Here is a 221,303-nt window from a genome sequence, read left to right on the forward strand (position 1 = left end):
GGTGTCTGTGGGACCACATCATGATGGAATCTGCAAGCAGAACTTAGCCCAAGGCCTCTGCTCCAGGTCGCCTGGGGCAGTTGCAAGCGACCCTCTAAACCGACCCAAGGGCTCAGGCGAGATGTGGCCCTGCCACGTGCTCCTTGAGACCTTCACGTCAGAAGAGCCTTCAGCAGCCCTGGCCACTGACCACCCCCCCGACCGATGTCGCTGGGCCATAAACCCCAACGGGCCCCCCAGCTGGCAAACAGCAGCCTGGGAAGGAGAGTCCCAACTTCCCCCGGGGTCCCAGCTGGGCCGGATCCAAGCGCCACACCTGCACACCACAGCGGGCCCTTCCCACAGGCCCTCAAAGGTTCTGAGACTGAGAAGAGGCAGCAGCATCAAGCCCTGGGAAGAGGCTGCAAAGGTCAGGAGGATCTCAGGGGGTCTGTCTTTCCGTGATGCGGAAGCCCCAAGGCTGGGGACACGGAGGGCGGGGGTGGATCGTTCCGTGGTGCCTCCTTGCTGCCCACAACCTCTCTCCTCTCTATGCTCCCTGACACAGCTGTCCCCACTCTTACTGTCTGCTGGCTGTGGTCACCAGCCGGGGAGAGGCCACCCATGCCCTTGAGGGTGGCCGGTCCCTTCCTCCCAGCCGTGCAGTTCCAGAGCCTGAAGAAATCAACCCCGAGCCCCGGGCTCCCACTTCTGGACAAAGCAGAGGAAGGGGTCACATCCCTGGAACAGTGACTTGCTATCTGGGCCCTGGACGCCAACATGTGAGACCCCGAGGGAAGGCCTCGATCACCTAGGACACGACATGGCCAGGGGCCCCACCTGGTACGTGACCCCCCGACCTGTCCTGACACAGATCAGGATCAGAATTTTATCCAGAAAGGTCAAGCAAGCTGTTTTATTAAAATACTAGAGGCGGGCATCAACTTTCAGCAACATTTTGTAAACACGTGAAATGCAGATTGATTTCAGTAGTTTATTTTGGAGACAAAGCAGTGCAAGAGGCTGGCCACATGCCTTCCCGCTTCCCCGGGGCTCGGGTTAGGCTGGGAAAGGCCATGTCCAGACATTATAATCGGGGTTCAACACTCAAGTCGTGTAAACACGGTGGTCGGCAGGCCCTCGGGTTCTAGGACAGCCGGGCAGTGCCGACGGTGTCCGCCTCTCACGCCAGCCGCTCCTTCCCGGCGTGATCCCCACGTCCCTGCTGACCAGGCCTGAAGGTGCCTCCGAGTGCCCAGCCCAGCTGCCTACTCCTCTTTCCCAGGGTCAACTGAAAGCTGAAGACACAGACCACGCTCGGGGATCCCATGCATCCCGCCAGGGAGGCGCACTGTCCGAGGACTGGCCGAGCCCCTCACGGGTCCCCTTCTCTGCAAAGGGGGCTGCCGGCCAGCCTGGACCGTGGGATCCGGCTGGTCAGCCGGTGGTCTGTCTGCTGCCATCAAGGGTCAGGGTGACTCCAGTGGCGGCTGGGGTAACGTGTCTTCTCCCATCTGGGCTGCAGCCCCCTTGCACCCAGCTGGCTTGGTGCTCGGGGCTGGCAGTGAACACGGAGGGGTGGAGCGACGGGCAGCCTCCTCCTGCCTGGGAAGAGGGCTCCCAACTGCCTCGATGCCAAGGGGAGGCTCATCCAGGTTGACTTCACGGAGAAACAGGCTGAATTGCAGGACCTGGGCCTCAAGCCTGCCCTGGAGTTCTCTGGTCTTGACGGCCCAGCAACCCCTGGAATGGTCTGCCCAAAGTCACAGCACAAAGCCTCGGCACAGGCAGGATCGGCGCAGAGGCTCCTAGGCAGGGAGCCTCCTCCCAGGTCCGGGGAGCAGCAGGGCTTCGTCAGGGAGGCCCCTCTGCCGGCCTGTGTGGGACAGGTGTTGATGGGCCCAGGGGACTCCAGGGAGCTGGAGAGGCTGCCAAGCCAGGGCAGGGGCCTTGTCCAGGAAGCCGTCTCCTGCATGTCCATGAGCAGCCAGGGGGTGGGGCACAGCCCAGGCTCCTGGCATGGAATCCCCAAGGACTTGGTAGCTGGGGCCTCACGTCGCCTCTGGCTCACGCTTTTGGGAGGGGCAGCTGCACCCTGGGGCTTTTGGCCGGGCCTGGGGGCTTGGAGAGGAGGGAGACGGGGAACCGTTCGCTTGCTCTGCTCAGCTGCCAACAGCCTGACCAGGGACAGCCTCTTCCGGGGTCCCCAGGGCCTGGTCCACAGCAGCCATTGAGAAAAACAGACGTGGACGTGCCCAGCCACTCACACACGCACGGCAACCACACACGCACGGCAACCACACACGCACGCCCCACCTCACATTCAGACCTAGTGTTGAAAACACAAGCGTGTGTAAACTCAGTGAAGAGAGATCTGCACAGCAGGAATCAGGCGGGATTGTCCCTTTTCCTCGAGGCTGGACCGCTTGGGGTGCCTTTCCATCCCCACCCCCACCCCTCATTTAGATCATGACATCAGAAAATCAGGTGAAAAATTAAAAAAAAAAAAAAAAAAAAAAGGAAGAAGAAGAATCAGATCGTCGGGAATTCTTAGTAGTAGCGGCACCGTCGGGAGCTGCTTGCCCAGCGCGTGTGCTCCGTGCGCCACCCCTCTGGGTCCCGGGCTCCGTGGCTACTGGGAGGAGGCCTTGGTGGCCAGCGAGGCCACGCAATGCTGCTGGAAGCTGGGCGACACGGCGGCGGTGCAGCCGAGTCTCTGGTGCGGCAGCTTGGCGGTGCTGCCCGCGCCCACGCCGCCCACATCAGCCTCGGACGTCCAGGGCGGCTCCTGGCCCATCATGCTGCTGCAGCAGCCGGGGCTGGCGCTGCACGTCCGCTCAGCCGCCAGGCCACCCGCCTGCTCTGCCAGGAGCTTGCTGTGCCTCAGCGGGGCCACGTCCCCCGAGGCCGCCGCGGCCGCGCTCTGGCCCTGCAGCACCGAGGCGATGTGGTTCAGGAGGTCGGTGAAGAACTCGCTCACGCCCTCGTAGCCTGGGGTGGGAGAGACAGACGCACGCTCAGCCAGGGTGGGGGTGAGGGTGGGGGGCTGGAGAGAGGAGGGTGCTCGCGGGACCCGGTGGGCTGGTCGAACACACACAGCCGGCACTCCGAGCCAGGTGCTGTGGCCCGCAAGGGCCGGTCCTCGAATCTGGCCGCACCCAGAGTGTGAGAAGCTGCAGAAATGGAGCTGATGAGAAAATGCCCTGGGCCCAATCCCTCTTGGGCACAGCTTCAGCGTCTTGTCTAATCGCCCTCCCAACGTGGTTTGAAGCCATCATGTGGGGGTCGGGGGGTGGCATGGCCGGAGGTGGCAGGACCAAAAGACCCAGCTCTCCAGTTCTGAATCATAAACACCCCTCTCCTCCACACGGCCCGGCCCCAGCTCCGTGTAAACTGAGGATTCTGGGGGGAGAGGGGGGTGTCCTGTGGACACAACGGGCGGCGGCTGGCATGTGGGGGAGGCTTGATCACCAGCAGCTGCTCCTGGAACTGCGTCCATTGCCCTCGTCACCCCTGAAGTACCTGGCAGCAGGCCCTCCATGCTGCCTGCTCCGAGCATCAGAGCCCAGGGACAGAGACCAGGCCCCCCAACAAGGCCAGCGCACAATACCGCTTCCCTAACCAGGGGGCTCGGGTCTCAAACAGAACCGCAGTGCCCGCCTGGGGCCTGTACCTCAGCACAGATGCGACTGCCAAGGTCAGCAAACAGTCCTCGAGAGCTACCCATAAAGCGAGGTTAGATTTAGGATCCTGCTGACTTCCGAAACCTGCTGTGAAAGCAATTCCACACAGGGTGGGTACCCCCTGCCCACCTGCCCAAACCAGTTTGCACGGATGAGAACCAGGCACACAGCTGCAAGAACAATGCTCAGGACAGGAAGTGTGTCCTGGAAGGGGGACAGTACACCGGCTTCAGGAGGGGCTCCGGGCACTCCACCCACCCCCGGGGGGGCCGTGAGCCCCTTGGTGACCCTGGGGCTGGTGCTGGGAGGGGCCAAGACTCTGGCACGTCCTCCGAGGTGGTCCTTACAGCTGTTTTGGCACAAGCTCTGGGGGAATGAGGGATCGGACACGGGCAGGTGCATTCTCTCTCACAGAAAAGGCTGCCCAGGGGCCAAGCGAGTGGGGCTGCCTCAGTGTCCAGCAAACAACGTTGTGGTTTTGAGGGAGCCCGAGGCTGAGGGGCAAGGAGAGGCGCCCATAGGAAAAACAAAAGTGGGTAAAACAGCTGGCAGGCACCGTATCCCTGGCTAACACCCTGTCACTTAACCACCTAACCAAAACCCTCGGTGCCCATTTTACAGATAAGAACACGGAGGCACAGAGAACTAAGTAACTGGCTCCAACCAACAAAAGAGCCCACAGCACATGAATTCGCTGTGAGGTTGAAGACGGTGACGAGTCCAGGGCAGGTGTTCACCCAGGCTCACCCTGGCCACGTGCTCCACATTCCTCGCTCAAGGTATCCTTGCAGCCCCGGGAAGTGGGCCCCAGGGTTACCCCCATCCTACAGACGAGGACACAAGACTCTTTAAGTGGCAGTGGTGGGATCCGAACCAGCCCCTCTAGTGCCTCCTGTGCCCTGAACACATGTGGGCTGGGTGCCCCACCCTAGGTCTGGGGGCTTCCTCAGCCCTGGGGTGGGGGGTGAAGGCAGGGTGGTCCTGGGCCCCCAGGGGCCGTCAGCCGACGCTCGGTCTAGTTTCCAGGGCAGAGATGCAGGCAGAGGCAGGGAGCTGAGATCTGCCGACAGGCCACAGGGAACACAAGCTGTTCCCTGAGCAACCGCTCCTCGGTCCCCAGAGGAGGCCCGGCTCACGGCTCCAGGAAGGCTGGCGAGGGCGGACCAGGGCGTGAAGCTCTGCAGGGCTAGCCACCTCCTGGGTCTTCGTGACGCACCTGCGGGTCTCAGTGAGGTGGGGAACAGTGAGGCCCCGTCAGGAGGCTTGTCTCATCAGACAGTGAGGGCAGAGCCGGGATTTGAACCCCTGACTCAAGCTGAGAAGCAGGAAGCCTCAGGTCAGGGGCACGGGGTCCCACTCCGGGCTCCACGTCTTGGCAGCCACATGACCTTGGGTACCTTGCCCAGGCCCCTGGCTCCGCGTGCCCGTCAGGACATGGAGGTCCTGTCGGTGCTCTGCTGTGTGGCCGTGAGGATGAAATGAGGCCCTGGGGTCAAGGTCTTGGGCAGGCTGGGCGCCGCTGGTAGCCCCGGCCATCATTACCGCCCCGAGCCCAGCATGCAGGCCCGCTGGAGGGGTTGACACCGCGGCCGGAGGCACAGGTGAGAGGACCTGGGATCCTCTTCTCAGGTGGGGCCCCATGAGACTCCAGACTCGGGCTTGTAAACCACGCAGAGAGACACCAAGAGCCCGGGCGGCGTCTCGTGGATACGGCCTCCTCTGGGCCCGGCTGCACGCGCTCCCCAAGCCATCTGCCTGCAGGCTCCACCCGGCTCAGTCCGCCCAGGGGGCCTTCTCTTGTCTTCCCTGGAAGAAGCCTCCCGACCCTGCTGGCTCTTGGTGACTGTCCCCTCCTCCGAACACCCAGGCCACCCTCAGGACGCCAGGTGCTGGCAGGGAGGGCCGGCTCAGGAGCCCGCACAAACCCACAGCCCTGCTGCCGGGCTCCTGCTCTCCCCTCTCCTTCTGGAATCTCCACCCCACGGCCTGGCCCTGCCCCCGCCCTGTCCCCCATCTGCTGACCTGGCTGCCTCTGCACCATCGTCCCCTCCACATCCTCCCGGTTTAGAGCCTTGGGTTTATGAGAACTGTTCCCCCGACGCAGGCTCGATTCCCCTGCTCCCTCTCATTCCGTCCCCCTTGCTCATCAAAAACCGACCTCTCCATCCAGGCCGTGCCCAGGGTGACTGCAGAAAAGCAGGCCATTGTCCCAAAGGGTCTCAATTCCTATTCACGAACACAGAGCTCGGTTGGCCGCCCCATCTCACTCAGAGTGAAGGGGGACTCAGTGGCACCCCTCTGACCTCCGACCTCCTGGCTCAGCCCCTCCTTGCTGTACTCGAGGCCCTGGCTCTCAGGCCGCCTCCACAAGGTCCTGCCAGGGCTCCTTTGGGGCGTGGCTCCTTCCCCAGCCAGGCCCTGTTCCCACGACCGCTTCCCAAAGGAGCCCCCGTGTACCCCTGTCCAGAGGCCAGGGCCTGGGCAGCCATGCTCATGCCGCCCCCGTGTCTGCAGGAGCTGGGACACGCAGTGGGCTTGACTGAGGGAGCCAGGGGCCTCCTCCTAGCCTGGGCTTCCTTGGCTGTGACCCGTGTGGCTGGCTGGGCCTGGTCTGCAAGCTCTCAGCACAGAGGACACGCGCCAAGTGCCCAGTCCAGGGCTGGTGCCCCATGAGCGCTCCCTGAGCACAGCGGCCTGCTTGTGTTCTTGTTCCCCGCAGACACCAGCAGTGACGCTGGCTGGACCTCCAGGGCAAGTACTCCAGCAAGACAGACACGCCCGTGGGAAGGGTAAGAACCTAGGCTGCTCTGGGCCTGGGGTGGGGCAGGTGCCAAGGGTCACGTTTCCGTCCCTGACCTGCTCTGGGGGTTTCAAGCCACGGCCTCAGCACATACCTCCTTGTGAAGCAGCCCAGCCCAGGGCCACTCGGACCCCGGGGCCCCAGATGGTGAGGAAGGAGCCGGCCAGCCCGCCTCGCCTGTCCCCCCGGGCCCCGCCCACGGCCGCCAGCGTACAGACCCGCGAAGGTGGCGCCCGCCCGGCCCCACGGCTCACCCGGGAAGGCGTTGATGTCGATGACCGCGTGCTGCCCCGTCTGGTTGTTGATAATGATGTCGATCCCGAAGAGCGACACGCCCAGCGCCTGCCGCAGGGCCCGGGACAGCGCCCGGATGACCTCGTCGCTCGGTCGCTCGAACACGCCCTCGATCTTGTCCAGCTGCCAACACACACACACACGTGTCAGGTCAGGGGCAGGGAGTCACAATGCCACACCGCACACGAGGCCTCCCCCGCCCCTGCAGTGAGGATGGCCATTCCCAAGCCCTGCCGTGGGCTCGGCAGGTGCCAGGCGCCCAGCACATGTGACCTCTCTCGTCCTCACAGCCACCAGGGAGGCAACTGTCACCAGCAGCAATTGACACCCAGGGAAGCTTAAGCTCAGAGAGGGTCAGGGGCTGGTCCAGGATCACACAGCTCGGGGTTGGACTTGGACCCGGGTATTTTAGCCTATAGAACCCAAGCCTCTCAGCAGGAAGGAGATGGAGAGTCTGCCATGAACCCAGAGAGACTCTCTGCTTCGGGGAGCCTATGAGCTGGACCTTGAAGATGGGAAGACTGGAGGGGGCGGCGGGGCTGAGAGCGCTGTGGATGCGAAGGTGCAGAGGCCAGAACCTGCAGACAGCTGTGAGTGGTTGGAATGGGTGGGCAGAGGTGGGCAGCGGGGAAATTTCTGTCAGCATCACGGCACTGGTGCGCCACCATCAGAGCCTCAAGGCTGTGGGCAGTGGGTTCCAGGGACTGGCCTTCCTTCATCGGCCGCTACTGGGGGTTGGGGGGTGGTCACTGATCTCCCCTTCCGGCTGAGTCACTAACCACAGCGTATCCACACTAACTCAAGTGGGAGGCCTGCAGCGGCCTTCCCCAAGGGGTCTGTCCTGCTGCTCCTGCCCAACTCCTGGGTCCGAGTTCAGCTCCTAGCAAAGCTTCCAGAGCTTATGGGGTCATCCCCTAGACTCCGCCTGGCATCGCTCATTTTCTGCTCTAATCACAGCTGGCTTGGGACGGGCACACGAATCTTCGTGGGCTCCAGCTTGGCCCCTAGCCAGGGCCTCCAAGGAAGCGGAACACCGCCTTGGGAAGGACTGAAGTCAGGTGGATCGGGATTTGAATCTTACAGCGACTTCCTTGCTCTGTGGTCTCAGGGAAAAGTACATGGCCTCCCTGTGCCTCAGTTTGCTCATCTGCCAAATAGGACCACTGAGGCCTCCATCCCAGGCTGTTGGGAGAGGTCACAAGGTCACCGTTGTGATGGGCAGCACATGCCTGGCTGGGAGGAGGTGCTTCGCTTAGGGGGACAGCGTGTCACCCCTAAGTCAGCCAGAACCAGGCTCACACGTGGTGCTCAGGACAGACCGGAGTCCTCTGGGTTGTGGGCTCAAGGCCAAAGGGGAAGCACAGGGGCAGACCCATCAGAAGTAAACGAGCAGCTGGGTGATAAAGTCTAACTCAGGAGTTCCCGTCGTGGCTCAGTGCTAACGAACCCGACTAGTATCCAGTATCCATGAGGCCGCAGGTTCGACCCCTGGCCTCGCTCAGTGGGTCAAGGATCCGGCGTTGCTGTGAGCTGTGGTGTAGGTCGCAGACGCGGCTCAAATCCCGCGTTGCTGTGGCTGTGGTGTAGGCCGGCAGCTGTAGCTTCGATTGGACCGCTAGCCTGAGAACTGGGAACTTCCACGTGCTGCAGGTGCGGCCCTAAAAAGACCCAAAAAAAAAATTTTTTTTTGAATTATCATGTCGCCCAGCAACTCCACCCCGAGGTGTGTAACTTGTATGATGCTAGTGGGCAGAGCTGTGTTATTCACAAGAGGCAAAAGGCAGAAACGAGGCAAATACCCATCAGTGGCTGAATGGCCAAACAGAATGGGTTCCCCGCACAATGGAACCTCGTTCTGCCATGCGCACTGCGACGGGGGTGAACCTTGAAAGCATCAGGCGAGATGAAAAAAGCCAGACTCACACACTGTGCGGTTCCGCTCATATGAAAGGTTCAGAACAGGTAAATCCATAGAGACGAGAAGAGGTTGCCAGGGGCTGAGAGGAGGGGAAGGAGGGGTGATGCTGAACGGGTAGGGGATTTTCTTGGGGGCGATGCAGCCACTTTGGAACTAGAGAGAGGTGGTGGTACAACACAGTGACTGTACTCCACGTCACGGACTTGTCCACACTCAGGTGACTGACTGTCTGCCATCTGAATGTCACCGGGATTTAAAAAAAGAAAAAAGTGAGGCTGTGTCAGGAGGGCTGCACACCGGGCCCCGGGCACCCAGGCCACGTGGACCTCAGCCCCAGCATGAGACACTCGCAGACGCGGGCAGAGGAGGGACCCCACAGCTGGGTGCCGTCGTGTGAAAGGCCCCCACCCTCCCCATCTCTGCACAGCAGGCAGGGCCCCTCCCGCCTGTGACCCCGGACCTTGGTGTCTCCTCTAGAGAAGACACGTTCCTTTTTTATTTTACTTTATTTTATTTTGCTTTTTAGGGCCACCTGCGGCATATGGAGGTTCCCAGGCTAGGGGCCTAGTCAGAGCTATAGCCGCCGGCCTATGCCAGAGCCACAGCAACGCCAGATCCAAGCCGCGTCTGTGACCTACACCACAGCTCATGGCAACGCTGGATCCTTAACCCACTGAGCGAGGCAAGGGATCGAACCCGCAACCTCATGGTTCCCAGTCGGGTTCGTTTCCGCTGCACCATGATGGGAACTCCCTGGAGGAGACACTTTCTAAGGGGCAGTGTCAGGTGGCTGTGGACAGGTACGTGTCACTTAGCCCCTGCCTGAGCCTACTCCCAATCACTACTACCAGTGAGGGGTCAGCAGCTTGGCCACAGGTACTGTGGCCCAGGACCCTTACCGAGTCGCAGACCCAGCTGGACGCCTGGCACTGCCCTGGCCTCGCTGTGTGCCCTGAGCTATAACGGAGCCCTCTGGCTCTTGCCTTCTCACCCGGTAAACGCCAATAAAAACACCTCCACTGTGGAGCTGTGGTGAGATCCACGACGCTCTCACGTAAGGCCGGTGGTGCAGGCCTGGTGGCACGGGAGCGCCAGTGGCTGCTTTGTCACAAGGCCTTGTGACCCACACTTTACAAAAGCACCTTCTCAGCTCAGCAGAGGAACCTTGGAAATCCTTCAGGGCCCTTTGAGTGTTTGAAACAAGGAGGCGATGGAGGTGGTAAGAGGTGACACCCCCCCGCCCCAGGTCCTCTGTCACCTGTCGCAGCTGGGAACAGACTGGCCTGTGCAGGCCAGCTGGGCTGTGCAGGGAGGGCTGCCACCCCGAATGGGAGGGGACAGTTGACTGCATCTCCCTCGGCCCGCTTACATGCCGCCAGCCCTGCAGGATCCCTGCACAGCAGTAGGGGGCTGAGGGCAAGCAGGAGGTGGTGGCGGGGCCTAGAGGTGGCTGGAAGGAAGGCCCCACAGCTATCTCCAGGCCGACCTTGCCCACGTGGCAGATGGGGACACAGGCTGAATGGCAGGTGGGTGATGAGCTAGGAAGGTCACCTTGCTTCTGGCCCACACAGTGACCCTTTGGCCTCGGTGACTAGAGCTGCACTGAGTGGTGGTGACTAGAGCTGCGCTGAGCTAGGGGCACGGCAGGGACGGCAGGTCTGAGGAATGAACGCCAGCCCCTCCGAGAATCACAGGCCAAATACGGTCTGAGAGCCTGGCAGGGCTGATGCCCCATGGAACTGGGCCAGCCTGCAGGTTCTGCAGCTTTTCTGAGGCCCCAGAAACCTAAATACATCTTCCACTGTGCCCATCAGGCGCCAGATCTGGTAGCTCTCCAAGTGTCCCCGACCACGGAGCTGCTTCCAGGGCATGTCTATCAACACCCTGAGGGACACTGGTGTTCCTTCCAGGCCCTGCCCTCGCCTGCTGAACCCTCGGCACACAGCTGGCTCCTCACAGGAACCGGAAACAAACGAGACATGGCCAGGCAGGCCTGGGTCCGGGGACAGGAGGCAATGGGCAAGGCCTTCACCTGGCATGGAGGGGAAGGAGGCCCGGGTGGTGGTGTGGGTGGGGGTGCTGTGGAGGGGACACAGGCACCCCCCCACATCACCTAGAATGGCCAGAATGGCAGTGACTTAGGGGAGCAGGAGACCCGGCAGAGGGTTCATTTCAGCAGTGGCGCAGAGACCACGGGCTCTCCGGACACAGAGGAACAGCAGAGGGTGGCTCAGTACCAATTCCTAACGGCTCAGCCACTTGCCACGGGGGTCAGAAGTCCTAAATGCCTGGCAGGCCCCGCTTTGGAATCAGACTAATCTGGGGTCAAAGCCCATCTCTGTCCCCGAGTGAAGAGCCCTGTGAATGTGGAGAGGTTATTTAACCTGCCGAGCAGAGCCCCCTGGGGAAGGTGGGGGCGGCTGCCCACCCCCGCAAGGCTGCTCTGGGCTGTGGGGCACCTAGGATGGAGCCTGACACACAGCGGCGTCAGTGGACAGCAGCCCCGAGCCCGTCACACATGTGAAGCACCACAGCAGCTGCAGAAGCACCTGCAAGCTTTTAACAGGTACGTACTGGCTTCACATGGACAAGGAGAGAAAAAGGAACACTGAGGCGGTGCCGTCTCACGCTCCTTTTTTAAAAAAATCAGGAAAAAGGCAGATCATCAAGCAGGTCTTCAAATTCCTCACGACCAGGGTTTGAACACCTTCCATCTGGAGTAGCCTAGCGGTGGGCGGCGGGGCAGGGACGGGCCAGCGGCACCAAGCGAGCAAGGAGGAGGGGGTTCCTGGAACCTCCCTGGGCCCCGACCTGGGGCGAAGGTCCTCCCACCTTGCACCACGGGACAGCCAGCTCGGCGGGAGGGACATACCGCGGTCAGGACCGACGACGACTCTGGCTTCGACACGTTGTGGCTGTTGAAGAAGATGGACTCACGGTCTGGAAGAGCACAGACAGGGAGAAGGAGCCCGAGTTAGAAGCTCGAGGCAGGGATGGCAATTCCACCCCCCGACACCAGGGGACAGCACCACCCCAGCCACGGCCACGGCGGCCTTTGGGCTCAGGGTCCAGCAGCAGCCGCCTGGGACCCCAGCAGGCCAGGCACCTCCACCCCAAGGAGACAGGACGCCGTCGCTGGACGCGTGCCCAGTTGGGGCTCCTGCCTCGCTTTTCCCGCCCGTGTAAATGAGTGGCTTGATGCGCCCAGCTCGGCCTCTGCTGCCGGCAGCGTCATCTCTGGGGTCCCCAGAACCGAAGGCCTCCTTCTCAGGGCGCATCAGAGGGTCTATGGACGTGACACCAGAAAAGGGGCTGAGGGGGTGGGAACTGCTGCGTAGGCGCGTATCAAAGGCCAGAGCAAAAGAGGTCCGCCCCGCCACTAATCCAGCATTCCCAACCCCTCCTGGTTCTGCCCACGGACGCCTTCGGGGTGGCACGTGAGTATTTTAAATACAAAGGGTTCTGCTGTTTCCCAACGATTTAGGGAAAAAACAGGAAATGAGAACGTGGGCTTCAGCAGGATTCATCCAAGAAAGGGTACGGAATAATCTGTCTGACTTGGGAAACTGGCACAGCCCCTTGAAACACCCTCCACCTCTTCCCACCCTGACTCCACTGCACCCCAGGCCCCCTCAGTCCCACGGGGGCACCCGGAGAGGCAGACCGGTCCCAAGATTATTGCGAGTGATGAGGAGTTGGTTTGTTTATTCATCCCCTGAGAGTAAAGGCAGGTCGGTCGGTCAGGAGCACGTTCTCCAGCGCGTGGACATGTGGGCACACAAAGGCCGGAGTCACGAACCACGAGCCTCGGGGCTGAGATCTGGTGAAGGCGAGCATCACTCTCTGCCTCCCGCCCCCCCCCCACCCCCAGGAATGGCACAGGGCACGAGCCCCCCAGGCTACAGTGCTCATCTCGGGGCCCTGGCCCCTAAACACAGGACAGGAAGGGCCCTGGCTGAGCGCCGCCGCCGCCGTGTGCCAGGGGCCAGGCCAAGGGGCACCTGCTCTGGCTGCCAATGCCCCCACCAGCTCTAGGATTATGGCGCCGCAACAATCATGCATGAGGAAGTGATTCGGGCGGAGGCCAAGCAGGCAGGCGCTGAGATGTACCTGGCGTCCTTCCCGCTAGCGGGGCACGCAGGCCCCTTGCCGCCCCGGTGTGCCCGACAGTCCTGCCGCTCCGACCAGAGCCAGTCCAGGCGGGGGGCACGAGAGACGGTCCTGGGGAGGAGCCTGGGGAAAATAAACACCCTGCAGGACGTGCGACAAGCAGCCCCTCCGATCTCTACTCCTGGGCAGACAGCCAAGAAGAGTGAGTCTTGCGGCGGGGGGAGGCAGCGCCCCACAGGCCAGAGGCCGGAGCAGGGCTTGAGCAGCCGGGATGGGCGTCCTGGCTTTTGCAGGCACTGCCCACCTTCTTGCCCTGCAGCCTGGCCTGGTCCAGCCCCACTGAGCTCAGGGCACCTCCCATCCACCCTGTGGGTCCCCAAGGACAATGGCCAGGGTGGCAGAGCAGACTTGGGGAGAGGAAGGCCACCAGAACTGGCGGACACAGCCAAGCTCGGGGAGGCTGGGAAGCCTGCAAGAGCCCCAGGGAACACCATGGGTGCACAGCTCTGCCAGGAAGGGAAGGAACTGGGTGCTCAGAGGGGTGTCCCAGAGCCACTGAACTGCACAGACCGTGTCACCCAGCAGCTCTTCATGGCAATATCAAAAGAGCAGGCCACGTCAAAGGGGACTTGTCAGGACTAATGCTGACCTCGGCATTCTGGCCAGAGGACTGTTCAGCAGGCCTGGGGAGCTGCCCTTTGCTCAGACCCTCCTGGGGTGCAGAGAGAGCAGGGATGGAGGGTGTGGGAACGGCTTCCTGCCACCTGCTGAACCAGGAGACCATGAGACACCAAGACAGGACAGAAAGGGCCAGAGCGTCCCTTGGCACCAGCTCTGGGGGAGCTTCAAGACACCCACCAGCCCCCTAAAGATAAACCTGGCGAGGCTGTGCACCTTGACCACAGGAGCACCCTGGATACGGGGGCCCGTCTAGTCTCTGTCCCCAGACAGTCCCGGGGGAAGAACCACCAAGAGTGCACTGCAGGAGGGGGAGGGCAGCAAGGAGAACAGAGGTGCTTTCGCCCCCGGTTTACAGGTGAGAGAAAGCGGCTCAAAAGAAGGGTAAATGGCAAGTTTAGTCCCCGCGTATCCCCGAGAGCCGGTGCTGCAGCTGTGAGCTGTGGCCACTTTCCTGAGCTTTGTTGGCTTCATCCCGTGTCTCTCCCTGTGTCAGGGCGTTACAGACGGGGGCCCGGGTCTCCCTCCAGACCCCCTGCAAACATCAGCTCCCCAGGGGGACTAGCCCTGGTCACCCTGCCCGAGTGGCCCCCCTCACCCAGCGGGGGTGTCCCAGGACCCACGGCTTCCTCTGGGGCCCCCCATCTGCACCAGAATTCGTTTTTCTATGACTTCCTCCCTGGTGGGCGGTTCCTCCCGCTAGACTCTGCGAACAGAGGGCAGGACACTCAGCTGACTGGCTGGTTCTCTGCTGCATCCCAGCCTCAGTGCAGGTGCATGGCAGGAAATACGGTACTGGTTACACCTGGTGTCACAAATACACCAGATCCCCAACACGGACCCACTGCCTCCGTTCGTAAAGTCAGGTTTCTTGGACCAGCCCTGCCCATTCATGGACGTGTTTCTACGGCTGCTCTTGCGCTCCGATGGCAGTGTTAAGTAATTATGACGGAGCCTGAAATACTTACTCTGGACTTTTGCAGAAAAAGCCTGCTGACCCCTGCTCTACGTGGTAAGCGGTATCCCTCCTTTGCACAGCCCCAAAGGAGAAAAGGCCCCCCCCCCTGAAGAGCCTAGCAAAGGTGCAGTGTCTGCAGAAGAAAACAAACCAAAACCCACTGCACAGCAAGGGGGGCAGAGAAACACGCCCACTGCGGCTCTGGAACAATCTCCCCAAGACTGTGAACCACAGGCAGAGAACATGCGTTCCTGGGGCTGGCACAGGCCAACATCAACCCTCTCCGTAAGAATGGGACTTCAGGGGCGTTCTCAATGTGGCTCAGCGGGTTAAGAATCTGACTAGTGTGGGATGTGGGTTTGATCCCTGGCCCCACTCAGTGGGTTAAGGATCCAGCGTTACCATGAGCTGTGGTGTAGGTCGCAGACACGACTCGGAACCAGTGTTGCTGTGGCTGTGGTGTAGACTGGCAGAAACAACTCCAATTCGACCCCTAGCTTGGGAACTTCCATATGCCGCAGGTATGGCCATAAAAAACAAAAGAAAAAGAAAAAAGAATGTGACTTCGGTTCCAGCCAAAGGGACTGCAAAATGCCCGCGGCTCTAAGCCACACCTGATTTCAGAGATGCTAACACACATACGCCTGAGAAGCAAAAGGACACGGCAGCGTGGATGGAAAGCTGATGCCCTCATCACCACCGCAGGTCAAAAGAATCCCACTCACAGAGCACCCCTCCCTGCACGGACAGGGGAAGCCAGGGGCCTGCCATGTGGGCCAGTGGGGACCAGAAAGCTGGGAGGGGGCTGGGAGGAAGCCAGAATCTCCAAGCCCCCCTGCTCCGTTGGTCCAACTTAAAGGGCGGCTATGGCATCAAGCTCCTTACCCAGAAAGAAAACACGCACGTGGAAAGAACAGGGCCCATGCCAGCCTGATGCCCTAAGACGGTGGACACGGAATCAGCTTTGGGGACAGAGGGGTGGACACAGTGAAAGTCATTTAGCTGCCTGAGCAGAGGGAACACCTCTCCGGTAGCTCTGTGTTTCTCCACTGGTTTACTGGGCCCCTGTCTGCATGTTATGGTTAAAAAAAACCAAAAACCTGGAAATGGACATGAGATAACGTGGACACGGAATCCTTGTCCTCAGACACAGGACGCAGAGCCCATGTGCTGCCACTAGTGGTTCCCAGACAGAAATGGGTCTGGCGCTTTGCAACCAGGAGGGAAAGAGGAGGGGAGAGCTTTTGTGTGGAAAGGAAGGAAATCGGGCGGTAAATTTCTTTTTGAGATGGAGTGATTTGGGTAAAAGAAGAGGAAGAAGACCACATAAGGCATACCTACCCCTCCGTCAACACATTTTCCACAGAGTTAAAGCACCGATCTTTTAAAATCAGGAAACAACATCAAGAGGGTTTAAAATCATCAGCCTCTTCCTGGCCACAAGTGGGAATGCCTCTGGCCAGTATACAGTCACATGCAAACGTCTCCTGTCACCCGTCCCCATCATTCCATCATCTGGGTGGGTGGGGCCGGCACCAGTGTGAGGACAGGGATGCTGTGAGCCCCGAAAGGCCCCCGCCTGGCTGGGGAGGCCGCCTGCACTCAGGAGGGAAGTGGAAAGAGACACACTTGCCCACAGTGATTGCTGTCTGGGTTGTGTCCACGGGAAGGGCTGGGAGAGGATGGAACAGCTGGATTTCATTCAAGAGAAGAGGCTGGAAGCCACGGGGCGGACGCTGACAGGCGGCCCCAGCGGGGGGATTTGGGGAAGACACATCTGTTTGCTCAGAGGGAGATAAGGCAGCCTGGGTATGTCATCCAGTGACAGTGGCTTTCCCTCCCAGAGATAAACGCGCAGTGAGTGGGAGCAAACGCCAGGGCAGCCAGGCACCCTCCGAGGGGTCCTCTTGGAAAACCCTGCTTATTCCAGAAATGCTGTGGGCTGTTCCAAAGGTTTCCAGAACTTGCCTTAGAGATGCCTTCAGAAACACTGGAGCATTCTTTTGAGCAGCCCCAATACCGATCCATATCTTAGCACCAGTGTTTGAAACGGCCAAGGGTCACAGGTGCTGGTGAGCCACTGGGCAAGAGCTGAGCATGTGGAGCCCCACAGCCTCCCTGAAGAACCCCCTTGGGTGCCCCCATGATGGCAGCACCTGGCAAGTGCCGCCACCGCGTGACATCTGAGGGACACTTAGGATCACCATCCGCTGATCCCAAGCAGGCTCGGCAGTCCTCATCCTTGTAGGGGGCCCGGGGGAGGGGATGCTCACTGCTGACCTGCCTGGGGTCCCGCGGCTGTGTGCTCACTCTTAACAGAGCACGGCCACCTCGGTGGAGCCGAAGCAGCAGGGAGCTCCGTGTCTCCCATTTGGAGAAGGAGACGCAATAAAGCAGCCAGCGCTCTGGCCCTCAAAGTCCGAGGCGCGCTTCCCTCCCTGGCTTCCCGAGGGGCCAGTCATCCGCTCCAGTGTGCTCCTTGTGGGCCTCACCATCCTGCGGGGCCAGGACGCGGCCTCCGTGCAGACATCTGAGAACTTCTGGAGTTCACGGTGTTTAGATGGACGGAGCCCCTACAATGAGCCGGTGAGACAGGGGTCTCTCGCTCATGTTCCAAGACCCCTTTACTTACTGTACACACCTCTTGCAACCTTAGGTCACCTCTCCCCCTCCACAAATAACACAGGGTGACCACAGGGCCAGAGCTGAAGGACACAGGCAGCTGGTACTGTGTCCCAGCCGTGCCCCTGAGCTCCCAAGACGGCGCGGGGCTCGGTTACCTGACGTGCCCGCGGAGAAGTTCTTGAGCGAGGGTCTCTGGACCACGGTGTAGGACTCGCCGACTACAAACACCTTGTACAGGACGGCGTTGTGGTTGATGAAATTCTGGACCACGCAGGGCGGCTGGATGGCGCTCAAGCCCTCCTGGTTGAACACGATGGCCATCTGGGGGGACAGGGGGCCAAGGGCACTGTCAGAGTCCACCACCTCCGCAGTCTCAGACACGGGGTGTGCCACCTGGCCCTGGGGCACGAGGGCTCCCCAAGAAGAGTTTCAAGCCAGGGTGAGCGGAGTGGGGCTCGATTCACTCCTGCTGTGGGGCGTTGGACACCTTGCCCATCAGGCCCGCCACGGAGGGTGGAGCTGGCTGTGCGCTGCAGGACCCCACACTCATGCCGTCCCCGGAGGGGCCCCCGGGTTGTGTGTACTCAACCCTGCGACCTCCTAGAGGTTCCTCCACAAAGACTTTGCTGGGTGCTGGGGGCGGGGATGGGGGAGGGGCGGGAAGCAGAAGCTGATGGATCAGGCGTTGGGAGGCCTGGGGTCAAACCTGTATAATGACAAGAGCTGGAGCACTCGCAACACGCCTGGCCCTGCTCTAACCCCTTCCCGTGAGCCACCTGGTGTCTTCCTCCCCACGCACCCCGAGGTGGGCACTATCATCATGCCCCCTTTCCAGATGAGGAAACTGAGGCCCTGAGAGGTTTAGTGGCTGCTGGGAAGCGACAGGGCCCAGCAGCCCCGAACCTGGCCATCTCACACCCTGAGAGCCACGTACTTGAGCAACAGGAACATACTGCTCCTAGTCTGGCTCCTCTGGGGACAAAGGCCTCCCAGGAGGGTCTGGCAGGGGACAGAGGTAGTGACAGGAAGAGGGGCAGTTGGAGAAAACGAGCTCCCTCAACTCTGGCTGAGGCTGGGTCTGCACCGGCCCTGGAGCCAGCTGCCAGCACCGGAGCCCCAGCGAACACCTCAGTCCACGGGGCCCCACGAAGGAGCCGCCAGACGCCCAGGGCTGCTGGGAGGGCAGAACAGGGCTGGACAGCTGGCCACCTGCACTGGCCGTCACTCCTCACATCAACTGTCACGGAGTGCCACCCCCATGTGCTCCGCTGGGTGGGGCAGAAGCAGAGATCCAGGCCACGGGGAGAGAGAGAGGGAGGTGGGGAGGGAGGGAGAGAGAGAGGGAGTGGGTGTGTGTGTGTGTGTGTGTGTGTGGGTGTGTGTGTGTGTCCTCAGCCCTCCGACAAAAGAGAGCCAGACATGGATTCAAGGGGTGTGTGTGTGTGTGTGTCCCCTCAGCCCTCTGACAAAAGAGAGCCAGACATGGATTCAAGGCCCACCTCAGCACCTGCTCCATAAGCCCTGTTTAAGCTCCATTTTTCTCATCTGTCAAAGAGCATCAGTAACCACCATGGGGTAGCCCCGTGGAGCTTTTGACTCAGTGGGGTTTTTTTTAAAGTGGGACTGTTCCACTGTAGACCAAACTAGGGTGCTTACACCAGCAAAAGGCAAAGCAAGAACTCAAACTGTGGTGTGAACATAACATGGAAACAGACCAGCCCTGATTTTGGCTGAGCTGGGGAGGGGGGATCAGAGGAAGGGCTCAGGCTGCTGGGGTGCGGTTAAGGACCCCAATCAGAAAGCCGTGCCTTCCTGTGCACGCCCACTGAGAGCACAGAGGTATCGTCCATCCTTGCTGCATGCACGCCCCTGGGCACCCCTGAGGTAGGTGTGGAGCTCTGCCCCCCACCCCCCCACCCCACCAGAGTGGGTGCTCCTCTGATGCCAACAGCCCCCTGGGGTGCAGGCAGCCCTCACTGCACAGAAGCATCCCTGGGAATCTGCAACCCTCCAGATCCCACCTCGGAGCTGTTCCTGACTGCCTCCACCCCCGCCACCCAGGAGAGGAGCCCCTCCCGAAAGAGCGCGCAGCGGGCTGGGAGAGCCCTGGGGGTGGGGGGGGGGGACGCGGCGCACATGTACATCTTGGAACCAGACTCAGGCAGCTGGATTGAGGGGTGAAACAGCCTCCCCTGGAGGCTCAGGTGCCACAGAGTCAGGACCCCTCTGGAAAAGGGACGTCACCTGGAACCAGAACCCCTGCCTCTTCTGCAATGACCCAGTGGGTTCCAGGGCCACTGGTTCCACGACAGTGTATCAAACACTTTGTGGGCCAGAACCCATGGCAGCACATGCAGCAGCTTCCTCACAGCCACCATCATGTCCCCAATTACAGGGGCCAGACAGAAACTCAGAGAGGCTGGGCAACCTACCCAAAGTCACACAGCGGGCAGTGTGCAGAGGCAGACCTGGCACTGCGCCGGTGTGGTTCCGAAGTTCTTAGGTGAACAGCAGAAGTGGCTCCCTCCCGCTGGCTGACCCGTTCTGCCTTAGGCTGGTCGGATCAGACTAATGACGGCAGTCACCCTTCTGTCCCGTAAACCCCAAGGCAGTGGCCAACAGAGGAGCTGCTGGGTGGTGAAAAGAGCCAGGGGGAAGGCTGGCGGGCAGGTGCCGGTGCTGGTTACAGATTGTGGGTTCCAGGGGCATGATCCTAGCTGCTCTGGAGCCTTCCTGCTCCCTCCCAGGGCCTGGCCCAGAGCCCAGGCCTGGACAGGAAAGGCTGCACGAGGGCTCCCAGCCTTAGCCGACAGCTGACCTTTACGGCAGGCCACGATTTCCTGCCCCTACATGCCTTCCCTCGAGCAAAGGGACCCCGGGGCCTCGCAGCCCCCATCACAGCAGGGACAGCATCCCACGGACACACCTGTTTACAGAACTTCCCCATCAACTCGTGCCAGGGATAAAGTCACTCCATAAACACCCCACGGCGCTGCTGTTGGGCACGTGTGCTCATAAGGCCTCTGACGATGGGGCTGCCGGGGGCTCTGCCGCACAGCCTTCTGGGAAGGTCAAAGTCTACAGCCCAGTGTCCCCTCCCATGGGCTCAACAGGGAGGACTGGCGCCTGGCTGTGCCCCTGAAGGCAATGCCCCAGGCAAGGCTCTCAAGTTCAGCGACATCCAGAGAGCCCCGGCCCGGCCATCTGCTCTCTTGCCCCCCAAGGCCTCCTCCCCCAGCACCCCCCAACCCCACTGGCGCCCCCTGCCTCTGGGGCCCTGTCTTCCCCACGGGCAAGGCTCACATCTTAGGCATCCTTCCCACGGCTCCCAAGGGAGGGCCAGGAATGGGCTAGGTGGACAGAGGAGTTGAACGAGAGGGCGGGGGGCCATGTACCCTGCAGGCGGGGTGCCCTTTCCTCCTCCCACCCCTTCCCAAATTCAGCCAGACCACAGATCCCTGTGGGCAGTGGTGGGACTGGTCAACGGCACTCAGTGGGGCCCAGACCAGTGCCCAGCACAGAGTAGGTGCCCAGGGAGTGATGGACACTGACGGGCCAAAGGACGGAGAGCCAAGGACAGGTCAGAACGGGGCATGGCTCACACGGCTGGAAGGGGACAGGCACACCCATCCCGGACTTGGGGACAGGACAGGCATGGGGAGTGGCCGGAGACAGCGTACAAAGCCAGAGCCGGGAGCAGGACAGGGAGGAGAGCAGCAGGTGCGATCCGGCAACAGGCTTGGCAGGTGCCCAGAGAGACACCAGAGCTGAAAAGGTGGGGAGGTGGGGACGGGGCGGTCACGTCTTCCACTCACCTCGTGGGAGTTGGTGCCATGAGCCACTCTGGTTTTGCAAACTGTGGGTGGGGGGGGAGAGAAAAACAGAGCAGTCAGCGAGGTCCTTCCCCACAAAGCCCACCCTGGCACAGCAGGAAGCTCGAAAACTCCTGCAGCCCCTCGGGGGAAGGGGCATGTGGGAGCTGGGGCCAGGACCTGGCCTCGGGTGGGCTGGACGGCCGCCGCCCGGCCAGGCGGGGGTGCTCCACTGCCCTCGCCGCCCAGGGGCCCAGGGCCAGGCCTTCCCGGCCAAGGCCTCCCCCCTGCCGGCCCCCGGCCCGGGCAGTACGCACTGAAGGGGAAGGCCAGGCCGTTCTTCTCCAGGAGCTGCATGGTGTCGTCCCCGCACAGGCTCGTGAGCTCCATGAAGGGCGGCGAGCAGATCCTGTCATCTGGGGACAGAGGAGAAGCCGTGTCAGCACCGCCGGCTCCAGGGGCCCCCCTCGCTGACCCTGCCCCTGCCGACGGAGCCCCACATGCCACTGTCCCCTGGAACGCGAGCGTGTACACACACACACACGCACGCACACACACGCACGCACGCACAACCCCCAGAGCACCAGAGCACAGTCTTGCGTTACATTTCCTAAAAGCAAGTCTGGAAGGCCAGAACCATACCTGACACCTGCAAAGGCTGAAGATCAAAGACAAGTGAAAGCCAGACACAGTGACAGATGTGACCACGGGGACCGCCGCCTCCTTAGCCTGCATGTGGGCACGTGCCATCTACACACACAGAGCTTCACGACGGGATCCTGTTCTGTAACCTGAATTTTCACTCTTCTGGGTCAATGAAATGTTCCCCTCCAGACGCTGGGCTCCTACCCCGGAGCCAGCACTGCTGAGGGCTTGGGGTACATACATCACCTCGGAAGTCTGGAAATAACTCCCTCCAGGAGGACGCTGACGTCGGGGGGCAGCGGGGGTGGGGGTGTTAAAGAGTGACTCTCAGTCCCACAGGGACCCCTCGCACGGAGCATGGGGCCGGCACCCTCTCCCCACCTCACGGGTGCAGCTCCCAACACACCCATCATGTCTGTGGGCCACACACAGCCACCACGCACGAGCCCTCGAATCCCCCACCCCCTCTGCGCCCACCCAGCCAGTTCCAGGCACGTTTGGTTTTCTGAAAAGCTCTGGGAGCTGGGTCTGCCCCGTTCGTCAGGATGCTCCTGGTGCCAGGCACTGCGTGAGGGCAAAATAGATTATTTGTGGGGAAAAAAAATGTATCCTGAACCTCTCCACCGAGGGTTAAACTGCACTGCTGGTCTGTTATTACCCGTGTACCTCCTTCCCCAGTCAGAGCGCTGGCTCCTCAGGTGGTCAGACCACCCTGGATTTCTGGGCACAGGGGCCAAGAAAGGCTGAGCATTATTAGTGGGGTGGGGGGTGCCCCCCCATCCACAAACTTGGAAACCAAACCAAAAGCAAACAATAAAGCGGCCTGTCTCCAACAGCTTCTAGCTACTTGGCTGGCTAGGAGGTCAGTACATTAAGCTGAGGCAAGAGCCAGCTTCATGTATCTCATAAAAGCAGGTGCCAAGAACTACACAGGGGATATTGAAAGTGTTTGCATCTCCCTCCCTGCCCCCATCAGCAAAGCCCAAGCTCCAAATAGGTGCAGAGTGCTGGCGGATTCTGGGGGTTGCAGGGTTTCTTGGGGACCCTGGGAGGGTGGGGACAGTTTGCATGGAGCAATCGAATTTAGTCCTCAGAGGGCTGTGACAGTGTCCTTGTGGACAGATGCTGAAACAGAGAGAGGCCCTGAGAGGCCGTCTTTGCCCAAGGTCACTTGACAGATGTATACAGAGCTGGGCCCCCAGAGCAGCAGGCTAGGAAAAGGGAAGCCAGGAGAATCCAGAGAGGGAGGCAGGGTTGGGAGGCCCTGGCTCTCGGCTCTAAGCCATCACCTAGATGGGGCTCCGTTTCTGCAGCCCCCGCCCAGGGTCGGAGCTGAGGGGGAGGCACTGGTGAGGGGCTGGCAGTCAGTGCAAAGGCTCCAGGCTGCAGCCCCTACAGCCCAGCGCTGATGCCCCGGCCTGGCCCCAGCCCTCCCACAGGAAGGCTCGGAGATCCTGGGAGTCAAACAGAGCACCTCCTGCCAGAGCTTCTGGATTTCTCAGAGCAGGCAAGGCTGCCTGGTGTTTATACCCAATTTCAAGGCCCCGCTGTACATGCCCTCCCACCCAGCCCATCAAAACTCTCACGGAGGGGCACGGCTAGCGGCCAACAGCCAATAAACCCCACTGATTATGTGCCAGACACTGGTCCATGTAGTTGGCAAAGCAATCACCTACCCTCACAGGAACCCCACCAGGAGGGGCTGCGCCCCCATTTTACAGATAAGGAAAACGGGGCACAGAGAGGTGGAGCTCCCTGCCTAGAGTCACATGTGGGTAAGACGTGGGCAGCCGGCCCCAAGTCCACGCTGCTGACCAGGGCTTCCGCAGCAGGGAAAGTGCCCACTCCACTCCAGCGGAGCAGGGGACAAAACTCACGGGATCCCACCAACAGATGCAGAAAAAGCTTTTGAGCAAAACTGTATCATTCTTAGAGGAACACACGGATGGAAACCTTCCTGACCCTGGATCAGACACGGTTTCTTAGACACGAAGAGTAAAGGCAACCAAAGTGAAAACAGATACATTTGTCATCATTGACATTCAAAGCTTCTGTGCTTCCAAGGACACTATCAAGAGAGTGAAAAGGCAACCCACAGTGCAGGGAACTACTTGCAAATCATGTCTCCGATAAGGGTCAAGTATCCAAAATTTAACAACCAAACAATAACGAGACCAACAACCTAATTTAAAAATAGACAGAGTTCCATGGTGGCTCAGTGGTAACAAACCTGACTAATAACCATGAGGATGTGGGTTCGATCCCTGGCCTCGCTCAGTGGGTTAAGGATCCAGCATTGCTGTGAGCTGTGGTGTAGGTCACAGACGCAGCTCCAATTCAACCCCTAGCCTGGGAACTTCCATATGCTGCAGGTGTGGCCCTAAAAACAAAATAAATACAAAAATAAAAATGGACAAAGGGAGTTCCCTTGTGGCACAGGAGATCAAGGATCGGGTGTGGTCACTGCAATGGACCTGATTCAGTCCCTGAATCAGGTGCAGCCCAGAAATAAATAAAATTTTAAAATAAAATAAAAAATTTAAAAAATGGGCAAAGGATCTGAATGGACAGTTCTCAAAATAAGACAATGACAGAATTCCCATTGTGGCTTGGCGGTCACAAACCCGACTGGTATCCATAAGGATGTGGGTTTGAGCCCCGGCCTCACTCACTGGCTTAAGGATCCGGCGTTGCCATGAGCCATCGAAGACATGGCTTGGATCCCACATTGCTGTGGCTGTGGTGTAGGCTGGCAACTGCAGCTCTGATTCAACCCCTAGGCTGGGAACCTACATATGCCACGGATGCGGCCCTAAAAAAAAAAAAAGGCAAAAAAAAAAAAAAAAGACAAAGAAATGGCCAGTGAGCACGGGAAAGGGTACTCGCCATCATTAGCCATGAGGGAAATGAAGATGCAAACCACACCTATCAGGCTGGCTACAACCAAAAAGGCAGAGACCACAGCCAGCATCCTGACACTGCCACAGGTATGGCTGCTTGGAGAAACAATCTGGCAGTTAAACACAGTCCTAGCACGAGCCAGCAATCCGCTCCTAGATATACAACCAAGAGAGCAATCACACATGTGCACACATGACCCTGTCCAGGAATGCTGAGCAGCATTAGTCACACCGACCAAACACGTGGCCACAGCCCAAGTGGCCACCCACCGATGAGCAGGTAAACAAGACGTGATCCATCCATGCAACGGAATATGATTCAGCCATAAAAAGGAATGATTTACGCTGCAACACAGATGAACCTTGAAAACGTTATGCTACGTGCGGGAAACCAGTCACAAAAGCCGCATGTTAGATGACCTCATTTACCTGAAATGTCCAGCACAGGCCAATTCTCAGAGAAAGAAAGGCAGCTGGTGGTTGCCAGGGCCTGGGGGGCAGGTGGCATGGGGAGTGTCTGCAAAGAGGCACATGTCTTTTTGGGGTGATGAAAAAGTTGTGGGATTAGTCGTGATGGTTGCACCATTCTGTGAACATATTCAAAACTACTGAAATGTGCCTACACTTAAAAGGTGGGTTTTATATTACGTGAATTATACCCGTTTGAAAAAGATAAGGGAGAAACCCTGGCAGCGGCCATCCATCGGGCACGTGCTCACTGTGGGAGACTGGGCCACACGCAGGCTTCAGGTACAATCTGCCAGCAAACCTGCAGAGTCCCGTTCCCCAGTCCCCAAGTCCGGGGTGAATCACAGGACAAGGAGAGCAGCCCCCCACTCCCCAAGATGTCTGGGGTCCAGAGGAAATGCAGAGGCAAGACATGTCCAAGGAACAGACCACCCCAGTATTAGGCCAGACACCCCACCTTTCCAAAACCTCAGCCTCTGGTGCCTGAAGTGAAAGCCTGCGTGGTGGCAGGACCCAGCAGAGGCGGCAAAGGACAGAGTGCACAAGAGGGGCCCACGCAGTGTCACACTCGTCCTCCTCTGTCCTCACTTGGAGCTTGCTGATCACCCCCTGAGCAACGGGCATCATGCTGCGGGAAAGGCCCACAGTGCAAGCTCAGTGAGCACGCGAGGTGCCAGCCTTGGCGGGCGGCAGGCCTGTGCCCGCAGGGCAAGGCTGGAAGGGACCTGTGTTCCTCGCCGGGCTGCAGGCTGCTCAACTCTGGACTCAGGGACAGCAGATCATGATGACACTACAGCTTGACGCAATTTCTGGCTGCTTATAGCCAAAATCATCCCGCCACGCCTGTGAAATCACAGTAAATTAGAAGCTACTACTGTTGCTATTTTGGTTTCAACAACCAGTCACCACCACCACCGACAAAAAAACGTGTTGTATCCTAGCAGTTAGAGATCCAGCAATGAAGGAACACAGACAACGCTGTCTCGTGGAGCTGACGCTTCAGGCACAGGGACCAGACCAGAAGCCAGATGGGGAAGTACCACGTACAGCTAGAGGGGGGCTGGCAGGAGATGCGGGGAGCGCAAGGGGGAGCCGGTGAAGGGGGTGTGTGGTCGGGATGCGCCTTGCTGGGCAAAGGCCTGGGAAGGCAGCGATCAGGCTGGGCATCTGGGGAAAGGTGGGGGAAGTGTGTTCCTGGCAGGTGGAACACAGAGGTCACCCGGCCGAGATGGAGGGTCTGGGAACTAGGCCCCGAAGCCTTGGAGCCAGAGCCTTGGTGGTGGCAGACATGCCAGCCCCGCCCCCTTGTGAAGGCCGGTGACAACAGAGTTTCCCCCAACCCCACCATGGGAAAGTCACATGGCACCAACAGCTTCTCACCCCCAAACAGAATAGGGACGCTTTCTGTCCGCCAGCACTGGGAGCCCACGAGGCTATTTTTGATTCCCTGAAAAAAGGCGACCGCTGCTTATTTATCTATGGCTTTATTTCTGGATAGGAGTTGGAAAGAGGCTTTTTTTAGTTAGATGGTGAGTTGTGTTCTCTTAAGAGCTGAAACATCAGCCTCTGGGAATCTGAAACACCCCATCTTCCCTCTCCGGCACCCTCATCAGAGAATGTGAAGCCAGAGGGCCTTGGCAGTGGCAAGGCCCACCACGTCCGGAGAGGGGAAGAGAATGGTTCAAGGTCACACACAAGTCAGGGGCAGGCCCAAGGTGAAAACCCAGGCGTCCGAGTCACACCCCTGCCCTGTCCACTCTGCCAGGTGGCCACGCTCTCATGCAACTGGTGGCAGCTGCTACAGAACCAGCAACAGGACAAAGACCAATGACAAACAGGTGACACAAGAGGACAACTAGGTGGGGCAGGGGGGAACCACACTTTGAAGGCAGAGCTTTGAAGTCTGACTTTGAACTTGGGGGAAACTACTCATGAGCTGTAAACTTTGGCAAATGGCTGAACAATGCCAGGCCTTGCTCTTCTCATCTTTAAAACGGGAACGATGCCGCCCCATGGTTACCATGGTGAATGGCTGTTGCGGAGGCCTGGCACATGACAGGCACATGGCAGAGGCTGCTATTTTGGTTACTACACTGGTCAAGGCCAGCTAGGCTGCCCACCGGAGAGCGAGTAGAATCTGAACTGTGGCCACCTCCAGCTTCTGGGATGCTGGGCACTGGGCCTTACCCTCCTTGGCTTCCTGCTGAGCCCAGCACTGTGCTGGCAGAGCAGGCCTTGCACATGGCTGCGAAGGAAGGCTTGGCATGGCCCCTGCAGCAACGTGCTTTTCTCCCGGACAGGTGTAACTTCTTCACCCAGATGACACCTGATGAGAACAAGGCCCTGGGGGGGAGGGGACAGTCCCCGAGGACGAGCAGGGCAAGGACCCTCTGAAGCTTCTGTAAAGGGCAGGGTCCAGAGAATGACCCTGCAGCTGTGATGAAGGGAGAGATGCTTAAAGACAGACCAGGGAAGAGGGCCCTGGGGCCCTGATTCCACTGCGAGGCCCTGGGAGGACACACCTGGAACATGCCAGGTGGGGAACTTACTACAGTCGTGGGCTCCGCCTCCCTCTCTTGAATGTTAGTTCCATGAGGGCAGGAGCTGGGGGGAAGGGGGTTGCCCACTGCATGGGCCCAATACCTAGAACACTGCTGGTGCACAGCAGGTGCCTGGCTAGAGCTAGAAGGTCAGGGACTCACCTTCGACGGCGCCCTATGCACAAGGCTGGCTGCTCGGGCACCTGGGCCCATCTAGACAGATGTAGGGCCCGCAGTTGGCATGCCTGGGCGCCACCTGACCCACAGTCCAGGCCAGCCTGCCTGCCATCCGGGGGCTCAGGCCACCGTTGGAGCCTCACTTTCTGCTCCCCCGAGGACGGCCCTGGCCTGGAAGCCCAACAGTGGTCACAGCTGTCCTCTCCCAGCCTGGCCACTGGCTTCCCTGGAGGACTTTCTCCTGCAGAAGCACTTTGTTTCTCTACTTTACTATGATTGCAGCTGGACTTTCCTTTTTTCATTGTTTTTACTGAATGCTGTTGCCACCAGTGTTTTCCCATGATTTTGCATTTCCTGGTCACCTGACTGGCGACATTTCCCCTGAAGTCAGACATTTATGTCTGTGCCAATGTTCCTCCGCTACACACAGCGCAAAACATCTCCCAGGTGTAATGAGGCTTTTTAGGGCTTGTCATAAATCACCGTCTCAGGCCACATTCCCGGGAATGGGGTTCCGGGGTCCACTGGCATCAGTATTTCTGTGGTCCTGGCCACGCGGAGTCACGCTGTTGTTTCCCAAAGGGACTGTGGTACTTTGCTGGGTCACCAACCACGGAGAGTCTGGACCACACCTTTCCAGGCCTGGGGAGTCTCATTTTCAGAAATCTGGGCAAGAAGTTCCCACCATGGCTCAGTGGTTACAAACCCGACTAGTATCCGTGAGGGTGCAGGTTCGATCCCTGGCCTTGCTCAGTGGGTTACGGATCCGGCGTTGCCGTGAGCTGTGGTGTGGGTCACAGATGCAGCTCAGATCCCGAGTTGCTGTGGCTGAGGTGCAGGCCAGCAGCTGCAGCTCCAATCTGAGCCCTAGCCTGGGAACTTCTATTATGTCGCAGGTGCAGCCCTAAAAAGACAAGAAAAACAGAAAGAAAGATAGAAAGATAGAAACACAGAAAGAAAGACAGAAAGACAGAAAGGGAAATCTGGGCAGCACTTCTGTGAGGGAGGATGATGGGTGACATGGTGAAAGGTCACCGGGGTGGGCCCTATACCAATCTCACTGGTATCCCTAAGAAGAGAAGACAGGACACAGATAGTCACAGAGGGAAGCCACCTACAAGCCAAGGAGAGAGGCCTCAGAAGAAACCAGTCCTGCCAGCACCTTGACCCCGGAGGCCCTGGACTCCTGGCCTCCAGAACTGTGAGAACATCAATTTCTGTGGTTAAGCCCGCCCAGCCTGTGCTCTGTTGCGGGGTAACCCTGGCAAATGAACTCATTTCCCAGCTCCTCTTAGAAAGACGAACCAAGACCATTCCCACACCGCAGTGGGACTCCCCTCTTCCCACAGTCGCAACAACCTACCCGGCCAGCAGCACTCAAGTTCCCTGAGCCTCGGGAACCAGCTGTCTCACAACCACGGCGCCTCCCAGCGGCACATCCCCAGCCTCTTCTGCTGGCCGTCCCGCCTGTTCACTACCGTTTCTCTCCTGCATCCCTACCCTGTCTGGCTGCTCACCTCTGGCACCCTAGGAAATTTCCATGTTTGGACTCTGACACAGCAACCCAGTGGTGTGTTCCTTGGGGTTAGGACCTGGTGCTGCTTAGAGAGGCAGCCATCAGTAAGAAGTCCTTGACAACTTCCCATGTGTGAGACAAGCTGAAGACAGAATAAAAGAGAGCTGTGAGCCTGGAAACAAAAGAAGGGGGAGCGTGGAAGAGCACACCTGACCAGCATGAGGAAAGAAGGGAGGCGGCCTGCAACTCCCCAAATGGCCACCATGTGGCGCTGTTGGTGTAGCACAGCCCTGATGACCGCGGCCATGGGGACTGAACGCCAGCCTGGCCTGTCAACCTGCAGACTCCAGGGTTCATGACTCATCCAGCACCTGAGTGTCCAAAATCACCTCCCCTCTGCTGTTATGCTGTTAGGGGACAGGAGCCACGTGCTCTAGAATCCTAGACAGGGAAAGACCTTCTGTGCATTCTGGGCCCACCGGGCTTCAGCCTGACGGCAGCTCGGAAAACAACCTGAGTGGCTTTTTGGCTCGTGATGATGGCAGCCACCCGGTAACGCAGAACAGTCAGGTGGGGGGTGGGAAAGCGGCTGCAGGCCTGGGCCAGGAGGAGGCGGCCAGAAGGGCCCGCATGACAGGCCCGTGGAGCAGAGGAGGTGGAAGTGGGAGGTGGAGCCCAGCCTGGGCCTGCGCAGGGCGCCCTGCATCCCCACCTCGCCTTCCCCGCTCCCCCGCCCACACTGTCACGTCTGTCCACCCGCCTGGCCGCCCACACTGTCACGTCCGTCCACCCGCCTGGCCGCCCACACTGTCACGTCCGTCCACCCGCCTGGCCGCCCACAGTCAACGTCCGTCCACCGGCCTGGCCCGGGAGCGGTCCGGCGCCCAGTCACCGCACACCGCGGGCCCGCCCCACTCTCCCTGGCATGGTCCTCCCCACCCAGGCCTCCGTGCACAACCCCCCACAAGGCAGAATCTCAGCTGACTCCTGCCACCCCCACGCAGGAACTGTCCCCCAGCACCTACTTCCAGTTCATTCCGCATTCATTCCCTTGAAGACGGTGACTCATTTCTCCCTGCAGCCCGAGGGCCCACGAGGCACAGGGCTGCCTTTGGGAGGGGGAGGCGGTCTGTGTCTGGCTTCAAAAGGGTGGAAACAATTGGATGACATCATCGTGTGTCTCTTCAGACCCATGCTTAGTCCCAGATGAGATGAAATTGAAATAATATGTTTTCTATTGTTTAAGAGATGAAAGCTCTAAGCTTTGAAGCCACATGCCCTGGGGGTAGGAGACCGGGGAGCCTGACTCACTGGAACCAACTGGACATCTGCCAGGGCTCTGGGCTGATCCCAGGAGAAGGAGATCCTCGTCTCACGGCCCCTTGTAGGCCATGGGTGTACGTGGTAGAGGGCTAGGTGCCTGGGTTCTGATCCTGGGCCTGTTGTCTCAACCCTGGGCTGGCTGCCTCTCTGTGCCTCTGTGGCCACATCTGCAAGATGGGGGTAACGCCAGCCCCACCGCCTAGGCTTCTTGTGAGTGACCAAGTGGCCGGAAGCTCCAGGTAAGGCTTGGCTCTTCGTTGGAGCTGGGTCTGCTCCTCCCTGTGTATTGGGGTCGGGGCCCTGAGGAGCTAGGACTGCCTGGTAAGCCTCCTGCCAAAGGACATGGGCACCCCCTGAGGCATCCCCTCTGGGAAGAGGGAGGAAGGACAGAAGGCCCTGCCCATTGCTCAGGCCCCCAGGCGCTCAGACAAAGCTGGAGGGTGAGCGAGGCCCAGGAAGGAGGGACGGGCCAGCCCCCACCAGGCACCACTGGGCACCGCTCAGAATCTAGTTCACTCACTGTGTCAGAGGGACACCTCCGAAGGTCATCTGAGGACAGTGGACAGGAGGGGAGGCCAGGGCTCCTCCACGCAGGCCTGCCGGCCGCAGAGCTCAGACAGCGACAGGGACTGGGAGCCGGGCCTAGAAGCGGCTCCTCCCCCAGACCCCAAGGGGAGGTGGGTGAAGTGGCGCCTCCTGAGTGCGGATGGGCTCACGCTGTGTCCCTGCCGCTCACCCGCTGGCCTCAGTCCACGCGATGGAGCGTTCCAGTGATGCAATGAGGTCACTCTTATCACCATCGTGTAGGGGAGACACCAAGAGGTTAAGTTTGTGTCTTCAAGGTCAAGAGACAGGGGTGGGAGTGGGGGTGGGGTGCAGCAGCCTGAGAGCTTTGGCACAGCTGTGGTTTGGAGCATGAGGGCTGACATGGCAAGAGACGTTGCCAGGCAATGGGGTGGGCAGGGGCCATGTGCCCTGAGATGCCCACACAGGCCACAGGGCATGGAGATACTTAATTAAATTCAACTTAAGTGTGCAGACAAAAACTATTATTTGCTTGGTGTGACAGGCAGAGTCCTAAAACATCCCCAAAGACTCCGTCCCCAGCACACCCTGCATAATCCCTGTAAACATGACCACTTCATTTTCTTAATTTTTAATTTTTTTTTAACTTTTTTGCTTTTTAGGGCCATACTGGTGGCATATGGAAGTTCCCAGGCTAGGGGTGGAATTGGAGCTATAGCTGCCGGCCTCCGCTACAGCCACAGCAACACCGGATCCTTAACCCACTGAGCGAGGCCAGGGATAGATCACAGATTCTCATGGATACCAGTTGGGTTCGTAACTGCTGAGCCACAATGGGAACGCCCAATATGAGCATTTTAAATATGGTGATTAGGCTATGGTATATTGCTGACTATAAAACAGGGAGGCTATTTGGGTGGCCTGCCTGAATCATAGTTGCTCTTAAAAAGCAGGGTTTTTTTAGGAGTTCCCGTTGTGGCTCAGTGGGTTAAGCCAACACACACATGCACCTTTATGTTCTTTGCAGCTCTAGTCACAACAGCCACAACACAGAAACCACCTAAATGTCCATCGATGAATGGATTAAGAAGATGTCGATACACACAATGGAATACTACTCAGCCATGAGAAAGAACAAAATAATGTCATTTGCAGCAACATGGGTGGAACTAGAGACTCTCAAACTAAGTGAAGTAAGTCAGAAAGAGAAAGACAAGTACCACATGATATCACTTATAGCTGGAATCTGGGCACAAATGACCCTTTCCACAGAAAAGAAACTCATGGACTTGGAGAACAGACTTGTGGTTGCCGAGGGGGAGGGAGTGGGCTGGACTGGGAGTTTGGGGTTCATAGATGCAAACGATTGCCTTTGGGATGGATAAGCAATGAGGTCCTGCTGGGAACTATATCTAGTCACTTATGATGGAGCATGGTAATGTGAGAAAAAAGAATGTATATATGTATGTGTGATTGAGTCACCTTGCTGTAAACCAGATATAATGGAAAAAAATAAAAATCATTAAAACAAAAAAGAAGCTGACATAATGTCTGTGAGGAGGTGGGTTCAGTTCCTGGCCTCACTCAGTAGGTTAAGGATCCAACACTGCCACAAGATGCACCATAGGTCGCAGATGTGGCTCGAATCTGGTGTTGCTGTGGCTGTGGTGTAAGCCTCAGAGGCAGCTCTGATTTGACCCCTAGCCTGGGAACTTTCATATGCTGCAGGTGTTGCCATCAAAAAAAAAAAAAGGCAGAGTTTTCTCCGAAGAGGAGGTCAGAGACCTGAAGCCCAAGAAGGGCTAGCTAGACATGCCATTGCTGGTTTAAAGATGGAGAGACCAGTGATAAGAAATGTGGGGGCTGTAAGAGCAGAGGGCGCCCCCTGCTGACAGTCAGCAAGGAAACCTCAGTCCTACAGCCCCAAGGACCTGAGTCCTGCCAACAAGCATGAGCTTGGGAGCAGCTTCTTCCTCGGGAACTTCAGATGAGAACTCAGCCCCTCTGACACCTTGATTCCCACCTGTGACACCCTTGAAGCAGCCACATCAGGTAGACTTCTGGCCTACCGAACCATGAGATGATAAAGGCGAGGGGATGTTGCAAGCCAGTTTGTAGTTATTTGTTATGATGCAGCAATGAGAAATGAATAGACTCTGGTTACTGTGAGTTTTCCAAGGGGGACCTTGACTGTGTAATTGGGAGACACTGGGCTGGGGTGGAGGTGGGGGCATTTCAGCAGTGGCTGCAGTGCCAACCCTGCTCCTGGAAGCTTCTGAGGGGCCCTCAGGCTCTGCTGCAGCTGCTACCTCCCTGCCAGCAGCCTGATCATCGACTCCCAGCTACAGACTGCTGTTCGGACAACACTGGAGAGGGGGTGCTTCCGGGCTGGGACAGAGGGAAACAAAGGTCAGAGGTCTGACGCTCCCTGCTCTGACACGGCCCTGGTCTGCTGGACACGCAGTGTCCCTCCTGTCTGACTCAGCTAATGACCTGTTTCATCTCAAGGGGACAGAGTGCTATTTGCACCGGGCGTGCTCAAGGCCAAGAGTAGAGAAGCCAGGCACGGGCCCAGGCGGAGACAGGGACACTCCCGAGTCCCGTTCCAGCTCATGGAGACGGCGGCTGGAAATGTGGATTAACTCCGTGACAGCTGTTTCCACTGATTTATGGCCCTCTTCCGGACCTGCAGGCTGGCTGCGCCACTCAGTTCCAAGTCCCGAGATGCAGCAGCCTTTTTCTGTTTGCAAGACATTTTAAAAAATACTATTCGAAGTGCTCTCCCTGGCTGTACATATTCCAAAAGAACAGAAAACGTTAGCCTGGCCCAGTGCAAGGAGGATGCTTCCAGCAATGGAACGGTCCATATTTTCACTTTTATTATTTATTTGTCTTTTGTCTTTTTAGGGCCGCACCTGTAGCATATGGAGGTTCCCAGGCTAGGGGTCGAATCGGAGCTGTAGCTGCCAGCCTACACCACAGCCACAGCCACACCAGATCCGAGCCTTGTCTGTGACCTACACCACAGCTCACAGCAAAGCTGGATCCTTAACCCACTGAGCAAGGTCAGGGATTGAGCCTGCAACCTCATGGTCACTAGTTGGATTCATTTCCACTGTGCCACAAGGGAACTCCTGATTGCTACTGATGTGACTGTCCTGGGCTTAGACAAAGGTATCATGGTCACACAGGATGCTAATATGGGACACAGTTGTGCGAAAGGTACATGGGTACTGCATGTAGCGTTTTTTGCAACTTTTTTGTCAAGTCTAAAATTACTTAAAATAACATTTATACTAAAAAATATGTATACAGACAGCCCTTTGTATCTGTGAGGTTCATCCAAATATGAATGGAAAAATATTGGGGGGGGCGAAGAAAATATTCCATTAAGTTCCAAAATTTGCCAGGTGCCAGGAAGTATTTACACATTATTTGTATTGTATTTATAATTATTTACATGGCATGTGCCTTATGGTGGGTATTATAAGTCATGCAGAGACGATGCAAGGTATACAGGAGGGCATGCATAGACTATGTGCAAATACGACACGGTTTTATTACGTGAGGTCCTCGAGTGTCCTCAGACTTTGGTAGCAGGGGAGATCCTGGAACCAACTGCCCACAGATCCTGAGGGGTGACTGTATTGTGAACTTTATAATAAATCCATAAAACTGATATAATTAAAAATAAACCCAGGCGGGTGTTCAGGGAGGATGGAGGGAGAGGGGTGCACTGCCTGGAAGGGGCCTGGGCACAGGGTTGGAGAGGCCAGCATGCATTTAAAGCTAAAAAGAATTTCAAGGAGTTCCTGCTGTGGTGTAACAGATCAGGTGTCTTGGGAGCGCTGGGATGTAGGTTCGATCCCCAGCTCAGCACAGTGAGTTTAGGATCCAGCGTTGCCACAGCGGTGGTGTATGGTGAAACTGAGGCTCGGATCCGATCCCTGGCCCAGGGGGGATCTCCGTATGCTGAGGGGCAGCCAAAAAAAAGAATCTCAAGAACCCAGGATTCGTCTGGTTATAACGTATCATGTGTGGTCTAAAACCCACAACCCAGGCCGACCTCGGGGACTCATGGGCAGGTGGGTACCATCAGGGCCAGCGCCTCACAAGCCTTCCTGATAAGTGTGTGAAGCATTTTCCTGGCAGGCTAATCCCAAATCCGGCCTTGGACACAAAATCAGGGCTAGAAGCTGACCCTGACTCAGGAGCAACAGTTCCCAGGTAAAGGAGGGGCTACACCCTACTGTCCTCTGTGTCCTCCAGACCCTGCTACTACCAACCAGCTGCTCACATGCCTCCTGCTCAAAGCCCGGGCGCCCTGTGGGACCGAGGAGAAGAGACGGACCTGGGTGCCCAACTCTGGGCCACACCTGCTGCAGTGAACTCGGCCAGACCTTCTGCATGCTTCCCCCTGGGGGATGGCAGCCCTGACAGGTGAGCAAACGACTCAGCAAGCCAGTGACAGCCCAGGCCCCACGAACAGGGCTGAGATTTGAGCCCAGCCAGACCTGTCAGTGCCAAAGCCCCATCCTTCCCCACTCCAATGTGTCACTGTCCCCGAAAAGGACCATAACCCTATGGGACAGAGACTCCATGACTGAGGCACAGTGGACACCAGGGACCTTCCTAGACAATGTCGTTGCCTGGACACCAGAGGGCGCCCGCAAGCAGTGCCAGGTGGTGGTGCCAGAGCACCAGGAAGCTCTGGGGATCACCCCAGGCAGCAGAGACAGAGGCCCCCGACTGCATGCATCATAGCCTCAGCCCCTCCTTGTCGGGCTCAGGGACAGTGTGGGTGGAGGAGGCAGTACACATGGGGGTCGGGAGCCGGACTCAGGAACCACTGGCTAAGAGGATACCCAGATGGCGTGGGTATCAATCCCCCAGCTCTGCCCCCAGTAGCTCAGTAGCTTTAACCAACGGGACACAATGCCTGTCAGTGTCCCCACCGTTACGTGGCAGCAGCAGTGCCTTTCTCACAGGGTCATGGTGAGGATTAAATTAGCTAATACAGGGGAGTTCCCGTCGTGGCTCAGCGGTTAACGAATCTGTCTAGCATCCATGAGGATGCAGGTTTGATCCCTGGCCTTGCTCAGTGGGCTAAGGCTCCAGGGTTGTTGTGAGCTGTGGTGTAGGTCACAGATGCAGCTCGGATCCTGCATTGCTGTGGTTGTGGCGTAGGCAAGCAGGTACAGCTCCAATTCGACTCCTAGCCTGGGAACCACAGGTGCAGCCCTAAAAAAAGCAAAAAAAAAAAAAAAAAAAGCTAATACAGTGCCTGGCACATAGCTAGTGCTGCCAGAGGGCCACCTGAGCACTGACAAAGCAGGCCCCAGAGGAACAGTGACCCACAGGGCACACGATGGGGACACAGGCGGACTGGGGCCCAGGCCTCAACCCCAAGGCCCCCCCTTCCACTCCCAGCCCTCTGCAGCTCACCAAGGGCGGACAGCACCTCTGAGGGAGAGCCTCCAGCTGATCACACCCCCAGCCCCAGGCAGCTGCTCCGCGGGGCCTCATTTCTCCTGGGCTCTGCGGAATGTTATTTTCTCTGTGCGTGGTGTCTGGATTACTCCATTTCAATCCGGCCTCCAAGATGAGCCCTGATTAAATTCCCATAAAACCACAGGCAGAAACGCTCGATCTGTGGTGTGCACCCCCATCCCCAGGGAGGCCCAGCATCCGGATGGCCATCTGTCACCTCCAGAGCACGTGTGTGGGAGGTGCCGGGGGAGCCACACCTCGCCAGCAGCCGCCGGCAGCTCGGAAGGGCCTCTGAGCCCTTTGCCCTGTGGCCTGAGACCCTCCACCAGCCGTGGCTCCTGAGGCCGAGGAGACAAGCCCACCATCCAATCAGAGGCCAGCTGTCTCACCCACCGCTTCAGCCAGTTCAGGAGCTGGCATGCCCAGAATCGATCAGCCTGGGGTGGCAGAGCCAGGTCCTGGACATGGGCTTCCACCTCAAAATCCTGGCCCCATGCAGCAAAGCAGGTGCCCGAGAGAGAAGAGGCCTGCAGGTGTGTGTCTGGCGATCCTGGCATATGTGACACAGCCTCTCCCTCCCCCAACGCCTGCACCAGGCAACGTCTATTCTCTGGGAGGCTCCTGCACTTGGTTGGAATTGGATCCAGGTTCAGGGCCATCCGTGCCTCTGGCTAAAGGCTGTGGGTGCAGCCCTGCCCAGCAGCATCACCTACTAGGGAGACCTGTGGCCGAGGCACGCTGGGGTGGTCACGCTAAGCCTAGCGACCTCAACGCTATTTGAGCTGCCATGCGGATGGGACTTGCTGCTGAGGCCACTGCCCTGTGGCCAGCTGGAGGGGGAAAGGTCATTCTAAGGAGCCAGTCACCTATGCATCCGGCAGGTGGGAAGCCGCCTCCCAGAAGGTGGGGTGGCAGACAACTAGCTGTCCCCCACGACTCATTCTCCCTCTTCTGCCATGGTGACAGAGCTCCCAAATTTTAGCTGGGCACAGGGCTGCCCAGAATAAAGACCACCTTCCCCGACTTGCTTGCTGCCCAGTGCGTGACTAGCACGTGACTCAGTTCTTACCATCAAGGTAGGTGTGGACAGAGCATCACTGTAGCTTCCAGAACATTTAAAAGATAACTAGGGCTATTTCCCTCTGCTGCCTCTGCTATTTCTTAGTCCCCACTCCATCCGAATGTCTAGACGAGGTGGTTGGAGGAGCACATCACAGAACAACCATGAACTGGAGGAAGCCTGGGCCCTCGCCATCGCTCGCCAGCACAGGGCAGCCTTCCCCTGGGCTTTTTTATGGCAGAGAAATGAAGTCCATCTCATTGAATCCACCCTCCTCTCAGGTCTCTGCTGTGGCAGCAACTTTGTCAGCGGGTTTGAGACGCACAGGTCTGAGGCAAGAAGGACCCCAGGCTCTGGGAGTTCCCGCTGAGGTGCAATGGGATCAGCGGCATCTCTGGAGCCCTGGGACACAGGTTCGATCCCCGGCCCCACACAGTGGGTTAAGGATCTGGTATCACCACAGCTGAAGTGCAACTGTGCAACTGCGGCTTGGATCTGATGCCTGGCCCGGGCACTCCACATGTGGCAGGGTGGCCGAAACACAGAAAGACAAAAGGCAACGTGCTTGGAACATGGAACTGAGACAAGGCCAACCACCCCCAGGTGCCCACATCCTCAGACAGGTGAGGCTGGGAGATCCAGGCAGCAGGCTCCACCTGCCCCCCTCCCCCAGAGCTGATGCTCAGCATGGAGGCAGGTGGCCGGCCTGAGTGTGGACTCGGTCTGAGTTCCCCACTGTCCTCTCTGGGAGCCCCTCCCCACGTGTCACACTGAAGTGACGGGCCCACCCCAACTGCAGAGCAGGGAGCCTTGCTCACCTCCCTGCGGCAGCCTGCCCCCTGGTCTGTCTTCTTCGCAGCCACCCCAGCACCCTGCAGACAGGGAGAGCCACCTCGGCCTAGAGGATGGTGACAACTCTAGGGGTCTCTGCCAAGTCCGCTCTCCCAACTCATAAGCAGTGGCCCTTGGACTGCCGTACTGAGGAGCTGGAAGAGTCGTCTCGGCCCTGTACAGTAGGCCTAAGCAGGCTGCGTACTCCAGGATCAGCGGCAGGGGAGCGGGGGAGCACCAGGGGTGCCTCCCAGACGGTTCCCTGCCTCTGTGCCAGGAGCAGCCTCGGCCTCTGGGAGGATGGGAGGTAGGAGCCAGCAGTGTTTCCCCAGGCGGGCAGGAAAAGCCTCCAGGAAGCCCGGCCTCTGCCTGCCCTCCTGGAAGAATACGGACCCGGCTTGGCGTAGGCGATCAGGACAAACCAGGGCGCAGCGGTCACAGCCCACCCCCACGACAATTCCTGCAGGCCCAGGACCAAGCCTGTCTTGAGAGTTTGGTCAACAAGTGCTCGCTGCCCTCCCAACCCCCCGCAGGCAGCCCCTGAACTGACCTCTGTTGCCCCAGTAGGGGCTGGATGCCAGCCCCTCACACCTGTGGCTGGGTGTGGGTCACCCTCACAACTGGGTATAGGTAACGACCACCAAATCTACCTCTCGGCCACATCTATATGGCTTATCTAAATGGTACTGTCATCTCCTCACTCACATGCCTTCAAAGGCTGCTCACGAATGGAGTCCCTGCCTGCCCGAGGCGTTCCAAGTCCCCCCCTCTGACCGATGGTCCGTGAGGCCACACAGCAGCCCACTTCAGCCCTCTCCCCACTGTGCCCACACCCTTGCCTGTCTGGGAGGCCCCGGGCCGTCACTCCCTCAGGACTCACCCACCGGGACAGCCCTGCTTCCCGTGCGCCCTGCAGGCTGATGCCCAGCCCCCTGAACGCGCACGCTCACACACCAGGCCCAGGTTCACCCTTGATGCCAGCCTTGATTCTCCACCCATAAGAATGGAGATGGACTCCAAGACCCTTCCAGAATCCCCAGCCCCTTCCAGTGTAACAGGTGCAGGAACAGCGGCTCCCATTCCTGGGTGACCTCCTGGGCCGAGGCCTGTGCTAAGCGCTCTTCAGACACCTTCCCAGTTACTGCAACCCCAGGCCCCGTGGATAAACCACTTACTATCCATCTCAGAGAAACCAGGCAAGGCCAGGTCGGGAGACGTGGCCGAGACCACACGACAGCAAGATGCGGACACAAGCTTGGCTGTCTCCCCGCAAGGCCTGTGCATTTTGCTCTGAAAACGCCCTGAGTCGTGCCCCTGCAAATCCCATCAGGAGGCATCACTCTTCTATCGGACCTGTCAGGGGGGCCAACCTGCAACTCTGCTCACTAACCAGCCTTTCCTCTTTCACTATCACTTCCTGTCTCTGCACACACAGTCAGTGTCCAACACACACACACTTTCTGGGAAGAGGCGGATTTCCTTTCCAGAACCATTGTTCAACCAAAACATCACTTTGGCTCTTCCTTTTATCTGGGGGATCTGGGTGGACCCAGGAGAGAAATGCAAAGGGGATGGAAGCTGACACGGCCAGGGACCACTCCAGTGACGACTCCAAGGACGAAAGGATGTCCTTGGTGTGGCTAAAATAGCCTGCCTGTTAGGGGTTGCCCAGGAAGTCCCGCTCTACACCTCCTGGTGCAGCCCAGGCTTGCATGAGGCCTCAGGACCCCCTCCGGGACGGCCAGGTCCAGCACCAGTTCTTGCATAGAGGATGTTTCTTAAAAAACCAAGTAAGCACTCAGCAGTGCCCCGGGCCAGGGGCTGGCTGGATCCAGGGCCCCCTGACCATGGACACGAAAGTCAAGCTTAGGGCTTAGGAGCTGGGGAACCTGAGCTGAAGAGACCTGCCTAGATTCTGGCTCTGCAGTTCCCAGGCTGTGCGACGCTGGGGCGTCTGCTAAGCTCTCAGCTCCTCCTCTGCGGAACAGAGAGGACGATCTGGCCCACCTTTCGGGCACTGGAAGAAAGAATGTGAGAGAAAGCTTTGGCCAGCACTGGGCACTCAGCATGTACCCAATAAATCCTGCTCTTATTATCCCCACGCTGATCTGTGAGCCAAAGCACCCACTGGTCCAAGCATCACATGAATGACAGTGGGGGCCAGGTCACCAGGTCAGGGTTCGAGGCAGCCCCTGCAGGCCACGGACAGATGGCCTGGACGGCAGGAACAGGGGCTGCCTCTCTTGCCTCTGAAGGAATCTTCACGCAGCCCCAGGGCCCCAGCAAAGCACTTTTTGTTACAGTTAAATAAGAACTCTCAGCAGGGAACGCGTGGACCAGTGAACTCAGAGGACACTGTTACCGTAAGCCTTTCCCCAAAGCCCTTCTCGTATAAACAGGCACCTGGGAAAGGCAGTCTGACTTCTCTGGAGCTGCCCTGCCCTGAGACGTGGGGAGGATGAGTCCTCGGGGGCAAGCGCCTGCTGCTGGCGAGAGATACACCTGCCGCTAAGAGGGAGGCTCCCCGCCTGCGAGAACGGCGTGTACCCCGTGGGGTCCAGCCGCCACATTACAGAGCTCCGAGCGTTTGATTAAAGGCCCTTCAACTTCCCTGTGTGTCTCCCCTGCCTGGTTACATAACTGCACTCGCCCGCCTGCCGCTGAGCTGTCCTACACACACTTCTGCTCTCCAACCGCTGTGTTATCAGGACGCTTCATCACCACTCACGGGTTTAAGACAACAAAACAAAGCCATCTTGAAGTGATGGGAGCCACTCTCCCAAAGAGACCCTAGGGCTTTTTTTTCCCCCAAAAAAGAGGGAGAAGGAAAGGAAGATTCTTCCTCAGAAGGTTCAACTGCGTAAAAAGACCAGATCCCCCTCCTCCCAACCGCTCGCCATGACCACCCTGTGTCCACGAGGTGGTGCCCGGCCACGATGGTCCGTACCTTGCATGTAGGCTTCGATCTTCCGGATGAGCTCGTAGGACTTGGACCGATCGAGCAGGGTCCTGATGGCAGGAAGGGGGTCCAGGACAATGGTCTCGGGGTGGGCATCGATGTATTCCTAACAGAAAACACACCCCCTCCGGTTAGAGGGAGACTGAGGCTGAAAGGAGGGTGACAAGCAAGATCTCATCCCACGTGTCCTTCCCGCCTCCATCCCTCTCCATCCACCCCCACCACAACATACAACACACACCAGCCCTGATTCCTGGTTGGGGCATCACCTGGTGTCAGGAAACGGCCTCCACCCACTCAGCCCCCCTGGGAATCACATGACTTTGGTTAGACCAATCAGCACGTCCCACTTCCTGGGGCTGCTGGCTTAGGAGCAGACATGTGACCCGAGTCTGTCCAATCCGAGGCAGGCCGGGCGCTCTTGCTGGGAATGCTGGGACCAGTGCTCCCCCTCCCTGAGGGCGAGAGGCAGCTGAAGACTGGGCAACCGGGAGCAGTTGCCCAGGGATCTGGAAGAGAGGCATGATGGAGCCCAATCTCAAAACGGAGCCCAAACTGAGCAAACAGAGCCAAGAAAAGGAGCACAGCTGGGTTCCAGTCCGCTTATCTGACTCCTGGATAAAGCCTCACCTGAAACCAGGGGTGCTTCGCGGGTCGATTATGCTCAATGAGAGTGGCCAGCACCCTGCCCTCTGCACTGAGTCTGAGGCAGGGCTGGGGAGAGTGGGAGGCCGGGATTCAGCAGGTCTGTGGGAAGGCGCTAAGGTGCTCCGTGAGCCAGCCGCTCGCCCCCCCAGGTGCTCAATAAATGCATGTTAACACCCACTCCCTTCACAGCCGACTGTGGCAAGGCGCGAGGAACTGTGGTAAGATGAGGCTTTAAGGAAGTTACAGTCCTCTCGGAAAATAACACTAAGGCACATGGGGAAGAAGAAACCATTACCTGCAACAGAAGCCAACAAAAGACAGAGCGAAATGCCTCCGGGAAAGGAACATGGGGATCGTGGCCCCCCCATGCGTCACCTCCGTGACTCCTGGAGCCCCACGTCACCGCAGTGACTAGAGCAGCTTGTCAGGCAGATTAAAAAAAAAGACGCCAATACCTCTGGTTCTAAAGCACTATGATTCTGAGGACAAAAATGGGGGATGCTGGAGTAACAGAAGAAAGGGCAGCATGCAAGGAAGGCCATTCGGCAACTGCTGCTGCTATGGTGGGGTGACCTGTGTCCCCCCCCACACACACACCTGTTCCAGTCCTAATTCCCAGTTGCTGTGAATGTGACCTTATCTGGAAAGTGTCTTCATGCATGTAATCAAGTTAAGATGAGGTCACACTGGATTAGGATGGACCCTCGTCCACGGACCAGCATCCTCAAGACCGGGAAAATCGGGACACAGAGGCACAGGGAGAAGGTGGTGTAAAGACGGAGAGAGCGATTGAGGTCAGCTCCAAGGCAAGGCTGGCTGAGGACCACCGGCCACCGGCAGAAGATACGCGAGGCATGAAACAGACACGAGGGGCAAGGAATAGATTTTCCCTCAGAGCCTCCGGAAGGTATCAGCTCTGGACACACCTTGATTTGAGACGTCCGGCCCCCTTAACTGCCGGAGAATGAAGTTCTACAGTTTTTAGGCCACTCGGTTTGTGGTCCTTTGTTCCGGCAGCCCCAGGGGACATATACCAGCTTAACTCGCCCCTCCTGGCCCACTCCGCGAGAACAGGTCTGTGAGGTCAGCAGAGGCCAGGGAAAAAGCCATAATGCTTCTTTTCCAGTAAATCTTATCAGCAAAAAGAAGGCTCCGTTTGGGATTATTCTTTTCTTTTTTTTTTCCAGCGGACCTATTTTGGTTCCTAGCAATCATTTTTCAAGAGCTCGCAACACAAAAGCCAGAGATTCGTATCTATTTCTCTGAAATCTGCTCTCGCCTTGTGTTTTATATCAGAGTATCTGGTTATGGGCTCAGTGGTGTCTTTTTCTCTGTGTATTTAAAAAAAAAAAAAACAAAAAAAAGCCTCCCTTCCTGAGGGGTGGCCAGTGCACGCATGTGGGGAGGCCTCCTTCCTGTCCTCACACTGGAACCCCACAGGGCCCACACGCTCTCACCCCCAGAACCAGAAAGTTCTCTCCCAGCACACGCAGGTGCAGACCCAAAGGCAGAACAGAAGCTGCCATCACGGCTCCCTCCTCCTCCCCCCGAGAGGCCCACCCGCTGCCCTGCTCCTACAGAAGGAGCCAGGAGCTGATGTGGGGGAGCCCGCGTCTGGAACCCACTGGGGACGTGGCGACAAGCTGAGAGGTGTCCTTAAGAAAGGGTTGCCCTCAGGCCAAGGAGCCCTTCTCTCTCCTACGTCCTCAGCCTCCCAATGTGCCTGCAGTACCTCTCTGCGGCGGGCTCCCCAGTGGTAACTCCCCGTTGGCACAGTTCCTTTGAGACAGATCTAAGTGGACACGCAGGCAGGGCACTCGTGAGGCACCAACATTGACACACGCGACTGAAATCCTGTTAATGTCCTCACGTTAAAAGGTCATCCACTCGGAGCTCCTGTTGTGGCTCCGTGGAAACAAACCCGACTAGCGTCCATGCAAGTTCCACCCCCGGCCTCACTCAGTGGGTTAAGGAGCCAGCGTTGCCGTGAGCTGTGGTGTAGGTCCTAGATGCGACTCAGATCTGCTGTGGCTGTGGCGCAGGCCGGCAGCTGTAGCTCCGATTCAACCCCTGGCCAGCGAGCTTCCATATGCTGCAGGAGCGGGCCTAAAAAAGCAAAAAAAAAAATAAAGAAAAAGAAAAGAAAGAAAAGGTCCTTCACTTAACAAACTGCATCATCCACACCGCTCGGTCATCATGAGGCGTGGAGCCGAGATGGGACAAACCAGAGCCTTCTTGGGTTTCCTCTGCTGGACCTGGCCAGTGAGTTCACGTTCTGGGTTATGAAATGAAAGCACTGCGATGCCCTGAGCCCCCTCCACCCCGCCGCGAAGCAGCCCGGTACAGAGGGAAGAGCGAAGGAGTCAAGACACCCAGGCTCCCGCTGGGGTCGCCTCCGCTGTCGCCTTGGGTGACCCACTTGACTTGTCTGCGACTGCTGAGTCTAAGCTGGAGAAAGCTGGTGTTTGTGAGGCAAACTTCAAGGCCACACATGAGGATGCTCTAGAACAAGCTGGGCAGCCACCTGCTAGAGGCACTGCAGGTAACAGCAGGGACACACACCTGTTCACTGCCTTCTTTCGAGAGGCAGGCAGCGTCAGACGTTGCTTTGTTGGGCTGGCCCAGTCCTCCCTCCACCCCCCGAATTCCAGTAAATCAAGACACCGCCCCCCACCCCAACACCCACCCTCCCCACCACGCCCACCCGCATTATCACGAAAAGTGTCTGCATAGTTACTGAACAACACAAAGCTGGTTCTGGTCCCACTCTGATGCATTAGGGCAACGGCCTTTAAAGAAAGAACTCAGACTCATTAAGACGGGAATTTAAGCCAAAGAAGCTAGAAGGAACCAAAAGGGGACAGGATCTGACAAGCAGGCGCCAACAAGCTTTTGACCCGGGATGAAAGCATCGGAATTAAAAGAAGAATTATTCCTAACCACGATCTCTTATGGGACAAGGACAGAGAGGGCAAAGAAAGAGTTTTTCCAAACAGCCCCAACTACCCACAAGTGGATTTTCTTCCAAGCCTTTCGGCTTATCCATTGCATCACGGGCCTCATGCATTTTTCACAAGTCTCTTAGAATTACCAAACGAACTGCTGGAAGGGCAAGCTCGGTGCCATTTCATCACCACTCAGAGGAAGAGAGGCCCACACGGGCTCCACGGCAAATGGTAAACACGTGTTCTGTGAGCAGGCCTGCCTTGGGACACCTAGAAAGGGATCCTGGAAGGTAACAAGAAGGTGCCGGGCTTGAAGCAGCCAACGAGAGGGAGACGCAGAAACAGACGGCGGGGTCAGCAGGGCCGGGAGGGGGTCTGGAGAATATGGACAAAGGGCCAGAGAACAGCCTGACAGCCCTAAGGCCCACGGGATGATGGCGCCAAGACGGGCACCAGGCCCTCTGCTGGCTTCCCCACCGGGAACCTGAGCCGAGTGAGAGGACAAAGATGAGCATCAGAGAAACCATTCCTCTGCAGCTCCATGTCCGGCCAGGAAATGAGCAAGGAGCAAGCTGCAAGGATTTCCTCTCATCTGACAGAAAATGCAGGCGGGAGTCCCGAGTTCAAATTCCGCCTCTGCTACTTTATGTCTGTGAAGATGAAACTGGGATTCCGTTTCCTTGTGTGAAAATGTGCATTTTGAATAAAAGCTGTCTTGGGGAGCTGCTGTGGACGAGGAGATGACAAATATGAAGAGTTGGGAGATACAAAAGCAAAAGCCTTCTCGTGACTGCAACGCGTGCACCCTGACCCGGGGTCTCTGAGCCCATCGTGCCCTGCAGATGGCCCTGACCAGCAGACGGAGGGGCGGGCCAGCTCTGCACTTGGGGTGAGAGACCAGGCTGTTCTGCCCCAGGCTGGCCCTGCTGGCACCTGGAGCACGATGCAACCCCACCCCCACCCCCAGCCCATGACGACCCACGCTGCAGCCGCCACCCTGCTCCTCACAGGGAGGCAGAAGAGGCACCTGCTCACAGGATCCCTCCTACCCTGCATCCTTCGGAGGTAGTGGGGCTCTGGCCCACTCCCCCAAACATCGCAGGTCTCTCTTCAGAAAGTGGTGACTCATCTTGTAGAGATGTGTACTAAAACAATCAACAGATTAAAAGGGATTATCTGGGATTTGCTGCACAATAACCAGGCATGGGGGCGGGGGTAGGTGAAGCACAGGCGGAAGCAGAGCGGCCATGAGCTGCTAACTCAAGAAGTAAGGGTGAGGAGTTCCCGTCGTGGTGCAGCAGAAACGAATCCAACTGGGAACCGTGACGTTGCGGGTTCGATCCCTAGCCTCGCTCAGTGGGTTAAGGATCTGGTGTTGCCGTGAGCTGTGGTGTACGTTGCAGACGTAGCTCAGATCTGACGTTGCTGTGGCTGTGGTGTTGGCTGGCAGCTGTAGGTCCAATTCGACCCCTAGCCTAGGAACCTCCATATGCTGCAGGTGCGGCCCTAAAAAGACGAAAAAGAAGAAGAAGAAGTAAGGGTGATGAGTAGGGGAGAGCACTGCAGAAGCCACTCAGGCATTTTAAAATTTTCCAAAACAAAATGTCTGGGGCAGAATGGAGGGAGTGGGGGAAGCCACAAGGTCCTATCCTCCACTCTCTGCACCCCCAGTTGTGCCAGAAAAGAGTTCAAATAGCAACACCATCTTGCAGGAAGGAGCAGGAGGTGGCCACCCAGATGGGAAACACAATGAGAGAGGAATCACGGCAAAGATGATGATAAATAATAAATACAAATAATCATAACTGATAATCATTTAAAATAACAGTAGCTACTGTTTCCCCAGGACTGGCTGCATGCATGCCACTGGATGAACTGGTTTGCAAGGACCGCTTCTTTTAAAAAAGGACCACTTCTTTGAGGTAAGAGCGAAAACCATCAATCTCTTAGAAGAACACACCGGTGTAAATCTTCGTGACCTTGGGCCAGACAACAGATTCTTAGCTATGATACCAAAAGAACAAGCAAGAAAAAGAAAAACAGATCAACTGGACACCAACACCAGGAGCTTCGGTGGGTCCAGCCTGCCCCCGGCCTCAGGCCTGGCACGGCCTCAGGACCTGACAGCTGGAAGGCTGCCCGCTGGGCCGTGTGCCCCTGGGAGCCCAGCCGGGCACAGCCTAGCCTCTAGGCCCGATGGCAGGACTTGGAATTGAGGCTCAGTGGACGGCTCTGGAAGTCTACGCTTCTGGGGGTGGGAGAGCTGGAGGGAGGAGGGGGCACCATGCAGAGAGCTGGGAGCCCTGTCTCCTTACTGGGCCTCAGCTCCCTCCTCTGCCAAGTGAAGGCCAATGCTGGGAAGAGGTTACACACAGCCTCCAGAGGCCTCCACACCTGGGGTAAAATCCTGCCTTTCCCACTTGCGACACGGGGCCTAAGCCTCAGTCCTCATCTGTACACAGCTCAGCCGGGCCTGTAACAGGATAAAGAGGAGCAGAGCCTGGGGCCAGTGGTGAGGGGCGAATGGAGAGGCTGGGAGCTGCCCAGACCTCCTGCGAATGAGCAGAGTCTTCTACTGGGGCCCTGGGTAGGGGCTATTTGAAGGATGGCCGCCTGCACAGGAACCCCAGCCGACACGTGCGCAAGCCCCACGGCAGGAGCGAGCCTGTGACGCCGCTATTCTCAGGAAGCTCTCAAGCTCCAGCGAAGGCAGGGCAGGGAACAGCACAGTGAATGCTAAAAAGGCACCCGGGCAGGGCCGGGCAAGCTCAGCGCCAACTGCCCCGCCAAGCACGCTCCACGTTAATCTGCAGGCTGCGGGGAGAGGCAGAGAAGCTTTTTAGAATTTCAAGAAAATCCTGCTGGGGATCAGGCTGGAAGCCATTCATCCCAGTTCATTGGGGAAAGCCCACCTCCCCATTTGGTAACCAGCCTCCTTCTCTCTAGCAGCCCTTCCTGTCCCCAACCCAAGGAAGAGGCTGTCACATGGGAACACGGAAGTGCCGCACTAGGGGTAGGACGGGACCTCACTGCCAGAGGCTAAGGAAGGGAGGGAAGGGCAGGGCAGGGCAGGGCAGGGCAGGGCAGGGCTGGGCAGAGCTGGGCTCAGGGGAGCAGCACTGCTCTACTTTTTGACCTGGAGCTGGGTACATGGTGTATATAGCTGGTTGGTAAAAACTGATCAAGCTGCTCACAATGTGTAGACCTTACTCTGTGTATATTATACTGCAATTAAAAAAATAGAAGGAAGAGAGAAAGCAAGCACTGAACCAAAGAGCAAGGCCGTGGGTTGTGGTCCCAGCTCTGCAGTGTGGCCTGTCTTGCGTTTACCCTGCCTGGGACTCCAGCTTTCCACATGCGGTGGATAAGAAACAGAAAATGGGGAGTTTCTATTGTGGCGCAGCAGAAACAAATCCAACTAGGAATCATGAGGTTGCAGGTTCGATCCCTGGTCTTGCTCAGTGGGTTAAGGATCCAGTGTTGCCGTGAGCTATGGTGTAGGTTTGCAAACACGGCTCAGATCTGGTGTGGCTGTGGCGCAGGCCAAAAGCAACAGCTCTAATTAGACTTCTAGCCTGAGAACCTCCACATGCCACGGGTGCAGCCCTAGAAGGACAAAAGACCAAAAAGAAAAAAAGAAAAAAGAAAAGAAATGGAAAACAGGGCCCAGTTCCACCAGGCCTCCCCCACAGCCCTGGCAGCCACCACCCTGAGCATGGTGGCAGCGGGCACTTGGGAATTACAGCAACCGTTTGTGCTCATCTCAGCAGGACTTCAGAATCCTGGTTGCCACTTGGTTCTAGAAGTAGGTAAGTGTCGGCACTCAAGACGAACACCACAGGCCGTGCACAGAAGAAATCAGAGCTGACTGCTGGGATCCCACGCATCAGGGCTTGTGTGTTTCAGTTAATACTGGGCCGCCGAATGCCAGCTGAGGAAGACCTGAAATGGCTTCCTTGTGGCTATTAAAAATTACTCACAGGGAGACTTTTCTGGGAAAGAAGGTGACTTTGGGCTTACTCAGCATAATCTCAATCCTTCTGGCTCTTCCTGAGAGCATGGCCCATGTCCAGATCATCCAGCAGATGGCCACGGAGCCTGGCCTTTTACCTAGCTCCTTCCACACCGAGCGGTGGGTGAAAGCCAAGAAGCTTCTAGTTCCTAAAGTCTTAACACCACGATGGGGGTCTTGGCAAGACGCTGGGATGTGTTATTATTTATAATTACAGTAAAATGATGATAGCAGCTAACTTTTCCTAAACACTCACCAAACAGAGGAGGCCAACATCCCACACCTTGCAGGCACGGGCATGTTCCTTTCTTACCGCAACCCTAGGCAGCAGGTCTTGTTAGCAGCCCCATTTGACAGACAGAGAAGCTGAGGCTCAGAGAATCTCAGTGCTTTTCCCTCTCCCAGCTGGAAAGCAGCAAGATGGGACGTGAACCCACCCCAACTGGCTCCAGAGCCCTCTAGTCTGTGAAAAAAGGCATGGCACGGATTTCAATACACTAATAACGAAAGATCAGAAGGAAATTAAGGCGATAATCCCATTTACTATCACATCAAAAAGAATAAAACACCTAGGAATAAACCTACCTAAGGAGGCAAAAGACCTGTACTCAGAAAAACCATAAGACACAATGAAAGAAATCAAAGATGACACAACAGATAGAAAGACAGACCGTGTTCTGGAATGGAAGAATAAATATTGCTAAAATGATCACACTTATCAAGGCAATCTACAGATTCAATGCAACCCCTATCAAGTTATCAGTGCTATTTCTCACAGAACTAGTCCAAAAAAATCTTAAATTTGTATGGAAAGACAAAAGACCCCAAAGCAATCTTGAGAAAGAAAAACGGAGCTAGAGGAATCACGAGCCCTGGCTTCAGATTAAACCACAAAGATACAGTCATCAAAAAAGTATGGTATTGGTACAAAAACAGAGATAGAGATCAATGGAACAGAAGAGAAAGCCCACAAATAAACCCAAGTACCTATAGCCAACTAATCTATGACAAAGGAGGCAAGAATATACAATGGAGAAAAGACAGTCTCTTCAATAAGAGGTGCTGGGAAAACTGGACAGCTAAATGCCTGGCCTTGCTCAGCGGGTTAAGGATCTGGCATTGCCATGAGCTGTGGTGGAAGTCACAGACATGGCACAGATCTGCTGTGCCATGGCTGTGGTGTAAGCTGGCAGCTGCAGCTCTAATTCGACCTCTAGCCTGGGAACTTCCATATGCCATGGGTTCAGCCCCAAAAAGAAAAAAAAAAAAAAAAAAAAAAGGATTAAAGACCATGTAAGACCAGATAGTATAAGACTCCTAGAGGAAGATACAGGCAGAACACCCTTTGACATAGTCACAGCATTTTTTGGTGCTGGTGGGGGGGAATGTGTCTTAAGAGTAATGACAATAAAAACAAAAAATAAACAAATGGGACCTAATTAAATTGAAAAGCATTTGTATAGCAAAGAAAACCATAAACAAAACAAAAAGACAACCTACGCAATGGAAGAAAATATTTGCAATCAATGCAACTGTGGCAAGGGATTAATTTTCAAAATATACAAATAGCACATACAGCTCAATACCAAGAAGACAAACAACCCTATCAACAGTGGGCAGAAGATCTAAACAGACATTTCTCCAAAGAAGACAGAGGACCAAAAAACACAGGAAAAATGCTCAGGATCACGAATTAGGGAAATGCAAGCCAAAACTACAATGACCTGTCACCTCACACCAGTCAGAATGGCCATTATCAAAAAGCCTACAAATAATAAATGCTGGAGAGGAGAAAAGGGAACCCTCCTACACTGTCGGTGGGAATGTAAATTGGTTCAGCCACTGGGGGAACAGTATGGAGATCCCCTAAAACACTAAAAACAGAGACACCATATGATTCTGCAATCCTACTCCTAGGGGATTTTTCAGAGAAAACTCTGATTTTTAAAGATACATGCACCTTGGAGTTCCTGTCGTGGCTCAGTGGGTTAAGAACCCAGTACTGCTGCAAGCTACAGTGTAGGTTGCAAACTTGGCTGGGGTCTGGAGTGGCTATGGCCATGCTGTAAGCCAGCAACTGCAGCTCCGATTCAACCCCTAGCCTGGGAACTTCCATATGCCACAAGTGCAGCCCTAAAAACATACCCAAAAAATGAACGCAATAGTGCCATCTGCAGCAACATGGATGGACCTAGAGATTATCATACTAGGTGAAGTAAGCCAAAGACACATACCACATAATATCACTTATATATGCAATTTTTTTAAAAAAGATACAAATGAACTTATATACAAAGCAGAGATAGACCCACAGATACAGAAAACAAAATTATGGGAAAAGAGGGGAAGAATAAATTGGAAATTTGGGATTAACATATATACACTAGTGTACATAAAACAGGTAATCGACAAAGACCTACTGAACAGCACAAGGAACTATACTCAATATTCTGTAATAATTTATAAAGGAAAAAATCTGAAAAATTATATATATATGTATAACAATTACTGTGCTACACACCTGAAACTAACATGACATTGTAAATCAACTATACTTCAATAGAAATAAATAAATTAAAAAGTCTACAAATAGCAAATGCTGGAGAGGGTGTGGAGAAAATTGGTACTGTTGGAGGGGATGTAGATTGGTACAACCACTATGGAAAAGAGTATGGAGGTACCTCAGAAAACTAAACCATATGACCCAGCAATCCCACTCCTGAGCAACTGTCCAGACAAAACGTTCATTCAAAAAGATACATGCATCCCTATGTTCACTGCAGCACTATTGACAATAGCCAAGACATGGAAACAACCTAAATGTCCATCAACAGAGGAATGGATTAAGAAGATGTGGTTATATATATACACTATGGAATACTACTCTGCCATCAAAAAGAACAAAATAACGCCATTTGCAGCAACATGGATGGAACTGGACACTCATACTAAGTGAAGTAAGTCAGAAAGACACAAATACCATATGATATCACTTATAACTGGAATCTAATACACGGCACAAAAGAACCTTTCCACAGAAAAGAACCTCACGGCCTTGGAGAACAGACTTGTGGTTGCTAAGGGGGAGGGGGAGGGGGGGGAGTCTGGGGTTAATAGACGCAAACTATTGCATTTGGAGTGGGTAAGCAATGAGGTCCTGCTGTAGAGCACAGGGACCTATATCCAGTCACTTGTGACGGAACATGAGGGAGGATAATGTGAGAAAAAGAATGTATATATATGTATGACTGGGTCACCCTACTGTACAGAAGAAATTGACAGAACACTGTAAACCAACTATAACAGAAAAAATTAAAACCATTATAAAAAAAAAGAACTAATATTCTGAGAGATTGTGTAACCTGCCAGGGGTATTCAGCCAGCAAAGAGACAAAGCAGAACATAAACGCGGGCTGTCTGATAAATTCCAATGCGTCATATGATGGTCTTGTCACAGTTTATAAATCTGTACTGTGTCAGTTGCAATACATGTTCATTGTTATGCTTGGCTTTAATGTTATAGTTCATTGAAAGGTTTTGCAACTAAAATAATCCACAAAAAATATGAAGCTTTAAAACCTACCAAATAAAATCATTTTCATGAAGGTAGATAAAAATCTTTTCAAAGTTCAAACCAACCAACCAACCCACCAGAACAAACAGAAAAACCAAGGCATGGCAAACTTGTAAACAAAAAGCATCACAATCCTAGCTATAGCCAGGGTCCCTCAGGTTCATTCTTTTTCTTAATTAAAAAAATTTTTTTTTTAATTTTCCATTACTGGAGTTCCCATCATGGCTCAGCGGAAACGAATCTGACTAGCATCCATGGTTCGATCCCTGGCCTTGCTCAATGGGCTAAGGTTCTGGCATTGCCATGAACTGTGGTGTAGCTCACAGATGCAGCTCAGACCTGGCATTGCTGTGGCTACGGCATAGGCCAGTGGCTACAGCTCCAATTTGATCCCTAGCCTGGGAACCTCCGTGTGCAGTAGTGCGGTCCTAAAAAGACCAAGAATAAATAAATAAATAAATAAATAAATAAATCTCTTGTTAAAAAAAGAAATTCCATTACCTACTTATTTACACAAAACAAAAAAAGAACAGGCACTTTTATACAGGCACACAGTTATTGTGTGATGATGTGGCACCTCTCCTTAATAAGCATCAAGTCATGAGGGTTTAATGCAATGAAAACTCTACTGAGAATCAAGAGCCCTAGGACCTTGGGCCCTTGGGGTCACTAAATAATTTTTGTGATGTGAAAAAAATTTACTGTGTCTTCCCAGATTTAAAAACCCAAAATACTATTTTAAAATTTATGTAAAATAGAAAAAGTGAGGAGTTCCCATCATGGCGTGGCAGAAACAAATCTGACTAGGATCCAGAAGGATGCAGGTTCAACCCCTGGCCTTGCTCAGTGGTTAAGGATCCGGTGTAGGTCACAGACATGGTTCAGACCTGGCGCTGCTGTGGCTGTGGTGTAGGCCAGCAGCTGTAGCTGCAATTAGACCCCTAGCCTGGGAACCTCCATATGACCCGTGTGGCAATCAATCAATCAACAGAAAAAGTGAGCCTCTCTCATGTTCTGCCAACCCAAGTCTGGGCCTTCAGGCTGGTGGTCCAGCCAGTGAAAACAGGAACGCTGTATTTGGTGTCAGCACAAGGAAAAGAAAAAAAAACAAACCGAACAAGCACAAAAGGCACCTACAGTTTCTCATTTCCCTTCCAGAGGCAGAGTCATAGATGGTCAGGCCTGGGGAGACCTCAGAGCTGCTCAGTCCGGCCCATCTTTTCAGAAAGGAGAATGGAAATGGACACTAGTCCGGGTCACACAGTGAAGTGGCAGAGCTGGGACCTCGGCCCCATCTGCTCGTCCTACCACTCCAGAGTCCACCCTGGTGAGCTCTTCTCCCCAAAGACCCCCAAGGGGCCACCAGGCTGGGCCCAGAGTCTGCTTCTGTCCCCAACCCTGGATTGAGACAAATGAACACAACTGAGGGTAGACACTTCTGAGAGCAGACAATTGGCACGGCTGGATGCCAGGGCCCACGTGGCCTCTGTGATGAAGACCACACAGGGGTGAGGGACGGGCACGTGCTGGCGGGAGGGCCGTGGTGGCCGCTGCTGAGTGTGGGAGGAGGACAGGAGGGGGATGACTGCCACTACCGCAGTGCCACCAATGGTCACATCTTCAGAGGCAGAAGGTGAGACCTGTACCAGGGAGGGCGGCTCCAGGTGAGGTGAGGCTGTGAGCCAGGCTGAGCAGAGCTTTCTGGGAGGACAACTAACGAAGCCTCCCTCAGGGCAGACGGCTGAAGCCTGTAATCAATGGAGGCCAGGACCAAATGTCCCCCAGGCAAAGCCTTCCTGGCCCCACCCTGTCCTTTAGAGCTTAGAGCAAAGCCCACACCAAGGGGAGTCTCGAGGCATCCACACCAGGGTTCAGGGCCTTGATGTAACACAATGTGCCAGGCGGCCAAGCACGGCCCTAGCCAAACCCTATCACCCCTTGCTGTGCAAGAATCACAGGCTGAGGGTCTAAAGAGACTGCTAGATCTGGCATAGGGCTCGGTCTGGAGATTCCTGGAGCCACGTCTTAGGAGCAAACTCCCAGGAGCTGAGAGAAGCATGTGGCAGTGTCCAGCACATACCAAGGGCAGGTCGACCAAGTCCAGCCACACGGGGAGCCATCTGCAGTCTAGCAAGCTGTGCAGTGCACAACCTGTGTAACTGTCCCTGACAGTCAACCAAGGCTTTTCCCTTCCAAACACTGGCAGGGCACTCTTTCAGGACAGCCACACCACCAGGGGCAGTCCCAATCCCAGTGCAAGGACCCTGAGGCACTCTGAAAGTTAAGGCAAAAGGCAGAGTCTAGAAATTTGAATTCAAGTCCTAGAATCACCCTTAACTTTATATGCTTCTGGAAGTCACGTGAGTTATTCGTATCTTGGTTTTCCCATCCATAAACAACAGCATCAGAATAATGCATTTATAGCATCCTTTCTGACCTTTAAGTTCTAGGATTCTTTGATTCTGTGATGTGACAAACAAAAAAGAAAGCTCTCAAGGCCCCAAATAGAGCCAGGTTGCGACACGGGAGCCCAGGCCTGCTGCCCTCAAGCGCATGCAGTCAGTCACCACGCTGGACCCACCCTCGGCCGGGTGACAAGACCCGGCACAGAGAAGAAGGCCAGTAGGACGGCACATAAGTGACAATGATGGCTCCATGAGGGGACAGACACCCACTCACTATCTCCACCAAGCCCGCACCCCCCCAAGACTATCCTATGTCACCAATGTGACTGTCCATCCCCCAGGCTCAGCCTGGCCCATCGCCCGCACCTCATCACCTACTGCGGCTTCTCTAACTTTTCCAAAGTGGCTCCCTGGGAGAGGGGGGCTCCCACAGCAGACGCCTTGGTCTTCATCAACCCTCGTGTATATTCCACGAGCTCGCAAGTGTGTAAGCGCTGAGCCTGAGGCCCCCGAGGTAGCACAAGACCAGGGAGAGTAGTAGCCGTGAGAGTGTGTGTGTGTGTGTGTGTGTGTGTGTGTGTGTGTGTGTGTGTGTCCGGGAAGACAGGGTCCCCTCTTCAGCCACAGAGCCCTGCATCCTACCACCCTCACCAGGGGCTCAGTCAGGGGACAGAGACATGGGGGTGGCAGGTGGTAACAGTAGGGACGTTGCCACATGGGGGTGCGGGTGGGGGGGAGGAGAGAGGGTTTCTGGACGCCAGGGACACTGAGCCGCAAAGGGTCACAGGCATGGGACACATGAAAAGACATTCCGAGCAGAGGGGCCAGCAAAGGCAGAGCCATGGCGTGAGGGAGCCCGGCGTGCCTGGGTGGACGGAGACCAGCCAAGGAGTTTGGACGCGCTCCTAAAGCAACAGGGTCCTGAGCCGGGGAGCGACGAGCCAGCTTTGAGATCCGCAGTGACCAGGCTAGCGGTGTGCGAGGCCAGGAGGCCACGCCTGGAAAGGATGAGGGCAGGACGGCAGGCATGAGGACGGCAGGCGTGGGGCCGGCCGGAGGGGCCCGTGCGCCAGACTTCAGCCTTCGGGAAGACTGAGACGCCGCCTGCTCTCTGGCACAACATTGTGCCTAGGAACTGGCGGAGCTGGTGAAGGAAAAGACCAGTGCAATTTGCCCCTCAGCCTCTTTGGCTCTTCAGACCCATTGCTTAAACCCAGGGGCTCAGACCAGGGTGGTCAGGCCCTTATAGCACGCGGAGCACAGAGGAGCACAGCAGCCGAGTTCAAGGTCCAGACAGGCCGTGTGAGCCTGGACCCCGAGTGCCTGGCAGAAAAATAACAGGATGAGGAGGTGACTGCTAGGATCCTGGCGCTCCCCAGTCTTCTGCGGTTCCGCCAAATCCTCTGCCAAATTCAACTGATGAGAAACACCTTCCAAAGCGGTAGAACAGGGACCAGCACTGGCTTGGTGGGAGGGTTACTGGCACGACTTCTATGGAGAGAAATTGGGCAGCAGCCCAAATGAAGAATACATAAACTCAGTGTTTCTATTTCTAGGTATTTATCCCACATAATTCCCCACAGGTGCACCAAAGATATATATATGTACAAGGATATTTAATCAGGGCAGCATGTTTTCAAAACATGATCAGGAATGCGCTAAGTGTCTACAGTAGAGGGCTGGATAAAAAAAGGATTTAAGGCCACTTGATGGAATACTACACAGCCGTTAAAAAGAACAAGGCGGCCTGAAGGAAGGGCTGATATGAAATCATTTCCAAGACACATCACACAGAACAATGGCTTTGTGTGGGGACAGGAAGACCGTCCTTGTTTACATACACACAACTCCTCTCAAGAGGCTCCAGGCCTCTGTAACCCGTGGCTACCCCAAGACCAGAACTGGCTGGCTGGGCAGCAGGCGTCAGGGAAAGACTCCTTGGATTTGTTGCATGTGTCCATGTTGCCTAAGTCAGGACTGCGGAGAGCCAGCCAGAGACAACATAGGAAAAGCCACACCTACAGAATCCACCAGAACCACAGTGCACGAAAAGAACCATGGGCAGAAGGTGGGAGAAATCCTGGAGCATTTGGGAAGAGCAGAGGAAGCTTCCCTGAAGCAGAACTCCAGCCAGAACCCCCACCTGCCACTGTCCCTGCTGGTGAACAAAAGTCACAGCATAAGAGCAGAAAGGATGAGAAAAGGTTGGTGCACTCAGGCTCCAAAATGTATCATACGTGACCTGCACGATGGACCAGCAGAGGGAAAGCCCCTGGGGTGGGGGGCGAGCATCCTGGGTGTGTGACTCTGCCTCAGGGTGCCTGCTGGTGGCCTCCCGGTCACAGGTACCCCCCCACACACAAAGCCAGATGCCACCCACCACTGCCTGTCCCCCTGGGCATCTCATCAGATGGTCTGAGGTATCACACGCTCACACTCAGCCATCTGGAAGAGAAAACCACGGTCCCTGTGCTGGAGACACTGTCATCCACAGAGCTGACAAAGTCCCTGAAAAAATGTGATGCCAGAGCAGAGTTTGCCGAGTGCTGCTAAACTCTGGGACCAGGGGACACATAGGCCAGAGGAAGCCTGGGCCTCTCTCCTCTGCACTCAGCCACCTGGCCTTCCTGGCTTCTGGCTACAGAAGAGAGACAGTTACTGCGCAGCTGTGGCCCTGGCCATGGTTCTGGTGCCGTGGACAGTGGTCCGACCTCCGGCCACACCGCTCAGCCCTCTTCCAGGCAGTGGCCCTCACAGGCTCAGTCCGCACTCTCTCCCCCGCAGCGCTCTGCTGCTCAGCCCAGGTCCTCGGGCCTCTGTGCCCGTCCTGCTCCATTCACTGCGCCCCCCACCAGGCCTGGCAGGCCTCGACTCAGGTGTCACCTCCTCAGAGAGAGAAGAACCTCCCTGTATCACAGACCTTGATTGTTCTTCTTCCTGGAACTTGACCGTAAGTGGAGATGACGCTGCTTTTCCTCCATGTACCTGTGTTTTGTCAGCATCAACCCTGCCTCCCCTAAACCATCACACCCCCCCACCCCCCCCCACACACACTGCAGGGACACAGACACACACAGACACACATGCGCCCTTCCATAGGGGCGGGGCTGCGTCTACCTGATCCGTCTTGTGTTTTTGTATCTGTGATATCTTTTAGGATTCTCAACACACAGCAAGTGCCTGATTAAGACTTGCTGACTGCGAGTTCCTGCTGTGGTGCTGTGGGTTAAGAATACGACTGCAGCGGCTCAGGCTGCTGCAGAGGTGTGGGTTCAATCCCCAGCCTGGCACAGTGGGTTAAAGGATCTGGCACTGCCACATTTATTATATAAAGTCAAAAGAGACCACATGGGCCTTTATCACAGGCACACAGACCATGACGGTAGCACAGAAGCAGGTCAGGAAGTCTCAGTCCAGGGGGAATGGAAGAGGGCGGCCTTCCTGCCGGAGGAAGGACCCACGAGACTACGAACCTCTTGGTGGGAGATCCCGACCTCCAAAACCCAGATTCTGGTACCTAAGGAGGCCTCAGCGTCACGCCTTTAAAACGGCAACTGCTTGGAGTTTCCCACTGGCCTAGTGATTAAGGATCTGCCATTGTCACTGCTACGGCGTGGGTTCGATCCCCGGCCCAGGAACTTCCGCATCCATAGGTGTGGCCAAAAAAAGTAAAATAAAATAAATTAAGAATGGTTTACTGACCCACAGAAGCTCTCAGAGCTGTGGTGCTCTGAGAAAGGCACCAAGGCTCAACCAGGGGCAAATGTGCCCCCCAGAGGATGCTCAGCCATATCTGGAGACACTTTTGGTTGTCATAACCGAAGGTCATGCTACTGGCCTTGGGTGGGTCGAGGCCTGGGATGCTGCTCAAGATCCTTCAGTGCACAGGACAGGCCTCCCACAACAGAATTATCCAGCCCAACGTGTCCTCAGTGCTGAGGCTAAGGAACCCTGAAATGATGCACACACATAAGTTCTTTCTACAAGTTTGGTACGATGTATAATTAGCAAATGTTAGTATTTCTTTCTTTCTTTTTTCTTTTTTTTTGGCTTTTTAGGGCCACACCAGCAGCATATGGAAGTTCCCAGGCTAGGGGTCCAATCGGAGCTGTGGCTGCTGGCCTACACCACAGCCACAGCAATGACAGATCCAAGCTGAGTCTGTGCATCACAGCTCACGGCAACGCCAGATCCTTAACCCACTGAGCGAGGCCAGGGATGGAACCCGCGTCCTCATGGATTCTAGTCAGGTTTGTTACCGCTGCACCACGATGGAACTCCGTTAGTATTTCTAATACCTGGCACACCTCCAACCCCGTGCACTGCCTGTCCACACACGTGGGGGGACCGGGGCCAGCATGCTGGGGGAGGTTAGGCTTCCGGCGGCCGTCCCTCCCACTGCACCACCCAGCGCTGAGCAAAGTCCAGCGAGTAACAAGGTTATAAAGTCGTGTGTCTTCCTGGGCACGGAAAGGCCTCCAGACAGTTAATGGCCCTAAATGGCACCAACCTTCCTGGGGCAGAAAGAGCGATTCCCAGCCACTGCCTGCTGGCCTGGCCTGGGTGCACAACAGGCAGGTTGTACGGCCACCTCCACCATGGGAAGAGTGGCCTCGTGACCCAGGGCAGCAGTCATGGGGAGGCTGACCACAAGGCCACCTCAGGACAGGATCTGTCCTCGGGCCAGAGCCACCAGATCCACCCAGCTCTGCCGGCCAACATTTCATCACGGCCACAGCCCCTCCGAGGCAGATCTGAAACGAGCACAAGCCGCCTTTCCTAAGTGACCAGCAGACAATGACTTAACTCCCTCGGGCCTCAGTTTCTCCACCTGAACAATGAGGAAGGAATTCCATTTCTCCATGGATTGCTACCAAATGAGGGCCCAAAGCCGAGGGGGACCGTGGGATGCACTCCAGAAACGGTGGCCTCTCCCTGGCCCCACGGCAACAACCCGACTCATCCACGGGCACTCAGGACCCTTACTCTGCCCCTACTCCAGAAGGCCCCCATGCCACCGGGCACTGCCCCCCAAATGGACAGAAACTCCCTTAGTTTTGATAGGCTTAGATGCCCTCTTCTTAAGCAGATGAGCAGGCCCAGAACAACACAAACTGTTGTTTCTTCTGCTTCCACTCCAGGCCTGCAGCACACAGGGCAGAGCCCTGGGCTGGCGGCTGCTCAAGAAACATCTGAGGTTGACGGGGTTTGAGTCAACACAGCTGTGCAGTCACGTCGGAGCCGGACTCAAAGGGAGTCTCGGAGGCGACCCCCAGGGATCACGGCACCGGCCTTGGGGCTGGGCACCACTGCTCTCAACACCGCCAGCTTCTGTTGCCATCCTGGCATATTCCCAGGGACGCAGGCAGGGCAACAGAGGCCCGGGTGGGTCAGCTGGTGAGGGGTAGGGCTGGGCACAGGAACCAAGGTCCCCTGAGGCCCACCCGGCCCTACCTTGAAGGCGCGAATCAGTCCACTTTCGCATTCCTGCCATAGAGTACACCTCCCATTCGGGGGCATCTTCCTAATCACCGTCTCACTGGCTGTACCTATGACTAAGAACTCGCACACCAGGCTGCTGGAGTAGGACTCTGTGGGATGACAGTGATGCGAATGACAAAGATTCGCTGGCAGGACGGAGGGGTGACGGAGTGCTCCACCAGGGCGGGTGACTTCCGTGGGTTATCACAGCCCCGGCGCTACCAGTGAGAGTGGCGAGGGCATCGTGCATGTTCACTCCTTCAGTCATCTCTTTTACTTTGGAGAAGAAAGGGCACAGTGGAGTTCCCGCTGTGGCACAGTGTGTTAAGGATCCCGTGTAGGTCATGGCTGTGGCTGGGATTTAATCCGTGGCCCGGGAACTTCCATGCGCCGCAGATGTAGCTACAAAATTTTTTTTAAAAAAGAGAGGAGTTCCCGTCGTGCCTCAGCAGTTAAGGAACCCGACTAGTATCCATGAGGACACAGGTTCAATCCCTGGCTTCGCTCAGTGGGTTAAGGATCCAGCGTGGCTGTGGCATAGGCCGGCAGCTGCAGCTCCAATTTGACCCCAAGCCTGAGAACGTCCACATGCTGCAGGTGCAGCCCTAAAAAACAAAAATAGGAGTTCCTGTCGTGGCTCAGTGGAAACAGCTCTGACTGACATCCATGAGAAAGCAGGTTTGATCCCTGGCCTTGCTCAGGGGGTTAAGGATCTGGCGTTGCTGTGAGCTGAGGTGTAGAGGTCATGGATGTGGCTCGGATCTGGTGTTGCTGTGGCTGTGGCGTATGTAGGCCAGTGGCTACAGCTCCAATTCAAACAATTCAACCCCTGGCCTGGGAACCTCCATATGCCGTGGAAGCGGCTCTAAAAATACAAAAAAAAAAAAAAAAAAAAAAAAAGCAAAAATAAAAAGAAGTAGAAAGTGCTCTGTGCATTGCTGTTGGTCATATTTGGCTCCTCGGCCTGCAGGTGGATCCTGCTTCCCTGACTCCCCGCAGCCAGTCACAGCCGCGAGGATCCACGTGGCCACTGAAATGGAAGCGTCCACAGCACGCGTCACCCTGGGGCAGAAACCAAGAGCCAGGATGATTTTCACCGAGGTCCTCTCCCTCTGCCATGATGGCCCGACAGCAGAGTCAGAGCTCAGCCCTCGGACGGTGTGTGGCGGGCACAAGGCAGAGAAGGACCATGCTGGGTGCTAGAGCTGCTTGTTACTGCAGCGTGGCTGAGCCTGACCCGACAGGCTGCAGCATGGGTGGGGCTTGAAAGTCACCCCCTCAATGTCCTCCAATATCTCAGGGAAAAGCGGAACCTAGGGCTGCCCTGCAAAGGGGTGCGGGTCACACGCGGGCCCGCTTCCCGCTCCATGGCCAGGCCCCAGCAGGTGCCCAACTCACTCTTCAAGGATCATCAGGCTTGGGTGCCCCATGCCCTGAGTGCAGGTTGCAGACATGGCTTGGATCTGGCGTTGCTGTGGCTGTGGTGCAGGCCAGCAGCTGTAGCTCTGATTAGACCCCTAGCCTGGGAACCTCCCCATGCCATGGTGAGCCCTAAAGAAAAAAAAAAAAAAAATGTGCAAAGTGAAGAAGGAATCAGTCACAAAAGACGGTATCTATGATTCTACGTGTATGAAAGTCCAGAAGAGGGCAATCTAGATGGACAGATCGTTGGTGGCGGTTTGTGGCGGGGAGTGTGTGTGTATGAGAGTGTGTGGCAGTTACAGGGTACAGAGTTTCTTTCCGAGGTGATGAAAATGCTCTCACACTGACTGCAGTGATGGTGCACACATCTGTGGATATAATAAAAACCACTGGACTGTGGAGTTCCCTTGTGGTTCAGCAGGTTAAAGATCTGGCACTGTCTCTGCTGTGGCTCTGGTCACTGCTGTGGCGGGGGTTCAATCCCCAGCCCAGGAACTTCTGCACGCCACAGGTGCAGCCAAGGAAAAAAACCCCCACTGGACTGTACACTTTAAAAGAATGATAAGGGGCAGGGGCTGGGGAGCTGGGCTACTGAGGACAGACTCTACGCTGTCTCCTTTCAGGTAAAAGGACAGCAAAGAGACAATGTGCAAAGGGTGCATTCTCTTGCCAACATGCAGGGCGGCGAGGAAAGAATCCCCTCCCATATCCACGTCCTACAAACAGTGGACAGGACCCAAGAGGCGGGGGGAGCACTGTCCTGCGAGGGCCCAGGTGAGCCAGGCTGCTCAGGGGCTGGCCTGTCACAGCCGAGCAATGGGCGCTCAGGACCGCAGGGGCCCCGGGGCAAGCAGGGGCACTGCTGAGCCTCCAAGGACACGAGTCCCTCTCCATCTCAGGAACTGCCAGGTTCCAAGGACAGAGTTCATCCCGCGTCGGCAGTGCCCACTCTGAGGCAGGGCCTCTCTCGTTCAAGATAAATCTGATCTTACTATCCCCACCCCCAGCCTGCAGGATGAGGCCCAGGCCCCACAGCCCGGTGTGAAAAGCCTCTACCATCCTGAGGTCCCCACACCTACGGGCGAGTGCCCAGGCACCCCACACCAGCACCAACTGCCCCGTGAGCCCGCTCAGCCCCCTCCCAGCCCCACTGGAGCCGCCTTCTCCCACCACTCTGACCCGCACCCACAATGCTCTTCCACTTGACAGACATGTAGGCACAATTCCCACATTCTGGGCACTGTGTGGGGCACAGCAGATGCCAGGTGAGCTGGAAGCAGCGCGATCTCTGCTCCCGGGGGGCCAGCGCCCAAAGGGAGAGACCGGAGGTGGCAACTAATAATTACAAACACCCAAAGGGAGGGAAGGAAAGGGGCAAAGTCGAGAGTCTAGGACGGGGAACGTGGCCTTAGTCAGATGATCAGAGAGACATCCCTGTGGACGGCAACTGGGCTGAAAGCTGGGGAAGGGGACAAATCCCAGTTCGGGGAACAGCCTGTGCAAAGGCACTGAGGCGGAAAAGAGCTGAGAGTTTGAGCAGCTGCAGCAGGGGGGCCCGTGAGGCAAGGAGGGGAAGGGGCGGGTGGGACCCCGAGCGTGGGGAGGGCGGGAGACCCCACGGGCCAGGCTGTGATCCCTGCAATGAGAAGAAGGCACGGAGCAAGTTTTCAGCCAGAACGAGCAGGATCAGCTCTGCAAATCTCCCCGCTTCTCATTCTGGCCGCTTGGAGGGCAGGTGCTGGTTTCCAAGGCCTCCCCTCCGGGCTGGGAGCTCCTGGGACGGTGCTCAGCAAGGAGCATGCCACCGCAGAGGAAGCTGTCCAGGGACCCTCTGGGTAATGAAAGGGACACTTAGCATCCCTCCGGGTAATGAAGATGGGAGGAGACAAGTGAGACGCAAAGCCCCTCCTTCCATGCTCATTCAGGGAAAACCCAGGAAGACGCACGCACCCGGCAACACAATCACGGCAACGCTTCTAACGGGTTTGGGGCAGTGGTGGGATGCCACCATGAGACAGTTCACGCTGCTCCCCTGAAGAAGCAGCTCAAGAGGCCAGGAGAGCACGGGGACAGGGGCCCTCCCACCACCCCAGCCCCACTTGTCCGCAGGGATTCGGCCCCCAAGGGACCTTTGCCCGGCTCTGTTCACTGATAAATAAATCTTGAGCAGAGCCTTGGCGGCACCAGGCTGCTGGCTCCACAAGAACCTTGGCACAGGAAAACAAGTGAATTATCCAGATGATTCTCCAAGCCAAGCCCTCCTGAGGCCAATATTTCGGGGCGGGGGGTGGGGGGGGAAGCTTGGGGGTTGGTTTCTATGGCAACCGGCTTTCGTGACCCACCTAAGCCCCAGACCCACAACCCCCAACCTGTCCACAGGGCAGCTGGGAAGCAAAGCACAACCTTTCAGCTCCGAGAATTCCTTTCCATCCCTGGGCCCCGGAGGCTTAATGGATGCATCCCACAGGCAGAATACTCTAGGGTTGTCAGAAATGTCTCAGAAACTCATCTATCTTGACCCACTCAGCCCCAAGCCACTTCCCCAGGGACCTAAAGATTGCCTTTGGAGAAGGCCCTTCAAGCTGAGCCCTTTCTGGGGCATCCACGCTATTCTGTTTTCTTACGACAAAATGCAGAGAGGACAGCTTTGCAAACCCAAGCCCTGGGCCCTGCTTCCCGGCCTCTAAAACCTGACTTTCCCTCTGCCTCACTGACCCTGTGTCATCATCCCCTAAGCCCAGGCCTCCTTGTTAATGTCCCAAGAACATGAGTTCCCACTGTGGCTCAGCAAGTTAAGAACCCAACTTAAATCCATGAGGAGGCAGGTTCATTCCCTGGCCTCCTGCAGTGGTTTAAGGATCCAGCATGGTTGCAGATGCAGCTCAGATCTGGCGTTGCTGTGGCTGTGGTGTAGGCCAGCAGCTGCAGCTCTGATTCAACCCCTAGCCTGGGAACTTCCATACTCCACTGTTGCTGGTGTGGCCATTTAAAAAAAAAAAAAAGTCCCAAGAATAAAACAGGAATCTGAAAACAAGGTCAAGTGTCCATCTCTCTGGCCTGGCTGTGAACTTGAACCTTGTATCACACGCAGGGTGGGATGACCAGGGGAGTGCTGGCAGCCCAGGCCCGTGGTGGGAGGAAGGCCTGCGTGCTGCTGAGAGGGCTTCACCTGGCACCTCGTGGTCCCCTCACCCCCAGTCCCACTGGTCTCATCTCTTCCTGGGGCCTGTGGAAAGCGCACCTGTCACTTCTCCCAAAGGACTGTTCTCTTCACAAAGGAGGAAACGTCCTGGCCTTATCAGATATCCGCTTCGTGCTCCAGCACAGACTGCAGTGAAAACTTATCCCAGAGATACTGAGCCTGGGAGGTTGTGCTGAGGTCACCTCAGGCATCTGAGGGCCAGCCGGCTGCGTGTGCCCTGGCGGGGACAGCATCCGGGAACACAGGAGACCTCCCGGGGAAACACACTGGTGGCTGGAACCCTGAATGCTGCACGTCTCACGTCCCCTCCGGCCACCTCTCTCTCTAACCTTCTTTGCACCAGAACAGGAACCCAGGTGACCCAGTTCCCCTTGACTGCTCAGCCATCACCTGCCCCGCACCGTGGGCCGTGCGTGCGCTTGGGGGGAGCAGGCGATGGGAGCCCCCTCGAGGGCTGGTTGTTCCTCAGGGCCACAGGGCTGGCTGGTGGCTGAGAAAGCACTAACACAAGCGGTGCGGGTGGAGCGGCTTTCAGGACTCGGCCCACAGGCACTTCTGCGCCTAGACATTCACTTTTTGCAGCAACCTGCCCATCCTGAGAAGCAGGGCTGGGCAGCACCCCCACCTTACAGAAGAGGAAACTAGGACTCGAGCTGGTCACGGGAGCACACTGGCCTGTCACTGGGGCCTGACCGCCCGCAAACAGCACTATGTCCCGCGCTGTTCACGCCTCCCATGGCGGTGTGAGGTTTCCCTGGTACCGACACCATCTTACAAATAAGAAAACAGGCCTGGCGAGGTTCACAAAAGAGCCCAAACACGCCTTTCCCCACGGCCCCCGCCCTGCCAAAGCGGAAGGACTTCAGGTCGCTGAGCAGGCAAAGGCCTGGAGGGCATCACCTATGGACACAGGCCTCTCCAGGCCAAGAGGCGGGGAGAAGGGACGGGGACGCCAGCAGAGCCACACACAGGCCACCAGGGCTCACGGGAAACGGGAATTTGACGGCGTGGGTCAAGGAGAGGGCGAGAGCCGCGGGGAAGTGAGAGAGGCTGAGGTCACGGACCTTGGACCCTTGGGGGAAAGAAAACGCTGTCAGCAAGAGGGCTACTACGGGGCGAAGAGAGTCCCCTTTGTCCTGATAAAGACAGGATGTCAGCCCTCCCCTGTCACACACTGAGAAGCGCTGCCCTCTCGGGAAGCCCTCGTCTCAGCCGCGTTTTCACTGATAATCTGACCTTGTCTCTCAGGACCCTGAGCCACTTTGCTGAGGATGAATCACATTCTTCTCCACAACAGAGAAAGCACGGGGCAAGTCGGGGGTGGGGGGGTGGTGATAGTACAGCCATCAGGCAGGTCACCGTGGGGTCAGGACCCAGGCTGCTGGGGAAACAGGGAAGGGAGGAGGGAACAGCCTGGACGAGCCGGTTTGAGCTCAGAGAGGGGCACATGGGCTCACAGCAATGAGCGCAGAGAGGGGTTTCTCCACCAAGGCGGGACTCAAGAGGCAAAGTGCATCTGTTCCGGTTCAAAGGCCCTCGGGGGTCCCTTTCCCCAAGGCTGGTGAGAGGTTTCCACCCCTGCGCCAGGTCCACACCAGTGGCTGTGACCCTGTGTGCGCTGAGGACACGGAGGCCTCGCCTGACCTCGGCAGCGCACTGATCAGTAAACCACGTCTCTACAGGTAGGGGGCAGAGGGCCTGCCACTGCGCCCTGGATCGATCCCATCTCACTCTTAACGAGAAGAGGCCCCGGCAGGAAGTGCCTGACCGCAACCCAGGCCTTGGCGGTGCCAGAGCCGCGGCTCTGGAGCGCACGCACGGCGGGACAGCCCCACGGCCTGAGCCGTCTCCCTGCTCACCTGGAACCTGTGCACCAGCTCCAGGGACTGGCTGTCGTTCTGGTCGGCTTCGAGGATGACATCGGTCAGCTTGTGGATGATGACATCCAGGGGGCCCTGCTCCTCGATCGGCCGGCTGAGGTTCAGCTGCGAGCAGGAGACACAGAGAAAGAACAGCTTGAGCACCTGAGCCCGTGCCCCAGCTACCCACACCCTCTGCACGTCCCTGCGGCACAGAGAGGGGGCAGCAGGAGGGCTGACACCCCTGGGACAGCACAGGACGGACTGGATGAAGCCGCTGAGGTCCCGGAACTCCTCCAGGACAGGCCCCGTGTTCAGACCTCTGTCCCCGAGCCCCAAACTACGCAGGACACAGAAAACGCACATGGAATCAGGGTGATCTACGGGTCAAGCGACCGTCACTGCGGAAGCATTTACTGGACACACTGCATCTGCCCCACCACCCAGGCTTTCCAGGTGGGGGCAGCAGGGTTCAGCAAGGTCAGGTCAAATGACTGAGGGCACACGGCCAGGCCTGAACTGAGAACCAAGTGGACACTCTCTCCACGAACTACACACAATCTCGGCAATGCTGGGATCTGCGCGCATCTAAGAGCTGCTGCTTCGAGAGACCAGCCACTGGCACTTCGAACTGAGCTCAGAGCCCAGGAGGACAAAGTGGGGGGAGCACAGGGCTGCTTGGAGGCCCGGAGGCACGGCTTGTCCTGCTCCACTAGGGGACGTGTTTATTTTTTCAAGAGCACGGGGTTAGGAAGGCCGGGCCCCAGGGGAGCCAGAGCTGCTGGCTGACAGACAGGCGGCATCACCTGACCCTCAAGATAGGAGCACCTGCCAACAGCCGGGGCCGCCTGACACCACGCTTCCTGACCCGCCAGATGTCTGCCGCCCGGCACGCGGCCACCGCCACCTGCCTGGCCCGCTCCCTCGGAGGCAGTGGCGCCAGCCCGGCACCTGGCTGACCCCCTGGATGGCCTCAGCAGAGGCCAGAGAAGGCCCCCGGCCCCACCCCTGCCCTCAGCCCCACCCCCAAAGGGGCTCCCTCGGGGCTTCAAGACTGGTTGTTTCAAAGTCATCAGCAAGGAAATCAAGACGACGGCTGCAAGTGGGCAGCCTGCTAAAAGCGTTTGTGCATGTGTTTCATTTTATTTTCCAGCCACACAAGGAGAAGCAATTTCACAAACGAGGGTGGAGAACACAGACTTCTGAAGCCTGCCGAGGACCTCCCAGTGAGAAAGCAAACCCAGATCTGAGGCTGTGTTTGTCAGCCGCCCCCGGCCTGGCCTATGCCCAGAGGCTGCCCTCTAGGGCCACTGCCACCTGACTGCCTTGTCCTCTGGCTGCTGGCCTGGCCTGGCCATGTGGAGGCAGCAGCGCAAGAGGGGAGAGGAGTCTGGGTGTTTGTCCCTCCCCTCCCCACGCCCCCTCTGTATTTCTGGCTGTGGCCACCACCCCCGTGAAGCAGGGCAGCCCCTCTCCCAAGACCAGTGCTGTCTCCAGGCCCTGCCCACTCTTGTCCCCCCGAGCCTGGGGTGGTGACAGCTCACCAGTCTCGGGATGCCTCCCGCCGGCTGCTTTGATTCTGCCCCACACCTTGTCACCCTCTTGCCATTAACCTTCAGACCACGCCAGCTCTTTCCTGCTGTAACCTCAACTCTGCTTTTTCATTGTCTGCCAGGAAAGATGTTAGGGGATTTTCCTGTTAAAAGGAGAAAAATCCCACGGCCTTCACTAAAAGAATGTTCTTCCCTTCTCATGGTGACCTGCCTGTGTACCAAACACAACTGCCAAAACCAAACCAGCTGAAAAGCTGCCCATCTTCTGGGACTCCCGGGCGGGGAAGGGAAGTGGCACTTGTCCTCACAGCATGGCCAGAAGCTGGGGGTGACAGGCCCACCTTCACAGACCAGGACACCAAGAGCCCAGAAGGAAAAAAGACCGGCCGGGCAAGGCCTTATGGTTGGGAAACAGCCGGGCTGGGCCTGGACAGAGGTGCAACCACAACGTTGGCCCATGGCTCAGCCTGCAGCCAAGCACCACCCGGGGCCTCAGTTTCCCCTTTGAGGAAAACGGGAAACTCCCAGGGCCTTTCTGGTTCTGTCCAAGGCACTGGTTATTACACCCCATCCAAGTCCACCTCCCAGAAGAGACCAAATGGGAAGGAAGGCAGAGTAGCCAGGGAAGCGGGAACGTGGGCGAAGAACAGCCCATTCTCAGCGGGGCCTCAGACACAGGCCCATCTGTGCTGTAACCCGCAGCCCCACGGAGACAGGCACCAAACCAGAGGCCAAGACTTTCAGACCGAGGCAGCTACCGACGGAAGAGAAGTGGATCACGTGGTGGCGCTGGGCAGGGCGCCCCGGGCCTCAGAAACCCCATCCCAAAGAGGAGGCTTCCTGTGCAGCCCCAGGGCACAGAAAGCAGCACCCAAGAGGAACCTGGGGTCCCAGAGCGTTTGAGGAAGGAAGCGAGCAGAGGAGATGCCCCTGGCTCGTGCCCGCCTGGCATCGCCCACGGCCCGTAGACCTGACAACCGCGGGCTGTTTGGAAAATAAGCCCTCTGTGTCCCCAGCCGCTCCGCTGAAGGTAAACAGCGGAGTTCTGGAAGCCGGCCACCTTCCTTTGTGTGTTTTCCAAGCATTTTTATGCCAGTGAAACGCTTTGGCGAGAGCTGCACCTCGGGACTCCCATCAGGCGCAACGGTCCCCACTCAGCATCGATGCAGTGCCCTTGCTGAGCCCAAGCAGAGCTGTTGGTGGCCCTTCAGCGCTGCCTTTCCAGATGAGCCCCGGTCACCCTGAGGGGTCTCTGCCCAGGAGGCGTCGGCCCCTCTCCACTGGCTGGGAAGGGCAGAAGGCCCTCGGCTCTGCACTGTCAGGAGTGTGCAGGCTCTGGGCGCGGGTGGGAGAGAAGCCAGGGCACCGAGGAGGAGGGGACCCTCAGAGGGGAGAAGACACAGGAGGGACCCTCAGGAGGGGACACCACAGGGGAGGGGGCGGGGGTGCCACAGAGGAAGGAACCCTGGGACCAGGGGAGGAACCTCAGAGGCTTCATTTCCCAGACAGGGTGGGGATAGGGGCTCGGGTGGAAGTGAACTCACTCCAATGGTGTCATTTCATTTTCCTGACCGCGCTCTGCCCCCAGAAAGGGGAACCTTCCAAGGGACCTGTTCTCTTCTGCACAAAGGGCCTGATTGGTCCCTCTTGGCCGGTCACATGGTGTCTCAGCAAAAGGGCTGCCCGCTGTGGCCGGAGAAGGCCTGTGGGCACCACGTTTCCAAGTCACCCCATCCTGTGAGGCCAGCGCTGGATGCTGTCCTGCGCAGCACTCAGGATTCAGAGAAAACAAGGGCCCACTGTTTCCTTGGCACGAAGGCAGTGAGGCAGCCAGGGTGGGGCAAGAGGAGATGGGACAAAGCCCTGCAAACCCCCATGGCCTAAAAGTCACCCCTGACCTCCGGAACAAGCAACTCCACCTACCCCACCGCCCCCCCCCCAACCTGGTCCGGAAGGGGATGAGATGGGGGCACAGCTGATGCCCAAAAGCCCTCCCAGCTCATCTGCTCCTGGGCTGGAGCAGGTCGCGCCACTGCTCTGTGCCTGGGCTTCCCTGTCACAAAAGGAGGAGTCCTGGCTGCACCCCCAAGGTTGCTCTGGGGCTCAGGGCATCCCATTTACACGTGGCCCATGAGCCCTCCTGACAATTGCCTGCTTCCACTGGATCACTCGGTAATTCGACAAGTATCTTCTGGGCCCCTCCTGCGAGGCAGGCACAGACGGCCCCTGCGCGCTCCACTCAGGTGGCCATAGGAGCGTCTGCGTTCACCCCGGACGCAGCCACAGCTCCCCAGATCCTGCACAGGGGTGGTGCTCCTCTGCCTAGAATGTTCCCCCACCCACAGCCCCTTGTCCACACCGTGAGCTCTTCCTCATTTTTCAAGTCCCAGCTCAGAAGTTCAATCCTTTTCCAGACTTCTGAACCCAGCCCTCCCCAAACAGGAAGAACTGACGGCTGCCCCTTCTCACCATGTGCCCAGGACCCTTGGCACATCCCTCCAGGGCTGCACCAAAACTTCCAAGAATAAAGTCATTTCTTCAGCCCCCTGTCACCTCCTGAGATGCCAACGACCAGGGCCAGGGCCTGGCATCCTCAGGACTAAGAAGCAGGGCTCTAGGCAAGAGTTCGGTTAATGTTTGCCAAATGCATTGGCAGCTTAAAAGAACAAAGCGAACAACTCAGACCAAGGAGAAGGGACCTTCCCCGGAGCAGGGTGACTCCTTGCTAAGGGGGTTGAAAGCTCGAGGAGGAGGAGGAGGAAGTGTCCAGGCCAAGCCATGGGGGGAGGGGAGAGAAGAATGGGACCCCCAGAGATGGGCAGGGGAAGGAAGGTGTAAAATCCAGGTAGAGGGGGCAGCTACAAAGACCCTGGACTCATCTGCATGAAATCTGTCCATCCTGGAGTTCCCGTTGTGGCTCAGCAGGTTAAAAACCCAACATAGTATCCATGAGGATGTGGGATCGATCCCTGGCGTGGCTCAGTGGGTTAAGGATCTGGTGTTGCCACAAGCTGTGGTGTAGGTCACAGATGTAGCTTGGATCCAGTGTTGCTGTGGCTATGGCTGTGGTATAGGCCAGCAGCTGCAGCTCAGATTTGACCCCTAGCTTGAGAACCTTCACACGCTGCAGGTGCAGCTGCAAAAAGAAAAAAGGAAAACTGTCCATTTCAAATGCCTTGGGTGCCCTGAGCTACCACTTCTGCAGAAAGAGCTTTTCCCTCAGCACTGACCCCTGACGGACACCTTGCAAGGGCGGCCCAGGACCACCCCTCTCACGCATCATCTGCAGGCTGGAAGCAGAGGATCCAGCAGAAGATGCCAATGCCCCAGGGGACCAGAATTCGGCAATGAATAAATCTTTGATGCATTAAGCCACAAAGCATCGGAGGGGGCCTGCTCTAGCAAAGAGCCTCGGTCAATACAGCCCTCACAGCGGGGACAGCAAGTATGCGGGAAAGGCGGGGGGTGGGGTGCCAGGAGATCAAAGGCAGAAGGATCTCTAGGCTGTCCGTCCAGCCCTCCCTTCTCTCCCAAACTCCACATGCTTCCCTTAGGTGATCAATAACCAGCGAGATATGAAAGAAGCAGGCTCATCAGGGAGGCCTGGCTCCCACTCCCGGGCTGGGGGCTACACGTCCCCTCTGGATGCAAAATGCAAGGTGTTCAGGCAGAGGCCTGAGCTGCTGGAAAAATCTACATCTCTCTGAACAGCCAGCCAGGCTGCAACCGATTTCTCAACTCCAAAGGCTGCAGCGAAGCCAGCCGGGACGTCAGGCAGCTGTGGTTCCTGGCGACTGGGGGCCGTTAAGCGTGGATGTCAGCTGAGAGACCTGGCACAGTACGGAATCTCTGCACCCCCCCCCCCCGGGTCCCCCATCTCAGGCTGCTGTGAGGACTGAACAAGTGAACGCATGTGAATTACTCAGAACAGAGCCCGACACAGAGCGAGTATGCAAGAGCCCTGCACTAGTGGCTGGACAACGCAGCTCCTGGCCTGAAACCTGAGGTTCCGAGAAGGTGGGGACCACACTGGCCTGTCCTCAAGTGGGGTGTTCTTGGGTGACAGGAGTGTCTTTTATAAAAGTGAATAAGGCAGCATTTGGCGGGTCACCAGAAAGATCAAAGCCTGAGCAGAAACCTGGAACGTTCAGCCCCACTCCCTACCCTCCAGGAGGGGAGAGAGGCTGGAAAATGAGTCAGCGACAGCTCATACCTTCCTGATAAAGCCGTCATAGAAATCGCACGGGTGCAGGGTCCCGGGAGCTACCTGGTAGGTGAGCACGTGCAGGTGTACGGACTCTCCGCGCCCTTCCCGCACCCCCGCACTATGGATGTTCTCTTCCATCCGACATTCAATCGCACCCTCTGCCACAGCCCTTTACAGTAAGCTGGGCAATAGTAAGTAAGCTGGTCTCCTGAGTTCTGGAAGCCACTCCAGCCAATTAAACTGGAGGAAGGAGCCTGGGGAACCTTGATTTACAGCTGCTGGGTCATGAGCACAGGCAACAACCTAAATGCACGGGGCGGGGGGCAGGGGGGATTTTGTGGGACTGAGTCCTTGACCTGTGGGACCCGACACTCAGCTCCAGGTGGTTAGCGTCAAGACGGAGTCAATGGCAGGACACCCAGCCGGTGTCACAGAATGGCTTGGCAGGGGGAAGACTTGCACACATCTGCCACCGGATGTGGTGCGTGGGCAGAAGCGTAAGGGAGGGTTCCAGGAGGTGTGTTCTTCCTACTCAATCACGCACCCGAAAAGGGCAGCGCTCCCATTTCCCTGCTCTCACTCTGCGCGTTATTACTGACCAGTGGAAATTTCCCTGGCGTCCTATGAAACACAGGCCAGAATTTGAATTGTGCAAAGCGAGGGGACTTGCACTGGCTCCAACGAGACTCCTCGATGCGACTGCTGTCATGATAAAATGATCCATCCTCATTAATGGTGATAAGTAACTGACTCTGGGCCACACTCAGCTCACAAGCACTGACCACAGGGGGGCAGAGGAGGACACCGAGTCAAAGGTTAAGGCACCTGCCCAAGGTCATAGCGTCACAGCTGCATGGGAACCTCTCCTGCCAAAGCCAGACAAAGGTGTCCGGGCACCTGGGCCTTTCCCTCCATCCCCTTTCTCCCCCACTTCATCCCTGTGGATGCTGCATTTTCTGCTGTGACTTCAAATGGAAGTCACTAGATGAAAAGTTTCCTCTCCACCAAGGTCCAGACTCAATGGCCCTGATGAAAGGCTAGTGGGCCCACGTCTGATTTACTCCTCTGGATTCACCAAGGGACAGAGGAGCTGGGACAGAGCTGCCATCTCCAACACTGAAAAAAGGCCTCGCTGGGCAGACGCAGGGCTCTCGTGAAGGGAAACAGTTGCTGCTGGTGCCTCAGGGACAGGCTGCAAAAGGGCGCCTGGCCTTGGAGGGGGCAGCACCAACTCCACGCTGCTCGCGGGGCTGGTTCCAAAAGATGAAAGGGGAGAGTGGACTGAAGCCTCTCGAAGGAGCTCAGAGAGGTCAGAAGCTGGAGGTCACACAGGGCCGGCCACCGAGACCCACGGGTGGGACCCGGCACCCAGCAGCCTCTGCGCCAACCCTGCCTGACCCAATGCCTCAATCAATCCCTCGGCAACCAGTTTCCAATTACTAAGGTAGCAAACCACAGTCTGGAAGGGCAGGGGCGTGGACCACTCTCTCCCACAGAAAATGAGGGGCCACATTGACCCACGAGCCTGATGATGAAGGTCACCTTGTGTGTGGCTCCAAAGGTCTGGGAATTTACAAGGCAACTTCGTTTCAAAGAGGCAGAAACGTTCTGCTCACTTAGCAAGCACGGCTCCTTAAGATCAGGACTGACCCTCAAGGGCTCAGGAGCTAAGAAAACCCCAGTCTGCACTTAGTACTAGGCAGCCAGATTCAAGAGTAGATTAAAAATGGGGAGTTCACTTCATGGTTCAGCAGTAATGAACCCAACTAGTGTCCATGAGGACACAGGTTCGATCCCTGGCCTCACTCAGTGGATTAAGGATCCAGCGATGCCATGAGCTGTGGTGTAGGTGGCAGATGCAACTGGAGCCCATGTTGCTGTGGCTGCGGTGTAGGCCAGCAGCTGCAGCTCTCCCTTTTGGGAGCCTTCTCTGCTCTCAGTCCCTCCAGACCTCATCACTCACAGTTCTCACTGGATCGTCTACTTCTGACGCCAACCAGGAACTGCCCACTGGGTTCAGGTTGGACTTTTCCAGATCCAGGCATGATGCTTACGCCACCCATTGAGCTGCAGAAAGAGTTCTTGGCCTGGGCGCCCTCGCTGAGGTCTGGGACTGTGCCCTGTTCCTCCCTGTGACCCGTGTGGCCTGGCACAGTGCCCAGCTGTGCCAGAGACTGGCTCACATGGGCTGAAACGCTTCCCCAAGGCTGGAGACTCATACCATCCACCATCCACCTACCCATCCGTTCCCACCATGTTCACTGAGCACTTGCACAAGCAGCCCTCCCAGGAAATCGCAGCCCCGTTCTGCACGAGGAAAACGAAGCTGGAGAGACTAGGTAACTTGCCCATGGTCATGGTCACTGCTAGTAGGGATAGGCCTGAGAGATTTCTTTTTCTTTTTCCTTCTTTCTTTTTTTCTTTTTAGGGCTGCACCTGTAGCACATGGAGGTTCCCAGACTAGGGGTCGAATCAGAACTGTAGTAGCTGCACCACAGCCTACACTACAGCCACAGCAACACAGGATCTGAGCCACATCTGCGACCTACACCATCGTTCATGGCAACCCCAGATCCTTAACCTACTGAGCGAGGCCAGGAATCGAACCCGCAACCTCATGGATACTAGTCAAGTTGGTTAACACTGAGGCACAACAGGAACTCCCACCCAAAGGGATCTCTCACCCCAAAGTCTTAGCTGCTCCTTTCCCTACAGCCCCATCCTTGTTCTGTTTTCAGCACACTGTCCCCTCTGCCAAGGACTAGGACCCCGAAAGCCCCCAGCTTAGTCCACCCACACTAAGCTCAGGGAAGGGATTTCCGCAGAACCCACTGCAACGTGCAATCAAAGTCTTCTGCAAAAGTCCCAAGGGGCCTCAGGAACAAGCAGCAGACACCCTGAGCCTGGCAGGGTGAGGAAGTTGAGGGGGGCCTCTCGGACGAAGACCAAGCAAGGACACAGGCCCGGGGGACAAGCAGGGCGATGTGGATGCCCCAGTTCCAGTGCTAGGACCTGCACCCAGCAGAGAGGAGGCCTGGCCTCCACGGGGAGCCCGAGAGGCCCCAAGCGTGTTCTCAGCCCAGCTAGCAGGCCGTGAACTTCCAGGGGCCAGCAAAGCCGAGCTCCAACCACAACACCAAAGAGCAAAGGAGGCGCCGCCCTTGGTCACCACAGGGTTTCTTGGGCTGTGAGTGTCTCCCGAGACCTGCCTCTGGCTGTCTGTCTGCAACTGAACATAATGCAGCATCAGAGTCATCAGGCAATGACTCTCAGGGACCCAATAAGGATGACGAGGAAAAGGGGCACGGGGCCAACCGTCCCATGGTCAGCCTTCTGTTCACCTCACCCGACCCTCCCAAAGCTAAAAGCCTGAGCTGAGACGAGAAATGGCTATCCCTCTGAGCTCCCAGTCAGCCAAATTCTAACGCACCCCCTCTTCCAGACTCCCACCCACTCACTCTCTAACCTTCCTCCCTGCACTTCCTACAGAGGACTTTTTTTTTTTTTTGTCTTTTTTTTCAGGGCTGCACCCGTGGCATGTGTAGGTTCCCAGGCTAGGGGTCCCATCAGAGCTGTAGCTGCCAGTCTACACCAGAGCCACAGCAAGATGGGATCCAAGCTGCGTCTGCGACCTATACCACAGCTCATGCCAGATCCTTAACCCACTGAGCGAGGCCAGGAGCTGAAGCCGGGTCCTCTGGATACTAGTCAGGTTCTTTAACCGCTGAGCCACGATGGGAACTTCCTCTCGAGGACTTCTGATTGAGCCCTGGCTGACCTGGATCCCACCTTCCCTCCCAGACGGGAAGCTTGGAAGTTGGTACCCAACTCGTGCTATGTCCTCCATCTGACAATGTGCTCGGCCAACGTGGTGACGGAGGTGTGACAATAGGGCATCCCAGGGACCCAGGAGTGAGTATCCGCATTCAGCTGAACCTGACCGCTGGATGTGCAAAGGAAAACAGGTGAGGTGTGTCTGTGTGGCGAACGCTTAGACATCAAGGATGCAATAACAGCAACCTTTGTTTCTGCTCTTTAAGATTTAAATAAAGGGAGTTCCTGTGGTTCAGTGGGTTAAGAACACAACTAGTGTCCATGAGGATGCAGGTTCGATCCCTGGCCTCGCTCAGTAGGTTAAGGAGTCGGTGTTGCCAAGATCTGTGGTGTAGGTCGCAGATGTGGCTCAGATCTGGCATTGCATGGCTGTGGTGTGAGCTGACAGCTGCAGCTCCAATTCCACCCCTAGCCTGAGAACCTTCATATGCCATAGGTGCGGCCCTAAAAAGGAAAAAAAAAAAAAAAAAAGATTTAAATAAAAAGGATGTTGCTACCGCTCCACGAATCATCCATAAATCAACCACAAAATATTGATCTTTATTCTGGCCTTGTCTTTCTCTAAATCTCAGGGTGTGGGGTTGGTTAGTGGGGATGACAAGAGTACCTGATTTGAAGGGCTGCATTTTTCAGCCCTGCATTCATTCTGTCACCCATCCATCCAGGCATCAACCAAGCATTCATTCACTCACTCACTCAGTAGTTACAGGAAGGACACTTGGCACTGCTCAAGTGCTGAAGCGACAATCGTGGACAAGATGACTAAGGGCCTCATCTCAGGACCCCAGACTCTGGGCAGGGGAGGGGGGCGACGAGACGGACAATCAGCAAATAAATACAATCATTTCCTGTGGCCATCAATCACCACGACATGAATAACGTCAGCCGAGAGAGCATGATGGGAAGGCGGCCCTCGTCAGAGAAGTCCTGTTATGCGTTGAACCCTGCCCCCTCAACAACCTTCCACTGAAGCCCCCGTCCCCAGGACCGCAGGACGCGACCTGATTTGGGAAGAGGGTCATCGGTGAGGATGAGTCCCTCGCCCAACGCGACCAGTGTCCTTGGAAGAAGGAGAAGCTTGGGCGCTGACACACAGCAGGGAGAAGGCCACCTGAGGATGAAGTGTTGGTCCGGGTGATGCACCCACGAGCCAAGGACACCAAAAGCTGGGAGACAGGCCTTCTCCCAGCCTCCGAAGGAACGCACCCGGCTGACACCCTGATCCCGACTTCCAGCCTCTGGGGCTGTGACACACAACGCATTTGCCGGTGAAGCCACACAGTCTGCGGGCACCGTTATGGCACCCAGGAGACAGCCGCGAGGCCCCCGGAAGGAGGCACCCTCTGAGCTGAGACCTGACCCAGGAGCAGGATGCGGGGATGATGGAGCAGCCAGGGGGGGTTCCGAGGAGGAACGGAGAAGCGGGGAGGGGGGCCCACGCACAGGGGAGGGGGATGAGGACGTCCGGGCCGGTTGTGCAGAGCCTCCGAGGGCAGGATGGGGAGCACGGAGGGGAAGCCCCTGGAGGTCGGTGGGCAGAGAACACTCTGGAAGTTAACACAGGTGCGGCGTCGGCACCCCGCCTCATCCGCGCTGTAAGCACCTCATACACACACACAGCTGTCATTTTTCTGGCCACACAGAACAGGGGGCTTCAAAAAAGAGCTTCAAAAACCAGGGAGCTCTGAAGAGCAGGTCAGAGGCCAAGTGACATGGGGTCAGAGCTTTCCTTATCTGCAAACTGGGGGCCCCCGTCTCTAACATGAGGCCCCCAGGGCTGGCACCCAGCACTGGAAGAGCTGCCCATTTCCCCCTCCGCCCCCCGGAATCCCCAGACCCCGCCTGCTTCTTCCCTGCCCAGCCCTGACTCTCACTCAGCCCACGACGATTTTTTTTTTTTTTTCGTTCTGCTGACAACGGAAAACACATCTCAGTGTTGCCTTTATCCCCACATTCCTCCCAGAACTGCAATTGGCAGCCTGGGGCCACGAGCAGCTAAGACTCCTGAGCCACAAATACAAACCCTTTGTCATCCTCTTCAACAATAAGGAAAAGTTGGAGTCATACTTTTACAAAGCCTGCAAAGACTCCTTTTCAAGCCTCAACGCAGCATCCTTTTTAGATTCATTTATTTCCAGGCTAAAGAGAGCAGCCCTGGAGGCAGTTTCCAAACTGTTTTTTGACTTTTTTTTTTTTTTTTTGGTTTTTATTTTTTTGCTTTTTAGGGCCACACCCGCAGCATATGGAGGTTCCCAGGCTAGGGGTTGAATAAGAGCTGCAGCTGCCAGTCTACACCACAGCCCCACCGACAAGGGATCCAAGCTGCATCTGTGATCTACACCACAGCTCATGGCAATGCCGGATCCTCAACCCACTGAGCAAGACCAGGGAGTGAACCCGCATCCACGTGGATACTAGTCAGATTCGTTTCTGCTGAGCCACAGTGGGAACTCCAGTATTGGATATAATGCTAATAATGAAGGAATCCTTTCAAAATTAAACACATCCAGAGTTCCCATCGTGGCGCAGTGGTTAAGGAATCCGACTAGGAACCATGAGGTTGCGGGTTCGGTCCCTGCCCTTGCTCAGTGGGTTAACGATCCGGCGTTGCCGTGAGCTGTGGTGTAGGTTGCAGACGCGGCTCGGATCCCACGTTGCTGTGGCTCTGGCGTAGACCAGTGGCTGCGGCTCCGATTAGACCCCTAGCCTGGGAACCTCCACATGCCGCGGAAGCGGCCCAAAGAAATAGCAAAAAGACAAAAAAATAAAATAAAATAAAAAATAAAAATAAAAAATTAAACACATCCCATGAAAAAAAGAAGCTCAGGACTCCAGACCACTTGGAAAGGTGCTGGGTTGGGTCAAGTCAAGCGGGCATCTTTAGCGCAGGGCTCCTCAGGTATTTTAAAAGGCTTGGGTGTGCTGGTGACTGACAAAAGGAGAAGTTGACAGCGGAACCCTTCTGACTCCCATAGTCACTTGGGAGAACTCCCAGGATAATGCCAGACCACAGAACTTTAGAAACCTGACCAAACTACCACGGGGAACCCTAGACAATGCCTCTGCCCCACCCTCATGCAGCACCCGGAGGAAGTTCCCAAGGGTCACCACGCACCACATGGAGGGGTCAGCTTGCCTGAAGAAATCACTTGAATACCTTCTCATCAGCAACCTCCCAGAGTAGCATGAAGGGACCTTGGTGCTAAGACTTATGATGGGGAGACTGCAATGCACTCACTCGACGGCTCTGAGCAGCTGATTTTAAGCTCAGGGTTTTTTTTTTGGGGGGGGGGGTGTTTTGTTTTGTTTTGTTTCTTTATGGCTGCACCTGTGGCATATGGACGTTCCCAGGCTAGGGGTCGAATCAGCTATGGTTGCCAGCCTACACCACAGCTCACAGCAACACTGGATCCTTAACCCACTGAGCAAGGCCAGGGATCGAACCCGCGTCCTCATGGATACTAGTTGGATTCTTAGCCCACTGAGCCACTGCAGGAGCTCCAAAGCTCAGCTTTTAAGCTCAGGTCAACGGACGACAGTGGCCAGGATGCACCCTGCAAGGCCAGCAAGCAGCCCTTCCGTCTGGGGTGGGCCTGGGCCTCGGCCTTCACTGTGGCTGCAGCTGCTTCGAAGGTGCTTAGGAGACGCCCAGAAAAGACTCAGAGTGAAAGCAGATACGTGAAAACACCCGTGAGCACATGAGAGGGGCTGCTTTCTAAAGCGGGTGGAGGGATGAAATCAGATGCAGGTTTTACCCCAGGGTCTACAAATTGAATCAGCAAATTCAAGTGTGCCATGTCACTGATTCTTCTCGGCGGCCTGTGACCAAGTACAAGCTGGTTTTACTGCAGTCCTATAGGTGACAGGAGCACTCGGCGCATCTGACCCTCGAGACTTGTTCCGCTCAATAGCTGGCCCTCCCCACTGCTCCCCTACAGGTCGCTGAGCCCCTACCGCCTGGAGAGGGGGAAGTGTGACTCATGGGGTTCAGCCCGGTCCTGGAGCCCTGGGGGTGGAGGGGTCCCCTGTCCAGCTCTGTGTTTTCTGCACCCCACCCCCACCCCCAGGCCCATCGCCTTGGGAACACTGACCCTATTCTCTCTGCTCTGGGATCACAACCAAAAACCCAAGCTTCCTTCTCTCCCACTCGTCCCAAAACCAGGGGGCAGGGGGAGCACGGCTCTACAAACCAGGAAACGCTAAGAAATATCTCCCTGGAGAAGATCCAGGAGGGGCTGGGAGAGACAGGGGGGCGGCTTTCAAAGCAAGGCTCTCGAAGGAAGAAAAAGCCCACACCTGTCAGGGCTGCAGCCCAGACCACAGTTAGGGAGCCCAGAAAACCCTAGAACAGAGCCTCCTGGCCAGGGATATCCCCGCAGTTGTCCCCGCCCCCATCCACTCAACAATGCTCCTTTTTTTTCCTGGGCAGTGACCCCACTTGTCAGGGCTGTTCCCGGACAAGACTGGCCCTGAGGGCTGTTCCCTGCTCCCTGGGTGGCTCCCTGCTCTGGGTCAGGGCTCAGCTAAGTCAGTGCCAATTCCTGGGGGCCGCAAAGCAATCCCCTGACCAGAGCACACCTCCCTGCCAAGCCCCTGGCCCCCGGGGCGAAGGGGACAGGAAAAGAGATGGAAACCACCCCGTCCAGCAGATCAGACCCCACCTGCTTGCAAGGCTGGGGAGGGCTCGTCTGCCTTTATTTCAGGCATGGGTCAAACTCACACTGAATCCTAACAAAAATCCAACATTTAGCAAGGATTTTTTTTTTTTTTTTTTTTTTTTTTTTTTGCTTTTTGGGGCTACACTGGCAGCATATGGAAGTTCCTGGGCTAGGGGTCAAATCAGAGCTGCAGCTGCCAGCCTACCCCACAGCCACAGCCACGCCAGATCCGAGCTGCATCTTCAACCTACACCACAGTGCACGGCGACGCTGGGTCCTTAACCCACTGAGCAAGGCCAGGGATCAGAACTGCCTCCTCATGGATCCTCGTCGGATTCATTAACCACGGAGCCACAAAGGGAACTCCCTAGCAAGGATTCTTCAAGCTATTTACGAAACATGAAAGTTGGGTCTCACCATTGGAATGAAATGGCAACCAAGACGGAGCAGCCCCAACCTTCACAGCCACCTGCAGACTCAGTCCCTTCACAAAGAACACACAACTAGAGATGGCAGGGCTGGAACACAAACACAGCTTCCAGAAGGGTGCAGTCTGAAAGCCCAAGGCGGTAACGCCACTTGGCGCCCTGTGAAACCCAAATGAGACGCAGGCTGCCTCTGCCTTCCTGGAGCTCAGATTCTAGAGAGATCCACAGTCGTGACAGTGAAAATCAGCCGAATGGACCAGATGTGGCTATAAAGTAACACAACTTCCTGATCAAATTCATATCTGCTCCTTGTAAGAATGTTTAATTCCTAGTTACTTATTCACGTCAAACAATTCTTCCTTGATCTCAGAGGTAACCAATATTTTCTAATATCGTCCTCCGATTTTTCGATAGGTTTTTCCCAAATTGGAATCATATTACATAAACAGATTTGGATTCTACTTTTTAATTAAGCATGCTATAATGAGCATCTTCCTATGCTATTACACATTCTTCTCAATCACCGTCACTTAAAGACCAATCAAGCATTACTTATTTCACCAACTCCCTACCATTTAACATTTGGCTGTTTCTAATGGTACAATAATAACATAAGAAAAAGGATTATATTGCAGCCCGTACACTCCTTTATAAAAGGGAAAGAGCTACGGGATATGTGTTTAAACCTGTAAAACCACTTTTCAGAAGCCAAAGAGGTAAGCTCCAAGCAACTACCTAAAAAATGCATTTAGTGGAAAACCTCATTTCCTGGTCCTGCCAGAAAATAAGATGTTCAACAACTATTTCTAATACCTGTGACCTATTTATTTCTTGCTTTGAACTGAGCCTCAAAAGATGCTCCCCAAGTTCCCTGTGCTATTGCCCTTGATCCATGCCCATCCCCCTGGGCTGCTACAGCATCCTCCTGCACCCAGCTCCCGAGGGGGCACTGCCATGACAAAAGCCCACCAACAACTCCCCTTGTCCTAAGGAAGGAAGCCCCAGCCCAGAGTCCCTGACTGCCTGCCTCTATGGGGGGGACCCCATCCCAACCGGCCTTTGCCACACACCGCCCCTCATGTACCTGCCAGCCAAGCAAGACCCCGCTCACTGCTCCCCAAATACCCTGCACCCCCTACCTCCTTGTTTCGAATACCTTTTCTCAATCAATCATCGCATCAATTTCCCAAAGAATTCTCCTCCTTCACTCTGTGCCTGGGTAGCCACTTAACCCCCTGAGCCTGAGCTTCCACTGAACCGGGGAGAAAGGAGGCACCGACCCCTGGAAGGGTTGCTTGAAGTTGTTCCTGACGTGGTGGCCTCTCGGGACCAAACTCCAGCAGCGCCTGGGCTGGTGTGTAGCCTCAGTGGCCCTGGATGGGCTAACCTCAGCCCTTGGCTGGCAGCACTGCTGCCACCCACACACCCGGGGGGCGGGAGGAAAGGGGTGCTCTCACTTCTCCTCCAGGCCCTCCTCTGCCCTCGGGAACTCCTCTGGAGGGGTCCCTGCTCTGCAGACCCACCACCCCCTCCATCCAGCTCCCTAGGACTGAACACTCTGGGTGGGGTCAGAGCACACACTGGCGTGTCGACCCCCCTCCCCGCCAGCCCCAACCACCCTGGGAGGCACCTCGCCTCCAGCGCAGGCCACCCAAGGAACACCCGGCACATCTTCCATTGGTTTAGAAAACGCTGTTCCTTTTGGGTAAAGCTGCCTTAATTTTAAAAACTCCGTGGTCACACATCTGGCCAGCTCATCATCCCTACCAGTCCCCTGGGAGGAGAGAGCTCAGGTGACTCCGTGCTCAGGTGACTGCGCACCCACTTCACACACCAGGGGACTGAAGGCTCTGAGGGCCTGGGCGGGGACAGGGGGAGCCCAGGGCCACCCATGGGGCTTCACAAGGTAAGGCCTTCCCACTCAGAGTTGAGCGGGGCCTGTGCCACGGACCTAAGGGACAAGGACAGAGCACGTGTCCACGTCCATGTGCAGGATGGCCTGGCCTCCACGACTCACAGGAAGAGAGTTCCTTGGGTGTTAAATAGGAGGGTTCCGATGCCAGAAACCCCCAAAACACAGTAACGTTCTACTGCGGCCCCTGCGATCCTCTCTGACCATGAACTCCGGTAGCAAGGACCCCATCTCACCCAGCCTGTCCCCCACGGGGTCTCATTATGCACGCCACCTACAAAATGACAACAGCAGCAGTGACTGCCTACTAGGCACCTGCCCTGCGCCAGCCCCTTTATGCTCATCATGGCCCTTGGGACACCCCCCCCACCATGGGGGGGTGGCGCTAAAGTTTTTTTTTTTTTTTTAAGTTAAGGACAGTAACTTTCTAGAGTACAAATAACATCAATGCCCCAGATCTCACAGTCACAGATGCAGGATTCAAACAGATCTAACAAACTTGAACCATGCTTCTCCTAGACTGCTGCCCTGATACTCTAATACATGTCCACCATGAATGATGGCCAACCATGAACGAAGCTCAGACGGCCCTGCCCACATTTCAGGGGAAAGTGGGGCTGGTGGGGGGGACCCAGGTCCTGGCTTCAGGATGCTGGAGGCGGGGACAGAGGTGCTAGTGGGCAGAGGAAGGGAAAGGGACCTCAGACGAGGCAAGAACCCCAACCCTAAAACCTTTCTCACCCCACTCCCCTGGATACCCTATGTCTCAAACCCTGCCTCACTTAGCTCCTCCCAGGGTAAGAAATCCAGGCTGCCCACTGAGGCCCACACTTCTGAGTATAGAGTCGTAAAAACGACTTGGTATTGGCACAGAATATCAACCCAGGTTCATCACACACACACACACACACACACACACACACACACACACACACACACGCAGGTGTAAAGCTGAGGCTCAGAGGCAAGACAATTTGCCTGAGATCACACAGCTAGGAGTAGCAGGAGTTCAAATCAACCCCCCAGAATGTCAGAGAGGTGAGGGGAGAGGTCGGGAAGGGTTTCCTGGGGGAGGCAGGTAAAAGGCGGCGGCGGGGGGGAGTCCTGAGGGTAGGAACGCCGGTGCGGGGGGGGGGGGCGGAGGGGGGCAGAAGACGAGGGGGATGGAGGTTACAAGAGCCCGTGCTCTCCGGGGTCACCGCAGGAAACATACAACACACGCAGGGGTCAACCCACTGAGCGGTCTTTCCTCGGGGGCTATTCCCCACAGGAAACTCCCCGGGACCCTGTCAAGCAGAGGAAAAGCCAAACGTGGGTCCACACCCGCAGGCAGCCCCAGCAGCCAGCCCTACCCACCTGGAATAACAAAGTACAAAATACTGCCAGCCAGGAATGCAACCCCGGGCCTGGGCCAGCCCCTTCTTATCTACAGCCAGACTGGATTACCAAGATCTTTAAGCCCTAAGGCAAGAGCCTCTTCCCGGAGCCCCAATCAGGGTTCTAGGGGTCACGCTGAAGCTGCTATCTCTTCTGACCCGTCAGGTGCAGGCCTGGCTTCGGCCCAGGATCCTACAAGGAGCTGCCCACGGCCCTTCCCAGACCTCAGCCCCTGACAGCCCACCCACACCTTCCTCTAGCTCTGGTTCAACTTTATTCCTGGGACATTTCGAGTGCTGAGGCCACGGGGAATCCCTCTTAGCTTCCATCCTTCTGGAATCTGGCTTGTGAATGACCAGCCTCTTGCCTGTCCCCTCTTTGGCCCCACCACCCAGGAAGGCCGGAGCCGGCAGCCGCGGGGGAACTCCGCTGGGGACAGGCCTAGGAGTGAATGGACGAGCAGGGGTGAAAGGTCCACACCAAGATGGCCAGTGCAGGACAACAGGGAGTGGCGGGGACTGTGGGCAAACGGTTTAAACACTGGCAGTGAATTTGAAGAAAAGAATGCAAACGTCCTGCGTGGGCCAAGGGCGTCACTTGCAGGCCAGATACTGTCCAAGTGACCACGGCCACCCCCCGCTGCCCTGATGGAAGGAAGGGGGACGGCAGGAAGGTCATGCAGGAATTACTCAGAGTCCAGGAGAACAGAGCCTGAAGGCTCAGCCCGCGCTAATTAACCACCTTCCCCCACCTGCTGAGCAGGGGCACTGGTGACACTGCCTGAGGCTGGCAGCTGATGGAAACTCTGGGATGCGGAGAATCCACACGGCCTCTAAATAAAGGACTGAGGGAGTTCCCATTGTGGCGCAAAGGAAACAAATCTGACGAGTATCCATGAGGACACAGGTTCGATCCTTGGCCTCGCTCAGTGGGTTAAGGATCTGGCATTGCCATGAGCTGTGGAGTAGGTCACAGACACGGCTCAGATCCCGACTCACCCCCGAGCCTGGGAACCACATTATGATGCATGTGCGGTCCTAAAAGGACAGACAAATAAATAAACAAATAACTGAAAGCTGCCCACACAGGGCCTGGCGTTCATTACACATAATAAGGGACCAATGCCGGCCACCCCCAACTCCCAGGGCATCTCAGACTCCGGAGGAGGAAAGGGGGTGGAAGAGGGGAGGGTCTCACACCGTTGGAAGAGCTGCCTCCAGCACCCAGGCTGGTGAAGGACGAGACGCACACAGGCTCCAGGACGCCAGGCCAGGAGCAGGCTGGCTGCGGAGTCAGGGAGGTGGGGGCAAGGCACACTGAGGGGCCCCGCCCCCCGAGGGTGTCCCCTCAAGAACCCTGACTTCACAGCCCATGTCGCACGGCCTTTCAGCCTGAGATGAGAGTCCGCATCCGTGGTTCCAGGTCTGAGGCTGGTGATTCTCCAGGTACCGGGTCCTCGCCCCCGCAGGCCTGGCATTTCAAGATCAGATCAGCTCTTCAAGCCTCGCCTCTCAGAAACAAGCAGAGGGCCGGTCACCTCCGTAGGCAAACCCTCAGGCTCCTCGGGCCAGCATCCGCCTCCCGCACCTTCTGACGGGGCTGGGCCCCTTGACCAGGCAAGAAACAGCGTGTGTGGGTGGGCGTGGGTGCTGAAGGGGTGGGGGTTGCAGTGCAGCCCCAAATTCAACCCCTCTCAGGACCTCAAAGAGCGCTGCTGCTGGCCGAGAGACCCAAAGTGGGCCGGGCTCCCTCCTAACAGAGGCTCTTCCACAAGCCCCCAGGATGGGGGACAGCGGGAGAAGCAGACGGTGTGTCTGTCTGGAAGGTATGACGTACCTGAGAGCCAATGAGAGACCCTGGTTACAGGCCAATAGGGGAACTTGATGAGCAAGAATCAGTAACAAAAATTAAATTTTTTTTTATCCTTTCATCTCTTTTAGGACCGCACCGGCCACAGCATACGGAGGTTCCCAGGCTAGGGGTCGAATGCCACAGCCACAGCAACGTCCAATCCGAGCCCCATCTGCAACCCACACCACAGCTCATGGCAACATCGGATCCTTTAACCCACTGAGTGAGGCCAGGGACCGAACCCACGTCCTCATGGATGCTAGTCGGGTTCGTTAACCGCTGAGCCACAATAGGAACTCCTGAAAATTAAATTATATTTTCACTACGTTAACCTAATTCAGACTTTTTACTGCTTCAGAACTCATTTCTGAGTCCAGGCTCTAGCCTGGGAGAACGCCAGTCCACCCCAGGCCAGGACTGCCAGGGGGCCTGCCTGAAGCCGCTCTCCTCACCCACGCAGAAACCTTCCATGGCTCCCCAGCGGCCCTAAACCAAACCCCACACTGCCTCCTGCTACCTTTCCGCACGCCCAGCTCACTGCCTCCCAAAGCAGCTCACTCCTCTGGTTGGACCGGGCCCCCTGGTCCTTGAACCTGGCCCCGAGCCCTGACCTGCACACACACAGCGTCTCCGAACCCCACAGCCACCAGGCTCTCTTCTGCCTGTGTGTGGTCTGAACACAACTCCGTCTTGGAGCACCTTCATCGACCATAAGCTGCACTTAAGACCTCTCTGTGGGCCATGCTCTGGATCCCAGACACACGCAAATGTGCTTGCAGGAAGTGCCTACAGGAGAGCCACAACCTCAAGCAAGCTGCGGGCTGGGCCCTTCCCTATTTTGCAGAGGAGGAAACTGAGGTTCAGAGGAACGGGGCCAAGCCCAGACCCCAGGATCTGCGCTGGGTCTGCCTGGCTCAGATCTCCTCTCCCACCTGTCACCCACCGGGCGATTTCGATTAAAAAGAAAAACATGAACCATGAGGTTTCGGGTTCGATCCCTGGCCTCACTCAGTGGGTTTAAGGATCCGGCGTTGCCGTGAGCTGTGGTGTAGGTCGCAGACGTGGCTCGGATCTGGTGTGGCTCTGGTATAGGCCAGTAGCTATAGCTCCGATTGGACCCCTAGCTTGAGAACCCCAATATGTCATGGGTGCGGCCCTATAAAGACAAAAAGACAAAAAAAACAAAACAAAAAAACATGAACCATGTCCCTGTCATAAAAGAGATAAGACCAGCATACAGGAAGTGGTGAAACGGCTGGACACGATTTAGTGCCCAGAAGCTCCCAGTGCTTGGCAGCTTCGGGCCCTTCAAGGAGGGGGAGGGGAGGAAGGGAGAGCCCAACGGAAGGGGGCTGGGGGGGTGCAGGACAGTGCACAACTGAAATATCTCCAGGTGAGTGGTCACCTGGAAAGCAAGGGGCAGGATCAGGGCATCAGGACTTTTCCAGTTCTCCGTGGATGGCACACGGCAACCGCGTCTGCTGCCCCAGGACAGTGCCTCCCACAGCAGCTGAGAAACTCTCCAACCAACAACAGCAGCAGCTCGTTCATCATCGTCAAAGCTCGACTGCTAAGTAACCTCCGCAGACCGGTCCCCGCATCAGTAACCCCTGTCAACAGAGCCACCGAAAGGTGGACGGGCCAGCAGTGTACACAGCCCAGCATCAAGCCATCTGATGCCACTGTTGGTCCACCGTAGCTTCGGTCCAGGGTGACCAGTGGGCAGGAACTCACTAAGGCTTCCGCACTGTTGCTCTGTCTTCTCGCGCCATCCTCTTCCCCAAAGTCAGACAGTGGAGGTGGGGGTGGGATGCTGAAGTGGCAGAGACGATGCTCGCTACCTGGGCAGTCTGGGCCCACAGGTGAGGTGGGCTGCTGGCAAACCACACACCGCTCACAGTTTCTGCCCGCTTCGCACCCCGGGCCGCCCTCCGTTGAGTCCCAGTGCCCAGTGGAGAATCTTTCCCTCCCACTTTGAGGCCACATGACCCCAGGGGTTGACCCTTACTCACACACAGGATAGGCATGTGGCTCGGGCCCGGCCAATCAGAACATCACATCCTCCAGACCAACGTGCCAGATTCAAGAACAGGTGTTATGGGTGGAACTGTGTCTCCCAACAAGACAGGTTGAGTCCTAACCCCCGTATCTGTGAACGTGAACTGATGTGGAAATAGGATCTCTGGAGATGGAATCAAGTTGAGATGAGGTCCCTAGGGTGGGCCTCCATCCAAAGCGGATGATATTCGCATAAGAGGAAAAATGCCAGGGCGAAGACGCAGACCCACGGGAAATGGAAGGCCACGTGAAGCGGGAGGCAGGGACTAGAGCGGTGCTGCCACAGGCCAGGGAACTTCTGGAGCCACCAGAAGATGGAAGAGGCGAGGAGGCGACATAGAGGCAGTGTGGCCCTGCCAAGAGCTTGATTCCTGCCCCTCGCCTCTGGAACAGAGAGTAAGGTTCTGATGTTTTAGCTTGTTGTGGTAGCCCAGGTAACCGCTATACTACGCACGTAAACCAAGTCAGCCCAATCAGAAGCAGCCAGCGTCAGCAGCCCTGGGAACTCAGGCAAAAGGAAGGTCACGCTTGCTTCCTATGAGGTTGTTAAGCTTACAGAATGGAGCTGCTGGCCGCTTTTTCCCTCGACCTGGCAAAGCCGGCCCCCAGAGGACCTACACAAGGAGCCTCAAAAGTGAAGAAATACTTGTAGTAACATAAGGGTGCATCCCTGATGGCCTAAAAGCTGTCACGTCTGGACTTTTTGAGACATTTCCTTAAGCCTCCTTTCAAGGTGAAAATCTGTTCTTTATCAACCTAAAAAGCCTTTACATTGTATCATACACAAGGAACGATTTGTTTTTTAAACATGTGTCCAGGAGTTCCCGTGTGGCGCAGTGGCAACGCATCCAACTGGTATCCATGAGGATGCGGGTTCCATCCCTGGCCTCGCCCAGTGGGTCAGGGATCTGGCATTGCCATGAGCTGTGGCGTAGGTCACAGATGCGGCTCAGACCCCTCACTGCTGTGGCTGTGGTATAGGCCAGCAGCTGTAGCTCCAATTTGACCCATAGCCTAGGAACCTCCATATGCAGCAGGTGCAGCCCTAAAATTCAAAAAAAAAAGAAAAAAAAAAAAAGAAAGTATGTCCAAATGAACACACCCCAACAGGCAACCCCATGGGCAGGTGAATGTTCAGTGCTAACAGCGCTGGCATCTTTCTCCTTGGCACGTGCCTTTACACATCAAAGTTTTGCTTCAGTGATGGCCAGCACTTATCTCGAAGGTACACTTGATCTTCGATAACAGAAGACAATTCAGCCAAGTTCAAAATCATCCGTGAAGATGTGTTTAAGAAATGCTGACTGAAAACTGCTTGAATCATACGGACAGAAAGTTTAGACGGAGGTCAGTCTCTGGAGGGTTTCAACAACTTGATGTCAGGCTCTTTTCAGGTTTTTATTCTGCCATGCTTCCTGTGACAGATTTTTGTCCTCATGCCTTTCACCTCATGGTCACAAAATAGCTGCCACAGTTCCATGTACCCTGACCCTAGAGGATCAAACAGCTACCCTTTTGTTAAGACAGGAAATAATCTTCCTTCTTTTAGATCTTACTGGTCACAACTATAAGACATGGGAGCCTCCAGCTGCAAGGGAGCTTGGGATATAAGTCCCAGGCAAAGGGGACTGGGTGGTCATGACAGGCCTGGGTCAATCACCAATGCCACCTGGAGCAAAACAGAAACTGTGTGGAAGATGGCAAGGGAAGACGTGCTGGCAAGACCCCTTCCCAGATGCTAAAGAAAAAAATGGAGTTCACGTCCCCCTTCCAAGTCCTAAAAAACCCACTGCTGTAGCTTCTACGGGACCTTAAAGTCAATACGAACATTTATCCAGCACCCCCCTCGCCCCCACACATGCTTTGTACTGCACATGTACTTTGCGAAGTACAGAGGTGAGAGCCCTCAAAGACCTCAGGGCACGGGGTGGGGGTGCTGGTCAACCTTAGATGGCTGGGCATCAGCGGGAGAGCCGGGAGCCCAGCAGCAACCCCCAGAAGCAAGTGGTTTCCTCACGGCGGGTCGGGGGTGGAGCACACAGGAGGTGGGGGAAGGCTGCCGCTGGAAGCGCCATCTGACCTGCATCTGAAGGATGAAAACGGGCGTGCCACGTGGGTCATGACGGGTGCATGCAGGCACAGAGATGGGGCAGCTGAAGGTTTGCTGCGATTGACTCGGGGAGCGGCAGAGGCGAGGGGGCCAGGGTGGCCAAAGACAAAACTGGGAAGAGCGTGGAAAGCAGTTGTCGAGCGTCAGACTGATACCTGGAGGTGATGGAGCGCTGGGGAGGGACTCAGCGAGTCTTGAAGACACGACTCCACCAGGCGGGGGCCAGGCCAAGAGACAGGGATGCCAGACAGAGGTGCAACAGTGCTGGGTGAGGCGCGCCAGGGGACTTATGACCAAAGGATAGAGGTGGGGATGGGCAAAGAGACACCCCAAGGGAGAATCAACTGATGAGCTTCGGACGGGGAGGGACAGAGGGACCTGCACTGGCTGCCCTGGAGGGACTTAGGAGGAAATACCTTCATCATCCAAGCAAACAGGAGATGAAGCACATTTGGAGGGGGTGGTGGTGAGTCAAAATCCGGAAGACGGTGCCTCCAGGCAGAGGTCCTTCCCGAACATTCTAGGCCTGCCCGGGGGTGGGGCCAGACAAGTGAACCCCCACTCAGCTTCACCCGCGTGCAAAAGAGGATCAGCCTTCCGGGGGCAAAGCAGAAGCCAGGCGAACAGCAGGCTGGAGGAGAGCTTGTCACTGCCTTAAATAGAAGCAAACTGCTCTGGCCGGTCTGCAAGTTTACACAAGGAAATCTGGGTTGCACTGGGGCCCCCACAAAGCACATTTTAGAGAAAGCCCAGTGGTTATGCTGGCTCTCCCATCTGTGCTACCAGTGAGTAAAATCAAAACCGAATTTGGCGTTTGTTAAAAGCCTTGTCTTCTAAGAGCCTCGAGCAGGCAGGATACGGCCCCTCTTATCTTGACCACATCTGTGCAGAGGCGGTGAGAGCCAGGTCCTTCCACTCTGGCTTGCCTCGTCATCCCCCAGCTCCCTGTCCTGCACACAGAGCCGGTGCTCTTAAAACACCACACATTCCAGATGGTTCTCCAGGAGTCCCGAGTAGCAACTTTGGCCGGTTCCACAGCACGAGAGAAAGGAACAAAGGCTGATGCCGGGAGTCAGGGGTCACAAGTGGGCGCCTTCTGCAGCTAGTCTCTCAAAGGACCCCATCCATCCACACTTCGAGGTCCCACTTGGCGCCCATGCTCCTCCTCACAGGAGTAACACTTCCTCCTTTTCCTCCTTCACTCACTCCAGGCAAACCAAAGTCCTGGAGAGGCTCACCCATGGTAATTCTTGAAAAATGGGGTCAGGTGGGGACGTGTTAGAGACCCAAGGCTGACTGGCAGCAGAACACACCATGACCAGCAGAGTCCAGTAGGTGGCGCCACCATGGTCTTGGGAGGAAAGTGAGTGACGCTGATCTGTTAGCAAAGCTGAAACCTGCAAAGGACCTTTGCAGATGAAAAGGCTCAGCTCTTGGAAAATGGCACGGGGTGGGTACTGAGATTCAGCGTCTCCCAAAGGCAGTTCTGTCTTCCCACTGAGGCAAAGCTCCTAGGGAGGGGGGCAGGTTTGCTCTCAACTATATCCCAGTCCTCGGCACAGCACACTGAGGAATGAATGCCTAATCAATGGGTCGGGCCAACGATGGCCAGACTGCACTGCTAGGCCCTCACTGCCCTGGCCAGGCCGCTCACCTCACCACTCAACAGCACTCTGCACACTCGGTACCTGAGACCCAGGGGGCGTGGGCTGCTGGATTCCAGGCCCCGACCCCCATCTCCCAGTTCTGCTGCCCACACGAGTGGTTTTCAAACCTTCTCAAAAAGCAGGCGCTCCCTTTTAAGGAACCCCCGGGTTCCTCAGGGAACCCAGTTTGGAAACTGCGGTGCCATGCCCTCTTGCCAGCCCTAATCCAATGAGCTTGGGAAACGGCCCTGTGCTTCACAGTTCCTTAGCACGGGGAATGGAGAACAGCAGATACAGCAGCAATCTTTCAATCTGAAAGCTGAATTACACACCTACCCCGGCTGTTGGAACAGGTATGGGGCCGTCATTTCTACACCTTTTGATTGAGGAGTTGTCAGGAGAAATTCTAGCACATTCCACCTCTGAGAGCACCAGCGTCTTCAGGTCACCCTTTTGGTCACCAGAGCTTGCTTGGGAGGAGCCCTGATCGCTGCCTGGGGGTTCACACAGGGGCGAGGGAGGGTTGAGAGAGCAGAAAGCGCTGTGGGTTCAAATCCCAGCTCTGCCAATTAGTAGCTCTTGTGATCCTCAAGCTTTCACATCTAAAAGATAGGATAATTAATCATCTCTACAGCTCGTAGGACTGTCCTGGGGTTTACATGAGGGATTTTTTTCAAGTGCTTTATAAACCACCCCCAAATGTTAGCTATATTTACATTGATTTTATTGCTGGGCTTCCAGGAGGCCAAGCAGAGCAGACCAAGTTGCTCCTAAAGGCCTTTTATTACAGATGTCGGGCAGATTCACGGCAGCCTCCTCCCACCAGGATCCCAGGATCCTGGACTCTGTACGAAGTCTATGTCTTGGTCAGACTCTGGCGGACACCCCAGCTGGAGAGGCTTGGTCTGGGCTGCTCTTACCCTGGGGGTCCCATCTGTCCTGGTAGGAGTGTTAAAAGAAAACCCCAAAGACTGCCTGAGAGTGATCCAAGGGGGCAGAAGCCACCAGCCTCCTGGTCACTTAGCTGGTGAACAACCCCCAGCCTTTCCTCTGGTCCACCCTGCACTGGACAATATCCTGCCGTACCCACCCCCCACCCCGCGCTCAAGCCGGGATACCAGGGCTGGAGTGGAGCACGGAAGCTCAGGCACAGACGAAATGGGCCGGGTCTCCCCTCACAGATTCAGGGCCCCGCACTGACAGCAGGCAGCGCCACCTAGGATAGGGCCCTGGGCACCATCCCCCAGATGCCCGGAAAGGACTCACAAAGACCTTCCGTGCCCCACCGCACCCTTTGCCACCCCAGCTTCAAACCTGCGGTTCTCAGACGGGGGTCCTCGGACCAGCAGCACCACCATCCCCAGAAAACTTGTCAGAGATGCAAATTCTCAGGCCCCTCGGACCTACTGGTCGGAGACCCTGGAGCCCAGCCAGCCACCTGGTACCTCGTGGAAGATGCTCTCATGGGGACTCTGGCGACACTCAAGTTTGAGAATCTCGGCTTCAACACAGCACGCCTCACCCTGGCTGCATATCAGAGTTGCCTGGGGAACCTGAACTTAAACCAACACCCAGGACCCAACCCCAGAGGTCTTGATTGAATGAATGCCATCCACCAGTGTGTGTGTGGTGTGTTGTGTGTGTGTCCGTTTCCCCTTAAATACTTTGAAAAGAATGCAAGGAGCACAGAGGGTTCTTAGGGCAGTGAAGGTATATGATCCCACCCAGCGCACGGGACTTGGACATACGGCGGTAACAGTGGATACATGTCATTATACTTTTGTCAAAACCCACAGATGGTGCAACATCAAGAACGGGCCCCTGGGTCAACTACAACTTTTGGGTGGTGATAATATGTCAGCGGAGGTTCATCCATTGTAACAAATGCACCTCTCAGTGGGGCGTGATGTGGGCGTGTATACGGGTTAGGGGAGTCCAGAGAGTACCTGGGACCTTTGTACCCTCTGCTTAATTTTGCTGTGAACCAATAATTGTTCTAAATAATAAAAGCTTAAAAAAAAAAAGGTGATTGGCATTCAGTCTGTGAAGACTGGGGTGATGCTTGGGACACAGGCAGGACAGCCAGGTTTCAGAGGCAGCAGGGAAGACCACGCTGCTCTGGGTTCAGGGAAGACGCCGGAAGGAAGGAGGTCACGGTCATGAGGGGAGGCCTTTCTAGAAAGCACTTTCTTGCAGCCCATCCAACAGCTCATTCGCTACAATTGTGCTTTCATCATCTCCCCCGGCGTCAGCCTTAACCCGTCCCTCTGGCAGAGTCAGTGTGTCAAGTGCCACCCTGAGAGTCGCTCCACTGGGAGTCAATCACAGTCCCCACCTTCTAAACGGTGAACCTGAGCAGATCACCGGGTGTACCTGCTCGAACCCGCTTCCTCATCTGCAAACGTTGGGTATGAGAGGCTGGCGTGGGAGACAGCGCGGGGCCCAGAGTGAACACACGAGGAACGCAGGTTGTTATAAGCAGCTGGTGCAGCCTGGGCGCCACGTCCACCATGCGGCAAGCAGCATCTAGGCACCACCTCTCCAGCTTGGAGGCCACACAACAGAGTACAAGGGAATCCAGTGCTTTGAGGCCCATGTTCCCAAAGATGGGCTGGAGGCGTTCCCGTATGGCTCAGCAGAAACAACCCCAACTAGTGTCCATGAGGATGTGGGTTCAATCCCTGGCCCCGTGCAGTGGGGTAAGGATCTGGTGTTACCGTGAGCTGCGGTGTAGGTTGCAGACGCAGCTCGGATCTGACGTTGCTGTGGCTGTGGTGTAGGAGTTCTAATTGAAACCACAGCACCTGCAGCAACGGGGGCGGGGGCGGGGAGGTAGGGTATCCAAAGACGGGCTGGAACCACAGGGACAGAAATGCTCTTCACTCCATAAAGTGCCTGCTCCAGCCAGAGGCTGGGGAACAGAATTTGCACATCCGACTCCAGGCAAGGAGGACGTCCCCTGGGGCTGCTGGCTTCCCACCAGGTGGCCTCCCCTTGGGGCCTGTCACCGTGGCAAGGGGAGCCTCTTCCCCAGAGGGAGCCTCCCGACAGACACTGCTGCTTAAGAACCGGTGTTCTAGAGAGAACCCAAGGGCACGCATTACAGAAAACAGCACACCTCTGCCTCCCACTGCCTTTTTTTTTTTTTTTTTTTTTGCCTTTTCTGTTTTATAAGCCTTTTATTGAAGTGTAACATATAATAAGCAGAAAAGCATGTGTCACAAGTGAGCAGTCTGATGAATATTCACAGAATGATGCCCCGGATCAAGACTGAGAAGGGAGCAGGCCCCAGCAGGTCCCTACCCGGTCCCTGTCCCCAAAGGTAACCACTGGCCTGCCTTCCGCCCCCAGAGAGTAGTCTCGCCGGCTTGAGAACTTCACTCTTCTGGATTTGAACCCAGAAGTTTAGGTGGTGTGAGCTTTGCAGGTGGCGGCCGCTGGTTCATCGTCATTGCCGCACAGGACTCCATTCTGTGACCATGACACCTGATGTACCCATTCTCCATGGACACTCGGGCTGTTTGCACTTGGAGGCTATGATGACATCTGCTGTCTGAACGTTCTGTGCCTGTCTTTTGGTGGACTCGGCAACTTTCTCTTGGGTAGAGGTGCTGGAATTGCTGGGGCAGGGGCAGGCACCCCCTCAGCCCTAATCGAGTCACGTTCCAAAACCCCACATGGATGCCCGGCCCCCACCCCGCCCCACACTCCGCACCATCCCACTCACTTCACACCTTTGTCTGCCTTCGGGCCCTTGCCCTTCTAGACACGGATGCTCCATAAGGGCAGAGATTCTGGTTCCCCGTTGAGTCCCCAGAGCCTCGACACTGCCTGGCCCAGAGCAGACACTCAACGGACACCGGCAGGCCCACTTCTGCGTCCTCACTTGCACACGGGGCTCAGGACACTTCTCAGCTGTCCTTCCTCCCGCAGGTCCTTCCTCCCGCAGGTGCCTTTCTAGTCTCATCCAGTCCTCAGCTCAGATGCCCATCAGTCCTGAAGGCTGAGAGCTCCCGACAATTCCTCCACTGCCACATCCCTTCCCCAGGATGGAGCGTCTAGGCTCGTGGGAAAAGTCCAGACTCAAGTCTCGGCCCTGGGAAGGCCGGCTGAGCATTCGGCATTCCTGAGCACCAGCTGCAGGCCAAGCCCCCAGGAGGCAGGAGGGGTAGTCAGGGCGCCCAGCGGTCAAGGGAGAGGGCCAGGAAGGCGGATCAAGCAGCCCCGTGGGCAGGGACAGGCGAGGCCTCTGGATCCTGAAGGAGGTCTGGAGAAGCTGGACATGACCCAGTCCAAGGAAAGCAGAGAGGGCTTCAAGGAGGAGGTATCTCAGAGCTGCTTCTTCCAAGAGGCCTATAACTTCCCAGAGAGAGAAGGCTGAGGCACGGCAAGCAGGGGCTGGCTTGTGCAAAGCCGGGGGTTGGGAGGATAGGGCGGAGGGGAATGAGGGTGATGGAATGCGAAGCTCACAGGGTAGGATGGTGCTGGAGACGAAGAACTGCCAGGCCAAGCCTCTGGGCTCCGTCCTAAGGACGGCTGGGAGCCCCAGGGATGTCCTGAAGCAGTCCGCTGATGGCAGTGTGCCAGGCAGAGACGAGGGGACAGCCACCACCTTGCTGAACTGCAGGCTGCAACCCAGGAGGTCTGGGAAGCATGTGCACATCCCACGGATGCCCGGCGGTGCAGGTGCTGCTTGTCCCCAGACCTCCTGTGGGCAGCCAGGCCTCGGAGGGGCAGACCTGGGGGGCTGAAGCAGCAGGGGTGACGTAAAGGCCACATCCCGAACACCTCGCCTGTCCCGAGCCCAGCCCTCGGTGCAGCACCACGGCTCTAATTCACACTGCCAGCCCTTCCAGAACCTTCCACGCCACCCCAGGGCAGGGCCTCCCCTCGGGAGCCTCAGACCCTGGTGTCGCCATGGCAATGGCCCACAAACACGGGAGCCCAGGCCCCGGAGCCATAAACAACCCTGACAGGTTCAATAAATAGAGATGTACTACAGCAATTTGTAGGGAATTTATGAGAAATTAAAAATTCAACGTGGACAATAAACAACCCATTTCAGAATGTGCCCCCACTTAATGTTGAATAAACCACATGCGAGCATTTTTCGAGCATGATGTTGTGAGGCTGAAAGCGGGACTCCGCCAGGAGTGCTTCCTGAGCCTCCGAAGCTGGGTGCTGCTGGGGGGGCACATCTGCACGTCTGCTCATCTCATGGGGCGCTTTACGGTCTACACAGCGCCTGCGCCGCAGTCACCCACTTGGTCCTCCCAACGCCGCCCTTGAGACGGTGGGCGAGTTTGATCAAACATCGTTACGATGATGCGCGCCTTGCAGAGCCTGAAGCACAGTGACTTGCCCAAGGTCACACAGCTGGTCAAAGTCAGAGAGGATGCGAGCCCAGGTCAGCTGAAGCCACACCACGGTGCACAAAGAGGCAGCCACGCGTGTACCCGCTACGTGCAACGGCAACTGCACCCGAGAGAGGTCTGATGTGGAGCGCCGGCTGAATTCTCTAGAAGTCCGCTCTATTTCAAGAGCATCAAAGGGGCCTGCTTCAAACGGATCAGCACGTTCTCCACTGCACACTCATTCACCCCCCGTGAGGGTGGGAGGGCTCCGATCCCCAACTCTGCAGTGCAAGCACCGCGACCCCCCAGGGCTGTCTTCAAGATGAAGGGCTAAGGGAATAAGGAGCTAGAGATGGAGGGAGAGCCTGGGGGGTTTTCTGCCCCTGCCTTCCAAAGAGTCAGAGAGTTCCAGGAGCTGGGACCCCAGCAAACCCATCAGGACCAAGAGCCTGTTGCACAGAGAAGGAACCAAAGCTGGCCCAGCTGCAGAAGGGTGGTGAGCTTGGGCCTCCAGCACCAGCCACCCTGACTTCGTGCGTCACACAACTCGGGAACGCCCGCAGGTGCCGGCCTGGTCACACTCTCCAGGTCACTGAACACTATAGGATTAGAACAACGGGAACAAAGCTGGGTGGGAGAGATGAGGGCAGAAGCAGCAGACAGGGCAGGCAGGGCTGGGCCTTGTCCCCAGGAAGGAGGGAGGGCAGGCAGAAGGCATCACGGGCCAGAGCAAAACAAGAGCGTTGGGGGCGGCAGACCCGGCTTTACAGTGGGGGTCTCTGCTCTGCTGCAAAGGCCCGAGGTGGGGCTGGTCTGTGGCAGCCCCAAAAATTCAGGAAGGGCACAGCAGGTTTTTACGGGAAACTAGGAAGTCCAGTTAGCACTGGGGCAGGGGTGGGGAGTGTGTTCTAAGGGCCCAGGCCTTGAGGGTCAGGCCTATCTGGGTCCAAAGACCCCAGTGATTGGTATTTGCTAGTTCTGTGACCTTAGACAGGTCCTTAAGCAAGTGACATATCCGAGCCTCAGTTTCCTCATCTGCACAGTGGGGAGAATGATAGAGATCCCACCTCACAGAACTACCAGAGTAAAAGCATAAATGTTCAAGAAAGACGGGAACCCAGGCTCAGCAATGGCAAGGAACCGGTTCAAAGTCATGGGGTCAGGATTCCCGAGGACGGTGACCCCACCTCCACCCTGGAAACTCTCTCAAGTCTGGGCTGCCTATTCCATCCAGGAAGCACTGCTGGGTTCCACTCAGGGCTGCGCCCAACTCTCCCACCCCGAAGGGAGCCTGACATGCAAGCTGGTGTTTGACGTTCTTTTTCAAAAATTAACGTTCCAGTTCAGTTCCCTGAAAACAAACTGGCAGCCAAAGGACAGGGGTGAATCCCGACGGCACCACCAGCCACAGGTTTCTGAACTGGCTTTAGTGCCAGGCTTTGTACCAAGGGCTCCGACTCCGCCTCACTCAGTCTTCTCAACCTCAGAGGTGGGTGCCGTGAAAACCCCTCCCACGAGAGGGGACCAGGGCCAGCGGGCAAATAGCTCACCCATGACCCTGCTGCTAAAGGGGCCGCCAGCACTTGTGTGGTCAAGGCTGGTTCCTTGACCATGGCAAGATGCTCGCCACCTCTAAGCAGGGTGGGGTCGGGGAGGGGCGGTCTGAACTTCCCCTTGGCTGGTAAAACCACAGGTACGTGCAAAGAGGAGCAAAGCATCTGCGAGCTGGAGGGGCCACCAAGGGGGCGGGAGGACCACGGTGCAGCTGGACGAGCCCAGAGGAGCAGCCTGCAGGCTGGCGGTGCTGGACACCACCCAGGGACAGAGCACCTCGGCGTCAGCCCACACGCTCCGCCCGTTGCCCTGGGTCCGGAGCACACACAGGGCAACAAAACCCCCTCGGGCAAGGCTGCAGCCAAGCCTCCATCTCCAGCCGAGATGGGCAGAGGGAGGGGGCGGGGGGCCCTCCGGAGCACGGGTGAGAAGGGAAGGAGGTGAGAAAGGACACGGGGCAGAGAAATGCCTGGGTGCGCCCACAAGTCCAGAAGGACAAACTCCAATGACGAGAGTCCTTTTCCACGACTCCCTATAACGTCTGGGTTTTTTTCCCCAAGGAGTGCCGGTAACTTTTCATAAGTTGCAAAAACAGTAAATGTGAGTTATTATTTCTACAGCCCCTAGAAATAATCACCGACTTGCCCCAATCATATCAGAGCCAGATGTTCATCCCAGTACCACTCACGACAGGGACAAACCAGAACCACGGCCAATATCCGCCAAGAGGATCCGTAACGTTGCGTCAGGAGAGAATATCACGCAACCATTAAAAAAACAAACCCAAGGAGACTGTTTAACAAAAGGGGAGACATTAACAATATGTTAAGTGTGTCTGTGGGAAGCAGATACCAACCGAAAACAATTTTGTTCAAATATATAAACATGTTCCATTTGTACAGAGAGAAAAAACTCAAAGGATGTTGGAGAAGGGGGACTCCAGTCATCTCTGGGCCACAGGGAAACATATTTTGCTCCCACCAGCCATAAAAGAGGCTCTTCTGGACCTTTTTTTTTTTTCAATTCTATGGCAGGCCCCACAGCATATGGAAGTTCCAGGGCCAAGGACTGAATCCAAGCCTCAGCTGTGACCTATGCCGCAGCTGCAGCAACACCAGATCCTTTAACCCACTGTGTCCGGCTGGAGATGGAACCCAGTCTGCGCCGCTGCAATCAGATTCTTAATCCCCTCCGCCACATGGGAACTTCTGAACCTTTCTGAAAGACATTTTCAAATCCCTTCTGGAGGGTCAGAGAATCACATCGGACAGAGGTGCCGGCGGCCTGGGTCACAGCTGCTCCACGGTGTGTGAGGCTGCAAATTGGTTCAAAAGAGCCCCTGCGCTGAGCTGTAGACAGACGGGTCTGGCCTCATCGCACCCAGGGTGCCTCATCTTCTCCACATCAGGGGTCCCTGTCCCCATCAAAGGCTGACACTGCGGCCTCACAGCAAAGTACCGAGGTCGAGGCCTGGAGCTGGCTTGGGGATACCCTTGTCTTTAACGACACGGGAATGTCAGGAGGGGACATTCACTCAGCACTCGGTCTCAACAAGCCCTGGGCTTAGAAGAGGGCCTGGCCCCACCCTGCACTGCGAATCTCCTTCTCTGCTGGTGCCAGGCCCCCATCCCCCCAGGCCACACTCCTGGGCCATTAGCTCAGCCCCAAAGGCATCCTTTCTCAGCCAGGCTTTCGATGCGCCTGTCAAAACACTGTAAATAACGTATTTCCACTTGGCAGGGCTGGCAGCAAAACTTCTGCCCAGGCAAGGAGAAGAGAGTGAGCTAAACGCTGCTTCCACACCCAGAAACCCACACCCTGCCTGCCCAGGGGCCCAAGGGCCCCACCCGCCAGGATGAGGGACTCCAAGTTAAGGCCCAATTTCTGCCCCACTAGACCAAGAGATGGGCTTCCCAAGACACCTCGAGCGATCCAGGAGGAAGATCAGTGAGCAGCGGAGAGGTCTTAAGGGCCCCACAACCCGGCCTCGGGCTACTCCCGGCTCCCCTTCAGGAAGGCCTTCCCGCCGGTCCTCACTTCCCACACTCATCAGTCTTGTCACTACCTGGTAGATGAGCCTCAGAGAGGTTTTGCCACTTGCAAGGGTTGCACAGCTACAGAGGGAAGGAGTTGCACCCGGGGCCAATCCCTGGATTCTCAGTTCCGGGGAAGGCGGCGGAGGGGGGGAGCAGAGAAGGCTCCGGCTTTGCCACCGTACACCCTGGAATCCAGTCCCTTTGCATGGCACGGTCAGAGACACTCCACCGGCCTGAACCTCAGTGCTCTGGCCTGGCACGTGGGAACATGGCGAGGCCCAGATTCTCACTGCCACCCCCCAGGCTGGTTCTCAGAAGCCCAGCACAAGGCATCACAGTGCTACACAACTGCCACCGGGGCATTTTAGAGCCCCAGAGCAGCCTTCCCAGGTGACCACTGCCCAGGCGCCCAGGCTAGTCACCTGCTTTCGAGAACCTGGGAGCCCTAAGTGTTCCCCCAGGACAGCTGATGAAAGCACCCACACCCCAATTCCATCGGACTTCAGAGTGCCTCCCAAGGGGCTCTGTGGAAGTGATAAGTGAGCCCCGCTCCAGGCCAAGTTCCTGGGACACAGGGCAAACGGGATCTCCTTATAGGGTATGCTCTGAGGCCACTTCAGCGAGTTCAAAAGGAGAAAGGCTGCCGGTTGGGCTGGAAAATCGGTCCACTGGGAGAGAGGGACAAAGCAGCCAGGTTGACTGGGTTCCTGAAAGGGCTGCCCCTGCCTGCGCTCATACAGGACATCCGAGAACTTGGAAGAAAGGAGGGGGCCACGGGAGTTCCCAGTGGAGGGCTCGGGGTGGGGGTGGCTGAAGGGGAGCCAAGTTACAGCTCTAGGTTCACAAATGTTTGGAAAAGCCATGAACTCTCAGCTGTGCAAGGGCCTCCGAGCCAACGGGGACCCAGCACGCTGGGCTGGGGAGGGGTCAGCATCCCTCCGAGGTGATGCCTTCACTCCATTGTGGCTGGACCCAGGGACTGCCCAAGAGAGGATGTAAATCAGCCTGTGCCCCCAAAGGCACCCAGCCAGGGCACTCTGCTCCAATCCCAGAGGCAGTGCAGCCAGGCTGCCCACACCCCAGCGTCCAGGACACATAACTGCCCCAAGCAGGACCTCACGGGGACCTCACCAGGAAAATGGTCCCTGTGTGCCCAGCGCTGAGCAAACCAGATAGATCCGACTTACAGTGCAGGCATTTCTGGCTTTTTCACTCTCTTGTGATAGCAAATCAAACAAGAGATCCTTCTGCTTTGGCCCATCCACCTGTCCAGCCGTTCCCCTGCACCGCCCCTCATGTCGATGCCTTCAATTCCAGGGCCCCAGGATGACAGCGACGAGGGCGCCCGTAAATAACAACAAACAGCTGCTTCTGAGGCCCCAGCTCTGTGCTGCCCCTTGGCTCCATGACCCCAATCTCACAACAACCCTACCCAGGCCGGTTCCAGTATTACTGCGTTTCTGTCAAAGGCTCATGGGGGCCCTCGGCCAGTTGTAGGTCCAGCGCCCGAGTGCCCCACACCCCCTGCCCGCGCTCTCCTCCAAGTTCACGTGAGGGTCAGCGGGCCCAGCACAGAGACCGCACACCCTGTGGGCCACCAGGCGTTAGAACATTCAAGACACTGCGGGCAGCAGTGTACGTGGGACTTCTGGCAGGGGGCGGGGACACCTAATGAGAACAGACTCAGACGCAGGGTGGGGGTGCCCTATGCCCCAAGCACACTCCTGGAATGTAAACACGCTGGCTGAAGCCCCAACAAGGGGGGATCTTCGGCAAGGAGGGATCCTGAGCCTAGAAGCCAGAACGGAGGATGGGGAGGCGCAGAGGGCAAGGGGCTCTGTGCAACTTTGTGGAGCCCCCACAGCAGCCCTGAGTTCCTGCATCCAGCTTCCTGGACAAAGAAAGAAAAAAATATTTTATTGAAGTCCCTATTATTTCCAATTTGCCATCGGCAGACCCCGATGGCCCTGAGTGAAGCTGCAGGTGGAAGGGGCGTTGGAGAATGGGAGCTGGCCAGACAGAGTAAGGGGTGGGGTCCAGGAGAGGGCCCCCACCCTCCGCCACCCGTCACCCCTGCCTCAAAATACAATGTCCCTGCACAAGACTCAGAGGATGTGTGGGGCCACCATACTTCTGCGTCTCTTAAATTTCTCTCTTTTTGTCCAAGCCAAAAAGTTCCTACTTGTGGAGTTCCTACCGTGGCTTAGCAGAAACGAATCAGACTAGCATCCCATGAGGATGCAGGTTCGATCCCTGGCCTCGCTCAGTGGGTTCAGGATCCAGTGTTGCTGTGAGATGCGGTGTAGGCTCAAATCTGGCATTGCTGTGGCTTGTGGCACAGGCCAGTGGCTACAGCTCCGATGTGACCCCTAGCCCGGGCACCTCCATGTGCCACGGGTGCGGCCCTAAAAAGCCAAAAACCAAAAATTTTCCTGCTTGCGACACTGATAATGCTCATTGTAGGAAAGAAAGTTTAATCCTCTCCACAGTCTTCACTCCACTTCTGAGAACTGCTTCATGCTAATCTCATTTCCCTGCACACTTTGGCCACCAGGAAGCTCAAAGCTACCCTGGTGTGCCTGCACGGCAGCAGGCCTGGCAGTGAGCATTAATCCTCCTTTGTTCCTCAACCTTGATTTACTTCTTCCATCTTCCTAACCTTTTCTTCAGGGAGTATAAAGCATACAGAACACTAAAAGGCGGGAATATCCCCAGACTACAAAGTTAATGAAAGTTACTCAGTTTTCTCTTTCTGGGAATAGTTAAAATGGCAAACGAATAAGTTAGCAGTTCATAAGTACAAGGGGAATTCTCCAGCTTACGTATACTTCTGACCTTTCCAAATGGTGCTACATGACATATCAACCTGTTCCCGAAAACAAAAACGACCTCTCACCCAGCCTTAGACTTCACACACCATGAGGCACAGGTTAAGAACCCCTCATCACACTGGGAACTCTGTCACTTATGACGGGGCGAGATGGAGGCTAATGTGAGAAAAAGAATGCATACGTGTATGAGGGACTGGGCCACTTTGCTGTACAGTAGAAAATTGACAGAACGCTGTAAGCCAGCTATGATGAAAAAATAAAAATCATTTAAAATAAAAAAATACATAAAAGCTTAAAAAAAAAAAAAGAACCCTCCATCCCATACAAACATGTTACTACTCTACTTCTTCCATTCAAAAGCACAGTAAATGCTCACATCCCAATTTCCAAAGTATTAAAGGGTGTTTTTTTTTGGGGGGGGGGGTTGGTTTTTGGTTTTGGTTTTGGTTTTCGCTTCTTAGGGCCATAGGTGTGGCATATGGAAGTTCCCAGGCTAGGAAGCAAACCGGAGCCAAAGCTCCCGGCCTAAACCAAAGCCACAGCAACTCAGGATCCAAGCCACATCTGTGACCTACACCACAGCTCATGGCAACATCAGATCCTTAACCCACTGAGCAAGGCCAGGGACTGAACCCGTATCCTCATGCCTACTAGTCAGGTTCATTACCACTGAGCCACAACGGGAACTCCAGGATTCAAAGGATTTGTTGTTGTTGTTTTTTCTGGCCGCGCTCACGGCACATTTGATCCCTCCCAGGCCAGGGATCAAACCCACACCACAGCAGCCACCCAAGCTACTGCAATGACAATGCCAGGCCCCTAACCTGTGCATCACAGGAGAACTCCCAAGAGGTTTTTAAAAAATAGGTGTTAAAAAAAAAGGGGGGGGGGGAGGTTACTGTATGTTAGTATAGGCACAGAGGGAAAAAATGGAAGAGATAGCAGTGGTTATTTCTGGAAAATAAGTGATAGGGAATCTTTCCAATTCATCTATTTCTGCAATATTTAATTATTTTCCACTTATTTCCAAAGATTCCTTGATAAGATGCATCTACAAGCCAGAATGCACGCCAAGCTGGCACAGTCCCCAGAAGCTATGGTTGACAGCCCTAAGGAGCTTCCTCTCAGAAGAGGAAAGGCCCCCAGGGTATATAGGGTTACATCATGAAATGAGAGGATCTGTACCTATGCGGCTGGGTGTACGGGGGGGAGGGGGGAGATGAAGGAGAGGCTCTCTGTACCTGGGGGGTCCAGGAAGGCCTTGATGAGCGAGTGACAGTCACACAGATGAGTAAGTGTCCACCAGACGGAACGTGGGGGGGGGGGGGGGGCAGGCTGCTGGGCAGGATCTATGGAGGAGCAGGCCTAGCTACGTGGATGCTGAGGCTCTGTCTGGGGTGCTCTGGGGTGCACGCGAGAGTCTGGCCTGGCCTGAGGTCCCCGGAGTGGGACCTAACTGCCAGGGGCTTCGTGGACAAGGAAAGGGCCTTCGTTCTGTACCCTGGGTGCTGCGGCCAGGCTGGGACAGTGGGGCTGGCCTGAGAAAGAGCACCTGGGCATGGGGACAGCAGGCGGGCCAGTGCGAGAGAGACAGCAAGACCCCCGGGCCAAGGAACTGCGAGGAAGTACTGGCTTCAGAAAGGATGCACGTCGGGGAGTGGGGCGGAGGTTAAGGGGTGGGCCGGGGCCCAGCACGCAGGGCTGGGTGCGCGCTCTCTGCTCTCCGACTCAGTCTCCTCATCTGGGAAGCAGAGTGATAAAAGCCAACCCATCAAACTGAGCTCCTAAGAGTACTAATAATAGTCCTTCTCGGGACTGCTGTGGGCATTCAATTAGCTAACGTGCATAAGCGCTTAGAGAAGTTCCTAGAACAGGGCGAGCTGTGTCCACACTGCTTTGATCATCCCCCCCACCCCCGCCCACGGTCATAACGACCACTCCTAGGTGGCACCAATGTGAGCAACTGTTCAGAACCCAATCAATTCACACACAGCCCTGGTTTCTAACCGCCACTCTCGGCCGAGAGGTGGGCAGGCAGACAGGGGGCCCCAAGGCCCTGCCCCCATGCTGCCCCTTACTCACCTCCCAGAGGCCAGGAACTGCCACCGTGCAGGGGCAGGACCTAGGAGGCCTAGCAGGGCCCCAGCCCACCCCTGAATGGTGCACCCAGAGGTTAAGGACATGGGCTAGTCCTTACCTTGCAGAGACCCACGGTGACCCATCCAAGGAGGAACTGACTGAAGGGCGGGGCTGCCCCTGGACTACCTGGAACAAGGTGTCCAGGAAGTGCCGCTGGCCAGCTGGTCACATGTCCCAAGCCGAGCAACAGCCACACAGGGGACACACCATCCTCCCCTCCCGAATCTACATCGCCTGAGTTTTCCGTAATAGAAAGTTCTCGGCTCGGTCCTTCACTCACCCACTCAGCAAACACAGAGCCAGGCACTGCCCTCCTCAAGACAGGACAGGTCTGGCCCAGGGGGACACGTCCACAGGCAGCTCCAGCTTGTGGGGGGGTCGGGGGGGGGGTCCTACTGGGGGAGCAGGGAAGGTGTTACCGGCAAGGTGACATCTGAACAGGTCTAAGAGCACAAACAGAAACATGAGAGTGGGGCGGGGTATGGGGAGGGAGAAGCCCCTGAAAGACTGCAGGGTGTTTCATGGTCCGTGAAACGGAGCAGAAGGCAGTGCCTGACCCCTGCTTTCCCAACGCCGGCTGTGTGTGCAGGGGGTGGGGGGGGTCTTCGCGTCACCTCACTATGTCACTTAGAGTCTCAGCCCCAGGAGGTGCCCCGCCCCCAACTCAAAGGGGCGCCAGGAGTTTGCACTGGAGCTTCTGCAACTTCGAGGTGCACCCAGGGATGCAGATTGGCGCCAATCAGCTCCCGAGAGGCCGCTGGCAGATCACACTCTGGGTAACAACTTCAGCCCAGAACCATCGTGTAACAGGTGGCTACTTGCAAAGCAGAATCTTTGCTTCTGGTGCTTTCAATTGCCCTTTTTATCCCTTTCTGTTTCGCGCTGCTTCCTCCTTCCCTCTCACTGCTTTTACAGCACGTGCTACTTGCTACACCCCAAAGAGGCCTGAGAAATTGGAAGGCCAACCTAAGAGTGGAAGGGCCAGGAGGGGGCTCCGGCGCCCCTAAACCGGGCTTCCCCAGCCAGAGTGCTTTCTGTTTTAAGGACATAAGTTGACTCGGGGAGTCAAAGGCTGGGAAAGAACAGCCCAGGACGGAGATTCACAGCCCTCTGAAGCCATGCAGGGCTGCGCAGACGCTGGGGATGGTTTCTATTTGTAACAACAAGCCTAAAGAGTTCAAAAACAAAAATAAAACTGACAAAACTGAAAGCACCCACCAGACGTCCAGAGCACTTGCCCTGTCTCATGAGCATTTTCCCACGCTGCCCTCTCTTAATGGCTACTACAAATATTTGATCCGACCAGACTCCAACATATAAAGCTTCCCAAGCCCCACATAATATTATTAAAAAATACTTGGACAGAGTTCCTGCTGTGGTACAATAGGATCGGCAGTGTCTTAGCAGCTTTGGGATGCGGGTTCGATCCCCAGCCCGGCACAGCTGGTTAAGGATCCAGCACTGCCACAGCGGTGGCTGAGGCTGCAGCTGCGGCTTGGATCTGATCCCTGGCCTGGGAACTCCATGTGCCTTGGAACAGCCAAAAAAGAAAGAAAAGAAATACTTGGGTGATTGTGCTTACGTAGAGATGCATCTAACTCCATTTGTTAAATATACGTTAAGTAAATGAGAATAAAAATAATGTTCAATGCTTTGAAAAAAAGAAATAAAAATGTCTGTGTTTCTTTTCTCTTTCTTTTTTTTTTTGCTTTTTAGAGCCAAGCCTGTGGCATATATATAAGTTCTCAGGCTAGGGGTCGAATCAGAGCTACAGCTGCCACCCACAGCCACAGCCAAAGTCACACGAGATAAGAGCCGCATCTGCGACCTACACCACAGCTCACAGCAATGCTGCATCCTTAACCCACTGAGTGGGGCCAGGGATCAAACCCATGTCTTCATGGATGCTAGTCAGGTTCATTACCGCTGAGCCGAAACAGGAACACCCTGTGTTTCAATTACTTAAAAATAAAAATCTGGAGTTCCCATTGTGGCACAGTGGAAACAAATCTGACTAGTATCCATGAGGATGCAGGTGTAGGCCGGCAGCTATAGCTCCTATTTGACCCCTAGCCTGGGAACTTTCATGTGCTGCGGGTGCAGCCTTAAAAAGCAAAAAAAAAAAAAGAGAGAGAAAGAAAGAAAGAAAGAAAGAAAGAGAAATGTATCTTTTAAAAAGGAATTAAGCTAAAATTAAAATCCACAATAGTTAGAAACCTAAAAGTGTTACTCTGGCAGGCAGACAAAAAGATCGCATTCTTTACAAAAGACAGCATATTTTCCCAAGCATCAGTTTCACCTGTAGCTGTATCACCCACCCACCCCACCCCCCACACACATCACATGGTTCATAACAAAGAATGAGAGAAAATACACTCATCATCCTTGAGCTTCTATTAAGTGTCTTAGGTCCTGTGTGGTAAGTGTCATCCCAATTTAAAAATAAGGAGTCCCAGCCATGGCTCAGTGGGTTAAGAACCTGACTGCAGCGGTTCCGGTTGCTGTGGAGGTACGGATCTGGTGTTGCTGCAGCTGTGGCAGGGATTCCATCCCTGACCCAGGAACTTCCATAAACTGCAAGGGCAGCCATTCAAAAAAAAAAAAAAAAAAAAAAAAGAGGAAAGTGAGATCATACACAGTCAGAAAACAGATGAATGGAAACTCGAACCCAGCCCTCTGGATCCCATGGGAAGGGTGGGTGCAGCCAAGAACCATCTATACCCCAATAACGGACCCAAAGGCCCACATGGAAGCATTTTGTGCAAAGCCAACTTCCCCGTCTCACGGCCACCCTCCCTGGAGGTGCTGGGGTCTGCCGTCAGAGGTGAGGGTCAGAGTCAGACTCAGGTGGCCTTCAGAAAGCCCCTGCCCCTGAGAAGGTGGCCAGATGGCTGCCATGGGTTCTTCCAGACGCCAGGATGTCAGGGCCCCAAGAAACTCCAAGGCCACTGTTAGTCCCCAAGCGCTTTATACGGGCTCCAGAGCACCCAGCAGAGGGAGCAGAGGAAAGGAAGAATGCTCACGGGGGTCCAGCGCTACCTGGGCCCCAGTTACCTGGAAATAAAATCTGGGAGGCACCCAAGACTGCCGGCTGGGCCACCCTGGAGAGAGTGTGGGTGGCAGAGGGAACCCGGCTGGGGATTAAGCATTTGACACCTTTAACTGCATCCCTTTTAAAAGAGTTTTTGAATCATGAGAAAATATTACCTAAATAACACACATCTTTCAAAGCTGAACGGAGAGTTCAGCATCTCTAAACCTCGGAGAAAAGCATACTATTATTCACTCAGCCCCGTGACTCTCCTCCCGGCTCGCAATGAGGAAGCCGGCTCCTGACACGTCGGCCTGCGTGCAGCACACCCGGCACCAGTCTGAACCAACGATCCCGCCCCGACCCCCGTCTGAGGACCGACCCCTCGCCTCCACGCCCTGCCGGCCACGGCTGCCCTGATCCCAGCCGGACCCCAGCGCCCTGCTAGGCCACGGCCCCAGCCTCCAGCCCAAAGACCCAGCTCTTCACCCTCCCATCCGGCCTTGTCTCATCACCCACCACACGCCCTCCCCGTGGGACCTTCCCCATGGAACTGGAAGGCACCCCTCTCTCACAGAGGAGCCCTGGATGCTCCCTGACCTGGCGCCCCATGAACAGCTCACCCGGCCCTTTTGTGGTCTGGCCCTGCCGCCCTCTCTGGCCTGGCTGCTGGCCAACTCCGTCACGGCCAAGGCCTCTGCTGCTTCCAAACCACTTAGCTGACAGTCAAAAGACACCCGCCTTTCCCAGTCTCTGGGTCCCCGCACATGGTGGGCTCCCGGCCCAAAGTGACATTAAAATACCTACCTCATCTCCCTACCCAACACCTATGCCTGGCTTATCCTACATCGACTTCCCTGTAAGGCCTTCTCCATCCCCTGCCCACCCCCCTTTCACATGCCCACTGCCCTGGTGCCCCCGAAGTCACCCACAACGGCACAGACAATCCCTCCCATCCTCCAGGCCGGCCCCTGTGCTCAGGGCTGCTGTCACTGCACCCGTTCAACTCCAGACGCCGGGCACCCCATCCTCCATCAGCCCTGGGCACAGGGCCTGCTCTCGGCATCTGTCTGTCTTTCCTTTTCTGCTTGATCATGTGCCATCTGACCATCCTTCCCTGAATGGTTTGTGCAGAAACAGGGAACGTGTACACAAAGAACTCCAACATCTCAAGCAGGCGACAACTCTGCAGACACCCCCAGGAAAAGCTTGAAGCCTGCCCTTCACGTCTGCAAGCTGGGGAAACGGATCCACTTCCTCGCCTGCTTGAGAAACAGCGGCTGCTCCAGGGAGTGGGGTTTCGTAATGTCTGAATTCTCAAGGAATTTGGAAGGAGGACAATGAATCTAGAATCAGTAACTGTACTTCTCACACTTACAGCCTGCTCATTTGCATTTTAAAATAAGACTCCAACCCTCTCGTGCTAACAGCCATCCCCTCTCCCCTTGGCTTGGAAGATAACTGCTGAAAGGCAGCCCACGGAACGTGGTGAGCAGGGGGTGGAGGCAAAATACATTTTCCTGAGGATGCCGGGGCTGGAGGCGGGCAGGGCCATAGGATATTGTCTCCAGATCTTCTTCCACTACATCAGGGCCGCCCTAGAAAGGGGCGATGGGGTCCAGGGTCAAGAACGCACAGGCTTCCCTCCCAAGGCTTCCCCACCGATCATCAGTAGAAAATGCTTCGAAGGGAAGGCGTCCTGCAAGGCTGATGCGACTGTCCTGTCCAGCCCTCAGCAGAGCCACAGGCCACAGACGACCCAAGCGGCCAAGGAGTGTTTTCTCCCAGCAAAGGTTCCCTAGGTGAAGGGCAGGTGCGTGCTCGATACTTGGCCACTTCAGCACCTGGTTGTTTCAGGAGCAGGTGGGGGCTGTGGGCTTGAACCTACCTCTCAGCCAGGCTGGTCAGGTGGACGAGGCTCATCACCACTAGCCAGGCTCACCCTGCCCTCCTCCAGGAAGCCTTCCTGACTCACTGGGCTGGGTAAGCCCCCTCCTCCCTGTCTGTGCCCACGATCCCCACTCACTTTGGCTTCTGGCTGCCAAGTGCAGACTTCAGAGAGCTGAAGGGATGTGGCCTGGGCCCCACAGCACCTGCAGCCTGGAACACGGCAGGCACCTTGGAAAGGTTTGCTGGATACTGCTGGGGGGGAGGCGGTCATCCCAAACCACACCTGTGGGCTCTCAGTGATGCCAACTGGGAACACCAGAAATGGAGGCGTCAAGGGCCCCGTGAATCCAGGACCCTCATTCCAACAATACAAAGGAGAAAACAGGCAGACAGGTACCAGCAACCAGCACCATCCCAACAGGCAGCCCCTCAGACACGGGGGTGGAGGGCCTCTTGTCCCCCTCTCCCCTGTGTTCCCACCTAAACACCAGCACTGACCATAGGGCGGGACCTCCACCCCTCCCAGGCTCACCTGGGGCGTCTCACGCTACCTGAGCAGGTAACAGCAGGTGTTTCTTATGACCAAGCATCCCCTGGCCTAACAGACCCACATTAGGGGAGGTCAGCGGGCCTGCAGACAAGCCCACTACTAAGGAAGGCCTTTCTGGGTCTCAGCGGATGCGCAGGCCCCCAAGTCCAAGTGGCCCAGCCCCAGTGGGGTCTCTGATGGCCTGAGAGCCGGGCCGCTGTCCCCTCTCTGAGGTGGCGCCTGCCTCAGAGTCTCATTCTGAGAAGCAAACAGGGTAAGGCTGGAAAGCAGTGACCTTCAGACCAAACCCTCCAAATAAACATTTAAAACAATGTATCTATTTGCGCATTTTCAAGATGACTTCCAGAATTTCTCATTTTAAGCTTAACTACTTGTAGAGGATGTAATTTCCAATATATTGTAAATATTAACATTTCAAAATAACACTGTAACTGCTCCCCTTTTAAATGGATCCAGTGGAATCTAAATACCATAGCGCTTTGAGACCCACCACCATCCATCTTAAAATTACGGAATCAGATTCTGCTTAAACACTCGGAAAGATAGCAAGGCTGTTCTGCCTCCTCAAACTCTAATTTCCAATCAACGTCCCTCAGAGATGTTCCTACGACCAGTGTATTTCATGTTTAAAGGCCTTTCACGGACCAGGCTGTCACACTACGAGGCAGAAAATAATAATATCCAGGAGTTCCCCTGCGGCTCAATGGGTTAAGGATCCAGTGTTGGAGCAGCTTAGGTCGCTACCTGACACAGGTTCAACCCCTGGCCTGGGAACTTCTGCATGCCATAGGCGCGACCAAAAGAAAGAAAAAAGAAAAAAAAAAATAGAAGTACCATGTCTAGAAATGTTTTAATTTTTTAATTTCTTTTGAGCATAAAGCTCTAAGTGTCAAAATCGTTCTTCTAGGCTGAATTATTACTACAATGACCTTAGTACATAACTGATCAATATAACAAATACATTACAAATTTGTATAGGTAACAATCATAAAAATTAAACTTTATTAGAAATATGTCTCAGAAGAGATGAATGGTAATTTTTTTTAATTATTTCATGTATCCACAGGTGACTACTACCTACTGTTAAGGAGAAAGCAGTTTCTTATCAATTCTATCTCCATTTTTTCAATTTTTATAGTGCTGAAACCACCTATTCAAATAATAAAGAGATGGAATGGAAAGACACCGACCATAGTAAAATCTCTGAATTCCTTTAGAATTACATGGCAAGAAGTAGTTGATTATCAAAACTCAGTTTTAATGTTCTATCAGATGACAACCCAGTCAGGCCCTCTTTCAATTCTGCTGCAAGCAAAGAAGTGGAACGACCTCACTTGCCCAGGATTATACCAACCAGCCACACGGCGCCCGGGAAGGCTGTATGCCCCGGGGCCCCACACGGGGTTCAGACCTACCTGTGGGTAACGAGGATGTGCTATGCTCCTGCAGAGAACCAGCTTCCTGTGTGCCAAGTGCTTTACCCACATTAACCTAATTATCCCTCACAACAATCCCAAGGAACAGGCACCACTATTACCCCCATTTTATAGATGGGGAGCCTGAGGTACCCAGCAGTTAGGCAGCTGGCCCACCCGCTGGGTGCCAGAAACACGAACCCTGGCAGTCTGGCTCTTTCCTAATAGATGCACTGCCTCTGCAGAGATGGGGGCTGAGGGGGAGGGTGGCAGGTGAGAGTTTACAAGCTCCTCGCCAAGCAGATCAGCCATGGAACGAACACACGAGGAGGCTGAAGATTTGCAAGATTTACTTTCATAAATGCGCTCCCACTCCCACCTTGGACAGGTAACACGTAAATGCTGCCTTCAAGTAAATGGCATCGTTGGCTGGTATACAGTGGTACCCAATAAATGTCAACACTCATTTGTTACCACTGCCACTCAATAGCAGGAAGAACAACTCCCATGATCAGGATAAACAATGCAAGTCTTACCAGCATTTTATAGTCTTGGGTCCTGACCTTAGGTCCCAGCATCCCTTTTTTAAATTGTAGCCAAGCCCATAATAGGCATGGAAGCGTGCAGCAAATGGAAGAGTCTATTAACATGCACGGCAGACCCAGTTATCAGAAAAAACCATGGGCTTTAGAGACAAACCAAACCCACTCAAATCCCAACTCTACCACGTACCAGCTGAGTTCCCCAAGAGAAGTCACATTCTGAGCCTCAGTTTCCTAATCTCTAAAATGGACATGAAAATACCACTCACATCACTGCATGGATGCAAAAATGGGACAATGCCCTCAAGTGCACCCGAGACAGGAAATACCCGGTGGTTGCTGGTGGCAGGCTCACTCTGATCCTCTTCAATCACTGACACCTACTGACTGGAAAATGCCCGCCTCCAGCACCCAATATAGCCCATCAGCCCGGAATCTGATGCATAGGGGCTCAGCTGATTTTGAAAAAAAACAGCCAAGTGGCTTGGATTCTTTTCTTTTTTTTTTCAAAGAGCCTTTTCTCCATGTCTTGAAATTTTAAGTTCTCCAAACACTCGGGGATGCCAGGAGAAGGTGAACAGAGAGGCGTCGTGGTGGGTTTTATTTTTAGATGCCGGCATGGAAAGCATTCAGCTTGCCTTCACTCTGGTCCCCAGCCACCACTTCCTCCCCCCACCCTGGTCCTCGCCAAAATGAACAGCAGACGCATTGAGAAAGACTTCATAACTCTTCTTTTGCCTGGTACGCTCTACAACAATAGCTCCAGTTTCCCGTTGTGCCCACAGACGCAGCGGATTAAAGGCCATGTTCTTCCCAGGAAGCCATGCAAGGGGAACACACTGACCCCCGCCCCGAGTCGTCCCTCACATCCTGAAGCTCCAAGGCCCCCTCCTCCCCACCCCGCCTCCCCTCTCCTCCCCCCCCATGCCAGGGGTGGCACCCCACTGTGTTACACAGTCTGAGGCCCTCTGTGAACAGCAATCAGGTACTAGGGGGTGAGACACATTGCGTCACCTTCTAAGCAGTGTTTGCTGGTGAACACATGAATTCATTTCCTTGAAAAACAGCTCCCAAGAGAAATTTCCTCGTGGACCCTGGTGTGAGGCTGTGGCTAACCTCAGGAAAGCATCTGGCTCTTCAATGGTGACCTCCAACTATAGCCCCCCATGCGGTGGTGGGTACAGGAGCATGTGCAAAGGATCTGGGGGCTTCCAAAGGAACCACCAAAAAGGACTAAGAGACAAAAATATGCCAAAGCATCGTGGAGCAGGGAAGGCCCCAACATCTAGCTCCAGAATGACACACCAACAACTGCACCTCCTCTATTCACTGCTGGACCCCCAGCAGGCATGACCAATCAATCCCTGTCCTCGGCCATTCCCGGATTTAGAATCCTCCAGGCAGCCACTAGTAATCAATCAGAAATGGCCCTGAAACCCTACTTCTTAGCCCTTCCTGAATTCTGACTTCCCCTTTTTTGATGGATGGTCCACAGAGAAGCTCAGCGCAGATCATCCAACACTGCAGAGCCAAAGATGAAAAATCTACAGCTGCTGAAAGGCTTCCAGAAACTACCTCCTCTCCCAAAACAAACCTCAGCCTCTGGGTGAGAAGTTCAACCCACAAACTATGAAGAGGGAGGCCAGAAGGAAGAACTCAACAGCCCTCTACCACTGGGACCAAGCCGAACTCAATAAGCAGGGCTGTGTGAGCTTCTTGAGCTTTATTAAAACCTCCCACAGACATTCTAGCAGGGGGCCAGGCTCCCCTCGGCCCTGATCTGGCCCCAGCCTGGGTTACCCTCTCTGTAGCTACAGGTAGAAGAGGCCCGCCAGGCCTGAAGAAGGGCCTCCAGCCAGGCTGCATGGACAGGCAGATTCACCCTGGACAGGGACAGCAAAGGCGACAGCAAACACCACCAAGCCACCCTTGGGTCTCACCAAGTACCCACTGGGTCCCAGGCCTAACGTCTGGTGCAAATGTCACAGCCTGCTCTTCACAAAGGGTCTGAGGGTATCTTCACGTCTATGCGGAGAGAAATGCCCCCTTTCCCATCCCTCAAGAGTCATCACAGCTGAGACAAATGTAGCTGGCCAGAGGGCTCCCCGCTTCCCCCCTTCTTAGACAGACAAACCTTCTGGCATTACTGTCGCTGTCCAAGCCTGCACATCGACTTCAGGCCCACAGGGCCCCCCATGCCCTGGGAGAGCCCTCTCTCCAACCAGCCAACCCAGAGTCAGAAGCCCCCACAGGCTGTCCACCCTCCAGGATCAAGGGACACACAGGGAAGCTCTAAGTGGCCACTGAAAGCAGAAAAAGGGGCGACGAGGGGGAGGGGGCACACCCTGGAGCAAGTGGGAATGGTCTGTGAAGGAGATGACACCCTGTCAGCCGTAAGACAAAAATGGTCCAAGGCGGGAAAAGCTTGTCCCCCAGAGCGCCAGCAGCCGAGGCAGAGGCCCAGGGAGCTCCAGCTCCCTCAGCAGAGCCTTGAGGACAGGCACAGATGAGCCTCAGCAGCATCCAGGACCATGGACAGATGGGCTGGGAGGCTAGGCGCCCTCACCCTGCCCACCCCACCCCCACCAAGGGCCCCACCACTTCCCCAGCCAGCCCCTTCCAGCACAAAGCACAGCAGCTCCACAAACCCGAGGGACCATCAGCCCCAGCTTGTGTCCTGCTGGGGCAGCAGTTATGTCGATTCCCGGAGAGAAGTTAAAAAAAAAACAAGAGCAGGTGAAGAGAGGCCAAGTGCCCAGCCTCTGGCGGGCGGGGGTGGGGTGGGGGAGTGAGCCAAAGGCCCCTCCACCTGAACAATGGAGAGGGCGGGGTTTGCACTCACCTGCACGACTTCGATCCCTCGCTTCCTGTGGAGAAAAACAAAGAAAGCACAGGTTACTCAGCAGGCCAGAACTTCCAGAACTCATGCTGCACCCAGCTGAAGGCCAGACAGGGAGAGCCGTGGCTGCACCTCTCAGGCCACGGTCCCCAGAACAGCCTTGTTTTCAAGGGGGAGGTTTATAAACTCCTAGCCAGTCCTCAAAGCCACCCTCTGGCCGAAAGAGAAGCTGGATGCCCAGAGGAATCTGGCTGAAGGCTGCTCATCTTGCTCACGGCCAGACGCCTCCCGTTCTCATGGTGGGGTCAGGGCTTGGTGGGTGCAGTTCCAGCCTGGGCCACCACAAGACCCTCCCGCCACCGACCCCCTGGGACGGCTCTCCATTCCCTCCCAGGTCAGATCTGACGCCTTGGCCTGGCCTCCCAGGTCGCCTCAGCCCATCCACATTCCCACAGGCAAGAGGCCCCTGGACCCGCAGTCCTGCCCCACTGCTTGTCCACTGCTGGCCATCTCTGCTCACGCGGACACCTACCCATCCTCTGACTCTGGTTCAACCACCACGGTCCTCGCCCACATCCCTCCAGGCCTGGGCCCTGTCTCCCCCACAGTCCCCCAACACTGCTGTGCTCCCACACATGCGCCTTGACGCACTGCACCCCATAGAGCCTGGGGCTGGGGTCTCTGCCAAGCACACAAAGGCTCCCTGCCGACTCCACCACCCACTTTCCTCACTGGGGCACCTTGGAGCACCCAGGGCTGCGTGGCGTCTCCAAGCCTCGTCCACACTCTGCACCCGTCTTTAGGATGTGGCTCAGACAGACACTCTCCCAGGAAGCCTTCCCTGACTCACGACGCCCTCTCCCCGCCTAGACAACAGGGCCAACCGTGAACTTGGGGCAGCACTTCCCAGCTCTTGGTTCTGGAGTGCCCTTGACTGGCTGTCACCTGGGGGGGGGGTGTGGACTGCAGGTGCCACGCTGGCTCCGGGTGCACTTTCCCAGGAAGAAAGGATGTCCGCCCCCGCCCCTAGATGCTCAGAGGAGGTTGCGTCCAGGTGAGGTCAGGACCTGGAGTTCCTGTACCCACGCTGCCTCCTTGGAGCAGGGTCTGGGGCAAGTTCACTAGCTATGTGCCCGTCTGGCATCCAGACACTCCCTGAATGTAAATAAATACACGAGCCACAGCTCAGTTCCTATGCCCAGCCTGGCCCTCAGGGGACAATACAAAGCAAACAGCCACGGCTCAGGCCCCTGAGGGGCTCACAGTCTGAGGGGGGAGATGCTCAAAGCCCCCAGGAAAGACCTGGGCGACGGTGACCCAGGATATCACCTCGCACAGCACGGCGGAAGTGACACCTACCGGTTCTCACACGTGTCATTTAGCTCCTCCAACCAGCACCTTCGGAGCACCGGACACAGAGTGGAAACTCACAAGGAGGCCACAACATGAGACAGTGAGACACAGCAGAGAGGCGACCAGTCACACCGCGGGACGGGCTCAGTTGCCCTGCAACAGCTCCCTGGACCCCAGGCCCCCGAGGGGCCCAACCTGAAAACCAGAGTGGCGGACGCGTTCAGGGTCACCCCCGTGAGTTTGCCTACGTCCCAATATCCACCTGCTTCCACGACGTCATGATGGACGGACTAGACATGGCAGCAAGGCCCTGGGCCACCAGAACCCAGGGCAGGGGCACAGGCGACATCACCAGGAACCCGCAACCACATCCAGGCAACAGCTCACAACCCATGCATTCATCTCTGAGCCTTGGGGACACCATGGAACCCCTGCCTCATTCCCAGACCGTCCTGGCCCCACAGGGGCACTGGGGACAGTAACCTGCCACGGTCACTTGGCATGAGACTGTGACTGGCCAGGCTAGCTCAGAGTGTCTCCTTGCCCTGCCCGGCCCCAGCCGTGGCCCCTGCCCAGCATGGAAATTCTCAACAGCTGAGGGGAAGCCTCACGTGACAACACTCAGGACAGACAGACAGCCTGAAGGAGACAGAGGCATGTGTGTACGTGACCCACGCCAGGTGGAGAGGGCTTCCGCCAGGCGCCGGGCCCGCCTGGCTTCTCCCGCCGGGTTAATTCTCTCGGCATCCAGATCATCCTGGCGTGTGGCTCTCACGTCCTTCGGAAGCCAGCTGCGGTCACTTCCAATCCGTCCACATCGGACAACAGCCCAGACAGCTCCCCCCGCCTCCCCCAATGCCCTAAAACACAAACAGGCTCTAACTTTGACAACAGATGGAACGTGAAAAATCAAAGAAACCAAAAAAAGTGGTCTGGGGGACAAACTGGAAACCTCAAGGGGGGCTGGGCCCCCAGGGGCCTGCGTAGTTTTTCTGCAGCTCAAAGTGCCAAGAACAGGATAGATGGTGCCTCTGGCAGAAAAGAGGGGACTCGGCTCCCCGTTCCATGCACATCAGGCCACAAGGACACCAGACACCCTCACGATGCGAGGAGCTAAGGCCCACTGGGGGCTTGTGCTGCCTTCTGCACTGATGGCCCATTACTCTGGCAGCAAGCTGAGGCCGGGGGCCTCAGGAGCGTGGGCGCTGGCTCTGGGGCTGGGCTGCCCCCACCACACGGTCACGGCACAGCTGGCGCAGGAAACATTGAGAAGGGCCAGCTGGTCTCTGTGCTCCAAGACCTTGGCATAACAGGGAAGCTCGGGGGGCAGGTGGAAACCATTTCGCTGTGCTGGTGGGATGCTCAGGAAAGAGTCAGCCAGCCGGGGTTCCTTCTACATCTAGAACCTCCTCAGAACACAGGCGCCGACATCCTGCATCACCCAAGCGGTAGGCTCCTGAAATCCGGCCCCCCCCACCAGAAAGTTCAGAAACTGAATCAGGACAACAAAGGAAGCAGGAGGAGGGGTCGAGGGAGGGAGCGGGGTGGAGGGGAGGGGGCCAGGAATGGGAAAGTGAAGAGGAACCAAATCCACCGTCAGCCCATCAAACTGCTCTTCCTGAAAACCCCAATGCCACGATCCTACCCCCAGACATACTCAGACGGGCAAAGAATTTGGAGCTGGGATGTTAACTGCCACACAGCCCATGACAGCAAACGCCCAGCAGCGCCTGCGCCCCCCAGGAGGGGCCGTTAACAAACGACCAGCCAAAGGAACACTGTGCAGCTGTTTAGAACAACAAGTGCTCCTGGAGCCACAGGCGTGCATCATCTCCAGACACCGCAGGAGGAGAGCAAGGAGCAAACCCAGGGGGCCGCATACAGTTGCGACAACACCCAGGACCAAAGGCGTGCTTGCATATACGCAGAACGAATCTGAAAGGGCTACCAGAAAAGAGCTGTGGTCTGGCCTCTGGTCAAGAGCAAGGGCGAGGGCAACTGGAGGCGGGGTGAGGAGACTTTCCCTGCACTGTGCACCCTCACATCGCTCTTGAATTCTGTGCCACGTGCCTCGCACACATACCCCAAAACTAGGAAAATGTTTTGGTTTTGTTTGTTATGGTTTGGTTTTGCTTTTGCTTTTTAGGGCCACACACGCACCATGTGGAGGTTCCCAGGCTAGGGGTCAAATCGAAGTCGCAGCTACTGGCCTACACCACAGTCACAGCATCGCAGGATCCGAGCCGTGTCTGTGATGGCAACGCCAGATCACTGACCCACTGAGCGAGGCCAGGGATCCAACCTGCGTCCTCATGGATACTAGTCCAATTTGTTTCCACTGTGCCATGACGATGGGAACTCCCTAAGGAAAATGTATTTTTAAAGAATTCTTTAAAGTTACAGTTGCCAGCATGCCAGGGTCTTTCATAAAGTAAATGCCTGATAGAGGCATGAGTCAATCAGGCAACTGATGAAGTGAAGCAGAAGACCTCAGATTTATCTAGAAAAGCTTCCCAGTTCTGCTCAAAGAAGAGCTGAAACGACACCCCTTCCGGGGCCACTGGACTGTCACACATCACAACATCCAGTTCGGATTCTAAGCCCATTTACAAACTCAGGTTCCTGGGAAACGGACCGGGAGGGAACGCACTGCAGTGTTAACTGTGGCTGCAACAGTAAAGTGATGTGTGCTTCTTTTTATTTTCTTGTAGTTTCTTTCTCAGTTTTGCAGCTTCTATGTTTTCTACAATGAGCATAGATATTACTTCCAAAATTACAGAAAAAAGTAACAATAAAAGTTAAACAAAGAATTTTACTTAAGGAATCCCTGGTGGCCTGGCTGTTAAGGATCAGGCAACATTGCTGCTGGGGCGCAGGTTCAATTCCTGGCCCAGAAACTTCTGCATGCTGTAAGCATGATCCAAAAAGACCCTAAAAAAAACAAAACAAAACAAAAAAAAGCTGGATATCCGATGAAGTGAGGACCCATTTTGCAAAAGGGAACCCCCCACCTCCAGACGTCCTAGGAGAGCATACTTTTGCAGAATTTAAAATATTCATTTACAAAACAGAGTATCTTTTCAAGGGAGAAGAGAGCAGTCAGAGACGGCTTCAGGGAGGAGGTGGCGTTTGCCACTTGAACAAAAACTGAAGGGAACTGCAAACAGGCACCAGGGAGGGGAAGTCAAAGAAGACTAGCACGACGAGGAGTGTCCCCCGGCCCAAAAGACCTCTAGGGGTGTGGGAGCATAAGCCCACTGAGCAGTGGGTAGAAGGATGCAGGCCGGGCACGGCCCAGGGCCCCAGAATGTCACCCCGTGAGCCAGAGGGTCCAACTGCCAGGCTGGACGACTGAGAATCATCCCTGGAGCTTATCAAAACTACCAATGCGAGTCTGGCCCCAAAGATCTGATTCAGGAGATGAAGGGCAGGGTCTGGGAGGGACTCGGGCCGTCAGGCTCCCAGGTGTCCAGAGCGGCAGCCAGGTGTGGCACGGCGGCTCCTCACCCGGGGAGGGGCGGGGGCGGGAGCATTCGGGGCAGCCCCTCCCAGTCTTGGCAGCAGGGGTAAAGGTCACAAAAGAACCAGAACTGGCTGTGATGCTCTGGGTGTGGACAGCAGGCCGGCCCCCACCCCCACACCCTGCCCAGCACCAGGAGAGGGTGGGATGGCGCATGGCAGGAAGAGGGTAACTTCTCCATTTTTCTGACCCTGGTGGTGCCAGGATGTGATTAGAAGCCCCGCTGAGCTGAGCAAACATTTCAGGAACCTTCTGGGAGGCAGGCAGCCATGGAAGAGATGGGGGCGTTCCCACCCAAGCAGAGAACATGGAACAGACTCCACTCTACCTCGTGCCTCAGTTTCCATGCCTGTCAAGGGGTGAGACTCCTGGAAGCCATCCTGCAGAGGGGCCTGGGGCCTGGAACGTCTGCCCTGCCCTGCCTCCCTGCCTCCGGGACTGGCCCCTCCTCTATCCCACGTGATACTGACAGGCAAACAATGGAGGGGCTGCAGCCGCTCCAGGGTGGGCATGTGGCCTGGCACCTCACTCTGCTGCAGGATGGGCAGGGCACCTTTCCAGAACAGGTCCTGGGGGACTGTCAGCAGACAGGGCATAGCCGGGAAGTGTCAGAGGACATGGTGGCCTCTTGTGTGGCCACTCTTAAGAAGGAGACCACACGGGGAGAAAAATCTGGTGCTCTCTTGCCCCGATCAAGGTCCCAGAGCAGGCGCCCAGAGCCCGCCCTCTCTGGACTTTCAGTTGTGGATTCTGAGTTTCTGTCAATGGCCGCTGTCTCACTTACCACAACAGGTGTTCGGTAAGTGACAGCAGCACCCACTTCCTGAAGAAAAAAAATTACCCAAATGACCCGTTGTGGGGGTGGCAGGGGGTGGGGAGACGATGATGGAGTCCAGCCAAGAGGCCCAATAGCAAAAGGACTAGAAAAGAGCAGGTCCCAGAAGCCAGGGAGGCAGGACCATCAAAAGGCACCAGCCCAAACCACTAGGAGGCCACATAAGGCCCGAGGCTCAGCCACTGGCTGTGGCATCAGGAAGGCTGGCATAGGACTCCTTGGGACTGGGGGGGACCCTCGAAAACCAGCAGCCAGCACAGGAGGTGTTGCTGAGCTGTGCCCTGGCTCTCAGCTTTGCCATCTGTTAAATGGGTCTGATCTTTCCAGCCAACAGGACCTTCCAGGGCAGGTATGAGAGTCAAGAGCTGCAGGCAGGCGAAGCACATGCACTGGGGAGCCAGCAGGAGAGAGGGGACTAGGCTGAGACAGAGGTGCCCTCGGACCAACAGGGGGAAGAGTCCCATGACAGATGGAGAATTCCAGACGCTCCCAGAGAGCTGAGCAGCAACCGAAAAGAAGGGTGAAGTTTGCCAGAAAGGGGCCCCCTGGGTTCATCGAGAACTCCTCTCCCACAATATGCAAAGCCACAGCCCCTGCCTCCCACCCGGGCAGAGCGGAGGGCTGGCCACAGCGGAGGCAAGCCGCCGCTGCAAGGTAACCCCGCTGCGGAGGGAGGCCCGCCAGCCCTCCTCGGAGCGACTTCACAGGGGAGGGGATCGACCCAGAAACACAGGCTTCCCCCCAAACCCAACCAATGGGCAAGAAGAAAAAGGCTGCACCTGCACCAGAGCTAAAAACCACTCAGAGACAGGAAGTGTGTAATTATGTAAGTGGAAAGCGAGGCACACTGGCATCCCAGCCATGCCCAGTGCAGCTTGGTAATTACCAGAGCCCCGAATAGCAGGCCCTTTAGCACCACGAGGCAACCCCACCCCACCCCCCCGCCACCCCGCCTCACCCCAGCCTGCAGAAGGCAGGGCCCTCTGAGTGTCTCCCGAAGACTCGGGGTTCCCTGACTTGGTGGCTGGGCCTCCTCTCTCACCCGGTGCACAAAGAGACACACTGTTCCCACGGCCCCAAACGCCACGCCAGCATCACTACCCACCCCACGCTTGAGGTCAGCACCCCCCTAGCTCCCAGCCCCTCAGAGCCTCCAGGTCCCAGCACAGAGCCCCGATACGGAGGCTGCCTGGCTCCATGTCTTGCCCTACTAGGTTAAGGGCTAGTAAAGTGGACATTAATGGTGACGCCAATATGACAGTTCTCCTCCTCCTGGACAGACAGACAGACAGAAACACACACACACGCACACACGCACGCACGCCATGTGGCTCGCTTTGGCCAAGGAAAAGTGTACAGAAGGGACACATCACCTCCCAGTAGAAGCATTCACCCACCAGTGGTCGACTCTCCAGGCAGTCCTCCTGGCTCTCAGCGACAGTGGGAGCATGGGTGACAGATGGCCCCCAAGGCCAGCCCAGAGCCACTCCCGGAAAGAAATCTGACTGGGTGGCAACTGCCGACAGGCCAGAACCAGAGAAAAAAGCAAAGAGGACCTTCAGCTTATCAGTCCCTCTCAATTGGGGTCAATTTCCCCCCAGGGGACATTTAGCAGCACGTGAAGACATTTTTCATTGTCACAACTGGGGGGAGTGCTCCTGGCATGTCCCTAGGACAAGGAATGATCTGTCCATGGTGCCGAGAATACAAGAAATGCCAAGATGCAGAGGACCAGCACACAGCCACCACAGGGAGGCCAGCAGGCCCGAGGGGACTCTGAACAAGCTATTGATCAACCTGCTGTTGCAAACCTCTCAGGGCCTACGCTGACTGCTAAAGGCTCCTTGAAGAAACAGGGCTCCCCTCCTTCTACACCCCAAATTCTTAGCACAATACCAAGCATTTGGAGGTGCAGGACATAGGCCTCAGGGGTGGGGGGAGTAGCACCAGTCCCTCCTTTCACCAAACTCTCCCAGGAGGAGTTCCCACTGTCGCTCAATGGGATTGGCAGCATCTTGGGAGCACTGGGACCCAGGTCCAGTCCCCAGCCTGGCACAGTGGGTTAGGTCTTGACTACGGCTTGGATGTAATCCCTGGCCCTGGAACTCCATATACCGCAGGGTGAGCAAAAAACAAAAATAAAAAACAAAAAACCCAAACTCTCCCAGGAAAGAAAGTTTAAAACACTATATAAAAAACACTCAGGCCTGGAGTTCCTGTCGTGGCGTAGTGGTTAACAAATCCAACTGGGAACCATGAGGTTGGCGGTTCAATCCCTGGCCTTGCTCAGTGGGTTAAGGATCCAGTGCTGCCGTGAGCTGTGGTGTAGGTCGCAGACGCGGCTCAGATCCCGCGTTGCTGTGGCTGTAGCGTAGGCCAGCAGCTACAGCTCCGATTCGACCCCTAGCCTGGGATCCTCCATATGCCGCGGGAAGCAGCCCTAGAAAAGGCAAAAAGACCAAAAACAAAAAACAAAAAAAAAAACCACTCAGGCCTGACTTCCTAACTCTGTGCCTTTGCACAAGCTGTTCCCCTCCTCTGGCACACCCTTCCTCTTCTGGCAAACTCCTGCTCACCTGCCAAGGGCAGCTCAAACACAAGACTTGCCAATAGGCTGTCCCCTGCCCTTGGCCCGGGCAGCAACACCAGCTCTTTAGCCACACAGCCCTCAGACAGTGAAGAGGGCTCTTCACTCGTTACTTTCAGGCCATGAGCCTCTGACGTCTGAGAGTCTGTTCTTTATTCCAGCACCCCATGCCCCCCACCCAGCAGGTGCTCCGCAAGCACGTCCTGAATGAGTACCAGCCTCCACTTCATCCCTGGGCATCGCCGCCTGTCTGCTTCCCCAGCAGCCCGGTTCATAGTCTGGATTTTCCAGCCCTTAGCAGTGCCAGAAACCGAAATGGCCCAATACAAAGGCAACATACGAAGAGAATTTTAGAGCCAGTACAAACATCTGAATTGTTTGGACAGCTCCGAGGAAGACACAGATAAACTGGAAGCTAGCATATGTCTTTTTTCCCTGGGGGGGTGGGGGGTGGGGGTGGGGGGTATAAAAGCCCTCCCCTGATTGGACAGTCCCCAATTCCAGTTAACTGAAGCCCTTCCCCCAAACTAGGCACCCCACCTGGAGGAGGCAGGCGGGCCAGAGGGTCCCCCGCCGTGCAGACGCAATGACATGAGTCACTGTGTTCCTTCAGACCTACAATGAGCCCACGGGGTCCCTGGAAGTGGCTTTTCCTCATGAACCCAGGATGTAGGCGAGAGGCAGGGCTGGTGACTCACCTTCTTGGCACCTCCAGGAGGAAGGCAGAACTGCAGGACCACGACACTTTACAAGCCCCCTCCCAACCCTCAGGGCGGGGAAACTGAGGCAGGGGTGGAGATGACCCGAGAATGTGCTCTGCTGTCCCCAAAGCGTCACCATCTCAGACTGGAAATCACCCTGGCTTTTCATCTGAAAATGAATGTTGAAATTCCCTTCGTGGCACTTGACACGCCTCCACTTTTCAATATAAAAACCCTACTTGAAATTCTTTGTCGTCTTTTACTACCCTTTACTACCCCTCGCAGGGGCTGTAATTCTTCCTTCTCATCATCAGGAACCCGCCCTAAATTGTGGGGCGGGGGTGGGGGGGTTGGTTACTCAGAACAAGAGCCCCATGGGCATCAGAAGGGTTGGCTCCAGGGCTCTCCCCACCCCGCCCCCAGCCCCCAGCAGCCGGTCAGCCTCAGGGCTGATGACTCAGTCAATTCTCTTCAGCGCAGTTTCTTATATTTCCAAGAATGCAAAGTCATTTTAACGCCAGCCCAGGGATCAAGGTAAACTCTGCAGGAAGCAAGACAGGAATCCTCCATGCCCCGACACTTCCATCCTTCGGAGCCACTGGGGGAGGGAGAAGTCCGCCCAAGAAAGTTTTTGCACCTGTCTTCAGGGTACCCCACGCTCTGGACATAACCATACACATGCGTCCTGGGACGCTGACACTCTCTTCAAGGCTGTGTTCCAGGGGAGATGAAACATCTCCGGCCACCCGGATCCTGCTGCCAGCACTCCCTTAAAACTGAAAGCTCCCTTCTGGCACGAGGGCTGGAATCCAAAACCAAGAAAGGGTTTCCCAAGCCGCTGTGGTTGAAGGGGACTCTGCTCTGCTGCCGTGTTCAGCCTCCGCCCCCAGGAGCCCAGGGTTCCCTGCCTGGTTGTCATCAGCCATTCGCTGGCCTTCTCCGTCCAGCCCTGGGCTGGCCTGGGGGCAGAGGGACCCTCAAGCCATGAGCCCTGCCTAGAGAGAGATGCAGGTGGCCACGGGGCCCCTGAACACAGCAAGCAGCTGGGGGACAGCAGTGAGGTCCCTGAAGACTGCTGCTTGAGCCGAGTCCTGGGGGTGGTCAGGAGGGGCTGCCAGGGGGCGCCAGGAGAAAGCCCACCAAGCTCGGGCTGCAGCTGGGGCAATGCCAGGGCCTCTGGGCACTGGGCTTCCCTGGGCCCCTCTGCCATTGGCACCAAGGCTGAAGTCACTTCATGGCAAAGGCGAAGTCGGCCCTACCACCAGTCTCTGAAAACTTAAACCACACGCACCTTATTCAAATATTCTCCCAACCCCCAACTACTTGCAGGACGGGGAGTGGGAGGGCAGGCCCAGGGCGTCGATCCATTTAACAACTTTGTCCATTGGTCTGTGATTAAGGGTAGGGAGTCAGAGCCCGGCCCTGACCTTGAGCCAGTCCTCCCTGTCAGGTCCCAAGAAGGGCTGTGTATCAGAACACTGTATTCCTTTCTTACTGCCACTGCAACACATCTCCACCAAGCAGGGCTGAAAACAACAGAAGTGTATTCTCCTGCACCCGGGAGGTCAGGAGTCTACACTGGGTCAGCAGGACTACGTTCCTTCTGGGGGCTCTGGGGAGAAAGCCGGCCTCTGCGGATTCCAGCTGTAGGGGCTGCCTGCATTCCTTGGCTTGTGGCCACATCACTTTGCCCTCTGCTTCCTACCTCCCTTCGTCCTTCCTGGTCCCCTCTATAAGGGCCCCGTGATGACACTGAGCCAGCTAAGCCACAACAGTCTCCCGTCTCAAGGTCCTTAAACTTAATCACATCTGCCAAGTCCCTTTGCTATGTAAGGGACCAGAGTCACAGGCTCTGAAGACACCTGGGGGAGGGGGACATTATTCTGTCTACTCCCACACCAAGGCTCTGGTGGCTCTGCAGCCCCAGAACCTCAGACCCTCCCTCCTGTGGGCCAGGGGCAGATTAAGACTGGGCCAGAGGTCTGCTGGGGGCCTGGGCGGTCAATGAGGAGGCGGCTGGAACTCAGCCACCATGGTGCCCACAGGATTCCTGAGGGGTGCTGGGTTGGCCAAACACCCATAAGGGGATGGGAAGACGTGCCCAGGGCCTGGGTGGTAGAAACCTAAGGCCCCAAGCCTGGAAGCCTTGGCTGTACACAGGGTGACACTCCTGACCCCTGGGCCACCTCAAGGCCTATAAGAGATGCCCAGACTACCTAGGCCTCCCCATGTCCCACTCCAAGGCCACGTGGCTCCACTGAAGGCCACAGCCCTCAGACCCTGCCTGGTGGCTCCAAGCTGCAACAGACACTTCCCAAAAAGTGGCGTTTGGAGCTGGAGCCTGGTGCCCAGCACATGAAGGCCAACAGGGGCCTGCCAAGCCCCTGTTTCCAGGTCTGGGGGCGCCACACTCCTGCCACCTTAGAGCCACTGAGCATCCAGCTCTACAAACAGGCAGTGGCTCCAGGTGGTGCCAGTCATTCCTGGAGCCCTCAGTCCCCGCGCAGGAGAACAGGGATGGGGGGAGAAGAGGGAGGAGGGAGGAGGAGGTGGAGGGAGGAGGAGGAGGGAGGAGAAGGGAGGAGGTGGAGGGAGGAGGGAGGGGAAGGGAGGAGGAGGGAAGAGGGAGGAGGAGGAGGGGCCAGGAGGGGCCTGTAAGATGTGCAACAACAGCCACTTAGCATGAAGTTCAAAGGCTGCATTACAGGCTATGACGGTCCTATTTTCTACAAGTGAGAATATCTAGAAAGGTTATGAAATGCACCCAAACATTATGTGAAAAGACAAAAGCCAGAGAGAGAAAGAGAAATACTGCATGGTCTCCCTTCTAAATGGAATCTTAAAAAACAAACAAACAAACAAACAAAAAAAGGAGTTCCTGTTGTGGCTCAGCAGTAACAAATCTGACTAGTAGCCATGAGGACGCAGGTTCAATCCCTGGCCTCGCTCAGTGCGTTAAGGATCCAGCGTTGCCATGAGTTGTGGTGTAGGTCACAGATGTGGCTCGGATCTGGCGCAGCCGTGGCAAAGGCTGGAAGCGGCAGCTCTGATTCGACCCCTAGCCTGTTAACCTCCATATGCCTCAGCTGTGGCCCTAAAAAGCCAAAAAAAAAAAAACAAAAAACAAACCTCATAGACTAGCATGGTGGTCGCCAAGGGTTGGGGGGCAGGAGGAAATGAGAAGAGGTTGGAAAGGGGACAAACTTTCAGTTATAGGAAGAAGAACCCGGTCCGGGGATCTATCGGCGAGACTGCAGTTGACAACACTGCATTGAATAACTGAAACTTGCGGAGAGTAGAACTTAACTGTGTTCACCAAAACAAGGAAGAGGGGAGGGAGTAAACCTGGGAGGGAAGAGACGTGTTAGTTAACTGTGGGGATCCTTCTACAGGCGCATGCGGGCACCAAATCCGCCGCACACCTTTAAGCACATTCCCATTTGTCAATCATACTCAATGAGGATGGAAAAAATACGCATGTATTGAAAAGCGACAGGAAGGGAGTTCCTGCCGTGGCTCAGTGGTTAACGAACCCGACTAGGAACCACGAGGTTGTAAATTCGACCCCTGGCCTCACTCTGTGGGTTAAGGATCCAGCGTTGCCATGAGCTGTGGTGTAGGTCACGGATGTGGCTTGGATCCTGCGTGGCTGTGGCTGTGGCTCAGGGCAGCAGCTGCAGCTCTGATTCGACCCCTAGCCTGGGAACCTCCATATGCTGCAGGTGCGGCCCTAAAAAGACAAAAGAAAAAAAGAAAGAACAGAGAAAGGAAGGAGGGAGGAAGGGAGGAAAGAAAGAGGGGAAGGAAGGAAAGAAAGAAAGGAAGGAAGAAAAAGGAGAGAGAGAAGTGAAATCCCTTCTCAGACCTCCGACCCCCAGGAGGCCGGAGGAGGGGTGCTGGGGGAGGGGTGTCATCTGGGAGGCCTGCGGGTGAACAGCCCAGAAGGTGCTTCCTGAGGAGCTGTGACTGGCTGCAGGCGTCCCAAGACCCCTGTGGAGTGGGGACAGGACACAGCTGCGTCACCTGTGGCCCAGAAGCAAGGGAAGACTGCACGTCTGTTTCTCCCCTCTCCTTGGAGGTGACAGCTCCTTCTGACTCAATGTCACCTCAAATGCATACTTTCCACGCAGGGGGAACCCTTCCTACAAAAGCAGAGGACAGAGTTCCTGCTGACACAGTTAAGGATCCGGTGTTGTCTCTGCAGCAGCTTGGTCGCTCCTGAGGCTCAGGTTTGATCCCCAGCCCCGCACAATGGGTTAAGGATCCGGCATTGCTGCAGCGCGACGTAAAGCCAGCAGCTGTGGCTCAGATTCGATCCCTGGTCTGGGAACGTCCATATGCCACAGTGCAGCCAAAAAAAAAAGCAGAAGACAAGAAAGTAGATTTCAGCTCAGCAGTAGAAGAGGCTGCCAGCTCCCTAAGGAAGGCTGTCTAGACGGGTGGTGATTGCCCTGTGGTGGGAGGGATTCAAAGAAACCAGAGGCCCATGCCCCAGAGGGCAGACAGGTACGCAGGGAAGATGTGGCTAACGTCTTGGGGGGCTTACCCATCTCTAAAGGTCGCTGATCCCCTGCCCCCCCACCCCCACCCCCCTGCCAATAAGGAGCAATCAGCCCTCTGGGCCTCCCACAGAGAATGAGCCCAGGGCCTCGGTGCCCCCCCACCCCCCCACCCACCCAATGCTGAGCCCAGAGCCCGCTCCCAGCAGACAGGCTGGTGCCCCCACCTCCTTCCTGCCTGGTCTCCCACCCTGGGAGGCTCTGCAGCTGGGTGCCATGGCAACAGGCCCCAAACAGCTCAAGAAATCCCTGAGAGCCCGGTGCAGGGTGGCAGCAGCCGCCAACCCCAAGCCAGGAGCCAGGGCCCTGGGCAGAAGTGAGAAACACCAAAAAGAGGAAGCTTGAGTTCAGCCAGAGGGGAAGAACCCTTCGGTGCCAGCCAAGGGCAGCCTCCCCACCCCGAGTGACGCAGGCCTCCCTCCCCAGGGCCACCAGGACCACAGGCCACCGTCCTGCCGACCCTGCACAGCCCCCAAGGGTCTGGCCTGTGACCCTCTACATCTAAGACTCGACTCATCCCCTCACTGCGCCCCCCACCCTCCCGTGCCCCCCCCCACAGCAGCATTCAAGACCCTTGCAGCAGGTGCCCCCTCCTCCCCCACCCCGTCTGCTCCTGGCTCTGTGCCCTCCCTGAACCTGCCCACCCCACCCCGACTGGACACCCCCACCCTTGCCAGCCACACACAGCCTCAAAGCCTCTTCCTCACACAGCCCCTCTCAGGGAGCAGCGCAAGAGGAAGGAGCCCGAGGAGTCAAACCCCGACTGGAAGAGACAGCAAACCGTGCCTTCTCCTGCACCGGGGGCCTCCTGACCTAAGGACAATCCTGTTCCAATCCTTGTTGGGTGGGTGGGGAGGGGGTCTCTAAACAGCCAGGCCCATTCCCCTGACTCAGGATGCTAACCTGCTGGATAATTCTCCAGGACCTTAATCGCCAGGAAAAGAACTCAAGATAGAAGGGTTCGCTCGTGGCACAGCAGTTTAAGGATCCGGCGTTGTCACTGCAGTGGTGGGGGTTTGATTCCTGATCCAGGAACTTCCACATGCCTTGGTTGCACAGAAAACTCAAGATACGGAGGAATGAGCCCCATTTGCGAGAGGTGGAGAGAGGAGGCTTTTTTTTTTTGGCCAAGATTTTCTTAAACTAAATTCCTCCTGAGGATTTGCTTTCTCAAGAACCACCTTTCCAGGGAGTTCCCATCGTGGCACAGTGGTTAACGAATCCGACTAGGAACCATGAGGTTGGGGGTTCGATCCCTGGCCTTGCTCAGTGGGTTAAGGATCCGGCGTTGCCGTGACCTGTGGTGTAGGTTGCAGACACGGCTCGGATCCCGAGTTGCTGTGGTTCTGGCGTAGGGCAGTAGCTATGGCTCCAATTCGACCCCTACCCTGGGAACCTCCATATGCCGCGAGAGCGGCCCAAGAAATGGCAAAAAGACAAAAAAAAAAAAAAAAAAAAAAAAGAACCACCTTTCCATGGGGACCTGCTGGAGAGCCCAGAGAACTCTATCCAATATTCCATGATACTCTGTGTGGAAGAAGAATCTGAACGTGAATAGATGTGTCTATGACAGAACTGAATCACTTTGTTGTACAGCAGAAATTATCACCACCTTGTAAATCAACTCTACTTCAATAAAACTATTAAAAAAAAAAAAAAAAAAGAGGAACCGCCTTTCCATCCAAGGCATTCTTTGCCTCATTCATTTATTTCATGCCTATTTCCTGAGCACCCATTACAGTGGACACACAACAATGAAAACAACAGAAAGGGCTCCTGTCTTTAAGGAGCTTAAAGCAGGGGGGAAAGTGAACAAGCCAACAGTTGAAATAAGGACAAAATGTGGCAGGTTCTGAAAAGAATACTCTGGAGTCCCCACTATGGCACAACCACCCTGGCAGTGTCTCTGCAGCTCCAGGACACAGGCTCAATCCCTGGCCTGGCACAGTGGGTTAAAGGATCCAGCACTGCCACAGCTGTGGTATGGGTCGCAACTGCGGCTCAAGTCTGATCTCTGGCCCTGGAGCTCCATATGCTGCTGGGTGGCCAAAAAAGAAAAAGCAAAACAATTAAGTAAAAAATAAATTAAGGAGTTTCCTACTGTGGCTCAGTGGTAGCAAACCCAACTAGTATCCATGAGGACTGGGGTTTGTTCCCTGGCCCCCATCAGTGGGTTAAAGGATCCAGTGTTGCCTTAAACCATGGTTGCAGATGTAGCTCGGACCCCACGCTGCTGTGGCTGTGGTGTAGACTGGCAGCTGTAGTTCCAATTGGACCCCTAGCCTGGGAACTTCCATGTGCTGCAGGAGCAGCCCTAAAAAGTCATACATTAATTAATTAATTAAATTAAAAAGAAAGGAACACTTGAGGGACTGGGGAGAAGGGTGTGCTGAGATCAAAAGGCTAAGTCAGAGAGGAGGGAAGAGCCCGCTGGGCAGCAGGGACAGCATGTGCAAAGGCCCTGCGGTAGGAAGGAGTTTAGAGCAGATGAAGAGCTCAGAAAAGATCACAGAGGCTGAGCCACAGTGAGGAATGAGAGAGGCAGGAGTCATGTCTGGGGCCCTGAGAAATTGTTCTTACGCCACTTGGTTCCCTGAGCCAGGACAACAAGCTCATCTGAAGTGGATTTTTTGTCCCTGGCATCCACAAGAATCCTGGCTCCTACACTATCCAAGCCAAAGCCCCATATTCCATCACCTTCTCCACACACCTGTGCCTCAATCTTGAAAGCAAACACCTGCACCCATCCAGTCACCCAAGCCAGAGCCTCCACCACCACCCCTTTCTCTCCCCAGCCCCATCAGCCACCAAAGAAAGGTTTCACTTGGGCCTCTAGGCAGCCGAGGGCTGCTGGTCCCTCTCCCGGGGAGGTGGCCTGCTACATGCTAGAAGGAGGGGCAGGAAGAGAAAAGAAAGCAGATGGTCTGAGGGAAAAAGAGACCCCCCCCCCGCCGCCGCCCAGTAACACTGGCTGGCTGATTGCATATAATTATGAAGGGAAAACGTTCTTTAAAATTAGCTTCCCAAATGCGAACATAATTTCAAGTGTCCCTTGCAGTGTGATTACAGCATCAGCCTGACGGATGCTTTATCACCAGCGCGGATCGTTCAGGCCCCTGCAGGCAAAAAATAGCGAAGCCAATGAAGGCACCAGGGCCAGGCAGCTCCCTGAGAAGCACTTCCAGCTGCCCAGGGGAAGCACCTGCCCAGGAAACCCAGCGCAGAAGCAGCCTGGCTCCCCTCCACACCTGGCTCAGGGCCTTTCCCAAGAAGGCAAGAGGCACGTCTCTCTTCCTCCTTTCTCTGTCTTTAGGGTCTTTGATGTCCAGAATCAAATCCCAAGAGCAGCCAGTCAGTCCTAACAAGAACAGCTTCGGTCTGTGTGCCGCCTACGGCCAGGCGTGCCACCCTGTGCCTCAGTTTCCCCGTCTGTAACGTGGGCACGATGATGGGGTGTAACCCACAGCAGCTGGAGGACTGAATGATGCCAGGACAGCCCGCCAACATCGCCACAAGCCTCCCCTTCCCATTCCAGCTTCCCAGCAGCAGGACCCGAGGCTCAGAGAGGCCATATGAGCCACTCGGCTAGTGGGTGAGGGGCAGGGATGGAAACTCAGCTTGGCCTGAGTCCAAACCCCACACTCTTGTCACCTGCACACTTGCTGGGCTCAGGGAAGGACGGGAGAGAGGACCACTCCCGGCAGAGCTGCCAGGCCAGCGTGCACTCGGACCTCAGCCTGCAGCCCGGCCCTCCCCAGCCTCGGCACACACCTGGCATCAGGACTCCGGGTTTTAAAACGCACAGGCTCGGGCTGGGTGACTGGCCTCCATTCTCCCCCTCTCTCCCCAGGGGGCGCCCTCTAGCTCTGGGCCCTCCACCTCCTAGGGTCCCCACAATTTATACACAAGAACCAAGGCCCACAATTGAGAGGGACTTGGGGTCTCGGGGAGGTCACACCCATGGTGAGCCTGGCACTAGGAGGTGAGGGGCACCGCTCACTGGCACACAGGAAGGGAGAGCCCTAACAGCCCCATTTCAAAGACGGGAAAATGAAGGCTTGGAGCAGTACAAAGGGACAGGTTCAGAGTCTCCAACAAGGGAACAGGTGAGCCAAGAGCCCCAGAGCAGGGAAGCAGCCACACGGAGCGCCCACAGCACCATGCCACGTGGGCCTCGACGGCTGTGTGAGGGCAGGGAGCCATCAGAGCGGCCGCCACAGCTGGCCAGACCCACACCTGGTGGCTGGGTGGCAACAAAGCCAGCCTGGCAGTGGTTCTCACTGGAAGCGATTTTGCCCCAGGGGACACTGGCAATGCCTGGAGATATTCTTGGTTGTCCCAGTGGGAGAAGGGGCGGCACCCGGTGGGTGGAGGCCAGGGATGCTGCCACACCCCACGAAGCACAGCAGAGGCCCTAACAAGCAGAAGCATCCAACCCAAAATGACAATTGTGCTGAGGCGGAGGAGCCCTGAGCTGTGGGAACCTGTGAACTGGGATCTGCCTGGACGTGGGATTGGTTCGAAAACAGAGCAAAAGTTTCAAGTAAATAAATATGCATGTGTGTATGCACAGATGTATTGATGTAAAATATGGATATATGTCTGCACACGTGTTTGCTCACATTTGCTAGAACATCCTGGAAGCATAAAAAACTAGAAACAATCTCAGAGGGGGTGGGGAGCTGGGGGGAAGGGGCTCAGTTAGGAAAAGACCCTTGTCACTGAAAGTCCTTTCTTGCCTTTTGATCTGAATGGTGTGAGTGTACAGCCTGTTTCAATACATCTACATTCTCTGAAAACTAAAAAATAACCCTTTTCTGCGTGCACAGTCTCTCTCAACTGCCCAGCCTCTGCGTGGAAAGCCTCTGGAGCAGGCAAACCCAAGGCCAGCTCCCCAGATGTCTTCCTGACAACTCTGTGGCTGGCTCCTTGGTTCTGATAACCCCAGAGGCAGCAAACTCCAGAGTTCCACTCCCTCCAGGGTCTGCCCCCACAAGGTGGGGCTCCCTGGCAGCTCCAGCCTGGGCACAGCTGATGGCAGAGCCTGTGGGGTGGCCCAATCAAGCTGGGCACGCTGTAGTCCTGGCGAGGCCAACAGGGCCAGCCCATTTCCATCCCACTGCTCCAGCCTCAATGGGCACCTGGAGCCTTGGGCACCTGGAGACGCCAGAGAGGCCAGGAAGCCAGGGGGATGGGCTGGAGGGGCCTTGTCCAAACTCCTAGGGCCTCAGGCACGCGGCCCACCAGCCCCTAAGTCACCAGCACTCCTCACACCAGGGCACCTGACCCCACGGTCCCCCAGCAATTATGATAATGACCAATGTCCATGGACGTCCAGCCAGCCTTTCTGGTGGTTGCTCTGTTCAATCCTCTCAAAGCCCCCCCCGGCTCAGCTCTCTTCTCTGCACATGCACCACCACCTGCCCCCCCAGAAAGACACTCATAAAAGCAGGACGCTGTTCATTTTGACAACCCACAGCCATGCACCTCAGGACCCGAGGCCCACTTCCTGACCAGGGAAGCAGATGAACAAACAGCCGACTCCGGGGAGGCAGGCCCACGGGTTCTGGACCCCGAGGGCAGAGCTGCCTGCTGCTCTCAGCCCTTTGCGGAAACTCCTCAGCCCTGTGGCTACCCCTGGGGGACCCCAGTGAAGAATCCGAGTGCACTCAACACCCCAAATCCAACACACACCCCCCTCCCAGCCGGTACCCAGGGTCAGCGGGCTTCTACCCGGTGCTTCTCAGGCATGAACATGTGCTGTGCACATGCCCCTCCTGAGGGTCCCGCGTGGACCAGCAGGTCTGCGGTGGCAGAGGATCCGTCCCCCTCTTGAGCTCCAGGGGTGCGGCAGCCACCTCCCCAGCCATCGGTCCGGTTCACCTCCACTGCCACTGCGCCCTCCGGACCCCTGTCCCCACTCGCCTGGACACCATGGGGGCGTCCCCCCGACCTCCACCCCGTGAGCCCCAAGCCCCAGTCTTGCCCCCTCTGATCCGTCCTCCAAGGAGCCTGCCCAGTGGCCTCAGCCAGCCCAGCTCGCACGTCTGCGGGGGCTCCCACCGCCCTGGGGACGCAGTGATGGCTCACAGGGTCCCGTGCCACCTGGCCTTGACTCAAGCCTTCCCCAAACGCCAAGCTCCAGACGGACGGGCCTGCTCTCAGCTCCTGGGCGCTCCCTCCAGCATCACAGCCTCACCCTGACCTCCCAGGAGGGAGGCTTCCGGGGGTCACCCAACAGAGGTCAAGGACCTCATCAAGGGCCTCTGTTTCTCCACGGTTCATGTCTGAGAGCCTGTGAGGTCTCCTCCTCCCTCCACTGCCAGGCCCAGTCCCTGCCAGGGGGTTGGGGGGGTGGGGGACTGCCAAGCAGGAGGCTGAGGCCGACAGAGGTCTGCTGCTCTGTGGCCGCTTCAGAATGAGAAAGAAAGCAAACACAGCGGGGCTGTAGCTGTTGGTCTGCTCTGGAAACTCATCTGTGCCCACAGCCCGCAGGAGGCAGAGAGGGGTGTGCCCCCATCCCTGTGCCACCCCTGGCCTAAATCAGCAAGAAGCTATAGGCGGGCAGCCGCAGCCTCAAGGACCCAGTTTGAAAGTCACCGTTTTATCATCAAGTGCTTGCCGGGTGCTAAGTGCTACCTGTGGACCTCTCCCCGCTCCCCCACACTGGCCCTGAAGGGGGCACTGTTACCACCATCCCCAAGCAAAGCTGAAGATGTGCAACGGCCTCCCAGCAGGGCCGCCAGGATCCAGGCCAGGGGCCTCCACGCTCCTCACCACACCTGCACACCTGCCCAGCCACACCTGCCACTCAGAGTGGGGATGAGAATCGGGGTGCCGCTTTCCCTACACCCCACCTCCCCGCTCTTTAGATGCTCAGCCTAGGCTTCCAGGGTCCCTTTTAAGGACCCTGGCCTCACAGCATCACACCGTCACATGTGCCAGCTGGCTACCTGGACTTCTTTAAATTCACACCTGCCTGTTCAGTGAGTGCCTCCACATCCTCAAAGACCTGCTGTGTGAAGCCTTCCTGGATCTTCCGAGATGGGGCACCAGCACCAGCACCATCCCCGCCGTGCCGAACTTGAGCATAACTAGTCTAACCCTTCAACGCTTCCATTTCTCCAACCCAAATGACCTCCTGGGGGCTCCCAGCACTTTGCACCCGGCAATCCAGACCCACTGCACCACCTGACAACACCATCTCCACGGTAATAATACCACCACCTCCCATTATCAAGGGCCTGTGACGGGCTATTTCTAATATGCATAAATAAAGAAATGGGGCAGGCCGTGAATGTTGGGGCTTTACACTTATTATTTCAACTGACACATCAATCGCGAGGGTTAAAAAATGCTTGTTGGAGTTCCCGTCACGGCACAGTGGAAACGACTAGGAACCATGAGGTTTCAGGTTCAATCCCTGGCCTTGCTCAGTGGGTTAAGGATACAGTGTTGCCGTGAACTGTGGTGTAGATCCCAGATGCGGCTCGGATCTGGCATTGCTGTGGCTGTGGTATTGGCCGGTGGCTGCAGCTCCAATGCAATCCCTGGCCTGGGAAGCTCCATATGCCACAGGTGCGGCCCTAAAAAGACCAAAAGACAAAAAAGAAAAAAAAAATGCTTGTTTATCCTCTAGATGTAGAAACTGAGGCTCAGAGAAGCTCAACAACTTGCTGCAAACCACAGGGCTGGACAGTGACAGGACCAAGGTGGAAACCCAGGTCCCTCGGTCCAAAGCCAGCTCTGGGCCCTCTGTTATTCAGCTGAAGGGAGGGGCACCCAGGTTGCCCTGAGTGCAGAGGCATCCCTGTGACCACCCAGCCAGGAGGATGCCCGCTCCAGGGCACAATCACACTGGCAGGCCCTCACCCACCTGGCCACCGGCCCCAGGGATGCTGGGAGCAGGGCTTTGCAGTTGACATTGAATACCCTCAAGATAACTCGCACAGACGCCTGGATGCCCTGGGCTGGAGCTGGGAACACGGTCCCACTGTTAATGAACAATGCCCAACGCTCTTAAAGGAGTCAGGGATATTCGAGGACTATTTTGCGGGGTGACTTTCTTTGCTTTTTAGGGCCTCACCCACGGCATATGGAGGTTCCCAGGCTAGGGGTCTAAGCAGAACCACAGCTGCCAGCCTACGCCACAGCCACAGCATCGCCAGATGGGGGCCGTGTCTGCAGCTCACAACAGCGCCAGATCCTTAACCCACTGAGCCGGGCCGGGAATGGAACCCGCATCCTCAGCGGGTTATTATCGCTGAGCCACAACAGGAACTCATTTGTGGGGTGATCTGATAGGAGCCATTGCCCTTCTCTCTCACATAAACTAAAACTCAAACTGCACACCTGGCCTGGGAAGCCCTGAAGAATCTGGCCCTGGCCTCCCTTGCTATTGCTCCCTCCCTCACAGCTCTCAAGCCTCCCTCCAGCCACGCCCTCCTCCCTGCTCCTCTGCCCACAGACACCCCAGGGCCTTTGCACCTGCTCCTCCCCACCCCCACCCCACCCCCGCCTGAGATGCTCGGGGGGCCCTGGCCTCTAGGCGCTAACTTCTTTCTGACCAGTCAGGTCACAGGAAGTCTCCCCTTTACAGAGGCCTTCTCTAGAGTTCCCTGGGGGCAAGCAGTTAAGGATCCAGGGCTGTGGCTCTGGTTACAGCAGTAGCACAGGTTCAATCCCTGGCCCGCATGCCTCAGATGTGGCCGAAAAAAGAAAAAAAAGAAAGGCCTTCTGTGATCACCCTGGGGACAATCCCCGGACCCCTCGCATCACTGCCATCGCTTCACTTCCTGTTCCTGCTGAAACTACCCCTCAACTTGCTGGCTGACACGTCTGTTACCCACACCCACCTCCATCCAAAGGACGGGGCCTTGTCCATCTTGGCCACAGACGGGCTCTCGCATTCGTGTCTCTCATGTGGCCTGGTGTGTCTGTGAACAGACACTCTACTGGGGGAACGCAGGAGCCGTCCTGGTGGAAGCACAGAGACGCAGACCGGCAATAGGAAGCCGGGTCTGCAAGCAGTAGGAAGCGATGCAGGCCCCAGCAGCACAGGGGGGGGGGGGGGCATGGCCAGATTCACTCCAGCTGTCCCCCTGAACATCCCAAGGGCTAGCCCCATTGGAATGTTCTAGAACTTGGGGCTCCTCTGCTCTAACCTTCTCTTCTTCCAGCTGAGGAAAATGAAGCTTGCAGCTGGGCGGGGTGGGGGTCAGGGGGAGGTTGCGACACAGGTAACACCAGGCTCCAAACCAGGACTGCAACTCCCCACCCCACACTGCCATCACACCTGCAGAGGTCCTGGGGCAAGCCCACCCAAGCCTCCTCTCCTTATGCAGAGGAAAAAAAGGAAAAAAAAAAAAAAAAAAACAGGAGTTCCCACTACGTCACAGCGGATTCATAATCTGGCTTTTGTCTGTGGTTCAATCCTCAGCCCAGCACAGTGGATTAAGGATTCAGCATTGCTGCAGCTGTGGCGTAAGTCACAGCTCCGGCCTGGATTCGATCCCTGGCCTGGGAACTTCCATATGCCAAGGATTCGACTGGGGGAAAAAAAGGGAAAAGCAAATGAAGAAGCCAGAGATAGTAAGGTTTCTTTCTGGCAAGACTTCTTGGGATTTCTAATACACTACTGTGTGTTTTAAATCCCAAGGTGTGCACTGCTCCCCAGACTTATGTGACCATGGACTGGTTCCTTAGTGGACTATCTTGTAGGAATCAGGTTCTGAAGGATGCTCACACATGTCTCTCCTGAAAATCTAGGCCACGTGTGTCAAACGAGAAGCGTTCACTTTGGACCCGCAGATCCTTTGCTTCGGAGGATCTGCGGCATTCTTTATATTATTATGAGTCATTTCTTTGGAATAGGATCCATAGCTTTCATCAGAATCTCAAAGATCTCCACAACCTCCAAGAAAGAAAGAAATATTTCCCTGAGTAAATTCCATTCATGCGCTTTAAAAAAAAAAAAAAAAAAAAAAAGGCGGTGAAGTCCGTTTTCTCACCCCTGGAACCTGGGAGGGCCTTGGGCCTTGTTATGGACCACAGACTGTGGAGAGACCAGGCCTCCAGCGGCCTCAGAAAGGCCCACTGTCCTGGACCCCTGCCTCCTGGATAAGAGCACACCCAGGCAGCCTGCTGGGGGACGAGACACGTGGCCCAGCCGTCCCCACCGCCCTGGCTGACCAGAGGCCACGAAGCAGAAGGCCCAGAAGCAGAGACCTTGACTGACTGACTGCTGATCGCAGGTACACGAGGGGGCCCGGCCCGAACTGCCGGCCCACAGAGCCGTGAGGTCACAAGTGGTTACTGCTTACAGGCACAAGGTGGGGAATGGCTTGTTATTCACCAGTAACTCATAAACCTCTTACCTACACCCAATGGAGTCAGAAAGGGAAGGAAGACAATTACATTCACAGATACCCAAGGCAGCATTACACACACCAGCCACAAAACTGGAAATAATCTAAATAGTCAATCGTAAGATCACCGCTCAATACGTCACAGACAGACGCTCAACAGAACTATTCTTAGACCGTCCTCCACTGCACTTTATTTTCAGGTCTGATAATGGCATAGGGACTGTTTGAAGTCCTTAGCTTTGAAGATCATATTAAATTATTTACATATAAAATACGTCTCAGATTTTCTTCAAAACAGTATGGGGAGAGAGGTTCCCGTTGTGGCTCAGTGCTAGGGAGGACGCTAGTATCCATGAGGACGCAGGTTCAATTCCTGGCCTCGCTCGATGGGTTAAGGATCCGGCTTAACCCATGGGCTGTGGTGTAGGTTGCAGACGCAGCACAGATCTGGCGTTGCTGTGGCTGTGGTGTAAGCCGGTGGCTACAGCTCCAATTCAACCCCTGGCCTGGGAACTTCCATATGTCACAGGTGCGGCCCTAAAAAAAAAAAAAAAAATGGGGAGAAATACATAAAATAAGATAAGCCATACATTAACAATGGTTAATACTTGGTATTGGGGGAGGTGTTCATTTTATTATTCTTTCTTTTGCACATGGGGGAAATGTTCATAATAAAAGTTCATTTTAAAAAAGTTCACAACAATTATCAAAAGATCACCCTAAAGACGAGAAACATGGAATCTGTTGACACTACAATACTGTGTGCGGAAAGCAAAAATCAAAATGCCACCCATACAATGATTTCAGCTGAGACTGTTAAATACAAAAAAGGAACGGGAGGTGCTGGGGGGGGGAGATTTGTCTCTTCAAATGTTGCTTTCATGATGTTAGGCTGTCTTTATAGCAAAAGATGACATCCTTCCATTTCCTTCAGCTGGGGCTCAGCACGAACGAGGGGCTGGCTGGTGGGGGGCCCTTCCCAGGAGTGCAAAGGGATGGGAGCGGGAGGGACTATGCTGGATGCCACGGGAGGCAGCTGGGCAAGTCCAGACTCAGCTGGGCAGTGAAGAGGACCCCCACCTGCCCTCGACAGCGCCCCCCGCCCGCCCAGCTGGCCAACAGGCAGGCACGCAAGACTGCTAGGTTGAGGGGCTAACAAGATTGGTCCTTCCCAGTTTTCTCAGGGTTTTTTGTCTGTTTGCTCACTTGCTTTTAGGGCCACACCCGAAGTATGAGGAGTTCCTAGGCTGAGGGTCGAATTGAAGCTGCAGCCGCAGGCCTACGCCACAGCCACAGCAACTCAGGATCCAAGCCATGTCTGTGAGCTACACCACAGCTCATGGCAACGCTGGATCCTTAACTCACTGAGAAGAACAGGGATCGAACCCACATCCTCATGAATACTACTTGGGTTTGTTTCTGCTGCAGCACAAGAGCTTCCATGGTCCTTTCCAGTTTAAGGGACCACGCCAGCTACCCACCCCCCCTTTGACCAGTCTCGAGGTCAGAGATGATATTCAGCTCTCTAAATATTTATCTATAGACAAAAAAAAAGAAATTGGAGAGTAAATTATAATCAGATGCCCCACTATGTGCCAGAGGCCACCTGCACCAATTTAGCCATCATCTCTTCTGAGCCCCCAAACAGCCCAAGCAGCATCAAGGCCCCCACTTTACAGATGGGCAAAGGGAGGCCCTTCACCCGGCGCAGGTCAGTCATGCCCTGGGGCTGGGCTGGACCAGCACACCTGTCAGCTTCCGTCCCAGGGCCACAGGCAGGAGGGGGAGGACCCCCGGCCTGAGGTTCATGGCCATCCGTGGTGCTGTACGACCCGGGCCAGGACCGATGCGATGGACTGAACGTTTACTCCCCGCCCTAAGCCCCGAGGGGAGAGTGTTTGGGGGAGGTAATGAGGGTTAGAGGAGATCCTAAGGGCAGAGACCCCACAGCAGGACGAGTGCCCTTCTAAGATGAAAAGACCAGAGCTTTCTTCCCACCACGTGAGGACACAGGGAGAAGGCAGCTGCCACTGAACCAGGACGTGGGCCCTCACCCTGACCTGGGACTAGCAGCCTCCGGAACGGTGAGAAATAAACGCCTGTTGTTGAAGCCCCCCACCCCCGCCCCCGTCTATGGTAGCTGTGCTGGCAGCCCAAGCCGACGAAGGGAGAAGGTAAACCGTGAGCCCTGGCCAAGCCTAGACCCCCCGAAAGAGGCCGACAAGGGGTCTTTTTCAAGCCTGAGGTGGGACCAGAACAGAAGAGAAAAACTATATTCCTACATCATATCCAGAGTTCAAAGTCAGTACAGGTATAGACTCATTCACAAGCCTTACTGAATGCAAAGAGTTCAGTGTAGGGGAGCGTGTACCACGGGCCATCCCTGGTGCACAAAGACAGGGGCTGTGCACGTGTGTGTGTGTGTGTGTGTGTGTGTGTGTGTGTGTGTGCACGCGTGCACCCACGTGGGCTTGCACAGACACAACACATGTCTGAGGGAACAGGCAAGGACGTGGACCAGGCCTGCGGTAAGTGTGAGGGAGACAAGCCTTCCAGCACGTGCTCTTCGGTATAGTTTAATTTTTGACTCTGTACATTATTCTTTTGGGGGGGGGGCGCCCACAACATGCAGAAGTTCCCTGGGCCAGGGATCAAACCCACACACCACAGCAGTGACCCGAGCCACAGCAGTGACAACGCCAGATCCTTAACCACCAGGCCACAAGGGAACTCCACAATTACCCGTTTTTAAGGGAGGTTTTAGTGGTATTCACAAGTCAAACATGAGCCTGCCCTGGAGAGATGGTGGGGTTTCACGCAGACAAGTCACCCACCTTCTTAGCTAGGTGTCTGTTTTCAAGTGCTGCTTTCATCAGCTGCTAAACTGAAATGACCCCTCCTTGCGGCCTCACCTAACAGACCTGAGGAGCTGAGAGCTCGGGTCCAAAGAGCTGCCCCACCAGCTAAGCCGGAAGCTGTGGGTCCCTCTGAGCCGGGGGCCCTCGAACAGGAGCTCTGATGAAGGCCACACAGCTCCAGTGAGAATGACTGAGCTCCGAGCTCCCTGACCCTGCTCCCGCCACCGCATCCTACAGCCCTGAGAGGCCCCAAGAAGCTACTCTGGGGCTGACAAAGGCCAGGCCAGGCGTGCCGTCCATGGTGGCCACAGCAAAGGGGACACCCTTGCACAGTTTTCCCACCAGCACCACCTCCATCTTCCTGCCACCAAAGGCCACGCCCCTCACAGAACCACTGGCCCGTGACAATTAGGGGACACCCACATAGAGGCCCCTGGCAGGCAGGGCGAGGGCGCAGAGCAAGGCAACGCTGGCCTCTCAAGGATCCCTGCGTCCCCGCTGGCTCCAGAAAGACGCCGTGAAGGGCCCCACTGGCCTGAGCCTCCTCCCAGCCAGGGGCCCTCAGGATTGGGGCCCTGAGCATGCAGGGCCCGGGTGTGTGGCCACCGGCCACTCACAGCCGCTTCCTCCCCTTCCAGGCGGAAGGGCTCCCATGGGGCCTGCTGGATGTGGGTGGCGGGCATGTGGAGCCCAGACCTGTACCATGCACCCCTCTGCAAGCAGCCAGAGCCCCCAGGCTCCTGGCAGAGAGACACGGGACGGGGCCAAACAGCAACAGGACGATGGTATGTTTACATAACACAAGACTGTTTCACCCCAAACACTCAGTGTCAAAGCCCCATGTTTCAGCCTGCGGAGCAAGAAAGCCACAGCCTTCGTCCTGGACCCCTGGTGGCCTGTGCCCAAGGCCCCAGACCATCCCTTCCTCCAGGATGCCCCCTGCCTGACTGCTGGGCCCGGGCCCTCAGAAGCTGCCTGGATCGGGCTGGCCGTGGGAATAAACCAGGCTCGGGTTGATTCGAGGGGCCAGAGGAAGCCAGGCGCCCGGCTCCAGGCTCTCCCTGGTGGGGGTGCTCGCCCCAGTCCTGGAGACCACATGCGAACACTCAGGCTGGCACAAACCAGCGCCACCCTCACCTCAGCTGGCCCTGGAGGCCAGAACCAGGGAGCACCCCCCCAGCTCCCCCTGGCTGCCCAAGGGCCATTCCACAGTCTCCGAGGAAGGTCCCCAACTTCCCGTGCGGGGACCGCCCTCCCCAGACACAATCCGTGTGGCAGCAGCTGGTTCAGAGAGAGGCCTGGGGCTCCGGCCGACCCTGCATGGAGGAGGCCCTGAAGCCACCTGCCCAGCTCTGAATCCAAGCTCTGCCACCCACTAGCTGTGTGACCCTGGTCTAGTTATTTAACCCCTCTGTGCCTCTATTCCTTCTGTTAGGAAACAGATACTCAAAGCCCACACCCTAAAGGGTTGTACTGCAGATCTAATGAGATAACACACAAGGAACCCGGCTCTGGGAATAAAGGTCGGTGCTGAGGACTAACCTTGCATCACATGCACCTGAGAATGAAGCCACGTGATGGAGACCAGGGAGATACAGAGACTGGGCCCTGAGGACACCTTTAGAGCCCCTGGATCCACCTACACCTGAAGCCAGACCTCTCCAAGGAGTTAACACTTACAAGAAAGCCCCTTTAGTACTGAAGCCAGTGGGCACCAAGGTCTCAACCTCTGTCAAAACGCAGACACTGCTGGAGTTCCCATCATGGCACAGTGGTTAACGAATCTGATTAGGAACCATGAGGCTGCAGGTTTGATCCCTGCCCTTGCTCAGTGGGTTAAGGATCCAGCGTTGCCGTGAGCTGTGGTGTAGGTTGCAGATGTGGCTCGGATCCTGCATTGCTGTGGCTCTGGTGTAGGCCGGTGGCTACAGCTCTGATTAGACCCCTAGCCTGGGAACCTCCATATGCTGCGGGAGCGGCCCTTGAAAAGGCAAAAAGACAAAAAAAACAAAAAAAAAAAAACGAAGACACTGCTGCAACTTTCAGGAATCAGTCATACAATCAAGTGGTTTTCTGCTCAGATCATTAACTTGATCTCAGCAACTCCCTCATCTGACGGTTGATTGAGAGAGAGAAGCCCAGGGGACATGGCTGCCCCGTGGTGTCCTCCAGCAATGAAGACAGATTTGCAGGCATGTGGCCAGTCCTCAGGTGTCTCTCCCAGGGGAGTTCCCATCTCCCTCACACACTGTCCACGTCCCAAATGGTCACCCTGCAGAAGGGGGCACCTGCCCATCCCCCCCACTCTTCCCAGGAGAGCATCCCAAACCCAAAGAGCTTGCCCCTTGGGTGTTCCCGGCAAGGATGGGGGAAAGACAGGGAAGACCACCAGGACGAGGCTAGGGCGACACTGACTACCCCGGGCCACGAACCACAACAACTCATCCTATATGGGGGGGGATCTGCCAACAATGGCCCAGAACAGAACAGACCTGGCCTCTCACTTGATCTGCGGTTGCCTGGAGGCCAAAGGAAGAGCACTTGCAGGCTCCAGGGCTGAGGCCCAGCACATCAGGCTGATCCACTGGGCACATGAACCAGCAAGGCCAGACGCTGCGCTGCAAATCCTCACTTGCAAGGACCAACCCCCCCCCCACCCCACCCCCTCAAAGTTTTGGTAAATGACTCCACCGAGAAGGTGAACGCTGCATCCGACCTGCAGGGGAGGTTTACTCTCCATCACCTGTCAACACAGACAGCGTGACTGCAGGTCACAGGAGTGAAAGGCAAAGCCGCCCCTGCTTCCGCAAAGATGGTCTCTGGCCTGAACAAGAAAGGAGGAAGTTGGGGGTTGAGTCCCTCCTGTGCACACGCACTAGGCTGGCTCTTATCAAGGAGGAAATGAAAGCCCAGAGAGGGGCCAAGACGCACCCAGGGTCACCTAGCCAGTCAGAGGCGGAGACAGCAGTCACATTCTACCACTGAGCAAGAGGCACGCTGTCCCCAGGACATCACGCAGAATCCAGCACCGCCCTACCTAAGAGGCTTCCACACTCCTAGGCTTGCTCATCTTCCTCCCAAGGAGGCAGGATGCTCAAACAAGCTCCGGGCAATCAGCTCCATCCGCCTTTAACGGCTGCCTCTAACACGAATAGCAGACTCACCGTTTGCCTAAAAGGGCCAGGCTCTATGCTAAGGATTCCAGCTGCCTCAGCTCATCCAATCTGCAGAACCACTGTGCTGCAGACTGGTACTAAAATTCCCACTTCAGGTATAGAAACAAAAGGCTCAGAGAGATTAAGTGGCTTGGCCCAAAGTCACAAAACCAGAACCCAGCAGCCCCATCTCTGTTCCTGCTCCCAACCTGAAGCTCTTTGACAAGCATCCTCCCTTCTGAAGCCAAGGGTCGGCGCCAATGAGAATACTCCCGAGAGCGTGGGAGGCCCTTAGGGTCTTTCCAAGGTGCTTCCAAAATCCTCCAGCTTTAGCAGAAAAAGCACCACCTCCAGAAAGGGACAGGCATGGCAATTTAAACAGAGAGAGGGCCATTAGCTCCGAGCATTTCAAGGAAGGAGCATGCGAGGCGGGAATGGCAGGATCCTGAGAATCTGAGTGATGCTGTTTGAACAAAGCACATCACAAACTGGGGAGCATAACACAGCATCTACAGGACAGATGGCGATGCTGCTGAAAGGTGACTCAGTTGATACCCAGCCTGAGTGGGCATGACAGAGCAGGCACCTAAATTTCCTGACTCTAGGTAAGCAATGCATCCAATTGAAACTGAAAAGGAAAAGCAAAAAGAAAGAAAGAAAGAAATTGAATAGGAAGGAGCTGTGGCGCAGTGGTAACGAACCCAACTAGTATCCATGAGGACACGGGTTTGATCCCTGGCCTTGCTCAGTGGGTTAAGGATCTGGCGTTGCCATGTACTGTAGTGTAGGTCGCAGACGCGGTTTGGATCTGGTATTGCTGTATCTGTGGTGTAGGCTGGCAGCTGTAGCTCTGATTCAACCCCTAGCCTGGAAACTTCCATATGGCATGGGTGTGGCCCTAAAATAATTTTAAAAAGAAGTTGAAAAGGAAGAAGGGGATGGAGTCTCCCGGTGGCCTGGCAGTTAAGGATGTGGCTTGGGTCATTGCTGTGGCATGTCCCCGGCCCGGGGAACTTCCACATGCCGCAGGTGTGGCCAAAAAAAAAAAAGAAGGAAAAGGAGAAAAGTTCAAAACCAAGGAGCAAAAAACTCAAATGGCCAAGAGTCCAGGCTTTGGATTCACAGAAAGAGCTGTTCAAATCCCACTCCCAGGACTGAGCCGCTATGAAACCCCCAGCAGGTCACTTGGCCTCTCTGAGCCTGTTTGCTCATGTGGATTGAGAGCCTTCAAGCAGGGGTCAAGCCCGCCACTGCAGCTCCAAAATGGGAGCTCAGCTGTTCTTGTGACAAGGGAAATAATGCCACAAAGGCCTGCAGCCTCAAGCAAAGGACCCTGTGCCCTCTCTGCGCCCAGGCAGCCGCGGCAGCTCCCCAAGAAAACAGGCACATTCCTCACCAGCAGGGGCACCTCGGTTTACACATGAAGGCCTCAGTGGATCCGAGCACCTACACCTCCTGAGCACAGGCCACAGCGCGTGTCAGGGTCATGGTCAGTGGGGGCGGGGGCGTGGGGGCTGACTCTGCAGGAAGCTGAACTCCTTCCCCACAGGACCCCAGAGCCCCTGCCAGCCCCGCCCCCGGGAGGCAGGAACAGACCTCTGATAGAACGGCCACAACTCTTTCTCTTCTCAAGGATAAGGAATGCCAAGACGTTGGGAATAAAATCTCAAAGAAAATGAGCTGTAGTGTCAGCAAGGCCAGCTTCCAATCCGAGCTGCCCCACATGACAGCTCTAAAACTTGTGGCTCACTCTGCGTCTTCCTTCTGGGCCTTCGTAACACAGGCTGGGGCACAAAGAGGAAACTCCATCTGGAGAGAAAGCACGGGTCCCCCCTCCCTGAACATTCCTGGGGAAGATGCCCACGAGCCCGGGATCCCAGGAGGACAAGAGCCAGCCCAACGGGCCCTGGGGACACACAAACCCCCCACACACACACATGCCAACATGCCCCCTTCTCCTCTCCCAGGGTCCTTCCTCCTCTCCCCACCCTGGAGAAAAGAGAACCACACACAACCTGCAGCCCCTGCCACCACCGTCCCCAGTGCGCCACGAGGATGAGCTTCCGTGGCCTCAGGCTGCCCTCCCGGGTGCTCACTGCCACCTGGAGTCATGCTCAGTGCCCGGCATGCAGGAGGCACTCGATAAACAAATACCCTGTTCACAAAGGCATGACTGGGGTGTTTTGTAAAAAGAAGATGGCTGGGCCTACCCCAGACTCATTCCCCGGAGAAGGGCAGGCCTAGGAACCAGCCCAAGGCTGAGAGCCTCAGAGAGGGGCCTAGATGTTTCTGCACCCCGGCCTTCGACTGCTGGATGGATAGACGGTGTGGGGCAGAAAAGAAAGCGCAACCCCCACAGGGCCACCCACTCTGGACCCACCTACCAGCCCCGCGGTAAGGGGCTGGGGCATGTCCTGGTCATGGATGCCAGAGGACCCCGCACACCAGAAAAGGACAGGGGAGAGGGCAGGGGCTCCACCAGAGATGGGTCATGGGCCCCAGAGCCCAGCCTGGTCCAGGAGGAGGGTGTGGAAGGTGGCCTGTGGGCTGGGGGCCTCCTGTCACGTATTAAGCACCTGCCGTGCTCACAGCCCTGGAGGTGAGTGGACTATGCCCGCTTTACAGATGGAGGGGCCGAGACTTGGGAGGCGGAGTGGCCTGCCCGGGCACCTACAGCCGATTGGGCAAGTCTCGTGCTCCGAGTCTACTGCCATCTCACCACCCAACACCCCTCCGGGCCTGACAACTGCACCCAGAGGATGCTCAGAAAAGAACACCTTGATTTTCCTTCTGAAACTGGGTATCCAGCCAATGGTGCCCAGATGTCATGTTCCAGACGGAAACGAAGGCCACCTGGCAGGGTGGAAAGAGCATGGTTTCAGGAGTCGGTGAACCCCAGCTCTGCCACTCACAGCTGAGGGAAGAAGCGAGTCATCTCACCTCTCCCTGAGCCTCGGACTTTTCGGCTAGCGAACGAAGACACGCCACCCATCCTGGAGGGCAGGTTTCCGACTGCTCCAGCGCCTGGCAGGTGGAAGGTTCTCCCTAAGCTCTGAAATCTGGTGTGAGCCACTGATCCAGGAGGGAGCAGGGGGAAACTTCAACACAACTGGTCCAGCCCCCAGTTCTGGTTCCATGACTCAGGCTCTGAGACGGGCTCAGGCAGACGGCTGACGGGGAGCCAACGGCTTGCAGAGCAAACTGCGCAGTAAGGCACCACGGGCCGTGCCACCGCCTCTGCGCCCAGCCCTGGCCTGCTCATCAGCACGCGCCTGGCCGAGCCAGTCCCCAGGAATGTCTCCTGTGCAAAAACGAGCTCCTGCCCGGCCCCAGGATCCACCTCCGAGGAACTCCCGGGCAAACCAGCAGCCAGAGGCAAGACATTTTTTAAAGGGGGAGAGAGGCCGGCCTAAAAGGGAGCAACCAGCAGACGGAGAAGCTGGGCGGGCAGCCTGGCGCCCCTGGCCTGCCCCTCTTCCATGTGGTGGGGCAGCGGGCGGCGGTTGCCACACCAGAGTCTCCCGGGCTGAGCTCCACACAGGGGCTCCAGGGACTGACCAGCCTGGAACCGTTTACGTCGCAGACACCCTCCCTCCTGCAGAGCCCCGGTCCCAGAGAAGCCCCGCAGTAGACAGACAGCGCGAGCCTGTTTAACTCAGTGGCAAATACGCCTGACGGTTCGGGGATGAGGCCTAGAAACTCTCTGGGAAATTTCCAGAAGAATCATCAGGGCACTTGGTAAGAAGAGGCTCCCCAACCCTCTCCCTGGAGAATTTTAAGGTGGGGGGAGGTGGACTCAAGGATACATTTTCCTGGCTCCTCAAGTGCTACTTTTTTTTGTTTTGTTTTGTCTTTTTGTCTTTTCTAGGGCCGCTTCCCACAGCATATGGAGGTTCCCAGGCTAGGGGTCTAATCGGAGTTGTCCCCACCAGCCTACACCGGAGCCACAGCAACGCGGGATCCAAGCCAAATCTGCAACCTACACCACAGCTCACGGCAACGCCGGATCCTTAACCCACTGAGTGAGGCCAGTGATCGAACCTGCAACCTCATGGTTCCTAATCAGATTCGTTAACCGCTGCGCCACGACTACTCAGGTGCTACTTTTGCTGTGCAAGTTCTGCTGACTCTGGGTCTGGAGGAAGGCGAATGACTGCAAAAGAGAAGAAGCATCCTTCCCCCCACAGCCTGGGCTGCTGGGGCCTAACCTGAGCTTTGGGAGAGGTCAGCTGGCCCAGGGCCTACCGGGCCCATAGGGTCCCCTCCACCCATCCCCCACCCCAGCTGCCCAAGGCCCAGAACTGCTCCTTCCTGAACACCAAGACTGGACCGAACCAGGGCCAAGAGGACCATCTGTCCTCCTATTCAGCCCTGGAGCACAGACAGTTGCAGCCTCCGGTGCAGGAAGGTCCCAGGACCACCTACCTGGTCCCCCGTCACATCCTTAGGGAACAAGTTTACCGCAGGACACCCTGCTGCCTCCCTTGACCACCACCCATCTAACGTGGAAACCAGCCTGCTCTCCCCTAGACGGCTGCCCTCAGTCCTCAGGGAAACGAGGGTCACGGCAGAGACAGGTCAGGGCCTGTGACCTCCAGGCAGCAGATCCCACCCGCCCTGTAGCTCTTTTGCTCCTAGAGAACAGGCACTCGTCTCTCATTAAACATCACCTCCGGAGTTCCTGTCGTGGCTCAGTGATTAACGAATCTGACTAGGAAACATGAGGTTGTGAGTTCGATCCCTGGCCTTGTTCAGTGGGTTAAGGATCCGGCGTTGCCGTGATCTGTGGTGTAGGTTGCAGACGCGGCTCAGATCCCTCGTTGCTGTGGCTGTGACGTAGGCCAGTGGCTACAGCTCCGATTGGACCCCTAGCCTGGGAACCTCCATATGCCGCAGGAGCAGCCTTAGAAAATGGCAAAAAGATAAAAATCACCTCCTCGGAGAGGCCTTCTCTGACCATGTAGTGCCAAAGTGGCTGCAGCTACTCCTGCCACGCTTCTCCCATCTGCAAGTTTTCTGGCTCCAGGTCCACCTCGAGCCAGTAAGTGTATCTGTGTACTAGTTTCCCTCCATCTCCTTACCCCAAATCTAGGCGAAGCAGGGCAGGGACCAGCAGCAGCACAGGGCGGGCTGAGGTGGATGCTCAGGATTTGCTGAGCGAATGAAGGAGTGAAGCGGACGGGCTCCTCCGTGACCCGGGCCCCCCAGCTTTACCCTGAGGTTTCCTTCCCGGCCCAGAGCACTCAAGTCACAAGTGGCTTTGGCTGAGCTACAGGAACACGGAAAAAGCTTCCAAAACCTAACAGTCAGTTCTTTCATCCGCTAACAGATACCCTTTTGAGCTCCTACTATGTGCACCCGCTTCAGCAGGAAACAGAACTGCCAAAGTCTCTACGGAACCAACCTTCCCAAGGAGACAGACAACAAGCAAGGGCGGCTGAGGGGCACGAAGGGTTTGCGCTCCTGAGCACAAGGGAAGGAAAAAAGGTGCTTCCCAGAAGCTGTCTTTGGGAGAGACTCTGGCCAGGGAATCCTGAGTCTCCCTCTGGGGCGACCGGCGGCCTAGCAGAGGCCACCCCGCAGGCTTGGGCGACTGGGAACACCAAGGGCGACCAACAGCGTGGGCACCCCTCACCCATGGGCCTGGGAGGGAAGGCGGACAGGAGTCTGGGGGTCCTTCATGGGGGCGGTTCTCAAATCTGCATGGCCGGTGACTGATCCACCCCCGAGCCCTAAAAACAGGGGGGCGGGGGCACCCCCCAGGAGCTGTCACAACCCTCAGCCTGGCACCAGGAAGACCCAACGGAATCCCCCCTACCACGAGGCCCAGCAGGGGAGGCACCGGCCGCAGGGCAGCTGCTTTCTGGGGGCGGCCTGGAACCAGCAAGACAAAGCAGCAGGCGGAACTCAAGCAGCCGGGCCCCAGAGGAAGCGCTGTCTGAAGGGAGGCTTCAGCAGATGGCAGGGGGGTGCTGGTCCTGGAGTGGGGTGAGCCCCCCCACATCCCGCTGTGGGACTGTGGACAAGCCAGCCCACCCTGCCTGGGCTTCCCAGGGAGCCCGACACCCTCCCCAGAGCCAGGCCGCCCAGGGGGCGAGGCTGGGGTGGGTCCGACTCACGCACAGAGACGGAAGGTGTTGAAGACCGTGGCTTTGCCAGGGAAGGACTAGATGCGCAGCTCCTGAATGATGATTTTTCTTTCTAAAATAAATCTTACTTTTTAAAAAAAGGAGGTACCAAAAACATTCCCTCAGAAAGGCAGCTTACCAGCTGCATTCTAAATATGAGTGGGAACAGAAACCCTATTTGCATCCTACTGTTCAGGAATTGCCCCCAAGGGGCACTTGGCTGAGCACTTACTGAATGCCCCAGACCTGCGAAACCCCGGGGGAGAAAAACATCAGCAGCGGCAGGACAGCCCTGGGGGTAGGGACAGAGGCCCCAGCCCCACGCACGCCCCGCTCTGCCCCCGTGCCTGCCCGATGACACACAGTCAGCCTCCGACGAGATGAATTCAATCTGTCACCAGGGAAATGCAGAGCCCAAGTGCCACGTCTTACCCAAATGTACGGCCACGAGCGAAAACGTCTGTCCAGGTCTGCACTGGGGAGGACGGTGTGGGTGACAGGCCTCCCATCCACTGTCCCCTGTGAGCAGGGCCCTGTCCTGGTCAGGGGTTTCAGCCCTGCCCTGAAAAAGCAAAATGCCTACGCCCCCGGACCCAGGAGTCACTCACCGAGCAATGTGCGCTCAGGCGATGGGGCCAGGACCCCTGCCTCACCACCCACGCCGGCAGAAGCCAACCTCAGGCCAAGAACCACGGTCCATCGTCTTGAGACCTGGACTCCAAGAGCCATTAAAGAAAGGAGGCAAGTGATACAGAACTGTCTCCAAACACAGCAGCGCTGCGCAATCTCTCTAAGACGTGGTGTTCTGGGAAAGGAGTCAAGGGCAGGACAGCACGTGTGGAAGAGACCCACACACGTGTGCCCTGCGTTTTGCACAAAACAACTTGAGCGGAGGGAGGGGCGATACAGGAGTCGGGTGGTTTTTTTTTAAGGTTATTACGAGATTATATAAAATCATACGTGTGAAACTTGAAAACTGTAAAGCACTATAGCATTTAAAGACTTTTTCATTCAATTTAAAAAATAAAAGTTGGGAAAAAAAACACCCACCTCAAGGGAGACTGCCAAGAGCACGTGTCCCTGAGTGACCAGAAGGAGAAGGAAACAGATCGACTTTTTATTGTGTATTTTGAGTCCTTTCCATTGTGTATTTCGAGTCCTCAGGGTTTTATTTTAACATATGCATGTATTTAATATTCAAAGAGATAAAGCAATAAACGTTGGCTAATAATAGTGTCATGATTGCTCATGGAGACTCTTGGCATTTTGAAGAAACTCAGCACAAACTCCTCTTGAATCGCTAAACTTAAAAAAATGAAAGTATCATCTTGCATAAACATAATTTCCTCAGGCTCCCCATCCATACATTAGGTGAGGACAGTGGCCCTGCCTCCCAGCGGCTGTAAGACTCCCACGGGCCGGGCATTACGGGAGAACAAGGGACACTGGGAGGGCACCGGGCAGGGGAGGCCCATCTTTCACTGTGCTCGCCAGCCCCGCACTCCGCTCACCCAGGCAGGATGGGCAGTCAGTATTCCTCCCGGACTTCAGGGTCGCTCAAAAACCGCCCAAACCAGGGACACTCAATCAGCAAATGCCATAGAATAGAAAGACTTGGTGGGCAGAAGCCCATCCCCCCACCCCCAGGACAGCAAGCCAGACTGAACAGCAGCAGCCACCATTTACAGAGTTCCAGGCCTAAGAACCCTGAGCTGATACTATTATTATCCTCACGGCACAGATGAGGACACCAGGCAGGGGCCCAGTGGCAGAGCCTCGGGTGGCTCGTTGCAGAGCCAAGCCCAGGACCCAGGCAGGCTCCTCAACAGACAGCGGCGCCCAGATGGCCGTCTCCTCGTGCAGAAGCTCAGCTCACTCCCTCAGAGGCCGGTAGTGCAAAGCATTTCTTTGCAAGGTGGGGTATGGACAGTCCGGGTGCACAGCTGCCAAGGAAACCCCAGTCAGTACTTCCTCCCACCCCCACACCCCAAAATGGTGCCAGATCCAGAGACTAAGACAAACAGAGAAATACCCACTCACGGACCAGCATCACTTCATCTTGGGAAAGACTCTGCTTCCTTCCCACTAAGAACCTCCCAAAAGAATCCCAGCACAGAACAATGCTAAGCAATCCCAGCGAAGACAGACCTTCTAGATTCCTTCATTTAAAGAAAGGAACGTAAGCCCTGAGGGGAAGGGACAACCTGGGGGCACCCCGGAAGCCAGGTTACTGTTAACACCAGACTCCCGGCTCCCTGAGGGCAGGGGCTCTGCCCTCCCCTACTTCTGGAGCCTCCAAGTGCCAAGGCCTAACCTGGGCAAAGCACGTCTTAACAAACAAGGCAGCTGCATCCTCAGGCGTAGAGGCCTCAGGTCTGGGCTCAGAAAAGCCCTTCTCTCCGAATGTGAGTCCCTCCTATGCTCAGAGCCTCAGGTTCCCCATCCGGCCACCCTAGGGCTGCTGGGAGGATGATGAGAGATGAGGTACCAGGAAGGACAGCATTAAAAGCTCAACTGAAAGGAAAAAAAAAATGGAGTTCCCCTTGGCTCAGCAGTAACGAACCCAACTAGTGTCCATGAGAACGCAGGTTCGATCCCTGGCCTTGTTCAGTGGATTAAGGACCCAGCGTTGCCTTGAGCTGAGGTGTAGGTCAAAGACACGGCTCAGATCTGGTGTTGCCATGGCTGCGGCGTAGGCTGCAGCTCCAATTCAACCCCTAGCCTGGGAGCTTGCATATGCCGTACGTGCGGCCCTAAAAAGACCAAAAAAAAAAAGTCAACTAACACAACAGTAATGACAGACAGAGGTTCGCCCACATTTTATCATTTTATACCAAAATCCTTCGTGCTGTCATGTGCCTTTTCACCATCTCCTGCAACATGGCTTCAGCCACAGGAAAGGTGAGTAGGAAGGTGAGAAGTTGGAGGATGACACAGAAAACAGGGACAAAGGGAACGGAGGTCAGCCGGCACTGCCACGCCGGGCACCGGGAGAAGTAAGAACACTAAAAAAATCAGGGAGTTCCCGTAGTGGTTAACGAATCTGACTAGGAACCACGAGGTTGCAGGTTAGGTCCCTGCCCTTGCTCAGTGGGTTAACGATCTGGCATTGCTGTGAGCTGTGGTGTAGGTTGCAGACGCGGCTGGGATCCCACGTTGCTGTGGCTCTGGCGTAGGCCGGTGGCTATAGCTCCGATTCGACCCCTAGCCTGGGAACCTCCATATGCAGCGGGAGCGGCCCAAGAAATAGCAAAAAGACAAAAAAAAAAAAAATTTAAAAAATCACATGACATTTCCAGTTAACAGCTTCGTGGTCTCTGGTCCCCTGTGAAGTCCCTTCTGGGCTTCTTAAAAAGCCACAACAAGAGGGGGCAAGGGAGCTGCCAGGTGGTCCCAGTGTGAGGGGGAGGAGAGCGCCATCCCGGTGGTGAGGGGAACAGAGGAGGGCGGCAGGAACAACCCAGGCCACGCAAAACCAGCGGAGTCAGGGCCCATCTACTTCGGAGCCAGAGGACCTGTCAAGAGGCACCAGGGTTTGGAGGGTTGGCCCTCACGCCTGCAGAGGTGTCCCGGCAGGACCTGCCCAGAGACGCCTGCGGCGGATGCCCCTGGAAGAACGAGCAGGACACTCGCTGGGGCTACAACTCAGCCTTGCGTCCCCAAGGCAAAACAGCAGCAGCGGGACCCCCATGAAGATGGGGGGGGGTCTGCCTAACCATCGGACAGGCCCAAGGAGAAAGGGCTTGCTTTCCATGTGGCTCTCAAGGCACCAGCTTGGACCCATTCTAGAAGCTGAACCAAAGGAACCTAAGTATGGAGCTTGCCCCCTCTCGTGCCTGCTGCCCCGGCTGTAAAACAAAGGAGCAGGAGGAGACCATCTCCCGCACTCCCTCCAGCTCTGAGGCTTTCTACAAGATCTGACTGACACTTGACCAAACAACTCGTCCCCGTCCGTTCAGGTCGTCCTCCCTGCCTCTGACACTGCCCCAAACATTCGGAGCAGAGCCGCAAGCCGCTTTCAAACATCTCTGGACTTTTTCATGATGCAACTCCCAGACAATTCATCACCATCCAAAGGAAAGCACGAGCACCCCCCAGCCTCTGAAAGTCAAAAACATGACAATGGCCATCCACGACCCCTCCGGGCCACTGAAATGTGCACCAGCACTCACACCACACACAAGAGCCAGCAAAGGGCGCAGGCCACCCTCTCCAGGGTGGGAGCATTTTGCACCCAGTACAGACGTGTGGCCACCAGGGGGCGCTGCCCTGAAAGTAATAAAGGAGAAGAAACCGAAAAATTCTTTTTGGTGTTTTCTTTTCCTTCTTAAGCTTAAGTGACAAAACTAGCTAAAGCTCCCCTGATGAAAACACAAAGTGGGATTCCTGAGGTTCTAGAATGACCTAGATGTTTTCCTTCCTCTCTTTGAAGCCAACGTTTCGGCCAGAAGAAGCCAACTAGACTTGGAAAGCCACAATCCCTTCAGAGAAAGAACTCCGTGCTGGATTTCCCCCCAGAATGGTTGACATCAGAGCTTGCTCCGAACCCCCTGATGAAAGGCAGGAGGGTCCATGAAGAGGGAAAACCCAACTGCAAGTCCAGCCTGAAGACCCAGCCTCAAGTCTTGGCTGGAAGTGTTTCACGAGAGCTTCCTAATTACCAAGCAAAACATACCAACCAGATGACAAGCCTCATGCTTTAGCTGCAGACACAGGATGACACAAATACAGACAGACCTCAGGAAAAAGGGTGCAAGGTATCAGTGGGGATTTCCCAAGTCTTAGATGACTGCAGGGAACTCGGGCACCTAACGCCAGAACCAGACTTCAAGATCAGGTCTAGGGGCTTCTCCACATGTCCTCGGCGTCCAGGGCACATCTTCCACAAGTGCGTGTCTCTGCAGGGCTAGGTGCGAGGGCCCTTTTTGAATGTTCCAAAAGTCCTCAGACCCATTTTCAAAGCTCTGGCTGCAAGTTCCTCCTAGTTTCCTTGTGAATTCCCCGGCCACTCGGCATGCCCTACTGACCATGAAAAGCTTGCTTTCTCCTGGGGAAGCCAGCGTGAGGCAAGGCAGACAAGGCCCTATCCCCAGACCAAGGGACGCAGAACCAGGAGCTGTTGTATACAAGGGGCGCCCCTCTGGCTGCAGCGAGAAGAGCGCCTTGGGGGCTGGAACAAGGCAAAGGAGCAGCAGGCCCTGGGAAAAGGCATGAGGGGCACAGAGGTGCTGCCAGGCGGGCCTGCACCAGCCAGCTCTGACCAGCCACTTGCTCCGCACAAGGGGAGATAAGGAAACCCAATCATTATGTTTGGTGACCCAACAGGGATAAAAATGCAAGGGGGGGTCCATTTTCAAGAATCAAATCTACCAAGTGGAGACACTGCATAACAAAAGGTCTTCCACCTAGAGTTTGCAAAAGCCTGGGGGAGCCTGATTCTCTTAGGCTTTCACGGAGAACAGTATTTAACTAACAGCTTCTCAGAGCCAAAGCCACTGTAGTGAAGCAAGGTGAGGCAGACCTGACCCAAAACTGGATGCATCTGTAATGGACTAAGAATTCCATCGTATTAAAACACCCGGAGCCTCCACCCCAGAAGGACCAGTGGTGGGGGAGGGGGGGGGAGCCCAGAGGGAGGAAGGCCGTTCTAGACCAGAAGCATTTACCCACCACCTCCTCTTAGGCATCAAGCCACTCCCTGGCTGTGGGACCCCAGGGGGAGGTACCCCACCTCTCTGTGGATGGATCCCCCTTCTCAGACACGTGGCCCAGAATCACCAACCCAGCCAATTCTCAAGGCTGGTGCGAGGCTCTAATGAGACAGCAAATCACATACATGCCAAGTATTGCTACTCGCTTCAAAGAGGCTTAACCCAGTGATATGCGATGATAGCTTCTTGCAAAGACAGCTGCACAGGCGGGGCACAGAGTAGGTGGTCCACGAGCATACGAACCTCGGAGCCCTTCCCCATGAAGGGAAGAGGCCCAAGCAAGAAAAAACACTCCAGTCCAAAAGTACCCTCCAGCCACAGGCATACGGCGTGGATCCCCCGATTTCCCAGGTCCCTCGGCCCCCTTTAGCAGTGCTCCCACCGCGCCCTGGGCAGCCAGGGGTCTCCCTACCGGGAGACCCAGTGCACCTGAGAGCCCTGGTCCGTGCCACACCGCCCATACTGGCAACTGCTTCCCTCGTACACAGCCCGCGGCCACCACAGCCACCTGGCTACTCGGACTCCGTGTCCCCACGCACCGCTCCTTCCCGTTTTGCTCTAACCTCCCGAACCAGCCGCTGAGGCTGAACCGGGCTCAGGCCGGGGGTCCCCGGGCGCCGGAGCCCCGTCCCTCCTTACCTGCACAGCTCGGCGAAGGCCTGGAAATTCAGCTTCTTGATTTTCTTCTCGCTCAGCCAGTAGCCAACTCTCTTCCCTTTCAGAAAGGTCTGCATCTTCCTCTTCGGGCGGAGAGCTCGGGTCCGGAGGAAATCGCCCACAGGCCGAGTCTGGCGGCCCGGCGCGCGCCGCGAGCGTGCGGGCACCTCCTCCCGGCGGCGGGGACGCGGAACGGGGCTCCGGGCGCGCAGTCCTGCCGGGAGGGGCGGGACGGGGCGGGACGGGGCGGGGCGGGCGCCCGGGCGGAGGGAGCGGCGCTCAGCGCGGCACTCCACTGGCTGCCGCTGCGCCGGGGCCGCCCGCGCCGCCGCCGCCCACGCCCCCGTCGCCCCCGGGGCTCCCGGCGCGCAAGTTCGCGAGCGCCGGCCCGGCCCGGCTGGGAAGAGGAGGGAGGCCCTCCCTCGCTGGCGCCGCCCTCCCGGCGCTGGGGACCGAGCAACACGCCCTCCAGCGGCGGCCGCGGACGATCGGCCACCGCGCCGGGGCTGCGCGCCGCCCCCAAGCCCCTCCTCCCCGCCCTCCCTCCCGTTCTCGCCCGCAGTTCCCCCTCCGAGCCCCGGGCGGCGCGTTTGGCCGATGCGAGCGGAGCGCGTGCGCTGCCCGGCGCGCTCGGACCCCGGCGGGGCGCACGCGGCCGCCAGCGCCCCCAGCCCCACCCCGCCCCGCCCCGCCGTCCTCACCCGCCGCCGCGGCCACCGCCGCCGCTGCCACTTCCTTCTCCTCTCCGTCGTCGTCCTCGCGCGCAGCCCGCGCTCTCGCCGAGCCCGGCCCAGCCGCTGCCACCGTGCTGACCCGGCCGGCAGGACCGCTGGACCAGGCCGGAGGAAACGCGGCGGAGCCGGCCGCCAGGGGGCAGCGCCGCCCGCCGCCTCTTAAAGGCGCAGCGCCTTCCCCCGCCTTGCTCTTTGGTGCGCGTTTGTGTCGAGGATCAGGCTGTTGAGCCTGGGGGGTGGAGGGCTCAGTAGCGGCTTTAGGGCGGCCCTTGCCAAGTGCTTTTACTTTGTATAGGAGCGAGAGGAGTCGTGGTGGGGGATTTTCTGCCTGTCCTTTGGGAGTGATCGAGCCACTGAGTTTCATTCATCAAAAGCATCTCTGTAGTCCCAGCAGTATTGACCTCCGAGTGCAGCAGAAGGAGCAGGAAGGGGGGCGGGAGAGAGATACAGACACTCAATGATATCACCCGTCTTCCCTGAAGGAGACAGACCCAGGCTGTGCCCATGGGGGCACTTCGGGTGAGGACATGGACACTCAGGGGCCTTCGCAGGCTTCAGAGGTTGCCCGCCAATCACACTCGGGTCCCCTCCAGCGGGGGAGGGGAGAGACTGGAAGCATCGAGGATCAGGGTGGGACACCCCCAGAAGACACTTTCCTTTGGGGACGCAGAGCAGCTGCAGGCCCAGCACCCTTAGTTCACCAGCCCCACCCTGCCTGCCCACGCCCTGTGGGCATTAGGGAAGCATCCAGCCCTTGGAGGATTGGGGGAGAAGCGAGCATCTCTCCCCAGACACCGGCAAGAAAAATGAATGGGAGGGAGGGTTGGAGGGCGTCTCAGACTTTCAGGGAAGACATTTAAGCTGGCCGTGGAAAATACGGAGGAGTTCGACGGGCCTGAGAAAAGAGAATAGCTTGAACGGAGGCTGGGAGAAGTGAAAGAACCAAGCTGTTAGGGACAGACTCTCCTTGACCAAACTTGAGCGCTGTCTTTAAGGCCCAGCCCCTGGGGGCCTGCCTTCTTCCCCTAATTCCAACTTTCCCCATCCTTCTTCCCCATGGCTTTCCCGCTGCTACTAGGTGAGACTTGTCCACACCAGACTCTGGCAGTGAGCACACCTGCCCCCTGTCTCCACCTCTCAGCTAGCGCCACCCTTTACCCATCCCCCTCCCCTGGCACCCTTGCTGGGTGACCTTGCCGGCCACTTAGTCTCTCTGGGCCTCAGGTCCTACCGCTTTGGAGGTAAACAAGAAGAACAGGAGGTCCCTGGAAGTTCCCTTGTTGCCAAAGCTGTGGCGCAGATCGCAATAGCTACGCAGGTTGGATCCCTGACCTGGGAACTGCTGGTGTTGTCACTGCTGTGGCTCGGGTTCAAGCCCTGGCCTCAGAACTTTCGTATGCCTTGGGCACAGCCACAAAAAAAATAAAGGAGAGCGAGAACAGTCTGGCTTCAGAAAGACCTAGCTTTGGGGTCTGAGTTCAGCTCCTCCCAGCTTAGGCAAGTCATTTAAGTTCTGCCTCTGAGCTCCAGGTGAAAAAAGTAATGCTTGCCTTAAAAGATTGTGGGGAGAATTAGGGTAGGTATTAGGGTGGTCCTCAGCAGGCCACCATCACAAATGGGGCTTGTCACTGTCTCATCCAAGGACTCTTTTTTTTTTTTTTTTGTCTTTTTTTATCTTTTTGAGGGCCGCACCTGCGGCATATGCAGGTTCCCAGGCTAGGGGTCTAATCGGAGCTGTAGCTGCCAGCCTACACCACAGCCACAGCCAAGCCAGATCTGAGCGGCGTCTGCGACCTACACGACAGCTCACAGCAACGCCACACTTAACCCACTGAGCGAGGCCAGGGATCAAACCCGCAACCTCATGGTTCCTGGTTGGATTTGTTTCCGATACACCAGGACAGGAACTCCCAAGGACTCTTCGTGTGTGTGTGTGTGTGTGTGTGTGTGTGTGTGTGTGTGTGTGTGTGTGTGTCTCTTTTTAGAGCCACTCCCACAGCATATGGAGTTTCCCAGGCTAGGGGGCAAATCAGAGCTGTTGCCAACAGCCTACACAACCACAGCAATGCCAGATCCAAGCCTCCTCTTAGACCTACACCACAGCTCTCGGCAGCACTGGATCCTTAACCCACTGACTGAGGCCAGGGATGGAACCTGCATCCTCATGGATACTAGTCAGCTTCATTTCCGCTGAGCCACGACGGAAACTCCAGGACTCTTTTTTTTTTTTTTTCATTGAAATATAATTGACTTGCAATATTATATTAGCTTCAGGTGTACAACATAATGATTCAATACATTACAAAATGATCACCAGGAGAAGTCTAGTTACCATCTGTCACCATACAAAGTTGTTACAGTATTATCCACTATATTCCCTATGCTGTTCATTACAGGCCCGTGACTTATTTATTTTGTAGCTACAGGTTGGTTCCCTTTTTTTTTTTTTTTGTCTTTTTGCCATTTCTTGGGCAGCTCCTGCAGCATATGGAGGTTCCCAGGCTAGGGGTCGAATTGGAGCTGTAGCCACCGGCCTACACCAGAGCCACAGCAACATGGGATCTGAGCCGCATCTGCAACTTACACTACAGCTCACGGCAATGCCAGATCCTTAGCCCATTGAGCAAGGCCAGGGATGGAACCCGCCACCTCATAGTTCCTAGTTGGATTCGTTAACCACTGAGCCACGACGGGAACTCCAGGTTGGTTCCCTTTTAATTCCCTCACTTGTTTTGTCCGGTCCCCTCCTCCCTTCCCCTCTGGCAGCCGCTGGTTTGTTCTGTTATCTATGAGTCTGTTTCTGTTTTACTGTGTTTGTTCATTTGTTGTTTTTAAGATTCAGTATATAAGGAAAATCGTACAGTGTTTGCCTTTCTCTGACTTATTTCACTTAGCATAATAATCTCTAGGTCCACCCACGTTGTCACAAATGATAAGATTCTTCTTTATGGCTGAGTAATATTCCTGTGTGTTTGCATACGTGCCACATCTTTATTCATCTCTAGATGAACACAGGTTGTTTCCTTACGAGGATTCTTAACCTGAAGCCCAATTAAATCCCCTCCCTGCCCCACCCCAGGACTTCAGGAACCCCTGCAGGGCCAGAAATTATATGCTTAATGATTGTAGCTTTCAACAAACTCTCCAAGTTTGAGTCACTGATTACTCCAACTTCCTGTCTTACCAATGAAACAATGGACCCAGAGAGGTAAAGGGATTTGCCCAAGGTCACAGAGCTGATAAGTGGGAAGCTGGAACCAGCATCCCAGGGTCAAAAGCACCCCACCCCACCCCCGCCCCACAGCTCACCAGCCTTCTGGAGGAAGGAGAGCGGTGAGAGAAGAGGCTGGGACCGCTGCGCAGGGCAGATCAAAGTCCTCCTAGGCACTGGGAGGATAAGGAACCCACCTACACGTCTCTGGAATCCTGGGCAGGTCCTGGCCTCAAATCTCCTCTCCACTGAGAATGGGAAATTATAATTTTTTTTTTCCTATGGCCGTACCCACGGCATATGGAGGTTCCCAGGCTAGGGGTCAAATTGGAGCTGTAGCTGCCAGCCTACACCACAGCCACAGCCACATGGGATTCAGGCTGTATCTGCGACCTACACCACAGCTCACAGCAACACTGGATCCTTAACTCACTGAGCAGGCCAGGGATCAAAGCCACGTCCTCATGGATACTAGTCGGGTTCGTTACCACTGGGCCACAACGGGGACTCTGGAAAATGCTACATTTTTCCCTCCGTTTGAAGCTCTTGGTCATCCTCCAGGGAGCTCCGGGGCCAGAACCACCCTTCGGAATTGTCCCGCCTCGACCAGGGAGCGGGCTTTGGCACCTGCCCCGGCCCCGCTCAATCAACCAGACTTTGAATGTGGGCTGACGCGAGGGAGGGGCATGACCTTGGCCAAATAGTTCTGATTCACTACTTCCTCCTTTCTTCCGGTGCTACAAAGCCCATCAACCCTTCCCTACTTGTCTGTCCCCTCTATTCAGCTCATCTGTTCTCCACCCTTCAGCCAGAACTGTCTTCAGCACAAAAATCAGACTTGATGACTCCCAGCGGCCTGCACCTTTGCCCTCCCCGACTCCCACGCTGCTGAAACAGCTTCCTGCTGCACTTAGGAGAAAACTCAGGCCCCCCAACCAGAACTGGGCCTCCCACCCTCACCTCCCCCTACCTTCCCTCACCCTGCCCCCACCATCCTGGCCTCTCGTGGTTCCCACTGGCCCTAGAGCCTTTATTTTTATTTTTACTTTTGTTTTGCTTTTTAGGGCCATGCCCACAGCATATGGAGATTCCCAGGCTAGACGTCAAATCAGAGCTGCAGCTGCCAGCCTACACCACAGCCACAGCAACTGAGATCCAAGCCACGTCTGTGATCTACACCACAGCCACAGCAACGTGGGATCTGAGCAGAGTCTGCGACCTACACCACAGCTCAGCGCAACGCCGGATCCTTAACCCACCGAGCAAGGCCAGGGATCAAACCTATAACCTCATGGTTCCTAGCCAGATTCGTTTCCACTGTGCCACAACGGGCACTCCCCTAAAGCCTTTAAACATGCAGCCCTTTTTTCTGGAATGTTCTTCCCACTCTTTGCTTATTAATTAACTCATCCACCAGCTCTCAGCCGCAATGTGCCTACCTGGCATCTCAGCCATCCAGCTCTCTGCACCTCCAGTGAGGCTGGTAATCCCACTTGCCCTTCTGGGTGGAGGACTTAACTCATGTTTCTTTCACCCTGGACTGTAAGCCCCTTGAGGGTAGCGACCATGCTTTTCTCGTGCACCGCTGTCCTCATAACGCAATAGTGAATAACGCTGGCTCCTGTCTGAGTCTACCTGGACTATAGAGGAAGCCAAGCTTCTCTAACAGTGCCCCACCTGTAGAACTGATGGATAAAAGGGACTGATTAGGAGTTCCCATTGTGGCCCAGTGATAATGAACCATCTCAGGGCCACTAAGCCCCAGCTTTGAAAGGCAATGCAAGCTCGCCTCTACTCTGATCCTTGTCTGCAGGGTCCTGTTTTCCACGCCCCAAACTATAAAACCACCTCCTTATCCCTTCTAAGGGGGGCATAGTCTTTAAGGCATTAGCCTGCTGTGGCCCCCTTTGCCTGGCAAAACAATAAAGCTATTTTTTTCCTTCTCCCAAACTCCGTCTCCACGTTTCTGTGCAGCAACGGCAAACAGAGGCCAAGTTTCAACAACCATATGGCCCCAAAAAGAAAAAAAGAAAACAGTGCGAAAGTAGGAAGCAGATGGACCCGCCCCCACACGGCCTGTCCGTGTGGGGCTTATATTCTCATGGGGTGAGCCAAGAATATACAATATAAGTCAATGAAGTACACAGGGTATTAGTGACTGACACATAGAACCAAAACACAAGAAAACAAAAAAGCAAACAAAGGAGATGGTAAACATTGGGTCACCATCTTAATCAGCAGGTCGGGGTAAACCCCACTGGAAGGTGACATTTAGCAAAAGCGTGACAAAGTGATCAAGCAAGTCATGCAGCTGACTGGGGTGAGAGCTCTCCGCTGGAGGAACAGCAAATGCTCTGAGAGCGTCTTGGTGTTGACAGGGGACAGTCAGGAGGCTAGAAGCACTGGAGCAAAATAAGCAGCAGAGGAGAGGTTGGAGAAGAGTCCATGAAGAGGTCACACAGGGGTCATGGACCACTGCAAGGATGGTGAGACAGCATCCCCTGGAGGAATACAGGACCTCGTCTTGTTGGGTTTTTGTTTTGTTTTGGTTTGGTTTGTTTTTTTATCTTTTTAGGGTTGCACCAGTGGCATATGGAAGTTCCCAAGCTAGGGGTCGAATCGGAGCTACAACCGCCGGCCTACACCAGAGCCACAGCAATGCCAGATCCGAGCCTCATCTGTGACCTACACCACAGCTCATGGCAACGCCGGATCCTTAACCCACTGAGCGAGGCTGGGGATCGAACCCTCACCCTCATGGTTCCTAGATGAGTCGTTTCCACTGCACCATGATGGGAACTCCAGGACCTCATCGTGTTTAACCAGAATCATTCTGCTCCAGTCTGGAGGACAGACTGGGTCAGGGAGCAAGGACAGAGGAGAGAGGGACCAGTTAAGGCTCTGTCACAGTAATCAAGGTAAGGAATGACAGGAGCTCAGGCCCAGGTGGCAGCGAAGATGCTAAGAATTGGCCACACTGTTGCCGAACCTCGGCCTTGTTTGAAGGAAGAGTCAATGGGATTTGCTGGTGGGTGGGATGTGGGGTTTGAGGGCAAGAGGGAACTCATGGATGCCTGAGCAACTGGAAAAAATGGAGTTGCCAACAATTGAAATGAGGAAGAGGCAGGGAGCGGAGGGTTAGGGGCTCAAGTCAGGAGTTCTGTTTTGGACAATTTTGATTTGAGACATCTGTCAGCCATCTGATGGGGATGTCACGTCGGCAGTTTGATGAAAGAACCTGGAGTTCAAGGCCATGACTCAGGTTAGCGATATAAAATCGGGAGTTGTCAGCATAGAGGTGGTATAAAGCCTGGATGAGATCACCGAGGGTGTGAGCGTAGACAGAGAAAAGTTCAAGGGTGGAGAATGACAATGTTCAGAGGTCGGGGGTGGGGGGGGGTGGGCAGCAAGCCCTGAAGAGATGGGAGGAAACCCAGGGGAGTACCGGCCCTGGAAGCCACATGCCTGGCGGACAGAGAAATCAGCTGGTGGGGTCAGGGGAGGACTAACAGGTGGCCTTGGGTCTGACAATGGGGAGGTCATTGGGAGCCTTCATGAAAGCAAATATAGAAGAGGTTCCCAATGGGAGTTCCCATTGCGGCTCAGTGGTAATGAACCCGACTACTGTCCATGAGGATGCAGGTTTGATCCCTGGCCCCACTCAGTGGGTTAAGGATCTGGCATTGCTGTGGCTGTGGTGTAGGCGGGCAGCTACAGCTCCGACTTGACCCTTAGGCTGGGAACTACCACATGCCTCTGGGTCGGCCCTAAAAAGACAAAGCAAAACCAAAACCAAAAACACAAACACAAAACAGGTGTAATACAGCATGGATGGTAGGCTGCCACTGAGTAAAAAATCTAGGGTACCACATAGCCACATCTATGTTTGTGTGGACAGGGGTCTCCTTTCTTTTCTTTTCTTTTCTTTTTTTTTTTTTTTTTTTTTTTTTTTGTCTTTTTGCCTTTTCTAGGGCCACTCCCTCGGTGTATGGAGGTTCCCAGGCTAGGGGTCTAATCAGAGCTGTAGCCACCAGCCTACGCCAGAGCCACAGCAATGCGGGATTCGAGCAGAGTCTGTGTCCTACACCACAGTTTAGGGCAACACCGGATCCTTAACCCAATGAGCAAGGCCAGAGATCGAACCCAAAACCTCATGGTTCCTAGTCGGATTCGTTAACCACTGCGCCACAAGAGGAACTCCCCAGAGGTCTCCTTTCTGAAAAGATACACAAGAATACATTAGCAGTCGCTGCCTTTCCAGAAAGGAACTGGGAAAAGGAGGTTCCTGAAGAGAGAGGAGTTATAGTTCATTGCATGTATGTAAAGTGATTAAAATATTTTCCATCAAATATATATGACTTTTTCAACTAAACGCAGTTATAAAAAGGAAAAACAGTAGAAGTTCCAGTCGTGGCGCAGTGGTTAACAAATCCAACTAGGAACCATGAGGTTGCGGGTTCGGTCCATGCCCTTGCTCAGTGGGTTAAGGATCCGGCGTTACCCTGAGCTGTGGTGTAGGTCGCAGATGCGGCTGAGATCCCGTGTTGCTGTGGCTCTGGTATAGGCCGGTGGCTACAGCTCCGATTAGACCCCTAGCCTGGGAATCTCCATATGCCGCGGAAGCGGCCCTAGTAAAGGCAAAAAGACAAAAATAATAATAATAATAATAATAAAGGGAAAAACATTGCATTCCCTGGTGGCTCAGTGGGTTAAGGATCTGACCTTGTCACTTCTGTGGTTCTGGTTACAGCTATGGCACAGGTTCAATCCCTGGCCCTGGAACTTCCGCATGCTGCAGGCATGGCCAAAACAAGGGAAAAACACATGGTTCTTATGAAATAAGAAAACTAGATAAAGTGCTGGGGTACAGCAGAAGTCCAGTAAGTGTCCATTTCCTGTGTTTACGAAAGGGAAACTTCCAAGGCAGTCCTTTGGTTTGGCTAGTCTTCACCAAGCTGAAAACGAAACAGAATTTTTTGCCAGAAGGCGCCTTTTGAAAATACTATTTTCCAATGGAACCCATGGCCATGATCATACTTTATTTTTTCTTTAGTTGAGAGTTGCAACTTTTATTTCGGGTTGTCTCTTGGTTTTTTTGTTTGTTTGTTTGCTTGCTTTGTTTTTCTTTTTTGCCACACGGGCAGTATATGGAAGTTCCTGGGCCAAGGATTGAACCTACACCACACAGCAGCAACCAGAGCCACAGCAATAAGGACACAGGAGCCTCAATCCACAAAGACCTTCAGAGAACTCCCACTAGTATCATACTCTAAAAACATGAAGAGAAAAAAAAAAAAAAAACGAAAACATAAAAAAGAAGTCCCTGCTGTCATCTAAAACTCAATCCATATTTAAATATCCCTAACTGCCTCTAGGAGTTTCCTTTACAACTGGTTTGTCCAAACCAGGATCCAGACCAAGGCCTTGTGTTGCCTTTGGCTGTGATGTCTCTTGAGATCTGACCTCAACGAATTCCCCTCATGAAAGACACTGCATTGACTTTCCTGCAGAAGGGTGGACCTTCTGGAATTTTCCAGTTGTTTCCTGGTGGTGCCATTTAACTTGTCCAACTCTCCCTACATATCCTGGAGACTGGAAGTTAGATGTAAAGTTTTGATTAGGAGTTCCCTTGTAGCACAGCAGGTTAAGGATCCAGCATTGTCACTGCTGTGGCTTAGATTTGATCCCTTGCCCAGGAACTTCCACAGGCAGAGGATGAGGCCCAAAACAAATAAATACATAGATAAATAAAATCTTGATTAAGATTTGCCTTAAAAGCTTTGGACTGAAATATCTTACTGATGGTGTTATAAGTATAAGGTCCTGTTGTGCTAAGATTTTACATGTGTATCTTCGCACATAACCACAACCCAAATCAAAGCCAAGAATATTATGAATTCCCCAGCTGGCTCCTTCTCATGCCCACTCCCAGATAATAGCCCCACACAAAGGAAAATTTTTGTTTGTTTGTTTTTTAGGGCCTCGCCCATGGCATATGGAGGTTCCTAGGCCGGGGGTTGGATCGGAGCTGTAGCTGCTGACCTGTGCCACAGCCACAGCCATAGCAATGCAGGATCTGAGCTGCATCTGCAACCTACATCACAACTCACAGCAATCCAGATCCTTAACCCACTGACCAAGGTCAGGGATTGAAACTGCGTCCTCATGGATGCTAGTCAGATTCGTTAACCAGAGCCACGACAGGAACTCCACAAAGGAAACTTCTATTCTTTCTTCACATAAATGAGTTTTGCCTTCTTCTGTACTTCTTATAAGTAGAATTTAATAATATTAACTCTTGTACTCAACATTGTCTGTGAGATGCATACATATTGCTGTAGGTATCAAGGTTTTCCCCCTCTATTGTCTTATTTCATAGAATGAATATGCCACAATTTTGTTGGCCATTCCCTTGCTGATAGGCCCCCTAACAGTTTTAATGCCATTGAATAATCTTGCCTGAATCAATGAGTGAAGTAGCTGACAGTCATACAGCCATGGCAGGGGGGTGGGCACACAACACGCCCCACAGCCTCCTGCTAGGCTTTCCCCACAATTCCCTGCTACTGTGGGAAGAGGCAAGAGGTCTGGGACAGGAGCCCCCCCCACCCCCAGACCTCCAGAAAGAAGTGAAACCCTACTCAACCAGGACTTGAACCCCCTCTCTTTTTTTCTTTTTCTTTTTAGGGCCGCACCCATGGCATATGGAGGTTCCCAGACTAGGGGTCAAATGGGGGCTGCAGCTGCCGGCCTACCCACAGCCACAGCAATGCCAGATCTGAGCTGTGTCTGCAACCTACAACACAGCTCACAGCAATGCTGGATCCTTAACCCACTGAGTGAGGCCGGGGATTGAACCTGCATCCTCATGGATACTACTTGGGTTCATTAACCACTGAGCCACGACGGGAACTCCCCAACTCTCTTTTAATGAAAATCACATACCTGGTCTCAGGACTTACTGAAGTTCAGGTTCTTTATGCCTCAGCACAGAAGGAACGCAGCGAGAGGCAAAGTGGTAGGTAAGAAGTAGATTTATTGAGAGAGATAGACAGCGTGCGCTGTCTCAGAAGACAAAAGCCTGGAAGATACACATTCCGTAGACAGAATGCGGTGGGTCTCAAAAGGCAAGAAATATGAGGTGGTGAGTTTTTGTGAACTGGCTAATTTCATAGGTTAATGAGTGGGAGGATTATTCCAACTATTTTGGGGAAGGGGCAAAGGGTTTCTGGGAATTGAGCCGCTGCCCACTTTTTTTTTTTTTTTTTTTTTTTTGGTTTTTAGGGCTGCACCCCTAGAGGTACATGGAGGTTCCCAGGCTAGAGGTCTAATCATAGCTGTAGCCGTCGGCCTACACCACAGCCACAGCAATGCCAGATCCGAGCCACATCTGCAACCTACACCACAGCTCAGGGCAACGCTGGATCCTTAACCCACTGAGTGAGGCCAGGGATTGAACCCACATCCTCATGAATACTAATCTGGTTTGTTATCACTGAGCAACAGGGGAACTCCCCACCGCCCACTTTTTGCCTTTTTATGGTCGGCCTCGGAAGGGTCCTGGCACCTGGGGGCGTGTCATTTCGCATGGGAATGTATTACAATGAGTGTATAATGAAGCTCAAGGTCCCTGGAAGTCAAATCATTCGCCATCTTGGACCTCGTTGGTTCTAATCAGCTTTTGTCATGTCCTCAAGGGCTAGGTCATTTGTTAAAAGGTCATGCCCTGCCCCCTGCCCTCCTGTTATGGAAGGAAAGATTCAGAGGAACAAGGTGGCACACGGAGTTTTGCAGTAATGTGCGCCCTTTGTACAGGCCAACCCACCGAGGCAGCGGGAGAAAGCCAGCAGCACCCAGCTCTGCCTGTGGCCTGAGCGGGACCAAGTTCCAAGGACTGCGAAGCCAGAGTCTCCTTGGGCCGTGCCAGCTCTCTGCTCACACCCTTACATTCATGCCCAAGCAGAAGTGGTGAAAAAAACAGTGACCAGGCCTGTGCCTGGGGATTTGTCTCCATGATAACCCCCTTCTGTGACAGCTGTTCTCCTTCCAAGGCCTGGGAAATGTCCTTTTCAAAGCCATCAATTCCCTCCATGCCAAACATTTAGCGACATTCCTTTAGTCCTCTGTGGCATGTAGAAAACACAGCCATAGACTAACTATATTAAGAAATGCCATCCGCAGCCCACCCCTGGCAGCCCCATGAGCCCCAGTGACGTTCGCCCTCTGGGGTCATGGGGAAAGAGGCCCCTGGTGGCCTCTCGGGTCCTAAATTGCTTTTCCTGGCACAGTCCCACCCTCCGAGCCCAGCCAGACAGAGGACGGCAAAGGGACCTCACTTTACGAGAACTCGAGATTTAAAAAGGAAAAAAAGAAATAAGCTCACAACACATGGGCCTCAGAAGTGACTGCTTTCCCAGCCCCACCTTGGGCCTGGAACGCGACGTCATTCCATCGACAGCAGCATGTGTCAAGCCCCACGCTCAAGCCCATGTCAATGGCAGAAAGGGAAGCATACATGCCCAGCACGAGCTGTGGGCTGCTTTGGCTGGAAGGAGCACACGACCCCTTGGAATCTTGTTCAAGCGCCTGTTCTGATTCAGGGGGCCTATGACTGGGCCTGGCACACTGCATTCTGCCGGGAATGCAGATGCTGGTGGTCTGTGGGCCACTGTCAGCAGCAAGTCATTAGAAACTGTAATAAAAACGGAGTTCCTATCATGGCGCAGAGGAAACAAATCTGAGTAGGAACCATGAGGCCTTGCTCAGTGGGTTAAGGATCCAGCGTTGCGGTGAGCTGTGGTCTAGGTCACAGACACAGCTTGGACCTGGCATTGCTATGGCTGTGATGCAACAGCTCTGATGAGACCCCTAGTCTGGAAACCTCTACATGCTGCAGGTGCGATACTAAAAAAACAAGAGACAAAAAAAAAGGAGTTTCCGTCGTGGCGCAGTGGTTAACCAATCTGACTAGGAACCATGAGGTTGCAGGTTCGATCCCTGGCCTTGCTCAGTGGGTTAAGGATCCAGTGTTGCCGTGAGCTGTGGTGTAGGTCGCAGACACAGCTCGAATCCCGCGTTGCTGTGGCTCTGGCGTAGGCTGGTAGCTACACAGCTCTGATTAGACCCCTAGTCTGGGAACCTCCATATTCCGTGGGAGCGGCCCAAGAAATGGCAAAAAGACAAAAAAAAAAAAGAAAAGAAAAGAAAAGAAAAAAGAGCAGACCCTAATAAAACACAAAACCAGTGGTTCCCTAGCTGCACAATGGAATCCCTGCAAAACTTTTAAAAACAAGTACCTCGGAGTTCCCATTGTGGCACAGCAGAAATGAATCTGACTAGTAACCATGAGGTTGAGGGTTTGATCCCTGGCCTCACTCAGTGGGTTAAGAATCCAGTGATGGGTGAGCTGTGGTGTAGGTTGCAGACCCCACTCGGATCTGATGTTGCTGTAGTGTAGGCTGGCAGCTGCAGCTCTGATTCAACCCCTAGCCTGGGAACATCCATATGCCACAGGGGCGGCCCTACAAAGCAAAAAAATAAATAAATAAAATAAAAAATGAAAGTACCTCTGGGAGTTCCCTTCATGACTCAGCAGAAACCAACCTGACTAGTAACCATGAGGATGCAGGTTTGATGCCTGGCCTCGCTCAGTGGGTTAAGGATCCGGCATTGCTGTGAGCTGTGGTGTAGGTTGCAGACAAGACTTGGCTCTGGCATTGCTATGGCTGTGGTGTAGGCTGGTGGCTAGCTCTGATTTGACCCCTAGCCTGGAAACTTCCATATGCCAAAATGCAGCCCTAAAAACCAAACCAAACCAAACCAAACAAAACAAAAAACTAATGCAAATATATGTATGACTGTGCCACTTTGCTATACAGCAGAAACTGGCACACAATGTAAATTAACTACAATTTAATTTTTTAAATGTTTAAAAAATAATAAAAATAAAATAACCAATAAGGACCTACTGTATAGCACAGGGAACTATACTCAGTATTTTATAATAACCTAAAAGGGGAAAGAATCTGAAAAAAAGGGAGTTCCCACATGACTCGTCAGGTTAAGGATCCTGTTGTCAGTGCAGCGGCTCAGGTTACTGCTGTGGCGTGGGTTCGATCCCTGGCCTGGGAACTTCTGCATGAAAGGGGCTCAGCAAAAAAAAAAAAAAAAAAAAAAGAATCTGAAATGAATATACAGTTCAAGAAGGGAATTATTTAAACACCACCTCATTCACATAATATACTAATTTTTTAAAGGGCGTATGTTGTCTTTCTACATTTGATTTATTAGAAGATATATGTATATCTGGAAATTAAAATAAATAAATCTATTTGTGACCATTAAAAAAGAATGTATAATTCAATTATACATATGTGTGTATATATGTTTAACTGAATATGTATGCGTATATATTTTATGTATGTATGTACATATAGTTTATAAAAACTATATTATTTTATTATTTTATGTATGTATGTACATATAGTTTATAAAAAATATATAGTATGTATATATTTTTATTATGCATATATACATAACTAAATCACTGTGCTATAAGCCTGAAATTACTACAACATTGTAAATCAACTACACTTCAATAAAAGGGTTTTTTTCTTTTCCTTCTCTTTTTTTTTTGTCTTTTGTCTTTTTAGGGCCATTACCTGTGGCATATGGAGGTTCCCAGGTTAGTGGTCTAATCAGAGCTGTAGCTGCTGGTCTACACCACAGCCATAGCAATGCAGGATCTGAGCCGTGTCTACAACCTACACCACAGCTCACGGCAACACTGGATCCTTAACCCACTGAGCGAGGCCAGAGATCGAACCCCCAACCTCACGGTTCCCAGTCGGGGTCGTTTCCGCTGTGCCACGAGGGGAACTCCTACACCTGTTATTTTCAGTCTCCTCTCATCCACGGCTGCTTTCCTGCTGCAAGGCAGAGCTGAGTGATTGTGACAGAGACCTTATGGCCAGAGAAGCCGAAAATGTTTACATCTGGGCCTTTCCAGAAAAGGTTTGCTGACCGCTGCTCTAAATGGTTACACTGTTTATAAATGCTCCACTTAAAAAAAAATACTTTAGGAGTTCCCGTCGTGGCGCAGTGGTTAACGAATCCGACTAGGAACCATGAGGTCGCGGGTTCGGTCCCTGCCCTTGCTCAGTGGGTTAACAATCTGGCGTTGCCGTGAGCTGTGGTGTAGGTCGCAGACGCGGCTCGGATCTGGCGTTGCTGTGGCTCTGGCGTAGGCCAGTGGCTACAGCTCCGATTCGACCCCTAGCCTGGGAACCTCCATATGCCGCAGGAGCGGCCCAAAGAAATAGCAAAAAAAAAAAAAAAAAAAAAAAAAAGACAAAAAAAAAAAAAAAAATACTTTAGTGAGCTCTCTTTTTACCCTAAAACTGCTAAATTCGAGAGTGTATGAAGTCGCTTTCATATGGTCATATAACAACATACCAGTCAGTTGCTTGTCGGAGATGTCTGGTGGATCCATTCAAGCCCATGAATGCAAAGGCATTGTGTGTTCAGATGTGCGAGGCCATGAAAACATTCACAACCACGAGAAATCATTCACAACCACGAGAAACCTTTCTCATCTGCAGATAGGTATCAACTGTCAGGCCTCCTGGAGGCCAGCCCTGCAAGAGGCAAGCAGCTAAGAAAATCAAAATGACAAACTAAAGAGGGTCAGGTACCCTCCAAGTGATTTCTGTGCAAGGTAGGCTACATGAAACATTCATTTCTTTTAGCTAAAATTTCTTGAGACCAATTCCATACTCTGGGGAATCAGAAGAAAGAGACCCAGTCTTTGGCCTCAAGAAGCTCATGATCTAGTGGGAAAACCAGGTGAGCGCATACAGAGCTGTATGGGACCGTGAGAAGATGGCATCCTGGCAGGCATCCTGGAGGAGGTGGGGCTAGAATGGTTAAGTAGCAGGTGCTACATAGAAGTGGAGCAGCTAGAAGACCCTCGTGGGCAGGCTTTGTGTGTTTCTCGACTCCAAATTCCAACTGCTCTGTTGCAGGTCTGTGCCTGGCCCCTGAGAGGCATTTCTTAAATATTTTTTAATTCACCGGAAGGAAAGGAGGGAAGCTTAGAGAATCACAGTGGAGGCGTCTGTGAGTTACCCTTGGGTAGAGTCTGGGAAGAAAGGGAGGTTTCTGTTTTGTTTTTTGGGTTTTGTTTGTGTGTTTGTTTCTTTGTTAATGATAAAAACAACATACATTCATTAAAGGCTATTTGGAAAAAAGAGGCTATGAATGAAAAAATTACCTAACAATCACAGGGAGCGTTTATTTACTTCCAGAGTCTTTTCTGTCAACAGGCAACAAGTTTTTTTATTTGTTTATTTATTTAGGCCAAGCCCACGGCCTATGGATGTTCCAAGGCCGGGATCAACTCAGGGCCATAGCAGTGACCTGAGCTGCTACAGTGACAACCCTGGATCCTTAACCTGCTGCACCGCGAGGAACTTCCAATCAACAGCTAACAAGTTTTAAATTTCCTGTTCTGCTTTTGCCCTCTCATCTTCAGACTTTAAACATCCTCTGTGTTGTAACAGCCTTCATAATCACTGGTTTTAATGACTCTCTAAGTGTCTAGTGTTCAGGCCACCAACTCACGTGTAACTAGTCCCCTGATACCAGACTTGAGTTATTGCCCGGTTTCCAGTCTTCTCATGAGGACTCAGCCATTCACTTGCCTACAGCATGGCCATGGACGTGTCAGCAATGACTGCAGATAGCGCTGGATGAAGATCTTTGTCCCTAAAGCTTACTTATCATTTTGTCCTTGGAAACGACCCCTTGGAGGGAATGACCTGTCCAAACTCCTTCAGTAACAAAAATTCAAAAGTATTTCCCAGGGGCTGGTACTGACTTCAGCCTCCTGGGTAGCTTTTAAAGTGGTGACACCTGGAGTTCCCTTTGTGGCTCATTGGTAACGAAACTCATGGACGAGTATCCATGAGGACGCAGGTTTGATCCCTGGCCTCCCTCAGCGGATTAAGGATTTGGCATTGCGGTGGCTGTGGTGTGTGGCAGCTCTAGCTCTGATTCGAGCCCTAACTTGGGAACCTCCATGTGCTGTGGGTGTGGCCCTAAAAATAAATGATTAAATGAATAAATGAATAAATAAATAAATAATAAAATGGTGATTCCTACTCAGAAGCAGCCTTCCAGATTTTTTTTCAGTTGTTTTAGCGCAAAGGAGCCAAGTTTCCTGTGTAAATGACACGGTGTTCTGAAGCCTTGAATTAACCTGGAGGAACTCATCCTTTGACAGATGCTTATTGCCTTTAAAGACACTAGTCAGACTCCAGCTGTTTACCGTATTTATAAGCAGCCCCCAAAGTTTGCCAGATCAAGCAAATAAAAATACTGGAGGCTAGTTAAATGTGAATCTCTGATAAACAATGAGAAGAGTTCCCTCTGCGGTGCAAGGGGACTGGTGGCATCTCGGGAGCGCTGAGATGCAGGTTCAATCTCTGGCCCAGCATAGTGGGTTAAAGGACCGGCATTGCCGAAGCTGAGGCTTAGCTTGAGCCTGCAGCTTGGATCTGATCCCTGGCCTAGGCACTCCCTATGCTGCTAGGAGGTCAAAAATGAAGGAAAAAAAAAAAAGAAAAGAATAATGCTTTCAGTCTAAGTACGTCCCACGTGGGCTATGGGATATACTTTAAAAAGTATTCATAGAGTTCCCATCATGGATCAAGGGAAACGAGTCTGATTAGTATCCAAGAGGATGTGCATTCGATTCCTGGGGATCCCGGTGTTGCCGTGAGCTGTGGTGTGGGTCACAGATGCAGCTCGGATCTGAAGTTGCTGTGGCTGGGGTGTAGGCTTGGCAGCTGCAGCTCCTGGGAACTTCCATGTGACACACCTTAGGCCCTAAAATGCAAAAAATAAAAATAAAGAAACAAAAATATTCATTTTTGAGTTTCAAATTTAACTAGGCCTCCTATATTTTATCCAGGGGTGTGTGCGTGTGTGCGTGTGCGTGTGTGTGTGTGTGTGTGTGTGTGTGTGTGTGTGCATATATTTTTTTTTCTTGGCCGGACCTGCAGCATGCAGAAGTTCCTGGACCAGGAATCAAACCCGTAGCAAAGCTGGAACCAGAGCCACAAGAGAACTTGCCAGGCCCTTAGCCCGCTGAGCCACAAGGGAACTTTGTGTTCAGGTATATTTAACCCTACCCCTCTTCGAAGCCACCTCTGTGAATGTGTCCTTTATCTGCCACTTGGGGTCAGTTCCTTTTTTTCTCCCGGGAGTGGGGACTATCCACACTGATCTGATGCCAAGGGTCCTATCGCTGATGCCATATTAGGAGAGCTGGGCTGGCCTAGAGGAGCTGGGTTTGTTTGCTTTGTTGGGTAAAGATTTTGTCTGCTTATATTAGTGGGTAAAGGTTTGTTTTCTTTTGGGAGAGCCAGAAATATCCAGGCAGGCCTGGCCCCAGAAGGATTGATGGAATAGGTCAGAGCAGCTCCTTCCGCCAGTGTCCTTGAGGAAAGCCCCTCTCAGATTTTCAGGGCCCAGTGTGAAGAGAAAAGAGCGGACAGTTGGGAGATGCAGGTCAGGGGTGTTCAGGCAAAAAGCGGGGTCAGAGACCACCTCCCCGACATGTCGATGAGAAAGGACTCTCATGCAGGCAGAAACGAATCTGACTAGTATCCATGAGAATGCAGGTTCGATCCCTGGCCTCGCTCAGTGGGTTAAGGATCTGGCATTGCTGTGAGCCGTGGTGTAGCTCGCAGATGCGGCTCGGATCCTGCATTACTGTGGCTGTGGCGTAGGCCCGCAGCTGTAGCTGGGATTAGACCCCTAGCCTGGGAACCTCCATATGCTGTGGGTGTGGCCCTGAAAAGCAAAAAAAAAAACAAAAAAAAAAAACAAAAAACCAAAAAAAAAAAACACCTGCTGGAAGCTCTCTGGCCAACTTTCCCATCTGGCCTCTGCTCACCCTCCTCCACAAGGGTGGCCCGTTTTGCATCCACGCCCCAACTTCCAGAAAGCTCTTCTGTCTTTGGGGCCCAACTTCAGACTCTCTCTGACTCCCTCCCTTAGAAGTTTTCATCCCTGCCTTCAGACTGAGATGCCCCTGCGGAGTCCTCCTGTGAATTCTGCAGTGGGCACACTGACCTCCCTCTTGGAACCTGACTGTCCGTCAGGAGGACCAGGCATCACTGGGACACCCAGGAACGGCTCTATCCCCTGATTGACCATCAAAGAGGCACAGTCATTCCACCCTCACCTACTGGCTGGTCCCCGCTCTCCAGGCCAGAGCAGCCCCACTTCCTCCACCTGGATGTTCTCTTCTGAGCCTGCTCCGGGTCTACCTGGGTCCACCTGGGTCCACCTGGGTCCACCGGGCTGCCTTAAGGCAGAGTTGCAATCTCGTCCCTCAAAGTCTGATTATGTGGCCTTGAATCAAATTAACTTTTTTGGCTGGTTCTACCCCTTCCCTTCATAGGTAAGGAGGCTGAAGCCAAATGGCCTGCCCAACGTCACACAGCAAGTGGGTGACAAAAATGCCACCCTGAATCCGGGTCTCTGGCTCCTAAGTGGAACTTCTTTCTGCTAATCACATGCAGTCCTGCCCAGGTTGTACCAAGAAGGGTACATAGCCCAGCGGTTCTGCTTTTAGGCAGTGAGTACATGGTGTTCAAAGCCCAGGCTGTGGGCTTGATGGATGTGTGGCATTGAGAAACTTTCCCAATTTCTCTGCTGAGATGATTCTGCACTCCCCCTCTCCCCCTTTTTTTTAGGGCCACACCTGTGGCATATGGAGGTTCCCAGACTAGGGGTCTAATCAGAGCTACAGCTGCCAGCCTACACCACAGCCATGCCAGATCTGAGCCTTATCTGCGAACTACACCACGGCTCACGGCAACGCCAGATCCTTAACCCACTGAGTGAGGCCAGGGATTGAACCCACAACCTCATGGTTCCTAGTCGGGTTCATTCCCATCTGCTGTGCCATGATGGGAACTCCAAGCATAGTTGATTTACAAGGTGGTGATAACTTGTGCTGTGCAGCAAAGTGATTCAGTTATCCATTTACACACATCCATGCTTTTTCATATTCTTTTCCCACATAGATTATCACAGAATATTGGACAGAGTTCCCTGTGCTATAAAGCAGGTCCCTGTTGGCCAGTCATTCCACATATCGCAGTGTGCATATGCTAATCCTAAATCCCCAGACCATCCCTCCCCACACCACCTGTCCCTTTTGGTAACCATAAATTTGTTTTCAGTCGGAGTCTGTTTCTGTTCTGCAATAAGTTCATTTATATCCTTTTTTATTTTAATTTTTTTTTTTTTTTTTGCTTTTTTAGGGCTGCACCTGCGGCATATGGAGATTCCCAGGCTACAGCTGCCAGCCTACACCACAGCAACGCGTGATCTGAGCTGCGTCTGCGACCTACACCACAGCTCATGGCAATACCGGATCCTTAATCCACTGAACGAGGCCAGGGATCGAACCTGCAACCTCATGGTTCACAGTTGGATTCGTTTCCACTGTGCCACGAAGGGAACTCCCATATCCTTTTTTTTTAGATCCCACGTATAAGTGATATCATATGCTGTTGCACACACTTTAATGTGAGATCTCGGGATGGGAGTTGGGGTGATGATCCTAGACACCTCTTAGCATCCACTCCCTCCTGAGTATCCTCCATGTGCCAGGCACTGTTCTGGACACTGGGGATGCAGCATTGAAAGGAACAAAGCTTTGCTCTCCTGCAGCTCACATTCTGGTCTTAGAAACAAGCAACACACAAACAAAATAAGTAGCACTGTACAAAGTCAGAGAAAGTTTGGTTCAGAGAGGAAAAATAAAAACCAGGGTCCAACTGTGGTTCTCACCCTGGACTGTAGCGTCGCCTAGTGGACATGTGGAATATTCCCTGGGCTTTTTCTGGTAGTCACCTTGGGGAGGTCCCCTTGGGGTAGGGGGTGGCACACAAGGTGTCTAGCTGGCTGGTGCTGGTGCTGGGACACCAGACATCCTGCAGTGCAAAAGACGGAGGGAGGAGAGGTTGAAAACTGACCCCCTTCGTGCAACACTGGAATGTCTCAGCAGATATCTATGCAGGTGAAAAATCTGCTTACAATTATGTGAGCCTAGAACCTAGTGTGGTTTTATAATTAAACCCAAAATATTTTGTACACATATTTATCACTCACTGCATCGTCAGGAATTCAAGTACTCTGCATACAGAGGGAAGGTTACTCTTTGTTTTGTTTGGGACTCCACCAAGAATTGTTCACTGTGTCAGGAAATCACATCTCTGTAGAATTGGAATCCACACAGTGCCTTTTCTTTATTTTGGCTGAGCCTGCAGCATGCAGATATTCCCAGGCCAGGAATCGACCCTGCACCACAGCAGCAACCCAAGCCACAGCGGTGAAAACATGAGATCTTAAAACTGCTGAGCCACCAGGGAAGTCCAATATAATGCATGTCTGTTGCTGTCACATTTATAAGATCTCTAGGCATAAGTGCAGCTAGCTGCCAGAACATCTATTTGTGAAACACACATTAAATCAGTAATCATTAACTTCCTTTTATTTCTCCTTTATATTATAGTACATTTAGTTGATTTTTTTTAAGTATATGCCTGGATAGGTTTTATTATCTGTAAATTTATTTTATGCTTATAAAATTTGATTAAAAGGGACATTTGGGAGTTCCCCCATGGTGCGAGTTAAGGATCTGATGTTGTCACTGCTGTGACTCTGGTTACAGCTGTGGCTCTGATTCGATTCCTGGCTCAAGAACTTCCACATACTTGAGTGTGGCCACAAGTAAAAGGGGCGGGGGAGGGGGGGATATTTGGGCAAATGTGCTAATGAGCAGGGGCCCTACGGGAGGAAGGAAGGGGTCAGGAGCACACCTGGGAGGGACTGTTCCAGGCAGAAGGAACAGAGGGTGTGAAGATATCAGAGGAGACACATGGCAGGGAGGCTTGTCAGCCAAGGCAAAGACTGTGGACTCTGACCCTGTCCCTAGGTTAGCGCTGAGGATGCAGGATTGAGCCTGCAAGACAAACATGTCCCCGTAGCCAGGACCAAGCAGGGAAGGGACATAATCTGATTCCTTTCCTTTTTTTTTTTTTTTTTTTTTTAAGACTCACTGATGGAGAGTGGCTAGGAGGCTATGGCAGAGGTCCAGCCTTGACCGTGGCCTGGATTAGGGGAGAAGTCTAGAAGTGGTTGGATTTGTGAAGTATGATGAAGGTGAAACCCACAGGATTTGTTGACAGAAATGTGATTGAAAACACACACACACACACACACACACACACACACACACACACACGGTCGTCAAGGAGTCACCCCCAGAGAAAGGATGACAGAGGGAGGGAGCTGGCTAATCCACAGGGGATAGATAGTCAGCTTTCTAGTTAGGAGATTAAAATGAGAAAGCTTTTGCTTTTTGAAAACACAAAGGATCTCTAAAAATATAAAAAATTAAGTCTAATTAAAAAGCCCTTGTAGGAGTTCCCATTGTGTCTCAGCAGGTTAAGTACCTAATTAGTACCCATGAGGATGTGGGTTCAATGCCTGGCTTTGCTCAGTGGGTTAGGGATCTGCAGTGTAGGTCACGGATGCGGCTCAGATCTGGAGCTGCCATGGCGGAGTTGCTGGCTGCAGCTCCCATTCAACCCCTGGCCCAGGAATGTGTCACAGGTGCAGTGCTAAAAAGAAAAGAAAAAAACAAACCATTGTAGTGTATGTTTAAGTTGGGAGGTAGGTTTGGAGGCACAAGGGTTGTTTATTAATATGCTTCAAAATTTACATATGTCTGTCACTTTTTTTTTTGGCCTGTGTTAAATATCACACAATGGTCCTTTTTTTTGGCCACACCTGCAGCATGCGAACGTTCTCACACCAGGGATGGAACCTGAGTCACTGCCGTGACAACACCAGATCCTTAAGGGAACTCTAAGGAAATTACAAAATAAGCCTGGCACGGCCAACCAAACCAAACCAAACCCAAAGACTGGCAATGGCTGAACAAATGGAAGTTTAATTCTCTTGCATCAAAGTCTGAGCTGATACGGTGCCCCTCCTCTGCTAGGTGATTAGGGACCCCTTCCATCGAGTTTCTCTGCATCCTCAACACAGCTTCTACCTCGTGGATCAATGTGGCTGCTCCACTTCCTGCCAGCACATCCCTGTTCCAGCCAGAAGGACAGAAGAGGGCAGAAAGTGAGTATGTGTCCTCCCTTTACGGACTTGACCTAGAAGTTGTGCACATCACTTCTGGTCACATCACATCCTCCAGAACATTGTCACCAGGTCATGCCAACATGACCTGAGAGGCTGTGGGGGAAGGATGTAATATTTAGCTCAGCAACTATGTACCTAGCTAAAAATTATTTTAACATGTAAGAAAGGGATGGCAGAAATTGGGGGACAGTCGTCTCTGTCATTCTTACAAATAAATTCCATGTTTTGCTTTCGTTAAACAAGTTGATCTCTGTTGCATACGACCAACATGACAGAAATACAGGAAAAGGGCATTAACTTTTATTGACCAACTCCTGTGTTTTAGGCACTTTATATGGATCGTCTTTTATTTTTATTTATCTTTTTATTTTTGGCCTCCCTGTGGCATATGGAGTTCCCTGGCCAGAGATGAGATCTGAGCCATAGTTTCAACCTCAGATGCAGCTGCAGCAACACTGACCCTTAACCCATTGTGTCAGGGTGGGAATCGAACCTGGGTCCCAGCGCTCCCAAGACGGGGCCAATCCTGTTGTGACACAGCAGAAACTGCTAGATCATCTCATTTAATCTCAGCAGCAACTCCATAAAGTAGGGTTTGGGAGTTCCTGTTGTAGCTCAGTGGGTTAAGAACCCGACCAGTATCCATGAGGATATGGGTTCAATCCCTGACCCCGACCAGTGGGCTAAGGATCTGGTGTTGTCATGAGCTGCGATGTAGGTCAGCTTGGATCCTGCACTGCTGTTCCTGTGGTGTAGGCTGGCAGCTGCAGCTCTGATTCAACCCCTAGCCTGGGAATTTTCACATGCTGCAGGTTCACGCCCCCCCCCCAAAAAATAAAAACAGAGAGAGAGAGAAATAAAGTAGATTTTGACAGGTGAGAAAACGGAGACCTGCCTATAGTCACAAGCCGTGAGGGACAGAGCTAGGATCCGAAGCTAGATCTCAGGGATCCCAGGGGTCAGGCTCTTCCCACAGTACCGCACTTGGGGTGCTCCTCCCTCTTTGGCCAAGGTCCCTACCACCCCCCGCCCCATCGGTGCTGGGACTACGCCAGCCGTAGCCAGGCCTGTGCTCACTTTCTGTGTATGTCTCAGCCTGTCCTGGGTTGGCATCTCCTCCCTTTAGCCATGTTGATGCCAGCCTCCGTGACGCACACTTGTGTGTGACAGTGGTGTGTCTGTGGCTACACCCTGGTCTCATGATTAGAACTTGGGTGTTAGGACACACCTCAGGCATCCCTCCGTCAGCCGTGTATCTACATAAGACAAGGACAGATGCTTCCCCGAGCAAAAGACTCAAAAATAAACATAAGCTTAAGGGCACTGAAAGTGCGGAGACGGAGGTGTGTTTTGGATAAAGCGGGGCCCACGAGATGTGGGGAAGCAATTTGGTCCATGGATCCCGTGAAACTAAAGGCAGAGCTTGTGTGTCTGTATGTGGGTTTCCTCCCGGGCGAAGGTCCGTGATCTGTATCATATTCTCCAAGTGATCAACAGCTCATGGGGTAGGGACTCCGGGCTAGAGGTTGAGAAGGCTGAGGAGGCCAGGGTGCGGCGGTGGGTGTGGGTGGGGTGGGCAGGACGAGGCGCGAGGAGGGCAAGGGCCACTGCTCAGAGGGCCAGCCTGACAAGCTAAGGAGCCTGGATTCCACTCCAAGGGCAATAGGCGATTATTGCCTAGGTGGGGTGTCTGTCCTACCCATGGCCTATGTCACGTAGCCCTCAGAGTTATGGGCTACCTTATGGTGTCTTCTAGGCATTGTGGGTACACTGAGACCCCGCTTCCCACAAACCCCAGAGGAGGTCTCTCACGGAAGATGCACTGGGTCACAAAGCATGAGAAGGAGTTTGCCTGCAAAGACTGTTTGGGAGGAGTTCCCATTGTGGCTCAGAGGTAACAAACCCAATTAGTATCCATGAGGCCGAAGGTTTGATCCCTGGCCCCCGCTCACATGTTGCTGTGAGCTGTGGTGTAGGTTGCAGATAAGGCTCGGATCCCACATTGCTGTGGCTGTGGCATAGGCTGGTGGCTATAGCTCTGATTAGACCCCTAGCCTGGGAACCTCTATGTGTCTCAGGCTCGGCCCTAAAATAGAGGAAAGAAAGAAAGAAAGAAAGAAAGAAAGAAAGAAAGAAAGAAAGAAAGAAAGAAAGAAAGAAAGAAAGAAAGAAAGAGAAAAGAAGAGAAGAGAAAAGAAAAGAAAAGAAAAGAAAAGAAAAGAAAAGAAAAGAAAAGAAAAGAGGAGTTCCCGTTGTGGTGCAGTGGTTAACGAATCCGACTAGGAACCAAGAGGTTTCGGGTTCAGTCCCTGCCCTTGCTCAGTGGGTTAAGGATCCGGCGTTGCCGTGAGCTGTGGTGTAGGTTGCAGACGCGGCTCGGATCCAGCGTTGCTGTGGCTCTGGTGTAGGACAGCAGCAACAGCTCCGATTAGACCCCTAGCCTGGGAACTCCATATGCCGTGGGAGCAGCCCAAGAAATAGCAAAAAAAAAAAAAAAAAAAGAAAAAAAAGAAAAGAAAAGGAACTGTTTGGGCTGTAAGTTACAGAAACTCCATGGAATTGTCTGAAAGCCAGTGACGTGTTGGTTTGTTTCTCTTTTTAAGGCCACACCTGCAGCTTACAAAAGTTCCCAGGCCAGGGACTGAATCAGAGCTGTAGCCGATGCCTACGCCACAGCCACAGCAACACCAGATCCGAGTGGTACCTGTGACCTACGCTGCAGCTTGTGGCAACGCCAGATCCCTAACCTGCTGAAGGAGGACAGGGATTGAACCCTCATCCTCACAGAGACAACATAGGGTACTTAGCCTGCTGAGCCACAATGGGAACTCTGCCAGTGATGTGCTTATTAATATTTAATTACCAGTTTTTAGTGGGGGATCGTGATTTGTAGCATTTGCTGAGTTCCGTGGTATAAATTCGGCAGCTGTGGCCTATGTTAAGCTCCCATTGTGATATCACTGGAGAAATATGTAAAACTAGCTTTTGAGCCAGTGTGAGCCAGCTCCAGCGCATCTTGCTTAAACCTCATCTATTATGGAGCTCCCGTCGTGGCACATCGGAAACGAATCCGACGAAGACGCATGAGGTTGCAGGTTCAAACCCTGACCTCACACAGTGGGTTAAGGATCTGGCGTTGCCGCGAGCCGTGGTGTAGGTCGCAGATAAGGTTCGGACCCCAGGTTGCCATGGCTGTGGTGTAGACTGGCAGCTGTAGCTCCAATTTGAACCCTGGCCTGGGAACCTCCATATGCCCCCGGTGCTGCCCTAAAAAGCAAATAAATAAAAAACCTCGTCTATTATTAGAATTTTTTTTTTTTTTTTTTTTGCCTTTTCTAGGGCCGCTCCTGCGGCATATGGAGGTTCCTAGGGTAGGGGTCTAATTGGAGCTGTAGCCGCCGGCCTATACCAGAGCCACAGCAAGGCGGGATCCGAGCCGTCTGCCACCTACACCACAGCTCACGGCAACGCCGGATCGTTAACCCACTGAGCAAGGGCAGGGACCGAACCCACAACCTCATGGTTCCTAGTTGGATTCCTTAACCACTGCGCCACAACGGGAACTCCTATTATTAGAATTTAAGTGAGAGAGGGGGCAATATAGGGGTGAGAGAGTGGACAGTACAAATTATAGGAGTGAGATAGGCTCAAATTAATCTTTACAATTCATATAAAAATAAATATTTTATTTTATTATATTATTTTTACGGTGCTACCTGTGACATGTGTCTGTTCCCAGGCTAGGGGTCAAATTGGAGCTCTAGCCACTGGCCTAGGTCACAGTCACAGCAGTGAGGGATCTGAGCGGCGGCGTCTGCGACCTACACCACAGCTCACGGCTACGCCAGATCCCTAACCCACTAAGGGAGGCCAGGGATCAAACCTGCATCCTCATGGATGCTAGTCAGATTCCTTTCCACTGAGCTACCGGGAAGTTCACAGATTTTAAAATATGCATGTGTATGTTATGGGAACCAAGCAGGTTTCAGACGGGACTGGAAGCAGGAGCTGGCGTGCTTTTGCAGCCTAGGCTACCCCTCTCTTTTCATTCTCGTTCCTCTACTTGCACTCTTCTCTCCTGATAGAGCAGGTTGGCTTTCTCTGCTCCCCAGTCCCTGGGTCAAAGAACCACCACTGTCAACAGATTCCAGATTTTCATGCCCCTCTACTGGCAAAAGCAGCCATTCTGAAGCTTGGCCTCTCTTATTCCCCAATTTCAAATTCCTTGGACTCCATTGGCCCAGCTCGGGTCAGGTGTTCGGCTCTGGTCCAATCAGCTGTGATGAGGGGTGGGACTTTGTTATACCAAGGTGGTGACCAAACCCTCTGATGCTGCAACCACCGCCTGTCGGGAAGGAGAAGTAACCAGAGGAAGGAAGATTGATCAGAGCTCAAGCAACCAACTTCTTAGGTGCTTTAAGGCAGAAAATGGAAGAAACCAATTATATAATAGCTCATGCGGTCTCCTCTAGTCTTTTGAACTATGTAGGCAGGTGGTCACTAATTCATTTATTTCCTCAGGTATTCATGCATTCAGCATTAACTTGACATTTATTAAATGTATCCTATATATCAGAGAAAGGAAGGGGAAGTAACTGCCCTTCAAGAGTTTGCCATCTGGGAGTTCCTGTCGTGGCTCAGTGGTAACGACCCCAACAAGTATCCATGAGGACTCAGTTTGATCCCTGGCCTCGCTCAGTGGGTTAAGGATCTGGCGTTGCCCTGAACTTCGATGTAAGTCGCAGACATGGCTTGGATCCCGGGTTGCTGTGGCTGTGGTGTAGGCCGGCAACCGCAGGGCCAATTCAACCCTTAGCCTGGGAGCTTCATATTGCCCTGGGTATGCCCCCACCCTTCCAAAAAAAGCAAGAGCAAAACAAAACAAAACAAAGAATTTGCCATCTGGGAGGGAGACAAAACATCCACAACGAAACTTGGGAAAAGGGGAGTTCCCGTCGTGGCGCAGTGGATGGAAGTCGGGCAGGGAATGAGGCTGAGCTCATCTTGCCCCTTCCTCCAAGTTAGCACTGCTCCTGAAACCTGAAAGGAGGGGATACTTGGAGATGAAGCGTGGTCCTCACCAGCTCAGTGATTGGGTCAGAGGAAAACACGTGCTCCTCCTTGGGCCAATCAGAGACCATGAGGATCCACTTTCGAACTCAGACTGAAACCAGGCCATAAGAAGCATTCTTTGCTTGTGAGAATAGCTGGAGCTTCAGGTGGCAACCTTGCCTCCATTAGAGAAAGCCTCAATAAAAAAAAATAAATAAATAAAATAAAAAACTAGAGAAAAGCGGAACCTAGCGATAGCGAGAGTGGGATTTCTGATACATTAAGCACTGTGCTAAAAAACATTTTTTTTTTCCTTTTGGTCACGCTCATGCCATGTGGAAGTTCCAGGGCTAGGGAGCCAACCTGCACCGCAGCTGTAACCAGAGCCACAGCAGCAACAACGCTGGACACTTGGCCCGCTGAGCAATGAGCTTGCGCCTAATACACTTAATTTTTTATGTACACCAGCTACAGTTAGCAACTTGGCTTGAGTCCCCCGAAAAGCAGAGCCTGAGGCAAAGCTTATAAGGGAGAGCCCTTCCAGAGAGCAGGAGGGACAAAGGAAGCTTGAGGATGCTTCGTCCTCCAGGACCATCCTCTCAAAAGCTACAGAAATTTCATTTCAGGACAATCCACTGAGGGAAAAAGGGTAAGAACTTATCCAATTCTCCCACCTCCCATTGGTCAAAGGGGCATTAATGTCCCTGCTGTCCCCACCTCCAAGTTGTGGGGCTGTCCTTTGAACGGGGAGCTACTGGGGCATCTGGGAACAATGGAACTTACAGCCTTGGGTGGGGGTGGGGGGATTAAACAAGTAACTGCAAGACAGCAAGTGTTTTTTAAGAAATAGATCAAGGTAGGAATTCCCGTGGTGGCTCAGCAGAAACGAATCTGACTAGTACTCAGGACGTGGGTTTGATCTCTGGGCTCGCTCAGTGGGGTAAGGATCCGGTGTTGCTATGAGCTGTGGTTTAAGTTGCATGCGGCTCGGATCCCCTGTTGCTGTGGCTGTGGCGTAGATCAGCAGCTGCAGTTCCAGGGTCGACTGGAACTAGGGTCGACCCCTAGCCTGGGAACCTCCATATGCCTCAGGTGTGGCCCTAAAAAGACAAAAAAAAAAAAAAAAAAAGATAAAGAAAGCGAGCAAGGTATTCTGGGCCTGGTCAGGAAAGGCCATCTGAAGAGGCGGCCAATCCAAGTGCAGATCCAAAGGAGTTGCTGGAGTCAGCCAGGCCAAGAGGATGATGCTAAAGAGGAGCCTCTGGGAAGCCCTTAGTCCAGAAAGAGCTCTTTGCGTTTGGAGAACTAAAGGCCGGCGTTTTGCAGCCTTAGAGCCAGGTAGCTCAGTAAGCATTTACAGAGCGCCAAGTGTGAAGACAAGGCACCCTATCACTTAGGCCGCCCCACCCCTTCCTCCTTTTTTCAGGGAACTTTGCCTTCTTCCTTCCTGTCCTTGCCACTTGGTTACCATGGGAACAACCTCAGTCCTAGGATTGGACCACACCCTTCTGGCCGCAGCTGATTGGGCTAGAGGGGAACACCTCACCCAGGCCGGACCAATCAGAATCTTGATCCCTGGAAACCTGGGAAGTTGGGACCAAGAGAGCGATGAAGCTCTTGGCACAGGACTGGACAAATTGTACCTCCACTCTGGGGATGCTGACAGCCAGGTTCTCAGCTGAGGGAACCAGGAAGGAGTGAAAGATATTTCTGCAGAGAGAACGTTTAATGAGGAAGATGCGAGAGATGAGGAATCGCCAGAGAGCCTGTTTCCTGTTCTTCTGAGTAGTGGCTGCACTCCTACCCTGGGGCTCCTTAAAACAAAGCCTCTTTTTTGCTTAAATTGCATCCAGTGGGTTTATATCCTTGCCAAATGCTCAGGCTTTATAGATGCATAAATACAGCAGGGCCTCTGCCCTGAAGAAGGTCATAAACCAGCGGGAGACACGGACATATACACTAAACATTAACTACAGGTCAATAAGTGCTGTAATAAAAGTTTGTTCAAGGCAAGGAGGTTGCAGAGATAAATCAAGATAAGAGACACAAAAGCATTTTGAAAAGGAAAAATATGTATGTCCCCTCAATCACACTTAGGAGATTCAATTTTCAATGTAATCAAGAACACAGCCATTCCACTTTCAGAGGGATCCTGTTTGTACAAGGCAGGTGCTGACTTATTATTGGGCAATGAGTAAATTACCAAAGTCTCATGCTTTCTTTTTCCTCATCTGTGTTTCGTGAGTGGATGCGTACACATCATTACAATGTCCCAAAGCATTGGGAAGTGTCTGCAGTTTCTGCTGTTGCTGCAATGTCACGATTTTCTACCTTTTCGCCCTCCTTGACTCCGCAAAACTAAAAAGCTGTTGACTCAACTAAAACAAAATCTTGCATGTAAAATCAAATCTCACTGATTGAGAAGTTTGCCGATAGACATACCTTTGCTGTATTAACCACAGATGGTGACATTATATCTGGAGAAAAAGTGTGACCACTTCCATCTAAACAATCTTCAGAATTGTCCTGTCCAGGGACACCTCGAACATTGAAATAGTTTAGGAAAGAGCAAAGATATCTTACTGAGAAATACTTCTCTCCATCACAGTCAGACACCTGTTTATTCTTGCTGATTTTTTTTTTCTTGGCTGTACCCACAGTATGTGGAAGTTACTGGGCCCAGGGTCAAACCCTCACCACAGGAGCAACCTGAGCTGCTGCAGTGACAACGCTGGGTCCTTAACCTGCTGCACCACAGGAGAACTCCTATTCCTGCTGAATTTTTGGTGGTGGAGGTTACAGCACAAGAATAGCTTAGAAGCACCTGTTGAACAGGAACAAAGTGGGCTTTGGTAGCAAGCTGACCTAGGTTAAAATTCCAGCTCTACTGATTGCCAGCTGTGGGTCTTGGGCAAAGTACTTAACCTCTTTGAGCCTCAGTTTCCTCATTATTGTAGGAAGGAACTGATAAAAGACACTGACAGAAGATGTGCTGCGAGGCTAGACGGGTGGGTGAATAGAATCCGGGAGGGCTGTAAGGATTAAATGAGAGAAGGGGGATAAGCACAGCCTAACACGAAATGGAGCTAAACGCTTTATTTCTTCTCTTGTATCCTGGAGGCAACTGGGTTTTCTGGGGCAGGAGGGAAGGAAAGAACTTCCTTTCTGGCTGAGCTGCTCTACTCCTGGGGATCGGAATCTGATCAATCACATTTCATGAGAATGATGGGTTTCTAGAGACTCTCATCATTTAAAACTCTGTAGCCTAAGAATAATTTTCCCACATAAATAATTGTAAATTTGGAGGCCTGATCCTCAGAGCGCAAATTTTACAATTGTAGTCTTGTGCTTTTTTTTTTTTTTTTTTCTTTTTAAGGTCGCACCTGCAGCCTATGGAGGTTCCCAGGCTAAGGGTCAAATCAGAGCTGTAGCACCGGCCTACACCACAGCTACAGCAATGCTGGATCGGAGCCACTTCTGCGATTTACACTGCAGCTCTTGGCAATGCTGGATCCTTAACCCACTGAGCAAGGCCAGGGATTGAACCTGCATCCTCATGGATATAAGTCAGGTTTGTTAACCGCTGAGCCACGACGGGAACTCCCATAGTTTTGTGCTTTCATTGAAACTTTGCTCTCTGTACCATCTCTTATTATTTTGCAGAAAGCTCACATATAAATTAATAGCAAGAGCTGTCACAGTAATTGGCCTTCTCCATAGCACTTTATCTCAGCTAATCTTTCCACAAAAGTGATTACACATTGTTGCATTGTTCAGGCTCAGCACTTCCAAGACCACTTGAAGTGGAAAGTCCCAGGACACCTACACTTGACTGTGGTTCCCCCACTGCTGACTCAGGTTATCTATTTCTGTTTAGCTGTTGAAGTGGCGCCACCGTGTGGCAATGTTATGAATGGTGTGCCCCACAATTTTTCTGTTTTTTGTTTTTTAGTTTTATTAGCGTGTATATGACTTATAATGTTGTATTGGTTTTAGGTGTACAGCAAAGTGAATCAGTTACACATTTATCCATCCTTTTTTCACATACAGGTTATTGCAGATTATTGAGCAGATTTCCCTGTGCTACCCAGTAGTCCTTGTTAGTTATTTTATATATAGTAGTGTGTATATGTTAACACCAACCTCCTAATCTATCCCTCCCCCAACCAGTTTTGAAATGAAGGGATTCCTGACTAATGTTTTAATTCAGTGGGGTTCTGTATTTCAATTATGAGGCATAGGATAAGGCTTTATTCATATTCTTACATTATTCCAGATTTCCACAATTCAAATTCACATCAAATGTAACTGCACTATCATCAATTTATTTAAATCTTTTAACTCCTTATTCAGGAGTTTCTATTAAAGTTTTCCCACACAGAACTTTTTTTTTTTTTTTTTTTTTGGTCTTTTTAGGGCTGCACTTGTGGAGGTTCCCAGGCTAGGTGTTTGTTGAATCAGAGCTGTAGCTGCCAACCTACACCACAGCCGCAGCAACGAGGGATGCAAACTTCATCTACGACCTACACCGCAGCTCACAGCAACGCTGCATCCTTAATCCACTGAGGGAGGCCAGGGATCGAACCTTGTCCTCATGGATACTGGTCAGTTTATTTCCGCTGAGCCACAATGGGAACTCCCCATGCAGAACATTTTTAAGGAAGGTTCTTAGTCTGGGGGATTGTAATAACATTGTTGTGTGTGTCGGGGGGGGTGCACTTATCCTTCTGTGGGCATCGTGTCTATGTTATAAGGACTCTAGGAGGAGGCAACCGTGTAGGGGTCACTCCTGCTTTAAGACCAGGACCAAGGAAATCCCGTCTTGGTGCAGCAGAAATGAATCCGATTAGTAACCATGAGGATGCAGGTTTGATCCCTGGCCTAGCTCAGTGGGTTTAGGATCTGGCATTGCAGAGCTGTGGCGTAGGTCGTCTGTGTCGTGGGTCGCAGACGCAGCTCGGATCTGGCATTGCTCTGGCTGCTGTATAGGCTGGCAACTGCAGCTCTGATTCAACCCCTAGCTTGGGAACCTCCATAGGCCCACGGGTGCAGCCCTAGAAAGACAAAAGACAAAAACAAAACAAAACAGGATCCTGAAGCTAACATCTTATGGTTAGCGGTCAAACCAAGCCTGGATCTCCTGGTGACTGAAGCCAATCCTCAGACACTGTTTAAGTTTAAACTCTGAATGGTTCAGTGGTCTTTTTAAAATTTGGTTTCCTGCTGCTCCTTCCACCCCTCAGCCTAAATGAAAAATGTGCAGGCTTCAAGCCAGACAGACCTGGGTTTATATGCCAGCTTCGCCAGCAGTGCCGCCTGAGCAGATGCTAAACCAGTCTGGGCCTTCCGTTTCTCTACATTTCCAAATACACGTGAGCGCGTGAAAAACCTGGTGAAATCTGAGGAAGTTCTGGGGATTGTACCAATATTAGCTTCCTGATCCTGATATTGTACTGTCGTTAGAGAAGATGTCACCATTAGGGGAAGCTAGTTAAGAGGACATGGGACTCTCTGTACTATTTTTCAATTTCCTGTGAGATTGTGATTATTTTTAGATGTAAACATATATTTTTTTAAATTAAGTAATGAACCGATAAAGACAGAATCTCCAAAATATGTTTTCTTTTTTTTTTTCTTTTTTTTTTTTTTTGTCTTTTGTCTTTTTGTTGTTGTTGCTATTTCTTGGGCCGCTCCTGCGGCATATGGAGGTTCCCAGGCCAGGGGTTGAATCGGAGCTGTAGCCACCGGCCTACGCCAGAGCCACAGCAACGGGGGATCCGAGCTGCATCTGCAACCTACACCACAGCTCACGGCAACGCCGGATCGTTAACCCACTGAGCAAGGGCAGGGACCGAACCCGCAACCTCATGGTTCCTAGTCGGATTCGTTAACCACTGCGCCACGACGGGAACTCCCAAAATATGTTTTCTAACGTCAGCGCTCTTCTGATCCTTACTGAACCATGGGGGAAATGCTTATGTCACAATCTTGCTTGGAAAAATAAAAAGACTACTAAATTGAACACACAATGTGATTACAACTCTGGTCAAGGAAAGGAAGTTATACCACAAAGAAGTGGAGGAAGATACTTTGAAAAGTTCCTGGTACCCACATACCTCTGGTCAATTAATCTTTGACAAAGGAGGCAAGAATATACAATGTAGGAGCTCCCATCGTGGCGCAGAGGAAACAAATCCGACTAGGAACCATGAGGTTGCAGGTTCGATCCCTGGCCTCGCTCAGTGGGTTAAGGATCCGGCATTGCTGCGAGCTGTGGTGTAGGTCACAGACTTGGCTCAGATCTGGTGTTGCTGCGGCTGTGGTGTAGGCCGGTGGCTACAGCTCCATTGGCCTCCTAGCTGGGAACCTCCATATGCCTCAGATGTGGTCCTAAAAAGACAAAAACAAACAAACCTCAAAATGGCTTAAAAACTTAACTATAAGTCATGACATCAGGAGTTCCCTTGTGGCACAGCAGGTTAAAAATCTGGTGTTGTCACTGCAGCTCCCTGGCCTGGGAACTTCCATGTGCCTTGGGAAAAAAATAGAGAGAGATGTGACACCATAAAACTAGAAGGGAATACAGGCAAAACATTCTCTGACATAAATCGTAGCAATGTTTTCTTAGGTCAGTCTCCCAAGGCAATAGAAATAAAAGCAAAAGTAAACCAATGGGACTAAACCAAATTATAAACGTTTGCACAGCAAAGGAAACCATAAACAAAATGAAAAGACAAGCTACAGACTAGGAGAAAATATTTGCTAATGGCTTAATTTCCAAATATACAAGCAGCTCAACAACAACAAAACAAACCCAATCCAAAAAATGGGCAGGGAGTTCCCATTGTGGCAAAGCAGAAATGAATCTGACTAGGAACCATGAGGTCGAGGGTTCGACTGCTGGCCTTGCTCAGTGGGTTAAGGATCCGACATTGCCATGAGCTGTGGTGTCGGTCGCAGACTCGACTCTGATCTGGCCTTGCTTTGGCTGTAGCATAGGCCAGCAGCAACAGCTCTGATTAGACCCCTAGCCTGGGAACCTCCATATGCTGCAGATGAGGCCCTAAAAAGACAAAAAGACAAAAAAAAAAAAAAAAAAAAAAAGACAAAAAAAAAAAGGGCAGAAAGGAGTTCCCATTGCGATGCAAGGGAAATGAACCTCACTAGGAACCATGAGGTTTCATGTTCAATCCCTGGCCTCGTTCAGCGGGTTAAGGATCTGGCGTGAACTGTGGTATAGGTCACAGATGCAGCTTGGATCTCCAGTTGCTGTGGCTCTGGCGTAGGCTGGTGGCTACGGCTCCGATTCGACCCCTAGCCTGGGAACCTCCATATGCCGCGGGAGCAGCCCAACAAATAGCAAAAAGACAAAAAAAAAAAAAATATATATATATATATATATATATTTCTCCAAAGAACACATCCAGATGGCCAACAGGCACATGAAAAGATGCTTAATATCGCTAATTATTACAGAGATGCAAATCAAAACTACAGGGAGGTATCATCACACTGGTGACAAATGAGCATCATCAAAAAGTCTACAAATAATATGGAGTACCCAGGTGGCCTCCTAGTTCAGGAATTGGTGTCGTCGCTGCTGTGGCTCAAGTTCAATCCCTGGCCTGGGAATTTACTCATGCTGTGGGCATGGGCAAAAAAAAAAAAAAAAAAAAAAAAAGTCTGCAAACTGTAAACGCTGGAGGGCATAGATAAAAGGGAACCTTCCTATACTGTTGGTGAGAATGTAAATTGGCAGAGCCACTATGAAAAACAGCCTGGAAGGTCCTTAAAAAACTAAAAATAGAGTTACCGTAGGATTCTGCACTCCTGCTTTAGGGCATATATCTAGAGAAAAACTCTAACTTGAGAAGATCCATGCACCTCAATGTTCATAGCAGCACTGTTTACAATGGCCAAGATATGGAAACAACCTAAATGTCCATCAGCAGAGGAGTGGATAAAGAAGATATGGTTCAAATATACGATGGAATATCACTGAGCCATAAAAAGAATGAAATAATGCCATTTGCAGCAACATAGCTGCAACTAGAGATTGTCATACTAAGTGAAGTCAGTCAGACAAAGACAAATATCATATGATATCACTAATATGTTGCATCTAACAAATGATACAAATGAACTTATTTGCAAAACAGGAAAAGACTCACAGAGGTAGAAAACATACTTACGGTTACCAAAGGGGAAAGGGGCAGGGAGGGGATAAATTGGGGATTTGGAATTAGCAGATACACACTACTATATATAAAATATATAAACAACAAGGCCCTATTGTAAAGCACAGGAAAGTCTGTTCAAATCTGGTTTATTATACATATGTGTATATATACATATATATCACTTGCTGGACACTGAAACTAACACAACAGTATAATCAACTGTATTCAATTAAAGAATAGTGGCGATTATCTCTGGGTCATAGAAATGTGTTTCCTATCCACTTTACTGTATTTTCTGAATTTTCGACAATGAAGCTGACTTCTATAATCAAGGAGAGGACACTTCATTGAAAGAAGAGCTGACTAAAGCTGAGCCGGAAAATCCAAGATGTATTTGCCTGTCACTCTGGGCAGTATTGGTCTTGAAGAGTTGAGGTACTCTTTATTCTTTAATGAAATGAATAATAAATAAAATACATATGCTTATGTGAAAAATGCATAACGTGTTGCAGCGTGGAAGGGAAGTTCCTTGACTACCTCCTTCTTCATTCCCAGAGGAAATTAACTGCTTATTTCCATTTTTTTTTCCAAACCATACTCAAGAAGATATGGTTCAAATATATGATGGAATATCACCGAGCCATAAAAAGAATGAAATAATGCCATTTTTGGAGAAATCTGCAGCTCACATTTCAGGGAAGCACAGTGGAAAAGTAATCATATATCTTATGTTGTTTACTTCTAGGAGGCACCTCGTTCTGGCCAGGATTGCATCAGGCTTCCTGGAGGAGGCTGCCTCCGCCTTGAATGTATAGGAGGTGTCTGCACCTGTCCTTGGGAACTCACTTCCTTCCATCTCTTAAAGGTCTGCTGTCTCTGCAGGTCGGCAGTGGATATCTCCATGGCCCAGGCATGAGGCCACGGAGCAATCTCTCTTTTCATTCTCATCTTCTCCCCATGGAACGCTGAATGGGGCCTTTCCACTCAGAGTCTGTAGGTATATTCTTGGGGGTCTCTGGGTTCTCCCCAAAATTTTCAATGCTGCATTTTCATTTTTGGATCATCTAGATGGCCACCCCAAAACCAAGTACTGCTTCAGGATTTTAAGCCAACTTTTCCATTTGAATCAAGGTCGTGTTCATGGCAGACAAATCAGTGTGCAGTATCATTGAAAGCAAGTATTTCACCAGAGTTCAAAGCAAGAAAGATGGCCAGAGAATTGGGTGTTCCTATGAGAAGATGGATTTTCTAGCTCTCATTTCCTTCCCATCCAACTTGTGACAACATGTACTAGCAGTTAAGTGTGGTATAAATAAACAGTGAAAGAATTTCACTAAATACTTTAAAAATATATTCTGTATTACTTTGGGGGGTGAACAATTAAATTGACTGGCTCATTAAAATAATGGATAGGCAGTTTAAAAGAAGTTTATATTCAAAGCTTCCCCCAAAAAACCGACAGTGATAATGTCAGTGACTCAAATAATTGTCCATTATCTAAAAAAAAATTTTTAAATGTTGAAAATACATTTTTGTCCCATTAAACCACACACCAGTGGTTCACAGTGATTCAGTTTCAGTAAAATATCATCCATCAATTTGATTTAATGTTAACTTGGAGTTCATGACTCTGTGTTTTTGTTTTTGTCTTTTTGTCCTTTTTAGGGCCCCACCAGCGGCACATGGAGGTTCCCAGGAGAGAAGTCCAACCAGAGCTGTAGCGACTGGCCTAGGCCACAGCAACACCAGGTCCGAGCTGCGTCTGCAACCTATACCACAGCTCATGGCGACACCGGATCCTTAATCTACTGAGCGAGGCCAGGGATCGAACTCCCAACCTCATGGTTCCTAGTCGGATTCGTTTCCACTGAGCCAGTACGGGAACTCCTGTGTTTGTATTTTTAAGTTTCATTTCATTTAAAAGCTGGGACAGCAAGTGAACTTCCTGAATATGAAATTTTAGCAGTTGTTTTTGTTCCTTTTCTTCCCTGCCTTGGAAGTGTTCAGCACAATTTAGGAGGGACTCTCCCCTCCCCCCACATAGCCGGGGCGCGGGGGTGGTGGTAAATACTTCTGATTTTGTCCCTTGCCTTGCGGTAGCAGATGAAGAACGTGTCCTTCCAGTCCTTGGGGCAAGGGAAACCAGTTTTTCAATGGGTGGTGTTTTAGTGTCCAGTTTCATTGGCCCATCAGGATCTACCAGGAAAGAAGAGAGACTAGGCCTTCTCTGGGAAGGGATGGAGCAGGAAGGGCTGCGTGTGAACCGCGTTGAGTCCGGGGGTGGGCTGGCACGGCCCCAGCTTCTCCTGGGAGGTTCTGGATGCAGGCGCCTCTGTCGTCTGCACGCAGGACGGATCAGGTTCTCAGCATGGACAACGCCCAGCGATGCCACAAGACTCTGTTCTGTCCTCGTGTGACTATGCACTGCAGATGCCTCCTTGAAACACTCCAGGACCCCTGAGGCCCCAAAGGCGCGCCTGGCCACCCAGGAGGCAGGGGTGGGACGAACCCCCTTCCTCATCCCCCCCCCCCACCCCGCACAGTACTTAGTTGGGGGGTGACTTACTCCAGCTGGATGTCCCCAACCTGGGTCAATGATTGAGCATCAGTCAACCATATCAGGAACACCCCAAGGAGGGGACACTGCCCACCACTGCTGGTACACAGGAGGGGGCAGGAGGTGCTGAAGGAATCTGGAGGCTGGGACCAACCTCGGTTCCAAGACAACACAGACAAGCGATTCCAGCTGCAGGAAATATGTTCCCTTTCCCTTCCTCTTTGTCAGCCTTTCTCTGGATGGGCTGGATCTGTCAGAAAGCGAGATGGCAGGTTCTGGAATGTGGTTTCCGGAGTCCCAGCCCCAGAGCAGGTAGCTGAGTGGGCCTGAGACTGAGAGACACGAGGCCAGCGACCACCAAGCCATGTTTAAGGCCGGGGAAGAGTCATTGTCCTGTGTTTCAGGCAGGACTCTGAGCTATAAGCCACTCTGGCTGATTGAAGCTGAAAAGGAACTGACCAAAGGCTCACAAAACTGGCTTGAGAACTGAGATTAGATATTGGGCCAGAATCACTGACCAAATCACAACCCTGAAACAGACTAGAAAGGGACACTGCTGCCATCTGTCATCTGACGTTGCTGCCCTGGTGTGATAGATTCTATTTCCTTCTTCCAACCCATATCTCCCTGCCCCGCTGACTTCGAGCTTGGCTATATGACTTGCACTGACCCCTGGAATTTGGGCAAAGTGACCATGTGCCTTTTCTTTTTGTCTTTTTTTTTTTTTTTTTTTTTTTGCTATTTCTTGGGCCGCTCCTTCGGCATATGGAGGTTCCCAGGCTAGGGCGCCGGATCGTTAACCCGCTGAGCAAGGGCAGGGCTCGAACCCGCAACCTCATGGTTCCTAGTCAAATTCGTTAACCACTGCACCACGACGGGAACTCCTTTGTGCCCTTTCTGAGCAGTGTTTCTGTCTTGGTCCTGAGCTCCTGCCATCTTGCATGAGAAGAGCATACACTCCAGGGACATCCTGTTCCTCCCACCTGAGCTCTGGAAAGATGTGGAGCCAGCCCTCCTGAACCCAGCTGACAGCCTGGAGCCCAGCCCATGGGAGCCCAGGAGAAACTAGCCAAGGCACAGTCCACTACCAACCATCGACCCTTCCACAGAACCATGAACAGGAAACACATGTTTGCTGTTGGAAGCCACTGAGATATGGGGGTATTTGTTACACAGTAGAAGCTGACAAATACACTGGACCAGCAGAAGAATCTCTCCTCCCCTGCTTCTTCCCCCCCCCCTTGGTGTTTTTAAGGGCCACCCCCTTGGCATATGGAAGTTCCTAGGCTAGGGGTCTAATCAGAGCTACCGCTGCCAGCCTATACCACAGACCACGGCAACATAGGATCCTCAACCCACAGAGGGAGGCCAAGGAACAGCCTGAATCCTCATGGATACGAGGGTTCTCCTGGGATATGTTTTAAAAAACATTATAACAGTGGACTCGAACTTTGACTTTTGCTTTTGGGTAATAGGTGTGATTTCTAGCACCCTGTCTACCTGCTCTTAGTATGAGACCATTTTGAAAAGAAGCGTATAGGAGTTCCCATCGTGGTGCAGTGGAAGCGAATCCGACTAGGACCGTGGTTTTCGGGTTCGATTCCCGACCTGCTCAGTGGGTTAAGGATCTGGCATTGCCATGAGCTATTGTGTAGGTCACAGATGTGGCTCAGATCTGGCGCTGCTGTGGCTCTGGCGTAGGCCAGCAGCAACAGCTCCGATTAGAGCCGTAGCCTGGGAACCTCCGTAGGCTGTGGGTGCGGCCCTAAAAAGACAAAAAAAGTCAAAAAGAAAAAAACAGAAAAAGAAGAAGTGTATAATATTGTAACAACTGGAGAGGCAAGTAAGCTATTTATGAAAATATTTAAAACTATTGGAAAGACATTTGGTAAACACTATATATATATATATAATAGTGTAATTGTGTATATATAATTATACATATAAATTTTTTTGGCTGCACCCATGGCATGCAGAAATTCTGGGGCCAGGGTTGCAACCCACGCCACAGCAGTGACCATACTGGACCACACTCCTTAATCCCCTGAGCCACCAGGGAACTCCCAAATGCTGTATATTAAACGCGCACACACACACTTCTTTCAATTTCCACCTGAAATTCATCCAAAGACTAAAACAATCATAAGCCTATAGAATGAGAAGAAGAGGGTGCATGGGCTGAGGAGAAGAGCTGGGTCTCAGTCCACTTGGGCAGGAAAACAAAATAGCACAGACTGTGTGGCTTATGAACAACAGACATTTATTTCTCAGGGTCTGCAGGCTAGAAGTCAGGGCACCAGCACAGTCAGGAGGGGCCTTCCTCTGGGTCAAGGACTTCTCGTTGTCCCCTCACATGGCAAAAGGGCGAGGGAGCTCTCTGAAGCCTCTTTCTATTTGGCCATGCCTGTGGCATGCAAAAGTTCCCAGGCCAGGGTTTGAACCCATGCCACAGCAGTGACAACACCACATCCTTAACCACTAGGTCACTAGGGAATTCCTGGAACCTCTTTTTTTTTTTTGCTCTTTAGGGCCACACCCACAGCATATGGAAGTTCCTAAACTAGGGGTCAAATTGGAGCTGTAAGCTGCCGGCCTACACCACAGCCATGGCAACTGTGTTCTGAGCCACTTCTGCAACCTATACCACAGCTCATGGCAACTCAAGATCCCTGACCCACTGAGTGAGGCCAGGGATCGAACCCACATCCTCATGAATTCTAGTCGGATTCACTTCCACTGTGCCACGAAGGGAACTCCCTGGACCCCCTTTGTATGATGAGGACTTTATCCTTACTCCCTAATCACCTAATGCCAAATACCTCACCTCCTAATACCATCGTCTTTGGGTATTAAGATATCAACATAAACTGAAAGGGACACAAACATTCAGAGGATAGCAAGACATCAATGCATTTTTGGAATAAGGCCGAGTATTGAAGGAATGGCACTGACCTAGAAGAGCAGAGAAAGCTACACCACAGAGGGCACGAGTTGAGAGCAAATTTTTACCCCTCACAGAACTTCCAAATGCATTAAAAGCACCAGGGACAGAAGCAGGCACCGCCAGGAGCCGGGACATGGGACTGAAGACAGTAACCGGTTGAACAATGGCCCCCAAAGATATTGGGTCCTAATCCCTGGAAACTGTGACTATTGCCGTACTTGGTTTTTTTGGGTTTTGTTTTTTCCTGCCTTTCAGGGCTGCACCTGTGGCACATGGAGGTTCCCAGGCTAGGAGTCGAATGGGAGCTACAGCTGCCGGCCTACACCACAGCCACAGCAACGCTGGACCTGAGCAGCATCTGCAACCCACACCACAGCTCATGGCAACACCGGATCCTCAACCCACTAAGCAAGGCCAGGGATCGAACCTGCAATCTCACAGTCACTAGTCAGACTCATTTCCACTGCGCCACAATAGGAACTCCGCCTTACTTGGAAAAAAGGATCTTTGCCCATGTGATTAAATTAAGGATTTTGAGACAGAGATTGTCCTGGGTTGTCCTGGTGGCCCAAATGTGATCACAAGAGGAAGCAGAGAAGGATTTGACATGGACCAAGAGGAAAAGGCTACGTGAAGGTGGGGCAGAGAGAAGTGCAATGTGGTGTGTCCCTGAAGACTGGAATGATATGCCCGCAAGCCAGTGAATGCCAGCAACCAGCAAAACTCAGAAGGCGAGAATGGATACTATGCCAGAGCCTCTGCAGGGAGGCTAGCCTGCCCACTCTTTGAGTTTGGACCAGTGAAACTGGTTTTGGACTTCTGACTTGTGAGAGAATACATTTTTGTCGTTTTAAGCCACCAAGTTTGTGGTAATTTGTTACAGCATCCACAGGAAGCATCAGAGGGTCTGGCTGAGAGTCAGATAAAGAAATACTAGGTGAGTTCTCGTCATGGCTCAGTGGAAACTGACTAGGAACCATGAGGACGCAGGTTTGATCCCTGGCCTCGCTTGGTGGGTTAAGGATCCGGTGTTGCTGTGAGCTATGGTGTAGGTCGCAGACGCTGCTTGGATCTGGCATTGTTGTGGCTGTGGCGTAGGCCAGTGGCTAGAGCTCCAATGCTACCCCTAGCCTAGGAACTTCCATATGCCTTGGGTGCGGCCCTAAAAAGACAAAAAAAAAAAAAAAAAAAGAAAGAAAGAAACACTAGGACACCCAGAGCCCCACCCTACCCTGTACGGCCCCACCTTGGCAGGAGATGGAGGTTCATTGTCTGGACAAGTTGAACTTGAACCAGAAATGCTTCTGACTCAGGGATGCCAGGCACAATGTGGGGTGAGGTGAGGCTCCTGATGGGAAACCAGGGAAGTCACGAGGGTCCACATTCCCAACAGAAATACTAGGGAAGTTTCCATCATGACTCAGTGCAAACAAATCTGACTAGGAAACACGAGGACGCAGGTTCGATCCTTGGCCTCACTCGGTGGGTTAAGGATCCGGTGTTGCTGTGAGCTGTGGTATGGGTCGCAGACACCACCCAGGGCTTCCATTTTCCATCTGTCTCTTGGGATGTCAGTAGTCAGACTCACCCCCTTGGGTAGGAGATTAAAGGATCGTTCCCTGGAGAACCTGAACAGCCTGAGAGAACAGGTCTCCCTACACTGACCTTTGGGGGTTCCTCCAACCAAAAAGCTGCCCCACTACCCTGTCACCCTGGGGTGACATCTCGAGCCCCACTGGGGAAAACAGCACTTTGCAACAGGTACTCAGTGCCTCACCGTTGAGATGAGACTTGATGACTAAGGAGCAACACACCATTGAGATCCCACCACACCTTTTCTCAGACTCCTTTGAAAAAAGCTTCACAGGTGAAAGTGAATAAAACAAACAGAAAAGAAACTTGATCTTAGGGTGGGCTGCCTGCAAATGGGACGTAAATAAACATCATAAGATGCAGCCCCCAGTGGCTTCCACCCAAGTGAGGGGCTGGGGACAGCCACCCCCAGGTCCTGACCTAAGGGTCTGTTTGGAACAAGGTAGGGAACAGTGAAAACTATAAAACAAAGACAAAAATGAAAATTCAGGGACTTCCGGAGTTCCTGCCATGGTGCAGCAGAAACAAATCCAACTAGGATCCGTGAGGACTGGGGTTCAATTCCTGGCCTTGCTCCGTGGGTTAAGGATTTGGCGTTGCCGTAAGCTGCAGCAGCATAGGTTACAGAGGCGGCTCGGATCTGGCGTGGCTTGGCCGTGGTGTAGGCTGGCAGCTTACAGCTCAGACTCAACCACTAGCCTGAGAAACTCCATATGCCACAGGTGTGGCCCTAAAAGAAAAATCAATGAATAAAATAGCACATAATTCTGCCACCCAAAGATAACGACTGTTAACATTTTGAGGTATGCTTGGCCAGGTAGTTTTCTTTACAAATTCATTTCATTTCATTGTGTCAACACAAAAATGAAACCATTCCATAAATACACTTTCACTTGGCTTTTTTCACTCAATAGTTGGTTATAAATCAATTTGTATACAAAAAATATCCTTCTATTAGGCTGAACCATGTGAGATTACCAAAATTTAACCAGTTCTGAACCACAAAAATAGCAATTGCATATGGTTCCACCCAGTACAATTTTCTTTTAACCACCATAGAGGTTATTGCCCTTTGGACATGGCATAATTTACTCAACCTATCACTTATTATTGGGCATTTATGTAGTTTCCAATTGTCACAATGATAAAAATATTGCAGTGAAAAACACTTTTAGTCCATTCTTTTGACCATTCTTAATATCTCAGGATACATTTATTTTTACATACAGAATTTCCTGGGCCAGGAATCAAACCTGAGCCATAGCAGTGACAATGCTAGGTCCTTAACCACTAGGCCACCAGGGAACTCCTCAGGATATAGTTTTGTTTGCTTTTTTTTGTCTTTTTAGGGCCATACCCAAGGCATATGGAGGTTCCCAGGCTAGGGATCAAATCGGAGCTGTAGCCACTGGCCTACGCCACAGCCTCAGCAATGCCAGATCTGAGCCACATCTGTGACCTACACCACAGCTCACGGCAATCCTGGATCCTTAACCCACTGATGGAGGCCAGGGATCGAACCTGCATCCTCATGGATGCTAGTCAGATTCCTTTCCACTGAGCCATGACGGGAATTCCTGGTTTGTTTTTTGTTTTTCTTTTTGGCCTGCCCCACAGCATATGGAGTTCCCACTCCAGGGATCAGATCTGAGCCGCAGCTGCAACCTAAACAGCAGCTGCAGCAACATCAGATCCTTTAACCCACTGTGGCAGGCCGGGGATCGAATATGTATCCTGGCACTGCAGAGACACTGCAGATGCCATTATGTCACAGCAGGAACTCCTGTGTACAATTCTAGAGCTAGAATACATGTGATTAAAGGAATGCACATTTTGAAAGTTTTCGTTGTGTGTTGAAGGTGCAGTTTCGGAGGCAGCAGAGCTAGTTGGGACAAAGTCTTCTCTCCATTCCCAGAAGGATGGGGTTACTGATTCTCCTTAAAGGGCTGTCAAAAGGGAAGGAGGCGGAGTTCCCGTGGTGGCGCAGCGGTTAACGAATCCGACTAGGAACCATGAGGTTGCGGGTTCGGTCCCTACCCTTGCTCAGTGGGTTAACGATCCGGCGTTGCCGTGAGCTATGGTGTAGGTTGCAGACGCGGGTCGGATCCCGCGTTGCTGTGGCTCTGGCGTAGGCCGGTGGCTACAGCTCCGATTCAACCCCTAGCCTGGGAACCTCCATGTGCCTCGGGAGCGGCCCAAGAAATAGCAACAACAACAACAACAAAAAAGACTAAATAAATAAATAAATAAATAAAATAAAAAAAAAAAGGGAAGGAGGCGAGATCAGAAGGGAATCGGAAATTAGGCAGCAGCTGGACATTTACTGCTCACAGTGGAGAGAGATTGAGGAGGTAATTATGTCTGTACTCTAATAAGCTGAACATATGCTGGTTGTAAAACCTAAGAGGGCCCGAGGCGGCCCTTAGAAGGGACAAAGAGCTAATCTGTGTTTATTACTCCGACCCATGAAAGAGTTAAATTAGAGCCAAGGAATGTAACAGGATTTTTTTCTTTTAATCTGGATGTAACAGAGGCATTTTACTATTTAAAGGGAAAATATAAAGTCGTATTAACAAAAGTACAGACTTTGTACAACCACCACCACCAGAAGCTGTCATAGCCTCTATGAGGGTCCCCGGGAGTCTCACCTCCTGGAATTCTCACTTCTGTGCCATCTCCTCTCCTTGAGTATGGGCTGGATTTGTTGACTTGCTCCTAATGAATAGAATATGACCGAAGTAATGGGATGCCGCTTTGGAGATAAGATTATAAAAAGGCCATGACTTCCGTTCTTGGGTATTCTCTCACTCTCACCTGGAAGGCTTGCTTCCGGTGGAAATCAGCTGCCACGTCATGGAGCGACCCCCGTGGGTGACACCTGGCTGACACCTCTGCTAAAGAGCCAGAACCTCCCAGCGAAGTCTCTCCCAGGTTTTTTTGTTGTTGTTTGTTTTGGTTTTGGGGGCTGCACCTACAGCCTATGGAAGTTCCCAGGCTAGGGGTCCAATCGGAGTTGCAGCTGCCGGTCTACACCACAGCCACAGCAACAGAGGATCTGAGCTGCATCTTTGATTTACACCACAGCTCATAGAAATGCTGGATCCTTTAACCCACCGAGCGAGATCAGGGATCAAACCCGCATCCTCATGGATACTAGTCAGGTACGTTACTGCTGAGCCACAACGAGAAATCCGCTCCCAGATTCTTGATCTGCAGATCACCTGTTTTCAGCCTTTAAATTTTGGGGCAATTTGTTGTGCAGCAATAGAGAACAAATACAATAGCTGTGTACTGGGTCTTTTCTCTGCAGCAGGTACCGTTCCCAGAACTTCACGTTATGAATTCACGTGGTCTTCACAGTGACCCTGTGGGGAAGTGCCATTATTATCCCTGTTTTCAGCTGAATTCGAAACTGAAGTCCAGGAAGTGTTAAAAAAGCAAACTTTCCCAAAGTCACAGAGTTATAAAATGGTGGGAGTGCCCGCCGTGGCTCAGCAGAAACACATCTGATTAGCAACCATGAGGATGCAGGTTCCATTCCTGGCCTCACTCACTGGGGCAAGGATCCAACGTTGCTGTGAGCTGTGCTATACGTCACAGACATGGCTCAGATCTGGCATTGCTGTGGCTGTGGCATAGGCCAGCAGCTACAGCTCTGATTCGACCCCTGGCCTGGGAACCTCCATGTGCTGTGGGTGCAGCCCGAAAAAGACAAAAAGAAAAAAGTGAGGTAGGAATCTGAATTGGCAGTCTGGCACCAGAGCCATTCTCACATAAAGACTGAAAAATAGCTGCTCATATTTCACTGGATGGAATTGCACTGTGTCACCCATGCCTAAAACAAGCACTTCAATAAAGGTACCAAGTCAAGATTTACCACCCCCACCTCCTACAGGTGCTGGGGAAAGGCTAGGTTTCCCCGGAAAGTCATGGTTCTGTAAAGAGGGTGAACAAATCTGGCTTTAGATACAAAGGCTAGTGGTTACTGGCTGGTAGCTAAACAGTCTTTCTCCTGCAGCCTAAGCTGGGTTGTATTACTTTTATTTATTTTGGAGGGGAGTGGTGTTGGATAGGGCCTGGATGTGGTCACAACCTGGTTCACCCCCAGTGGTTATATTCATGTATTCATACCCAGTCTTGGTTTGTTTTTTGTTTTTGTTTTTGTTTTTGCTTTCTTTGGCCTCGCCCATGGGATGTGAAAGTTCCCAGGCTAGGGACTGAATCCGAGCCACAGCAGTGAGAATGCCGGGTCCTTAACCACCAGGGAACTCCCACCCATACCCAGTCTTGAAGTGATGCCAGTTTGGTTCAGAGCCAGATACTCTTGGAGGTGTGGTGGGATGGTGGTTAAGGTACTGGCCCCAGAACAGACAGATCTAGGTAGCTTCTAGCCATGTGATTCTGGGCAAGCCACTTTACCTATCCAAAGGTCTGCTTCCTTATTTGAAATTAAGGATAGAATTATACCAACAGAGTTGTGGTCAAAATTAAATGAAGCAACATATGTAAGGCTTTTAGTGCCATGCTGGGCATGTAGGAAGAGCTTAACAAATGATAGCCATGATTATTATATGTCATTATGTTAATTATTATTCCTGTTGTGTCTCAGTGGTAAGGAACCTGACTAGCATCCATGAGGATGCAGTTTCGATCCGTGGCCCCACTCAGTAGGTTAAGGATCCAATGTTGCCGTGAGCTGTGGTGTAAGTCAAATGTGGCCCAGATCCCGTGTGGCTATGGCTGTGGCTGTGGTGTAGGCCAGCAGCTTCAGCTCCGATTTGACCCCTAGCCTGGGAACTTCCATATGCTGTGCTTGCGGCCCTAAAAAGCAAAAATAAAATTAAAAGTAGAACATAAAAACATTCTATCTATAATTATATACTATATCTATAATTAAAATTATCATTTTGTATATTATTACATCAGAGCACTACAGATTAGTTAAGAAATATGTACTACTTTCCAAGTATGAAACCCTTGTTGGGCTTACCTGGGGCTATAATACACCTTGATATCAGGGGAAATATAGAATCTCATTGGGGAGGTGGAAAGCACATTCCTCGAAAGATATCCTGATATTATTTGGGAACACATGTTAAGTGACAATTAAGAGGAATATTAAGAATTGAAAGTCAGTTTTTACATTAAAGATATTCAAACAAAGATCACCTGGTTTCAGAGTTACAAGGGACCATCGATTTTGTAGGTAAGGAACCTGAAGTCCAAGAGGGATTTAGTGCCTTTTTTTCAGGTCATAGAACCAGAGGCATATCTGGGTTCAAGTCTGGGCTCTGCCACTACCATGCTGAGTATCCTTGAGCAAACCAATCACCTTCTCTGAGCCTCACTTCCCTCGTCGGCGATATTCTATTATGTCAGTGCCCAGCTTTCTGACTCCCAACCCACCTCTCAGGGTGAGGACTTACTACTTTACTTTATGGTGAATTGTTTAATACACCACGGTAATCTATGTGTACACAACAAGAAAACTAACACCTCTGAAAGCAGAGTTAGGCCCACAGGTAGCAGAGGCAGGAGAGTGTATGGGAAACTATGACACCCAAAGGTGAGTACTTTCCACCTAAACGTCATTCTCTTTAGGAGTTCCCGCTTCGGTGCAACGGGATCGGCAGCATCTCTGCAGCTCCAGGACGCAGGTTCGATCCTCAGCCTGGTACAGTGGGTTAAAGGATCTGGCGCTGCCGCAGCTGTGGCATAGGTCGCAACTGGGGCTAGGATCTGATCCCGGCCTGAGAACTCCATATGCCACTGGGCAGCCCAAAAAGAAAAATTCATTCTCTTTAAGAGACTTTCAGAAATTGATCTCTAAAACCATCTAGTTTTGAATTTTGTGAACTGCTCTGGCTGGGAATGAAATGGAATCACAAAGGGTGTTCTTCACTTGTGCAGATGGATTAGTTCTTTTGCCAAGGCTGGGCTTCTCTGACAAGGTAGTTAGAAGATTCTAGAAGGGTCACAGACCTAGAGAGAAAATCAGTGTCCCAGATTGAGTGTTTAAGTATATTTCCACGTAGAGGCTTGAGAAATTTTCCAGTCTTTGCGGGAGGCAGATATAACGCCACTTATGTAAGAAATAATCCCTTTTCCTGCTTTGGCCCCAGGTCTAATCTGAGTATTTTCCGCCACCTGGTGGCGTTTAGATGAATAACGGATTTGTAGGAAGGGCGGGTCCTCCGGCTCTACACTCCTTAGTGACTGACTTCACCGGAAGGCTTCCCAGGTCGTTTGTTATCTGTTTACGAATGTATGAAAGAATCTATGTGCGTATTTCAGCAAACATCTTATTTTATTTATTTAAAATTTTTTTTCTTTTATTTTTTTGTCTTTTTAGGGCCGCACCTGTGGCATATGGAGGTCCTCAGGCTACAGGTCAAATCAGAGCTGAAGCTGCTGAAGCTGCTGGCCAGAGCAATGCAGGATCTGTACCTCATCTTCGACCTACACCACAGTTCATGGCAACACCAGGTCTTTAACCCACTGAACAAAGCCAAGGATCGAACCTGCGTCCTCATGGGTGCTAGTCAGATTCAGCTGAGTCATGTCGGGAACTCCCAAATGTCCTGTTTTAGAATAGCTTTTTTGTTTGTTTGTTTGTTTGTTTTCCAGCCTCACCAGAAGCAATCAGAAGTTCCTGGGCCAGGGATCCAACCTGTGCTACAACAGTGACCCAAGCCACAGCAGTGACAACACTGGATCCTCAACCCACTGAGCCACCAGCAAACTCCTTATTTTAGAATAGTTTTATTCTTAGAGAAAAGTTACAAGGATAGTCCAGAGAGTTTGTGTATACTCACCTAGCTTCCCCTCATTAACCTCTTTCATTACCATGATACGTTTGTCCCCTCTAAGAAACCAACATGGGAGTTCCCGTCGTGGCGCAGTGGTTAACGAATCTGACTAGGAACCATGAGGTTGCGGGTTCGGTCCCTGCCCTTGCTCAGTGGGTTAACGATCCGGCGTTGCCATGAGCTGTGGTGTAGGTTGCAGAGGCGGCTCAGATCCTGTGTTGCTGTGGCTGTGGTGTAGGCCGGTGGCTACAGCTCCCATTAGACCCCTAGCCTGGGAACCTCCAGATGCCGCGGGAGAGGCCCAAGAAATAGCAAAAAAAAGACAAAAAAGAAAGAAACCAACATTGATATATTACTATTAACTAAACTCTAGACGACATTCAGATTTCATTTTTCCCACTGAGGTCCTTTGTTCCAAAATCCCTTCCAGAAATACCGCAGCATATTTAGTTACCAGGTCTCCTTACTCTTCTTTGGTCTGTGACAGTTTCTCAGTCTCTTGTTTTTCATGACTTGATGGTTTTTTTTTTTCGTTTGTTTGTTTTTTGCCTTTTTGCCTTTTTGCCTTTTCTAGGGCTGCTCCTGAGGCACATTCCATGTTCCCAGGCTGGGGTCCAATCGGAGCTGTAGCCCACCAGAGCCCACGCCAGAGCCACAGCAACGCGGGATCCGAGCTCTGTCTGCAACCTACACCACAGCTCACAGCAATACCAGATCCTTAACCCACTGAGCAAGGCTAGGGACCGAACCCGAAACCTCATGGTTCCTAGTTGGATTCGTTAACCACTGAGCCATGATGGGAACTCCCTGATCTTGATGGTTTTGAGGAGTGTTAGGTATTTTGTGGGTTTGTCTCGTGTTTCTCTCATGACGGGGGTATGGGCTCTGAGGACGTGAAGTGACCTTGTCATTGCCTGGTATCAGAGGTACAGGCCATCAACACAACTGATCACTGATGATAACTGCGACCTAGCAGGCCAGTCCTCGCCAGGTTTCTCCACTGAAAACGTACTGTTTTCCTTTCCATAATCTATTCCTAAATTCAGCCCGCATTTTCTTTCCTTTTTTTTTTGTCTTTTTTGCCATTTCTTGGGCTGCTCCTGTGGCATATGGAGGTTCCCAGGCTAGGGGTGGAATTGGAACCATAGCCGCTGGCCTACACCAGAGCCACAGCAATGCGGGATCCGAGCTGCGTCTGCAACCTACACCACAGCTCACAGCAATGCTAGATCCTTAACCCACTGAGCAAGGCCAGGGATCGAACCCGCAACCTCATGGTTCCTAGTTGGATTCGTTAACCACTGCGCCACAACAGGAATCCCCGCCCGCATTTAAATGGGGGACGACAATAAACACCACTTTCTAAAGGGGGGAATATCCACACAAATGATTTAAAATCTTCTGCAAGGAAAACTGGACTCTTCTCCCACACTTATTTATATCAGAATTAACTCATGGATATTTATGTTACACTTTGGGTTATAATCCAAATTTGTTCCTCAAATTGTATCTTTTGCCAGTGGGAGCTCTTTCAGGCTGGCTCCCATGTTCCTTTAAAATACCAATTGATTTCTGCTTTATGAGCATATCTTTTTTAAAAATTCAGTGAATTTCATTGTATTTTTATAGTTGTGCAACCATCATCACAAACTAATTTTACCTTTCCATCCCAAACACCCAGCCCATCCCTCTCCCACCATGAGCACTTTTTTTTTTTTTTTTTTTTTTTTTTTTTACTTTTTAGGGCCACCCTCATGGCATATGGAGGTTCCCAGGCTAGGGGGTCTAATCGGAGCCACAGCCACTTGGCCTACACCACAGCCACAGCAAGGCCAGATATGAGCCGTGTCTGCAACCTACACCACAGCTCATGGCAATGCCGGATCCTTAACCCACTGAGCAAGGCCAGGGATGGAACTCGAAACCTCATGGTTCCAAGTCGGATTCATTTCCACTGCACCATGATGGGAATTCCAAAACAGATTTTTAAAAGGTCATTTTATTTGCATTTCTTTATTTTACAAGTTCATGTCTATAACCTATTAAAATGATACTCAGAAATAGATGCTTTGATGACACACATCAGAACCTGGGGTTAGAGATGGCAGTTGCAATCGTACCAGATTCAGCATTTAATTCTGCCTATTGTTTTGATGGTTCAGAATAAAAAAATTCTAATTCACACAGAAAATAATACTTTAACCACTGCTCAGTAGCTTCATGTTTAATGTAGGGCATTGTGCACCTAAAATCTATTTCTGGTACATTATCACATCTGACAGCTATGCTTGTACCTATTATCACACGAGCTGACGTCTCAACAAGATCTGATCAGCATATGCACCCGAACCTTGCCTGTCCTCTCAGAGTATCACACATGTGCAGTGATAAGCCTTTTTGAACAACTGTGTATAAGAAAATTCATGGGGTGAATTTAAATGTATAAATACCTGCACAAGACTATATCCTTTTAGTCAATGACACATTAAGGAGATATTAAACAGGGCCCCAAACGACAAAGCGTTATACTGAGAGCTGCCCAGAAACGAGTTACTTGGCAGCACAAGATAGGGATTGGTTGGTGTTAATCACTGAGCCTTTGGGCGGTTCTACCTTCATGCTCTGCGCCCTGCCAGATGGCCCTTCCTCATTTCCCCAATTCAAGTGAAATGCCCCTCTAATCCTGCCTGGAGAAGGGCCTCCTCCTCCGCCGCCGCTGCCTCCTCATCTTTTATTAGTGTCAGTAACTGCAATAAGCCAGGGACTGAGCCTCCTCTGATAGAGTCGACTTCCTGCCCGGTGTTCTGCAGACCATTCCAGCAATGGTTTGGTCTAGATGGGCCTGATTCACAACTTCTGGCTCAATTGCTCCTCTCTCTACCAGCTTCTGCAGTAGAGGCTCCAGCCTTAGTATGTAAGCAGACAGTTTTTCTTCATCCTTCTAAGTGGTCAAATATTTGAACTGCTGCTCCCTAGGATCATCGAGAACCCTAAATACCTGCTCAAGAACCTGCAGGCATTCAGGGACTGTGATTAAAGGACTGTTTATCTTGAGGACACGAATGATATCAGATGCTGGGCCTCTAAGGCTCTCCAGCAATCGCCTTCTTTTTTCAGCATCTGACATTTGTCATGTTTTCATTATTTGAGTGATATGAAACAGCCAGGATTCAAATTCTTCTTCTTCTGGTTCTGAAGGGTCACTGCCTGAAAATACTTTCGGCTTTTTGTACTTCAAGTATTACAGGGCAGGCTGCACAGCCTCATCTAATGCCTGTGCCAACATAGCAGCCTGCATTTCTGGGATCATGCCCTGGTCTAGTTCAAAAGGGCCGTTTCCATAGCCAAGGGCTCTGGTAAACTCACCCAAAGTCATGCCCTCTCCCTTTAAGAATTCATGTAATCTGCTTAAAAATTCGTTGTCTGGGTCTGGGGGCTAAAGATCACTCTCCAGCCACGCCCCTTTCCGGGTATCTCCTTAGGGACTAGAGCATGACTTGTCTCCTCAGTAAGCCCTATTAAAGCTACGTGCCTATTCTCATCCCTCCGGAACAGCCTCCTGAGCAGTCAGTCGGTACTCGCCCAAAAGAGCTAAACCGGCTTACAGAGCCTCCTGCATTTCTGCCACATTACAGGCCTGGGGGATGCCGGCAATCAACAGTGCTTTCCGAGGGTTCCCATCCATCCCCCTACACCAGTCTTCTAAGAGCCTCAGCGTCATGGTGCCCCTCAAACAACCGATTGAAATTCCAATTTGCCCTGGCCACGGATGCCACCACAGTTCACAGTGTTCCTCCGAGGAACCCCCGTCAAGTCTCTCCTACGTCCGGAGTTCCGACGGGCTGCAAGGACCAAGCAATCGGGTTAGTTGAAAGTGTCAAGGAATGACCCGAGCCCGGAGAAGCCCAGAGGACCCGCGCCAGCGGCCGGCCCTACTGCGGCAGCCAGCCACCTTACCCTCTCTCGGCCTCGGGCGCCCGGCAGCAGACCGCGGGGTCCCGCTTCCCCACTCCATTATCTAGTCGCCAGTGTCTGTGTCCACCGCCGGCGGCCGAGGCGCCAAGACCTGCTGCCAATGCTTCCCGGATGGCCTGGCCCGAGGAGCGGGAGAGTGGCCTCTCCTCCACTCGAAGGGACACCCGAGAGGGATAACCGGGGCTGCGCAGACGAGCGCCGGAGGATGGCTGACCGCTCGTCGCTGCGGCGCTCTCCGCAGCAAGGCACGACGCGGCGATCAGAGCCGCTAGCGAAGCACAGAGGTCGAGGAGCGCTGAAGGGACCAGGCCCAGATGGCAGCCCACCCGAAGGTCGCGTCACCACCGGTGCCTCGGCAACCTCCGCCTGCGTAGCGATCCGAGAGCTGTCAGGTGCGCTCGGGAGGAGGCTGCCCCGCGGCTGCCGAGGGGCCCTGACGTCACCAAGGGAGGCGGGCCTTTGGGGGCGGGGCAGGGCGCTTCCGGCCGGGGCCGGAAGCCCGGACTGTGGCAGCATCCGGGACGGCCGGCGGGCGGGCCAACCCGGACAGGAGGTGAGAGTCGGAATCTGCCCAGCTCCGCAGGCTCGGCCGGTGGCCGCTGCCCGGTCCTGGGCTCCCGGCGGTGCAAGGCGAAGAGGCCCGGGTCTGGCGCCGCCCGCGCAGCCCTGGTCGCGGCCGGCGGGCGCTGCAGCGCGACAGGGGGCGGGGCCGGCCGCAGGGAGGCCGGAGCGGCTGGGAGCCTCCGGGCTGGGCCGGGTGACATCGGCTGGGGCTCCGGCAGCCGCGACAGGGGCCGGGCCGCCGCGTGACCGGCTACAGTCACGCTGTGCTTAATCACAATTAGCTTTTGCTCCAGACTGGCGGTGCTCACCATTCTCCCAGCCGGTAACCCCGGGGATTTCTTTTATGGTGGCTTCCTCTGAAATGCCAAAGCCACCCGATTATTCAGAGCTGAGTGACTCTTTAACGCTTCCCGTGGGAACAGGAAGATTTTCGGGACCACTGTAAGTGTTTAAGAGTTACTTTCTTAACTTGGGGGCTCCAACATTGGTTTGACTTGTAGAACCGAGTGACATGAAGCAATACTGGTGAATCAGAAAGTATTTGAACTGTACACGTGAAATGTTGCGTAGAAAACTAGTTTAATTACAGTTTAAGGGAAGGTGTGCTGGACCCATTTAAGCTAGATATGATTTGTTGATCTGTGGGATTCGCATAAAAAGCACACTCAATATATACTGAAGCTTTACTTCCTCATAACTCACAGAAAACCTGTAAGTTGTTTACATTTCTTTAATAAATGGAAATTTAGTTATTTTAAACCTCACATGTGTTTGGGGGGTATTTTAGAGCTTATTGGAAATAAAGTACATTTGGAATAGTTGACAAATACCAGCTTTATTAGACCCTAACTTTTTTTTTTTTTTTTTTAAACCGGAAGGCACAGAGCATGGAGAATGATGAACTTCCGTCAGCGGATGGGATGGATTGGAGTGGGATTGTATCTGTTAGCAAGTGCAGCAGCATTTTACTACGTTTTTGAAATCAATGAGACTTACAACAGGCTGGCCTTGGAACACATTCAGCAGCACCCAGAGGAGCCCCTTGAGGGAACCACATGGACACACTCCTTGAAATCTCGGTTACTTTCCCTACCTTTTTGGTTTTGGACAATTATTTTTCTGATACCGTACTTACAGATGTTTTTGTTCCTTTACTCTTGTACAAGAGCTGACCCCAAGACGGTGGGTTACTGTATTATTCCCATATGCTTGGCCGTTATATGCAATCGCCACCAGGCATTTGTCAAGGCGTCTAATCAGATCAGCAGACTACAACTGATTGACACATAAAATCAGTCGCCATTTTTTCCTTACAAGTACAAAACTGCCGGTATTGTATGGAGCCTGATCACAAGACTGCAGTTCCTTCACAGATCTCAGGAAGTTGTGGTGGGGCAGAGGCTTTTTAAAAAAAATGTGACTAGGGGACTATCTTTATCTGAATAATAATGAGTTTTTAGGTAAAGCCTGAGATACAGTACTACAAAATCATGTTAATGACTTCAGATTTTGGAAGTAAAATTTTACCTGTTATTTGCATTCTTTAGAAACTTGAATAAGTTTACCTGGACTCATATTTTTATTCTACTGTGCAACATAGTGATGATTCAGAAAATTTTCCTTTGGGGAAAAAAATGAATATGAACATTTCCATTGTGTTTAATGTTAAACGGTCCAAACATGGTCATAAAATTTAAATTTTATACAATTACTTGGCTTGCTTTAAAATTCTTCAAACTAAAATACCAATTTATTCTGTTGTAGCTAAGCCAACTATTTATGCTTGCTTGCTATCACCGTGTGAGAAATTGGTTTAAAATTATTGAGGTGATGTTTCTTGATAAGCAAAATATGTTCTTTTGGTAATGCTACTGGCATTATTAATCAGCTAACTTTTTTTTTTTTTTTTTTTTCTAAGGCCACACCTGTGGCATATGGATGTTCCCAGGCTAGGGATCAAATCAGAGCTACAGCTGCTGGCCTACGCCACAGCCACAGCCACGCCAGATCCTTAACTCACTGAGTTGGGCCAGGGATGGACCCTGCATCTACATGGATACTAGTCAGGTTCATTTCCCATGAGCCACAACAGGAACGTCATCAACTAGCATTATTAATGCATCTGGTTTTTTTTAATAAACTGTTGTGGCTCAGGGATTAAGACTCCGACTAGTATCCATGAGGATTCAGGTTCGATCCCTGGCCTCGCTCAGTGGGTTAAGGATCCAATGTTGATGCAAGCTGCAGTGTAGTTCGAAGATGTGGCTCCAATCACGTGTTGCTGTGGCTGTGGTGTAGGCTGGCAGCTGCAGCTCGGATTCAACCCCTATCCTAGGAACTTCCATATACCACAGTTGAGACCCTAAAAAAAGAGAGGGGGGGTACTACTTAGGAAGAGACTAAATGTTTGAAGGTTGAGAAATTTACTACAAGGTGTTCAGTGAGAATATTTAGGCCAGTCCCTGTCAGGTGTGTGATAACCCTCTAAAAGATGCTTTCAGAATTCCCATTGTGGCTCAGCAGGTTGTAAACCCAACTGGTATGGATTAGGGTTCGATCCCTAGCCTCACTCAATGGGTTAGGGATCCAGCGTTGCCATGAGCTGTGGTGTAGGTCACAGATGCATAACGGGAACTCCATCAACTAGCGTTATTAATGCAACTGGCATTGCTGTGGCTGTGGTGAAGGCGGGCAGCTGCAGCTCTGATTCGACCCCTGGCCTGGGAACTTCCATATGTCCCAGGTGCAGCCCTAGGAAGCAAAAAAAGAGATGCTTTTCAGTCACCGTTCTTCTGATTTTCTTTTCTGCTTAAGGTCCAGTCTTCAGGCAGTAGGTTAATTGCATGAAGATGTGATCCTCGTCCTGCCTCATTTGCATCTGTACTTACTACCTCATGTCTGGCAGCAAGACAAACAACTAAAAAATGGAAGTACTAGATTTTAGGATTTTTAATCTTTTTTCTGGGTGAGATCAAGATATATTTTTATACAGTGTGTCTTTAATACCAAGGAAGTTTTTATACTGACGATTTTAATAAGAGTCATACCATTGTTTGGTGCTTACTCTGTTGGGCCCTGTTCTAAGAGCTTTACGTGAATTAATTCATTTAATCCTCCCCCACAGCCCTATAAATTACTGTTCAGATTTTACAGATAAAGACGGTAAGGTGGAGAAGTAACTTGCCAAAGGTCACACAGCCAGAGTTATAACCTGGTCTCTGATGCCTTTGTTCCTAAATCACTGAGTTGGGGTGCTTCCCACAAATGACAAATGTTTCAGCACTGGGTACTGTCTGCCTGCTCATGCCAATCAATGGAAAAGAATTGAGATGGTTTTTTCTCAATTTGTACGAGCTACTGAACAATCTAAACATTTTCTAGCAACCTCAACATTTAGGTCAGGTTTGACCAGAATGGAAGGCTGAGCATTTCATAGCAAGGTTTTATTTGAAAGATAAAGCAGATAATCCTTGTAACTCAGAAGTGGCACAATCAGATTCTTTGTCAACTAATCTCATTTCTCTCCTTTACTACTTCCAAAGGTCTGGCTACTGAAATGATATATTTTTGACATACACTGATATATAGTACACTGACTCTTCAAATCAAGCAGCAGTTTGAAAGATGTGTTTCTGCAAGGGTCAGATAACCACATCACTGTTATCTTTTGAGCACTTACTCTGAGTGTATGTGTGCTGCAGGCCCTGTCCTCTGAATGATACACGTTCATGCTGTACAAGAGTCCTACAATGGAGGTATATATTGGTACTAGCGCCATTTTACAAAGAGGAAAATGAGGAAACCTAAGTACATAGGAATTAATAACTTGCCCATGGTCGCACAAGCTAGTGGAAGATTCGAACCCAGGATGTCTGGCTTCAGAGCTCCAGCTCTATCATTTCACTATCCTGCTTCTCAAACAAAGGATAATTTGAGGGATGTCATTAAGCAGTTTGTTTTATTTGAATTGAGGCAGTGATAATTTGAAAGTGACTTAAGAAAATTATTTCTATTTTATAAATGCTTGATATAAGGCAAGGTTTGTGAGTTTGCTGTTTGTCTTGTGAAGTAGTAATTCCTTTTTATTAAAGGAGAGTTTCTTATACTTCAGATTCTGGTAATTGGAGATTTGGTAAGTAAACGCTCTTTCAAGATCATATTGTCTTGGTAGTAGAAATATTAAAATAAGTAGAGTAGGAATATTGAAATATTTCCAACTGCAATTGCAAAGATCTAGATTTTAGGGTTAATCTGCTTTATTATTAGTAGTAGTTAATTATCCAGTTGTGGCTTATTCCTAATTAGTTCACAGCTATCAGTAGTTAAAAGCGCTTTTTTGGCAAAGAGAGAAAGGTAAAATTAGTCTCCTCGATTTATTAGATTGAAGTGGAGGTTGAAACTGATGGATAGGAGACCTACATATTATAGCAGGTCATCACTTATCAATAGAAAAAGCTGTAAATACAGGAGTAGGTAATGAGATCAATGGCAAATATAGAAAGTGTTTCATGGATTTTAGGGAAGGGACAAGTGTCCTAGGATCTATAGCAAGTCAGTGATACTTCCTTTCAGATAAAAGTAGAGTTATATCCCCTCTCGGCTTAATGAGTCATTTTATTTGCAATTTCACCTGAAATAAATACTTGAGTATTTTTCACAAAACATGTCAGATATTTTACTTTTTTAAAAAGTGCCAGGATAGGAAATAGATCATGAGTTGTAGAAACACATGTTTAATTCTTGGAGCTTTAATCATCACATAAATTTTCTGGTTTTAAAGATGCTACCAGTTTTAAAGCAAAAAATGTGATTCCCTATATTTGAAATTTGATTCTACTTCAAACAAAGCATTTATAATTCACAAGCTTTTCTTTGGGGACATGGAATCATCAGAAAAAGTGCTCCTACTTGAGAGTAATAGCAGCCAGGAAATAATGGGATGTTTGTTCTCCGTGGGTAGTGTTAAAGCCTTTGTTGAGATTAGGTGCTGACTTCCTTCTTGATGGATTTAAAGTTCTCCGTCTCCAAGACACTGGTAGGAATGCTTACCACACCACCACACGGCTGACTCACTTTTGCATCACACATGTGCCATCACTTAATAAATTCTCTGACATATTCATGAAGGCCTTTATAGCTTTGGACCGTAGTTGGGACTCACTAGGCACTGGTATTTTTGTTTTGGTTTAAGGCAATACGTGGGTCTTGAACTGTGGCTAACTATTAGAATCACTCAAGAAAACAGACCAAAAAAAAAAAAAAAAAAAAGGCAAAACTTCTCATAAACAACACCAGGTTCCCTTCCCAACCAATTCTATCCATCCCTGGAGGAAGGGCAGCGGCAGTCGTGTTTCTTGGAGCTCCTCACGCAAGTGTGCTCTTCAAGTCCCCTGAAAGTCTGTGATCAAACAAGGGGCAAGGGACTGTTTTAAAGTGTTATTCCTGGAGGTCCTGTCATGGCTCAGTGGAAGCAAATCTGACAAGTATCCATGAGGATTCGGGTTCAGCCCCTGGCTTCGATCAGTGGGTTAATGATCTGGCGTTGCCGTGAGCTGTAGTGTAGGTTGCAGACGTGGCTCGGATCCTGAGTCCCTGTGGCTGTGGTGTAGGCAGGCAGCTGTAGCTCTGATTCTACCCCTAGTCTGGGAACTTCCAAATGCCGTGGGTGCATCAATCAATCAGTCAATCAATACGGTGTTATTCCTCTCAAAAGATCCTCCTATAGGGAGGATTAAGCTAAGAGCAGTAGGCTAAGAACCTGGCATTATCACTACGGCAGTTTGGGTCACTGCTTTTTTTATTTTTGGTCTGTTTTCTTGAGTTTCCTGGCCTGGAACTTCCACATGCCTCAGCCCCCACCCCCCACCCCCAGGGCAAATCCTCTTACAGATTCCCTTTTCAGAATAAAAGCCAAAGTCCTTAACATGGCAAACAAAATTCCACAAAGTCTTAATTTTGACTTCATTTTCTGCTACCCCTTGCTCCACTCCAGCCACACTGGTCTTCTTGCTGATTTTAGTACACGCCAGGAAAAACGTGTTTCAGGGCCTCTGGGCTCAGTGCACTTCCTGCCTGGATGCTTAGCCTTCTTCGGGCCTTTGCTCAATTGTCAGCTTGGTGAGGAATGCCTCTAACACCCTATCATCTATCTACCTACCTACCCATCTATCTGATCATGAAAGCAGGTTTCTTTAGAGAGATACACACCCCACAGGCATAAGTCAGTCTCAGAAGGCAAGACAGACCTTGAAATACAGGGTGGTTAGTTTTGGGGGGCTGGGTAATTTCATACATTAATAAGTGCAAGGATGAGTCCAACTATTCTGGGGAAGGGTGAGGATTTCCGGGTGAAACTGACAACGCTTACGACATGACTGGAACCCAGCCAGAACCCAGGTTGGGACTTGAACCCACAGTCAATCCCATTCCTCATACCATCCCTTCCCTGACATACTGAAATGTTTTCCTTATCAACTGAGTAATACAGTATAATTTTAGTCCTTTAAAACTATAATCTCTAGCAAAAACCAAGACATAAGGATAAACTGTGATACCCACATTTTGTGACTGGAATAGCCCATAACCTCTAGAAACACCCATTTCTTTCCTGTGTGCCCACACTATTTAAAATTGAGCAGCCTCCCCCATTTTTCTCCATAACATTTGCTATCGCACGATATGTAATTTGTCAGAATCTAAACTCCACGAGGGCAGGGATTTTGTCTGTTCATGCCATGTGCCCCATGCCCAGAATGGGTGCTCAGTAATTATTTACTACATGAATGATTTCTGTTGTCTTCCAACAACTCTCCCACCAGGCTGCAAAACAAATCTAGTTCACTCTCCTGAGAAAATAAAGATGAAAATGCATAGCATAATTTGTCACATGTTCTAGGTAACTTTGGCTATTAAGTTCTTCAGGTTTTAGCATGTTGGGATATATCTTTTTCAAGGCCAAGATTTAAAATGCCTTAATTTATTTTTGCCAGCAGTTCTTGTGGTGTTGGCCATCTTGGGATTTTCCTTATTTCTTTTTTTCTTTTCTTTTTTTGTTTTTACGTATTTTTTCTTGTTGTTGGGATTTTCCTTATTGATGCAAGAAAAACAGGCCACATTCACAAACTAGGTTAGTGGTGGTGAGGAACTTGAGAAATCCTCAAGTCACAATCATGAAGATAATGGTTTCCTAAACCACCAAACTTAGGCAGTTAAGTGTTATGACACCTGATGGCTACAGTATACTTTCAGTACTCTGATATCAAGGGGCAATATTTTGGCCCTGCAAAGCACTCATTTAAACTAGTAATGTGTTTCTAGAAGTTACTGCTAACCCCAGCAGAATTTTTGGCATGAGAGAATT

At 53.6% G+C, this 221,303-nt stretch overlaps 3 protein-coding genes and 2 long non-coding RNA genes across 15 annotated transcripts; 1 reads left to right on the forward strand and 4 right to left on the reverse strand.

Moving 5' to 3' along the window:
* Positions 1 to 953: 953 nt before the first annotated feature.
* On the reverse strand, positions 954 to 160,215 carry ITPK1 (inositol-tetrakisphosphate 1-kinase). 10 transcript variants are annotated; one of them, XM_084966077.1, is made up of 11 exons: positions 159,068 to 159,259; positions 116,658 to 116,682; positions 66,840 to 66,965; positions 41,280 to 41,397; positions 21,175 to 21,273; positions 20,861 to 20,901; positions 17,201 to 17,366; positions 12,785 to 12,907; positions 11,547 to 11,614; positions 6,717 to 6,879; positions 954 to 2,970 (listed from the first exon to the last, which is right to left on the reverse strand). In XM_084966077.1, exons 1-11 carry the CDS (start codon positions 159,160 to 159,162, stop codon positions 2,612 to 2,614), a joined length of 1,383 nt encoding a protein of 460 aa, XP_084822203.1. In that variant the 5' UTR covers positions 159,163 to 159,259; the 3' UTR covers positions 954 to 2,611.
* LOC146401895 (uncharacterized) lies at positions 43,108 to 50,998 on the reverse strand. The gene is made up of 2 exons (XR_014811312.1): positions 50,072 to 50,998; positions 43,108 to 50,025 (listed from the first exon to the last, which is right to left on the reverse strand). It is a non-coding gene; the product is annotated as an uncharacterized LOC146401895 (long non-coding RNA).
* LOC146401896 (uncharacterized) lies at positions 103,573 to 110,351 on the reverse strand. The gene is made up of 2 exons (XR_014811315.1): positions 110,246 to 110,351; positions 103,573 to 105,583 (listed from the first exon to the last, which is right to left on the reverse strand). It is a non-coding gene; the product is annotated as an uncharacterized LOC146401896 (long non-coding RNA).
* A 51,172-nt stretch (positions 160,216 to 211,387) lies between the features above and the next one.
* On the reverse strand, positions 211,388 to 214,254 carry MOAP1 (modulator of apoptosis 1). The gene is made up of 3 exons (XM_021099631.2): positions 214,248 to 214,254; positions 213,362 to 214,209; positions 211,388 to 213,246 (listed from the first exon to the last, which is right to left on the reverse strand). Exons 1-2 carry the CDS (start codon positions 214,252 to 214,254, stop codon positions 213,419 to 213,421), a joined length of 798 nt encoding a protein of 265 aa, XP_020955290.2. The 3' UTR covers positions 211,388 to 213,246; positions 213,362 to 213,418.
* Positions 213,894 to 215,651, forward strand: LYSET (lysosomal enzyme trafficking factor). 2 transcript variants are annotated; one of them, NM_001001629.2, is given in 2 exon segments: positions 213,894 to 214,384; positions 214,822 to 215,651. In NM_001001629.2, coding segments are annotated over 2 exon segments (510 nt in total). In that variant the 5' UTR covers positions 213,894 to 214,286; the 3' UTR covers positions 215,234 to 215,651.
* The last annotated feature ends 5,652 nt before the right edge of the window (positions 215,652 to 221,303 follow it).

This window comes from Sus scrofa, chromosome 7 (assembly GCF_054392235.1).
Source record: "Sus scrofa isolate SSC_HxYL_T2T_F1_AM1 chromosome 7, Sscrofa_HxYL_maternal_Yorkshire_Landrace_v2.0, whole genome shotgun sequence".
Taxonomy (NCBI): Eukaryota; Metazoa; Chordata; class Mammalia; order Artiodactyla; family Suidae; genus Sus; species Sus scrofa.

Coding starts and splice junctions, on each gene's coding strand:
- LYSET (NM_001435035.1), top strand. CDS start 214,838: ATGATGAACTTCCGTCAGCGGATGGGATGGATTGGAGTGGGATTGTAT.
- ITPK1 (XM_084966077.1), bottom strand. CDS start 159,162: ATGCAGACCTTTCTGAAAGGGAAGAGAGTTGGCTACTGGCTGAGCGAG. Junction 20,902..21,174: donor CGGCCTGGCCTTCCCCTTCA/GTGCGTACTGCC, acceptor CCCCACCCACAG/TTTGCAAAACCAGAGTGGCT. Junction 12,908..17,200: donor CTTCTCCGCGGGCACGTCAG/GTAACCGAGCCC, acceptor TATTTTCCCCAG/GCTCCTCCCCAGGACCGTCT.